Genomic DNA, 265,475 nt, shown 5'->3' with positions numbered 1-265,475 from the left:
ATTTCTGTAAGCTTTACATGACTCAATCAGTTTTAAGATTAGTAAAAATACAGCATATATAACCCATAATTATAGTGTTACCTCACCGATTGGCCGACTAAGAACATCTCCAAACCCTTACCCCTTCTTACTACCCAAAATGTTCCGCAATTTTTACCATTTAACCCTCTGCCATACCCTAACCAATTGTCCCTCGTTTTATTATTAAAAAAAGAAAACCTTTGACTTTGTACCAACAAAATTTGCTTTTAGTCCTCCATTTTTTTGCCTCCACGCCGCTGGCTATGCGAAAATAACGAGAGATGAGAGAGAGAGGGGGCGGAAAAAAGATGCGGACTCAGAAAAAGGAATGCAGCCAATAACTTGGCTCTTAATTTTTGCACAATTTTTGGCCGCCAAAGGCCAAATAAATAACTTGCTACAGCCAAAAACGCGGAGCAGAAGAATATTTTAGCTTTTTGCTTGCCCATTCCGTGGCGTAATTATGCGAAATGCGGACGCATTAAAAATTAATAACTAAACTGCCTTTGGCAGTATTTGCCATACGGACGCCCTCGCTTTCGCAGTTTTAGCCAAAAGTGGGCGTGGCTGTTGGGAAACTAAAAGCATATTTAATAAACTGCAGCAACAATGAGCGGCATTTGAAACAGAATGAAGCGAAGAAGAGAAAGCAATAGGGTTGTGAAGAAACTGGGGAGTAAGATGGCGATAGCAAGCTTATTAAGTATACGCCAAGCTGGCCAAATAATGCGAAAAAGAGCGCCGAGAATAATGAGAAATTAAAACGAAGATTATAAAAAAAGACAAAATAAATAAAATCAACAAAAATATGCGAAGAAAAATTAATGGAAAAAATTCTTTGACAAGAAATTAAATCATTTTTAAGAGGGAATAAACGAGTGCAATTTTGTGGATAACTCCAATGGGTTTTGAAATATAGCAAAAACTGAAATATAAGGCCAAGAACTTAGCTTAAAATATGCCATAAATATAGAGGATAGAATATGAATACCCCTTAATAGTCGTAGTAAAAAGAAAGAATGAGTTTTAACAATTTTATTGGCTTAAAATATTTGTCAGAGCTTTCTTTTGGCTTATCATTTAAAAGTATTAAAAATGCAATTTTTAAACTATTTTTTCTTAAATAAAATCTGCCTGTTAAGGCCTTCTTATTCCAGCATCAATAATTCGTAGCCAAATTAGAAATCAAATCATTTTCCTTTCATTTTCCACTGCCCTTTTGTGATTAATTTTTCTTATGATTTACAAAATATGATAATTTGCCTGTGCAGGAAATAGTTTTTTATTAGTATGATCCTTGAAGGCCATCCTGCAGGACTTAAGCAAGTATTGAATATTAAACTTTTAACTGATTGCATATCGAATGGTAGATTTATTATTCATAAGCTAGTTTCAAACTAAAGCACTTACCATAAATTTATAAGACATTTTAGCAAGGGTCCCCCTTTCTCTCTCTCTTGCTCTCTCTTCCTGTTCATTTTTCCTGGGAGGCTGGCTAAAAGTCAAAAAGCGTTATTAATAAATACAGAGAGAGAGAGAGAGAGAGCGAGAGAGATATAGAAAAGGAACTTTAAGGCAGCGGAAATGAGATAGATAGACCGGCAGCTGGTTTTCATTTAACTTTTTTAGCTACTTCACAGTCCCCCCTAGCGACTAACTAACGCCATTAGCTGGCCCATTGAGCGCTTTGTTGGCTTTCAATAAAAATTTCCATTAAATTGACCCCTGCCTCCCCACCCCCTTTCCCCTCTGTCCTTATTTTCCCCTAGTTTTCCTCCAATTTTCTCCCCCTCCCCAATCGCTCGCTTTACGTCATTTACTGCATCGCATAAAATGCGTTTGCATATTGCCGACTTGCAACTGCTACTGTTGCGTTTGGTAACTGGGCAGTAAATTTTAACTACTGCCAGTGCCGGGAATCCCCTTACAGACCCCTCATCTCTGCTCTCTCCTCTACTGTTAGACAGATAAATGGCGGCTAGTTTTGCGTTTGCATGGCTAATGGAAATTTGCATCCAGTTGGCGGCTTCCACAAAACTCGCTAAGCGTTTTTTTCCACAAACCAAACCACCCAAAAGTTCAACCCCATCTTCTAATGAAACTTTGGTGAAAGTTGCAGCGGCCAAGAAATGAGCTGCAACATTATCGATTGCTTGAAGGAAATGGTATACCTTCAGCTGCTCATTATAAATACTCCTGAGAAGATTTTGATGATTTACTTTTTTAATAAAGAATTTATGATTTTTAGCTCATTATAAAGATGGTTAGAAAAAGTGGGTTAAGTAGTTTCTATTACCATATTTTGATAAACATTCACCTTCTTTGGTAAAGCCTCATTAAGATGCATTAATGTAGCGTATTCCTAGAACTTAATAGCCAAACCTCCGCCAGCTTTCGAGTGCCTTGCTTTTGCCTTCTCTACCCACTGCAAAATCCATTCGATATTGACTGTTGTTCTGTGAGTGCTCGCCTCTTTCTCGGTGTGAGTGTATATAAATCTTAATTATGTACAATGCACATTTTCTAATTGACTGCACACACACACACACACACACACACACATAGGCATACTCGCCAGATAGAGGGCTATGCGCACTTTGCATGTGGCCATGGCTTTTACCTAGCCAGCTGCATATTACGTATACGTTATGTCAATTACGTAAGAAAAGTTGCCGCTTCGAGCGTTGCCGTGCACCAATTTTCTGCGCCAGCACAGAGAAGAAATTTATGTTTTAAATTTTAAATATATTTAAAATGTTTTTAAATATTTTTATATTAATAATTTAATGGGTAAATATTTAAATACAAATTTTTCGAGGATAATTTTCAGGATTTAGTTAACTTTTTTTTTTTAATAATAAATATTATTTAGAAATATATTATCCCTTTAAATATAAATATGTTAAAAATGTAAGTTTTTTACGCAAATATTTAAAAAAAAATTACATTTAATTTTAGCTTAATTACTTTGATTAATTAACATAATTAAAACAATTTTCTCTCAGTTTTTTTCTGTTCTGAGAGTGGGTCGCGTAATTTGTTTACCAGGCGACCACTATTGGAGCTCGACGCTTCGCAAAATGTCCAACCAACTGTTAAATTTACTATTATACGGGCTATTATCCTGGCCATGGCATTTACTCCTTTTGGATGCAACGGCAACGGCAACGGCGATGGCTTCTGTGGAGCAGCTTTTGCTTTTGCCTTTTGGCCCTGTCTGCTCCATTAATGGGCGTTTGGCCATAGGCAAATTTTTTGGCAGACAGCGAAGGCATGGTCGGGCGTAAAGTTTATGCGCACATATGAGCTTTTAATTGCAATTTAATGGCCGGTCATTTATTATCTAGCGGCGACGACAACAACAAATGGATAACAACGACAGCCAAACGGAAGGCAACATCTCATTGTCCATGGGCCTCGAAAAACTTTTAACTCTTACGCCTTATGTAAATTTAACATGTATTGTACTCATGCAGCTACCAGGGAAAAAACCTTTTTTTTTTGTTTAAACTTTTATTTTGACAACACTGCGTATGCGTTATGTGCTTTGACCTAACTGGAAAAGTTACTAATGGCCAGTGTTTCTGTTATTGTTTGCCATTTTCAACCAATTTCGAAATTTCTATACACTTTGTTAAACGAATGGAATTTGTTTGTTTGCCCTCAAAATGTGTGTATGTGTGTTTAAACATTTTTATTTATTTTTTTGTTAGCCAAGCAGTGGATGCAATTTGTTTTGGCTTTTTTCTTATTTTTTTCTATTTCATTTTGGCCTAAAGTAAATTCCAGTTTATGTTGCTCTTTGGTTAACTTTGATGGGGCATGAAAGGTACAAGTGTAGTTGTTAAATTAGTTAATAAAAATAGGGGATTTTGGATTATTATTAACATAATTTGTAAATGGATTGGAAAGTCAATGGATTTGAAATGATTTGACAGAAAAACGACATTGATTAATGTTTATTTTTATGATTAAAAAAAATTATTAAAAATTATTTAAAAAATTTAAAAGCTGAAAAATATTTTAAAATTATTATATATATTAATATATTTTATTATATATATTAATAATTATTAATAAAACATTAAATAAGACTTTTTAACTTATAACTATCGATTTTCGTTTTCTTTGTTTTTTTTTTGGTTTCTTTTCTTTTCTAATTTCTCTAAACTTAACAATTGTTTATACTTTTACTTAAAAATAATAAACAAAATATGAAAAAATATTTTCAAGCTTAATTTTCAACAATTTTCCCATAATTTCCATGCCCATTAAACTGCACTTCCCATTTAAATGCCAGACTTTGACACATTTCAGGCCAAAACTACATTGCAGACACACAGCTGCGGCCAAAAACAATTCCAAAAATTGATTTCAAATGCGTTAAATTTTTTGGTTATTGGATAGGCCTGGTAGACGGGGTAACGAGAGGCAGGGGATTTTGTACAATTTAAATTGGCAGAAACCATAACAATTGACAGTCACATGCCACATACAAGCCATAACACACTCGCAGGCGAACGCATTAGCCAAACTATTTCAGTGAGACAAACTTTGACTGACCACAGTGGAAAACCAAACAAAACCCACTCGGACAGCCATGGAACAATGTTTAAATATTGCATTTTCGCGTTTAGCAGACAGAAATGATTTATCTACCCATCTCGTTCTCTCTATCAATGACTCCATCGAGTTTCCCTACTACCCTACCATCCCATCCCCAAAAAAAAAAGGAGCCTAAAATGAACTTTGTCAATTAATTGCTCTGCAATTTTTCGAATGTCGAATGCAAAATGTTGCTTTACAAAATCCAGAACACAAATGGAGCACTGAGAGAAAAGGAATATTAGAAAATTTGAAAATAATTTTAAAATGTAAAATTAATTTTTAATTTACATTTAGTTTACATTTAATTTACAGTTTGTTACATTTTACATTATGCAATGTAAATTCGATGTAAATTATTTTAAAAATCTGAACTTTTAATCAGTTTGTTATCCTCGCTTTCAGTGCCTTTGCAAATTCTGTGTGTACAATTGCATTGTCTGCGGACTCGTGTGTGTAAATTAGCAATGTAAATATAGCAATTTAAAATGCCGTACAATAAATATGAATGCAAGAGCGGCGAACAAAAAACAAACGACGATATCAGCGGCAAATAATTGAATTTACCCACAGCAAGTTGGGAACCCAGGGATCTATAGGAGGTTTATGGTATTGGTAGGGTAATGGGTATATGGGTATGGGTATAGCCTTTGTTGGGCCAAGGTCTATAGTACAACCCGCATTCCACACTCATACACATATACACACACCGACACAGGACACAGACACATATTGTAAGCCTTTGTATGAATCTAATAAACCGAATCATGTATACATACATCTATGCAAAAATAACTTCAACTCGAGGTGTGTCTGTGTGCGTTTGCTGTTGCTTGTGTGGTTGGGTATTTGCATATACGTGTGTGTGTGTGTGTGTGTCTGGCTCATTGGGTACACTGAGCTGCAAAAGATTTATAAATTTTCTTCAAAAAAATACTAATTTCTAATTTGATGAGATTTTTGTTTTTATTTTCTTTGCTGAAATTACTTTTTATTTTGTAATTATTTAATATTTTGTTGCATAGTGTAAAAGGTTTATATAATTTACAAATTTATATTTTTTATTATTTATTAATATTTCTTATATATTTTCTTAACATTTTTTTTATATCTAATATTTTGTTGGCCAGTTTAAAATGCGAATGAAGCTGGTTTGGCTTGATTATGGCGGCCAATACTCATGAAATATTGAAAAGAGCCCGTCACAGAGACTTGGCTGATCTAGCAATGAGTGGCGTAGGGGTATGGTGAGGGGTAGACGACATTGTGTCACGCATATCCCACACCTGCCACCCACCACCACCCCTATTTGATGAAATATGCATGAAGTTGACTTTTGTACCAGGCCAAAATCACAGCAAAGTGGTTGGGCCTCCACATCCACCTTAACGAATCTGCATCCGCATCCACATCCGCATTCCAAAACCCCACAAAGGTTGCCATTGTTTGATGTTGGGGTTATGTAACTTTAATTGAAATGTAAACTGCAGACCGCACGCGGATCAAAGCGATGTAAAGCGATGTTTTAATGTGCCAAACAACGTGAGCAATTCCACCCAATGCCATATAATTACCCTGTTTCATCCATTTTAATTGCGCCAAAAAGTCAAAATCATTTCCCAAAGGTTGCTCATTTTTTTTTTCAGCTGTTTCCTGGTTTTTGCATTGTTTTGTTACGCATTTATTGTTGTATTTTTAGGGCAGTTGTGTGATGCATATCAAATAAGTTGTGGTGATAAGTTGTATGGCTATTGAAAATGTGTCCCAAAAACTTAATGATTGGATAAATGGCACGGAAAGGTATGCTAACATAGCTCATGTTTCATCCGATGTGTTAATATTTATCGCGATCTTCGATGTAAGTTTTTGTAAATAAAAAAATCAAGGATTTCAGCATAAGTATTTTCTTTCTTGACAAGGCTCACAGATTTTTTAGGGAATTTTTCTTGAATACTATCCCACTCCATAATATAAAGCAAAATTTAAAAAATACTGAAATATACCATAAACCTAATACCATATATACAATAATAATACAAAAAAAGGTGGCAACACCAGGACATTTCTAATACTGTAAATGCAGCTTAAAGTACAAGCAAGTTTTGTTTTATCATTCAAAAATCACCTTGTCATTCAAAGCGAACCAAATTTTCTTTTTGGAAAATTTATTTGTTACCAAGCATTTAACGTAATTATGGCAAATCTATACATCGAATTAAAAACCGAATGGAGCAAACATGCCCCAAATTTGGCTCATTGCTCCCAACTGCTGAATGGTTTCAAGCTGGAGCTAGTGAAGTCTAACTTTGGAACAATCGAAGTCTCATCGAGTTCCAAGCAGAAGGATGAGCTTATCAAGTCCCGGGAGATGTTGGAAATTGCCGTGGAGCACAGTATCACCATCAGGGACTATGCTGCCTTTGAGCGGTATATGGCTCAGTTAAATACTTACTACTATGACTACGATAAGTACCTGGAATCATCGAAGCACATGCACAAGTTCATGGGTCTGAATCTGCTCTATATGCTGGCCACCAATCGCATTGCTGATTTTCACATTGAACTAGAGCGTTTGCCGTCGGCCATTTTGCTCCATGATAACTATATCAAACCCGTTTTGGCCTTGGAAAACTACTATATGGAGGGAAGATATAACAAGATACTGCAAGCCAAGAAATCTATGCCCTCGGAGATCTATTCGAATTTTATGGACATGCTGGTTGACACTGCTCGTGAGGAGATTGCTTCCTGTATGGAAAAGTCCTACCTAAAGATGGCTCCTAAGCAGGCTGCTCAGCGTTTGGGACTGCGTGCTGGTTCCAAGGAGCTTTTGGATCTGGCCAACAGGCGTCAATGGTGTATGGATGAGGAGGGAAACTATGACTACACTGGGCTTCATAACAGACCATTGGAGAAGGTATCTGCCAAGGACATTGCCACCCATAATCTAACCTATGCCCAAGAGCTGGAGAAAATTGTTTAAAATTTTGTATTCGATTTTTGATCATATTCTTCTAAAGCAGAGAATAATGTCCAAAGATTTTTCATTCATCTATAAATCTGTAAATACCGGGCATTTCCTTTTTTATCATAAAATCTAAGACTTTTCTAGTCTTTTAAAATCATTATGGCATCTATATTTTTCAAATTTCAAAACTTGGTCCATCATTTTCTCTAAACCATTTGATTATCTTAAAATCTGTAAATGTAAACCTCTTAAGTAAAGCAATACCTTCCGATCGGTATATTACTCGTTATGACCGGACTATCATAGCATCGCAGAGTGCTTCGTCATTATGTGAATTACCGTCCACAGGGATAATCTTAAATCAAAAGCCCCATAAAGTATGCAACGTTTTTTGTGTCTCTATAGGAATTTATGGTTTTCCTACTGAGACTGCCACTTGCCATGCAAAGTTTCCATTTTCTTTATCTATAAATTATCCGGACATCTCATACCCCCTCTCCATTACCTATCGGTGCTTATCTTCCGCAACTTGAAAATATTTTTATAGTACAACGTCTGCTGCTCCCTCGTTGTTGCTGTTTTCTTTTTTTTTTGTCTGTGTCACGTTAATTACCCAATAATTTTGCACATGACGCGACTTTTTTACTGAGAAATTTTCATAATCATTTTTGTTTCTTCGTTTTTTATGTTACGGCAAACTCCCCAGACATTTTGGGCGCTCCCCGAGCGGAGGGCGTTTCCTTTCCAACTAATGACAGCTTTTGCCCCATGAAGTTGTTACTTTGTTTAATGTCTAAGGAATTCCTGGGTACTCACATGCAAAAAAGTCAAGTGGATGGCAAAAAAAAAAAAAAAAAAAAACGCTGATGGCGTTTTGTAGGAGGACAAAGGGACCTTGCTTTTGGCTTTCCATTTTTTGCCTCAATGAGCGGATCAATCAACGTGTCAAATCGTCTTGAAATGATGTGGATGCGCACGTGATATCCGTTGGAAAACCGATTTAACAAATTACCACAGCAGGCATTTTTGGTTAGTTAAATTTTTGGGTTTTCTTTGGAGGTTTTTTCTTTTCTTTTTTTCGAGAAGAAAATTGAAAAAGCCCGATATGTCAGAATTCTTTTGGGCAATCACGAACGACTTAAGCTTCATTGATTGACGTTTGATTGAGAATTACCTTAGCCATTGTGTCAATCAAGGTGTGTTATGGGAAATCGAATTTGTCTTTGGCACATATCAAAATATGCCTAAGACCAAGGAGAAAATTCAATTGAGGTGTCAGTTGGAAAATTTAATTTGCCTGTCGCCTCTCGTTTTTCGTTGAATTTTCATTCCCTTCTATCTTCTTGCCGTTTGGCAAATTTTAAAACGTTAATCGCTGAAGTTTTTTATGTATTTTTTTTTAATTTTTTTTTTACACTGTGTTTTCTTTTCGGGGACATTGATGAATGGGACATGGACAGTGGCTGATGATGATGGTAGAGCGGATAGAGGGGCGGAGAGGGAAGCTGGTTCAGATTGGAAAATAAATTGAAAAGTTGCTACGTTAACGTTATTTTGTACTATTTATATACACACCCGTATAAATAAAAGAGAAGATGGCGTCTGCCGAGTGTTTGCCAAAGCGTAATTGAACGGCTCTGAAAGTGAGTTTAGCTCTCGGGCTTACAGCTTTAATTGAAAGTCGGATCTAGATTCGTTGATATCGAATTGTAGGTAAATATATATATCGGGAAAAGGAAATGAGTAACTTTTTAAGCTTTAAAATTTGTCGTAAAACTTGAATTTTTTATATTTATTAAGCCAAGAAATGTAACTAATGTTATGACAAGTCTGATTACTTACTAAAATTTAGTTTTTATTATATAAAAGACCTCTTTTTAACATATTTTTAGTCGTTTTTCAGAGTTAAAGTTAACTTAAAATTATTAACAAATATTTCTTAACATTTTTATTTATTTCTTAACGTACTCTTCAATATTTCTCCTTTGAACTTGCCCCTCAAAACTTTTTGCCGTATTATTTCCCAACGCGCATTATGCGAAAAACAATGAAATTAACGAACCAAACACGAATGAGAAAATCGCGATGCGATGCGATGGGAAACTCTCTTCTGGCTGTGTCCCTAAAGAAATGCAAAGATATAGCCAGTTGAATAGGAGGATAAAGATTGCTAAAAGAGAGAGAGAGAGAGAGGAGAGAGGAGGAAGAGTGAAAAGCAGGCATCGCACAAAGCAAAAAAATGTTCAAAAAAGCGTAAAATCAAAGCGCTCTGCAAACGCGCACAGATGGTTCCATAATTAAATAAGCATCGACTGGCAGTGGCTTTAAGGGTGAGGGGGGATAGCTGCGGGGCTAGCTGAAATGGCGGCAATACCGACACCATTTTTGAAGTCATCCAGCTGCGGGTCTAAAGGCACTGCTACTATCTGGAAATACACTGAAAATAATATTTTTAAAATTATTTAAATATATTTTTTCATTTTAAGTTAAACAACTAATTAGCAAGTTTATAACAATTTTTAACAAATTAATTTAATATTTTTGATTTAATTTAGTATATATTTCTTTCAGTGCTTCTATCCTGACTGTTCCTGTTCCTTTTCCTCGAAGTTCTTTTACCGCTTCAGGGTTTTCCCTTCGACCTTCTGCTGGTCTCACATTTCCTTCCACTCCTTCCCTCCGTCGACACTCACTCATTTTGCCATTTTACCTAATTGGTAATTTTGACTCCACACCTCCCCTCCTTACAGGCACTCCGACGACAACCGCTCCACTTCTACACCCCATCCCTTAGATACTCAAATAATTCCCATCGTTCAGATATTCCGGCCATAGCTCCTTTAGCCCGCCCGTCCATCCACAATTGATTTCGGTTAGGTGTGCGAGTGGGCAAAGGCAAACGTAAAGGACGATTGACAAGTTGCCTGGAGGACACTTCAGCGCGACACTTCAGGTATGTCCTGGCTGCTTTTCACGTGCTCTTTAGCCTATTTCCCGTTTCCTGCACCGAACTGGTAACCAAATCTGAATCCCGAATCCGAATTCGAGTCCTTTCTGGCCACTGGCCTTGGTTATTGTTGTTGTCATTCGTTAGCGCTAGCGGTGGGAGGACCACCAAAAAGGACCCTTCTTTGGGGGAGGTGGGGGTGGTGCTGCGGCATGCGCATGCTAATAAGTAAATCCAGCGATCCAATCCAGAGAATAAATATTTGACAAACGTACGCAGGGCGGAAAACTTGGAATGTAAGTATAATAAATGCGATTTTGAATTTGAGTCCTGGCGTCCTCGTTGTTTTCGCGAGGGGTGGTGGATGGGATGGTGTTTTTTGGTCCTGAAAGCAGGACTCTACTGTGCTACGTGCCACTTGTTTTAAAATTCAGCGTCAAAATCGTTTTATTTGCCAATATTTCACTGTGCGCTCGAGTCCTTCGTCCTTAGTCCTTCGTCCTTTACACTCGTTCTCGTCCACCGCTGTATCCTGTCGCTCAGTTTATTAATGGTGTTGGTTTTCGGATTATTTAACGGTGTATTATTTTATTATTTATTTTTGCATTAATTTTTGATGTCCTCTCAGAATTACTTTCGGCCATCAGCATCATCATCATCATCGACGAAAACCCGCAAACCTCTCTAATGGGTTAAGCCTGGGCTTTTTTCGTCGTTGGCTATGTTAACCCTTCAATTATATACTTTATTGGTTGAAAGTTTTTGGCATCGATTTTCGGTTTGATTTCTTTTATTCGGCAGACAGCTGTCCGGTAATTATTTATGCATTTCGACAACGGAATGAGTTTGGGTTAGGCTGCTGGCTGCCTTTGTTTCCATTTTGGGAATTTCATGACAGCCTGCACGGCGCTTTTTTAATTTGTGTCTCTGCGTTGATGGGAAAAAATTTGACTTTATTAGCTATTCAGCTCAATTGATGAGTGGAAAAATTGGTCAGGTTTGGTCTACGCAAAAAAAAGGTGAATTATTGCACAAGTTCCTGAATTAGTAAACGGATTGATCATGCATTTTTGATAGGTATTAACTTAAACTCTTACATAGTTCTTGATTTTGTTACCTTGCCTTTGTACATCTCGTAAACCAACGAATTTTAAGGTATTTTTACCATTTACGCTAAACGCCATTGCTCTGACTGCTCATTTGTTTTTGTAAATGCCCGCTGCCTATGGACTTGTTCGCCCATAAGCTTTGAGTGCTTTGCGGCGCTATTCCACTTACAATTTTTCGTTTTCCTCTTTTCACCTCATTCCGTCGCCAACTGCAATACAATTTGTTATTGTTGCTTCCTCGATCATTCTCGAACTCCTTGCTATTCCATCAACATTTTTTCGTTTTTCTCTTTCTGCCTCATTTGGTCGCCAACTGCAATAAATTTTTTTCTTCCTTCTTCTTGTTCTTCGACTATCGCCGATCATTCTCGAACTCCTTGCTATTCCACTAAAAAAAATTTCGTTTTCCCCTTTCCGCCTGATTCCGTCGCTAACTGTTCTTTCTTCTTCGGTCATCCTCGAACACTCGCACTGGAATTCATTCCTTCTGTTTGCAATTTGCAGTTTATTTCGCAGTGGACCGTCGTCGTGAGTCTTGAAATGAGTGAAGAAGTGTTCTTATTTTTAACTGTAGTTTTCATATGTACATAAGTAAAAGAAATGGTTTTTGTTATGAAAGTTAAATAGTTTAAAGTGTTATTTTTGTGAAGTGATTATTAAGCAGGCTATAATTAAGATGTTTTGAAACGGAGAACATAAAGGCAAGTATGTACATACATTTTTAACTATGCTCTTCATAATTGCATTATTCTTCTGCAAGTAGCCTTGCCCCCTGCCTTTCCCTTCAATTGGCCCAAGTTCAGTGGCAAGTGCCAAAAGCCGGGTGGCAGTTTGTCAAAGTGCTGGCTCATTAGCGGGGCCAATGTCAAAGGCTACGTGTCGCAGACACACATATAATTCGCAGACCCAGAAGGAGACACTGCCCCTCAAATGCCGGCACGTCTAAATTTTTATTTAGTCCTCTTGGCTGGCAGCGCGAAAAAAACAAAAAGAAAAAAGTACAAAAATTTACAGGTGCCGTTCTCCAGCTCCCTATCTATTCAGCTTGTGTGTTTGCCAACTGTCTGTCCCAAAAAAGTAAACCAAAAAACAAAAAAACGGAACAGAAAAAATATTAAAAAATGAGCTGCCATATTTTTTTTACGTTTCGCACTTGCCTTCTTCATGGCGCTGTCATCTTATCATTTTTCTCGCAGACAGCACAAAATTTTCACCCCTCCCTCACTCTTTTTGCTCAGGAAGGGAAATCTTCACCCATGGAGGGGTTAAAAAAAAATTTTGGAACCAAGTTCAAAGGCAAACGCAAATTGGCTTGGTGCAAATTACGACATGTGAGAGCAGAAGAAGGAAAATATTGTATGAATATGAGATGGCGATGGTAAAAATTAGAGAAGGAGGCCTCGGGGACTCTATGTCTGTTCGCATATGTCTGCCAATTTAGAAACACTTTTTTGCCAAATTTGATTAAAATGTACGCCAGGTTTCTTGTTTTATTTAGCTGAAAAGAAAAAATTTTATTTCTAATTTCTGCAAAGTTTGGCAAAAGTTGGAATTGAATATGAAAAGGGTGTGAGGTTTAAGGAGTGATTTTTGGCAAGCAGTTTAAACGATCTTTTCTTTTAAATTAGTTTTTAAGACTTAAAGTAGTCAAAAGAGGTCTTTAACTTTAAAATAGTATAATAGTATAGTATTAACCCTCAAATTCCTTAAATTTAAACCATTTTTTTGTTAAACAATCATATTTTCTTTTTATATTTACACAACTCTTTAGAACAAACACTTTAAACTCACTTCTTAGCTTAACTCCTTATTATATTATTTACAAAAATACTATGCAAAAAGCCCTGAGAAGAAACTTGCTTCGTTACCAATTCGCTGGGAAAACTTTTATACCCCAAGCTTGGAAAAATATCCTGAAGCACCTATAAAAATATCTTATTTGCTGCCAACTTAATTTGTCACAAAACGCAGAAGTCATCGCCAGAGTTGGGAGTTGGAGTCCTGAGAGAAAGCCAAGCCGTGCAGGGAAAGAAAACAATTCATGCTAAATAAATTGCACAACGAAAAGCCAGCGAGCAATATAAAATGAAAATATTTCGCAACGCAAATACGTATGCAAAATATATAGCTTCTTCGGTTCTTGGCCGTAAGTTGGCTGGCTCAGTTTGCCACTTAAACTCCGCTGCACGACTTCTTTTTTTTTTTTTTTTTGTACTCTCTCTCTAGATTTTCCGCTGAGAAGGAGTCGAGGAAGTTGGCATTTTACTTTTCTACTTTGTGGCTTACTTTGCCTTTTAGCTTTTAGCCATTCGGTTGACTGTTTCTATTTTTTTCCCCCTTAGCCACGTTTTTAATAAAAATGTGTATACAAAAAATAAAAAAAAGGAAAATCGGAAAGAAAAGAAAAACGAGTCCAGGGGTATAGTTATAAATTTGTTGCAAGGGCGCAGCCAAAGCGCATTGTTCCTTGAATGAGATGGCAATTGGGAGTTGGGGGGGAAAGGGGCCTTATAGGGAGATATATAGAGAGGGCTATATAGTGGGCGGGATCTGCACGCAACTTAACCATAAACAAGTTGTCTAGACTGTGGGAATGTTGAATGCTCTTTCGCCACCTCTTCTTGCTTGTTTTCTTGGCGAAAAAAGGCAACTTTTTGAGGCAAACATAATAAACATTATTCAAAATTATGTCCAGGTGGTTGGGGTCGAAAAGGATCGCTTCTGGTTTTTGTTTTGCCAACTTCAGCTCAGCGTTGGCAACTTTTGTAATGCATCTTTGATTGAGATCTTGAGCTTGAGACTGCTAGGGGATGTCTAGGAATTTGTAATTGCTAAACAAATTATAAAGTAATTATTTATACAATTTGTTTTATTATTTGGGCTTATGAAATTATCTGATTTGATTTAAGACAATTTATTTTTATATTTTCTTAATAAGTTTGAATAATTTTGGGAATGACTGGGTCTGAAAAGCTTTTCTATTTTTAGGTAATATTTCTTTCTTGGTTAAATTATTTAACTTTTTGATTTCTTTCTAGATATTCCACATTTTCTTATATTCGTAAATCAGAAATTAAATTTAAAAAATTTAAATAAATAACAAATGCTAATATAAATGCAAAATTCAATATTAAATTTCCAAGGAAAACGAAAAAAATCAAAACCCACCACCCACAAAATCTTAATTCCAAACTTTTCTGCAAAGAAAACCAATTTGGAATATATTTTTTGGGGTTGAAAGAGTATGATAGAGAAATCTGATCCATAATTACGTATGTAATGCCAATCAAAAACCCAGCTAAAACGAAAAGAAAAACCATTCAATTTGTGCAAAATTTCCGGGGTAATGCAGAAAACCCAGGAAAAAAAATGTGGAAAACAAAAAAAAATTATTCAATTTGTAACTTTATTCCGTTGGAGCCTTGACAAGCCACAAAACAAAATGTGGGCCTTAAGAAAAGTAAAAAAACCAAATAAAAACACAGTCACACACACACACATACATATATGGGAGGAAACTTTAAATTAGCTGATTAACTAAGTAGTAAAACAAAACCATAAGCCAGAGGCACAGGGTCGGGAGCATCTGAGGCAAAAGATTGTCATGTCCAATGTCTACATAGGATTTGTGTCTGCCAGGATAAAATGGGGCGAAATGGAAGTAGCATGGCATGGCATGGGTGGGCAGCAGCAACAGGAACAACGACGGAGGCAATCACAAAATACCGAAAATAATATTTTTCTCTACTTTTGAATACTGGGTATGGGGGAGTCATTGACTATCTTCTGGCATTTGATGTAATAAATTCTTTATAAATCGCAAATATATATCTTAAAATATAGATTATAAAGCAAATTAAGCTTAGGAAACTTATATTATGTTGCCAAATATGAAACAATAATACAAATTTCATAATCATCATTTTAAAAATCAAAATTCCTTAAAATAGCCATCATCTTCATCCATAGATCATTAAATACCAGGTACTACTATAGGCGATACCTTTGATTATGATAGTCTATATCTTTCTGCTTTTGTTTTAGCTGCGCTTGGCTGCAGAAAATGAGAAAAAATCAGGCGAGTGAGCGAAATATACACACAGCCTGGCTAAAAAAAAATAAAAAATAAAAAAAAAATCAACACAACCCGGGCCAAAATCAAGCCAACGAAAAATTGGATAGAAGGGAAATTGTGGAGGGAAGTTAGGAACTGCAGCGAAATGAAAAACGTATTTTATCTTTCCACTGGCGAAGAGGCGAGCGCGAAAAGCGAACCAAAGCTCAGGAGCAACATGATAAAAGAGCACACCATTTATCAAAAAAGCAACAAAACCAACACAGACACACACACAAACACACACACACGTTTATAAACATTTATATATATATGGCCAAAAAATATAGCCAGCACCGACAAGACCGAAAAATATATGGCGCACAGTGGGCTAAGCGAAGGCTAAGAAATCATGCCCAACAAATGAGACTTTTAGGCCGGCAACTTATTCCGCAAAGTGCCGACTGAACCAGGTACAGTTATGGCTCTGTGGCTTATTTATTTTTTTTGGGTTGCAGCTCTGTGTGTGCTATAGGGTTGTCACGCTAATTGGCTGTAGTGTGTTTTTTTTTTTGGGTTGATTTCTGGACCGACCACTGTGGCAACTCTGGCAGAGCGGCTGTTGGCTGTTGTCGGCTGCCCTTTAGTTTTGACTTTTATGTTTTCTTCGCTTTCGCATATAAAAATGTACACAGTCACGCACACATAGATAAACACACACGCATACATCCGTATGTATGGGTGACGTTTTTGGGAAATACAGGGAATACCCTGTAGTTTTGTGTTAATTTCCTTAGGTTATAGGGTGTACCTTTTGAGATACTAAGATAAGAGAGAATAAGTTTAAAACTGTTTTAGGAATAAAACGATTTAAGTTAAGCCTCCAAAGAATATATATAAATCAAAATCCTTATCGTTTAAAACACTGATTAATGTATTACTTTTGTCTTTAATAAGTTAGTTTAAAATCCAATTAAAAGTTAAAAAAGTGTATATTAAACATCCTAACATTATTACAGGGTATATAAGACTTCAATTTTAATTTTCCTGTTACTCAACTCTTCCTTGCTAGTTACACGTATTTTTGTTTTTATTTGGCTTCCTGTCGAGCCAAAAATATTTTGTACGCTAACAAAAATAACAGTAAATGTGGCTTACTAACATTTTCAGCTCGGCAAAGAATAAGAACGCACCGTGAAGTTGGTAGATGGAGGCGAGGCGAAATGGCCAAAAACGGGATATGTTGTAAAATAAAGCCAAATATGAAATGAATGAATTTTTGTTACCCACTGACACGATTTATTTACGAGTGTCCCGTTGCCATTGTGTAAGTGTGTGTGTGTGTGACTCCACCATTCGCCTTTCTATTCCCTAACCCCCTGCCCCCACCCTCCTCCCACAACATACAAAAATAACAACAACAAAAAAAGCATCTGAAAAGAACAACAATTTTTATTATCGCATGCTGGATGGCCGTACTGTGTACATCATTATACAACAATTGAAATGTTATTTGGCGTCGCGTTGGCGGTAACGAACAGATGAGATGGGAGTTAACAGCTGGGGTCAGAAAAATAGATACGGCGGTTGAAGGTCTGCTTAAAATGTGATTTAGAAAGACTAATAAGGAATTGAAGTTAAAATCTGTTAGAAAAACATAAAAAATAGAACTAAATTAATTTAGAAAATTATTTTTGTTAAGGGAGAAATGTATCTTTCTTAAGGTAAACTATAAATTTGCAACTACTTGTAAGGATATTATAGTATTTTAGTATATTGTAGTATATTTTGTAGTTTTTACTCTAACAAAAAGTAGTATTTTTTACACTTATTTAGTTCTAAAAATAATTTTTCCATATATTTTCACTATTAACTTAATCCCCTCTGTAAAAGTGTGTACTTTAGATGGGTTGTGTTTTGGTTGGCCCCTCAGCCTTGCGACAGCCTCGGACTTTTGGCGACGAGAGGGCCAAAAAAAAGGGGGGGGTGGCTGGCCAGACTGGAAAATCACTGCCAACTTTTGGGCAATTGCTAAGACGAGTGGAGGGGACCTTGGCACCAAAACAAAATAAAACACAGGGCCGATTTTTTTCAATTACCAGACATAATATATGGGTCCTATATGCTGTCATGACCTTTGCACGAAATTAGATGGCTTTTCAGGGTTTTTTTTTTCTTTTCTTTTTGCTGTTCTTACCCGAAAGCCAGAAAGAGATGAAGTGCTATGGAGTAAGGTGATACATATCATGAAATTTATGTTGCCATGATTTCGCTCTAATATGATTTTGCGAATCTTTTTGTTAGCGAGCCAAGTTATCTCAACAAAATGTCATAAATTTGTTAACCCAAAAAAAAAATGGGGTCAAAATGGGGTATTTACATGCTGGGAATTAGAAGGAATTTGGTTGCTTGTTTGTATTATTATTTAAATTGATTTGCTAGGAGGAGTAAATTATGTATAAAATTAAAAGGAAATTATTATAAAAATGTTAGTTTTATATTCTAGAAGAAAAGAAGAGATTTTAAACAAAAAATTACCTTCTGTTACTTTTCAAAGCATATTCATAGATTTTTAAAAACCCTTTCCCCTTTGAACTTTAAACTTCTTTTTGGCCAGAATGATGTCTTACAGCAATGTGTCTAAGCTAATAAAATTTCAACCCCATCTCACACAGGCATCAGGATGCCGGAAAACTGGGAATCCTTTATGTTAGAAGGATGTACGCTGCTGTCTTTCATTTAAATTCATACAGAATGCGAAATATGAAAAGTTAATTTAAGTTTCACTTACAAATGGAAATGAAACAGAATGAAATGAAATCCATCTGTGCTCCCACGCTGCCATGCTGCCAATGTTGGCCGAAAAACAGCACAAAAAAAGGCCGGCAAAACATCATCCGCTGTCTGGGATGCCCGGACTTTTCACCCAGAGTCGTGGCCAAAATGCCGGATCCGTGGCTAACAGAGTGGGATAGAGTGAGCTTGAAAAGGGTTGCTCTTTGCTAATAGATTTCGCATAAATTTATGCGCCCCTTTTTCTGAAATATGAGCTCCACGACGACGACGACGACGACGAGTTCACGACATTTGTTTAGACAGCTGAATGGGTGGGAGGAGGAGTAGGTTGAGGCAGGAGGATATTCAAAATTAAAATAAGTGGGAGAGATGGGTGAATGTTTTTCTCTCTATTTGCACAAAATTAAACGCATTGCCAACTCTCTGCGAGCCAACAATTATCCCTTGTACAAATTCATTTGCCGCACTATTGTCCCCATGCAATTAACAACAACGAACGACGAACGGCGTAACGACGATTTTTGATAAATGCCCCCAGATAAGCAGTGAAAAGCTGGCTAAATGAGAGGGAACTCCCCCTTCCAACTTCAGCATCCATCTCATTTGAAGTCTGTCGTAACTTTTGGTAGCTGGTAGATACTTTGGTAGCCTTTACGGGTTTCTCGCATAATTGCTCTGTCATTGTCGAGTTGGTTCGAAGACGTTTCGTCTGGAAGCTCCAAGGATCGCAAGGATGATGCTAAAGCCGAAATGCGAATTTAGTTATAAAAAGCCAAATTGCGCTGGCAAATTAGTTGCCATTTAAGAAGGCATCGCATTGAGCCAACGTTGTCATGGCAGCAACCATAAACCGAAGGAGTAAAATAGGGGTAATCACATTTGATATAAGCTGACTTTTTTAATACCCTTCCTTTTGGTGATGTGTCAATATATAATTTAGGGGAAAAGCCACTACAAAGTTGAAAAAGAAGTTGCCTAAACTAGAAGTAAGGAAACAATAAATTAAAAATATTAAAAAATATATAAAAATGAAAAATTTGTCAAAGAAAGAAAACTTTAACCAAAGAAAACATTTCAGATAAAAATCCATTGATATTTTCCTTTAATAAACCCTTCTAATCTCTTCCATTGTTATACTTTAATCCTTTACTCTGATACCCTTCCCTGGCCATTCAGTTAATACCATAAAAACTGCACTCGAGACAGTCGGATTTCTTTCTTGGCCTTTTGCGTCCTTGGCAACATTGTGATAAAACCATAAAATTTTTGATTTGACAAAATGCATGTTTGAGAGAACGCGGAAATCTCAACGCAACTCATCTCTCCGAAGTGAGGATGGCAAGAGTGGGATCATGGATGGATGGAAAGCCCTACCTGAGTTCTCCGACTTTTTTTTTTCCAAGTTGTTAACAAAGTTTGTCGCTAACAGGGAAAATGAGAGAGAAAAAAGGGAAAGGGGTGGCGAGGGGGGAAACTGGAAAAACGGGAGAAAAAGTTAGCAGTTAATGCGACAAAAGGGATTTACGTAGACAAAGTTGGGCCGCATTGCAGTCATCGCTGGCTTCAGTCGGTCCTTGGGTATATTAGCTCACAGAAAAGTGCACATGATGAGTGGAAAACTCAGGGGGGGGTGGGGGAGAGGATGGAAAGAGGGCAAGGGAAAAGCTGACGGGGAAGCCCCTTGAAACATAATAAAGAGAGCGCACGCACATCACGCCGTCAGCATTGGCGCACTTCAAGGCCTCGAGGCTCCTCTTCGCTCTGCGATGAAAGAAAGAAGGATCCAGGATGAGCTCATAGGCTTGAAGTTGGAGATTATGCAGAGAGAGAAAATGGGGTTTAATATATTAAAGATTATTGTTTCGTCTATAAACCAAATGGAAAAGTGAAAAGTATATACAAAATCTAACTTTTTTATTAAGATTTAAAATGAAAAGATAATAGTTGGCAGGTGATTTATCAGCAACTGTTTCTTAGAAACAAAATTAGTAAAAAAGGTTAATCCATTAACTTTATCTCAGTGCATTTACCTCCTTTGCTGGCTTTGGGATTTACCCCCCTCTCATTTGCAGTTTGTGGTTTGCGGCAACATTTTACAAAAGGCGGCCATTGTGTTGCTTTAATGAAATGAATTGCTTTGGGGGCTGGGGCAAGGGGTTGCCCGAAGAGTTGCGAGTTGGTCTTCGTAACAGTAGTGTGACATGCAAAATTTAAAGCTTACTGAATGATGCAGTAAACCACGAAAAAGTCCTGGCCCACCACCATGCACACATGACCCACAATCAATCAATGGAGAAGAACGACAATGCCGACGAAGCCCATTGATGGCAAAAGATTTCCAAGGTTTCGGTAACAGTGAAGCTTCTGTTCAACTTTCTGTGGGTATTTACACAAGATTGTGTCCGAGATCAAGGAGCATTCAAGAAGCAAGTGCACTATAAATTTAAAGGCTATTTTAGTTAGTTAAGCTAAGAGTTAATGGAGATTAAATAATATACTTAAATGGCCTTGCTTAAGCTAGTTTAGGGCTTTGTTGGCTGATTTAAAAAACAGAAAGTTTCTTAATGATCTTAAGGAAAGGAAATATCAAAGTAAAACTTTATTTAATATATTGTTAATATGACTTATAGGCCTATAAAGATATGTTTTTTTAAACTCATAGTTAATATGTTTTAAGTGCATTTAGCCTCTAACTTAACTTAGCTATCTGAAGAACTACTCATATGCGTATTCGTTTCCGCTTTTGGCAACTTCTTCCATTCGAAGTCGAAACAAAAGCCACAAAATAATGTGCCATGAAATAGAAATTGTTTGCCTCCAAAAGCTGCAACTTGGGTTTCATGCCCCTTACTTCCCTCTACTTTCGTTCTATATATATATTTGCGAATTTTCTGCAGCGTAACTTTTGGAGATGGCTCCCCCCACCCATCCGCCTTCGGCCTGTCACTCTCACTTTGGACTTGACTTTGGTAGAATTTTTCAATTACACTACATTCGACTGTGCGGGCGCCGCTCTGGAGCGTGACTACAGAGAAAAAAAATAGGGGTTTGTGGTTAGGAAGCTATCAGAACTAAAACACCAAAAAATATACAAATTTGAACATTTTTATTAGGAGAAATGGCGCAGAAATGGGCTTGCAAAAGGGTAATGAAAAACCTGTGATTTATGTAAAGAAAGTCGAAAGGTTTTGTTTATGAAAATGATAATTTAGAAAGGTTTTTCTAGCACTAACTTCTTAAGAAAGAACCTTATTTTTCCTTGTGCAAAAGGGTTCCTAAAGAATGGAGTAAAAAAAAATCCGGACTGGTAAAGTAACACCAATGTGCCACAAAGTGGCCCTCCCCTTGGCGCGTTCTCTTTTAGTTCTCAATGTCTCTGCAAGCTGGGAGACATTTTTAAATCTTAAAAATACTTTCGATTGGTAAGAAGGGTAAAGGGAAAGGTAGTGGGTAGAAGGGAGTGGGGAACGTGTCAGGACGCGTTGCGTGTTTTTTGTGCCACGCCGCCTCGACTGGAATTTGGTTTCGCATTCGTTTGGAAAATGGCAAAAGGTGGCATCAGCTCAGACGGACTAGAACGTTAACCAGAAAACTTGAACCAGGGAGGCAAAAAAGGAAGCTAAAGAATGAGTTAATAAGTTAATAAAGTTCATATTTAAATATTTAAATTTAATCTTAAAAAGTGCTTAGTAAACATAAAGAATATCCGCTGAATTATGATCTTAGCCCTGATCAAGAGCCCTGAAAAACGGCCAACTTCAGCCCTGGTGAAAACTGCAAACTGCCAGTGAACCCGATTCCCAGACTCTTAGTCTGGAAATTTGTTGCGCAGGCTATAAAGTCAGTTAAGCCCGGGGCGACAGGTGCCCGGGGTACAGGTTGGCAGTGGAGTTCAGTTTCGGGTTTTTTTTGGGTGGCCATCTCCATCCTCCTACCAACGTTTTTCGGGGCACGTGATGTTGCGTTTGTCGCCGTTGCCGTGGCAATTTTCATGTTACAAAGTCGCCATCCTCATCGCTATCGCCATTCCCATTCTCAGTCCCAGTTCCAGCCAGACCCATTCTCAGTCCCACTTCCCACTTCCATGCTCATCGTCATCGTTGTCTGTCGCCTGTCGTCTGTTTTGTGTAAAGAGTTTTACTCTGCTGCTGGTGCACAAGGAAAAATAACAATTTTACAAATTGAAAATCTAAAATTAAGTTTTATAACTAGCCTACAAAATAATATTTACTGTTTAGCTGTATTAAATATCTTTTAAATCAAAACTAGAATAAGAAATACGAAAGTTTATTTTGATTTTACAGACTTAAAAGTAAAAACTCTATTTTAAATAAAATTTCCTTAAGTTACATTGCCTTAATCAATCAATAATTTTTCCCTCTGCAAAACTTCTTTTTTTCCAGGTTGGCAATTTTCAGTGCAGCCTTTTTGGGAGCTGGTTGCTGGGTGCTTTCGGTGGTCTGGATTTTCCTGCGGTGAGTCATGTGTCTGCCATCCATCTCTCTATCTCTTGGCCAGTATCTCCGTGTGCCGTGTTTAGAAATGGTTACAAAATGCGTAATTAGCGTTATGTCAGGGCATTTTCCTGTTTTCCTTTTTGGCCCACCCACAAATACGGGGGCGTGTCTAATGGGCGTTAGCAGAAAATGTGGTGTTGCTAAGCATGCGAACTATGGCGCATTAAGTTGGATTGAAGTTAAGGAAGGGGTTATGGTTAAGGTGAATGTTCTTTAAGTATTATTAGGTATGAATTAAGATTTAATTAAAGATGAGATTTAATTGTTTTTGTATGGTGTGTTAAAAGGGGGATAACAGTGTCTTAAAGTGATACTGTTTATAGTAAATTAAGCTTGAGAAAAAAGCTTAAAAGGATCAATAATATTTTATACATAAATATCTTCGTCTAAACCAGAGCTCCTCAATACCAATTTTGTTTTTGTAAATGCTGCGATATTCCACCAGCAATTTTTCGATTTTTTCTTTCCGCCTTATTCTGTCGCTAACTGTAATGCATTTTGTTCTTCTTTCTTCCTCGATCATCCTCGAACTCCCAATCCACTAACATTTTTTCGTTTTTCTCTCTCCGCCATATTCCATTGCTAACTGTAATTCATCTTCTTTCTTCCTCGATCATCCTCGAACACCTAATCCACTAACATTTTTTCGTTTTTCTCTCTCCGCCATATTCCGTCGCTAACTGTAATATATTTTGTTCTTGTTTCTTCCTCGATCATCTTCGAACACTTGCACTGGAATTTATTTCTTATGATTTCTCTTTTCCTCGCGCGATTTCTCTTTCCTTGACACGAGTGTTAAAATAAGTGATAAATTGGTTAGCAAGACAAAAGTGTTTTTTCTTTCTCTAAGTGCACAGCTGCAAACCAACACAAAAGTGTCACTAATTTGTGCACGCTTTTTTGTATTTGTGTTAGTAAATGCTCTGCCGTAAGAGGAATTTTAATCCCCCTGGACTAAATCTTTAACACCCTTCTTTTACATTTCAAGTAATGCTTTTTATTAGAATTTTTGTAAAAAAAAATGTTACCCGTAAACTTTCAACTGCCATATCTTTTTATAGCTTTAAGTTGGAAACAAAATTGTTTTTCTTGTCTTTTCGTTTTCAATCAAATGCTAAGCCCTTCCCATGCTGGCCCATAAAAAAATGTAATTCGATGTTTCTTCTTTCGCATTCAAATTAAAAATGACCAACACAAGCCGTAAACTATACCCCATGTGCAGATCTCTATGGCATCTACTATATACATATGTATGTATGTATGTATATATCTACATATGTATGTACATATGAATGTACATACACGACTACAAGCATTTCACGCATTTTGTTTGTCTCGATTTCCCTGTCCCCGGGTGTCTGTCTTTCGGTTTTTAATTCGTTTTTTGTTGCTCGCCCTTGGCAGGAAATACAATAGGAGAAAGACAAGTGGGGAAAGGTGGAGAAGCAGAAGAGTGGCCAAGGGTCTTGGCAATTTCCGTCTGCGTTATCGAAATCGTATAAACAATAATAAAAAAAAATCCTGGGAAAAAGAAGGAAACTATACACCAGACAGTCAGACGGACCAGCTACGAGTGTCAACCCTTCAAGGGGAGTCCTTAAGGATTTTCCAGCACACCCTGCTCAAGGAATCTAATACAAACCTAGTTGATGTCACGAAAAAATTGGCAAGGCCTTTAATTTCCAAACGTGTCTTAAAGTGATAAGTGGCGGAAAAGGGTTAAGTGATATGAAAGGTGTTAGAAAGATTAAAAGAAAAAGTTGAAGTTGAAGTTTTTAAGAAAAACTTTTAAGAAACTTTTACATTGGGAAAAAATGTATAAAAATCAAATTCAATTGCTTTAAATAAAATTCTAAGCAATTCAAAGAAAATATCCTAATATATAAAACCTAAATCTGAATCAAACTTTCTATAAATATTCTCTAAATAAAATCTTTAGTTACGGCTCATAAACCGCCGTTCGTGTCAAATATTCGATTCCATCATAATGATGAACCTTGATCCAAATGGGTTTTCAGGCTGTCATGGTAACAATCAATGCCCAAGTAAATGGTAAGATGTAGTTTCCTCTTACAGAGCATTTTTCCAACCTTGCGGAGAAAGAAAGGTTCTTTTTTGGCCCTTCAATTTCATCCTTTTTTGAGCTTTGCGTTTATGTGGAAACTGGCGCCGGATTTAGTAGCAATTTTGTCTGGCGAAACGGGCAATAAAATGTTGAGAAAAAAAAACTCAATGGCAGGCTATTTGTAAGGAATTGCAGAAGTTTTATGTCTCACCAGTCAACCCTGAACAACCTATGTTTCTTTTTTTAATATTAAATCTCTCCTTCTAATATTAAATATTATTCCTTTAACTACCTGAATGACTAACATTATCAGGTATTAAAGATTTTAATCAATTTACTGATTGATTTGCATAAATTTCCTGAAACTTGTCGTTCGCTGAACAATTTCGGCAGTGGAGTTTTAATCAGCGGACTTTCGATTTCAGATTGCGGTTAACTGCAATGGGCATGGGCCCAGCACACATTGCCCATATCCTCCAGAGTCCAAATACCTCTACCCTCTACTAACATCTCTTCCATCGAGCAATCGGCAACCCAACGGACATCCGCTTCGTTTGATTTCCGGCATGTGATTGAGTGCACAGCGATTGAGAGCGACGATGGATGGATGGATGCAATGACGTCGCATGATGACGTTAAAATTGTTTAGGCCAGTGATGGGAAGTTAGCTTTTAAAAGGCTAGCTTTGTGGGATTTCTTAGGATTGTTAGGAGGATGGTAGGGCTTCTAAATGGGACTTAAAGATGTTAAATTTACACATTTTTTATATATTTTTTTCAATTGATTAAATTTAAATTTCATAAATTAAACCTAAAAGTTATTTTTAACCTTTTTTTTACGTTCTTTTTAGTATTTTTACCTTTTTAATATACAAAATATTAAAGTTAAAGTTAAAGATTATTTTAAAATATATTCTTTTTTTTCTATTTTTTAACATGCTTCAAAAATATTTATAGTTTCAGGGACAAATTTCTATTTTACTAACTAAAATTTCTTATTTTTTTTTGCTTTTAATACAAGAATGACAACTCTAATTTGGAGGCTGTTAATTTTGAAGGGCTGTGTCGTTTTTTTGGCCCCTCATCAGTGGCATTCATAAAGCGATTAGTCTTCGAACGTGTGCCGATTAATTTGCTGCATGGTTTTAGATATGCCAGGCACTCACTTTCTGCGTCAGCAGAAAAAAAGTATCAAATTACATTTTTTTTTTGGGCGTGAATGGTTATTCAATGCTCATTCTAAGGGTGTGTTTGGTCAGTTTGGGAGGTGTTTCGGGGCGGGTAGTTCAAAGGAAACACATCAAACGGATGCAGTGCTAAGTAATAAAATGCGACAGGGGAGAGTTATTTATTCAAGTATGAATTTGGGGGGCAAAGATTGCACATTTTCCAGGGGGGTTACTTTGGTAAGAAGGGGGGAATATTGTGAGTTTACAAATTGGGTTCATGAATCTGAATTTTCTATATATTTCACAATTTAATGTTATGTTTTTGATAAAAAAAACTCTACTAATACCAAACGAAAACCCATTAAACTATTCTCCTTTAAATTTCTCTTAATTTTTGATTAATTTTCGCTTAATTTTTGTTTTACTAACTATTTCTTCTTTGTTAAACCTCTGACTATTTTGCACTTAGTTTCTCATTCTTATCTACATCCCTGTCTATGCTCATTTGCCATTCATTCTTGTATAAATATTCCGCAGTCCTTAGCAAAACGAATTTTTCTCGCTCGTTTTTCCACTTTTATGGGATTTCTTGCTATGGTTTTTAGCTTCCACCTCCACCTCCAAGACTCTGCGACAATCTCTAGTGTCTTAAGCGACTATCAACAGATTATGTGATAGTTAAAGCCCGCCATTTTTAATTGCCATGGCAATGACATCTCATGCCAATCTCTCGTTATCCTTTTTGCTCGTCCTGATGCGGCTGTTTCTTTCTTATTTTTGTGCCACCGTTACTGTCCTGCGTTCCCTTTTTGATCCAGGCTATCCGAAACTATCCTCGAAACTTAGCCACATCATAAAAAGTGCTGGCAGGCGCTGTCGTAGACAGGAGTTCCCATTATGATGCTTACACTGTAATAAAAAGTCTATAAAAAGGGGAAATACTAAGAGGAAAAGTCGAAGAAAAGTGACATTAAATTGTACGAAAATAAAGTGTAGTTTTCCTTGATTGGTTTAAAGATTTGTTCTTAATGGATTAAGGAAAATTAAAGTCTCTAAAATTATATTTAAAAATACGCAAAAATATCTTTTAGGAGTTCAACTTTATATCCTTTCAAATTTAGTCTCTCTGAAGCATCCGGAAATCACTTTTCCCACTGTATAGTTGGTAACCAAAAGCCATGTCCCAGCCAGCCCTTAACCTCCCAGACCCCTCGCTTTAACCCTCTAACCCCATTTGGACCCCAAACTTCCTCCCCTTGACTGTTCCGCCGCCTTTAACCCAACACTAACCCCAACCATACCCCATGTTTGATATCCTCGCACCGCACTTCATTTGAGACTTTGAACTGCAAATAGACAAACGTGTTTCATAGTAGATCCACCCAGAAAAGAAAGGGGGCATGGCTGTCCCATCTGCTTTTCACTTTTCCACATTTCCATCATCACAACCTTTTGCGCCGCCTTTGCTTTCGTTTTTTGCTGTATTTGCATATCAAATTAAAAGCGCCCGAGTAATTTTAGCGCTTTCTATCCAGACTCCCTCTACTCTCTTCCTCTTAGATGATGGGAATGATGGTTGGTAGATCTCCTAGAGAAATGTTGGTAGGGGGTGGGTGGTAAAACGGAAGTTTGCCAGGGAGGGGACTTGCCATCTATTTCATACACCACAACATGCCGCGTTTTTCCGGCACATTGTCTGATTGTCTGATGAGGGCACAGCCCGTAGCTGTGAAATAAATAAAATACACGTTAGATGGTTCGGCATTTAAAGGCTATAATTAAAAAGCAACCAAAAACACGTATAGAAATCGGATAAGAGAAAGGTGCAGGGGCAGGTGGAGCATATATAGAGGTAGCATACAAAGCTAGACAAGCCGGGGATTTGATTTACTCCTGGTCTGAACGGGAATCCCCCGGACTTTGCTTTGTGAAATATTCAAATGGCACTGGCGATGCGTCGACACACAAAATGGCATTACAATCGTGTAAAAACGACACAGCTCATTGATGCAGAGAGAAAAAATATGTTTTTTATTTGATTAAATTTAAGTAAAAACAATGCACAAAATAAGAAAGTTGTGTAATTTTGGTAAATTTTTTGAGTATTGAAATTACCAAAGAAAATATGACCAAAGAGGAAGCTCAACTCGAAATAATATCAAATTTCGTTTTAAATAAGAAATAAACCAAAAATGTTAGCAATTATTTCTTAAAAAATGAAAACTATGTGTTCTTAATATAAAAATATATTTAATAAATTTCTTAAAATTTAATTTAAATTTCCTAAAGATTTTTAGAGCTTTTTTTGTAAAGGAAAATACATTTTTCTGGGAATTTTCTTTAAAAAAATAACAAAATAGTTTCCTGTGTGCTTTTTGAGTGCCTGTCATTTCCCTTTTTTATGCCCGTTTGTGTGTTTGTTAGCCATCTCTTTTAGTATCTGTGCATTTTAAAGCAACTTGTTTGGGCCTGAAAAGCATGAAAGCGCACAAATTGTTGCAATTTGTTTATCAGCGAAACTACAAGTGGAATACTGTAAGAGAAAGATTGCTAATTCAATTATTTACATTTTCTACATGATAAGTTCCCTTAAGCTAGTCACTAATTTGTATTACCTAAGCCAAGATTTTTTTTATTCATCTATTAAAAATCTTAAAACAAAAAATATTTCAAATTTTATAACCATTATAAAAATTTCTCTCAACTAATTTCTTTTTATATTTTCCACCAATTTATTTCCCCCCAAGTGAGTGTGACTGCTTTTAGAAGTTCTTTGCTATATGAACTGCTTAGGTGTGTGGGTGATTTTGTGGGTGGTCCTTTATTATTCAAGATTATCCTGCGGGTATTGAAGTGCCGTGCGTTGTGCTCTTCTGTTGCTCGCCGCTGTCACGAAATACGCGAAAAGCTCCCCCGACATTCCACATCGATGACATGTTTGCGTCGCCAGCATGTCTGAGATTGGTCCGCCATCTCCCCGCCTATATTTAATCCCACTTTCCTCATAGAGATTGTCATTCACATCTACAGCCACCGGAGGAAAATCAAAAGCAACTATAATGGTTAAGCTCTTTCATCTACACAACGCTTAGCTACTCCACGCAGCCACTTGGCAGAGGTTTTACTAAGTTTCACGGTGACAAAAATTGTTAAATTTGAAAAATATGAAGATATTTTCCCAGAATTTTATCTTAACTATTTCGATTCAGTAATCTTAAATAAAAGATTTTTAATATTACATAAATTAACTTCAAAAATACATGTTAGGCAAGGCATTTTAAGATATTATATTAAACTATCTTTAACTACCAGTGCATAATTCCCTTTAGGCGTTGGGTTTAACTTATATAATTTGATTAGTCGCAGCCAAATTTTCGAGACATCATCATAAATATTTGAAGCGACAGCAGAAAAAAAGATTTATTTACTGATTATAGACACATGATTTATGATTGTTGCCTTTGTTACGGCGACTTGTCAGTCAGTCAGCCAGCCAGCCGACTAGCTAGTCAGTCATTCAATCAGTGGGCCGTGTGATTAGCCCTGACATGGTATGTCAATTTTCCAAATCATTTTCTCCAGCTAGCCAGAAATCAAACAAAGGAATCGAGGGAGCACGGAAGCCAGAACGAAGCAAATAAAAAAAAAAAAAAAAAATATATCCTTTAAAAACTTGCCCAAACAGCGTTCTTTCATTAGGCAAACAAAAGCAGGACGCGCGCGACGCTTGATGGAATTAGTTTTATTTTTTTCTTCTTTATTTTGGAGCTGTGTGTGTTTTGCTGCTCTGCTCTCGGAGGGGTTTTCCCCCGCTTTTCCGGGGGACTCGTGCAAACCATTTAAAACGCAGATTGTCATCCATTAAGAGATTAGAAATTTTCAAGGGTGTTTTTTCTACCCAACGGTGTGTGTGTGTGTGTGTGGGTGTTTGGGTGTCCTTTGTCTCACTGGCCAAAATGGCATGAGTTTCGCAAACAGGATATAGACAGGACATTCGAAGCGGTCGTAAAAAATTTCGACGCCGGATTTCAGGAAGCATCAGCAACTTTCCCATAAAAATCACTTCAAATGTCATATTAGGCTGGCCTGGTCTGGGATGGTTTACGGATTTCGGGCCAATCCCCTTAGCCAAAAAGGACAATTGGCAAAAAGAGATGGGAGAAAGGAAGAAAGAAAGCATCAGCTAGCATCATACAAGCGAATTGGTATCGGCAAATTGAAATCTCTGCAACCGAGTCAAACGCATAAGTTTGGCCGGAGACGAAAAAGACGAGATGAAGTTCACTCAGCCATAGAATACATATGCTCGACGTAATCCTTTTTGCCCGGCAATGTCCTAGCACTTTGTCCTTTCGCTTGTTCACAGGATTTTCGACAAATTTCGTCTGTTTTGACTCTGGCAACTACTTTCTGCTGCTGCTGCTGCTACTGCTGCTACTGCTGCCGTTGTCACTCGAAAATCATTTTCAATTGCTTGACCAAAGGAAATGGGTGCTCATATTTTAAGTAGTGGCTGGCTGTGGGGAAACTTGCTTACTGTTACGCTTCAACAAAGATCTTTTAACGGCAGAAAGGAGTTAACTCTTGGAAAGGGGCGACAAACATACAGAAATAGATATGCGAGCTACAGTTGCGGTTAAAATAATAGGTAACATCTAAATATGACTTGAAAAAAAAATTTTTTTTTTTAAAACAGATATATTTTTATTTTTAACCTATTTAAAATATATATCATATTTAACATTATGTAATATTTAATTATTAATTTGAAAAATGAACATAAGAGCTTTAAAAAATTAAAGAAAACTTTAAGATTATTTTTAAGTTCTAAGTTTCAATATAAATTATTTTAAAACTTTTCAATCTGCTTATAATCAGAAACCTTAAAGTCCTATTTGGATAACCACAACTGTATTTTGAACAACAAAGAGCTGTGCGTGCGATTGTGTGTGTGAGTGAGAATGGAATGCTGCTCTCAAGTTAAAGTGTAATTGCATTAGCAAAGTGGCTGCAAAATTTAAATTACTCCATATTGTTCCGGCTCGCTTTAATGCACATTTCAATTTAAATTTAAATTTCGATTGCATTTCGATTGTCAAGCTGAGCCAAATAAACGACGATAACAGCTGAAATCGATCTTCTGTTAATCTAATTGGTTTTTCTATATTTTTTTTATAACAAAAAAACTAATTTATTGCCATAATTAGGTAAAAAAAAGTTAAGTCCTATTAATATTGGCATAATGCGGACATTTCGGTTAACAAAGAGGCCCAATTAGCGTGTTTTTAATGGTCACTTGTGAAAATTTAGCCCTTCTGGCAACGTAAAGCAATTTTAACAATTTTTCAACAAAAATTTGCAACGTTAAAACACAAAGCCAAATCCGCGGGCTTGAAGGTTTTTAGTTATTGTTTAAAAACTTTTATTTCACTGCAAGCTCTTTTTTTTGTTGTAGTTTTTTTTTTAAACTATGAAAGTTTCCAACTAACGGGACATTTTTGGCGACTCTGCGACAGTTTCACAATGTGTTTGCTGTTGTTTACAGTTGGAATGGTGACGTTTTGCTTTGTTGTTTTTGCCTTTGAAAGAAAGAGAGAAGATATGCGGCAGAAATTCTTATTCGAAGTAAATCCAATTAGAAAGCGTAGAGTGCGTGTAAGTTTACGCTCTGTTTGGAATGGTTACATACCATGTAGATAGGGGAAGAGGTTTATGTAAAATTTGGTATGATCTTTATTTTCATGTATTTTCTGTAAATTTTCCAAAAGTTATTATTTTGCCTTTGTAGCCCCAAAGAGTACTAACTAAAAACTTCTCCGGGTAAATGAACCCTTCTTCTCGTAAAGTCAAAACTTTGGTATTTATGAATATTTACTTGGCTTTTAGTTTTTCTTACCTGAAAATTCAGATTTATCCGCTTTTTGGCGAGATTTGTTTATTACAGTTGCTTGGTTTGCTGTGATTTAATGGCTGCGGTAGCTTGAAGCTGCTCAGTTATCACTTTAATAACTTGTCAATATACATAAAATGTTGGTCGCCGAGGGGTTGCCGACTCTAAATGCCGGCAAACTTTCTGCCCTCCCCTCCTAGTTTCTATGACTTAACCCATGGCTGCCTGGGACGTTGTCGTCTTGCGTCTGCTTTTAGTTTTCATCATGAATTCTCAAAAACTTCACTCGCTAAAATTGCAGCCACGTTGGTAACGGGAAAGTTGTTATCGCTGTCGACGTCGCCGTTGCCGTTGCCGTTGCCGTTGCCGTTGCCGTCCCATTCGCCGTCTCACTTATCTTGGCATAAAATTTGTTTCCACAACGAGGAGTTAAAGGAAGAGACACGTGGCAAGGCGGTGGAGTTGTACAGTGAAACCTAAGGAAACTTTACTTATTTAGGCATTTCTTCTTACCTACCAAATTTCATATTAATAGGGTCAAAAATTGGATTTTAGATGTCTTCTTAGTTTTTCGCTAAAAAGTAGGCAATGCATTTTGAATAAAAAAATATCTTTTAGTAATATTAAAAAATATATATTTTTTTTGTAAAACTTAAACACTAAAAATTCTTAAAAATTCCCTAAAAATACCCGAAAAATATAAAATTTAAAAAAATATTCCTAACTTCCTAGTACTTACTGTACCCTATTTTTTGTTGGTTCTCCCCTCGCCATTTCACTAGCCATTTTCTTCCCAACTTATTCTTGTTAACGGCTCTTTGCTGCTACCGCCACTTTTAGCCTCTTCGGCTGTTGTTTTTGTTTTCTGGTTTGTTGTTTTAGGTGGCGCAAGAATTTTGTGGTAAGCAAGCGAGATAGGTGGGAGGGAGGGGTAGGAGTGTGGCCATGCCCGTTTTTTCCGGGACCGCCTCTCATTTTAATATGTCCCTAGTCGCGCGAAATTGCTCAAGACATGTTTGTTTTTAAACAGATTACATTATTTTATGAACGCATTTCGGCTGCCGCTGCTGCCGTTGATAATATGCAAAAACTTGGCAAACAATAACACAGAACGCAACCCAGAAAATCGTCAAATTCCAGTGAAAAGTTACCCACATACACAGTTCGCCCAATTTTGACGCCCACTTTTCCGCTTTTCAGCTACCAACACACACACACACACACACTCTCAATGGTAATGCTTGTGCAAACATTTCCTGGGAATATTGCCATAAGTTTCATCGACAAATTAATGATGAAAAACCATAAACATGCATTACATAACAAAACAAAAGCTTTTGGGTTGGAGGGGGAGAGGGAAAATTGGCACAAGACTTAGACGAGTTTTTAGAGAGGTTTTCCCCCACGAAATGCGGAGGCGTGGCAGGCAGGGCTTTGCTTTTCTCTTTTGTTATGCTAAATGAAAAGTTCATTTCGCAATAGCACAATTTTCTGAAGGATTGTGAATGGCTGCAAGGGGTTTGGGGAAATTGCATTCGTGGAAAGAGCAATTTCAAAGGCAGCGTGTTGGGGTGTGATATAATTATATAGGAGTATAGCTTTTACAGGGAAAGGGAGGATTTTATTTAAGGAATGTTTAAGAACTAATATGTTATTAATATGTTTATTAACTTTCTTATGAATATTTTATAATATTAACACATTTTTTTAGGACTTAAAAAGTTGGTAGTCTTTTATACCTTCGCTTTTGAAGTTTTTCTTCAATTTATTTAACCAAAACTTCCCTTTTATATCAAATAAAATCAATTATTTTCTAACTTTTCATTCCTAATCCAAAGACAAAACACTTTTTTTCTTGTCAATTTTCAAATTTCGTACTTATCTTTCTTCTCTAATTCCTTTTGCCAACTAAAGTTTACCTTTAGACATTTGAAAAATGTTTACTTTTTACACTTTTCACTTAGCTTTGTGTCGCCTGACTATCGTACATACACTTTCCATGGAAGAAAAGCCTCATTCCCCTTGATTCTCAATCCCATGCCGACACACTTCAGACGCTTTACACGTGCTCCATGCCATTCAAGTGCCGGCAACGGTAAAGGTATATAGGTATAGGTATAGGTATAGGTATAGGTACAAGGAGAGCAAGAGCTAAAGGTAAGAAACGGCAAGGTAAAACGGTAAAGGTAACGCCACCGACATCGTTCGCCGGGCTCCTTGGCATAATCGCTCAACAGCTACAGCCACAACAACAATTGTAACAACAACAGCCGGAAGCTGCACAACGAAAAACTGAAAATCATTTTTAAAGCACTTTTAAAAAATTTGATTTTTTTATTAACATTTTTTTTTTTTAAATAATAAATAACTAGTTAGGCTTTTAGTAAGATTTTTAAAGGATTTTTTAAACTGATAATTAAGATAAAGATTACTTTTTTCTTATTAAAAATGAAGTTAGAAAAGTTAAAACCATAATGAAGGAGAGTTTATTTTAAAGTTTATATCAAAATATTTACAAAAATTTTAAGGACTTATTTTTAAAGTCTTAAAAATTATTATTTCCAAAGATAAACTTCTTAGTTGACCATTTTTCTTAGTGCACAAACTGGTAGCTGGCAAAAGCGTCAAGAGCTAAGACATTTTATCTACCTTCGCCGACGCTTGGCATCTCGCATCCTCGCAACCTCGCATCTCGGGGTTCTCGACATCGCGTTCCGTTGCGGATGCGGATGCGGAAAATGCGGAAGCTTGTTGATGCTTTTACCATTTGTTAAGTGCTGCTTGTTGCTCCAGCTGTCGATGCTGAGGTCAACTGAATGCTCCAGGTGATGGAGCAGTGAGCCAGTGAGCTAGCGAACCAGGTGAACAGGTGGAAATGCCAACCAGCAAGTTGTTGCTTTTGCAATTGGTTTAGTACTTAGACATGCAGGGGTAGCACACATACATCAGCCTGGATTTAGCCCCCCTCCCTCCCTCTTCTCTTTTAGCCATGGAATTTCGCCAGTGCCTTTGGGATTTTCCACCTTTACTACGTGCCCTGGCTTTTGCTTTTAGTTGCGCTACACGCTAATGCTAAGTAACTGTTGTTTATAGAGAAGCACAACGTTGAGCAGGCAAACTAAAAAAAAAGAAGAAAAAGCTAAAAAAAGAAAGTAAGTCAAACACACACAAAGATCTCCCCTCTGCTGTATGCAATTCAGCCAAAAGTTGCCAACTTTCTTGCATAAAAACAAGGAATGTTGCATGCCACGAGGGGCCCGCCTTGGGGTTGCGTTTAATGCCCTGATATAAGGCCAAAGTACCTTAACTTTACGGATTGTTTGACAAGCCACATATGCTAATCGGGGGACATTGTATTCTATAAGATATAGATTCTATAAATCGATAAATATGTTCTTAAATAAAACTAAAATTTACCACAACATAACTTCTGTATATATTTTATAAAAAGGTCAAAATTAAAACCTATTTGGATTGACTTTTTAAACTCTTTAAAAAGCAATTTCATTAGTTTTTCATTTACAAACTTTTGCAATTTAAAATCTGTTAATCAGGTACCTTATTAACTTATCAAAAAAAGTGTATTTCGCCAGCCACAACCTGTTTTAATCCGCAGGACCTTACCAATCGCTCTGAGCACACTCAAAATATCCTGACAGATTGCATTCAAGGACTGCAAGCTCAATTCGATGTCAAGGGATTGCCAAGGGGTGTAAAGGGGGGTTTAAGGCGGGTTAAGGCGGGAACTGCGATAGCTTAAAAGTGCATTTCTCAGTTAACGCCAAATGGCAATTTGTGTACATTCGCTTTGCTGCGTCTCGCTCTGTTGCTACTATTGCCATCTCTCTCAAATTACGGTCTTATGGGTAGTATCTATATCTCAATTCGCCAATATTAATGCCAGTAGCTTGTGACTGTTTGAAAAATGTGCATTGCATGTCAGCGATTTACCTTTTACACTTGCTGATCTTTCTCTCTCTCTGCCGCCGTTGTTTACAACTTCAGTTTCAGTTTCAGCTTTTTCCTAGGGGTTTTCCTTTTCCCAGCTATGTTTCTTTCGGTTTTGCCATACAAATTGTCAAGGTGGCAAAGCGTCAAATGTTGTTCGATTTCTAGATACACTCTTCTTCTTCTTCTTTTTTTTTGGCGAGGGCGTGGCATCCATATCAATATCCATTTACATGAGTGCAGTTCGAGGATAAAAATGCGAGGCGACTTTTTGCGGTTAAGCTGAGTGCGTTTCGAGTAGCTAAATAAATCGCTAGATCCGACCGGAGGTCTTTGTTTCGTACTTACAGGTTGATGGGGAGACTGATGGATGGCTTTTAAAATGGTTGTCTGGGGATGGAAATGACTGTAAAAGTGGTTAGGAGGTAGAGCTTCGCGTGAATAGTGATTTTGATTTAAAGTTAAGGTGTACGAAAAATATCTTTTGATTATAGTCTGGGGAGTTTTAACTTGCAGTACTCTACGAAGGCTAAGGATTGAGTTTAAAGAAGTTGTCAAGGGAAGAGAAGTTTTAAGGAGTTTCTTACTGCTGTTCAAGTTTAATATTTAAGGTTTCGTCATAACGGGGGTTTCTTTTATTACATTGACGTTTTATATTTAACAATATTTAGTTTTTATTTCCATTAAAATTTATTTTATATTATTTAATACAATGCCAAACTGAATTTTATCCGATCATCGTCACGTCATTTTTGCTCTGCAAGAGCTCGGGTTCACTTCGTTAGATCTTTTCGAATACTCATCCCTCGTTCATTGTGTTCCCGTTGCTTCTTTCTTCGTTTCCTAGTTCTTTCGCTGAACCTCTCGTTTTCGTAACAATCTTTACTGTGGTTTACATTTCTTTCGCATTTTCATTCGCGACGTTTTTGCTCGGCTTGAGCACGACTTCTCTTCGTTAGATCTTCACGAATACTCTTCTTGGTTCCTCGTGTCTTCATTGTTTCTCTTTTAGTTTTCTACTTCTTTCGCTGAACTTCTCGCCTTCGGCTTAGTGTTTTCCGTGATTTCTACTTCTTCCGCTAGATGGTAGCTCGTCGATAGCTCTTACTGATATCCCTTCTCTCTTTGTTTTTTGTTGTCTAGGGCAGGGAGAGCATTTACTAACATGAACTGAAAGAAAGAAGAAGTTGACGACGGGATGAGGCGGAAAAAGGAAAACGAAAAATTTGTATCGGGTTAGGAGTTCGAGGATGATCGAGGAAGAAAGAAGAACTAATTATGTTGCTTTTGGCGACGGAATGAAGCGGAAAGAAGAAAACAAAAAATTGTTAGTGGATTAGCTCCGCGAGCGCTCAAAGCTTATGGGAGAGCAAAGCAATATGGAAGAAGGATTCACAAAACAACAGCACTCAAACTCTGGGACTGAGAGCATAGCCGTTGAGCCCCCCCCCTGTATTAACCCCTATAAGGCTTCTAAACTAAGATAACCTTTGAAATATTCTTAGCATTTCCCACATTAACCCTTTGGCAAACTTTATAATACAAAACCTCCGTAAAATAAACTTCTTTCAATTAGTTTCGGCACATTCTAACCCACAGGACAGCCCACTCAATCTTCCTTCTTAATATCCCCTGAGCTTCGGTTATTTATAAATATCAATTAATGGAGAACCTCTTTTTAGCTCTCCGGCTATTTAATCGCCATTTGTTTTGTTTACATAACGCGGGGATTAGGTTTCCTTGGAAAATCCTTTTACAATGCATTTACGTTCCTCCTCAACCCTTGAGCCAATTAAGTTTTTCACTTTGTGTGCGTTGTTTACCCGTTTCACTCGCAGTTAAATCGTAGTGTTTATGTGCATTCCTGCCGCAGACTTTCAATTAATTTCTATTTGCTTTAATTGAGTTTTCTTTGGCTGGGCGCTAAGCGAAGCTTTTGATTGATGCAATCGTTGGGTGGTAAAGGGGGGGTGGTGGTGTGTGTTAAAGGGAAAAAACTTTCGCCTCGCAAAAAACACATGTTCTTTGCCTTTGCAAACAAGCCGGCAAGGTCACGGTATGGGCGAGAAGGTCAGTGGGCGGCTGCGAATGCAGTAATATTGAGATTTTGGTCTGCTGCCAGTTTTTGGTACACTTTTAAAGTAAGTTTAAAAGAAAATCATTTTCTATAGGGTAATTCCTTAACAAAATGTAATTTTAAATATTTTTAAAATGTGGATAAAAATATGAAATAAACATTTTTGAAGAGTTTTTTTTAATAGAACAGCTTAAAATTCTGTTTTTTAAAACAAAATACACTCGCAAAATCAAATTTTAAAATATTTATAATATTAAATAATGCGATATCAACCTTGTTACTAACTCAATTTTCCAAATAAAAGGCAAAGATTTATTTTAAGTGCCGGCTTAATTAATTTTCCTTGCAACTTGTTTGAAAAATCGACTCTCTTAGAGAAAAGAAAAAAAATAAACGAAAATGCTGCCGAAAATGTGAAAGGAAACAGACTGAAGAGGATAAAAAGTGCCCGACAACCTTTAAGGGGGCGTGTCTGGTCTCGCACTCTTCTGCTCTATCTTCATCACTAATAAATTACAAACAAAAGTCAATAAAATCATTGAATTCATTACTCTTCAGGAGCGAATCGGAGTGAGCGGGGGCTGTGTGTGTGCGGTTTTGGTAATTTAAGACTCTGCTCCAGTTTCCTTTTTCCGTGGACACGCCCTTGGAGTTGCCTCCCATCAAGGACAAGATTGTGTGCAGTGAGAAAAAAGCAAGTTTACTTTGGTAAGCTTGCAATTTTCTTAAGTTCAGGTGAATATTTTATAGGCCTATCAGTTCAAGGGTTAGTTGGGATTTATGAACATATTTTCTGAACAATATAAAATCAATATATACTCTTCTTTAACTAAATATTAACTTAAATATATCTCTAGCGTAGCTATAGAAGTTTAAAATACCCAGAAAAACCTTTTTCCTGAGTGCTTTTCTTCCACTAAATAAATTAAATGACTTTGCGAAGAGAAATTTACTTAATTTTCTTGCTCAGCATCGAGGCCATTTCCCAAACCGTATTTTCCGAATGTCCATTCATTTGCATTGGCCACATGCCTTGCCTTGCCACGCCCCCTTTTCAGTAAAGGCCTTCAACAAACCGCCCATCTTTGACACTGTTTTGTCTCCTCTCTCTCTCTCTCTCTCTCTCTCTGTCCAGTGCAAATCGTCAACTAACGATGCGCGTAATTTTATGGCAAGGATACAGGAATCCTGGACTTTGTATATGTAGAGGTGTGTAGAGTGTGACAGGGGAAGGATATACTGAAAATTTCTACTTCATTTAAAGTCGAACAGCTAGATGCTGAGACACTGAATGCCTTTCGGCTTTTAGATAAAGCTTAAACCCAAAATCCCGATAGGTTCTCGCCTGTTCACACACTTTGCCTCGGTTAGATAATAACTTGTCCGGCTATTTTCTAATAAATTAACTTTGAATGAAAAATAAATCAGTAAGCGGCTTTTGGGAGACATGCAAACAACGAAGCTATTGAGTAGGAGGAGGGAGGGTGGTTCTTAAAAGTTCGGCCAGTGCGACTTTGGCAATGAGCTATGAAGAAATGGAAAAGCAAAATTTTGAGAATTTTGATAGATTTTTAAGCTGTTGGCTAAGGTGAAAAATTCTAATAAAATCCTATTTAAATATTACATAAAATAAGATTAACATTTCAGCCAAACTATTAACAAAAAAAACCAAAATCTTAATGAAACTTTCCTTGTAGTTTCATTTCTTAATTTAAAAAAAAACCCCAAACCAATATTCGCATTTGAAACCAATTAAGTCATCTTAGAACTTTCTCTTGTGCCAGCCTTTGGCATTCTTGTAATATTGAACTTTTGTGAATTTTGTGCTTCTGGGAAACAATGCAGAAAACTGCTCATACAATGCCTTGAAGGGCTGTTCGACTTCCGTTTGGTCTCGTCTTTTTTGGCAGGCCAAAGAGCTCTCTCTGTGTGTGTGTGTGTGTGTGTTTGTGTGTGTCTTTCTAACTGTCTTTCTGGCTATCCCTCACTCAATCCTTCACTTCATATTGCAACTTTCTTTTCTGACGACACCAACTTCCGTTCCATGTCATATACCTGCAGGGGATTGCAGAAAGACCAAAGTTTCATCCGCTCATTCTACACTCGAAATTAAGTCGCTTTTATCCTCTATTTAACTAGAGTGAGCCTTGGAAACCCAAACGGAAAGTTTTTTGGGAAAATTTTTCAAGCTTCTCGTACCGGAAATTGCTGGGGATTGTTCTTAATTTCCCAGACAACAGACAACTCGGCTTTGTTGTTTGTGCTTGATGATGACCACATGCTTGAGATGGCATCCACTTCCATAGCCACATCCATTTTCCATTTCCCTTGAAAGTAGCGACACATTTTGAGTGATGCACACGCACAGTTCTCACACTTGGCTGGTGGATAATTTGTTAGTTGCAGCCCCGAAGGCCTGCCTCATCTCCTACAGAGTTTGTCCTTTTGGTTCTGCCAATGTGCGTGTCCTGTCGCCCCCCCCCGACATTATTTCCCTCTGTCTTGTTCAGACGAAGCTAGGATATAGGCACTAGTTAGAGGGTTTTTGATGGGTTTTGATTATGAATTTTGATTTATAAATGTTAAATATCTGATTTTATTTTTAGCATAATATTATTTTAAACTTAAATATAAAACTTCGAAATAAAAATCAACATATTTTATGTTTTTTGAAGAAACTTTCTCTTTGATAAGTCTAACATACATCATTATATCAATCAAACCCTAATTTTGTAGTCTAGTGTAACTGACATAAGGCGAATCCCTTTTGGATGTCCTTTCCTGGTTTAGCAGCCAGCGGCTGCTCTGTCCAAACGTTTCCAGCTTGATGAGCTAAAAAAGTTACACAGCATTTGGCTTTGCCAGCTTGGAATATTGTTGAGCGATTTCAGGCAATTTGTGCATAGAAATTGAATGAATGGTTAACAATGGGTTAACGAAGTTGCAACTCTCTTGAAGATGAATTAAATTAGACAATAAAAATAAGAAAAGAATTCCCAAAAAATGAAATAAAATTGAATAAAATTTTTAATAAATGTTTAGGCCTTAAAATTCTTAAGTTTGTTAAAGAATTTAAAATGTTTTTCCTGTTTAAAAACAGAAGAAGTTAAGAACGAAGAAAGACTATTAATATTAGTCTTCTAGCCTTGACAATTCCCACCTCCTTGATTTAACCGATAATACCCAAAAGGCTTTTGTGGGCTCTAATGTGGCTCCATAGTTTTGTCAACGACTGTCAATGCTCATTAAGTTGCCTGCCTGAGCACCTCGGCAAACACTTTTGGCACATTTACACCTACTGGTCTGGCTCAGCAGGCTCCTTCTCTGGCATATCCTTTGGCAAATCCCGCTTTGATCCCTTTGTTCATTTTCGGTATTTAGAGTCTGGGGAATTTGTCGTCAATGTTGCGTTACATTTAACGCCCTCTCTCTACTCCTCCTGTTTATTGATGTTCTAATTCGCACTTAATCCAATCTAAGATTCGAATGAGCAATTTCAAATTATGATTATACCTTCGTTAGGTGGGAAAACTTCTCCAGAGAGACCAGTCAGCCGCAACGATTGGTAAGGGAAGGGGACTCATTCTCTAGGACCCCTAGGACCTATGAAAAAGAAGAAAAGCAACAGCATAGGAAGAAAAAAAAAAAAGGAAAGCAGGGAGCAGAAAAAATAAAACGAAGAAGAAAATTATTTGAAAATATGACGCTAATGAAATTTTATGGGCCATGCGAAGGTTTATTTTTATTTTGTTTTCATCTTTTTGCACCCCCCCCGTCTCGCTCTTCTTTTGCATTGTTGCAAAGCTGATGCCCAAATAACGGTAAATTAAGCGAGATAAATCTGTGGGGGTACCTCCCAGCCACCCACAAAAAGTGTAGGAAAAATCCAAGGAAAGGGGGGAGGGGAATTACCGGAGGGGCGCAACAGAGTGGAATATTACAGAGTCAAGTGTTTGGCTGGGATTAAAATTTGTTTTTGTTTTTAGCCCAGTTTTTTTTTTTTTGTTCTCATTCCTTTGGCTAACATCGCTGGGCTATTATTTTTGTAAACAAGTTGGGAATTTTAAAAAATTTACATCATTTTTTATGCGCAATGGTTGGCTCTGACCCCTCTGAAACCCTCCACCACCCACCCATAAAAATTGGTTATAAAAATTGTTTTTAACCGTAAATGAAGTTTGGCCCCCAACCATACGATATCTTTTGATGAATCTCTCACGCTGGTTTTTTCCAGCAGCTGGGCAGGGTTTTTGTTTTTTTATGGATTGGTCCATAACTGTCTTATCTAAAAGAGGCATGGAATTTTGTTTATAATTTCATTTGAAAGTTTTTCCACGCTGATTCATCAATGTCAATTTATTTTTGGGTCATTTGATTGGAAGTTTAAAGTGCTTGTTGGTTGGTAAACTTGTCACTTGACGACTGACTTAATGGCTCTATAAAAGGGTTAAAAATATTCTTTTTAATGATTTACTAACATTGAGTTTAAGAAATGTACACTTAAAGTATTGTCTTAGTCCTTTTTTTTAACTTTTTCATAACTTAAAGTCAAGAATTATATAAAATCTTCTCTTACAAAGATAAAACGTAAATATTAGGTTGTCAAAAAAAGTCTTGCGGTATAAAATTGGTTTAAATAATGCGATTCAAGTCAAATATGCGCCGTTTTGTTCGATGACGCGTTCCCAACGAGATGCCAACTTCATAATGTCCCTCTCATAGAAGCTCGCTTCCCTTTTGGCAAAAAACTGGGAGCCTGGCGCATCCTCGACCACCTCTACACCAGAACGAAAACGTTGATACCATCGTTGGGCGGGGCAAATGGAAACTGTATTGGATCCATAGACTGCACCAATTCTATTGGCGCTTTGAGATGCATTTTTGCCTTTATCGTAGTAGTACTGTAAAATATGCCGTATTTGTTCCTTATTTTGCTCCATGATTGCGACGCTATAACTCACGAACGACTTAAAAGAAAAGACAATTAATCAAATACGTGTTAGCCCGTGAAATGAGCTTTCCAAAAAGGTACAGTATGACCTGATGCGACGAATAAAACAAGAACTACGCGCTTTCAGCGCCAACTAGCGAAAATACCGCAAGACTTTTTTGACAAATATAAAATCTTCTCTCACAAAGATAGAACGTAAATATTTCCCTATAAAAGCTAAATACTTTTCATAAATTTGTTAATGTAAATGGAAATAAATCCCCCCCCTTCTATCTTTAATTACAGTCAGCAACGCCATAAGCTAGCAGTGGCCTTCCATATTTGTGGGTTATCAAAATGCAATTTATTCTCCCATAATCTCCATTCATTAGCGGCCTTCGGCTTGCATTTCCTCTGCTTCTACCCCGATTTAAGCTTCCCATTAACCTAATTGATAGTTCTCTATTGATTGCTATAAAAAAATATTTAAAAAAAAAACTAAAAAGAGAGAGAGAATTATTTTCTAGTCATGATTGATTTACAAATGGAAGAGATTTATCCCGCTATTAAAATTTCTATCGCTGAATATAATTAATCTAAATGTTAAATCGAATTACACTGAGCTTCTGTCTGGGCTTTTAACCCCTTTCCCCTCACTCGTTCTCTCGCTCTCCCTCTCTTTCGTTGCTCTTTACTTTACCCCTTTTATCCTGTTTTTGTTATTTTAAATTAAAATGTAATAGAAAATTCATTGGGTTCACATTAAAAATGCACTTATCGGCTTAACGCCGGCAAATTGCATAGCGCCCGTCAAAGCGACACCCTGTTTGTGCCATTTTCCCACCTATAGGAATCCGCCCACCTTTTTCTACTCCTCTTTTACCCCTTTTTACACACCTGTTTTTTGCCGCCTGCTGTTCTTGTTGTTGTTGTTGCTGGTTGAACAAATTGCATGAAATTAATTAAAAATGCAAGTGTGTATGTGTGTGTGTGTGTAAGAGGGGTGGGGGAGGGGTGTGTGTGGTGCTTTTGTCAAATGGGCGGCCTAAAGTGCCCCACAGGCTGTTGCAAAAAGCAAAAAGGGTAGCAGATTTCTGCTGCAGGGAATGAGATACAGCTGTTGGCAAAATAATAGTGGTTAATAGTAGTTAATGGAAAAAAGTAGTGAAATTTTAAAGTTTTTTAGAGTGATTAGGGAATGGGAACTGCAAAAGAAGGATAGGAAAGTAAAAATTTGATTTTTCTATTGCAGTTTTAATTTTTTTTTTAATTTTAATAGTAATCTTTTGATCCAAGATAAATAATTTAAATTTCTATTTCTTAAGTTATGTTTAAGGGTTAATTAAAGTCTAAGCATTATAATTTGCTGCTGGAATGTTATTTTACTTCTGTCAATAAAAAATCTCTAAATTTGTTGGTCTTTAGCCTTAAATTTGATTTCCAAGAAGTTTTGTTTCATTTTTTTAATATTTTTATATTTTTTCTATTGCAAAAATATTTTTTAGAATATTTTCAAATCAAGAGATTTCTCAGATACATCATCAATAAAGTTTTCAAAACTGGATTTCCCTTTCTTACATTTTCTATAAAAAAAATTCCCTAAAATATCCCAAAAGATCTATAAATTTCCCTCCACTCAACAAAGAGACTTAAATTTTGTCCCTTACTGTATTTTATACATTTAAGTAAATTTTTTTTATTCATCGATTTATTAATGCCAGAGGAATGTACAAACATACATCTTGCCACGCCTATATAATATATATATATATTTATATTTTCGTACGCCTCTTTGGCAATGTCGCCGCGTAAAGTGGGCGTAAAAAGTTGGATGTGCTTCGTGTAGAGATGGAAGTCAGCGGTTGTGGCAGCAGCCTTTTTTGACGGCATCCATCAGTTATTTCCAATTTTGCATGTGCAATATTTATGCATGCAACATGGGAAGCGAAACAGAGAGAGAGAGAGAGAGGGAGAGATGGCATGAGGCAGTTGCATGTTGCTGCTGATAAAAATGCAACGAAGCTGCAGCAACACATCTTTGTTTTTTTCCCCCTCTCAGTTTTTTAGTTGGAAAGAGGGGCAGCAAAAGATAATGGGAGGGGGGTGGCTAGTGGATAGAAGTGAGATGGGAAACTCTCGGGGGCGGGAAAATAAGGCGGATAAGCCAACGGGAGGCGTAGGAGTGAGTGATAGGACGGCTGAAACTATGGCAGCTTATGCCACAAAAGGCGAGGGTAGGCACGTGGGTAGGGGATTTACATAGATGGAAATTATATTTGAAAAATTTTTGATAATTATAGTAAGTAGTAGAAATAGTAGTAGTATATAGTAGTAGAAATAGTAGTGGAAATAGTAGTGGAAATAGTAGTGGAATTAGTATATATTAGTAGAAATATTAGTAGTATATAGTACTAGAAATAGTAGTGGTATATAGTACTAGAAATAGTAGTGGTATATAGTAATAGAAATAGTAGTGGTATATAGTCGTAGAAATAGTAGTGGAAATAGTAGTGGTATATTTTAGTTGTATATAGTAGTAGAATTAGTAGTAGTATATATTAGTAAAAATAGTAGTATTTTATAGTAGTAGAAATACAAAATAGTACACACCTTATTACCTTATTTATTAAATTTTTTTTTTCTCCCACAACTCCTTAAGCAACCCTCCTTGTTTCCTGTACTGTGTCACACGCCGCTTTCCCTGGAATCGCACGTCAGAGCTTACTTTCTTATTTTGTTTTTTTTGTTTTTTTTTTCGCCGCTCCAGTATTACACTGAACTGCTGTTATTTTAAACGTATTGCTGCCGTTGCTGCTTCTATGGCCAAACTTACCCTTACCCAGGCACCTTTCTCCATGTCCCTTTCTCCTTTCACCTCGCTCTTTCACTATCTTTTTTGCAGCAACAACAGGACGCAATTTTTGCATAACGCATTAAATATTCCAGTTTTGTTTTCCTTTTTTTTTCATTTTGCTACTGCATTCCGAGTTTCAATTTAAACGGCAAGCGAGAGCTGCCTTCCAATCTCCCGACTTCTGGAAAAACTTCAATTCCATGGGGAAACTTCATAGGGGGTGTGGTATTCCTCATTTTCTGTCTCTCCTTTTTTTTTCTCTCTTTCTATTTCTCCTTTTTAGTTTGGGGGCAATGCAATTTTTATGCAGCTTTTACTTTCAGCTAGGGAGGGTTGGGGGTTTCTGCGGTAGAGCGACGAACTGCTCCACTTTTCAGCAATTGTATGTTTGCTAGCCTCAGGACAAATCGTCCTCTGTCTCGTTTATTCCGGAAATAACCACACGGGAAAAATATATTATGCTGCTAAATAATATTATTCATATTCTATGGTTAATAAAAAGGGAACTTATAGCTTAAGGGTGGAGATAATATCTTAAAAGTCTGTGAAAATAGTTTGGTTTTAAGTTGAAAGTTAACATTAGCTTGGGAAATGTGATTATTTTCTTATAAAAACTCAATTTTGTAAGAAGTTTTTATCATTTTATATATATTTTGGTAACATTTTTAGGATTTAGAGAGCATGTTCAGATTGGAAAATATTTTTTAGTAAAATTTTTAAGTTCTAGAAAGCAAGTTAAGATTGGGAAATATTTTTAAGTCCTCTAAAAGGAACTTATCTAAGTTAATTTAAAGAAATATTCAGCATTTTATGAGTAATATTTTGTAAAGAAAATAAATAAAAATCTTTAAAAATACAAATTAAGTTACTAATTCTAAAATTTTCCTCCTGTGCACACCTTCCCTTTGCTGCCAGCTTCAAAAGTTAACAACCGAAATATTTTCATATACCGCCAAGCGATTTCAATCACTGACTGACTGTCAGATTGTCTGTCACCCGAAGAGCAGCCCTTCCCGGCTCACTCCTGCATTATTTGCATGATAAATAAATTTGTTTTTTTACTGCGAAGTAGAGTTGTTGTTTTTTTTTTCTATTTTTGGTTCACACTCATTGTTTTGCTGAACTGACTCAGGGTTTTGCTTTGTTTCTTAACCGTCTTTCTGCTGACCAGCAATTGGAAGTTGAATGCTTTCAACGGCGACATTTAGATGTTAACGCTAATAGCCGAGGACGACAGCGGAGACGCAATTTATGAAAATTACTGCCCAACAATAATGCTTTTTTGGGGGTGAAAAGGGAAGGATAACGTTAGCCATGGAACAAGGACACTTAAAAAATACAAAGAGAAGACCAAAGACGGTTTTTATTTTTGTGGTCTAGAGTGTTGTTGTTGTCCTGCCTGCCAGTTTGTTGGTCATGTGTTGGCGTTGTTTTTTAGCCACCAATGTTGTGACACCATGTGCGGCAAGTGCTGAAATTTTTATTTTTAACGCACAAAACTTTACAAACTTTGCGTTTTAAATGGAAGATACTCTATGAAGATGAAAGAATATTAAAGAATTTTTAAGAATTAGCTATAAGAATATTTTTGAAATGTGTTTTAAAGGCATGGCATAAATTGGATTTTATATTTGGAAAGTTCTTATTTAATATTTAAGAGTCATTTTATGTGTTTAATCATTAAGAATTACCTTAATATTCCTATTTTAAAAGTTAATTATCATTTCAATGTCTTTAGCCTTAAAATAACAGCTTAATCTCTTAAAAATCTTATTTGAGTTTAGTTTTTTGATATTTCTATATTATTCCCAAGAAAAACTGAACCTTATAGGTATACTTACTTTCCCAATTATACATAAATTTCATCACCAAAAAAAAACATGATCTATGAAATGCCATTTCCCTCTCCAAAATATTTAATAAAAATTTATTTACACTGTCAAAAATCTAGAGTACTTACCCAGTTCGGCGTGTCTGGTTCTACTTTCCCTTTTTGTATATTTTCTTACTCTCTTTGTTTTTTTTTTGGATAATTTCTTTTTGTTGCTCTCTTCGGTTCATTTAGCAAACGCCGTCGCCATGCAAAATGTCCAAAACGAACTTAAAAAAAAATCGTCTGCCAAAGAGCAGCATCAAAAAATATTACAAAAAAAATACAAGAACAAGGGGTATGGAAAACTTTTTGTATATGTATGTGTATATCTTTTTTTTTTGCTATAACATTGCGTGGCAATTTTCGTTGGTCGTCGGGGGGGTCTCCATTTCCCAGGGATTCTCCTCACGCGGGTTGATAATAATTTTATGCTTACCCAACGAACGTTTTTTGCCGCTCTCTCTCTGCTGCAGCAAAGTTTTGCTTAAACGGTCATAACAGTAAAAAAAAAACATTTTGCACTTAAAAAATATAGTAAAAAAAAAAAAATAAGTACGCTGCACAAATATTTATGCATAAAAAATCATGGGGTGGCAGCAGAAGCAGCAACAGCAGAAGCAGCAGCAACGACAGCAGCCGGATAGTATGCTATGAAAATTGCATTGTACATAGTTTTCTTTTTTTTATATTTTAATGGCCGTCGCTGAGTTGCGTAAGTGAAAACTTGCCACACATTCACAGATCGCATGCAAAGCAGGGTCATAAGTATATGTGCCAGCTTTGTAACTAAGTCGAGATTTTCCATTGGGTTTTCATGCAAAGAATTTTCTTTCAAGGAAAAGTTTAGGTCTCAAGCCAAGACACTCCAGAGTTTAAGTTAGTTGAGGAAAGTTAAGGGTTAACAGAAGCTCAATGAAATTGGATTATAATAATCCTTTGAGTTAAACTTAAAAATATATATATATATTGATAAAGTTAAATATTTTATTTTATTTATTTTTTGTTTTTACATAAAAAGTTAACATAAAATATTTTTAATAAATCCCTGCCATATGTCGGCATCAACTTTACTGCCATAACATAAACTTCTTCTGGAAACCAATTAAACTTAAGTACAAGTGTAAAAGCAAATCAACATTTCCTTTTCCTGCATCAAGCCAGCTCTAACCCATTTTTTCCAAAATATTCTTTTTCATATATATAATAAAAAATTGCGTATACGCCACCGTGTGCTTGGCCACTCAAGTTAATGCCACTTCTGTGAAAAGTTTTACTGTTACGCCATGGATTCCAAACCCATATATATATATATATATATAGATGTATGATTCCAGAGGGAAAAGGGTTTGCGCTTTTTGAAGTTTTAGCTGCGTGCATTTCGCGTTCATTGCAGCCAACAAAAGCCCCAAAAGACCCCCCTCCATCGACCCTCTCTAAACTCTAAAACTCTAAAAACCCAGACCAAAGCAAAGCCCAAGTTATGCCTGGAAGAGCCGCATTGTACAAATGGGTTTTAATAAATTTAACTTTCTTTTTTGCTCTCTTTGCATTTTTACACAACCCACACACACACTTCTCTCTGTTCGTTTGTCGAACAACAAAAGGGGCAGCCTGCATTTGCATATGGTTGCTGGGGCTGGTTCTGTTAGGGGGTTATGGGATTTGTTAGCAGTCTAATTAAACCTTAATGCAATGCAATTCGATTTGGTAAATTAACGCAGCATCGACGGCAAGCGGGGGCGGCGGCTGCCTTTCTAATTTGCATACATTTTCGCCCGCCCGCCATTCAGCAATTGAAATTAAAACTAAACTAATTCAAAGGAGAACCATCCGGGGGGGTTTCTTTTCACTCTCTTACTCTTCTACCATTTCGAATTGATCATTAGCAAGGGGGAGCGTTTCCCTTTTTCGTAGTGCCCCTTTTTTTTCCGGAGAACTGCATCTGCTACAAATGTATTGGCAATGTGTTGCCAATGTCAAACTAATGGTTTGCCCCACCCAACGCCTACATTGTTTGGCAAACGAAAAACTTTTTTTGCGATGGATGAGAGAGAGGCAGGAGATACAGTGATAGAAAAGAAGGGGTGTTTTCTATAAATCTTTGATCTTAGATTATGTTATAAGAAGAAGGCGAATCTATAATAAACTTAGGCTTATCTACCCGTAGCTTAGATGCCTCCTTATCTTCTGTTTTCAACTCAAGAAAACTTAGATAAATATCAAAAGAAAACCTTAAAAACTAAGCAACTCATCTTTGTTCTTGAAATCTTCAAGAAATCTCAAGAATCTCACAATTAAAATCATTAACTTTACCCAACACCATATTATAGCCTTGTCCCACAGTGCATAGTAAGAGATGGGATGGCGAAAACTGTGCCAAACACGGCATAAAATGACAGGCAAATGTCTTTTAAATGACGCGAGTGAGACACAAAAGGGAACGCCCCGCGGGATTTGCCAAGTTGCAAGGGGGATAAGAGGGGGCGATACGGATGCTCTGGTGGCCATAGGATGCCATGAAGAATATGCTGCTGGTGTTCCTATATATATAGATGCCATAGATCCCATAGTAGCTGTTGTTGTTTTTCTTGTTTCTACTTTTTTGTAGTCAACGTGGCTGACGATGCGCAACTAAGCCCGTAAAAATCTATTTTTCAAACCAGTTGACAAGGCACGGCATCACATCGAGCTGATTTCCAGCCATTTGGGAGTAGTTTCGGAAGCGTGTGAGAATATTTTATGGCAGGCGGCTAAACTGAAAATAAGCAGAAAGAGGCATAAAGATGAAAAATGATTTTGCGTTGATAATTTTCTGATGGCAAGGGGATAAAAATGTTAATATGCCCAAAAGTATTATAAATATAAGATAAGAGAGAGTCAGCTTTTAAGGGAAAATTTATAGGAATTTTGTAAGCAACAACTTAAGAGATTTATTAAAATTATGATTATGAAAGTTTAGAGATATGTTTTATATCTTATCTAGAAATTTCAAGACAGCAACTCATTTTCCCCAAGAGAATCTTTTCACAAATTTATATGATTTTTTCACTCTTGTTCAAAACTTCTCTGTAATTGTGCATTAGAAAATATTTAAAATAAAAACTCGTAAGCCATATTTCTTGTTTTGTTTTTTCCTTTTCAATCTTGCCCGCGGGGAGACATTTCAATTATCAGGCCGGCGACCTACCGAAAAGCAAAACCCAAGACAAAAACACACAAAACAGCTCCGCCATGCAGGCCAAACATATGCTCAAATATGGAGCACTGTTTGTCCTTTTATTTTTCGACATACACACACATACGCCCTGTCTAACCTAAACAAATGAAATAAACGACGTCCAGACATCTGCAGGCGGCATGAAAAAAATAAAAAACAAGAAGTAGAAAAGGGTCCATGTCCAGGTCCAGGTCCAGGTCCTGCTTAAGGACGAAGGCCTCGCCCAGACAAACAAACACGGCAATCATGACACTTTTTATGCATTTGCATATAAAAAAAAAACAAAATGCGCAGCCCAAAAAAACGAAGGGTGGTGGGCAACCTTTGCAATCACCTCCCACAACGAAAGTTTTTTATTCGGTTTTTTTTTTTTTTCGTACGACGCTGGAATTTATGTGCCAAACGCAAAATCAATAAACTGATGAACCGCTTACCGGGTTTAAAAGGTTCTCCTTTTGCTGGAAATTGTGTTTTAAGTTTAAGCTTGGTGAACTGTAAGGTAAAATAGTTTTTAGATAAGGAGTTAAAGGTTAACATTTTTGTGGGAAAAGTAAGCCACATAAGCTGTTTCAAAATATTTGCCATTAAAACTGTCTGAAAATTAAATAAAATTTATCAGAAAGAAACTTTAAAACTTTCAAGTTTAGGTTTTTAAATCCTGAAATGGCAATTTTATTAAATAAAATATTTAAAAATATATTTTATTATAAACATTACAGTATTTTACCTTAATAACACTCACTAAAAGACATTACTACACTCAGTTCTTTATAATCATAAACCGTAAACCGCTTTTGCCTGCCAAATCCTTGCATCTGAACAATCACTGATTGATGACCCGCCCATAATCTTAGCCGTGACCAATCAGCTGCCAAAAATCTTTGAAAGGGTATCGTTACTTGCCCCTCGTTGGAGCATTCAAAGGACCTTTTCACTTGCCCTTCTGCCACACACCCCTTCTCAAGTATTTTCAAGTGTTTTTCGCCTTTGGGCTATACTTTGCTTTGCCCTGCCTGCTGCTTATCAGTTGACAATAAATTTTTGTTGCCTACGGCACATAAATTGAGGGCACGGCCTTTTGTGTGATGTATTCCGCCAGTAATAAATGGTACGGACGAATCATTGGGCAGCCAGGAGATGGCGAAAATCTCTGAAAGAAGAAGAAGGACGAGATGAGGTTCTAGGGCCTATAAAAACTGCTGCATACTTTGCGGCATTAAACGTGAATTTTATGCACAGAAATTTATGGTGATGCAGTTAAAGCAGGCAAAGCTAAGTAAACCAGATGTCCCGAAATCGGAAACTTCGGGTGTTTTTCACGATTTTTAAGTTTAATTAAGCTGAAAATATATATATATTTGTTGCTTTAAATAATAACAGCAAATGCGGAAGAGCGCAAGAGGAGTGCCATAAAATCTATAACAATAAACCGAACCAAAAAAAAATAAAAACAAGCAAACGGCGAAAGCAATGTCCAAATGCAAATCCAAAGCAAAAATGGGCCGCCCGGCTGCCGGAAATAAAATGTTCAGTATAACTGTAAATACAGCGCTGCGTATGCGTAATGTGAGAATTTTATGCAAAAGAGCTTTTCGCTAAGACGAGAGTTTTTGGGGCCCCTAAAAATGAGAAGGAGAAGTTTTTTGTACAGAAAAAAAAAAATAGATTACAGTTAGTTAGTCACCTAAGAGTTAGTTACTATATCAATAAGTATTACTGTAATTTAGAAATATTTATTTTAAATCTTAAATTAGATTATTTTTAAGATATTTTTCTAATTTCTAATTTCCCAAAAAATATTTTTTCCAAGTGTTTCCAACTCAACGGCGACGCTTGGGTGCCTTAGCCGGACTATAAAACGGCGCCCAGCGATTCGGTTAGGATCCTGAGCCACCATTTCAGAACATGGTCCTTGTTTGCCTCTTACTGTTACTATTACTGTTACTGCCTTGTTTTTGCTTGGCCCCCCAAACTCTACTTTTTCCTCCTCCTCCTCCTGCCCTCGTTGGCATTAAAATTTGAAGCACCAAATTAACTGCTGCAGCTTTTGCAACAAACAGAAAGCGCGAGAGGCTTTATAAATACTCTAATAACCATGCGGAAGAGGTTTTCTTTCTAGGTATTTTTTGGCCCCTGGTATGGAAAAAAGGTCCCGGAATGGGGTTTTCTACTTTTCATTACTTGTGAATAAGTTTTTTTGTGATTTAAGCAAGGAAAATAAAGAAGGAAATACAATGGTTACTAGAATACTTTTTAACTTTAATGTTTAAGTTAGCCCTTTTTTTTAGGATTTTTTAAAAATTTGCACATTGGAGTTTAGTATCAATATTTGTTTTATTAGTAAAAAGCCTTCTAGTTTTTTTCAGGATATTTATATTTGATAAACATAAAAGTAGGTCAAGCTGTATATATAAAAAAGAAGTTTATTTTAAAGGTTTTTTTTGTATAATTTTACAATAATTTGTGTTATTTTACAAGGATTTTTTATTAGGCGTTTTTCTAAGAAATGTTTTTAATGTTTTTTCTTATCAATTTCCAATGGATTTAATGATTATTTTTTATTTAAAAATATATTAGTAGTGCCCAGAATTTGATTATTTTTAATATAAATTTGTACTTCTTTTTTCTTGATTTTCATTCCTCATAGAGTAAACCCCATTCGCTCTAACTCCCCTTACTAAAACCCTCTGTTATTTTTATCGTTTTGTATTTTTGAATGTGAGACATTCACCATGGCTATATTGTTGTTGCCTTTAGCCACTGTGCTAGTTTTGGGGCAATGATGATGAAAATTAAAGTAAAATGAAATACACAGCAGCCAGTAGAAGGAGGAGGATAGCGAAATGCCAAGGCCCGACCGACCAAGCTGGAGACACAGTTTTGTGCCATTTCCTGTTCTGTTGCGGAGGACTCGCTGTACACCAGCTGCTCTATGCTAATCGGAAACGGAAATGGCGCATATTAATACGCAAGCTGCTATGCGCGGCAGAGGAAATCGCCAGCGTTTCCATTTTGGGTAGTGCAACAACAACAACAACAACAACATTTGCCATGGCCGTCGAAAAATAAGGCAGCACATGAAAATTTTAAAACCTAATTAAAATGTTGAAATGGAATTTGTTAATTTAAAATTGGGCAATTTGTGCTAAGCGAACTAGAAGATGACTGGAAGAAGGTCGAGCCCAGGAGAGCAGCGTAGCACACCACCAGCTGGGCCAACGACAGTTAACAACTTTGTTTGGAAATTAACTACTCATAATGCCCCCGAAAAGTAACGAAGGAGTACTGAGAGCTGCTCCTAGCCTGCTTCCTGCCTGGGCTCCTTGCTTCGTGGAGGAGGCACTTCAGTAGCAGCTACCAAATTGGCATTCTCCTGCAATTAAACGTTATTTATAACCTTTTAGGAGACTTTCTTCTTGCTATTTGCTATTCCTGCTTAAGGGAAAATTGATGAAAAATAAGGATTTTCCATGGAAAACAAGTCTTACCAAGAGAGTTTGTTTTTTTTTTAGGATTTATACGGCACAAAAATATAAAAATTTATTTCTTTTTCTTAAATTTGGTGATTTTTTTTAAACCTTAAGTTTAATTTTAAAACAAAAAATTATTATTCCACATTCTGAGTAACCTACTATTAACCAAGCTCGGTTAAATGCTAAAATTTTCCAGGATTTTTACTGCTTTTGCCAGGACAATGACTTAACTGCTATTGCATTTTTCACCTTCTTTGTTTTGCTTCCGCTTTTCCTCACATTTTCCAGCCATCTCTTTCCACATTTTTCACGTTTCGGTATTGCACAGTTTGTCGGCGACGCTTTTGGCATCAACTTTTGGCGTCAATTGACAACTTTTGTTGTCTAACCACCCCCCTCCCGCCCCCACTCCGCGTTCTCTCACTCTATTTTTTCCGAAACCATCCTTTTTGGTATCTGATTGAGACACCAAAAGTGGGAAAACAGAATGAAAAAATAAAAACCAAAAAAATGAAAATCGGGGTCCTGGCCAGGGATAACTTTCGTGGCGGTTTGAACTAACCGATATCCTGTGGGTTAACTTCTAACCAAAAACTCCCTTAGTTTTCCCTTCTTTTGAGTTAACCCATTATGCCCTGGAACTAGCTATTGAAGAGGTAATCCAGAGGCATAAAGCCCATTAGCAGCCAGCAAGAAATTGAGATTGTCTAGCGTAGAGATATAAAGTCAGCGGCTATCTATGGTTTTCTTACTTTTCTGCGGGACAAAGAAAACGACTAAATTTGTCTCTCTTTGGTTTTGTGGTTAGAAGTGTAAGTTTTATTAGAAAATTTAAAGATGTACTTGAGCTTGAGAAGATGCTTTAAAGAGGCTTACCCAAAAAGAAAGTGCTTACTATAAGAATTTTTAAACTTATTAAAGACTAAAAGATGGCATTTATTTAAGCTCTTAAAGTCATTACAAATTTTTAATAAAAAATACTCTTAAAAAGCGGAAAACGTTGCATTTATAGTTACAATTTTCCTTAGATTTCTTTTTTACATTTTGATTTTCTTAAAAATCACAGTAATTCCAAGTTAAAATTCTTAGTAGCAGCACTTTAAAATAATCACTTCCCCTCCCATTCCGCTAGTACTCACTTAATTAGCCAAGTAGCCGTAAAAAATGTTTAAACAGAAAGCTTCTTACCTTCAATTTCATTCCATCTTCGGCTAATCTGCCCTCTTCTTATCGTCTGCACCTTTTCCATCTCCACCGTGCGATTTTTGCTTGACTTCACATAATTATTTGCCAACTGGCTGGCAGAACTCTCTCCTACAATGAGTTTTACACAGAGAAAAAATAGTATTAAAATACATTAATGTTTGGGCTTGGATTTAATTACACAAATGTTTATTTTTTATATTATTTAAGGAAAATTTGGGTATTTATTTACATTTAAGTTTATTTTATATTATTTAACAGACTGTTTAAATTAGATTTTATCCGATCTTCGTTGCGACGTTTTTGCATGGCTTGAGCACGACTACTATTCGGCAGATCTTCACGAATACTCTTCTTCGTTCCTCGGGTCCTCGTTGCTTCTCTCTTCGTTTTCAACTTCTTTCGTTGAACGTCTTCGTCGTGACGTTTTTGCACGGCTTGAGCACGACTTCTCTTCGTCAGATCTTCACGAATACTCTTATTCGTTTTTCGGGTCCTTTGTTGTTTCTCTCTTTGTTTTCTACTTCTTTCGTTGAATCTCTTCGACGCGACGTTTTTGCACCGCTTGAGCACGACTTCTCTTCGTCAGATCTTTACGAATACTCTTCTTCGTTCCTCGTGTCCTCGTTGCTTCTCTCTTCGTTTTCTACTTCTTTCGCTGAACCTCTCGTTTCCGGTACAATCTTCACCGTGGTTTATATGTACTTCTCTCGCTTTTTCATTCTTTCGTCTTCATCTTAATCTTCTCCGTTGCTTTCTTACTTCTTTCACCAGATGGTCACTCGTCGTCGCTTTAATCTTATCCTTTTTACTTCTTCCTTCAGATGGTTACTCACTCGTAGTTCGCTTTGGTAGACATCTCTTCGTTCTTTGGTTTTCGTTGTCTTGGGATTTTGTTTGTTTTTGGAAGTGAAATTATAATGACACACACTTCCTCTCTTATTATATAAAAAGTTTTAGAAATTTGTACTTGTGAATCTTGTTTATAAGTCAAGTTAAGGAAACTCAATAGTAAGTCAAATTTTAAGCTTTCCCTTAAAAAAATTTTCCATTACCATTTTCCTAAACAATTATAAAGGTTTTCTATTAAAAATGCATTAATTAAAAAAGCAATTAAAGAACACTTTTATAGGGCATAATGTTTTATAACGTGTTTACTGTTTTCACTGTGCATGTAGGTCCTTTTCTCTGGCTTCGTGTCCTGGCTCCCAATCCCGGACTCTCCACTCGGAAAACTCCAACTCCGAATGGAGCCGCTTTTGTTTTGTTTTTACTTTTCCTTCTGCATTTTTCTCTGCCATTGTGTTAAAACGGAGCTTTCTGGCTTGGCTTCTGCTTATACTCTTTGATTTTGTTTCTCCCCAGTTTTTCGCCATTTCTCCAGTTCGTCCCTATCCAGATGTATTTAGTTTATCGTTCATATTTTTCCTTTCCAGCGAAACCGGAACTCATTAAAATAATTCACATGCAAGCATATTTTATCGATCGCCGTTTGACGTTGACGAACGTCGTCTGGAAATACATTTTACACTTAACTTAACTCCGCTTGCCATGCATTTTGTATTATTATTATTTTTTTGTTCTTCTTTTTATTTCTGTTGTTGTTTTGTTAGCGCAGCGTGAGGCAAATTTTCCGTTTTCCGCTGCCGCTTTTCTTTCACGTGACGTCGTCGTCCAAGCGTCTGAACAGGAAATTCATTCGGCCCCCACCATAAATTGCTCAATGCTGCACGAGGCACACTCTCACATGCGGAGGCCATTAAGTATTAATAATATTTTAAAATGATGGCGCTAATGATGCGATGAGGCAGGAACGCCCGAGGTAACCGATGATGCTGCGATGATGTGGGGGGTGTAGCAGTGGCATGGCAACGAAGGTGGTGCCGCTGGTGCATCGGCACTTTTGCGAAAAAATCAGCAAACGGCAATTAAACGGCAGACAATGAACGAAAAAGTCGAACGACGGCTTTCACTTTGATATAATAATTGAAAATAATGGCAAGAAATCGGGCGAAATATATGGCATTTATTGAGATGGCCGAAGGGATACTCTGAAAATATTGCGTTGAAAATTATTCAATTATTAAATGATAATCGTTGTCTTAAGTAATATGATTTTCTTCATTAAACTTAATGAAGCAAAATTTTAAAATATTTATAAATATTTAGCTTCATTTATTTATTAAAGGATGAATTCAGTTTTCATCGAAAAAGTGTTTTAAAATAATAAAAAGATTGAACTTTTTAAAAGGAAAGAAACTCAAGTCTTTCTACGGCATACTGTGTAAAATATTACATATTTGTAGTAAAATTTAATACAAATTTAAATTTATATTATGTTTAAAGGTTTAATCCAAAAAAAAAATAACCAAAAATCATACCAATATCCCTTCTTTCCAAACCGAACATTCCCCATCCTACAAAAACCTAGTCATATGCCCTGCCCAAAATAACCAAAGCCAAACCAGTCGTTATTGTAAAAAGTTATAACTTTTGTTTGATTCCTCCTGACCAGGAAAGAAACGAGATGGGACATACAGGAGTGAAAGAGAGATAGAGAGGTAGAAGGCAGCTGGAGAAAGCTTTTCCCTGCTGCATACTGATGAAGGTGCGTGTGCATGTGTGTGGTTGTGAATTGGATAGATTGGCTGTCTCGTATGCCTGAATGGAATTGCATTATCGAACGTCGAGCCCATGGGATTGAAAGTGCTGCAGAGAGATAAAATATCAGTCGATTAAATTTGCAAATAAAAATATACCCAAAAAAACTGTGTGATAATGAGAAAAATTTGTAAGTAAGACAGAGGAAAAGCCATTAAACGTTGAAACTTTTAGATTTAAATTCCTAACTTACGATTTCCGAAAATGTTATTTAAACCTGTATAAACTGCCTGATTTTTCTCAGTGCATATATTTTAAAAGGTGTGAATGAGACAGCAACGCAATGTGAAAAAGTGAGAGCAAGAGAAATTCGCACATTTCATAGCGAAACGCTTCAAACCAAAAGAAGCCATCTTATTTGTTCATCATCAATTATTGGCGTGCATCAGCAGCATCAGCATCAGCGTTGATGGAAACAATGGAAACGTCGTGTATCGCATTCGAAATATATCGATGCACACAGTCCGGGTGTACTTTCCTCTATCTATATATATATCTATATACATACATATATATATATATCTGTATGTTTATACAGAAAAACCTTTTTGCAAGGGGGCCGGAACATGTACATGTATAAAGGGCATGGGTTAAGATGGGAGGGAAAAATAAGTGCCTACAGAAATGCAATTTGAACTGGTCTGTATGGGGCATAATGCTTAAGGAGATTAAAAACGGTATATACTTCTCTATTTGTAATTCTTAAAAAAAGTTGAATAATTAATAATTTCGACTTCTTTTACTTCTTATGGCTGGACATTCTCAAAGGACTCCCGATACACGACTTTATTCAATATCAGTAGGGCTACCAACTAATTTGCATAGCGCCACCTTACATATGCATCAGTCATGCCTAAAATGAAACCTAGAAACACTCTTCTCTTCCATATTAGTAGGGCTGCCAACTGATTTGCTTAATGTCACCTCACTTAGACTTCAGTCATGCCTAAAATGAAACCTAGAAACACTCTTCTCTTCGATATTAGTAGGGCTGCTAACTGATCTGCATAGCGCCACCTCACATATACATCAGTCATGCTTAAAATGAAAACTAGAAACACTATTCTCTTCGATATTAGTAGGACTGCCAACTGATTTGCCTAGCGCCACCTTACATATACTTCAGTCATGCCTAAAATGAAACCTAGAAACACTATTCTCTTCGATATTAGTAGGACTGCTAACTGATTTGTATAACGCCACCACCTCACATATGCATCAGTAATGCCTAAAATGAAACCTAGATCTTCGATTCTTCGTCTCCAAAAAATATCCCAAAATATTTCCAGACGTTACCAGATTGAACCCCCGCTCCCTAATCTCTTTTGATTTACTGTTTCTCTATATTTATTACAAGGACGATTTTATTTTACGCACAATTGGTTAATATATTACTTGGAACTGCCTTACTTTTTCAGTAAAAAAAACTTCCCCTCTATGAACTAAAATCGGGCTATGATTGCAAAGTTTTACTTCTGTTGCTGACGCTTTCGATTTATGTTGAAAAATGCAACATGGCATAAAGTTTTTTTGTTGAGGGGTTTTTGCACCCTCGGAACACCCCCCACCCTATATAAAGCAATCAGCCCCTGTAACATTTGATGTGGCTTTAATTTGATCCCCCAAATTGGTTTGACTAGCTTGCTGATGGACCCCAGTGAACTTTGAGGACCCCGCCATCCCCCAAAGAGCAACAGCCTTAATGGAGTGTACTTGGTACCCGGGCTATCTGAACTGGACCATCTTATAACCATTGTCCGGCATCAGCAGCCACCACTCTCCCTACCCCTAGCTGGCTACTACACCTTCAATCTTTTGGCCTCTGTTCTGATTTCCAATCTCGTTAAGCTGATTTCATAACAGGGTAGAGTAATACCCTGGATGGTGGGCAAGGGATGTACGGACTGGTGTTTTTCTTTTCTCCCCCACTCATGAAGACCATGTCCAGTGTGGCTGATGCTTTAAATCAAACGATGCCGCCCACCACCACCAACGCCGCCGCCGCTTTCGTCGCTTTCACACTTGAGATTCAAGTTTACACAGGGAGAAAATCTTTGGCTTAGCTAAGAGTGGGATATGACAGATATAGAAAGTGATAGGAATAAAGTTACTATAGAGGAAATAAAGATAATATCCCTTGTATCATAGCTTTCCTTGGTAAATTCTTTTATTGTTTTAAGTTTTAAGGATTCTATTTTATGTTAATTCTTAAACAATATATACCAAAAACATGTTATTGTAATGTTAATGTAATACTTAAAATTGAATAGTTAAAATTCTTTATCAATCTGAGAAATATTTCTCTCAGTGCTTAACATTTCCTCTCCTCGAAACCGTAGCGATCCGAATGTCCCCAAGAGTCTGGCGGCGCTGTCTGGTCAGTTTTCCTGGCATTGGCGCGATATGATTGCCAACCGGAAAATGTCAAGGAAAATTACATTTCCACGCTGTTTGTCAGTGGAAAGGGGCAAAGGGAATCACCGCAACGTTGAGGGTGAAGAACTTCGAAAAAAAAAAATAAAAAGAGAAGAGAAAATTATGTACTACCCCAAGATGCTGACTTCATTTATTTATTTTCCTTGGCCCTTATCATCTGGGAGTTGTTATTTATAGGTTATACTTCAATGTTGCTCTCATAGTTGGCTGTGTTGTTAACAATTTGTTTGTTGTTGTTGTTTATCAGCAAAGTGCAGCGGCAAACAGCAGGAGCGGTAATGGTTGTATCTTTAAGTTGAAGAGCGAACCAATCTGAAAGCCCCCAATAAAATGGGCAGGAAATTGATACAAGTTTTTATGGTTAGTCAATTTCTATTTAATTGGCAACATTTCGAATTTAATGGAAGTGATATAAAAGGCTATGAAAATAAGATTTAAGTGGCAGTAATTAAAGAGGATGTGCTAGATGGTTTGAGTCTTGGCTTAAAATTCGCTAAAAATTATTTTAAAGGAAATATTAGGTTGTCAAAAAGGTCTTTCGGCATTTTCGCTAGTTGGTGCTGAAAGAGCGTAGTTCTTGTTTTATTCGTCGCATCAGGTCAAACTATACCTTTTTGGAAAGCTCATTTCACGCGCTAACACTTGTTTGATTGATTGTCTTTTCTTTTAAGTCGTTCGTGAGTTATAGCGTCGCAATCATGGAGCAAAATAAAGAGAAAATACGGCATATTTTACAGTACTGCTACGATAAAGGCAAAAATGCATCTCAAGCAGCCAGTGAAATTTGTGCAGTTTATGGACCCGATACAGTTTCCATTTGCCCCGCACAACGATGGTATCAACGTTTTCGTTCTGGTGTAGAGGTGGTCGAAGATGCGCCACGCTCCGAGTTTTTTGCCAATAGGGAAGCGAGCTTCTATGAGAGGGGCATTATGAAGTTGGCATCTCGTTGGGAACGCATCATGGAACAAAACGGCTTAAATTTTATACCGCAAGACTTTTTTGACAACCTAATACTATATGGGAAAACCAAGTTTTTCCTTCACTTTTCTAAATGTTTTTCTCCAATCGAAGGTATTAAAATAAACTCCCTAACCCTTCCAATCTGCTAGTTGATTAATATCCAATCAGAGAAAGTGTTATATTAGACGCAGACACATTTCCATTTTAATAATTTACTCAGCTCAGGCCAAGCGTAGCCAATAATTAACCCATTGCTGACCCTTAACAGTTTTTGTGCCCGCTTTTAATATGCACTTTGTGGCCTACAAATAAATATAAATATCGGTATATATTCGGATGTATATATATGTATAAAACGAAAGCAGAAAACCCACAACTAGCTGAAAAAAAAGCATAAATAAAACTACGCGAGGCAATCAATGTGAGTGCAAAATCGTTTACCACCCGCGGGGTGTGTCCACTGCTGTTGCCCCCCCCCAACCCGATATGGTTGTTGTTCGAGCTCAATAAAATGCTATAGAAGCTATATAGAGAAGTTTTGGGGCATGGACTCTTGGGGCGGGGGGCGGTGGCAGGACTAACGGACGTTCAGCTGTCCTGAGTTGCATGCAAAATTAGCTTAGGCGCGTGTGCGGCGTGAAAATTTTTTGGTCGACCTCGAACAGTGTCGAATAACATAAGAGGAGATGGAGAGTGGGTGGTGGGTGGAAAATATAAGAGAGGGAGATGGTGGGTTTCCTGGAAAAACGGCTTAGAGATGGACAAAGATTGGTCAGAGAAATTCTGTGAAAAAGCTTCTAGGTTTGGGCTTAACTTTTTTTTATCAAGAAATATGTTTTTCTAGAAAGGCTTTTGAAGGTTTTGGAAAATTCTTAAATTTCTTACTTTTCTTTCAATTTAATTTCAATTTTCGGTATCGGTTGTTAGTTATCAAAATCAGCAATTCACCACAAGGTTTAGATTCCTTAATCTGTTAAACTTTTCCACTTTCCAATGATCTTTGTTTATTTTCTCTACTTTCCCTTAGTTGGCTCCCATCTCTAGCTGATAGAAGGCCTTTCGAATGGGCGTCAATACAATTTAAGGCCATTAATACCAAAGGCGAAATTGCAAACAGTGTAAACGGAAACGGAAGCAAAACTCGCATACATGACGATGACTGAAAAGAGAGACGGGGGGTAATTGTAGGTAGGCGAAACGCCTCCGATGACTACTTATACAAACCGAAAACTGCACTGGGGACCAGGAAAAGAGGTGGCCTAGAAGAGCGGCGGAAGGGAAGTTGTCTGGTTGGTCTGGCACGTGGTTTGGTTAGAATTTTGCCTTAACACACACCCCCAAACCCCCACCCCACACGCTGGAAACCCCCGTTTTCTAATGTGCTTGTGCAGCGTATATTAAAAAGGGAAATGAAATGATTGCGATTGCCATTGCCACTGCGGATGGTTGAGGGCTGGGTGGGCATCGATACGAGTATAAGTGTACACCAACGATTTTCCTGTTGGTCAGTGTTGTCAGTTCTTTAGGCTTGAAAGCTGTTGAATTAAGAAGAAATAATGTAAGTTTTGAATTTAAAAAAATATATAAAAATTGTTTGCTTTTTAGGAATAATGAAATAGAAAGAAGAATTATCTTAAGAAATGGATTTTAAGGAAGATTTTGGGATCAAAGGTAAAGGTTTTTCTTACTGAGAAAATAAGACAGTTTGGTATTTATAAGGAAGTATTTTTTATTATAAATAGAACAGAATTTAAATATATTTTTATTTGCAATATTATTGTTAGTCTTATAGGTTCTCCCAGCTTAAGTTTAAGTTTTTCTAAGGACTTTCTAAGATCCCTTCCCTAGGCCTAAAAATGCCAAATCAGCATCACTTGATCCGCTCTTTCCACAAAACTAGATGATGACTCCAGACTCTGGCTCCATCTCCATCTCCATCTCCACCTCCAAACACCACCTCCAACTGCGATTTCCAGAACAGAACTCGACCAACAGCAATTGGCACAATGGCCGCAGAAGCATCAGCAGCAGCCACCGAAGGAGCATTCAGCTCGAATCGTATCGAATCGAATCGAATCGAGTTGAGGAGCGCCAGTTGGGCAAACATTGAGAGGCTATCGATGGATGCTATTGCTATTTGAGAAACCGAGAGCAAACAGGAATCCGATATAAAAGTAATTGCAGCCTACAAGCCGCCAAATGATGGGGCGGGGAGGTAAAAAAAAGTTTCGTAAAACGACAGCCCAGATGCGCGATATGAATGTGTTTTGAAGGGATTTCAGGCTGGAAAGGAAGAAACAGATTAAATGAGGTCTATGAAAAGCATTTTCTAAAACAGCCAAATGGATGAGGTGGAAAATGGCAAGTGTTAGGGATTTAAATTTTCAATTTAACTTAAGTTTATTCCTTAAAATTGATATTTTTTGTAAGGTTTTTAGTCAAAGGTCTTATTTTATTGACTTTATGACCAGGTTAATATGCCAAACAAGCCATACTTTCTCCACATTTTCATTTTTCCACTAAGTACTTTATAAGTTTATAAGTTTAAGTTTAACTTATAGCACTTCGTGACCAAGACATCTCCCAAATTAAAACTTCTTCGCCATTTGAAATTCATGACTCAGACGTGTCTTGAAGGAAAATTCATATTTCACTTCCTCGCCCTCTTTTTCTCTCTAGTTTTTGCAATTATTTTTCCTGCCTATCAGTCTTTTGGGGACATACATTCGTTTTTCACAAACCCATAACCATAATCAAACTGCCACTTTTCTCTCATACGGCCATGTGAGTTTTCCTTTGACTTATTGAGTTACATGTAACTGGTTGGCATGTCATAAGGACGTCTTCCTAGTTAACTTTCTTTCTACTCGATAAAAAATAGTTTGCCAGGGAGTTTTTAAGTTGAGCTTTGGGGTCTAACAACTTCATACTTCATATATCCGTTGCATGCATGCAACCGATTTTTCCTGCACCGAAAAGAACGCAAATTGGCAATTCGACTTTCCTGCCACTTTTGATGCTTTTTTGATGAGTACACAGAGAGGAAGCTTTGGTGGGGTTTTAGATTTGAGAAGATTTTTATACCCGTTATTCGTAGAGAAAAAGGGTATACTAGATTCGTTGAAAAGTATGTAACAGATATAGAGTACATATATTCTTGATCAGGATGAATAGCGAAGACGAATGAGTCATGTCCGTCTGTCCGTCCGTCTGTCCGTCTGTCCGTATGAATGCTGAGATCTCAGGAACTATAAGAGATACAAAATTGAGATTAACCATGAAGATTCTTGAGGTCCCTACGCAGCGCAAGTTTATCCTGCATCCTGCCACGCCCACTCTAACGCCCACAAATCGCCAAAATCTCAGGAACTTTTATAGCTAGAAAGTTGAAATTCAGTATGTATAAACTTTGGATGCCAGCGCATCTTTTAGTGGTATTGGCCACACCCACCCATACGCCCACCAAGCTCAAAAGACGGTTTTCGCATTTTCAAGAAAACCTGATATCTCGGTAACTATAAGATATAGAAAGTTCGGATTAAGCATGTAGGTTTTTATGATGCTCCCAATGCGAATTGTTTTTATCATTATAAGCTTAAGTTAAGATCTTTGATATAAAATGGTATCCCTGAAGCATATTAAGTTATGTCTCCTTTCTTGGCGCCCAATTGGTATTTTTTTCATAATTTTTAAAGGATTTTCTCTACTAATAAGAAGTAAATTTAAAAAACTAATCACTCTTAGTTTCAAATTGAATTTCTCCTTGTGCACGTGAGCACCTAAACCACTACGTATGCATAAAGAAAGTCAAATTCCTTTGAACTTGGCAAATTTTTGTCGCTTTACCTTCTTTCTTTTTTTCACTTCGGATTAGATGACTCCTTGTGACGAGGGGCAGCACTTAAAGTTCCCACACGTTTGTGTGGGTATTAAATCTGTTCAAATAACCGCACACACTTTCAGGTAGAGGGGCATACCTCTATATATATATATATATAGACTAACCGAATCCGACGACAGCGCCTTGTCGAATTCTCGATGCTGATAAATCTTTGAACTCAGCCGCAAACACGTAGAAGCATTCGGTGGTTACGGCAACAATTTTTCCCCACTTTCTCGTTGTCATAAAATGAAAATGTCCTCCACGTCGTCACATTTCTTTTTTTTTTTTCGTATGGGGTGGGGTTAAGAAAAGAGGGTGTGATTCCGGGTGGGTGTGGCTTTTGGGCTATGTGCGTGTTGCCGATAACACTTAAAGCGCACTGCAGATTTCTTCATACTTATAACGAGGTGAAATGTCTCTCGCCCTAAGCTTTCCCCATGTTGTTCTTTTAATGTGGCTCTGGTTTGGTGTGGAAGGGGGAGTGGGGGAGGGGATTTCCCCCCTTGGTTAAGGGCTCCCAGACTCCCAACATCTCCATCTCGGGGTCCTTGCCATGTGCAGCATTTATGAGTAATGAACTTCGCGCTGGAAAATGCCAGACCACAAGGCAAGGTGAGCGGTGCCTCAGTGCCTCCGTTGCCTCAGTTTTTGCCCCTGGAAAGGTGAAGGAAAAGCCCTTCGAGGGGGGTGAATTGCGGAATTTCCTGTGGCAACCTTTTTGGGTGTCGACTGCAGGCGACATCGCTCTTCCGTTAATGCACTGAGAGAAAACTTTGAGCTGGAGGAAGAATCATTAAAAGAGATTTTTGATATCTTAAAAATCATTCCCTGCTTTAAGCCGTTCTCTGTTAACTTCAATCCCTAATTTTTTAGTTTCTTAAAGAATTTTTTGATAATTAATTGGTTTTATAGAGTTTTTTCTCTCAGTGTACAGTCTGCAGGTGCGGGAGGCAACGCTCCTGTTGAAAAGTAACAAACTGTGTCAGCTCGACTGGCATTCACAAGACGTGACTATATGACCTCCTCCGACCTACGAACCCCGCTCCACCTTACTTACGCTCCCTCTTTTTTTTCATAGCATCATGTGTGTGTGTGTGTTGTGTGTGTGACATCAAAACGACAATCGCGTGTGAAGCCAAAAAAAATTTAATTTATATTTTGACATAAAAATTATAGCAATAAGCGTAGCAGCAGCCCAGCACTGCGAGAGGAGCTGTAAAAGATTTTGGCTGTAAAGATAAGAAATTTGTACGCCAGTAAACGAGTTTGTTCGGCGAACGTTTTGTTTGCCTTACACAGGATGCCACTGGCGACATTCGTCTGATTAACGCGAAATTGATTAAGTGACATGGCCAAAACGATGGCCCAAAACGGAGGGGGGGGTCTTCCATCACCAAGGGACTTCGACTTGGCACTGGGATTGGGTCGTAAAAGCGCAGACCAAGGAGTTTTTGCCAGCAAATGATGGATCTGTTTTTGACTCGCAAAGTAAAACGTAATTTAAGCTGATGAGGAGCCAAAGATTAGGGCTTACGGAGAAAGATTAAGAAGTGGTTAGTTTAAATTGAAAATGTAAGCATTTTAATGATAATTTATAAGTATTAAATTGTGAACTTTTCAGAGTTTGATAACCCAATTTCTATCTTTAAAACTCCAAAACTTGAATCTTGCTGGAACTTCTCTGTATAAAACTTATCCATAATCCCTACTTCTTAGTTTCATAACTAATTTCCTTCTTATCACTTTCATTCCTTTAATCTTCTATATTTTCCAGTTCTTAATATCACTTTATCGAAGCATTTCCTTTCTCTCTTTCCTTATAGTTTCCGTTCAGCGGTGTAGAAGAAAAAGTCTTAATAAAGTATTTAACATTTGACACTTGTCATGGCAACTTCCGCTGTCTAGCCCGCAGCGTTTTTTCCTCTTTTGTTATTTGCCGACTATTGAGACCAGCAATTGTTGTTGTTGTTGCTGTTGTTGTTGTCGTTCATATTGCGCATTTTTCCATTGCCTTTTTTTGCGTCTTGGCACTAAATACGCTCGGGAAATTATACAATACATTCTCAATCAAACGCTAGCTCAATGCTGCGAAAATACTTCTAAGTATCCTCTAACCATCGAAAAAAGGAACTAGTACACAGAGAGAAATAAGTATTTGACTCTTTTTAAGTTTTAAGAGTTTGTTTTTTTGATAAGTTAAATCAATTTGTTGGCCTTTGGTTAGCCTTTAAATGGAAAACTAAAACAACTTTAATAATCAGAAAAAAAAGTTAAGTTAATAATCTTAGATTTACCTTAAATCTTAAGGATTCTTGTTCTTTCAGTGCACCTGCTGCAGTGCAGTAAGCCATCATCTACCACCCCCAGACCTCTGCTGACTGGCTGCTTTGGCTGGTTTTGGCCGTCTGGGGAAATTTGCCATTTTCTGCACAATAAGATTTACTTGTCTAGCTCGTGCTCTTGGCTGCTTTTGTGGCTGCTGCTGCTGTTGCTGATGTTGCTGCCGTTGCTGTTGCTGTTGCGGCTGCTGCATTAAAAACTTTGACAGCTCATTTACTCGTTGTTCGAACTTGAATCTGCCACGTTTTTCCCTTTCTATCATGTTCGTTTACTCTCCCTCTCCCTCGCCCTCTCCCACTAGCTTTTAGCCAGCAGTTATGTTCAGGTTTAAACTCTATAACTGTCCTTAGTTTGTTTTTCCATTCCAGGCAGCAGCTACTTTTTCTCATGGTCGTTGATATTGCTTAGTGGTTATTCGTTCGTAAGTGCCGAAATAATGAAATCCGTTGTATTATCCGCAACATAAGTCGCTGCTATCGTTCGTGCTGGCTGGTTGGACTCTCTTTGGAAATCTATTTTTGCTGAACATTTCTTTGGGCGATAAGTCGCAGACGTGGCAAATGACGCTCTATCCCTGGATAACCGCCCATACAAAAGCCAGGCAACACACTCTGCACACTGCACAAATTGCTATGCTCCATTCGAGAACGACAACAAGGTACCATTGCTTTCTAGTTGAAATCTTGCCCAGGGGTTGGGGATTAGCTGGTTTTGGTTTTGGATAGAGCAAACTGCAAGCTCAAGCCTCTGGGTCTCTGGTGATTAGCTCTGATCATGACTATTGCCAGGCCAGCTTAGTATGACTATGACTAGAATGTGTATTAGTTGAGTGATAACTTTTGAATTTGATTGGTCTAAGCATTGGCTTAACTTTGAGTTTGGGATTCTAGTTTAAAGTTTATTTTTCTAAGTTCTTTTTTTTAGAAATTTTCTTTAATATATCCTCTGACTCTCTGATCAAACTCAATTTGCCATTGTCGCGCTTGCTGTAATATTGAAAAATTACCATTGCCGCCTTCTTGGTTTCGTTTTAACTGCAAATACATACAAAATAGATATATTACGCATACGCAGTGTGGCTTTAGCACATCCATCACCATTAGCGCATACAAAGTTCGCCACTAGCGGCGATGTCTCGCCACTTTCTTTCTTCATTTGCCATTTATCACTTAGAAAAATGAGTATAAATAATTTTTTATATTTTTTAAAAATTAATTTATGACTTTTTTGAGAACTTTTCTTAAATTTAATTCTTAAATTTCCATTAATTTCTTAATTTTCCATTATTAAACGAATCCTAACTTATCAACATATTAATTTCTATCAACTTTTCCTTAGCTTATCATATTTTTGCATTATTTTTCCCAGTGCATTTGTAGCTACCGCTTCGCCTCTTAAAACTGTTTGCTGTTAAATTCAATTTCAATGCTCGTTTGTTTCCATGCGTTGCCCTGCAAGGGCTTCTTCAGCTGCTTCTTTACTTTATTCCTTGCGGTGGTGCAAAGTTTTGTATAAGTGGCCAGCAACCCACCCAGCCAAGCCACCCACAAATTGTTACTGGCTTTCTTGGCTCACTGTCTGGTCGTGCATGAGAATGCAGCAAACGGCTTTTTTATTGTTGGCCATTTTGGCCATAGCAAACGCCAATTTTGAAAGAGCCCAAATGACCGAAAAGGCGGCAGCAACTGTTGCGGTTTTCGTTTTCATATATGAGAGTTCGGTTTTTAGTGCGCCCTCTTCAAATTGCCCGCTTAAATGTGGGCGGCGGTGGCGACGGCGACGGCGACGGCGATTACCAGCAGCCGAAGCCAGGGCATCCAGAAATTGCAAAAAAAAAAAAAGGCAAAGCTAATTCTATTTTGCGGCTGCATTAACGTTGAAAATGTTCGCTTATTTTTTTTTTTTTTTTTTTTTTTTGTAAATTTATACGGGCATTATACGATCTGCACTCGTTGTGTGCGAAACCCTCCACCCCCCCTCTCAGCTTTGTGGCTGTCACATTTGGCAATTTCCATTATTTTATGTCCTCCTCATCTCCTTTTCTTTATAGCTTATCCTTGAAGCCAAAGTAAATTTTATACGCCACTTTTCGCGGCTAAACAAAAATTAAATAAAATTTAGCGGTCTTCTTTGGGCAAGACCCCCCAAACCCCCCAAATCTTGGTCCATCTAACCAGCCGGAAAGACCCCACCCCTGAAAACTCCACCAGAAAATCGCTGGCCCTCTGTTTATGGTCTGTCTAACGATTCCCCTCCAACTTGGCTGACGTTGATTAGCCTCTGCGCTGAAGCCTGAATTAGGGCCAAAGACAAAAACGTGCCCCCCAAAAGCGAAACTCAAAGCCAAAGGCGCAGCCAGAACAGTGGAGAAATTAAACGAGAATTTGAGTTTAAATAAGCAAAAGAAAAAATCCGAAAGATGGTTGATTTATTTTTAGTTAAGAAATGGCTTAAAGTAATCAAAAAATATTGGCTAAAAATGTTAAAAAAAAGAAATTCATAATTTAAGGAAGATATAAAGTTAAAAATTTTTAACTAACCTATTCGGTTATATATAATAGCATATATTATCTATATCAGATAAAGATATATCAAAGATAAAGCAGAAACGAGAAAAGGAACTCAAGTCAATAGACAATCTATAGCCCAGCTTTTCCCAACTTCAGGCATCAAACTCTTTCTAAAAGAACCTTGAATTTTCCACATTAAATTTCCCCCAAAGAAATTTTCATGAAAATTGGCCATACCTTAGGGATTTGTTTTCCCATTTTAACCAACAACCACTGTTGCGCCATTCGGTGGAATTATTTCCACTGTCACAGACGCAACCACATGGTGACGACTGTGACGTCCTGACGCACCGACACTGACGGCTGGTCTCATCAGGATAGAAACAGAGGGAAAGAGAGAGAGAGAGAGAGAGAGTGGGCAGGACGAGGGGGTAGTACTGAGCAACATGCAAATGAGGCTGTCCCGTAGTTGGTTTTCCGCCTGGACGCTTCGCTGGCTTCTCTGGCTTCGCTGCTTAGCCATTTTCCCTCGGAAAATGTTCTGGCCTTCGGAATATAGCCAACAACAGCCTTCATTCCTGTCATTGTCGTTTTTATGGACGCAGTTGTTAATAGAAAATGAGCTACACTGGCCATGCCATCTTGGCCAAATAATAAAGGCCTGGCCAGCTATAGGGATAGGAAGGAAGGAAGGAGGAGAGAGGAGGAGAGAGAGGGAGTGTACGAAAGAAGGCCGCAAAAAACCGAAATGTTTTTATTGATGTAATTTGCATAAATTTACACTTGCCTCGCAATCTGTCAAAATATTTCACTGCTACCCGACCTCCCCCACCACCCCCCACACTCCCACCACCCTCTTTGCAAATCACCTTGGAATTTTAGACCACTTCGGGCGATGATGGCCCGCCTTTTTAATCGCCGCTTGAAAAGCTTTTGTGGCCATGGCCATCATTAAAATGGACTTAATTAAAAGCACAATGCAGCTGGCAAGTGGAGCACGTTGCGTATACGCAACGTTTGCCAAATGCGCTTAATTACGTCATTAGCAAAGTCAATAGAATTAGTTCCGTTTGCCATTGTTGCAGCACGACACACGCACACACACACATTCCATGAGCAGCAGCAGCAGCAGAGGGGAAAAAATGTCAGAATTGCCTGACATTTAATTTCGCACTTAAATCAAAATTAAATTGTTTAAGCACCGCTGCAGCAGCTGTAACAAAGCCAACAAAAATGCACGGATGTAAAGTCGTTGCCATCAAAATGCTGCAGCTGCAACCGCTGCTGCATGTCTGCCCCTCTGCACCAGGATTGCCCCCTGGATGTTACCCATATTTTCGCTCCCCCCCCAACTGACAATAACAATAGAAACTGAAGTGGCAAAACAATAACTGGCGCGTCGCTTCGGGATTTTCCGGGCATCAACGAGACCGCACACACACACACACACAAATGCCCACAAACACACACACAAAATATGATGCCAACTTATGGAAAATTCTGTGCAAGAACGAAGGTTGGATTGTTAGTTTGGTTTAGCTAATTTAAGTTCTAAGTTTTACTTTGATGTTAATTAAGAAATTAAGAAGTTTTTAAGTGTTAGAAAAACATATTATTTAAGCTTAAGAATATAGTAAAAATATGTTTTCTTCTAGAGAAGAAAGTTACTTTCAAAGGTACAAAAAAGTCTTCTTTTGGGTATCAAAATAGGTCTTAGTTCCCCTTTTTTGTTGCTGAAAAACTCAAACTTAACTCTTAAATTTCTTGCAGTTTCATTTAATTTCTTCTAACTTATTAATATTACCTTACATTTACTCAAATCTAAAGCTTATAAGTACATATTTTACATAACCTTTTCTCTCTTTAATAACCTATGAAACTAACCTCTCTGCTTCGCTGGCCTTTTGTCTATAGGCGCACCATTACCATTTCCATTTTGCAGTCCCGTTCCATTTTGTGGATTTTTCTTTTTCATTTTGCATTTTCATTTTCATCTTCTTTTGGGCTTTGTTTTTCTTTTTGTTTTTTTTTTTTTTTTTTTTGGGGTTTTTCCTGCAGACCTCTTGACAAACTGCAGACATGGCCAATGTGCAATTCGCATCCGCACCGTGGAATCCCCGTACAGTGGAAATTCCAGTAAAGTAATTTTAAATGCCTGGGACACCTTGCTGCACCATTTTCACGTCGCAGTGTTGCGAAAAGCCAATTGCATTTAAATTGCTCGCTAATCAAAGCCTTGCCAAGTCATTTGCATTTTTCGGCCCACCGTACTGGCGCTGGCAATGATGAGGATGATAATGGCGTCCAGCGATTCCATTTCGCTTCATGCCATTGTCCCTGGCAGCTAGCATTGTCCGCTTCTGGTCCCTGGTTTTGGTCCCAGTCCAAGGACCTTCCTCGGCACAGGAGTCTGGAACTCAGAAGCCTCGTCGTCGTCGACAACGTCTGGCCGCAAATCGATGCGCAAATTTTTACAACGCGTTGCGGTTAGCATTCGCTACCTCGGTTTGTCAACTGGAATTGTATTTTTCACTAATAGGGTATGTTAGCTAGGGCATAAGGTTGAATTACTAAGTGATAACTACTAAGTTTTATACTTTAAAAAATATTTAAAAAAATATTTAAACTAATTTCGAAGTTTCCTGAAACTGAAATGGAGTTTTAAGGCAGGTTTATAGGGATTATAGATATAGATACAGATTTTTGTAGGCTTTAGGTTTACATTTTCCAAGTCTACAGAAAAATACTTGACAAAAGCTCTTGCCTGGATTATGTTTTTAATTTATTTTAAAATTTTTTAGGATTTTTAATATAAAGAAAACTAATTTAAATTTGTTTTATTTTTTCCCTTTGAATGTTCCATAAAAGGCATTCCCTTTTTGATGGCTTTATAAACATCCTGAAAAAACATCGCACTAAATATTTTCATTTTTTTAAATGATAAAAACAAGAACAGAATTCGTATTTGTACATATTTTATAGTGCTTTTTGTGAATTGGCCTTTTTGAGGGTGTCAAAGTTTTCGTTTTTGTAAAGCATTTCCACAATATTTCCTTTCCTTTTTTTTATTTTTATTATTTTTTTATTAAAAAATGTTTCTCTTGGTTGCTTTTCGTCTGGGATTCGAGGGTTTTCGACACCGCTACTGCCGCCGTTTGCCGCTGCTTGGGCCATTCATTTTTAATTTTTATTAAAATATTTATGCAAATATTGAACATATGCCTGCCTGCCTGCCTGCCTGCTGTGCCCGAGAGAGACCCCAGCCAGCGGCTTTAATATTGAAATTTCATCTGGTGTGCAAAAATCAAAAGCTATTTAATTAGTTGAAAGTGTGATACTCCCCATCTCCAATCCTCCTTCTGATGGAATGATTTCGGGGTGGTGGCAGCAGTCTCCATCGACACTTGACTGTTAATTAATGCATGAGCTTCGCTCCACGATGCCAGACGACAGTCGATCCCAGTTGCCCAGCTGCCTGTCCGTCAGTTTATAACTAGGGATGTATATTGGAGAATATATTTTGATTAATATATATCGAAATAATTAATTCAAATAATATTTAAACTATGAAGAAAACTGTTTAGCTATGTCGGAAGTAATTCCTTAAAGAGAAAACTTAATTAAAATATTAAAAGAAATCTTTTTTAATTTCACTTTTTAACCAAGAAAGAATCCAATCGAAAAATGCGAAAACGATCAAGGATCTTGTCTTAGCTTAACCTCAGTTCATAGGCTATCGTGATGATATCGATATTTAAGGTGACCATGTAGTCAGCCTACACTCCTATGAAAATGCCTAACGATCAACGATCTTGTCCTAGCTTAAGCTCAGTTCATAGGCTATCGGAAAGATTCCGATAATTAAGGTGACCATGTAGTCAGCCTACACTCCTATGAAAAATTAAATACTTTTCTGTAAATACTACACTAAATACTATACTTTACTCTTATAAAAAATACTTAATCGATATAAATATCGAGTCATAATGTCATCGCTACTTCCTACTGTCCCTGCTGCATGCGCAATTAATTTCATATAAGTTTATTGTCGCCTCTCGACTGCCCCAACCAACCGCCAGCCCCAAACCCCTTAACCCTTACATATTCCTCCCCCCCTCCCCCTACCGACAAATGCAATTGCGGGCAGCACAGGAAGATTTAATGGGACAGAGAGAGAGAGAGAGGGGTGTTGAACTGGAAAGCTGGGTGGGGTGGTAACAAATGGACTTAATTACGTGCGCGGAAATCAAGCATTTTCTACAAATTTACGCTCTGCCACGCCCATGACCGGTTGTGCAATCCACCTCTGTACGCCCCCCCACGAATGCGGTTTACAATTCTCTTTTCTCGCCATTTCGGTTTGTTTGTTTTTCAAATTAATCATACGCCCTGGTCCACGCAGCTGGACGAGCAACGAACCAAACGCGTTAAATGTTGGAAAAATAAATCCGATCGGTTCCGAAATTGATATTCGTGATTGGTGGATTGCGAAGGGAATGACTAAAAGGTAACTTTATTCAAATATATTTTTTTAGAATTTTCCCTTAAAAATATCTTTGCTTAATTCTATGTTTTTCCTTACTAAATTAAGTTAAATTTTAAATATTTCCCACCTTCAGAGTGCTTTTATTTGTATTATTTAAACCTTAAAAATTAATAAAAATAGTTTACTCTTTTGATTACTAATTACTTAGTTTCATACCTTTGGGAATATAAATTTGTGGAACGCAATTCCCTGGCCACTCTCTCTCTCTCCCTCCCACTTGACCCCTGATGTAGGCCTCTGACAGCCACCATCCCACATCCCTTAACATGTATGTGTAGAGTTGTAAATGATCCAGACAACTGCCAATTTGCGCATCAATTGTTGAATAAAACATGATAATCATAATAAACCAGAACGGAATGGGGTGGCCCCCCACAGCATATATATAAAAAACAGGCGTATATATAAAAAAATAAATAAATTGCGAGAAAAATAAAATAGTAGACGTTGGCCAGTGGTCTGGCTCTGAGTTCAGTCGTCATGCATAAATGAAATGCGAATCAAAGCGATACCCAATGACCAAAACCAATCTAGGATGAGGTGCTGTCGGTTTGGTCTGTTACACAAAATCAAGGATCGGTCGTTGGTAGGTGGTGTGTCCTCTGTTAGGTCTCTCTGAACTGCGCAAATAAATAAATGTAATTGAAGGCAATTATTGGCGTTCAATACGAATTAAAGTTGGTCCAAGAGGGCAATGGGGAAGGTGAATACCAAAGTGCTAAAGTATAAATTGGGATTTTCCATGAATTTTGGTTTTTAGCAAATTTCGCAGTTTTTCTTTTTTTTGTTACTGGATATAGAAACTAAATTTAATAATAATATTTAAAATACATAAACTAATGTTAAAAGCATAATTTAAGTTAGGCAAAAACTTTAAAATTAAAAATTCAAATATCCTCTTACTTAATACTGCCAATTTCCAACTTTAAAACAACTTTTTTTGGAACTCACAATCTCTTAGCAAAGTAAATCTTTTAATATTAGCTTGTCAAAAAAGTCTTGCGGTATAAAATTGGTTACAATAATGCGATTCGATGACGCGTTCCCAACGAGATGCCAACTTCATAATGCCCCTCTCATAGAAGCTCGCTTCCCTATTGGCAAAAACCTCGGAGCGTGGCGCATCTTCGACCACCTCTACACCAGAACGAAAACGTTGATACCATCGTTGTGCGGTGGAAATGGAAACTGTATCGGGTCCATAAACTGCACAAATTTTATACGCGGCTTGAGATGCATTTTTGCCTTTATCGTAGTAGTACTGTAAAATATGCCGTATTTTCTCTTTATTTTGCTCCATGATTGCGAAGCTTTAACTCACGAAAGACTTTATGGAAAAGACAGAATCAATCAAACACGTGTTAGCACGTGAAATGATCTTTCCAAAAAGGTATAGTATGACCTGATCCTACGAATAAAACAAGAACTACGCGCTTTCAGCGCCAACTAGCGAAATTGCCGCAAGACTTCTTTGACACCCCAATAATAAGTTAAGAAAGAATTATAGTTCGACTACAGGCTTTTCAAATCGATAAACACTTTCCTTTATTGGCTTTTCCTGCTTAAATTTCAATAAAAACCGGAAATAAAATACACGCGAAACTCATTTTGATAAATAGCTGGGAAAAGTGATATTCCCCTGAAGCACACACACACCCTTTTTCACCAATACACAGACACTAACTCACACACACCCACCTACACTTACTTTTACACAAGGCAAATGGCCATATCTCTTACTATTAAACCTCTCACCTACCAACTTTCACCCGGTCTGCATCTATAATTTGAAAAGCAAACTCATAAATATTCAAAAAAGAAAAAGGCGGCAACGTCCATTCTCGCATTATTGTTGTTTGCTATGTATGTGTGTGTGGGTGTGTGTGTGTGTTTTATATGATTCGCCCACTACAAGCACGGACATTGGAGGCGGAGAGAGCAGCCACGCCCATCCAAAAATGCGATTTTCTTTTTAATATAACCAAAGATGCTGAAAAGAAGGGAATGGAAAATTTGTGGATTTACACGGGAATTTATTTTTGGTACCCGGAAAAGGAAATAACTTTGGGTTAATGCAAATTTCAGGTTGAAAATTTCTTAAAAAATAGTAATAAATGCTTAAATATTATTGTTTTTAAAGATTTTAATCTTTTTGAATAAAAATTTACTTTTTATTTCACTTTAAATTCAAAATAATTTTTAATTAATGCCAATATTAATCTTAATAAATCTTTATTATATTCAAAATTATATATTAAATTTCTCTCAGTGCCCAAAAGATGACGAGAGTCATTGTCTGTGAGTGTGTGTGTGTGTTCGGGTGAGTGAGTGTTTATGTGTGTGCTTGGCTTTTTGAAAAGTCCGAACCATAAAATTGAATAAACCGCATTGAAGGACATTATTTTTTATTAACTGCAGGATAACCCTCTGAGCGTGGAGGGTCCTGCGGAGTGCTAAACCAAAAATCCCGAGCAGGTTGTCCTTACGGTCATCCGCCTTTGATCCCCTGGCCCCAAATGTCCTGGCCCCCTCTGTCATGTCCTGTGCTTTTGACCGACGTTTGTCAAATAGTCTTTTGCAATTTACACACTCAAAAACTTTTCGTGCCACAGTGGCGGGGGCAAGGGGTTATGTTGCGCTGCAAGATTCCCAATTGGGGGGGGGTTACCATTGGAGATGGCAGGGGCAAGGTGGTATTGGGGATAAAGCTAAAGATATTTTAATATTAAGTCACTAAAAGTCACTAAAAGGAACAAGAAAATAGTTAAAATTCCTTCTAAGTTAATAAATTGGAAGTAAATTTAAACCAATTTTTACTGAGGATATAAATTGTATTTTAAGTAATTAAAATAATATATTTAACTCAATTTCTTTGCTTTATTATTTAAACTAAATGACTCCACCAATCGCGTTCTGAATGTCCCCTGAAAATCAGTCACGCTGTCATCTCCCATTTTTTGCTGCCCACTTTTGGGGATATATCAGAATTGGGTGCAGCGTTTGTTGGTTATGGGACCCCCAGACCTATGTCCTTTGTGAGTGTCCCTCTTGGCGAAGTGTGTTTGTGTGTGTGTGTGTGTGTATGCACTTGCCTTTCAAGCACCTTATTTATAAGCACTTTTAATGGAGTTGGCTTACGGAATACGTACGAGAGTATGAGTATGCGAAGCCTGGCAGCATATTTCTTGTCTGTGTTCATCCTTCTCTGTCTCTCTGTGTGTTTGTGTGTGTGCTTCAAAATCTGATTACGATTTTTATATGACACTTTGATATGATTTATTTGGTCATTCAGCTTTTCAAAGGCAGGCCTCCAAGCCGAGGCATTGCCTTTAACCCCACAATGGCCACGCCTCGCCGAAAGGGTGTCAATGGCTTTTGAAATATCTGCAGAGGATTTCATTTTTGTTTTTCCCCCACGAAGAGCCAAAAAAAAAAAAAAGAGAATTTTGAGGAGGAAAAATAGCCTTTGGATAGGCGAAAACTATTTACTCTTTTGGGTCTTACAAAAATGTTTTAATATAAAATTTTTCATTAAATTTAAACAGATTTTTCTTTGATCAAAAAGTAGAAAAAAACTTTCTTAAGAAATTTTTACCAGCTCTATAGATTTCTTAACATTTTTGAGCCTAGTAAAAGTGTTAAAAAGTTATTGAAATTCGTAGGCTAAATAAATATTTTTATCTTTCTCCCAATTAATAGCTAATCATGCCCCTTGAAAGGGTATAAAAAGAAATAATAAAAGGGATCCAGACTGAAGGACCAGCTTCCTACTTGTGCTTATGGCCGGATAATGTGAGGCTTCAGCCAAGTTATTTGCAAGTGCCCATTGCTGTTGTTGTTGTTGTTGTTGACCCAGGGGTGGGGGTGTTAACGGGGAACAGGGGCTAAGAAGCAGGAGGCTGAGCAGGACCTCCTGTAATTGATGACCTTCGCGATACGTTGTCGTCATCCGTAGATCCTTTTTTTTGGCTCTTGCCTGGGGCTCCTTTTCGTTTGTTGGTTGTTATTTTTATGGCAGGGCACTAAAAATTTTCTTTTTTAAATTGAATTTAATGAAAGGCGTGAGCAAAGAGTAGGAAAAAGAGTAGGTTGGAAAAGCCCACGGGTGCAGCATATTCAAATGGCATTTTCAAATAAATACGGTCGCGCCGGCCAAAGGGATTCCCTTAATCGTTTGCCATAAAAAATAATACCCAACTAAATTTACTTTTACGATTTTTTGTATTAATGAATTATTGATATAAACTTCTAATAAAACGATTTAAAAAATATGCTAGATCGAAGGGAGAGAAGATTTATAACTTACAATAACTTTTAGGCCATAAAGTTGTAAGGAGAAATTATTTAAATAATTTTTTTTTCCATTTATATATACTTTTTAAGAATAATATTAATATATAAGATTTTCTGAGATTTTAATTTCTCCTCTAAAATTTTCCCTAAAGAAAGAAATTTCAAAGAAATTGCAAATGGGAAAGTCTTCGAAAAACCTCTCACGACCTTTTCCGCAATAAATTCTATTGTATAAGAGAGCAACGGAAAAAAAGCAAATGAATAAAAATAAATAAAAAATAAATCGCTCGATGCAAAGTCCAAGTGCTTATCCTGGCCGTTTTTATGGGCTCGTTCCAAACTTTGTTTGCCGTTTGCTATATATATTTTTATGGCATAAAAAGATTTGCCACCCCACCTCTCTGTCCACTGTTCCCTGCATCGTTATAATAATTATTGCAGGTATTAAGTCAAGTAGCCGCAAAGTGCCCACAGTAACCCCTGGCTAACCCAATCCGCCCTTTCAAACGAGGCCCCTGTCCATGGCTCCCTTTTTTTTTTTGGTTTGTGGTCACTTTTTCATTGCTCTCTTTTTTCCAGGGCTTTGCATAACAATAATTTCTCTTTCCCATGGCGATACAGTAAAGCTTTCTAAGGTGGAACTAGCATTTACAGAATAAAATTTGATTTAGATCTTTAAAGAAGGAAAACTCTTTTGAGAGGTAACAAAAAACTTTGGAAAATGTTTATTTTTTATTTTATATTAAATTTTAAGTACTTTTTTTAAAAATATAAAATTAAAAATTCAACATTCTTTTAATTTTTTTGCTTTTCAATGTTTTTTTCCTTTAAAATGCTGGAAAATAAATATAAAATCGAAATAAAAACCAATCTTAATTTCACTAAAAACCAAAAATATTCCACAAAAATATACCAAAAAAATACAAAAAACTTCTACACTTTGATATATAAAGTTTATTTATAGAAGCTTCACTGTTCTTGTTCGAATATATACTATATATATATGTGGCTAGAAACCGCAGCGATTTTCGCGCAACGCGGTTTTTTCCGGCTCACGTTCATCACCAGGGGACAAAACTAAATTGTGTTTAATTAATTTTTTGTTGCATAATTTCGGGGATTTTAGTTTTACGCCGCTGCAAAATGGCAAAAATACCAAACGCTTTGTGGTCGTCGCTGCTCTGCATCAGTGGAAGCAACAACTGCACCGCACACGTGAACCATTAACAGTTGGCTTACAGAGGGCCGTTATTAAACTTCTGTGTCATAATATTTGTTATATTCTATACTCTTTAAGCCACCCTCGTTATATATTTTTTTTAATTCAATGCCTACCACCGAATGCGACACATTTTTCTTGTGGAAAACTTTACCTCATAGGTGGCGTTGTTGTGTAAGTTTTCTTTAATAAAATTTTAGTCACTCTTCTTGACTCTGCACTCGTTTTGTGGCCATGTGACACGCACACGAACACACACACCGATGCAGAAACCAACACACATAGGCAGGCACACACTCATACACCCATACAAATGCAGACAAATATCTTGCAATGTTGGCGGCGGCTGCAGACTGTCATTTGTTTTGCTTGTGTAAACTTTAATTAAATTCCAAAAAGACGACGACAGCCGCAGATGGTGCAGGAGTTTCCTTTCCCTTACCCTTTCCCTTCCCCTTCTCTTGTTTCTCCTTTCCCTTCTCCTGTTTCCCCTTCCCCTTCCCCTTCCATTCTATCCCACTAGGCCCACATTGCATTGCAATTCAGACTGCCGATTGCCATAATTATGGGAACTGAAGTGACCAGCTTCGACTTTGTATTGGCACGCAAATTTCATCATAAAAGGTTTTGCTTAAATAAGAACTTTAAAAACCTAAAAACTATTCCCAAAAAATCCATGGGTGTGGAATTTTTATTCTGCATATTTCTTGGTAACATTTCCTTTTTAAAATGTTTAAAAGAAAATGCAAAACTTCCATTAAATTAGGGGCATATAAGCAGTATAAAATATAGTTTTTCTCAGTGCAAAGTCTCACATTGAAAATGAAACCCTATTAGGAACCCTACCATATAGCCACCATCTGCCACTCCTGTCAAGCCGAGTTAACAGTATTACAGCCATGGTCGATGGCAATGCCCGTAAAGTTCTTAAGATTTTGTGATAATAAAAAGTGATTTACTTCAACGGAATAAAAATATATGAAACCAATATTTTAAACTAACAACATTAGAAAGAAAGGTTTTGAAAATAAGCTTAATATTAGTTTGTCAAAAAAGTCTTGCGGTATTTTCGCTAGTTGGCGCTGAAAGCGCATAGTTCTTGTTTTATTCGTCGCATCAGGTCATACTCTACCTTTTTGGAAAGCTCATTTCACGCGCTAACACGTGTTTGATTGATTGTCTTTTCTTTTAAGTCGTTCGTGAGTTACAGCGTCGCAACCATGGAGCAAAATAAAGAGAAAATGCGGCATATTTTACAGTACAACTACGATAAAGGCAAAAATGCATCTCAAGCCGCCAATAAAGTTTGTGCAGTTTATGGACCCCATACAGTTTCCATTTCCCCCGCACAACGATGGTATCAACGTTTTCGTTCTGGTGTAGAGGTGGTCGAAGATGCGCCACGCTCCGAGTTTTTGCCGAAAGGGGAAACGAGCTTCTATGAGAGGGGCATTATGAAGTTGGCATCTCGTGGGGAACGCGTCAACGAACAAAACGGCGCATATTTGACTTGAATCGCATTATTGTAACCAATTTTATACCGCTAGACTTTTTTGACAAACTAATATGTTAAATAAATAATCTTATGAGCTAAGCTAATAAATTTCCAAATAAAATTTAAACAAATTTGAACTCTTTTTTAATGAATTGAACCGTTCAGTCCATAAAATTGACTCAATTTTCCCTATAACTTTCAATCTGTGCGCTCTTTTAACTCTTCTAAAAAGTGTCCTCCTCTAAAAGAGTCCTCCGAATTGCAGCATAAACTGACCTGCAATTGTCAGTCTGAGAAGTGTGACACTCACTTAGTCCAGTTTTGGAATTCCCGTTTTAAAAGTTAATTTTTAACTTATTTTATGCCAAAAGTATGCTACGTATTTGGAGCAAAGCCAGTTACTCTATATATTAAAATATTTATAAACTCTGTCTAGAAAATGCAGCTTCATGAAATCCCAAACTAATTACTGCCCTTAAAAATCTCAGCTGAAAACCCTATTCAGAAATCCTTTTAAATACACTTTTTTTTTTTGCCTTTACTGTTGCGTTAATAAAGTGTTGGACAAAGGACAAAAAGTTTGCTTCCTGGCTAGACATAATTTTAGGGGCCCTTTGTGTGTGTGTGTGTGTGTGTGTTGGATGCCAACCCACACCTATATTGCCAAAGAGAGAGCGGAAGAAAGACCACTGGCAGCTGGTGGCAACCCTGGAAAACATTGTCCAGCACACAACCCAAATGTAATTTGTCCAGAAAGAAACGGAAAATGCGACAAAAGGGCGAAAACTTGTTGGTCTGTGTTGTCCAGCAACAACAACAACCACAACAACAAGAGAAATTCTGTGACTGGAGGTCATTTCTGTGCATAGTTCATTACGATTGAACTACCACAAAGGTGGGGTGCCTTGTTCCCCAGAAAACATGTGAGAGGAGGGAAAAGGTAGCTCTAGCAGATGGGGGAACGAGACGGAGGCTGACAATGCGACTGGGCAAGGCAAAAACTTTCCATTTTAGCTTTATTTTTTATTTGAATCTTCCAGAAAGATATTTTCTATCTAATGCTCTGCCGCCACTCTTTGGCTAGAAAATAAAATTTAATTTATTTTAATTTAGTTATTAATTTACAGAAATCTTTGCTTTTTTTTTAATAAATTTATTTAAAAATGCTTAAAGATTTCTTTAACATTAAACCAAAAAACAAAATGATTACAAATTTATCTTATCTTAATACTTACTTTATACTCTTTTTCCTAGCCATCTCGTTTCACCTTCTCCTTGTTGCCTGCTCCTTGTTGGCCAAATGTCATAAAGTTGCTACTTCAAACAGTCACGCCCACTATTTCCCCCACACCCCTCCTCCCTTGCTTTACCAAACCCCAAATCCAATGACCAGTATTCTCTGTCAACCTGATTAGTTTGCCTGCCAAATAAGGTGAGGGTAAGGGTGGGTGGCTACAGCTTCTGATGCTTCTGATGCTCCTGTTGCTTCTGCGTTGCCCATTGTCCTCGGCGACTTTTCTTTTGGGCCATAAACTTTAAACTTGGTAATGCTGGCTAAGGTCGACTGTGGTGATTCCACTTCCTGGCAGCCACACAATGCCCAGACTATGCCCATTACCCTCCCTTTAAGTTGAGAGGGGGCTTTCCCTTGGCTGTCGGTGCGACCATTTTGACCGTTAAATGTTGACATTTGTGCATTTCATTGTGTATGACCTCTTGGTGTGCACAACAGCTGCGGAAATGGTACACAAGGAGAAGGAAGTCTATAATATATATATCTTAAATCTGTGATCATAAACTAAATATAGATAATTAGTATAAGAAAAACTATTTAATAAACTCTTAAACTATCTTAAAGTACGAAAAAACAGCTCAAATCTTTGTTCTTAAACCGATAACCAACTTAAAGACGTTAACTTACCTAATTTTTCTCAGTGTTCCGGACTGTATCTTAGCTGGAACAGCTAAGGAAGATGCAGAAGGAGCAGAAGTCTGAATGCGGGATGCTTCTTGCCCACTATTGTCGTCGCTTGTCTACTCATAAACTAAATGTAAATTCCACCCCTCGGCGCCAACGTGCCACCACTTTTATTGCAGTGTTTCGCTGTCACAGCGAAGAAGATATGTTGCCCCTTTAACCCACCGTTGCCCCCCAGATCTAGAACCTTGACTCTATGTGTGTGTGTGTCTGGCTGTTAGCATTGTTCTCGTTGTTGTTTTTGTTGTTGCTGTTTCTGCCAACAGGCTGCAGTGCAGCAGTGAACAGCAGCACGACTCCTCTAACTTCATTGTCCCTCTGTCTCGTATGTCCAACTAACCCCTACTGTCTGATTGTCTGGTTCGGATGCAGTGGCCATGATATTTGAATTTATAAATCTATAAAACTCCAGAGAAAGAGAGGGGGCGGGGGGAAGGATGTGCCAGGATGTGTGTGCATGGTGCTGAATTAGAAGGAAATGAGAATACGTTTTGTTCAAATGGAACTGGTTCAAAGCGAGGACACCCCAGGGAACTGTTAAACACTTAAAGCCGAACAAAGAGATTCAATAAGCCAGTCAGCCAGTTTAGAAGCGGAAAAAACCCCGAGATGGGTGTGAAAAACTGGTAAAGGGGAAATTATATACAAATATCTAATTAAGTTGGTTGTGGAAAATGAAAGTTAATAAAGGAAATAGTGATTGGTTTTGGTTGCGAAAATGAATAGAAATTGGGTTTAATTTAAGTTAATATTCCTGTTTTTGCAAGTTTAGTAAGTTTAGTGAGGACTTTTCAGTCAGAACTGCTATCATAGCCACTAATTAACCATTTAAGACTTAACTTAACTTAACTTTCTCATTTCAATCATTTTTATTAATAATTCTTACTTCCAATATCTACCAATATCTCCCTCCATTTCATCACTTTATTTTCAGTTTCAAAATCTAAAAACTAACAGAAATCCAGCTGGCTAACAAAGTTCTTGTCAAAGCTTGCCATAAATCTAAATTATTCTTGATATCATTGACTACTTCACTGTATCAATAAATCCATAAGACATGGAATAAACATATTCCATTCACTTGCATCATGTCATTATGTCGCATTACCATATATCTATATAATATTTATCTATATCATTCCCAGGGATTTTCCCGCTGCAGTCATTGTCTGTCCACCAACTACTTTACAGCTGTCAGATTACGAGGGGCGGGGTTTTTGGGGTTAGAAGGACTTTACACCCCTTGAAGTCCCTTTGGCCGCAACCCTTGAACCTTGTCTATTCACTTTCTAATGGGCCACGTTGACGTTTTTAGACTGCCACAATATATATATATATTATATGTTTGTTTGAGGGTTTTGTATGGTGCATATGTCTAAGCTCTAAGCTGATGGTCTGGTCTCTCCTTAGCCCCCTTCTTGGTCGTCGCCCCTTTCGCAATTGTCATCATGCAATTGTGGAAGTGCAGAAGTGAAGTCCCCATTCAGCCCCTCCTTCCGTTGTGTGCATAAAAATCTGCAACTTGTTACATATTTCTTACTGTTGTAGATATTCTCGACTAGCTGTTGTGGAGTTACAAAAATATTAGGCAAAAATTTAAAGGAAAAATAAGCTTCTGTTTTCTACAAAGATTTCTTAACTTAAATAAGAACTTTTAGGACTGAATTTTAGATGGTTTTAGGCTTAGCATTCAAGGCTTCTTAACTCTTTGAAGTCTTAAAAATAGTTTTAAATATTTTTCAACCTAAATTTATCGTCAAATTATTGAATATGAAAATGGAAACACAATTTCTATTTAGACTTTTCTAATACCTTGCATTTTTCCAGTGTTAGAACAACTCTGCCATCTCCCCTCTGCCTTTGCCATATAATTTGCATTGTCGTGTCCATTTTGAGGCTTAGCATACGTCGCGTATAAATTGCATAATTTATGTGAATTATGCCGCATAACCTCGTTGGTCCCCCGCCCTCTTTAACCCCATAGATCCCATCAATTGCACTGTTGTTTAGCCTTTGGGGGTGCAATGAACTTGCAAAGTGGCCTTGTCCAGGACATTGGCATGTCCTTCAATCCCTGTCTCTCTCTCTGTATCCCACTCTCTGGAACTTAATTGTGACAATTGTCAAAACACTTCCTGGTTCGTCCTTCTGCTGTGGCACAAATCCAATTAGTTGGCTTAGTCCGTGACACAATCACTCACTCGCTCCACTCACTCAATAATTTAGCAAGGACTTGGTAAAGGCAAGGACGTAAGGTGGCTGCCAGCTTGCTTCCACCTTTTTTGCGAGTCATTTGGCGAGCAAAACGATTCGTGTTGTTTCAATCAATGATGCCAATCAAAATGAGACCGATTTTTATGCCACAGAGTTTGAACTCTTCTAACTGCTGAAAAAGGTAGAAAAAAAAGAAGGGGGGAAAAGGCAAGCTGGAAAATGGCAAACTGTATATGTAAATATATTTATTATTCGATTGTGATTCAGAATGTGTTTGGTGCCTTAGGCATATGGGAAATATATCAAAAAATGTTAGTACTAAGTACTATATATTCCTTAGATATTTTGGGTTGGTTTAAATCTAAATATTTGGCTAACTTTCCCGCCTCTCTTAACATTATTTTGATAATTATTCTCCCCATCCAATACAAAAACCAAAAACCTTAAATTCAAATACAAATCAAATTAAAAACTTTAAAAACCCATTGTCTTATTCATAAAATGCCTGCCCAGAGCCACAACAACAAAGCTCAATTACTCGTCTAACTAACTCCTAATCCTTGGACTTCTTAATGTTACCACTCTGCAGGCCCTTAGAAGATCAAGCTCTATGATTTATATGCAATTTTGTGGCAAATGTTTGGTGTATCCCTGGTCTAGGGCTAAATCACATTTGCTTGGTCTGGTTTGGCCTGGAGTTTTTGGGTTTCTTGCAGCAGTAGCTAGTCATTAAGCTAACAACGCTGCGTATGCGTAATAAATAATTGAAATTTCCGCCCAGAGGCAAAGGTTAACCGGTGTGGGAAAGGGATGAGGGACAGCTAGTGGGTCGAGGGGGGAGAGAAGAGAAAACGACTAAGACATTGAGAAAGAGAGTTGTGTGTGTTTTTAGCTTTTGGGCAAAGTGAGCGCACCAAAGCGAAAATGAAAATAATTTTCATTGCGACTTGCGACAGGGAAAGAGAGAGAGAGAGGGCAAAGCTGGGTGTAATGAACACACTTTTCGCATTTAAGCTGGCTGCAGTAGAACGCTAATGGGACAACAACAACAACAAAAACAACAACAACTACAAGACAGCAACTGTTGCTACTGCGCTATCCTCACATTTTTAATTCCTTGGCACATTTGTGTAACGTGACATGAAATCCATTTGATGTCGCCGTCATCTTTCTTCCCAGCTAGCTCTGCCTCTACCGCTGCTCTCTCTCTGTCTCTCTCTATCTATCTCTTTCCTTTCGGCAATTGCCATCTCTTTCGTTTTGGTCCTGCACTTGTTAACAAACAAACACGCTTTTCTACTTTTTATTGCTAATTTTTATTTTATTTCCTTTTTTTTTTGTATCTCTGCAGTGTAAAATGGCAGGAGGGGTGGTGAATACACAGAAAAAAATTAAAATTATATTATAAAATAATTAAAAAGTACTTTCTTCTATTAAATTTTTAAATTTTACTTTAATTTTCAGATTTTATAATACTTAATTTACCTCATTAAGTGATGTTTCTTCAAGATTCCGCCATCAAGGTAAGTGCCTTGCCTTTCAACATCTACAACGTTATTTCTCTCACTGTAGCAGTGGAAAATTACAGCGCGGGAAAGGCGGGGAAATATATACGTTGGTAACAGCGGAGCATTTTAACGCGATAACTCCCCTGGCAGTTGAGCTCATAAATTTATAAATGAGCCAGCGACTGTAAAATGCGAAACGAGCCGCGACGACACTGAAACTCGGTTGGAAAAACCAGTGGAAAATAGGGAAAGGTCCGGGGGGAGATTTCCTTGAAAAGCACTCATCATTTCGTTGTTTTTTTTCATTTATTTTGACAGAAATTTGAGATGAGTGAAGGGTATCAAGGCGGTGTCCTGCTGTTTGTTTAGGACGAATATTGACAAATTTTTGGGAAAAACTTTAAGGATTTTTATTGCTTAATAATATTAAGGGATGTATGTAAGAAGGGTTAAAAAAGGATTGAAAACCTCTTTGAGGAAATAATTTAATAATAATTTTACAGTAAGAATATCTTTTATATTTTAAAAAGTTAAAGGAAAAAGCTAGAAGATCTCTAATTTAGGAAAATTTTTTTGGTTTAACTTTTAAAATGATTTTTCTGATTATTCTTTAGTGATAAACTTTAAGTATTATTTTCTTTTTTTCTCTACAAAAATCATAGAGTTTATAATAGCAGAAACTATTAATTTATACACCCACTTTTTGGTTTCTTATTAATACCAAATATCTTAAAGCTTTTTGATTTACTTAAAAGCCAACAAAATCCATTAAAAACGACATCTTTAAGGAACTATCTTCAAGAGTATTTCCCTGTTTGCTTGTGTTAATTTGCAATCATTTCCCTTGTTGCTTTTGCTTTTATTTATTTGTATAACTTTTGTCATTCATAATTATTTGGGCTGTTTGTTTGTTTGACTTGATGTTGGTCCCTGACATCGAAACATCGGAAACGGAAACAAATGAAGTATCAGACGGGGAAATGTGTTTGCTTTACGAAAATTGACTGACTGAGTGCTAAAAAGCATTCGTAGCTACTTTTAATATTTCATTCGAAGCTCATGAATTTGTATTTTGTATTTCAAAGAGGGGCCCAGAAAATATGCATTTACGCTTTTATGAGCCTTCAAGGAGAAGGCTGATGAGTAGGGGGCATGGCATGCCCCCCAATTATTGTCCATTTGGGCATGCTACCATTTGTTTATGATTTTCTATGCCATGATTAAATTAAAATTTCTTTATTGGCCACCCCCTAACCTGCTATCCTGCTGCGCTTGGCTGGGTTTTCTTTGTACATTTCTGGTTTTGCTGGCTATTTTTCGGGGGGCGGAGTTGGCCCAGCCCGAATGCAATTAGCAAAGTTTAATGTGGAAATATTGCCATGAAGCCAATAAAATTGAGAGTGCGGTCAAGCGGCATGATTGGATTTCCACGAGTTTAGCTAGCAATAGTAGTTAACGTTTTTCCAGCCTTGTAAACTTTCATGCGGTTTTTCATCATAATTTCAATAGCCATCCGGCAATGAATTTTGTTTATCAATTTTATTAAAGAGTTTTAAGTCAATGCACAAATATTATATAATCTAAAATTTTTGGTTTGGAATTTTAGGAAAATGTTTAGAAAATTAGAAATATTTTCTCATATTCTTTTTGGTATTTTTAAACACATTTTAGCCTTTTTAGATTACAAATTTATAAATCTTTAAGGCAAAAACAGAATAAAAGATTGTTTAAAAAAAAACAAACAAAATTTAAAGTCAAAACTTGACGTTTGACTTTTCACAATTTCCTTAAACCACAAGTGAATATTTCCTAGCAATTTGTTAAATATTTCCAAGATTAGTTTGTGGTTTTAGCTGTTACAAAAACCGCAAGATGACTGTTATTTAACAATTTTCTAAGGATTTTTTTTATTCTTTGTTTAACTTTAAGCTAATCGACTGTATGTGTATACAATCAGGTTAAGTGATTAATTTATAAATATTAAATTAATAAAGGCAAGAGGAGAAGGTATAGTTTGCAGCATAAACCAAATTTGGTCAAATGACTAAAACTTTAGGCCAAGAGCAAAAAAATGCACCATAAAAAGACCCAAAAAAAAGACCCGTCTAGACAAATTTAACTTAATAGTAGAGCACTTAACCCCAGCTAACCCCTAAAATACAATTTTGCATATGTGTGCTTTGTGCGATTTGACCCCGAATGTTGGCTGAATAATTGACATTTTGACATTTATAAACATATTTTAAATAAACTTCAATCAATGTTCTCAGACATGGCCAACCAAATTGGCCCAAAGCAATGCAAATGATAGACTCGCCGAAAAAGCTGGGGCAAAATAAAACAAAGCCAAGGCAAAGCAGGCCAAAATGGAAAAACAAAAGGAGGGAAAATCACAGAGAGAAAAAATAAAAGTGTTCGGAAGGGGGGTGGGGGGTGAGCTGGGGGTAAGCCTTAAAAGTCAATTTGCCGCAGGCATTGCTAACAAAACATGAAGCGCGACGGCCAACACAGCAGACAATGCATATAAAAAAGGTGCCGAAATTTCCACAAACACACGGGCATCATCGAATTTCCATATCCAAAAAAAAAAAACAAAACAAAAATGAATGGTGGAGTCGAAAAATTTCACGCAGCTTAAAAACCGCACTCACGCACAAAATATTTTTATTTACCTTTCTCGTTTTTGGGGGCGGGAGGCAGGCTGTTTGGTTGGGCAAACAATAAACCACCCGATTCTCCAGTTACGGCTAAAAAGTATCTCCGACGATCCCTTGGCAAGAAATCGGGCACTAAAAGCGCCTTATTTACGACGTTTACATGCAATATTTACACGAAATCTCTTACAATAACAGTTATGCCTGGCAATGAGCACCTTCACTCCTTCGTCTTTATCCTGGAGAAGCAACTCCAACCCTGGACCCTCACAAAAAAGGCATCCACTCAATTGTTATTACTGCGATTGGTTTACTTTGCATTCCCCACACCCGCTTTTAATTTTATTAATTTGTCAAATAAAATAATGTGAATCGAATAGCCAGGTTTGCGAAATTGCGAAATTGATCACTTCAGGCGGCTTAATAATCTAATTCGATTTGAGTGGAAGTTAAATATTGCCTAAAGAAGTGTCAGAAAACATGAAGTTGTTGGATTTGATTTATTTAGGCAGAATTAGTTACTTTAAATATTTAAAAGTAAGTCTTGAAGATAATTAAAAACAAACTTAAAAGCCAAAACAATTTTGAATAATCAAAATTAAACAAGATTTTGCAATATTGATTTTTACACATTATAATTTTTATACTAATAACACATTTTCACATATGTAAATAAATATACTACTTAAGCTCACGTTTATATTATATTATTTATACATTTTTATTTACTTTTTAATTTATTTTAAATTATTTAATAAACTGTTCAAATTGAATTCATCCGATCTTCGTCACGTCGTTTTTGCTTCGCTTGAGCACGACTTCTCTTCGTCAGATCTTCACGAATGCTCCCCTTCGTTCCTCGTGTTCTCGTGTCATCGTTGCTGCTCTCTTCGTTCCCTTCGTTTTTTTTTTCGTAACAATCGTCACTGTGGTTTACACTTCTTTCGCTTTTTCATTCGCGACGTTTTTGCTCGGCTTGATCTTCACGAATGCTCCCCTTCGATCCTCGTGTCACCGTTGCTTCTCTCGTCGTTTTCTACTTCTTTCGCTGAACCTCTCATTTTCGTTTTCATCTTCTCCTTCAAATTCTTACTTCTATCGCGAGTTGTTCACTCGTAGATGCTCAAACTTTTCGCTGTCTTTTTACTTTTTTCGCCTGCTGATTACTCGTCGTCGCTTTGATCTCCTCCTTCGTCTTTTTCTTCGTTCGCAAGATGGGTCAGTCGTGCTTAGCTTTTATTGACATCTCTTCGTTCTGTGTTTTTCGTTGGCTAGGGATTTTGTATGTTTTTCGAAGTGGAATGTGGTATTTAAGCACAACAATTTGTGTGTTAAAAAACTATAGCAATTATGAATTAACTCAATAATGTAAATATTTTGTTATTCACACACCATTACTATTTAAAACAATTGTTCCGAATCTTTTTGCTAAAACTTTCCCACAGTCTACCATAAGAACTCCGAAAAAGGTCCCTCTTCTGATTTAGAGACACTCAAAATCAATCTGTCGTCATCCCTGGAAAAATGTGAGGGGTCTTTGCCAAAAAGCTTTGGTTCCGGCGAGTCCACGTATAATATTTTAGCATTACAACTGATTTTTCAACACGTAGCCGCATACTAGGCAACTTCCCATTCAAACCAAAAAAAAAAAAAAAAAAAAAATTGCCATCGTCGTCGAGCCGCATTCATATGCAAATACATAAAAGGAGCCGGCTGGATGGGAAAAATAAGTAAGAGCAGAAAAAAAAAGTGAAAAAAAAGAAATGAAAAAGAATAAAGCGTATCCGCAAAAAGCGCGTTGCGCAAATAGCGAGCTTCCTGAAATAATAATTCAAATACTGTGATAAAAATCGACTATAAACTCACATGCTGTGCAGGAAAAATCCCCACCCAACTCCATATACATATGCAGTCCTACTACCCGATTTTTCCTCCCCACCATTCCGCTTTTCCAGACTCTGTTCGGTGCGTACGTGCGCATATTTCATTCCCTAACGACCCCTTTTAACTGAGAAAATGTGTTTTCGTTACTTTTAGCATCTTTATCAAATAATAATATTACGCCGCACGAACCCAAACGTCGTCGAGGAGACCGCCGCGCCGGTTTCCCCACTTTTCCCCAAAACTTTTCCACCTATATAGCCCAGCCAGCTCACCCTCTCCATTTTCCCTCTCGATACCGCCGAAAAAAAGAATATAATTTTTTTTTTGTTTTTATTCCTTTGCATTCTTTGCCATTTTGCACTCGTCGGTGGTGCTGGCGGGGGGTGTGGGGTATGTAAAAAAGTATTATTGAAGAAATTGAAGCGGATGTGCGAAATTGGGATAGAAGCTGGAATACCCTGAGGATTATTTTCAAGATTTTCTTTATGCCATTTGGATTGGGAATTAATAAATGAAAACGTAAGGTAAGTGATGCCTTTTAAGGTTCATTTTCAATGTGTTTTATAAATGAATGAGTAGCTTTAATTTGGCAGCAATTTATGGTTTAAAAATAAAAGAAAATATGTAGAAAAATCTTTGTAAACTAAACAATAGCTGGGAAAACCAGAGGGTTTACTTATATTTATGTAAATAAATACTTACTTTATATAGCTATTAAAAGTCCATAAATTGACCTTTAATATCTCCCCAAATATCCTATAAAAATCCCTAAAATTATATACGAGGTGTGTTCAAAAAGTAAGGTGACTCTTCAAATTTCGCGAATTTCAAATTTTTCGATTATCGAAACCTTTTAGAAGTTATACGAGGTGTGTTCAAAAAGTAAGGTGACTTTTCAAATTTCAAATTTTTCAAATTTTTCGATTATCTTCAGTTTTGGGAACAAGAAAAAGTCACATGGGGCCAAATCCGGTGAATATGGTGGCTGAGGCATTATTGTGGTGTTGTTTTTGGCCAAAAAATCCAAATCCTTTGATCCATATTTTTCGATAGCAAAAAATCGCCGAGCTCGCAAAACAACTTGTAACTTTACGCCTCTCACAACCAAACAAAAGAGGATGTTCCATTGAAACTTGGTACAGATGTTAGGGAAGAGTGTACCAATATAACAAAACAAAAAAATCGATAATCGAAAAATTTGAAATTCGCGAAATTTGAAGAGTCACCTTACTTTTTGAACACACCTCGTAGTTGATATATTCAACATTAAATATTTCAAAATAAATTCTTAAATTTTTTAAACAAAATGCTTGACAACCATCTCTCAATCATATCCAATTACCCCATTTAATTATCATTACAAACCTTAAACAAATATTTGTAAAACCTCTTTTACCCGAAAGAGTATCAAATAACAAGTGAAATTCCAACAGCCGGACAGTAAAGACTTGCTAAAATATATTGAACGAAAGTTTACAATGCGACTGCGAATGGATAGTGCTGAGTCGAGGCCATGGCAACAGCTTCGACACTTTTTCAACGATTTCCTGGCCATCGCGGGCACTCTCTCTCCGACTCTCTTTTTATTTCCCTTTTTTTGGACATTTTTGTTTTTGCTTGATTTCTTTTCAGGGAGGGGGAGCTCAATTGAAAAATTTGCATGCCCAGAATTATGTAAAGCATTGGGGGGAAAAATCGGCGGCAAAGGTCAGCCAAAAAAGGTTTGCTCTTTTCTTTACCTTAAATACAAAAATAGTCACCCTTCCCTTGGCCCTTTTCTTTGGTTTTTGTTTCGAGCCAAACAAGCGGCAATTGAAGATCATTTCATTTGTCTCATTCTCTTGGCCTTCGCATTGGTTTTGCCTTCGATTGGGTTTGTTTTTCCTCCATCGACTCGACTGCAACCATTATTCTTGGCGGTAATTGAACAACGTGGCGCAATGTTCGGGGGCGTAAATAAATGTTGCAAAAAAGAAAGAATATACAACGAATGAAAATTGCTTAGAACAAATGTCCCTTTTTTTCCAGCCGACACTCCTTTGCCACACGAACGCCCACCAATTGTGGCACGATACAGCTTCATTTTCATTGATGATATGACCTGTTTGCAGAGGAAAAATGTGAGAAAAATGTAAGAAGAAAATATTGCATAAATTTAATGATTAATTTAAAATGGAAAAACTATAATTTTGTTATAAAAACTATATAAAAAATGCTTAACTAAGTCTTAGAAGTAAAGACTTGAAAATTGCCAAAATCGACTTTCCTTATTTCAATATTTTTTCTCCGTGCATTTATCACTTTATCATTGTGTCCCCTACCCTTTGATTTGCAAATTTTGAATATGATTATTTGTGGACATCATTTTCCTTCCAGCATTTTATAGTGGTTGCTGATTGAAGGCTTAGGCCAACATTTTTTTCCCCGCGTTGACCCTAAAACCTTAAAACATTTTAACTAAAAAATTCACTTAAAATGTGAGCTCCCATAGGGGCTAAACCTCCGAATTATAGCACACGTTTCCATGCATAATTAAAGTGTGTGCATGACCCAAAAAGCTGGCAACGCAAAAATTCCATTTAATAAATTTGAACTAAAGGTCAATGTGCCTTTTGAGCCAAAAGGCTGGCTCGCTCTGGGCCAAACATAAAAAAAAAGAGAACTTTTTATATTGCAGCAAAATTTATGAGTATTTCAATCTCTCTGGGGTTCTCCACTTGCCAAATAATTAGTATCATTTCGATTTTGCTGAGCACTTCAAAGTTCAAGAAGTTCAATTTCAATCCCGGCGGCCCGTCGCATACATATTGATTTCGTTTTCCAGTCAACGATTTTCAACGGAAAACCCAACATCTCCTTCTGCTCATTTCTTGTTTTTGTTGGGCATTTTGGGCTCGCGGCTGTGTTCGACACGTGTTTAGCAGACACTTTTCTCTGCCTTTTCCCCAATGGCTCGCCTTGACTGCTGTCTTATATATACATATATATAAAACACGTACTTGCAACATTTATATTGACAATGAAAAGACGAAAAGGTGGGGGTGGATTCCAAGGGACACCAATGGCAACCCACGCAAATTTGCCATAGATTTTTTTTGATGTGGTTAATTAGACTTGGAGAACAACAAAGTGAAAGCACAACCCATGGAGATGAGGAAACAAATTCTACAATTGCTGTCTGAGCAGGGGCAGAATGGCAATGGCGATGGCGATGTAACTGAATATTTTATGCTTGAGGGAGATTTGACAATGGGGCCGAAGGAGGTCATTGAATTGATGTAGTCGAATGGTGAATGCCTTCCAAATTGGATTTTATTTTAAGAGGAGAAAATTCTTAGAATATTGGTATTATGTGTGCTTAAAAGGAATTACAGAATTTCTGAGAATTTTAAGCAAAGTATTAGAAGATAATGTTAGAAAATGTTATGCAAAAATTGAAAGTTTTTTGAGCTTGAAAATCATCTACAAAACAAAAACTGCCCTATTCTTAAGACCCAACCCTATAGACCAACATGCTAGTTGACAAATAAAACTTTTCATTGTTTTTTTCCCTCATTGAGAGTCTCCGATCTGCCACGCCCCCTAGAGCCACTCTTTTGGCTATCATCCCCTTCTGGTTGCGCACCATTTAGCAAAGTGAGTCACGTTCAAGACTGCAAATCGTCGTTGGCCCTAAAGGCATCCAAAAAAAAAGCTAACACCTACACTAACCATCTCACTACTTTGACTGGGACACTCGGCTACATGGTTTTTGGTTATTGCACGGCGTTGTAATTTTTACAGCTTGTCACTTGTTGTTGACTTCTGGGCTACTGCCGGTTGTATTTTCCTATCCGCCAAACCCTCCGCTCACCGCTTTACCCGCCCAAACCCTAGGAAAAGCCGCTGTCATTGCCATTCAGTCAATTTTTGGTTACTAGGCCCCCGAGACGTCTTTAATTGAGACCGGTTGCTGTTGCTATTGTTGGGTTTATGGCCACCACCCCCTGCCCCACTTTGCTGAACAATAAAACTGAAGAGCAGAAACCTTTGACGTCAATAAAAAATACAGAACATTAAAACCGGATGGTGGATGGAGGTGGCGACGGGAGCTCCATTTTCCGAGGGACTTTTTAAAGTCATTGCAGTCACGCATTTTAAATAGATTTTCTTTTTGCAAAAAAAAAAAAGGAAACCTCTAGCGAAAAACGGAACCCAAACTGAGCGAATCAATTTGTAATAGTTGGCATATCTCCAAACCGCATTGCCCGGAGCCACAGGATCTTAAGGCCGTACCCTTGTCATTTCGTTTTTCATTTTTATGTCATATTATAGATTTTTGCCAGCATCCCATCCAGCATCTGCCCACCTCCATGTACATCCACATGCTCATCGTACGAGTTCATTTTTCATTCTTAGCATGGCTTCGTTGCCGGAAATGTTGTCGAAATGAGCTGATTTACCCCCGGTACACATATCACATATAAACTTGTGCTAGTTTGCGCTCATTTGGGCTTTGATTAAATGTTATTGATAGCCAAATACACTACAAAAGTTTAAATTACATTGAATAGGACACAAGATATATATTATATTGAAAACTAAACAACCTAAAATACCTTTAACTAAGAAAATCAGAACATCTCTTTCAATACTAATTTCCATTGTCCAAATGTTTTTGTTAATATCAATAGTTGTCATTTTAGCCAAATTGTATACAAATTTGTATCTTGTTTCTCTGTCAATTGATTTTGCTTACTATTAATCAGGCTTTTACCTAACTGCCCCCTTTGCGATGGCCCAATAAACTTTACCAGCCTGTGGGGTCTCTCTCATAGGATACGGCCGTATCTCTCTGCTGGCAAATAAATACAATTATACATTTAATGAGGATGAAAGTTTTGGGTTACGTAATCCAATATGTATGGGCAGGTAAAGTGCACACTGATGAGTTACACTCAACTGTAACGATAAACATATTTAATTGTTCAATTAGTTCGACTGCAATACTATAATGAGATTACCATTCATCTGCTGTGGGAGTTGCAGTTGGTGAACGCAATCAGCATAGGATATATCGGATATGGACGGGAATATATATATGGAGATGGGCCTTCCTGTTGGTCTCCTATATAAATTTGAAATGAGAAGATATTGGAATAATTTTGTATAAGGAAATTATGATTTTATGTAATGTTTGGTTCTTAATTAAGTTAATAAGATTATTTAAGTGGGTATATTGAAAGAAAATAAGTTAACAACTTAACATAAATAAGGTTGTAAAAATATTATAAAAATTCTTAAGAAAATAATAGAAACAAAAAGCAATAAAAATTGATTCTGAAAATCTGTTCAATTCTCTTTTATTACTCAGAGAAGATAAATTCAGAATTTCTTCATTGAATATTCGATCCCCAGCGAGCGACTGAAGCCAATACAAGTTGAATGCTCTTCCGATGTGGCTGGTGCACCCCTTTTTGAACCCCCTCTTAATGTCAGCCACTGCACAGTGGTTTTAGATCTAACTACTGAAAATGAACAATTAATATTACCTAAAGTTTTGGAATTTCTTTTTAAGGATCAGCCTAGAAATACAGCAAGTAAATTTGTTGCATAAAATTTATCAGTAAAAATCTTAAAAATTTTTTAAAAAAATATTTAAAATATTTTTGCCTATTATAAATTATTTATCTTACTAACTATATCCAAATACATTATATATATATTTTGATCTTTAAATCTATAGTTTCTTCCCCAATAAAAAAAACAGTTCTTAGACCTCTGTGCGGTAAAAGCACAGCTTGTACCTCTAACATAGCCTCATGTTTGGATGCCGCGTCTAGTTTTTGTGTGTGGCCCCCAAAAGGAAACTAAATTCGTGGATTGTTGCTCTCTCTCTGGCGTTTTGTCCGGGGTTAGCCTTCTACTGACATCCTCGGTTTCAGAGGTTTTTTCCGCGCGGGGAGTCTCCCTTTGCCGCCCCACCTTGAACAAAAAAAAAACCGTAAAGCGGATGGCATGAATGAGAATTGTCGTCCCAGTCTACCCGACATTTCTGTCTCTTTCTATGCCTTAGCATTGGTCTCTTTTTGTCTCGCCTGTCTGCTAGTTTTGCTGTCTCGTTCGGTGTCGCAGTGCTGCCATTACTTAAACAGTGCGCTGAAAAATCAAAGCAGCAAAATATCAATATTTTATGATCTACGCTTCCTGTTGCTAGACGACAAGGATTTCCCAGTCATGCGGTGGCCCCAAAATACCCTGGAAATGGATTAAGATCAGGGGTATGATGGAGGAAGGGTTTTTAGGTTATTAAAGGTTTATATTTTATATAGTAAGGAATGTTTTTTGTCAACTTTTCATAAGAAATGAATCAATATTTTATGTATTTTCATGTAATGTAGCTTAAAAGATTGTTTAATGATGATTCTGTGTAGCTTTGACGCCATCTGAGGTATCTTATTATAATCCAGGATATCAACTACCTCTCCACTTTCCCAACCAACTTAACCTTTTTATTCTGCTCAACATGCACTTGTAGCAATAGTTTTCCCCTGCACGATATATTCTTTGGCTGGGCTCGGTGCTTGCCCCCCTCGACCTCTTGAGGTTTTAGTTCAGTGATTTTAGGCAGCGACTTCCTTGGTCCTCCTTCGATCCTTTTCCTGCGAGAGAGTTAGAGAGAGAGAGAGCGAGGAGAAAGGGATGCCAAGGGGAGCTGCAAAAAATTACATTTCCTTCAACTCGAAAAGTTTTTCGGCTCAAGAGTAACGGCAACAGCCAGCCAACAAGGACAAAACAGGAAGAGGATGTGTTCGGTTCTGCGTTGTGGTTATGTTGCTGGTGGTCTGTTCGGCTGCCTGCTTGTGCGCATTTCCAAATCATTTATCATAATTTTGTGGCATAGAGTGTGGCCCGAAGCCCCGGGACTCAGGACCCAACATCCATGAGCCCTTCTTCCCCTTTCTTCCTTTCCCACAATGATTTTTGGGTATCGGGCATCTAAATCGTTGATAAAAACGTTGAACCGGGCCTAATTTATGTGTATATTGGCATTAGTTGGGTGTGTTTCTATGTGTAGGTGGGTAAGTGTGTGTGCGAGTGTCAGGCGTATTATTAATTTCTTATTTGCATAACCTACAAAAGCTTTGAACTTTAAACTCTCCCATTCCTGGGCTATCCGCATCTGTAAGCCGGCCGAGAGTGAGATCGTGTCTATTATGCAAAAGTTTTCCCCCAACAAAAGTTCCCTTTTATAATTTTCTCCTTTCTCGGTTTATTTTTTTTGTTTTTTTCTTGTTTTTTTTTTGTATTTTTTACTTTTTGAAGCTGTCAGAGCAATAAATCGACTGGAATGAGAAAGTCGGGGCGAGATGCTGGGAATGGGCACGATGATGGGTTAGCTGCCCATAAAGGGAAGCCAAAGTTTCGAGCAAAAGTGCGTGAGAGCTTTTTAATGGTTGCACTGGATCAATTTTAATTATATTTCTGTGCTCTGTGCTCTGTGCTATGTGCTAGGTGCTGTGTGCTATGTGCTATGTGCCTGGGTATTCAAAAAGGCGAAACTTTGGTTACGGGTGCTCTGGGAAGTTTAACTTTGCCCGTATAACAATAAAACTGAAGGTGAAAATTAGAGTTGGGAAGCTAGAAAAGATTTTTAGTATCCAAGCAATTGAATAAAATGCAATAAACCAAGTTTAGAAACTAAAAATGACCCAGCCAAGATATTATAAAGAACGTAAATATAAAAATTAAGGTTTAAGGTTTTTTAATGATATATACATATGTATGTAAATAAAACAAATCCGCTATATAAAAATAACTGTAAAAATAACTGCAAACTTCAGGGGTGCTCAAATTCGTCTTACGGCTGAGTATTTACTAACACAAATACAAGAAAACGTGCACATATTAGGTGACGATTTTGTGTTGGTTTGCTGCTGTGCACTGAGAGAAAGAAGAACATGTTAGCTTTGCTAACCAATTTATCACTTATTTCAACACTCACATCGATGGTACAACTCTAAAGAGCAAGCAAAAGTTATAAAGAAAAAATTTCAGTGCAAGTGTCCGAGGAGGATCGTGAAAGAGAAGGACAAAATGTATTGCAGTTGGCGTAGGAATGAGCAGGAAAGAGGAAATCGAAAATTTTTAAGTGGAATAGCAAGGAGTTTGAGGATGGTGACGGATGAGGCGGAAAGAAGAAAGCAAAAAATGGTTAGTGGCATAGCAAGGAGTTCGAGGATGATCGGGGAAGAAAAAAAAGGAATATGTTTTGAAGTTGGTGACGGAATGAGGCGGAAAGAAGAAAGCAAAAAATTGTTAGTGCAAAAGCAAGGAGTTCCATAATGATCGGGGAAGAAAAGTAAGAATATGTTTTGCAGTGGTTAACGGAATGAAGGGAAAAGAAAAAAACGAAAAATTGTTAGTGGAATAGCAATGAGTTCGAGAGTGATCGGGGAAGGAAGAAGAAGAATATGTTGGGAAAGGAAAAAACGAAAAATTGTTAGTGTAAGCTTATGGACAAACAAGCTCAAGTTAAGCACCCCTAAGTCTACTTTTTACTTATTGTTTCATACTTTTTTATCCTTTAAAAACTAAACCATCAAGCAAAATAGTTTTCTACTAAAACGACGTTTTCCCCATTGAATAAGTTGCTATTTTTATTTGCATAAAAAAATACAAATTAATTCTTTAAAACTTTCTGCCACTTTCATGACCTGAAAACTACTTTTGCCAACAAAGATTTAAAATAAATTCTCTCCTTCGCCTGGACATTGTTCTAAGAAAAATCTTCGAAAGTGCCAGACAAGTTCTTTATCCTCTTAATCGCATCCACACATTTACCATTAGAATATGCTTCATTTGATCAAATGCAGCTAACGAAAATCAATTGTTGGATATCTTTTGTGTGTTTTTCCAAACTCAATCGACTAAAATCACAATGGCCATAAAAACCAACTCCGGATTAAATTTGGCGCAGCCAAAATACCAAAAAATAAACATGGGTATATATATGTATATATCTGGATTGATAAATATAAGTATATTGTCGTTTCATATGACTATTTCCAAACTTTTTGTCCGCATTGAAGTTTAGCTTGGCTGCTCCTGCTGCTGCTGCTGCTGTTGCTGCTGCTGCTGCTGCTGCCAATTTGGCCCAATCGATTTTGTGACTAATTCAGAACATTTTAATTGCGCATGCATTGGCCATGAATAAATAATATGCACACATACAGTGAGAGAGAGAGAGAGCTCCATTCTGCCGCAGTTATTATTATTTTGCAGTGCTGATGTAGTTTATTTCACCAAAAGCATAAACTATCAACTTTTATTATATGTATGTACATGGAAATGTTTGAAAATACAACACACACACACACACTCTGGCTCCGAAATATGCAAGGAAGTTGCTCTTAATTCCAGTAAATAGTTTACCAAGGATCCGAGCCCAGACAGCCCAAGTAGACGTGGCCAAAAGTTTACGGCAAAGAGCATAAATTTCTACGCTTGGACAACACGCAATGAATCGCTCCTGAAATACACTTTTTGCCCCCTCCGCCCACAACAACCAAAAAAGAAGTGGAAATGGGGATTTCTACTACCCTTGTTGAACTTTTTTCTGCCTTTCTGCACATAATCAAGTTTCAATTTCCAGTTGTTGCTTGGAAATTTTTTTTACAGAAACTATGCAAAAGTCTCAGAAAAAGGGTTGGGCTTGTGGGCTGAAGACTGACCAACAGTTGTCAACGTTGGCGGCTGGTTGGTCTTTCTTCTGGGCCAGCTAAAAGGCTGAGGAGTAATTACACTAGGCAACAAAGTTTAGCACTGAATGAAAACAAGCTGAATTTGTTTAATTAAGGACTAAAACTAATTCTTGGCCATAAAAATAGATATTTTATAATGTAATATTTTCTGATTTAAGTTTTTAAAGTTGTCAAAATTAATGTAAAACATAAAAGCTTGTAGATTAGTGTTATTCCTTTAAGATGCATCACTTTTCCCTTCCTCTCTGCTTCTCCACTTCCCTCCCCTTCTCTATCTCCTCTAACAAAACCCATTCCAAGTTTTGCTCACATTTTTACCAGCAATTTAGCAAACGTCTTTTGGATTAAATTAAAAAATATAAAAGAGAAATCATAAGGAGAAAAACTGTACAAATCAGTGGCACTGGCAAAAAGACGAAAAACTTTCAGCCACGTCTTGGATTTTTGGTATCTTTTTCCTCTTCTGAGTGAACCATTTAGGACCTTTTCCTACTTTTCTGCACTGATATTTTTTAATGTTTCCTCTTTTTTTTTTTTTGCATTGCTCGTTTTCTGTTTTTGGCCACCAAAAGACGTTGCTTCTACAAGGATTTCATTTAATTTGCTGTCCCCCAACCGCTGCCACGCCCCCACTTGCCTAAGACTTCCGCCCAGTTTTTGGGGCCACAGACCCGGACTCTAAAGTTCATTTCTACGCTCATTACACTTTTGCTTACGAAAATTGTTTTTCAAGCCGCACCACGAAAAGATAGAGAAAGATAAAAAGGATGGTAGGGGGAGGGTGTGGGGTGAGGAGGTGGTATGGCAGGGGCAGGAAAAGATGAAGGAAACTGAGGGAGCGGGTTAAGCGACTTTTCCTTTTCGGGCTCCCAGCTTAGCTATATGGTTGACTAATTCATTTAATTCAAGAGTTTTAATAAAGTTTGTGCTCGAGCACATTTCCCTGACCCTCGTTTTGCTCTCCTCGAACTTCCTTCCCGCCGCAGGACCTCCAAAAAATCCGAAATACAAAATCCAAGACCCAAGCACTTCCCCTGACCCTTGACCGACACCCACTTGGTCACTTTATTAAGCGCATAGCTTGAAATTTTTGCGCTCTTTTTGGGGGTCCTCCGCTGTTTCCCATTTTTAGATATGACTTGAAATCCTTTTTGATATAATCAAAAGTGTTGCGGCCTCTAAGGGCACTTGGAGAAAATATTTAATACTGTGAAAACCTTAAAAACAATAATAATAATTTTGTATAAATATTTTATTTAATTTAGATTAAGTTTTTTGAAACTAAAAAGAGTAAAACAGCCCCCAAACCTTAAAGTCCCAACTTTAGCACTTTTTTTTTAGGAATTTCTGTATAAATAGAGAAGTTTTTTTTCCAGTATAGACTTCAACTTCATCGTCTTTCCCAAGCCCCTCCAACATGTGCAATAACTCATTTCTGTGTGCCACAGTTTTGGGGGAGCCTTTCAAAAATGCCTTGATTTGCTTTGTGGCGTGAAAACCTTTTTTTCGCCTTCTTTCTTTCGGCCTTTGCCCCTCCCCTCTCGCTTGTATATGCAAATTTGTTTGCTCTACTCTGTAATTTATTTTAAAAAATTTGTTAGGCTTATCTGGTTTTGGTTCTGAACCCCCTCGTCCCCTCAACCAGCAACTTTGCTCTTGAAAGTTTCGCATTCGCTTTTCCTTTTTTTTTTTTTGTCTGGCGGTCATGAAAATTTGCTTGAGTTGCTTGAAATTTGCATTTTTATTGTAGTTTTCATAATTGGCAAAAGTTCTTTTTTTCCGTTCTTGGTTTGCTTTTTTGTAAATTATATGAAAACTAATAAGTGATGAGGATTCGTTTTTTGGCATTTTCCCATTCACAAAAGTTTTGGGAAATTCAATAAATGGCGAGCGAGTTGCCAAAGGCTGGGATGATGCTCTAATGAGAAGGCAGTTGGCTAAGATAAGAAGAAAGAAAGTTCAACTAGAAATAAGTTGGTAGAAACTACTGAAAATTGGGTAACGCTGGAAACTAGTTTTGGGCCAAAACTTTAAGCAAAGGAAAATTTTTTTTGAAAAATATCTTTCTCTTTCCTATTGCTTTAAGTTTAGAGTTGGCGCATTAGAGAGAAGAGTGAAAGTAATCCCATTTGAAAGCCATCTATCATAGTGAAGCTCTCGAAGAAAGTGAAGAAAAGTTTCGCTTAAATTGAAATAATCAATCAAAGTTCCATGTTGTTCTGTACTTTAAACATCAACCAACCAACCAACCAGTTTCTTAAAGTAAAAGTTGTAAATTCAAAAGTATGGAAAAACCAGTAGTGGCCACTGGGAGTCCATCAAAGGCGACCATTGACTGCGAACTAAGAATCTTGAACTTATGTAACCGCATCCTGTATAAAGAACTTTTCCCATCTAATCGCATCTACCACGATTTGCAGAGAGTAGTAAAGTGCAACCGCAACGCCATGAAGGACTTGGTATTTGCGACTTTGGGGAAAAGGTTGAGCTGGCACAAAATGAATGAATCTTTAATAGGGTCCAAAGACCGAACGTCGTCGCGCCACAAATCTCTTTCGTATATAAACTGAACGAAAAGGGGAGCAAGCATTATGCATTCTTTGCTGCAAAAACCACATAAATCTGCCACGAACAACCCCTAGAAATTTGCGGAATATATATATATAGGGGAGAGGGGGGGGAGTTAGCTTTCCAACATTTGTGGCATTTTCAATATGCGTTACACGTACGCATTAATAACTAATATATGCATATACAGTAACAGTAACTTGCAGAAAACCATGCCCAACTTTTCCACATCTCATTGTTTGCGCTCTCACATATATATATATTTTTTATATGTCTTTTATATACAACGTGTAAATCTAAAAATTGCTCATATCCTAGCTGGCATATATCCTTACCAGCACAAAAATATCATTACCAATGCTTTCATATCACTCGCTTAGCTGACAGATATTCTGAACAAGGCAAAGATTACCCAAGCAGAGCTGCGAATAGCTCTTTGTTTCCATTTATATTAACTATTTTTTGTGCTTTTATTTGACCTTATTGTCATCGCCCCCAAGGCTTATAAGTAATATTGAAGAGCAGTCACTGTTTTGCCCAAGGCCAAATGATGACTTAATAAAACGGAAAAGTCAAGAAACCACCTTATAAATATTAAATAAAAAGCCAGAAGGAAAGCAAACAAACCTTAAAGTGAATGAGTGCTGGCTATCAATTGGTTGCTTGAATAAAACATATAAAAACTATCAAATAAAGTTTACTAATATTTGACATTACATAATTGAGACTTAATTAATTGCATTTCAGGCATTTCAGTTTTATGCACTTAATTATTGCCTAGCTAAAATTTCATTTTGCAATTCATTTCAGGAAAATATGTCATTAGAAATATTTTCACAGCCGAATTCCTGTTTTTAATAGATTTTCATTTGAAATTTCTAAAAATGTTTATAAGAAAAAATATGAAAAATCATAAAATATTTCAATTTATTTTAAAGTCAAGAAAGTTTATAAAATGTAATCAATTTCTTTCTTAGCTAAGAAAACATTAAGAATTCCCCGTTGAAGTGGCAACAAAATTTGTTGGCAGGCATCAGCGCGGCTTGTATTTGGAATCTGCCACTCTTTATGCTGCCACTGAACTCAGCCTCAGCTTGTAACCCCAGCCTTTCCTATTGTTCCCCTTTTGCCCCTTCTATATCTCACTATATACCAAATCCCCACCCATCATCAGTGGATGCCAGTTTTCCAAGTGCCAAGTTTAATCTGTTACAGTTTCCTTTTGCTGGTTTGTGCCTCGTCCTGTTGCCCCCTCAAACCCCCCTCCAAAACACCAAAACCCCCCTTCATTTTCCCCTTCCAGCTGCTCCAACGCATTTCCATGTCCGTTCTAACCGAAGTTCCGTTTGACGCCCCGCAGGCCGCACTGTAGGCCTGTTCAAGGTAGGAAGGCTATCTTAGATACTCTCAAACGTAGATAAACTAAGAGATTACTAAAAAATAAATCAAGTTTTTATATATTTAGTTTGGATATCAACTTAAGATCATATTTTAACTCTTAATATAGTTAATCCTATGAAACTCATTTTCATATTTCATATTTTTATCTTTAAAAATGAAAACCAAACTATATAAATTTGATTTTATTTTTGGAACTTTTTATTTACAATACAGTCAGTATTAGTAAAATGTAATTTTATATATTTTATATATTAAGATTATATATTAAAATTATTTAGGTTAAACTCATTTATTTTAGAAACATTTTACAGATCTAATAGCTAGATTTCCTGAGAAATGAATTTCCATTTTTTCCTAGAATAATCTGAAATTTATGTTGGATCACCCACTGTTAACCGCTTACTATCTAACAACAGAAAGGCTGACTGGGTCAATAGAGCGAGACGATGGTTGGGAGAAAGAGACGGTAGGTTGGACGATGGAGGCAGCTGCCATTGTTTGGCTGTTGCTATTTAAAGCGCATTTGCTGTTAATTTTGCCAGGCCGTTTGCGTTCGCAAAGCTTTCGACGCGCACATGCCCGGATATCCGGTTTCCCACGCATGTGGGCACTGAAAAAAAAGCAACTACAGATTGGTGAAAGAAACACTTTAAAAAAGTTTCTATCTACAGATTTGTTTAGATAATAATTTGAATTTTTAATAGCATATTTAAGCTCTATTAATCTAGAATAAGTTAATCTATTAATTAGTTTTCTTAACTTTTTTTCTCTCTGTGTAATATCTACATGTGTGTATGACATCCGTGTATATTAATGTATGTGTTCGCTAACCGCCTGACTGCTCATTATGTATTTGTCTGTCTGTCTGTGTTTAACTTGCCGAGTCTGTGTTGGCCAGAACTTTAATTGAATAATTTTCAGCCATGAATATTTCTAATGGCCAAACAACATTATTTTAAGCAAGCACTTGAAAAACTGCAAAACTGCTAACTGCAAACCCGTCTGCATTTGCTGCTAGCCTTTGTCTGTTTGTACAACCGTCTCTCTATGCTCTTACTCTATATCTAACCATCTCTTTCCCCTGATGCTGTCTCTATCTTTTGCCATCTCTCTCTCTCTCTCTCTCTCTCTCTCATTTTGTTTACCTTTCGAGGTAGTTTTTGCAGCATTTTTAATTATATGCACACAAAAGGCCGCCACAAAAGCAATTCGCCACCTTTATTGATGGTTGGTTGTTGATTTTCTGGGCCCACCCAGGATCTGAACCAGATCCAGACGAGCCATAGTTTTTCTAGCTGTGTGTGTTTGGTAAAAGAAGAAGAGGGAGATGGAGGGAATTTGGGGAATTTCATCAACTTGTTCAAAAATTCAAATGTAAATAAATCTAGACGGACAGTGGACTTTCCGGGCGTAGAGGAGGAATGAGTCTGGCCTAGGCTAGCGAGCAGGTGGTGTTGGTAAAATGCTAGCCAAAGCTGGCCAAAACAGGCGGCAGGCGGCCGGCTGGCCAAGTGTTTTGTTAGCATGCCACAGCAATTTTCAATCGCCTGGACAAAAGTTTGTTTGTTTGTTTGTTTGCTGGTTGCTGGTCGGGTTGGTCGAGCCGGTCCGATGATGCAGCTTTCTGCTCTTGGCATATTCGCTGCACTCAGCACAATTCAGCAACGAAACCTGTAGGTATATACGAGTCATACTCATGCCCACCACCACCACCAATCCTTTCGAGCCTCAGTGAGCCCAACAAATTGGTACATTGTTGTCTCCCGAGGCTATGGAACAGTGGAATAGTCCTGCTAAGGATTAGTTCAATGGTTAGTTTTTAGAGCTTTACATGAAAGGTTATTTCTGTAATATTAACATTTTTTAAGTTCTAAAAACATCCTAAAAATGTAATTTTTTTATATAGAAATTGATAGTTTTGTAGTGCAGTTTTAAGTTAAAATCAAAATGTAAAACCTTCCCAAAACATACCCAAATGCCATGCAATCCTTTGTTCCCTCCCATTGTCCAGGTGAATCGCCTGACCATCTTTGGAAGACTTCCAAGCAGACAACAATTGCAACCTTGACTGCCAGTTCAGGGAAGGATAATGGATGATGGATGCCGAAGGTGGGGGGGAAGTGGGGTGGTGATGAATCGGGGGACTATTACTAACTCCTATTCCTCTATTGGTCAAGCCAAGTGGCTTTTGAGTGCTATGCCTGCTGGTCTGGCCATGTTGTTGTTATTATTGCCAAGGGAGATAAGTGCCCGATAGGGCATGGACCACCTCACCTGTCCATTTCGAGTACCTGTATAAGGGTGCACTGTTAGAAATAACAACAAATATTATTCATAGTAAATTCTACTTTTGCTATTTGTTAGTAATTTAAAAATCAAACTAGAGAAATCAAAGGAATATTTCTGAATAAATGTTTTATAAACTGTCTGTCATTAGGAAATCTTTGTAATTTTTAAACATTAAAACTTATTTGGTATTATTAAAGTTAAAAATTGGTGTTTACTCTTAAGATCTTAAGTAACTTTAAGCTTTTATAGATCATATATTACATCAAAAATCATAGAAATTCTAACCGTGTAACCGTGTCTATAATTATTTGCTATAATCTAAAATTAAATGGGATTTGACAGTTGATGAATTGCAGAGGAGTTCGATTGGAAATGCACAGAGAACCGAAGTGCCGTCTGATTGTGTGGGTGGTAGTGGGTTGTTGTTTGCTAGGTGGTTTTGGCCAAGCCAAGTGACCCCGATTCCGACCTATGTATGTATGTATGTACCAACCCATCCCCCTCCCAAAAGCCAGCTTAGTTATGCATAGTTTGACAGTCAAAGAGTTTAAGCTGCTGAGCTTCTACATTCTATATGCCTCTGTGGCTCCAGGTACACTAATAATATCTTATCCAGTAAGTGGTCTTGCCTAAATGCAATTGTGTTCGGGGACAAGGACTTGGACCGCCGACGATGTTGATTAATTTCGATGATGGGGCTGAGCTCTAAGCTTTTTCATACGAGGATCTCCTGAACGGGTTATGCATTATAAAGTGTATTATAATGGAGTGCAAAGTGGAATGGAGGAGTAATCAATTGGGTGGGATGTGGGATGGATTAATCATAGTGGCAGTTGCAGGATTAGACTAGATAGATCTTGTACTTTGTATTATAGTTAAAGATTAATCTACTAGGGCTTTCCTTCTTACTTACTTACCTATTTATGTGAGAGTGTTTTTTATATAATATCACTTCCAAAAACATACAAAATCCCTAGTCAACGAAAAACAAATAACAAAGAGAAATCAATGAAAGCTAACTACGAGAGACCATTTGCCGGAAGAAGAAAAAGACGAAGGAGAAGATTACAGCAACGACGAGTGACCATCTGGTGAAAGAAGTAAGAACGAGACGGAGTATATTAACACAAAAACGAGAAAAGAAAAAACGAAAATAAACCACGGAGAAGTCTAAGACGAAGGCGAGTGACGTTCAGCGAAAGAAGAAGAAACCAAGAAAAAGATAACAGTGAATACGAGAACTTCAGCGGAAGAAGAGGAAGATAACGAAGAGGATTATCCGAGAAGATCTAACGAAGTGAAAAAGAGCTCAAGCAGAGCAAAAACGACGTGACGAAGATCAAATGAATGCAATTTAAACAGTGTGTTAAATAATATAATATAAATTTAAACCTAAATAAAATCCTTAACTATGGTTAATTAATTAATGAAAACCCACATTTATCCTACCTTTAAGTTTTCAGAATTTACACTAAAAACCAAAAATGTAAATATAATATTTTCCTTTAAAAGCATCAATATTTTCCCAGCATAATTGAAAATGGATTTCTCTTGTCCCCTTTCAAAACCATCCAATGCTTTTTTAATATTTTGCCATTCCATAACAAAAGCAGCGATTCCTTGTATTGGCCCTTTTGAAGTGCCTGCGCTCCGTCGGCTGTGATCTTTTGTAATTGAAACAACAATCATGAGATTTTTGCATTTTTAATAAGCGAATTCCCCATGCCAATAGTCTACACATTATTTGCACAATAATTCGCATTTGCTGCATTCAAAAGTAAACAAATTTTTGTGCTCTTATTGTTCCAGGCGTACTGCTAGGGCCCACGTAATTAAACTTTGTTGTTGCTTCAAAGTCTGGACTCTGGTCGCTCAATTTGCGGCCAACAAAGGCGCAGTTCAAACATTTTTTTTTTTCAGCAATTGAAATGTGCTACGCATTGTATTGTCCTGGCCATGGCCATTTTCTGGCCGTTTCCACTGCCCAGACTACACAGACTGGATGGCACACAACAGGACACGGAGTTGGTGGCACTCTTCTATCCGGCGTGTCCTGCTGTAAACTGTTGTTATTTTAACGCAATTTTCAAGTGGAATGCAAATTGTTTAATGATTTCAATTGGAAAATTGCTGGAATACTTGACGAGCGGAACGAGTCCGGTACCAAGAAAGGTTAATCCTTTGTGAGTCACGATTAAATATCTGCCCTAGGACTTTGGTTATGTTAAATAATATTAGATTGTGTTATTAGGGATATAATTAGCTAGGATCTTTAAAGAACGCTTAAGTTATCGATTCAAGTAAAAGAAATAGTTCTAATATTGAAATTTTAAATAACTTTTACCTTCTTCTATGAGTTTGATAATAACTTATTAGAAATTTTTCAGTCCTTTCTTAAATAATATAATGTTGTTAATTTTGTATTTTAATTTTTTTTGTCAGTGCCCAATATACCCTGCACTCTGGGGTATCAAAAGGGAAATAGCGAAGGAGACAAGAATGGTCCAGCTTTACTGGCATCAGTTACCCCTATATCATCCATTCTCTTCAACACTGAAAAAAACAATTTAAAACAAAATAATTTTATTAAAACATTAAATTATTAAATATTAATAATATTGAATGTTAATATAATTTATCTTGGAAATTATAAAATCTTTTAATAGTCAAAAAAAAAAATGCAACGTTTTTTATGTTTCCTAAGCTAACATTTACCAAAATTCGAAAAATATATAAAATTTGAATTTTTTAAATAAACTTTACATTTTCACTCCATAGTTTCTTTCTGTGCATCCTTCAGCCCCTTCGCTTCAGTCTGCTGAGCTTTGTGGATCCATGCGTAGGCATATAGGAAAGCTGGAAGAGTGGCTTTTTGGAGATGGGAGATGCCCCCTTGGTGGAAGGAGTAGTTGAGGGTGGTGCTCCTCTTTGCTGCATTTTTCGTATACCGAGTGTCTGATTAAATTAAGTTGATGAGACGGACTCCAGCCAGGGCCCAAGCAATCTGTTTGAAGGACTTTTGTGTTATATTGATGCATTGTGTTCACCTCCCCCTCACCACCCCCTCAGCAGCAGTTACTCAAACACTCGACTACTTCACTCGATTCGTTCATTTAGTCCGTTTGCATTTCGGCTGCTTTGCACAGAAAGAAAATCTATATTGAATGATTTTGAGTTAAAAACTAATAGATAAATAGTAAATTAAATATATCTTATTTTTGTTTATAACAAACAAATCTTAACTCTGTTTGAAAAAGATAAAAAAGATAGGATCTTAAAATATTTGATTGCTCAAAAACTAACCTGCATTATTCCTTGATTCTTAGCAAAGGCATGCTGGCTTATATTTTATCTCAACTTTAGTTAGCATATAACTCAAAACTATCTTAAACTGTAATAGTTTCATATTTAATCACTTTTTTCCCTCTGTGTAATTTTGCGTCTGAATCAGCTTCTGTTTTTGTTTGCCTTTCACGTCGAAGGAACGAAAAAGCGATTCCACTTCAGCTTCTGCTGAATTTGTTTATCATTATTGGCATTAAAAGGATTCGAAATTGTTTATTGTCTAGCCAGGAGGAGTCGACGACAGGCTCTCTTCGTTACCTTCCCCTTCGGCCAGTTTGACTTTGTCCTGTCTGCCAGTCATTTCAGTCACTTAGTCAGTCAACCCATCGAAGGCTTACTGTTCTGTCCTACGTGCCTCCGAGTGCAGTATTGTTTAGACTTTTGTTTCAACTGCCTGCGACATTGTCGCCCGTTTCAGAAACAATCTTTTGTTACCTTCCCAACGGACAGTGGCCCAAAGGTCAGGGATAATGTGTCGTCCGATTAATTGATCGATGTGGGACGTGAAATGAATGAACTTTTGGGGCGAAGAGCGGGCTGGTTGACTTTCTTTACTGGAGAAGAAAGAGATTTTTCACATGTGTGTTAAGAATATCTTAAGGATGACAAAAAGAAGGTTGAAATATTTGAATGAAAATGTATTGTTAACTAAAACAGAAACTTAAATCCCACATCTGTTAATATATTAACTTTATTTTACCTTTCTCGCTTTGTCCCACTGTTGTCCCTGCATCAGATATTACCCACTCTTGTCCCCATTTCCGTTCGCTGGCAAATAATCTACTCCTTTTTTGTTTGCGAGTCAACATGCTATTTGTAATTAATTGTTTTTGCTTGATGAAGCTTCCCACCAACCCAAAGCCGCCTCCACTCACTGGCAATCGCCCTCTCAATCAATCGAGCCCTTACTTACGGTCTACTTCTCGCAGGAGACTGCAGTGCAATGCACGATTTATTGAGAAATCAATTGTTTAACAACAGGCAATGGAAACCACAAGAGTTCTTTGCAAACAAACTTCTCGCCTCGAGCCGTCGCACATCCACTTCCCATTCGCTTGCTTCCTCTTCTTTTCGACTTCCGTTTGTTGATGCTTCCGGTGTGGTTGGGCGGTTGGGTGGTTGGGTTGGTCTTCAATGGACATTGGATCATTGTACGGGCATTTAATTAAATCGATGACAAAATTACGCCAATTAAAGGCGTCGTGTCCGAAATTGGTCTAGCCGGTGTGCATAGCGTATACGCAGCGTTGTGTCTGCCTCGTCTGTCGTTTCAAATTGTAGGTAAAAGTTATCAAAAAAAAAAGTTTGCTCGCCCTGCTGTTCTGGACTTTCTGACATTGAAACCCATCAATTCGTGTCAATTAATTTGCCTGAGACGACATGGCCACGCCCAGTCTCTGCAGGTGCTTTTTTCGGGGAGATGAACTTACATCGAAAAAAAAAATATTATAAATTAATGTTTATGTTAATATTGAATGAAATATGGAAAAGATTAACATTTAATGATGAAAATGATTATTAAAATCTAAAATATAAATCTATATAATATTACCAGAATTAGCATAGTTTTTCTCTCTGTATAAGCCGACAGCTGTGATGCCAAAAATGTCCCTTCCTATGTATAGTTTGTACCGTAATATAATTAAAAACTTTTGCCAGGTGTTGCAAATTTCTCAACTGCTCTTCGGCCGAGAGTTTCGTCCTGACTTCCGGAGAAATGAAGAAAAAGACAAGATCTCCTGGGGGGCTATGGTCTGTTTTCTGTTCGCTGTTTTGCTTGTTACCTTTTTTTAGGACTCTCTCTCTCTATCTTTGCAGCCCACTGGCAAAAGTTCGTAAAGTTTTGCGATGAAGGACTTTAAAATTTTCGTGATGGTGGGTGGAAAGGGGTCTGTTGGTCTGTTGAGAGATTGGACGCTAATGCCTTGGCTTTCTGCTTTGGAGAGTTGTGTCTCTAAAACAAATTTTCTGTGTACCTTGTATGCCAGCATGTGTGCCTATCAGTGCCAGCAGCTCAGCTTCTGTTTACCCGCCTGCCTGGCCTGCCTGCCGGAGAATTTCCAGAGACTCACAGATTCTGGGAATAATCAGAATGATGACGGCGATGAGGATGATGATGAGTAGGTGGAGTGTCCTTCCTTCTATCGGTGGAACAATGAGAGACTCGCCGCTCCACGCATTATGTTAGTTTGATATGTGTCTTTCGATTGTTTGCCTTGAACTCGACGATTGAAGTTTGCCATCCATCCACACACACACACACACACACACCACACACATCTCGATATTGTCCATCGAGTTTGTTGACCATACAAGCGGCTAGCCAACCGATTGTTCGGTGCCTCCTAGTCTATATATATTAAATATTTAACCTTGTAAAGTAAATTTAGATGCCATGGAGCTATTGTTTGGTCGGGATTTTTGTTCAATTTTATAAGCCTTTGATGAGTGCAAAGTTTTGGTATAAGCAAAATGTGGATCACTGATAGATTATTATGTGGAATGAGATTTAGTTAGCTTTGGGTTTTAATTTTAATTTTTCTCAGTTTGAAGTTGATTTTTTAAGTAAGTAACTTAACCTCGAAAGTTTAAGGACTCAAACTGCCTTTGTAAAAAGTGTAAACTTATACGGAAAAGGTATCGTTCTGGATGGAATAATGATTACTTTTCCATAAATATATTTAAATATTCTAAACTAGCATTATAAAACCTTAGTTATGTAAGCTTAGCTCGTTTTCAATGCATCTTATTAAAAAACCTCTTTTTTATTTTTATCTTTTTATAGCCTCCCAGAAAATTGAGCCAAAACTTTATGGCTCTTTTTTTGTAAAAAATAAAAAGCATCCTTTGCGCTTTTACTTGACACAATTTTGGCTTTTGTGGCCCCTGAAACATATTTGCTCTGCCTGTTTTCGGTTGGCCTTAAAACTCATTTTGCAATTTAGGCTCTGAAACTGCTGCATTTTGGCTGGTGCTGTGTGCTTTGTGCTTAGCCATGTGGCCAGTAAATTCATAAACTGTGATTCCTCCGACAGTTGCGAGTTTGCCGGCACGAAAATCTTTTGCCACAAAAGCCCCCGAGTGTGTCAGCTGGAAAGCAAGCGAAGAAAGTTGAGAGCGGGAAAAGGGGGTCGAATGGTGGTAAAATGGGGAGGGGATGGAAAATTTGAATTGACCGCCTTGTTGTTGTTACTTATCCTTAGCCGCTGCTGCAACCAATTTCCCGGCCTCACCCGTTCGTTTCTTTCATCATTTTGGGGTCTTTCGGGTTAGTTCAGAAAGTGCAGTAAAAACTTGCGGTGGCATAAAGACCTGAGACCTCCACCTAGCACATACTACCCGTACTCTGGTGGGACCATATGACACTCAAAGAAATCAGAGGGTATGTTTTGTAAGATGTTATGAGACAAAAGTGAAATATCTTTGGATTTTAAGGATCTTTATGATAGATATTGTTTTAGTGTTTGTTTTTAGGCTCTTAAAACCAAATTTTTTACAAATTGAACAATTTTAGATGGATTTGAACTTTGTAGTACCTATTTTCTCTAAGTGTTGCCCATCATCCCTGGCACAAAAGACAAACTTTTGCGTGCTGCAATGGTAAAGTTGCCATCCAAGATGCAGAGCTTGGGGAACGCATGTGCAGCCTGTTTTCTGCGGCTGCGGCTTGAATTTGAAATTTTCCAGTTTGTTTTTTGGCTCCCTGTCCTTGGGAGAAATGTTGTTGAAGGTAGGAGGTGGTGGGGGAGGGAAAAGTGCGGGCATAGATCACATTCGCTGCTTCCTTGTACGGGTCGCGATTCTCTGGAAAGATGTAAACTTTTTTGTCAATGCGGTTCGCAAGCAATGTGGCACTAAAAGTGCCGTCCAAGGATAGCAACAACAACAAGGAAAAAGAAAAAAAAAGAACACAAAAACCATCATAAAATGTGTTGCAAGCTGAAACAATTGCGCTGGTTGTTGGTGTTGCTGCTGCTTTGCCAACATGTTGAGCCTAAATCGTTAAAGTTTTTCACAAATGCACTTGCGGCAGATCTGCGCCCAAATCCCACCAGCCCAACCACATTTTGTCAGGCACTTAGGGAAAATATTTCAGATTTTTAATTTGAAAATCTTTATTTATGTGAATGAAAGGGAATTTCTGAAATAAGAAGAAGATTTGTTCGATGCAAGGCCATGGGTTACCATCATTACCTCATAAATATCAACAATTTTTCATGGAGTTTTTCCGCTAAGTGCACTTTCCAACGCGAAATTACACGAAAGTTTTGCCTTGTATCCAAAAAAGCCGCTACCGAAGCCTTGTTGTTTCTGCTGTGATGTGTTGCTGTTGCCGTTGTGATGTTGCTGTTGTGCTGTTGCTGTTGCTGCTGCTGTTGCTGCTGCTGCCACTTGGTTGCTGCTGGGTGTCGGCGATGTGTACTTCAAAAAATTTTAATTTAAACTTGTGCCATTTTGAAGGCTTTAAGTGGTTGCCAGCTCGTTGACAGTTGCTCCTGACAGAGCGGACAGACGGCAAAGGCTGTCAGTCCTGCGAGTCCTGTCTGTCTTTCTGTCCCCGCTGTCGTTTGTCGTTTGTCCTTTACCGCCACAGCCCTGTTATTAGTGCTCTCTCTTTCTGTTGGCCAACGTTGTTGCACTTTCAGTACAGTAGTTGTAGTTGTAGTTGTAGTTTGTGGATGCTGCCGCTGTTGCTGCTGCGTTTTTATATTGCTAGAACGCGTACACAGGAACACAATTTTACGCCAGGGCTTTGCGAGGGTGGAATGAGAAGAATATAGTGACTTAAGGTTATATTACTTCAGTCTAAACTAAAACTAAACTAATTCGTTTGACTAGAAGAGAGGATTTGCATTGTTTGTTGGTTATTTAATGGCATTCTCCTATGTCGTGAAAATCATATTAAAAGGTTTAACCTTTTCTTCTTACAAAGTTCTTTCCACTCAAAACACTTTCCACTTATTTGAATATGCATATCATTGACCTCGTTTTTTTCATATTATTTTTGCCATTTTTTTCCTTATTAATTCCAATTAAATGAAAAACTATATTTTCAAAGCAACCCACTCAACAAGTAGCCTTTTTGCGGGGCCAGAGTTGGCTATGCAGTCATCATCGTCATCATCATCCAACCTCGCCACTAAACCCACTCATCACCGCCGACCTCCAAGCTCAGGCCGCCTCTCAACCTCCGAACCTCTGAAAAGCCTCCCAGCCACCCACTCGTTTTTCGCTGTTGCACATTTTTAGCCAGCCTGCAGTCATGTAAAAGCTTTGAATATTTATGCAACAGCAGCAACCAGACGAATGGTCCCACCCACTAGATCCGCCATTTCCCTTTCCATAAAACCCTCTCCAACCCCTCAGCAGGGGGGGGAGGGTGGCCTTTTGCAACAGTTGCTCTTCACTTGTAGCTCTGACACATTTTCAAAAAAGTAGGGTCATCATCGGGCTGGCTGACATTTGCTTAAAACTTGCCATGTTCAAGAGCCGAAAGTGGTGGGTGGGACTAGAATAAGAGGGTGAGAGTTCGGGATCCAGGATTCAGGATTCGAGGAAAGTTTGCTGCTTTTTTACGCCAACACGCGTAAGTGCCCTAATTTTTTTTTTATGTTGCTGCTGGCAGAGTGTCCTGTTTTTGCAGTTGCCACCCTTCTGGCTTGTGGTCCCATATTTGCGACTTTGTGCCAGCTTTCAATACCCTAGGTATTAGAGAGGGAAGATTGGTGGTCTAGAAAGAAAGTTTACTTAATATATAGTTATTAACTAGAATTCAAATATAATATATCATTAAATTCAAGTTAAATTATACTAAAGAACTGCCCTTAAGTTGTGATCGATCCCCTCAAAAAGTTCCTTTAAGAAAGAACTGAAAACGTTATCTAAAAACTGCATTCCTTTATATCCTCTCCTAAACTGAGAGCATTTGAGTTTTCCCAAGAGCCATTTGTTATTCTCTGTGTTTTCCAGCTAAGAATTGCAATGGGTTTGGGGGGGCGTTGATATTGTTCGATTGTTCAGAGGCGGCGTCATCGTCCTTTCTGTGCAGGTCCTTTGCCGTTTCCGTCGGTTGCGTTGGTTGCCCGCCCGGTGCGGTGATCTTTTTAATGAGTTGCGTTTTGTGGCATGGCGAAAGTTCTTCTTGACGCCTTTTGCCGTGAAATGAGGTCGCAAAAATGAATAAAAAAAAAAAAATGAAAATGAGAAAAAAAGTGGGAGAAAAGCTTTTGTGTTCCCTCAGAGTTTTCCATTGCCACTTTTTTTTTTCGCTTCTTCAACGTACTGTTGTGCTGTGGAAAATGAGAGAGTGAGCGCTCATCGCGAATTCGAATTCTGGGGGATTGGCCTTGGTAACTTAAGTGGATTCGCTTGTTAGGCGCTTGCCGGCTTGTTGGATTTTTTTGGTGAAGTGCCAGTAACCAACTGGGTTGGTTAAGGCTTTACTAGATGGCCGAGTATAATGGACTAAATTGGCATAAAATCCGCCAGCGCCAGATATTTACTAAATGCAAAGTTAAGATGATGGAAATTGGCATAGAAGAGGAATCTACGAAAATAATAGGATTAGGAACTTTTAGATTTAAAAGAACTTAGTTTAAGGTTTTGAAAAATGAAAAATTTTAAAATAAAACCACAAAGATTGCATGTAGCCACTGCTAAAATTAAGTCTTTATGACCCACAATTAGTTGCAGCTCTCTGGGCCATCATTTTAGATACTCTCCAAGCCCAAAAAGCATATTGCTTCGGGGAATGAGTTCCAGTCAATCTTCTCTGTGGTTGTATAAACCAAATACATCTTTGCCATTTTCCCTAGTTTGGTCGTATCTCTAGTATTTACGAGACTTTTTGGTTGCAATCCAACTGGACGAAAGCAAGAAAAATGCTTTCTCGCCATGACCCATGACCCCAAGCATCGACCGCTGGACCATGTCACATAACTCCCCGTTTAATTATGAGTTGGTTGTTGAGTTCATTATGAAGCTGCAGCAGCAGTAGCAGTAGCAGTAGCAGCGGCAGCTAAAATCCAGCAGCAACGCATTTAACCCCCTGGTTGTCATCTTCTGTCGGGGGTTTATTCGAGCTCATGAACATTTTTGCACGTGAATGCAACAAGAACGAATAAAGTGCACGCCAAAAGCTGCACAATTTACATTTCTTACATTTGCAGTTGGTGCTGCACTCAGCCCCTGTCTGAATTTTCCAAGCACAACGGTATACACCACTTCTTTCCCCTTAGATTTTTCCCCATGCCCAATTCCCATTTCCCCTGCCGGGCTGTCAACGCGGTTTTTACGCTGCTGTCACAATACACACACAAAAAGACAAACAGCGAGGGAACAAGAAGCCGGGAATAAAGTCCGATAACGAAGTATGTCATACATTATAAAAAAAAAAATAAAAAAAACAACTTTTGCCATTTTCATATGAGTGATTTCAGTGATCAGTTTTATAGCACTTTTAGGCCTATTTTTAAAAATAAAAAACCCAAACTACTTGAAAAAATCATAACTCCCTAAACAAGGGTACAAAAACAGGCACACTGACTAAGAGCAAGGGAGACAGAATGAAAAGTTACTCGACGATGTGACGTGACGTCAGAGGTGGAATGACGTACACTTGAGGGATTTGTGCGAAACAATGTTTTTAAACCAAATTAAAATACGCAACGAGCACTTTACCCGTCATTGCTTGCATTTGTTTGCCGTCTTCAGCTGTCCTCTCTGCCTGAGATTCCTTCACTTCACCCCAACAGGCCTTCCTTCTGTACCTTTCCCCTTCAACAAGCCAAAGTCAACTTTTATGCGAGTGTCCTGCGCGACTTTTGAAGGACTCGCCTTATCCACGCCCTGCCGACTTTAGCCTGTCAGAGGTTTGCCAGCACAGCGCTTTGCCCTCCACTCACCGAGCTTTAAGTTTTATTAATTTAATTAAACTACTTACAAAGTTGTATCCCCAGCCATCCACGGCTGTCCAGCGTTTGTTCCTCTCCTGACAAGCGAACAAAAACGTGGAGATGTTCATGCAAATATACATGCAGTTGGTAGAACAGTTACCAGCACGGAGAGAAAAACTTGTACGGAAATGTCTATATTGGAAAGTACTATCCATTTCGCTGGACTTCGAATATATATATGTATGAAAATAGTTGTGAAAATGTAAAGATATCTGATATATGGTGTAAATTAACCATAGATCCTTGTCATTATTAAGCTAAATCCATTTTTCTCGGTGTACTAGTTAGCATGCTGTGGCAGTATCTTCTAAGCCACGAAGAAGCTGAGCTGAACTGTTCTCAACTGAGCCTCGCCATGCCCTGTTTAGCACCTAACTCTCCTTGGCCGGCGAGCAACAACACTTTGTTGTGGTTGCCTTTTGCCGGTAAGAGGGTTAATTAAGGAGTTTGAAGAAAATGTGGTTATCATAAAAGTATTTAATATAAGATCACTTTTAAAAACCAACGAAAGCGCTAGGCACGGAAAACAAAGAACGACGAGATGTCAATAAAAGCTAACTTACGAATGACCATCGGGTGAAAAAAGTAAAAAGAGAAGGAGAACATAAAGACGAAGGCGAGAGGTTCAGCGAAAGAAGAAGAAACCAAGGAAAATATAACGGCGAAGACGACAGTTTCAGCGGCAGAAGCAGAAAACGACGAGATAAGCAACGAGGACACGAGGAACGAAGAGGAGTATTCGTGAAGCTATGACGAAGTGAAGAGCAAAGCGAAGAAAAAACGAGATGGCGTCGATCGGATGGGGTTTTAGTTTGAACAGTTTGATAAAAAATATAAAATAAATTAAAAAAATATGTAAATAAAAAAACTAAACAATCATAATAAGCTTTATTTTCATTTAATCCTTAAGCATAAAATAAAGTTAATTAATACGTCTCACAATGCTAACTTTTCAATCTACCCCCGCTCTTTGGCATTCATATTCCTTTAGCCTGCTGTCGACCTTCTTTTACTGCGTATACCTTACCTGCGTACATTTGATTATTTAGCATTTAGTTGATTCCCCAACCCCCGTCTCTCACCTCTTTTCCACCTGTTTTTGCATATATTTTCCATTTCTATGAGAGTGAGCTAAACATGATTTCAGCTTTCAGTTCTCGCTTGCCAGTACTTACGCTCGAATAAATTTTAATAGACATTCGGAGTCATAGTTGGGCGGCTCCTTCTTCTTCCTCAACTCCTTTCAATAGCTTTTTTATATCCTGTAAATGAAGGCTTTGAGGGGTATTTTTCATGAATTACATTTATTAAGGTGTTTAATTTAATTAAGACTGTAATTCTTTCAAAAGAAAATGGATGAAATGGAAGAAAACATACATATGTAAGAAGCTCTAAAAAAACATCCATCGATATTTCCAGGATATCCCTCATTCGAAACACATATGACTCCATCTACTTCTTCCTTGTTTTGTTTATGTGTGTGTGTGTGTGTGTATCCTATTCTGGCTTGTGTGTTCGGACTTGGACCGTGTGTATTTGCATATAAATTATACGTAGCCGTTGACTTTGTGGCCTCCGCCGGAATGCCTCAAGCAGCTGGCTGTAGAACCGGAGGACCACAGCGTCTGTCTGGCATTTCTGGCCTCCCCTTTGGGACGTCTGGTTCTGGGCCGTCCGTCTGCCAGCATATGCTGTTTGTCCATTCCATAGCCTTTGGCCATGTTATGCAAATTATTTCAATAGGCCATAATATGTGCCGAAAAATTATTTAGCCCAACTCAAGCGAATGTACAGAAAGAACAACACGAATTAATTATTTAGCAAACATATAGAGCGGGCCAAAAAGGAAATTATAATAAATCTGAAAGTAGGAGTCATCGATGCCATGACCAGACTGTCCAAGGCAAAGGGCACAAAACCCATTGGGCTGGGAAAATGGCCAAACAGAAATCACAGACGACCAGCCACGGGCGGTCTGAGTCGGGCATTTTAATGATACAAGTTGGAAAAATATTATTTTTCAGTTGATTTCTGGAGGAGAAGATTAAACACTCTCTAGAAAGTGTGAATAAAAATAATAACAAAAACAAAGCCTTAAAAACAACTCTCTTAATATTTAATTTGTTAACATTTTGTATAATTTTTGAGATTTCTTAAAGCGAGGCAAACTACTCAATTATTAGCATAAAACCATTAGTGGACATGTTATTCCAATTAAGTAAATCGATGTCTAGAATATGGCTTAGGGATTTGTTTGTTAATTAACCAATTTGAGAGCAAGCAACCTTTCCACTCAATAGTAGAGATTGCCGGAAGGATTTCTTTGGTGTTTCCAGGTTTGACAAGATTTTCCTGAATTTCATTTCCATTCAAGATTCTGCCCACAAATCCTTTTCCTGCCACGGCAAGAGCATCGGCAAGTGGACACTTCCGTTGACATTGAATTAAGAGGATTGAGAGGCGGTCTGGCTGGACAGCAAAAACAGGGGGGGGGTTTTACACTAATAAACTAGCAGGAAAACATGCTTAAAGTGTTTTATGATTGCCCACCCATGCGAGAGGTCGGAGATGCCGCGCGTTGGCATTTTTAGACCTCTTGTTCGCCGCCTATCCCCTTTTCCCCCTTTTTTCGGTCACTCCCCTCTTTTGGACGAGAATGTCCTGCTGCTAACCGCAAAAAGCAATCTACACGTGTTTTCAAAATTAATTGTTATGATGGCTTTTGTTGACGCCGTTTTTTTACCCGCCCATTCATTCGTTGTGTGTGTGTATTACACTGAGAAAAATAGTTATAAGAATGAAGTTTTCTAAGACAAGTTCTAAAAATGCAAAACGAAGTATTTATAGAGAGTTATTTATCAGTAAAAGTAGTAAAATTTAAGAACTTTTAGAAATGTAAGAACTTAAACAAGGATATGCTGATTTCTTTCAGTGTACTGGGCATTGGTGTGTGCGTGTTTGTAAGGGACAACCCGGCTACCGTTTGAATATTTGATGAGGGCGTTACGAAAGCACAAACACCGGCAATTTTATTTCGTTGTTGTTGCTGCCGCTTCTGCTGTTGCTTTTGCAGCTGTTTTTTTAACGCCTAAAATTATGCAGCATTAAACAAAAACCCCCACGAAAGATGGCGAGCGCTGGCGAGAGCGCCATAACAGTGAGGGCTGGGCTATGAACCCCGACGACATTTGTGCTTGCCATTTTTCACCTTATTAAAAGCTGCGCTGACCGCAAAAACCGTGGCCAGGCTGTTTGACAATTGTAAACAATTTGCTGAATAGGGAACCGCGAACCAAGGCGGGGTGTCAATGGGGGACATGGCACATGCACATTTTCAGCCAGCAAAAGAAGTCGTTCTCCCCAAAAGCCGCAAGAGGGGTTTAGGAAAATATAAATTTTCAGTAATTAAGTTTTGGTTCGTTTCGAACGAGGTTCGGTTACGGAAATTGCGGAAATTGACCAAGGATCAAGGGAAAAATGTATTTTCGAAGCTTTAGGCAAGGGAAACCGATAGGGTATCGAAATCTATCAAACAGAAAAACCTAAAAATACTCTTATTTAGTTCAATTTAAGACCAATTAGTCGCAGTAAAAGTTACCAAAAACAGTTTAATTTAAAATCCTTTTGACTTAAAGTAAAAACCATCTGAAACTCTCAAGTTTCCTGGTAATCCAATCCAAGCCAACAGTTTCTAAAAACCGATTTGTTAACCCCTCTTTCAAGTGGAGTTTTCAACAATGTCCCGCCTATAGTGTTAAACTACGGTTGGAAACCTCGTTTTAATTTCAAATGGTGGTTCGGTTTTGTAAACCACATTTCATGGCCAGTGAGAAAGGGCCTGTTTGGATGTTGATTTTAGCCAAAGCCTCAAAAAAAACGACAAGCCCCGCCCATCGGTTGACCGCCTACGGAACGCCATCCAAACGCTTGGTTGCTTCTCAACTTTGATTTTTTGGCGGCTGTGGAAATTTTTAAATTGTTAACCCCTTCCAGCCTCCATAGTATTCCTCCTAACTCTTAACTCTTATGCGGTCAATGCCGTTTAGACGTTTGGTCAGCCAACTGAGTTAGAAATCCCATAGAGGGGGGGAGGGAGGTATCGCTTGGATTTTCCAAACTGGGCGGTGGGCCATGGACATGCGGTTTGTTTGGTTTCTGTGGGATGGCAGCTGTTGATTTTTCGGGCCCAATGCGTTATAATTTTCTACAGTATATTTTTGTTGTGCCTCTGTATGGTTGGTCTGGCTTAAATTTAAAATGTGTCTACACACATTTCGAAAACGAAAAACGAAAAACGAAAACGAAAAAAACCAAAACCAGGACCTGCAAAACTGGCCAGCAATCAGAGGGGGGAAATACCAATAAATTAACAAATAGCCCCGCAGATCACCGACCCCGCAGCAACGTTGAGCTCCCTGCAACGGCTGCATTTATTGGCTCGTAAATTAGCATGCAAGTCAAATAAATTAATTCTTTTTTGCAATATTTGCATAAACAATTTTGCATAATATGCGCAATAGTCGGCAGCAGGAACAAAATAGGCAAAATGCACATGCAAAATAAGCGAGGGACATTTCAATAGTTAAATATGATTTGGAAAATACATTTTAAAATATTTAAAAAGAAAATAATTGGAAATAAGGTATCAACATTTGGGCTTAAATTTTATAAAAATATATTGACAATAATTTTTGGATATCAATTAAAAGATATTCAACCATCTTTTTGACTTAAAACTTTCTTAAAGTTAAGTTATATTTTAATAATAATCAGTACCAGCTATCAATATCTTATCCAAGTATGTTTACTATAACCATACTCCCTTCCTTAGCTTCCTTGAATTTTAATTAATATTTTTTTCCTTATTCCTTTCTTGTTAACTTTCCTAACCCACCCCTTAGCTAACTGCACTGGCAACTGCCTGTCTGTTTACCTTTCCTTTTGCCCCTCCCCCCATGCCTGACTAGACATTTTGCCGGCGCCTCGTAAAGGACGATCGGTTCATATATAGAGGGGCCAGATAGTGGCATATATAGCCTATGCATAAACAACAGCAAATGCAACAACAGCAGCAAGGCGCCACCACATCATGGCTGGGCAATTGACCAAGGGCTATCTGAAGTCCCTGTGTTCCCAGTGATTCTCCCTAAGCTCCCCCACCAACGAAGGTCGTGTCTGGCTTTTGCATTTGGCATATTTTAATATGTAAATGTAATTTCTCCAATGAGCTGACTTCATGTCAAGAGGAGCCTACCTCCCTCTCTGCCCAGCCAATGTCTGCGGCTAATCAAAGACAAAAAGACGCAACACAGATGCGAACGGGGAAAGATGATGCTGTTGCTGATGCTGATGCTGTTGCTGATGCTGATGCTGAGGCAGATGCTGTTGCTGATGCTGATGCTGATGCTGATGACACAGTGGTCTGTCACACAGAGACTGCAGTTTCCACATACAGTAATTAATCAGTAATTTTAATTTAAAACCAGCTGAGCGTAGAGTAGTAAAGGCAATGGGTGATTAAACACCAAAAAGGGAATCAAAGGGAATCTAAAATAATTGCTAAGGTTTGGTAAATAAATCGATTTCTTATTTGTATATCATTAAGTTATTTTAATTTAAATGAGGTTTCTAAGTAGGTAGTTTACCTTCTAGATTACCTCTATACTTATGTTGACCATCTAGTGAGTGCAAGTTAACTAAGTTGGCCCAAAAAATCACCACTGTAATCTACCATATAAAGTTCATATACATACATATATACCCAACGTAAGTCTAAAGAGCTTTGTGTAGAATGAGAGGCATGTGCGACAATTAATATTGCGAACCTTTTTGCCCTCCCCGTCATCGGGATCATCAGAATCATCAGTAGCGTCAACACGATGCGAGTAACCGCATTACGCATTCGCCGGGTATGTCGGGGCGGTGTCGTTTAATAAAAAATGCAAAGGCTAATGTCTGCACCGCAAATTGATGTGAGCCAAATGTGCGCATAAACGACGCTAGATGGCGCACTTTACGCGTGCAAATTGACGGTTGCCGCTGTCAAAGAGTGAAAGGGATGGGGAATGTAGAAGATAGAAAGAGAAGGAGCCATCAAAAGCGAGACGGCCCACACAAATACAAACAAAAACAAATACACACACACACAGAAGCGGATTAAATTTACAGCAATTTCAGTTCTGTGTTTTGTTAACGGAAATAGAGGCCTTGTTTTTCCAGCCACCAGCAGATACACTTTTAGTCTTAAACTTATTTTTGGTAATTAAAATTTTATTAAAACAACAACAAGACAAACTTTGAAAGAGAAGATAATGATATATACAAAAAATATATCTTTTTTAATATATCTTTTTCCTTTACTTTCATTCTTTTTCCTTACTTCAGATTCCTAATCTTAAATTTATATTCCTTTGGAATTTTAATAATAATTTTCAATATATTTAAGCTGCTGTTTGAAACCTTTTACCAGGCACAATTTCCCCCCTTTAGTTTCCACCAAAATCACCTTTCCCTCTCCCAGCCCAACCTGAAATAAAGCCCTTAAAGTCTTATTTCGTTATAAACATTTTCGATAGCAACATTTCGCTGTTGATTTTTCGCACTTTCTTTATCTCCAGCATTGCCTTTAACTGCATTGTGAGCTTTTTTGTTTAGTGATTTGTTTAACCCAACCAGAACAGTGGGGAAGGGGAGAAAAAAAACCAAAAAAAATTGAAACCGAAATACGATGCCAAAGGCTGCGACCCTCCTCCTACTCCCCACATCAAAGCGGAATCTCTGGAAGGCTTTATATAAAAGCTGTGCGGCAGACAGGCCATCAATACAAAATGGCATAGAGTTGAGTGGGCGTTAACAATATGCCACACCCCCCTTGGATACCTCTAACGCCGCCCCGTGGCGTGGGGCATTCATTGTTGGCTGCCTTATAAATGCTGCGTATGTTTTGGTTTTTTGGCTCAACGACTCAACTCGTTTGCAATTTCTCTGCTGTCGCTCTATCAGCCGGCGAGCCTTCAGTGAGGTCACTTGAAAAAAATAAGGTTTTATTACTATATATTTTATAACTATTTACAGAAAAAAAAGTTAAAAACCTAAGCCTTCACTTTTCTAAATACTTTTTGAATAAGTTTCTTTTCATATTTTTGGTTTTAAAGCAAAAATCAAAAATGTAGTTTAAAACGAAAGATAAAAATGTTAAATTTGATTCAGTCATATATAAAATTAAATGAAAATAAAATTATTAAATAATATTATAAAGTATTTTTCGCAGTGCCCTTTTGGTTTTCTCCTCCTGATCCTGGGTTCCTGCTAAAGTGTCTGCGAATATGACGCGTCACTCTGGGATCACACCAATTTGTTAAAAAACAGGACAGCCCGGGGTAAAGGTGGGGTATTTTTGTGCAGGGGCGGCGGTGATAGGGGAAGATGGCTTGATGAAAGGGTGCGGGCGGGGAGAAGTAGGCTCGTTCGTTGGTTCATTCACTCAAAATGTCATCAACGTTGAGACGACAGATTGCAGTCATTTTGCTAGCATTTTTTTTTTTTTTTTGGTCTTGCCTTCGTTTTTGTTATCATCTGGGTTTGGTTTGTTTGTATATTGAGTGTGTGTGTGAGTGTGAGTGTGTGTGAAATGGGTTGAATGGAGAGGGGCGATTGAAGTGTTTAGGGAAGGGTATAGGTTTAGGGGTGAGGCATTGAGTTTGTTTAAAAGTTCTTCGTTTTTTTGGAGTTTTTAAAACACAAAGAAAGTAATCTTTGTTTTGGGTTATTTTTAAATCTATAAACTATCAACTTAATATTTCTTAACTATTTTTTATTTATAAACTTAAACTTCAAACCCACTTTAAACTATTTAATTTACCAAACTGCTAGAAAAAACCTTTAATCCCATTTGGAAATCTCTTTTCGGACAAGTAGCTCATCTGGACTTCCGCCTAACCGAATCAATTATCCGCATTCTCCTCTGTTCCCAATCCCGATGGCCATGCCGTTGACATTATAGCAGCAGCAGCAGCAGCAGCAACAGCATCTCCATCAGAGCCACTCACTCCATACTTTATTGCTTACCACTATGATGGCCGCCCCCATCATTTTTTGTCCCCCCTTCCCTATACTTTGGTGTCCTGATGTGGAGCCTGTCAGTCAGTAAGGATGCGTCACTCATGCCAGATGACAGTGTCGAGAGTGGAGAATTAGATTTAAATTCGAAATCTGCTTAAAGGCACAAACAACCAACGAACTGAAGCCGTCCTAGCGACTTTATAAATTCCTTTTTATCCCCACTCACTCTGTCTCGCAATATATGGGAACATCAAAACATCGTTATCATCATCGGTACCAGGGCAGAGTAGAGCAGGAAAAAAAAAGGAGAATCTAAAACCCAACCGTAGGAAGCCAAACCGAACCGAACTCTACTAAGCTGAGCTGTGGAAATGCAATTCATTTTTCGCGCCATACCTGCACATAAACCATTCATATTCATAAAATTGCATAATCTCGAAGAGTCATAATAATCAAAAACATATTTGCGGCATGCAGCCCCATAGTCTACTCCTACCTTTCAGCCATAAAACTTCAACTTTGGCTTGGCTTCGAAAGGGTGCACTTAGAAAGAAAAAGTCTTGATCTCAAGTTGACTTAAAAAGTATTTACAAAAGTTAAAATATAATGGTTAATTATGACTAAAATTTAATTGTTTTAAAAAGTTTGTTAATTTTTATTTTAAGTTTAATTCAATTTTTCAAAGTGCTTTGAGAAAGAAAAGAAGGCAAGGGCTGTTGATGCAGTGGAACGACAGGAAAGGAGGTTTATTTTTTGATACAGGGGCGTGTTAAGGGGGAGATGCTGCAACAGCAATCGGCAACGGCAACGGCAACGGCAATGGCAATGGCGCCCAAGTAGGCGGAAATAAACGTGGAGGCGAGCGAAAGAACCAAGTTGTATGATTTTATTTATGCCACTAGGTGGCGGGGGTGGTAAAAAAAGAGTAGGTAATGGGAAAAACTGAGGGCAGATTCTTCTCCTAGTTCGCTTTCTCAGCTAGCTGGCTGGCTCTGGCTGACTGTGCTGGCTCGTAAAGTTTAGTTGAACCCAGAAGCCGTAAAAGGCGTTGGCAGTGGCACACTCAGCAGTCATCATAAAACTATAAATTTCATATTTGCCACACACACACACACATATATAGCCCAGAAGGATGGTGGGGGGGCGGGGAAATCAGGGAGGAACGGCATGTTATCATTAATGGTCGGTAGAACTATGATGATCATGATGATGATGGTGCTGATGACGTTGGCTTTGGTAATGTTTATGGTGACGCCTGGGAGTTTTTGGGCAAGGCCTGAAACAGCTTTAGTTTAGGCACTGAGAGAAAATGTTAAGGAAATGGAAATTGGGGTTGGGATTTAATGTTTATATATCTTTTTTTAGGGAATTGCTATATATTTTGTTTGTAATTTGTAAAAATATTGGAAATAAATTCATGACTCCGAAAAAGGTTGCGGACATGGCTAAAATGTTCTAATAGGAACTCTGATTGAAATGAAACATACAAGTTAGTGCATACTTTTAGGCTGCCTTAGGTACTTAAGGGCATCCTTTTTGATTTGTATGAAATAAATTATAATCGAAGTAATTTTATAAGTTAAAATATTATTAACATTAAAAAAATAATATATTTAACTAAAAATAAGTATGAAAATCTTCATATTTCAATAAAAGTAATATAAAAACCCAATAAATCACAAAAAAAGTTACCAACTTTCCGACAGTGCATGGCCTCTTTAGCTCTACCTGCCACTAAGTGTTTTGCAAGTATATATATTATATATACGTTTATTCCGGCGTGGGCCTGTGTGTGCTTTGTTATGTAGAGCATGCAATCATTTTATGACTCTGAGCTGAGCCGCAGAAATGTCAGGGGCAGTCCGCTAACCATCCAAAGTGTTCCCAACCTCCTCTTCCGGGCTCATCCTTCTTGCCGCTAGAATCACACCCCCCTGAACCCCGATCATCAAGCCACGAACCCTGTGACCTCCCACCCCCCTTTTTGCTGGTGCCAAGTGTTGCCGCAAATTTAATAAACTAGAGACGTGCGTTTGAGCTTTGGTTTTCATTCTGCTCTCTCTCTCTCGGTCAGAGGTTGAGAGCTGCCTTTACTTAAATAGTTTACCCAACTAGATCAAAGTTTTGTTTTCGGCTTTTTACTGTTTCGGTTTCTGCTTTTGTATTTTCGTTTAATTTTTGATTTGGTCTTGTGGGTCACAGGGGAAAGTTTTAACTTGGTTTGCAGCGGCGAGCATGTAATTTATTTAAACATGTTTCGGCATAAAGAGAATGGAAAATGTTGTAGAAAATGTTACTGCGGGAGGTAAATGTAATGAAAACTTTACTTTGGCTTAGAAAGGGACCAATAAAACTTGAAAAAGGCCTTTCGGTTTTAGTTTTAACTTAACATTAATGGAAAAATGTAATATTTTTGGTGGTTTAATATCAGCAACGTTTCATATTATTTATTGTTAATAAAAATATAACAAGAATTTTGTATTAAACCCCCAAACTATATTCACTGAAATGCAAACATCGAATATGTCATTTTATCAACTTCTTTTTTTCACCCATTTGGAAACCTCATTACCAATTCAAAAAGCAATACTCCCATTGACAAACATTCGATGACTTCGTTTTACCAATTAGATGTCATGGCTGTAAAAGTTAACAGTGCGAGTTATGGCCAAAATTCGAACCATGTCATTTTGTGCAGCATTGCATTAGTTAAGGTCCTTTCCATATAGCAACAATCAGCAGCAGAAAGAGATGGTTGCAAGTGTAGATGAAAGAGAAAGAGAGACGGCACCATTGCGGTTATTGCTGCACGAAAATTTGTAAACGAAACGGAAACAGCTCGTAACGATTTCAATGGAGAGATGACATGGGTATGTCGACCAACTAGGGCCATCGTCGATGGCGATGTGATGGTGCTGAGATGCCGATGATGTCCTTGGAGATGGAGGCGGGTGTGGTAAAATGGCAAATGGTGGGAAAATGGACATCAATTTTTAGAGATTTTTTCTTTGAAAAAAATGAAATAAAATCAAAGGAGTTTTTTTTATCAATGAAATTCTTTTTGAAAAACCCTTTCTCTGACCCTCAAAACATTTTCAATATTAACATTTACTTTTTACTGTCAACTTTTTTAGCACCTCACAGGTTTTAATCTCTTTCCTTTACCATAGTTTTGATCGATTTATCCGTTTTTGTCTCTGACATTCTGACATCACTGATGGGCAGTGGACTCTGATGGGAGTGTTCTGGTCCTGATGATGACTGCCAAATCAGACAAATGTACGCAAAAACCGCACCGAAAACTTTTCGCCAATGCACAAGTGATGGGACCAAAAGGCAAAAGAGATGGATAGTAAGGGAGAGAGAGAGGGAGAGAGAGAGAGAGGGTAGTAGGGAATCACCTCAGGGCATTTGCTCTGCTGCTGCATTGCAACTCAACTCAACGGAAGGCAAAACTTGAAAGTGCTGCCCCTGACCCAAGCATCCTTTACCATCATTTGATAGCCTGCTTGTTATGTTCCAGCCGGAACTTCGAAGAGTACACTTGGAAAATAAGAATCTTTTAGAAAATATTGAAAAGAAAATTAGATTCTTAGCTCAAAAAGGGGTTTGAAAATAATTTTATAAGCTTTCTCCATTTTCATAAATTTTCTTATTCCTGAAAAAGGTTTTTTTGTTTTTTTTTCTGCAGTGCAGAAAGTTTTGGGGCAACGATTGATGTGCAATAATTATCCAAAGTTGATTTGTTTGTTTGCACCAGGCCAACAAAGCGTAAAAGCCAAGCATACCAATCGAAGAGTCAGCCCTAAACGTAGGTCCTGCGTTTCGTTTTTCGGTTTTGGTCCTTCAAAATGCGGTAATGCTGTAAATGAGTATTATTATGGCCCGACCTCTACTCCTTTCTTCCATTTGAAACTTGCTTTTCGATCTACTTGGGAGGGGGGTGGCGGATCAAGTTTTTGGCGAGTTTTCTTCAATGTTGTTGCTCCTTTCCTTATATCCTTATATTATAGTTTTTGGCGTAGTTTTCGATGTGGCTCTGGATGACGATGAGGATAATGATGATGGCTATGGCTATGAGGATGCTGCTGCTGCTGCTCAATAAGATAAGTGCGCTGTTTAGTTTTAAAGCCACAAGCAGAAAACTTTTACCAATGCACAGAACTTTCACCAAGGGGTGGTAAGAGGGGGGTTTAGCAAGATAGGGTAAGGGTATTTATGGGTATTTAGGATTTGCTGAAATATAAAAAGAGTTCAATTGGCTAGCAAAGTTTCGTCGATGGCTTAATTGAATGGTTATTAAACGGAATTTGATTGATCAGCAAAGTTGAAGTGAATAAACTTTTAATTGTGTTGGAATTTTAATAATAATAATAAAGTTTGGTTATAAGCTGAAAGTAATTTGTTAAATTGGCAAAACAGAGATTGCTTGGTAAGTTATTTTTTAACTTCTTAGCTCATTCTCTACATTCTCCCTCATTTACCTTGATAAAAGTGTAAACCATCTTCGTTTCTACTAATTTCTTTATTGCTTCTTTCCCTTTTAGCTTTACTAGCTCGTTTTTGGACTATTTTTGCTTTACGGAATTGAGAAATTAGTACATTAACTTTTCCTTTGACGCCCCCAACAAATAAATGGTGGCATTTATTTGAATTGCTCAAACGAGTTTTACTCTCCTCCATATCCCTGCCACTAATAAAACGAATGAAAGAGCCAAAAAAAAAAACAGAAACAACTTTTAGTTAAACTTGCTAACCTCATAGATGAGCCTCCCTACCTGCCTCCCTCCCATTGACTCCCTTTACTTGCTTGGCTGCTTTTACTGTTGATTTACTTTAGCCTATTGCTTTGGCATTTAGGTTTTTAGTTCTTCTTGTTGTTCCATTTTTGTGAACCGGAAATACACACAGGAACAGGTCTCCAGGTCTCCTTCGGTTGGGGAGTTTAGAAGGTTGGTTTAGGGGGATAACCCCACTCGAACGCAATCAAAATACTTTGGCTATACAATTTATTGGCGCAAAAACAAGTTCAATTTCAAATGAAATTCGCTTTTCGGTAAAAGGGAGTCAGGGATACTCCAACACACATGAAGACAAGAGAAACACTCAGGAAAAAGGAAAAGCAACTCATAGAAAACAAATATCAGTTTTGTGTATCAAATCTTAGGATATAACTCAGAATTATAGATCTCTTTCAGCCTTATTTCCATTAATTAAAGTTCTTAACACAATTTTATCAAAAATTTGAAGTAACCAACTTTTCTTACCCTGCATTTTTGTGTTTGAGCTTCCCATACGGATTGTAGGAGACAGTCAAGATTCAAATAAATATCAACAAGAAGCACTGAGACTCCATACATAGTTGCACCTTTGTGTATGCCCAGTTTGGATTGTGTGTTTTCTAATATAGAAAATAGTTGGGAAATATTTTGCCAAAAGTAGCCAAAAGAGAAAGATATAGAGAAAGCGGAGTAAGAGAGAGAGGCATTTGGCAAGACAAACAATCAGTTAAGAGCTTTGCGAAAGACGATACATTGCAGCACAGATAGAAGAAGGGGGGTGGGAAAACAGAGACAGATATAGATAGTCTGGACTGTTTTTATTGAACTTACATAACATTTTTTGGGCCATATATGAGTGTAGGAAAGGAAAGGGAGTAAGGAAATTGCGGGGGGTTTGGCCGGAAGTGCTACTGTGTACTGTGATTTCCGTGTGCAGCTTCCTTGCCTAGTCTGTGTAATAAATATACACAAGAGTGCTTAAGATCAAATCAATTGATAAAGAGCGTAATAAACTTGTATCCAAAACTATTTACATAAAATTTCTCTCTCTCTCTCTCTGTCTCTCTCTCTCTCTAATAATATTATGGCCAGAAAACCTGAAGGAGGATGCTGGTTGAGTAGGAAAAATCGAGGATGCACAAGCACTCGAAGCTCTTAGCTTTGCTTTTCATGTCTCGCATATTTGGGTTAAAATGTATTAGTTTTTCTAGCCTTTATCCTCGTACTCCCCTTTGCCTTCCATCACATATTTTCTTATCAGAAAATGCTATTTATTTTCATCCTTTTTGATGTTGTAAAATATTGAAGACTTTTCCCGAGACAATGTCGATCTAAAGAGCAGCTATAAATTGTGAGTTGTCTTCTGCCAGCTTGTCCTTCGAGGTAATTTCTATTTTAAACCTCAAAACTGGCCAACATTTAACTTAAGTCCACAAATCAATTTAAATTTATGTTCGTCCTTAATGCCAAATAAAGTTATTTTTGGCCATTTGAGTTCTAATTAAAAGCGAGAGGTGAAGGCGAAACAGGTTTCTGTTCGGAAATCGAAGAGGCCATAAATTCGTTTAATTTTACAGCAAAGGAAGTTAAGAGCATTTGCACTTTGGATGTAGTAATAGTCATTCAAAGTTAATCTTACTCTTTGCCAGAAATGATAGAAAACCGAACTTTAAGTTTAATAAACAACCAATGGAAGTCTTTTTTTTCTCGAATCCTTTAGGACTTCTGGTATTTCCCAACATTTCCTACCGGCTAGACATTCGACTTTTCGATATTTTGCATATCGTGTCGCTGCAATCTCGGCATAAACAACTCCACCAACTAGATGTACACTCTATAACTCATGCTGATAGTTATTCTAAGCAATATCTCATGTACATTTGCACGATGTCAACTGTTAAATTTATGCACATGTATGTATATGGGACTCGGGCTGGGTATCCTTTGGGTATCCTTTTTTTTTACAAAGCTTGTTTTTTGCTGTCGTTTTATCAAGGCAGCGGCGCTAAAGTCGCTAAACTTTCCAGGACAACGCTAGGGCGAAGGGGAAATTTTATTGGATTTCGCGTGTCGCATCGGCCACGTTTTGCAGTTAGTTTTTGGTTTGTTTGTTGTTGTTGTTGTTGTTGCCTTTGGTTTGGTTTTTAGCCTTTATTTTTCTGAGGTTGGTTGGCCTTCTGCCAATGACTTTTTCAATTATACTAATGACATTCAAAAAGAATTTGTAGAAATGCCAGAATCTAGACGAAAAAAACAAAAACCATGGCTGCCATTTTGTTGCTTCACACATGCATGTGGCAACCCTAGCTTCGGTATCTCTCTATCTCTGTTCCCTGCGCTCTCCCCCTCTCTCTCTCTCTCTCTCTCTCTCTTCTTTCTGGCTAAATGTTTTTGTTGTCGTTTTTGTTGCTGTTTGGCTTTGGCGACTGGGCAAATAAAAACAATTTGCGCCAAATTAAACTTATGAGGCATAAAGATATTTTTGGCTGCTCCCTGTTAATGCCACAAACACAAACACAGCCAACACACACACACACACAAACAAATTCTTGACAATGCGAGATGAAGATGAGAATCAGAGCATACCAAGCCATGTGGCCATGAAGTGAAGGCAGAAAAAAAAGGACAACACTCCCATTGTATAATATAACTCTGGCAAGTGATAAATCTAGGCAGGACTTTCTTGAAGCCCACCCAGAGCAGAGCTGATTTCTCAAGTACAGTTTTGATCAAGTTAATAGGGGAAATACAATTTTTAATTAAAAAAAAGATGAATTTATGTTGTAGACAAGATAAAGTGAAGGTTAGAAAAGGAATCTTAAAGGAAGTTCTGCTAATTAGAGTTACTTTCTGCTTAATATTTTCTCAGATTTTAGTTTAGTAAGAAGGATATGATTAATATAATATATATACAACATATTCTTATATACCAAATTCTTATTTAACAAAGAACTTCTAGTATTTGCACCCCCGCTGTATGTACATATGCGTAAGACAAGACGTCACATAGGCAGCCACAAAAACATCGGCGAACGCCAAAAGACCAAAGTCGACGCTAAGAAAGGATATTAAAGATTAAATGATATAAGCGGCAAGTTGACGTTGAAACAACTTGAGGGCGGGGGAGAAATAAGCAAAGTCCTCTCCACCACCACCCCTCCTCCCCAAAACCAAACCAGGCAGGAAACTTAACCAAGCCAAAAACTCCCCCTCAACCAGAGTGAAATCTGAGCGCCATAGATAAAACACATGATGCGTTATATATATATATGTATATGTATATGTGGAAAGGCTGTGTGGGTGACATTGAAAAGGATAACAACCCCCTCCATCAGATTCTGCCCCATCTCAGCTGTGGCCTCAATTCTGTTTTTGTTTTTGGCTTTCGTTTTTTTTTCGTTTTTTTTGTGCCGTTGCTGTGTCTAATTAACCGCGTGCGTGGCGCATCATAAATCGTTTCAACCATGCACAAGGCCATTAAAATTCATATCAAACCAGATACCCAAAGAGGGGCATGTTCTTGTATTCGGCAGGCAAAACAAACGCAAATTTCCCAGTGGCATAGAATTCGAGGAGAGGAGGCACAATTGGCAAAGGAAGTTGGAGAGGAGTATTTTTAGAATTTTTCATGAGACAACCGGTGCATGTAATTAGGTTTCATTATTAATTTAAACAAATGAGAAATGCAGATTTTTGAGGATTTTTAAAGATTTTTAAGGATTTTTTATAAAAAGGTGTAGCATACTTTTAAGCGAAAGTTGAAAGTCCTCTGAGTTAAATGTTTTTAAACTATTTTTTAAGTTATAATAAAAATCTTTTAAAAATATAAATATGTCTAAGTAGATTTTTTTTTAATCAAAAAAAGAGGATTTTTATTAAAAGAATAGCATACTTTTGAGCGAAAGTTGAAAGTTCTCTGAGTTAAAAGTTTTCAACTATTTTTAGCTCTTTCAAGATTATAATAAAACTCTTTTAAAAATGCAAATATTTCTTAAGTAGATGTCAAAATATTTTTTTTAATAAAAAAAGTGGAATTTTAAGGATTTTAATCACAAGAATAGCATACTTTTGTGCTAACGTTGAAAGTCCTCTGAGTTAAAAGTTTTAAAACTATTTTTTAGGTCTTTTAATGTTATGATAAAACTCTTTTAAGTAGATTTAAAAATATTTATTTCATTCCTTTAGCGAATCAGTTTACCAGAACACCTTTGTTCCACAAAGTCATCTACATTTTATGGCAATATTTAAATATCATATAACCGACACTTGGCCATAAACAACCTTGGACGCATATTAATAATTCAAGTCAACTTGAAATTATTCAACCCATTCCATATTTTTCGAAGTATGTGTGTGTCTGGGTGTGTGTGTGTAGAAATGGCTTTCAAACTTTAATCATTTTATAGTCCAGAAACTGAATTACAAAACTCAAATCCAACTCGACTTGATTTTTTGGGGCTTTACCACATGCTGGCACTTGTAATTATAATTTCCACTTATTATTTCTCATTCCGGTTTATATTATTTTTTCGTTTTGTTTTTGGTTGATGTTAATGCAAAGCACTAAAGCTGTTTTCGACATTTTTGCGACAATTAAATTACTTTTCTCGGCCAGACATTCGCTGTGGGTGCTTTTGGGTGTTGTCGTTGTCGTTGCCGCCGCTCGCATTCATCGCATATAGTTGGATATGCTGGGCATGTTTATAATTTCATAATTTACCAGAAGTTTTGGTACGACGCCACACATGTCCTGCTGGGCTGCGTGTGTGTGGGTTCAACTGGCGCAGGCACTGTGGGGTTAAGGTGGTTCGGTTCTTGGCTTGAACTGGTCGGGCTTATGCACTACAAATTATTTGTGCGCGGCTTAGGGATAGTTTTTTTTTCCTGGCAAAAGTTGGACCACACGAAAGATCGGAAATAATTTATGAGGCTGAATTAAAGACTGTGAATGCCCAACAAAAAGAGAATTTGATTAATTGGTATTAAGAAAACAAAAATCTTTTAATTTAAAACACTTACTGCTGATAAAATTAAGATTTATAATACCAACCCTTTGATTGAACACCAAAACCAATGGAAATATATTTTTTGCAAATAATTTTCAGCTTTGCCATTGATATATCGTGTTACAATGGCAATGCCCTCTGGTAGGGCTTACCTCTCTTAATAATCCCCTCGGCTTAGCTCGTTAATCAGCTCTGCCATTTTTTAAGGGCATCGCGGAGTTCGGAATACCCTTCCACGCCACAACCATCGTTCATCAACATAATTAGAAGCTGTCGCTTGTAGTTGAAAGTAATTTTGCAACTGTTGTTTGCCACTGCCGGCACCCTTGTTCTGATGATGATGATTTTACCTACAACAACAGCCTACCAACATTTTTGGACCGCCCAGGAGTGGAGTGGATCGCCCGCTGAGCGGCAAGGAAACTTCGTATCTGGCAATATGTTGATCGTAACAACCACCCTTGGACAAATTTTAGGGGAGTGTGTAGAGTGTGTAGAGTGTGTGGAAAACCAAAAGTGTTTATACATGATTTTTCGGCAAAGAGACGGCCACCCCATTGATGATATTCCATTAGGGAGGCTTCAACCGTATGGCCACGCCCCAATCTTCCTTTTGGTGAAAACTAAATTGCAGACTGTCAATTACAGTTGCCGCCTTTCGAAATGGCTAAGAACTTAATTGCCGAGCAAATAACGCCGTTTGCAGAGAAAGCAAACGTGAAATTCTGTTTGGGAAAAAAAGAAAATTAATAATCAAAGGGGGGAGATGGCTGGGAGTTGGCTAGGGATTGCAGGCAAAATGTTCTTGGTAGGTATAAGTATTTGAAAATACTTTTGAAGCTGCTAACTTCTGTAAAATTATTTCCTATATTTTAATAATTTTCAATAATTTTTTCAATTTGTTCTACCTTTTCTTGACCTTGAACTAATCCTTGCTGAAATCCTAATCCAGAAATCCCTTTAATTTGACGGAAGCTATGACAAGTCAAGTCATTATCATCCCGCCTGCTTCTCTCTAGATTAGTGGGTGGGATGGATGTTCTAGGTTTAGGACCTTACCGCCTTCATTCCATTTGTCTGTGTCTGTGTCTTTGCAGTTGTATGGGTGTATCTATGGTTGTGCTTAGATGTGTGCGTGGCGTGTTGACGCAGTAATTACCAGATGATGGATTGTTGCGTTGCGTTTAAATTTAATTTCTCTGACATTTGGCGCCTTGGCACTCGCTTCACCAGCCCAAAATGGATGCGAGAAGTGCGTGTTCTACGGCCCTGGCCAAAGAACTGTGAAATTATCTACATATAGTGTAAACAATAGGGGGTAAAAGAATAGAACTTAGGAGATTTTATGAAAAAAGTTTTATATTTTATTTTATAATTTTGTGGGCTAAAAGGTATAGTAATATAATGATTTTTAAGACATTTTATACTTTAAAAAAAATAAAATATATTTATATATTTCCTACAAAGTGTTAGTATGGTAAAAGTTTAAAATGTTTTTAATTTTTAAATATTTTTTAAATTTTTGATTATTTTTTCAGTTTTTTCCTAAGCATTATTTGCATTCCTTGGAATGTCTCATTAATGCTATTATTATGACCGCTATGGTGTATTGTATTTGAACAGTACGAGTAGGAGTATGAGTGTGTGTGTGTGTGTGGGTATGCCAGGAAGCGGAAGTTAAGTAATGTGTCAGTCAAGTCAGCCAGTTGGCATTGATGCAATGGGCGTGGAGAATTTATATGGTGACTGACATTGGTGGCAGATAATTTGGGTTACATTCTATTCTATGCTATGCTCTATTCTAATGCCGCCTCGTCTAGTTAATGATAATGTGCTTGAGTAGGAGAGGAGGGCGGAGGTGACGGAGGTGTAGGTAATTCCTAGCTAAGATAATGATAACGTTGAGCGCGTTACTCTTATTACCTTTTATGATTATACACATACAGGCAGCGGAGGCACGCACATACACCCATAATAACACATCATTTTCAATCGTTAAAAAATGTTCTAAGGGAAAGTTTAAGGTTCATAGGGGGGAGGGGAGGGGAGTCTTCTTAATTAGCTTTCTTGGATGGGGCTGAAATTTGAGTGTGATAAAGTTTTATTAGGTTTTCATGATGATGAGTTTGGGGGGTTTTAAAGGAACTAATTAATGCGCATTTTTAAGCTTGCTAAGTCTTTGTTTTTATTAAATTTTATTTATTTTTAAACATAGCTCAGTAATTGCCTACTAAACTGAACAAGAACACCCTTCTTACCCAGCTAATTTATTCACCTTTCCAACACTTTCCCATCGCTTAAACTTAAAAATATTTCCTTACCAAAATCGCCCATTGCCTTTCTTCCCTATAATCTGATGGAACTTTCCTTAAACTTAAAATCAAAATCCTTAAACTTAAATTAGTTCCCGAGATTTCAGCGATTTTAGGTTTTTTGCGATTTGTAGGCGTTAAAGTGGGCGTGACAGGATGCTGAAATAAACTGGAGCGGGACCTCAAGAATCTTCATGGTTAATTTCAACTTAGTATCTGTTATAGTTCCTGAGATCTCAGCGTTCATACGGACGAACGGACTGACGGACGGACAGATGGACATGGCCTCAAGAATCTTCATGCTTAGTCTCAACTTTGTATCTGCTATAGTTCCTGAGATCTCAGCGTTCATACGGACGGACGGACGGACAGACGGACATGGCTCTAACGACTTCGCTATTGATCCTGATGAAGAATATATATACTTTATAGAGTCGGAAACGTTTCCTTCTATCTGTTACATACTTTTCAACGAATCTAGTAAACCCTTTTACTCTACGATTAACGGGTATAAAAAAAAGTACAAAATGAAAAAAGAAAATTTCCATAAACCCAACGTCATAATTACAATGACTTCTTTTTTTTTCCTATAATGACTTTTTCCTTGGAACAAAACTGATAAGGCTGGGCTAGGTGAGGGGGCAAAAGGGGGGGCGGGGGGCTGGCCAATTGAGGTGGAGTGCTTGGGGACTCAGATATGCGTGTTTCAACTTCATAGGCGCCTTATTACACACTTTAATTTAATAAAAAGCTTGTAAATGCTCGCACACATGCTCTGAGCTCAGAAAACCGAAAACGCTACGCTACGCCTTTTTATTACATAATGAGAACGAGTCTTGGCCACACTTGCCGCCCCTTTTGGAAAGCTGCTCATTTGATATTCAACTAACGCTGCCCGGCTTCCTGTCTCGAATGCGTGGAAAGTGCGTGAGTTAAAGTTTGAATCTTGCACTGAAAAATATTCTTAATATCTTAAGCTCTTAAATCTTAATTTTTTAAGTTTTTATTTATTATTTTCATTTTTTTTTATTTTATATAGATTTCTGATAGTCAAATATTTATATTTAAAAATATTTCCAATATTTTATCTAACAAAATCAACCAACTTGCAGTGTGGTTTTGGTTTTTAGTTTACGTTTGAGCCCAGTTTTGAGTTCAGGCTTAGTTGGGTGCACCTGCAGGCCAACAACGTCATAACTGCCCAACTTCCTCCCACCCCCTTGGTTTAGATGGCCCTGACGTGTCGGACATTACAAATTATGCCCGGCAGCCCCTTCGGCGGCACAGTGTGCTGTGGATTTTGGACCACCATCAATGTCCAGACAATGACGAGCGCCGACGTTCCTGACATTTTGAGGAGGGTTCTCTACTGCTAAAGCAGCAGGTACAAAATGAAAATGAAAATGAAATCGAAAATGAAAATGGAAAGGAAAAGGAAAACGAAACCGCAACATCGTTGATATCTCCAAGGAATATCTATCTAAGGATGTTATTTAATTTGTTCCGCTTTACAACTTTCTGAGCCGCTCGCTGAAAGATCCTTGCGTGCATAATTTATGGTCAGTTTCCCCTCTTGTGGCTTGTAGATTGTTCGGGCAAAGAAAGGTGTTATAAAAACTATTCGTTCGTTGTGTGAAATCTTAAATTGCAGTTTTGTTTAATTGAATTCTTTGTTTGCGTGAGCTACTTCTTAAACTCATTCTCCCAGGCTCTTTTGTTTGTTAACTGAATTTATAGAGCAATGCGGGCGGTCGCTGCTATTAAAGAAAAAAATAAAGAGAATAAAAAGTGCGTGCAGGGCATTTAGAGAGGGGAATGAACGAGTATTTAGTTATGCACAGCTGGTAGAGGATCGAAAAAATATATGGCACAAAATGATCGTTAATTTGTAGTAACTAAAACAGTCAACTGGGTGGTCGCATACAAGAAAGGAAGTGGTTTTGTAGAACCACAAAAAAGGTACCGGAAGTAATGTTTTACCAATGATCAGAGATATCTGATAAGCAGGTGTGAAAAATTACATTTCTCTAAACTGAAGTTGGTGCTTAAACATGGCTAATATTCATAATATTTGTCGGGACTTGTGAGGATAAAGCCTTACTTAAGCCTTAACTTAAACTTCATAAACCTTTAAGGAAAACCTTAATACCAGATTTCCCTACTCCTCAAATTCTGTCATCCTAACTGGGCTTAGTTCGTATTGTTAACTTTTGCTCCCATATTTAGTCCGCTTATCGTGAAAATTTTCTTTAAGCTTTTCCGCCAGATTGAGTTCTGAGTTGAGTGTCAGGAAAGCGAAAGCAAAAGTTGACAAAAATTAGAAGAAAATCTTTTATGATCTCCCCGCAAAAAATGTTATTGTTAACAGCTTAATGGAGCATTCCTTCATCAGAGGGGCGTGGATGGGAGTTGGTTGTTGGACGGTGGGTTTTAGGAGGGGTAACACAACAAGAAACAGCAATAATAAAGATTATACACGGGCAATAATTACTAGAAAATTGTTGTACAGAAAATCTCTGACATAACAGATGTCTCTTGTTCTGTGTTGTTAAGACATTGGTGTAGTCCAGAAGGGGTGATTAAGTTAATCCAATAAGATTTGGAAAAAAAAGTACGATTAAGTTAAAAAGATTCCAAACTAAATGTCCTTCCAGACTCATTCCTAAAGTTGCCTTCTGAGAGACCCCTTTTGAACGGAGCCACTGATAGAACTTCCTCGAATGGCCTTCTTGCCTTCTTACATCCATCCCAAAATCCCCCACCCACTTACCGCCCATTCCACCACCCAACTCTGTCTCGAGGTTTCGCGGTTCGTTTCCCACCAAGCTACTCCACCGTAATATGCACCTAATCCTTTCTACAAAATCATAATCGCATAGTACGTAATCAGAGCGATGCCAGCAGTGAGTTCTCTCGGCAAGGACACTGTTGTTAGCCATGGAGGGTCTCGAGTCCTGCATCCTGCCAACAGCTAGCTAACTGGCAACATTCATTCAGTTTTAATGCCAGTTTCATAACTCGTGCGCTCACTGAGCCATAAGCAGAAGAGTAGAGCCCGGCAATTAACGCGAGTCCTTCGACTTGCTGCCACAATATCCCAGCATCATTATCCTTTTGGCCTCTCACAGCCAGCCCAGTGGGTTAAGGGTACACACACTACACACATACGCCAATTTATGGGAGACCCAAAGCGTTGTAAACCCAAGACAACAATTAATCAAGAACTCAAATTTCAACTCTTTTTCCAAAAGAAAGGGGGAAATTCAAAACCAGAAAGGCGAATGGTCCCTTACCTAATCAAGCCTACAATAGGGAGGAAAATTTAATAAATTGATATAAATTTTTAAAAAATGAATTGCCTCTCAACCCCCTTATGAACTCTATGCTATGTTTGTGACATTTGACAATAAATATATATAAATTTTTTAAAACCGCGCCTTATTTAAAATAACAGCAGACAGCAAAGGGGGGGTTTGGCTGTTGGCAATGATGATGGATGATCCAGAGTTTGGTTTTTCATTTCGGAAAATCTCCGGGTTGAAAAACGCTTTGATTTTGATGGGTTCCGGAGCTCGGCGGCTCTCTTTTTTGTTCGCCCCTTGCTGCGGTTGCTTTTGCATACAAGCTGGAAAAAGCAGAAATTTTAAAAGAAGAAAAAAAATTGGAAAATTAAATAAAAATGAATTAAAAATTAATTAAATCAAATTGCTGTGGCGGCTTCTGCTTTGCTTGGGCATGGGGGCTAAATGAATCATAAAATATATGACAGCCGCTGGATTATTTTCCCTTTATTTTCTTTTTTCTCCCAGCCCATATTTATGAGGGTGATGGCTTGGATTGCTAATGACTTAAGTATTTGGGTGTCTGAGGCGGGGACTTTGGCAGATTTGGGTTGAGAAGAGTTTGTCTTAAATGATTTGGAAGTAATTGGTTGACATCAGCGGTGATTGATCTTCGGATGATATATCGAAAGTCTATGAAGGGTTTTTATGAGGGAAAAGGCATGAAAAGAGGGTTTTAGAGGGCGGTTTATGATGGTGATGGTCATTTTAAAGTAAGAAAAGAAATATTAGTTGCAATATTTAATAATATTTTATTAATATTTTTAAGCTATAAAAAGTGTCATTGGCATATCTCCCTTCAGACATAAGCAGCTTACGCATGTGCGGCTTTTTTATTTGAGATGCTTTCTATTCTCGTCATCATTTCGCATCTAATAATAGTTTTCACCTTCAGATGAGGCTGATAAGCCCGTCATGACAAATTTCGCCCTTTTTAACATCTCCACAGCTGACATATTCTTATGCCAATGCCAATAGAGAGAGAGAGTGAAAGAAAGAAAAGCTTCTGAAATGCGTCAAATGCCCCGTTCGTTGTTCAATCCTAATCAGATTAGTTTCTTTGACCTACCCTAATCAAATTTCATGCAAATAACCTTTTCTAATCTATTTGTTAACCGACACAGACGCACACTCGCCGCCAGAAAGAAGCTTAGTCCATGGCAGTCCTTCAATCAATCAGAATCCCTGTATAGAGTTCCTCAGCTGTCACACATTTCCATCTTCATCTACACTGCCATACCCTGGGTTTTTTTTTCTTTCTTTCCCGTTGGTGTAAATCCAAGTCAATCCGTTGGATATAGTATGGCATAGAAAACTACCCTTGAAGACTTAAAATTCCACCCCGTTCTTGGGTAGTCTTTGTGGAAATTAGACAAAAACTGCAAAAGATGCTGCGAATTTGTAATCCTTGAGGAATTTTTCACTTATCCCCCAGGGGGACAAGTCGAAGTCCTTCAACTGTCAGAGCTAGCAATATTCGTAGAAAGAGAGAGAGAGAGTGAGAGAGAGATGGCAAGACTGAGAGAAACTCGTAGCTAAGTTACATATTTAAGTTTTACTTTCCTTTACTTTGTTTGTTGTGTTTTATGATTATTATTTTTTACGCATTTTCCTAACTTCAGTTTTCATTTATGCAACTATGCCTGCGACAGATAAGTTATTTGAGTTCTACCATCCACTAGGATTCGGGCGAAAAGGGACGAGCCAAGGATGGCAGGACGAACGAATTTGTAAAATTCCAATTAAGAATCTTTGGTTTACTTTGTAAGTTGACTCTCAACTTATTTAGACACTACACAACGACACACGAAACACACTCGCACACATGTAAAGTAATACCCAAAGAGCAAGAGCGGCGGAGAGAGAGAGGGATCCAAAGAGAGGGACAGGGCAAGTAAGTGGAGCTGGGAAATCCTAACACACACTTAAGCGAAACAAAGAGGACACAAGACAACGGGACAAGCAACAACAGAGAATAAATAAAAGCAAAACAAACTCGCTGGCTCACACAGCCAAACAGTCGGGGTCATCAAAATAGGTGCTTTTAAAAAAAATATTTTAGATTTAATTTTTTAAAAACTTTATAAATTCAAAAACAACATTTTAAAAGATATAAAAAACTTTAGAAATATTTTAAAATATTAAAATTAATATTTATTTTGTTAACTTATATAATATTATATTTTGTAGATTTTTCTTGTGTTTTTAAGCAATTATCGTTTTTTTAAATTTTTTTAATTAAATAATTTCACTTATTTTTTATTAAATATTTTATTATTATAAGTTTTTCTTTAAAATTGCTTAATAATTATAAATTAGGAAATACAAATTTATATTTATTTTCCAAAATTACTTATAACTCCTATCTTGTTGACCGCTATTGTCCACACACATCTTGCTGACACACACACATACACACACGCCAAGTGAAATCTGAGAAGGGCGAGCAGCGGACGGCTCTCATGTCCTGCTCCACTCGTCCTTGCTCTAATGGACGAATAAATTGCTCGTGAATGAAATGAGAGTACGCTGGCCGCTCTGCTTCTTCCTTCCTCCTGCCTTCTGTCTTCTTCCGCCCATACCCGCGCCCTCTTTGCGTGTGGGCGTGGCCGGAGACGACAACGCACTCATACGCAAAGCAAAGTAAACAGACAAACAACAAACTGGCAAACAGACTGACAAACAAACAAACAAACAAACGGCGAAACGGATGCCCGAGACACAAAAACTAAAAACTAAAAGCGACATCCAAAAAGTAGGGAAAGAAATTGCTCTCGAAAATCGGTTTTTTTTTTTTTCGAACTGGAATGGGGGCAATATTGGTGATAAAATAAAATACGAGACGCGGGCCAAGACGATGACAGCATTGAGACAAGGATACGGATAAGGATACGGATGCAGATAGTGCGAGGGCGAGTCCTAACTGCCCCTCGATCCCTGGCCACAAAAATTTATGTTTTAGTTAATACACCCTGAGACCCAAAAGGGTTCTAATCGCTTGTAAATGGTATATGGAAAAGGTTCTTTTTTTGGGGGGGTATAAGAGAAGGTATTAATGCATATGGTAGTGGTTAATTTAGTGGAATGTGGTGACTAAGAAAATATGTACTGGATTAGTAAAGAAACTTAAGAAGGGGTTTTTCTTTTCTACATAAATTTCTCTACATTCTAACTACATTGCCTTAAAAGTAAATCTTTCTCTTTTTACTAAGAAAGTGGTAAGAGTTTTCTAGTAATTTCCAAATATAAAACCAATCTTTCTAGTAAATTGTTATGTTAAAACAATAAATTAGCTATCAAATCATGTAGATCCAAATTGAAAATGTCCCCAAGTCAAGATTAAATCCCTGTCATGTTCTAATCTTAGCCAGAATATTTAAATTCCCTAATATCCCCCTCACTTCGATTTGAGATTCCATGTTTTTCCTCGAATCATTTTTAAAGAGCAAAGGCAAAGGGTTTGGCTTGCCATTTTTCTTTCCATCAGAAGATCGGAGGAAGTGGAAGGCCCCCCTCAAATCGCATTGTCCCTACTGACACAGCCAGACTGTGAGTCCAACGCTCTTAACTCGCAACTGCCGGCACCCTTAACCCCACATTGCCCCCGTTTTCAGGCAGCAGCAGCAGCAGCAGCAGCAACAACCGATAGCAGCCGGAGACAGACACATGGCCAACGGAGTATGTAGGTCAGGCGAGTGTTCGGGGCTTTTATGAATTGCCAGCAGCTGACTTGACTTGATGGCAGCAGATTTTGTTTTTCATTTTGCAGCCAAAAAGCCAAAGCCAAGACGACTAAAAATCAATAAATGTCCGCAAGGACACCAAACTGGTTGGCCCAAAGTTCGTTCGTTCGTTGGCTTGGATTGTTCGCTGATAAAACTGCGACAAAAAGATTTCAAATTAAGCGACAGAATGCGAAGGAAAACAAAAACAAAAAACTGATATCGAAAAGCGAAGGACTGAAATTCGAAGGAAGCAAGTAGACGACGAGTCAAGCAATAAAGCAATTAGCAACCGACAAGGGAGATAATACAACTAATTAAAAGTAAAAGTTATGCGTCAGCGAATGAGATTTTTATTGAGAACACAAAAGGACCTTGTGCTAAAATGGGGTGTGACAGTGGGCCAGCTGATATAATATATAGCCCAAACCCGGGTGGGAGTATTAAAATGCTGTTAACCCAAAACAACAACCATACCCCACCTTTATCTCGGCCTAAATTATGAGGTTATAATTCACAATTAAGCAAACGCAAGCATAAAACATAAGCACATGACATAATTATGCTCAGCTCTTTCGGATTTATATACGTAGTGCGGTGAAACTAAGACGAAAATTGTGTAGAATAGCACAAGGATCTTGGGAAATATAGACGACACTGGCAACGTACTTCTGCTTTTGCCCCCCCATTATGACCTCATCAGATTGCCAGCGAGCTTGGTAGGAGATTCAAATCAAATTAATGAATGACTTTTGCACCTTCGAGTGGTGGCGGAGACAAGGAGTGGACAAGGCTATTTGAGTGGTATTTTGAGGTAAACCAAAATAATTAAGTGACACAGGTTTTGGGTTTTGTGTTTTCTAAGGTTTTTAGAGGCAATCTTTAAGTTAATTTTGTTTAAAAGAAGTGATTGGGAAAGTCTTATAGTTTGTAGTTAAGTTTTTCTTATATGAAAAATAAACATAATATATTTCCTAAATATTTATTTGATTTACATTAAGTTATTAACACTTCCGAAAGCTAATAACACTAATAAACTCATATTCCTCATAACAGCCTGCCACATTTCTTGGTTGTTCTTAACTAAACTGTTGTTTAGCACTTGCCACAAAATGCTGCCAGTTAATTGTGTAATTGCGAAACTTGGCTGAAGAGATTGTTGAACCGTAATTGTAATTATTCAACTATAGCCATCCACCACCACCACCACCACCCATATCAGCCCCCAACAATTGTTCTGTTTATTTGCCTAAAGAGACCCACTTTTGTTTGACTTAATTTGTGTCAACCAAATATTTTGCTTAATTTAGTATTTCTATGTTGATCAAAATAAAAACCTTTTAATTTTTTGGCAATTTATTAATGAGCTTTTGCCATAGGAATTGCATTAATTTATTCGCTATCTATTATTCGTGTCTGTGCTGGTCCCATTGCGGGTGTGTCTGTGTTTGTTATTATTTATTGCTAAAATCCATTAAAATTGGGACACTCAACGGGTGGAGATTTTATTTATTTGGTTGCCTGTTCGCTGTTCGCTGCCATTAACTGACAAATTTTTCACTAATTGCATTGCATTAATAAACTGAAGTAACGCCAACACAAACACAGACAAACTGGGAAAAAAAACTGACTGTAAATTATTACCGATGATGGAAAATTCTGTCTAATTGCAACTGCAAATGCCAAAAGCGAATGCATTGGAGGAATGCAGGAACAACAAATCAAAGGAATACCAATTCATCGACAACTGTCTGCGTATGCCATAAATATGCATCAATGCTGCTGCTGTGCCACACCCACTTTTATAGCATCTCATACGCCGCCTCTTTGCAGGCATTATAATTTAAATGGACTTTGGAAAAAGCAATTATATGAAATTAAATTTTGTGTATGAGTGTGTGTGTCTCTTAATCCTGCACTGAGCTGCATGCATAGTTCATGTTATCCTGTTGCGAGAAGTGCGGCCAAAATGGGTGTGGTCAGGTGGCCCACTCTTATCCGGTCTCCCTTTTCCACAGCCCCAGCCACTTCTACATTCACTTTTCCACATCCACTCTTCCACTTCCACTTCCACATCCACTCAATGGAAAAGTGCGTGCCAACACCTCGACAGGAGGACAGGAAGGATAAACAGGAACAGGGAGCCGAGTGCTTGCTGGGGAAGAGGAAATGGGAATAACATTGCGTAATGCGTGTAGGTGGTACACGGGCCAAAATGTCAACGAAAATGTTTTTTGGTTTCCTAAAAGATAAAAGTCTTAAAGAATATACCTTATTCTGCCTAAAATCATGAACTTAAGTAAACTTTTTGATTAAAAATAAAATATAAAGTTACAAAAACCAAATAGTTTTCAAAATCCGAATTAAAATCATTCAAATTTTCTTTCAGTTTTTGTGTGCGTTTGCTGAGCACTTTTCATATGAATATGAATTGCTTGCGGTTGCATCAAGTGGCACGCGAAATGCACTCAAAGTGCATTCAAACGCACTCGCCACACACGCACAGACACAAAGCGACTCGCAGACAGATAGCAGACTTCATTTGTATACGGATTCAGTCGGGGCTTATTATTATTATTATACCAATGATGACCATCTCATCTATATCTCCTCTATATATATAGATGCCTGATCAATAATGGGAATTAACGCAAACAAAAGATTTGATTTCATTTCATTTAATGGTTGGCAAATCAAAAACAGAGACTCTTTAGTGTTAGTTGGTTTAACTTTTTAAAGTTTATGATTTTGTCTTTTCCTTTACCATATTCCTGCAATAAATCCATATAACCACCCACCTTTCCACCTTGCCAAGTAAAAAGCCTTTTGAGGTTTTCAATTTTTGAAATAAATTTGTTTATTATTGTTGCTTGACTTCCATATTGTTTTGTTTCTTTTTTTCGACTTCATTAAGTCTATTTCTCGTCTCTCGTTCGTTCGCTTCTTCAGTTAGTTTTGCGATTATTTAAAATAAATTTCCACTTACATACTAAATAATGGGCCATGTTCGTTTCAAACAAAAAATTTCTCAAAAACAGAAATACATTTTCGTTTAGTTTTTCCGCCTTGATTTAATATTTCGTATTTATATAATATATATAATATTAATGTATACATAGAAATCGACATTAATTTGCATAAGTGTGGCATTTAGGAACACAAAAATCTTATAAAGTATTTTATTCATATTTATGCTGTATGCTGTCACTTTCTCTGCTGGTCTAACATCGTTGTTTGCTTGGCTTTTTTGTGAGTGAGTGATTGATTTTGGGAATGAAATGTGTTAAAAAATTAGAGTAAATGTGAATGTTCAAAACTTTAAAATGTAATATTTGTGAATTCTATAAAGTGGAGTTTTAAAATTGGGCTTAATTGGTTTTAAGTGAAATTTTATTTTAAATGGCAATTTATTACCATGTTGGTTGTTCTTGCTTATTAAATTTTAGCTAAAACTTTTGCGAGTAACTTTTTCATTTTTTTGCTTTTTTGGGACTCTTTCGATGGTTTCTGTACAAAACTTAAACTTAACGAAAACTTTTTGGTTTGTTTAGTTTTTTGTTTTTTCAGTTAATATTTAACCTGCTTAGTGGTTATTTATTAGTAGTTTCTCAATTGTTGTAGGCCATTTGCTTTGCTGTTTGCTGATTTTTATAGTTAATGTTTTTTTTTTTAATAAATTCATCTGGGATCAATTTTGGTTTTTTTCTTTCTCTTATTTAGTTCATGAAACTTCTGTTTTTTTGTATAAATTTTTTTTTTTAAATATTTATATATGTACATTTCGCAGGCAGACATGCGAAAATATTATTTATTCATGTAGGTATTATTTGTTGTTGTTTTTTTTGCTGTTTTAAAAAAAAAAAATCTATATTAAATGTAAAATAATAATCGGTCTGCCTGTTCAGTCAATACGCTGCTGTTCGGCTTATTTGCTCTTTTGTTATTTTAATGGCATGCCATTAAATAATTTCATTAAATGCTTTGTATGAGCAGCGAACAACATGTTGGGGAGTCAGCCTGAAAGTATGCTCCATTGATTGTTTGCTTTGTTTTATTCCCCATTTTCTGTGCAGTTTCCTTAACCAATTGGTTGAAGGGGGGGACGTCGCGGAAAATAATCAAATGAAAAATTTAAAATGCATAAATGGTAAATATACTTAGGGAATTACCATTGAGTGGTTATCGAGGAAGGAAACAAGGAGTGCTGGTAAGTCTAAAAAAAAGTTTATGAAAATATCAAAAAGAAACTGTTTTTTGACTAAAAGCCAAGAGGAATGCATATTAATTTATTAAGAACATGATGAACATGACTTTTTTGTAAGGCCATAAGTTAAAAACAAATATTTACATTTAGTAAAAAATGTGAAAATTTCATTATTAATCAAAGGGAGAAAAGTGAAAAAATGTTTAATTCAAAAAGGAAATAATGTAAAAGTCGGTTGGGCATTATAATTGCTTTACAGACAGAGTCCTATAAATCGCCTAGCCAGGCCGACTTTTTATGCCGAATGTTACTGCTGTTATTTAAATGAAAATAAAAATGAAAAATAAAAATAAAGAATGAAAATGAAACAAGAGGAAACGCTATAGTCGAGTGCCGCGACTATAAGATACCCGTTACTGTTTTACACAATTTTAAAATATTAATTTTGCTAGTGGAAATTCACAAGGCGCCACCTATTGTCAGAGAAAGTATGTTGAGTATGCTTATAGTGACGTCACTGCCCATGTGAGGCCTTATAACTTAATTTCTTTATAAATAGCGAAATAATGTTCCGATTTGAAAAATCTTTTGTAAATCGATAGATATTAACAGAAATAAGTTACACAAGGTCAAACGAAGGCATTCATAATAATATTATAGACTCCACAGTTTTCCGCGGTTTGTGGGCGTTAGAGTGGGCGTGGCCAGATGCAACTTCGTGGCAAGTTCCAGAGGCATCTCCTAAATACGTGTTCCTAAGCAAAATTGTGTAGCTTTTATAGTTTTCGAGATATTTGCATTTTTGGTTTTTCGGGTTTTGTGGGCGTTAGAGTGGGCGTGGCGTGATCGGAAAAAAACAATTCCCATTGGGAGCATCATAGAAACCTACATGCTGGATCCGAACTTTCTATCTCTTATAGTTACCGAGATATCAGCTTTTCTAGAAAATCCGAAAACCGTCTTTTGAGCCTTGTGGGCGTATGGGTGGGTGTGGCCGGATAGTAGCAGCACTATAAGATGCGCTGTCATCTAAAGATTATACTCTCTGAATTTCAATTTTCTATCTGCAATAGTTCCTGAGATTTCAGCAATTTTAGTTTTTTGCGATTTGTGGGCGTTAGAGTGGGCGTGGCAGGATGCTGTAATAAACTTGCGCTGTCCCGGGACCTCAAGAATCTTCATGCTTAATCTCAGCTTTGTATCTGCTATAGTTCCTGAGATCTCAGCGTTCATACGGACGGACGGACGGACGGACGGACGGACGGACGGACGGACGGACGGACGGACAGACGGACATGGCTCAATCGACTTCGCTATTGATCCTGATCAAGAATATATATACTTTATAGGGTCGCAAAAGCTTCCTTCTATCTGTTACATACTTTTCAACGAATCTAGTATACCCTTTTACTCTACGAGTAACGGGTATAAAAATGTGAGACCATTAAGCCCGAAACTGCAATGCGTTTTTATTCATATTTTCCGATCGGTTTTCGTTTGGGAGCTTAATTGTTATCAACGGCAGCTCATCATTATCGCATTTCCAGGGCTGAATATATATATATATATATATTTGTATAATTGCAAAAGTGTGGGGGTGTGTGTGACAGAGAGAGAGGGAGTGAGAGAGGGGGGGTTATGATTTACTATAATTTTATTTTCAATTCGTTGAGTGTCAGCTATTAATATTATTATTACGCGTATATATTTTCTCTGTGTGTGTGTGTGTGTTTGTGTGAGTTTTCATCGCTGTTATTATTACGACTTTTTATTGTTTGCTGCATTTTTCACGCTTTCTGTGAGTGCGAATTTCTGCTCTGTATCCTTGCTAGCCTTTTGCATATTTACCAATGGCATTGTTTGATGTTTATCGTACAATTTCCTTACATGCTAATTAATTTTCCTGGCTATCTGATGATGATGATGATGATGTTGGTGTTGGTGTGGGGACAGTCTAGGGGAAAGTGGAAAATGATTGGAATTCTTTTCATAGTTTTCTTTTTTGTTTCTCATAAGTTTATTTTTATTCAACATTGTTTTTTTTCTTATATTCTTGTTAGCTATGTAATATTAAATAAATTAAATATTTTTATTATATTTATAATTATGTACAGGCCCTTAGATAAAAACCGTTTTTTGTGTGTCATTTTTTTTACAATGGTTGTTAAATTATTGAAATCTCATTTTAATTCCTGGCTCTATTTACAGGGTATTATAAGTTTTAATTTATTTAAAGAACTAAAAGTATCAGTCTGTTTGAACCATCCCAAAAAGTATGCTAACTGTCTGCCACTTTTCTTATATTTTTCTTTCCTTTTTAAATTTATAGTTTAAGTTTAAGTTTTAGTTTTAGAGTTTTCTTTAAGTTTTTATAAATTCACTGGTTACGCAGTTTGTCTCCTGCTGTTGTTGTTGTTTTTTGCTTCCCCCCCCCAAAAAACTTAACCCCGTTACGCCCACAAGTTCTTCTGCTGATCCTGATCCTCATCCTCATCGTCATCATTCAGGCTCAAATTTGACTCATAATGGGTGAGTTCTGGCTGGCGGCTATTATTGCTGCTGCTGCTCATGGTAACACTGCTCTGGGTGCCACTTTCCAGTAGATTGACACCACCGCCTCCACCGCAGCTGCATAGCAAATCCTCATCGCCAATGCAATTGCAAGACTTTTTGCAATTATACGAGGCACCTCCGGGTGGCGGCACAAAGTTCGAACTGAAGCTAGAGGGCAAACCCGAGACGGGATTCTTAACTTGAGTCCTCTTACCAGTGCCCAGATTAACGCACTCGCAGTTGGCATTATTCCGAATTTGCTGCTTGGCATAATCCACACTGTCGTAGGCCGGAGCACTTGCCAAATAAGTGGGGACAGCGTACTCATGTTGACTCCTACGATTGGCCTGATGGTTATGATGATGATGCTGGTGCTCCAAAGTCTTGGCCATTCCAATGCCACTGAGATCACGTTGCTGTTTCTTGGACAACTGATTCATGGTGTTGAATTTACAAGCTGCAGCTGCCGCTGATGCTGAAGTCGGTATGGGTTTATATCCTCGCCCACCACCGCCAGTGGCACCACATTCGTTGATTGTGGCATAATTGTTGCTGCCACAGTCGGCATAATGGGCACTGGGTGGCGGTATAACCCCACCATTCCCAGCCTGATACTCATGACTCGTGGCGTACATATTCACCGATGGTGTACGGGCCGATAGACAACCGGATACCACACGCTTATTGTTATTACCCCGACCATTTGGCAGGGGCAATGCCAGTCGCAGCTTTTGCCAGAACTTCTTGTCATCCCATTCGATGCAGGTGCTCGTCCTCAGATAATGCCGCATATCCATGTCGATATCACGTTGAGGCAGATCTCCATACAGGATGAACACCACCCGTTTCCTACGCTTCACCAGCTCGTGCAGGGCACTCTTGTACTCGAAGCGACTCCATTCGTTGTACAGGAAATTCTTGGACAGCACCAACACAAACTGTTTGGCACTTTCGGCGGCCTCTATCAGGGCATCTGTGATATAGGCATTGATGTTCACATCCCTATAGTGCAGGCACAGTCTATAGCCAATGTCATTCTCTAGAGTTTGGGCCAGAATTTGGTTGACAAAGTGCTCATCTTGCAGGCTATAAGCGAAATAGGCATCGTTGGGTCGCTCCTTGTCCAGTTGGTCCACAAAACGCGGTGACTTGTAGCAGAAGTTCATCAGGCAATTGGTGGAATGAGCCCACATTTTCAGCTCATGACGATAGCAGAAGAGACCGAAAATCAGGCCAAAGAAGGCGATAAAGGCACAGGTGGCAACCAGGAGCAAAGGAAGCAGTCCCTCGATCTCATTGGTGTGCATATAGTGGGCCACGCCATCACGTAAAGTACATTTAGTACCATTTTTCTCTCTCAAAACACTAGTGGCATTATTGTAGATACAGCTAACACGTGATGCATCGATAATCTTCTCTGAACTTTGACCCAGGTAGTTCCTGAACCTTGCCAAGTAACCACACTCACAGCTCCATTGGTTGTCAGCCAAACTGATTTCCACCAGATAGGGATTAGCACTCAGCTGCCATACCTCAAAGTGCATCAAACGATTGCCATCCAGTCGCAGGACTTCCAACTTTCTCAGCATTTGAAAACTTCCATTGGCTATGCTGGCTATCCTATTGGATTGCAGATAGAGCTCTCGTAGATTCTCTAGGTTATGGAATTCGTTGCCCTCCAAACTGATTATATGATTATCCTCCAGGTGCAGTATCAACAGGCGTTTCAGGCCACTAAACGTGGTATTATATATATGGGCCACATTCGAGTTGTTGGCATACAAAACAGCCAGATTCTTGCGACCCAAGAACGAATGTCCTGCCAGCTCTACAAAGTTATTCCCATCGATATACAACTCAGTGGTGTCCATGGGTACACGTCGCGGCATCTCCGAATAAGCAGCTCCCGAGCACTCGACAATATTGGTGGACCAGGTTTGGTCATGGAAACAGGTGCAGTTCGTGGGGCAGGTCATCTCACAGTCACAGGCATCGAACTCACAGCAATGACAAACGGCAAAACAATGGGTTTTATAGGTGCACAGAAAGTGCTTGGGCTCAGCTTCGATCAAAGGAATGTAGGCCCTCTCCCTGTTGTTCAGCAACTTGCAGTATATGGTCTCCAGATCCATAATCCTGGGATATTGCCTAGATGTTATGTGGTTAATCTTTTGCAGCCAATCGATGTTGCAGTCGCAGGTAAAGGGATTTCCACCGATATAAAACTCTGGCAATGCCCGATGTTCCCAAACAGGCAGAATCCTCAAGGACTTGATATCCAGTGTAGTTATTTGATTGGCATAGAGATCCACTCTCGTCAAATTGGTTTTATGCATAAAAGTATCTGGATCCACGGTGGTTATCAGGTTATCATTCAGGAACAACAGCTCTATGGAGTTTGGTATGGAATTTGGTCCAATGCGCTGAAGTTGGTTGAAGCTCACATCCAGAGTTTGCAGTCTCAGCTCAGCATCCAAGCCAAATCTATTCGACAAAGAACCCAAACGATTCTTGTGCAGATCCAGCCATTGCAGAGTAGATGGAACATGACCATAATCAAAGGATTCCAGACGATTATCGGAGATATTCAGCCATAGAAGTGAGGGCATATTGCTAAAAAGTCCATTGATGTCACTCAACTCATTGCCATCCAAACGAACAGCTTGGATGCTAGAGGTCATCTCGAAGGCTCCTGGTTCTACAACTGCAATGCGATTTCTGGCCAAATTCAGAATTTGCAAACTAGGCAGATCCCTAAAAGTATGCATCGTAATATTCTCCAGATAGTTGCCAATCAAACGAAGACCATAAAGATTTCCCAGACCCTTGAATGCACTATCCTCCATCATGGTAATCATATTCTCGCCCAAATCCACCGTCCTCAGATGACGCATATTCCTCAGGGCCAACGGAATCGTCTTCAACTGATTACCATTCAAATTAAGGTCATGCAGGGCACTGCAGTTACGGAAGGCATCCGGATGTACGCCAATCAAGGCATTATTGTCCAGCGAAAGTAGCGACAGGACATACAATCCATTCAGAGCATATGCATCCAGATACTTCAGTTTGTTGTGGGACAGCAGCAACGTATGAAGATTATTCATTGGCGCAAAAGTATCGGCTGCTATATTCTCCAGCTGATTATGACGCAGATTCAGAATCTGCAGGGTATACAAATCGCTGAAGATTTCTGGTTCCAATTTGGTCAACTTGTTGTGTGACAAATTTAGGAGGACCAAACGAATCAGACCCACAAAGGTGTTCTTATCGATCCAGGTGGAGGTTATTTGGTTCATGGACAGATCCAGAGCCTGTAGCTGATCCAGATTCGAAAAGAGTTGAGGATTCAGGACACTTATGGAGTTATTTTGCAGATAAACCTCTTGGATAACCTTGGCTTGCTCGGCAAACAGCTCTGTGGGCAGGGCAACAATTTTATTGGAACTCAGATTGAGAACCTGCAGGTTCTTTAGACCACTGAGAGCCTTGTCAGCAATCATGGAGATGCCATTGTTGTTCACCGACAGGACTCGCAGCCTCCTTAGAGTGCCAAAACCATTGGCTGGCAGGACCACAAAATCATTGTGGCTCACATCCAGATATTCCAAATCCAGGGAACAGCTGCTAGTGCTGCTGGAACTGCTGGTTTTCTTGGCCGTTTCGGTTGTGGAAGTAGATTCGGTAGAACCACTGACTCCTGGCTCCTTGCTTCGATCCCGGAAGCCCAGCTCGTTGACATCCTGCAGGCGATTCTCACTCATATTCAGGGCAGACAGCTCTGACAGAGTGCAGAATATATTATCGGGCAGAGACCAGATGTTATTCGAACTCAAGTCCAGTCGCTCCAGTCTGCGGGTAACCGAGAAGGCATCTGCTTCTATTTCAAAATTCAAGGCAGGCCACAGGATGTTGTGGGTCCTCAAAGTCAGATTCCTCAGCTGCTCCAGACCATCCAAAACCTGACGACCCAATCGTCCCAGTTTGCAATATTGTATGGACAGTTGCTGGAGCCTGGCCAAATGGGCAAAGGATTGAGCCTCCAAGCGACTTTTGGCCATGATTTCATCATTGCACAAAATGTGCAGGGCGACCGTGTGCTCGGCAGGAATAACACTAAAGTTCGTAGTGTCGAATTCACTGTTCACGGTTCTCAGGTTGCAGGTTAAGGCAATCTCTGGCTGATCCAGGCCAGCGGCTGGCATAAAATGGCAATCATCGGGTGCATCGTACAGCGATGGGTCACCATCACCGCCTGCGGTCAAAGGACGCAGAGTTCTCGCCGGACTCGAGGGCTGCATCAGCTGTGAGTTGGAGACACCGGCCTCACCCATTATCGCATTCGAATGGGATAGCTGCTGTTTCTGGTGCTTTGTCGACAGGGATTCTGTGGTATGTTGTTGCTGATCCTGGGCCAGGACAACGGGCAGCAGAAGTACAAGCATATAGTAGTAGATCATTTTGGCGTTTTATTTTTGTTCTCGTGGAGGCACCAGAAAAAGATTGAGGGGTGGAGGAGGAGGTGGAGGGATAGTTATCACACCGGGGGTTTATTTTTTTTTTTTTTGTTTTGGGGAAAGAAACGAAAAAGAAAATCAATTCCAATGGCTGGCCAAAGGAAAGTCTGCGCACATATTTTCGGCTTTTGTGCTCCCTCTACTTCAAGCCAGATTTTCTTTTCTTTTTTTTTTATATATATCCCCCCCGATTCTTCAGTTAATTATGCTCTTCGTGTTTTCTTTCGAAACTCTCTTACACCCGGCACATTTTCTAGCACTTTGCGGTGTTTTTTTCCTTGGGTTTTTCTCTCTATATATTTTTTTTTTATATATATTTTTCCAATTTTCAAATATTTTAGCTTTCCGAAGGTTTTACTTTTTATTACACGTCGCGTCTTGTAGGAACCTTTGATTAATTTCAATTTAGCTGCGGGCGCGAATTCTATTATCACTTCTTCTTTTCTTGTTGTTTTATTTTCGATTGAACCCACTTTTCCATGGGCCAGTGTGTGTGTGTGTACGAGTGTGTCTGCGTCTGTGTGTTTGTGGCAAACTCGAGTATGGTGCAGCGTCGTTATTTTCCGTTTCGTAATGTAACGCGCACGTTGGCTGATTTTCGACTGACTGCCGCAACGTGCGCAACTTCTCTTTTAAATAGAGAGTCGTACACGAGCTCGAAATCCCGAAAAACCAAAAAGCCGAAGTCTAGCCGAGCTGAGCTGTGAAAACGAACGAAGAGGAGAGATGGCAAATGCCGAAAGGCTCTGCAAAGGCGGGAAGTTCTCAGAGAGACAGAGAGCATGACTTTTAGCATGACTAAAGGGAAATTCGCTCTGCCCTGTAAACGGATGCTGGAAAATGTTGTTTTTCATTCTCTCCATTCTAATCGCATCAAACAGCTGGCGTTCGTTCGTATTTTTCTTTAGGTTTTTTTTTCTATTTTTTCGTATATCCTTTATTTTTTTTTGCCGCCGCCGATTCGGAGATATATCCCCTTACCCCCTGCTGCCAACCGGCGACTTCGGCTCTGTCTCTGTTTTGATAATGAAAATATATGATGTGCATGGGCCAGCGCCAATCTTCATACAAACGTAATTTATTTTTATATGCCATGTGCATGTGTGTGTGTGAAGGTCCTTTGGCTTGTTTTTGCTCCTGGTTTGTGTTCGTTCTCTGGGACCATATAAAAATAATAATTCCTCACATTCCATTAAATTACAATAATAATTTTAATTAAACTGTTTTGTTTGCGCCTCATGTAGCAATTCCTGTGGTTTCATGACTTCTTTTTCCGCCGAGGAAAACAGCACAAAAAACTGTCTTCCCCATCAGGTTAATGATAATGATTATGGGGCTTGGTTGGGCGCTATTTTTGTGGGGATTTGTGGGGGATTCTTTGGTTTGAAATTCAAAAAGTTGCCAAAGGTTAGGGTTGGACTTCAGCAGGATGGCTAGTGCAGGTTTTTAGTATAGATTATGTATCAAAATATCAAAAAATAATGAAATCTTTAGCTTTTTAAGAAATCTTTAAGAACTTACTATCTTTGTTTTTACTACTATTTGTTACTTTAAAGTTTACTTAACAACTTAAGCTATCTTTTTGATCAATTTTTGGTAATAAAAATCTTAACTGATCTCCCATTAAGCATCAAGAAATAATTCCCAAAAGTAAATCAAAACATCAATCACAACTTTCAAGGGTTATTTAAAAGATATAACCCTTATTGTTCCACATTTTCTTAACCTCTATCCTTGCCCTATTTTGATGGTTTAATTTTGTTTTTTTGTTAAGAGAAAAATATTGATGGATCACTGGCAAGAAATTCAAAAGCGTTTACACACCGCCTGATAACCTTGATAAACTCAACGTCTTTCATGACTAATTTCCAAGAAAAAAGCAGCTGCCCAGGACACTTTATCGGGGGGGATAATTTTCCTTAGTTGTGTTGGCTTTGAAAGTTTTCCCATATCCCTGGGTATATGATGTGGGTAAAGATATTTTTGTCGCCACTAAAAGCAAACACACAAAAACATTTCAGCCAAATTGCGTCAGCTAACAGAACGCCCCTCCGCCAGCGCCCACTTTTCGTGTTGGGCTAATGATTTGCCTAATGTTTCTAACAATTATGTGGCTTGGCCACACAAAAGAATATATTATGTAAGTTATTAAAATTATATCACCAGCAGCAGAGGCAGCAGCCAAGAACAGCAGCCAAGTCTAATAAGCCTCCTGCACGGAGAGAAAGTTTCTAGTTTTAGGATTAACTTTTTGCACTTTTTGAAAGCTAAAAAAAATTCTAAAAAAATATAGAATATATTCTTTTTTCTATGGCAAGTTTCTTTGCTCTTTTCAAAGCTTTCTTCTTTTTTTTAGGGAATTTTCCTTTCAGTGTACCCTTTATTTTCCTCACCTTCAGGCCTTCGCAGGCTCTTTCAAATGTAAATGGCGGCAAGGACGAGGTTTTTGTGGCCCGCTTTCCTTTGTATGGTGGCACATGCAACCAAGGAGGAATATTTCTTCTACGGTCTCTTATTCTTTTTTTCGGTGGTTATCAATTTGGTGAACGCTTCTGGCTTTTGTCCGTGGTCCTCCTGGTCGCAGCTCCTTTATTTATGTGCCCCATAACGAAGGTCTCTTTTCGCTTTCTTTTTTTTTGGTAACACGAATGACAAGATTTTCATCAACGTCATTAATATTAACTTTTGCAATAATTCTCGAGCTGTGGAAAATTATGAGAAATGACCCACGAGATAAAACCAGCGGCTGGGAGGGGAGGGACAAGCTCAGAGAGCGCTGAATCGGAGTCCACTTTTCGACAAAGCCATAACTCTCGGAGTGAAGATTGGATTGGTTTGCTGGTTATAGTAGTGAATGTGTCCTTGCCATGGTATTAGCCTGACGTCTGGACGGCTTCCAAGTCAATCTTAATTGTGGCTCTGTGCTGGGGACTCGGCCTAATGACAGCATTTCGGATTACTTTCACTCAGAGAGAGGCAGGATGGATAGAGCTAGTAAGAAAGGTTGCATATTTTATGGCACCCAAGCAGCTTTACGGGTGCACTGAAAGAAAGTTTTAATTCTTTTCTATGAAGTTTATAAGGCATGTCTGCATGCTTCCCATGCTTCCCGGAAAAAATGCCTTAAAAACTGAGAAATTTTGAGTCATAAAAAGGGAAAACGTAGAATCAGCATATGAAAATGATTTATTTTCACTGTATCCCCATGAGAGTGGGAGTGGGTGGGAGGGGTGTTGTACCCCCCACAAAAATCACAATTAAATGTAACAATTGCGTCTCTTGGGGCCACAGGACTCGGTAACAAGAGCATCTCGCACTCGGCTCGCTACTGTCAGTTGCTTGTCCAATGCCAGCTTAAATTGCCCATACACGTCACAGGCAAACAGCCAACCACCCACTGTCTGTGCTATCCTACTGATACCTACCCACACCCGCCACACCAAACATTGGAATCACCGATTCCACCATCCTTTCCCAGCCAGCTTTTGGCTCGTCCTCGTTTGTCGTTTCTCTTTCACTCTGTTTGCGTTTATTAATTGTTGCCTTTATTTTGGCCTCATTTTATTTGATTTGGTTTTTCCTTCGACTTGGGCCGGCCTTCGCCTGCCATTTTCTGCTCCTTTTGTTTTCACTAGCAGCAGCTATAAAGCCAAACCTAATTGACTTATCTTGCCATGGGTTTGCTAATTTCTTGGCCATTGTGTCTCGAAGCTTCTTTGGGCCATAAAAATGGCCGCACAGCTCAGATAGCTGAGATAGCCTGAGATAGCCTTAGAGCTGGATAAGTCAGTCAGTGAGGCAGCTCAGACAGGCGGATAGAAATCTTCAGCGCACTAATTAGCAATTGACATGAATTGCTCATTAGCAGCAAACTAAAGCTAAAAATTTTCCTAGGCTATCTGTCCAACTAGTAGTCCGGGTATCCGTAACCGACAGCATAAAAAGTGTCTGTCATTTGGGGGGGGCGTAAGTGGGTGGAGTAAATGGGGGGGTGTAGGATACTCTAATCTCTAAATACACTTCTAAAAAAAATGTATCTAATGGAATATATAAAGACATTGAGCTGACACAAATCAAGTTGTAGCTGTCAAGGTTTTTTCGTTTTTTTCTTTTCAGTAAAAAGATTTCAGGCAAAGCGATTTGATTGTCATCTCGGAATCAGTAAGAAAACAGCTTAAGTTCTTTATTAAATTATTTTTATTTTGTTATATAAAGAAGAACATTCCGATAAGGATTTTGAGTAAAAGAAAGCTTAAGTTAATTTAGATTGAAATATTAAACTGAAAGACAATAATCTGAAGCTGTAAATTGCCAAACTAAGAAGTGGCCAAGCTATCTTAAACCACACACAGCCAAACCCCAACTAATTCAATTTAACCTACTAACTCTCTTTTTTAAACTAATCAAATTTAAACCTTTTAATCAAAAAGAAACTCCATCGAAAAGCTTCTCAGAACTCAGTAAAAACAACAAAACTGAGATAAATAATATTTAATATACAAAAATTCCTCAAGAAACCGAATTTTTATCTTTCCACATGCCGAGAGCCCAGAAGGAGGCTGCGGTTTCATCTCCCCAGGCACCTTGGCAAATAAATTGCAACAAATCTTGTATGTAGCCGCCCTGACCAAAGTCCATAATGACAGTTGTGACCAAAAGAAAATTGCACAAGCCAAGGACGAATCAAAATTGTAGGAAAAGCGTGAAGGAAATGCGATGCTGGTTGCTGGTTGCTAGAATTGCAGCAGTTTGGGTCTCAGAGCATTTTAGCCAAGTAATTGCCCGGTCGACCTTCGAGACGGTCCACATCCAGTGCGCCTCAGTTCGCCTCAAACTCAAGTCGGTCGGTTCGGTTCACATAAAAGTAGTCTCCTGGCCACAGTTCTGTGGGTTATGAAAAGGTGGCAGCCGGAAATCGAACATGTGACCAAAATCGGAAAATCGGAAAAGCGGGTGGCGGTTGACATTTAATTTATAGGAAGCAAAGAGAACGAACGAGAGGCTGGGTGGCTCTACTTGGGTGGGGAAAATAAGATGAAGTCCTTTGGCCACCAATTTAGTTGTCAAAATACGCCAAAATGTAAACAATCAAAGAAAGAGAAAAATGCAGCCAGAAACTGGGCTGACTTGACATTTACCTATATGTTAGTACTTCCTGCTTCCGCTCCAATGGGAAAAATAAAAGAAAAGTAAAAGGAAAAAAGGACAATGCACAAGGCTCATAAAGACATTTGGGAATCAGCGCTATGGCAAGCTGACAAACAAATTTTTTATTTCCTTTCTTGAGGACAAGAAAGGACAAGATGAATTGCCAATGGCTGTAAAATGTCCCTTTTAAAGCAAATACCGAAGGACACTGGCGAAGTGAGGACCACCATTCGAGCACCACAACTAATCCCGAGCATCCGCAAGTGTTTACCTTGGAGTCTCCATTCTCCTTTCTCCTTTCAATTCCTCAATCTGCTCAATCTTCTTCAATTGCGGATTGTATGTGTGCATGACTATTGGATTTTGCATTGAGTTCTAGCTTACTTCGTGGGCGGTGTAGGCGGGGTGGGAATATGGAATTTGATAATATCTCCATCGAGATGACGGCGATTCCAAGAGATACGTACGTGAATGGGCCAGCTTCTCAAAAGGATGTTTATGTCCCCTTCAATCTCAGATAAAAGTGTTGAGAATTTGCCTCTGTTTACCCAACAAAGTGGCTTGTGGATTTGCAGGGACAAAAAGAAATGGCAAGCTAAGCTGATGAAGATGAGATGGTTAACTCTCGAGATGCAGTCGAGAACTTTAGGATTAGCAATGTTTCGTTTTTGCATTCCAAAACGGAAGTTGGATTAACCCATATCTTAGATTAATGGTGGGAAAACAACTTCAGCGATCGGTGGGGATAAAAAAGATGTTCTAGGCCTGGGAGAAAAGTGCAATGGTTTGGCTGGAAGGTCAAGATAAATGGGCGGGATAAGGTTTAAAGTAAGGTAAAGGTTTAAGTAAAGTTCATGTTAAAGTTAAAGGACACATACATGATAGTTAAGCTGCTAGTTTAGGAATAATAATATTAAGAAACTTATCAACTTCTTTAATCTTCCTTTAAATCTTAACTTAACCATCAAAGCAAAGTCTCTCATAGATAATACCTTAAGACCTCGTCTGAAATCTTCCCAAAAACCTATAAATCCAGATCCAATGACAAATTCCATACTGTTAGATTTCTAATATCCTTAAAGACTCCCTTGGATCGCTTTTTTAAACAATTGAAAGTGAAATTCAACAACCTCTGCAGACCTCTATAATCTTCTCATTTCCGCTTCGCGTTCCCTGGAGTTTTTCTTTTTTAAGTCTGACTTTTGGTCTGTGCCCGCTGTCAAAGCATTCCCCTCCCTAATTTCAATTTTACATTTCCCCGCTGAAACCCTCGTTATCCTGCTCCACAAATCAAGCAGCAATTTTCGTTGTCGAAGGGAACACTTCTCGGGTGGCGTTTTCTTCATAAGAGTGAGAGGAGGCTTCTCAAATTTCATAAATTTCCAGAACTTGCACCCCTCGATTGGTACGAAGTGAAAGTGTCAATTTCCTAACGATTCAATCTAACTTTGCTTGTTGGCCAGTTGGTTTCTTTTTTATGGCAGGGCTATATGGTTATATAGTATAGGCAACTGCACCTTTTTGGTTGATTTCTTTTTTCCAGCTTCGTTGGTGAAAATTGCGATCGAAACAAAAGGCTATGAGCTAGTGGGTAGGGGTAGGGGGGGAGGGTGGTGTGGGAAAACAATACGAAGGCATTTGGCAATGCGCCTAGCAATCAGTGCTGCCTTTGTCCTCAATCCTAGAGATTTCACACTGTTTAGCTTGACATTTAACTGTCAATCAAGACGGCACTCTGGCATTGTTGGACTCCTTGCTGTCCTCTGTGTGAGTCCTTCGGTCGTGCACAGAGAGAAAAGACTAGGAACTACAGATTTAGATTTAGAAACTAATAAATCCCTGCTTCCTTTTCATTAAACAAACTCAAAGTTAATAACCTAACCTTGTTTCTTCCAGTGCATGTCCTGTCCAGCAGCCGTGAAGTGTGACTCGAATCGAGGCGATTTCAGTTCGGTTTGGCTGGAGTTTGAAATGAAAGGTGCGAGTATGACAGCTACCATAATGCCATTAGGCGCAGCAGGAATTTGACTGGAGGAGCGCCGCAGGACTTCACACCGAAAGAAGGAAAACTCATTAAATTGGAACTAAGACAAAGGGGGAAGACTGTTGGATATATTGGAAATACGAAAACCGTTTTCAGGCATCGAAGGAAACCCTCAAAAGTGAAGTCAGTCGAGACAATGCAATGCACTGCATGATATGTTGCAAGGAGAGCGAGCAAAACTGTGGCAGTCCTTTCAATGTTTTTCCTTATTTTTCCAAAGCATCTGTGTGTGTGTGTGTGTTTGTGTGTGGCTGTGTGTTTGTGTGTGGCTGTGTGTTTCTGTTTTCGAGAGAACAACGACAGCTGTTACTTGTGGTGAATTTTCTTGGCCACTTTGCAGACTTCAAAACTCACCACTTTCTCTCTCAGCTCTTTGGGGTTTTCGCTCTCATTTTCCTCACTGGGTCATTCGGGGGAAATTTTCTCGCACTCTCTCTCTCTATCTCTGTCCCTAACTTTCTTCCTCTCCCATTTCTCTTGGTGCGTGGGTGACACATTTTTTGGAACTCCAATTTGTGTGCCTTTTTTTTTGTTTTGTTTTTTGATGGCTTAAACTAAAATAAATTTTAATTAATTGATGGCTAATCATTAGCGGACTTCGTTTTGTTATATTTTTAGAAGCTTTTTAGGTAAATAAAAATAAAATTAAAGCCGACGCTTCTTCTCCATGTTTTTTCGCAGTTTTCCTTTGCCATTCTTCGGTGTTTTTTTCCTATATTCCTTGGTTTTTGGGGGCTTTTCCCTGTGACTTACTTTCCGCTAAACAATTTTTCGGTGTCAATGTCGGCATTTTTGTTGTTTTTCCTCTGGCATTTTCTTCCCCCCTTCAGATTGCGCACATGTTTTCGAAATTCTTTCATATTTATTGGCAATTTCATCTGTTGCAAGTTTTTGTTTTCATATCGTTCTCTTTTATGTGGGAGCTATCTTAACGTCCAGGTCATTAAGGCCTTGTTTGGGTTCGGGTTTGTTTTTATTGGTGAAAACACTTTATATGGCTTGGATGTTAAAGGTAACGCAGTTTCGTTGCTGATGACCAAAGATATGGCTGTTAGCTTTATGGGTGACATGATGATGTTGAGGTAGGCAAGATGAGATTGGTTTGGTGAAAAAAAAATGCAACTGATAATAAGAAAACTAAAGTTTTGATTTAAAGGCATATTTTTATGTAATATTAGGTTGTCAAAAAAAGTCTTGCGGTATAAAATTGGTTACAATAATGCGATTCAATTCAAATATGCGCCGTTTGGTTCGATGACGCGTTCCCAACGAGTTGCCAACTTCATAATGCCCCTCTCATAGAAGCTCGCTTCCTTATTGGCAAAAAACTCGGAGCGTGGCGAATCTTCGACCACCTTTACTCCAGAACGAAAACGTTGATACCATCGTTGTGCGGTGGAAATGGAAACTGTATCGGGTCCATAAACTCCACAAATTTTATTGGCGGCTTGAGATGCATTTTTGCCTTTATCGTTGTAGTACTGTAAAATATGCCGTATTTTCTCTTTATTTTGCTCCATGATAGCGGCGCTTTAACTCAGGAACGACTTAAAAGAAAAGACAGAAAAGACAATCAAGCACCTGTTAGCGCGTGAAATAAGCTTTCCAAAAAGGTACAGTATGACCTGATGCGACGAATAGAACAAGAACTACGCGCTTTCAACGCCAACTAGCAAAAATACCGCAAGACTTTTTTGACAACCTAATATTATGCAGGGTGGCCCATGTAAGGTTTGCCTTTTGAACTATCCATAATTTTGACTTTGACATTACGAATGGCATTGGCAATGTGTTAGATATTAAGTAGAAGGTTTGCGGCTTATAAAATGGTTAAGTTTAAGCTTGAAGGAAATTGGGAAATATTGATATTTTGGTACTGCAAATCTTCCTTTTATATTTAAGAAGAAACTTTCTACTTAAAGTCTCTTCCTAAGTTTTAAGGCCATCCCTTTAAAACCTCACAAAACTGTTAACCAAAAGAAGATCACAGTTGTTGGCTATAAACCGCTGAGTCATCGCTTTGAGTTTTATTTTCACTTGCCATTTTATATTTCCATCTGAGTACATCGTCCGCAAGAAAAGTATCTTAAGATTTCATGTTCTTTCGTCAAGTGTTTGGGTTTTTTTTTTACTTTTGCTTCTTCAATTTTTGACACACTTTCCGGGCGAGTTTCAGTTTTATGCTCGTTTGAGCTGAAATAGTTTACCCAGACCCAGTTTGAAAGCAAGGCAGCCGTTTTGCAACCACAAATATGCAGCAAGGATGGATGTTGCTGGGGTGGCAGTGGGTGGAGTATTGGTTGGTAAAAACGAGCGGGGAAAGTGGAGATTGACTTAACCTGAGCATTAAAGGTGCCTTCCGGGCTGTAGCAACTGACTTTGATTTCTGCCCCTCGAGGTGCGTGTGTCCCAATAATTTTCCCTTTCTGCTTTATTTCAGCTCAACTTATTGTCAGAAAAGTACACTGAAAGAAATAGTTTTAGAAAAGGGGAAACTTCCCGATTTTACATATTTTTTTGAAAAATAAGTTAGTTTTACATTTTATAAAGCTAATAAATAGAAATTTAACTTTAATTTTGTATATTTAATCAATAATTTTGTGTTGTGACTTTGGGTACAGGGTTGGCAGGCGAAAGGGTTGCCTCTCTCGGCATCTGCCATGGAAACAATTGAAATGGCAACCCAGCCATGGCATGCCGTCAACATTTTTCTGCCATAATCAAAGTGAATAAATAACATGAAAGAACTTTTTTTTTCTTTTGCCCCTTCCTGCTGGGGTTTTTGCCTTCTTGACTGGAACACACACACAGGCGACAGAGCAATTAGAAATCAAATTTTCCTCTGCCCTGGGAAGCTGGCGAAAAACAAATGGTTGGGATGGTGGTGGTGGGGGACTCTAAGGGAAATTAATTAAAATATTCCGGAAAAAGGCAGGAAAAAAAGAAAAACTGGTTGGGGGCCTAGGACAGGGCAATTAGATTTCATTTATTTCTTTCTACTTTTTTTTTATTGTTGCTCTACCGACCACAACAAATGATGGCCTGGTCTAGGTTAAGTTGGGTGTACGGAAAGGAGGGAGAAATAAAGGGGGAGGGGGGGGAGAAATTGAGGGAGAAAAAATGAAATTAAAAATCCTGCAGCTAGCTGGCCCTTAATTACGTGCAATCTTGTAATATTAATCCCTTATTATGAAGAAGATTTTAATGTTTAAATTATTAATATTTATGCTTAAGGTTTGGTGGGTTTTTTCTGGAAGATGAAGAAGTTTTTTATCTTAAATAAGTTTGTTATCTCTCCTTTAAAATCTCATTTAAAAACTCTAAAAACTGCCTAAAAACCACTTTTATTTCAATTTTTATTATTTAACTTTCCTTTGGTGAGGATGGGACCCCCCACATATCGTAAAATACGCAATTTTTTACCCCAAAATAAATATGTGCACAGCTTTAAATCCATTAAGTCCGCTCTCCAATTTGAACAATTCAATGCGAAATGCCATTAAAATCATGTCAATTGTAATTCGAGAGTAAAGCTTCCCTGTGACCGTAGTTAAGCCTGTCTCTTTTTCCATTTTTCCCTCTCGCAGCTCACCTTTTTCCCCCTCCCCCCTTAGTAACAGTCAATTTTTTTGTTAGCCAGCTTTTAGTTTTGATGTGCAGGGCGTTAAATTTGTCACACTTTTCTCGCTTGCTCTTTTGGTATGCCTATCTAGGCATCCTTCTCTCTCATACCCCCCCTTCTGGCATATAGAAAATGTCATACAAATAAATTTTAATACCAAACACACACACACACACACGTGCGCACTAGCACTGTTGAAAAAAATGTTCTGGAAAAGTTTCAAGTGCAGTGCAAAGCGCAACTCACACACCTCAATTTTCAACCAAAACCCGCCACGCCCACGGCCAGGCTGTGCAAAAATGCCATAAATTAAATTTTATAAAAAAAACAATTACAGAGGAGCACAGAGAGCGCCCAGTTTTCCACAGGAAAACCTTGACAGGTCTACATGTGCCCAGGCTGTGGTTTACACTTGTAAGCATTTTCTGGCCGAGCATATTTCATGCAGAAGAAGGGAAATCCTGGGGACTAGCAACCAGCATTTGCAAGTGTGTAAATTTTATTATTTTTGCAGGGGTAAAGGGAAAGGGAAAGGCAAGGTAAGGAGGTGACTTTACCTGCATTGCTTAAATTAGCACTGCCAAAAATATGTGGGGCAACAGGTCGGTTGCGGATCTTTTTTTTGGTTACAAATTCCACTTTCATTTTCGCTAAATTGGCCCAAAGAAAAGGGGAGCCACCTCCTTTTACCATACATCATTTCCGCTTTTATGCTTTTTTATGTCCTTTTAATAGATGTCTCTGCATTGGAAGCAATTTATATTCCAAGGAATCTGCAAAGGAGCTGCGGTGAATGAGTGGGAAGGTAGACCAGAACTCCTTGCCTGGGTCCTGTCGGTGTCGTTATTTGCATTTTATGTATTCAAATTGTGACATTTACACACATGCAATGGCACATACTCGCACTCCTGTAGGTTTTCGCATACACTCTCAGGTGAGTTACTAAGAGATGTAATTTAGAAAGTATCTAAATATGATCTAAGCTTAAGTTAAGTTTTAAAGCATTTCTGAGATACAATTTATTGCCTTTAAGTAGATATTTCCCATTTTTAAACCTTTTTATATAGTTGCCCTACTTTCTTGCCCTCTGCTGTAACACACATATCCCGAGCCACACTCATAGATATTCATTTGTATGTCAGTCGACTCCTTCTCGTTTCCCAGGACCCTTTCTCCACCGCCTCACCACTCATCCTGCACGAATGAATCTAATTGCGCAAATGTGTGTTAAATTATATTTTTGCATACGCAGACAATCCAAGGGGAAAGGGCCAGAAGGGGTTAAAGGGGGAGTGGCGTTATTCCACCAGAGGCTAAGGCTTAGTGGGGGGGGGGCTATATATATGCCAGCTGTGGCTCCACATCCTTCCCTGTCTCTGGTCTTACCATCTAAATCTAACAGCCAGGTGTGTGTGCTTGCATATGGCACCCTCTCTCTCTTTCTCACACCAACTGCCCCTCTCTCCCTCTCTCTCTTTCTCTTACTGCGAGGGTTGTTCAAGTAGTTTTGATCTTTGGGCTACCAGCATTTTGGAAGTTTGGAAAATATGTTACACTTAATTATCGAATGAAATATCTTAGGAGAGAGCCCGCATGGTGAGGGCATGATTTTGTCCACTGATCAAGAACTAATGAAGGCTGAGAAATCCTCTGAAAAAAGGCAGCTGATAAAATGCCATTGAAGAGAGCAACTTATCTTAAATGATTGTGGGATATTTTGTAGATTTTAAGAAACTGAAAAGTTAGTGCTTAGTTAATGAAAAGGTTATGAAAAAAGTTCCTTTTAAACCTTTTTTTAGAGGGACTTTCCATTGGTCCAATTTGAAAATTCATTCATTACCATTTCAAGGAGTCTTTAACTTTCTACAATCTAGAAACCCTTTCAAATTTCTCTTCAAAATACTTTCCTCTTCTAACCTAAAAACTAAATCTGCGAAAACCACTGACTTTACAAGGTATAATAACCCCTCAACATATCCCCTCGACCAAGGTCGCATTCCTTAACGCTCGGCAACCTTCATAAACTTACAACTTTTGAAATCCACCCGGCACTAGGGGGGTGGGGTGGTTGAATAACGGCGGAAGGATATGGCATTCTTTGGTGGTATGTATGGCTGGTGTGCCATAATTGTCAGTAGCTTTTGTTGAATAATTGCTGCCATGCCAGATGCCAAAGCATCAGAGAGAAGCAGCAGCAGGACGTACCTATATATGTGGCACATTTATGGCAATGCCAATGGCACTTTACCTGTACCACCAACATCATTACTATTGCCATCATCATCGTCAACGCTCTTGCCACGGAAGCCAACAATGTAAAGAGCCATGGCCATGACTCTTCTTTTCAGTTTCGGGGGCGAAATTTAATACATTTGGATTTAAAAGTCAAGACATGCGGCGTTGCCAGGGATTGTCCTTAAAAAAACAGGAATGAGTTGGGGTATTTGAGAGACTGAGAGGTGGGGAAGTGTGACCCAGGCACACAACAAATTGCGACCTACACGTTGTTTTCTACTTTACATAAATTACAAAAGCACAACCCAATGGAAAACCAACTCCCAACGCAAAACTCCGCCCCGACAACGTGCAACATTTTTATCAATTAGTTTAATCTTCTGTTCCAAGGGAAGAAAATTCAGTTCCCCTTACAATTTTCCACTCTTATCAGGCCAACAAACAGTTGACAGAAGTTTTCTTTCGCTGTGTATGTGTTTTCCGTTTTTCTTTTTTAGGGGGGGAGCAGGAAAGCTGCCACCAGAAATCGTTAAAATTGATTTTGATTTCGCAGAAGAGAGCATTTCCAATCTTGCGGCAGACACTGAAAACTTCAGACAGTGGCAAATCAGGCAAATTATATTAATTTCCCACATTGTCAGCTCCCATTCGAATGACACGAAAAATCTTCGATTGAATTGGTCCCCAACTGGGAGGCACACACAAAGAATTACGCAGAAAATCGATTATTTTAAAGCAGAGCAGAGGGAAAATTGGGAAACCTTTGGGTTCTCTAGTTATGTTTTTTGGGCAGAACTTTTGCCAAACTCCAGAGACAACTGGCCAAACAAATGTTCGGGAAAAAAGATTACTTGAGTGCGGACAAATGCACAAACTCAAATTATAGGGCAGGCACCAAATGTAGAAAGAAAGTTTGCCAATTTGATTATGGGAAATTTCAATGCTCTACAAAAATCAAGATAGTTGGAATAGTTTGTTGGGAACTTTAAGAAATATGATACTAAGACGTGTTCTAAGTTTTGGTATTGGTAAGATTTAATATCACTACAAAGTGTTTAATGGTTATTTATAAAGTTCTATAGCTTACTTACTATGATCTTAAATAATATCTTATTTTAAGAACAAAAGGGCTTGGTGGCCCAGGTAGCGTTTGCTTTTTAAACCATCGATAATTTTGACTTTGACATTTCGAATATCATTGTCCATGGGTCAGATATTAAGTAGAAGGTTCGCCGTTTACGAAATAGTTAACTTTCCGCTTGAATTGGGAAATATTGATATTTTTTTTAGCGATTTTAAAACGCAAATCTTGCAAGGGCAACCATATAAACACTTTGAAGTGTTAAAAAAAAAGCCTAAAAAAGCTAGTACTTATGCTAACCTAAAACTAAGTTTTAAACTACAAAAAAACACAAAGTTTTCCCTCTACTTATTAAGCTCTCCCTTGGCAGAGTATCCTGCAGAAGACAGAAAAAAAAAAAGGAAAACAGCAAAAAGGCTGATGGCCTGCCAGCACATGGGTGTGTCACACAGACAGAGGCTAACGCACACAGGCAGAGAGAAACTGAGTGGGGGACATATATAGTTGAAAAAACACTAAAATGCTCTTATTCAAATGCAGATTATCCCACACACACGCACACACACACACAGCCACAGTTGGCCGGGCTTAGGCCAAGGATTTACTTTCATTTGGGCAAGGAGTGCGTGCCTGTCGCCTACTTTGCAAAACCTCCAGAATTAGACAAATGAAGTAGATCCTCGAGTGTGGAGACAAAATTTAAAGTGCACACACACACACACATATACGAACTTAAACATGAACTAGAAAGGACACTTAAGTACCACCTCACATAACTCGATTTGGAGTCCTTCAACCTAACCGAAAGCCTTAGATTCTGGTCTATCCAAAAATGACCAGTGAGTGCTGTCAACTGTTGCCTACGATTTGGAATCCCTAAGTGTTCTGTGATTTTCAGAACTTTCCCCACTTCTACCCCCCCGCTTCCAATATAGACCAAAGATGATAGTGAGGTTTTTGGCAATTATCGATTTGACACATTTCTGAGTTGTCGGTTCCCCCAACATTTTGACACACGCATCTCGGTTATTGTATTTTGGCAGTGGGATTTCTATCCAAATGGTCAATGCCGAAACAATAGCCAAATTGAATTGGTTTTTGGATTATCAAATTTTGTTGTTGGCCACAAAACGCAGATGAAACGAAATGAAACCAAAAACCAAAACGAAAATTTTGTTCAGAGTTGCCAATTTTGGCATTGACAAATGGGAAATGAAAAGCTTGGAAATGTTTGACAAGTGCCAAACCGATGTTTAACTAATGAGTTGGACGTGATTGAATCAGTTTAAAGTGGCTTGTAGTGATGACATTTATGTATGGAATTAGTTTAGTTTAGTTTAGTTTTCTAAGGAATTAATAAGGTGACAAGTAAGGTTTAACAACCAATTGAATTCTCATTTAACTTTTGTTATTAGAAATCTCAGAGAACTTCAAGTACTTTGAAATTAGAGACAGTCAAGAGGATATCGTTTTGGTTTAACGAAAACCAGAAGCCATCCTGAAGATTTTATAAGGAACTACTTATTTGTATAGCATCAATTTTTTTCCATCTAACTGAATGTACTCTCTCGCTGTCTCTCTCTTTGTTCTACTTAAGCCAATAGGTAATGCTATTCAACTTTTTTGGGTCTCGAATTTCTTGTTGTGTCAACAACAGTTGGCCTGAATGAGGAGTAGAGGAGCTCTTCAAGTGCCCGCCCTTCTGCGAATAGGTCGTAAATCCTATTAGATCCTCGGCAACATGTGGGACGACCTTCAAAGAGGCTGAAGGGAGAGGCTGAAACGTAGCTGCAACATAATCGGCTTAGGATCGTTTGCTAACAATTGATGCTGTCAACGAGTCGTCTGAATCGGGGTAAGTATCTTGACAAAGATAAAGCAAAGCATTTTTGATCACTTTGATCGATCAGCTATCATATAAATTAGAACAATTTTTGAATAAATATTTCTTACTATTAAATATCAGAGTCTTAAAAACATATATAAATATTTGAGCTGCCCAACTCTCATTCCTAGATAGACTTCTCCAAAAAACCACGTTCTGAACATTAAGTCTTAAAACTCCATTAAGAGTCATATAAAAAAGTCATAAAGCTAAAACCAAAAAACACAAGAAAGTCACTTCAAAATAACCGACAACTCTTGCCCTTAAAATATTTAAGGCATAAAGATACCTATCGTAGAATATTAAATCCCTTCAGAGATGATCTTCACACCTTCAGAGAACCATCTGGTAGCCTATCTTGAAGATTCACAAACAACAAAACCCAAACAAAATCTTCTAACTAGATAGCCGGGTCAAGATCTGATCTCGTTTATCGGAAATGACTAAACACTTTTTCTGGTATCGATCTAACAAGTTCTTGGTCCATAATTTGATGCCTCACCGAAGACCAAACCCATAAAAAATCAAAGAAAACAAAAAAAAAAACAGAACACGATACCAAACGAAACTATTTATCAATCTGCATTTAGGGTTGGGCTCAGATCAAACGAGATCATGAAAGATCCAAGGAGTCAGCTGACTGACTGACGACTCCCAGGAGATGACTCTGAAGAAACCAAAGCGAAGCGAATAGGAAAACTCTTTGCCGGCTGTCGGGATCGAATCCGGGTATAGATCGTTAGGGAAAAGCAGGGAGGCCGGCACAGGGCCATATGTTAACCCCTGTCTGGTTTTAGGGCCCGCCTCTGACTTCGGGCTATGCAGCCATATGCTGCACTCTTTTGTCGGTAATTATCCTTTAGTCGCCCTCTCGCTTTTCTCTGTACACTTCGGGAAAAACTTGTTCATGATAAGTTTAAATGTGGCAAAAATTATTTTGAGCTAGAAAAATCAAAATGTGACTCAGGTAAGATAGTAAAAAAGGTTAAAAAATAAACAACATGATATCAAATTAAAAGAAAAATAGACAATGAAAATGAAATAAATAAACAATAATTTCCTAAATTATAAAGATTAACGCTTCTCAACGCTCAGTGTATTCCCTTTTCTGTCCCAAAATTAGTCTCAGTTTTTTCAATTTTCGGGTCTTGTTGCACAGACCAAAGCGGCTGCCGCAAAACTGCACAGCGTTAGTACGAGTTCGGGTATCTCTCTCATGGATGCAAGCGCGGCTAATGCGCTTATGTACGCTCAATAAGACGTTGACAGCCGTGGGGCTGTAGTTCAAGGTGAAGGGCGTGCCCGAGACCTCAGAGTTCTGACTGTCTGGCCAAAAGGTTTTCCTTGTACAAAGACTCATAAAACTTGCACCGGCTTGCCATTGGCCATTTTCCCCCTGCCCCATTCGGCTGGTGTCTGGTTGAGAGGTCCTTAGCATAATCTGCATATGTCTCCCAGTGCAGGCACTAAATCTAACGCCCTCGAACCTAGAGCACTTAGCGCCAGCTGCCTCAAGCATCGAGTGTTCCAAGGATCTTCTTTTTTTTTTGGTGCAGCTTGGTTTTTAGTTTTTGGGTTAACTAAGTACACTGAAAGAAAATTTGGATTGTTACTTTGGCATAATGAAATGAAGTTACTGAAGTTACTATCAGAACTATCATGACTCTAAGGAGAGATATATTTTCCCTTCAAACCTATCAGATCTTTATGTTATCTTATTTCTCTTTGTGTAATCCCTTTTCCTTGTATTTTGATACTTTTGGTGTCATTTATCATGACCTTCAGCTGCACTAAAAATAGTTCTAGTTGGGCATAATGAAGAGCATCGCATCGGTTGATCTTGGAAATGAGAGTGAGTAAATAAGGGCTATGGAGATAATGCGATCGGTGACGATGTACATGAAGTACTTATGGCTGTGTCAAAGTAATCAGCTAGCTGAAAGAGTCTGATGATCTTTAGGGAGGTCAGCAAGGGCTGTCTCTATGCTATAAAAACGCAGAAGAAATATTTATTTTTTTTATGGAAGAAAATTAAACGCTTTTGACAGTGTGAAATATGAGATTATACATTCTGAACTTTGTTAAGCCAAAGAAGGGAAATCGTATTTAGAATCAGAAAGATACTTTTTATAAATGTTAGAAAAAGTTTAAAGAATTTTCAGATATATAAAGATAAACAAATTAATTTCTTAGAAGTAATAAATGCCAGCCTAATGCCCCAATAATAATAATTATAATTCACAAATTGTTTTGCTAAAATTTCACAGTTTTTTCCTTTCTTATTTTCTCGTCACTTTCCCTTCGAGCACTACCCTGCCTTCAAGGAAGCTTGCTAAATTTAATTATTTTATTGAAATTTCAATTTTCGTATATCATTAGCATAGTTTTCCTCTTCAGCTTGCGTCTCCCTTGAATTCCTCGCCTTTTTTTTATTTAAAATTCAACGAATTAATTTTGTTGTTTTCTTCAGTCCCGAAAAAACGAGAAGCGGAAAAACGAAAAATCTGCGCAGTTTTCCAATCGCCCGCTGACTTACTAACTTAACCAACAAGCCAGGCTGCTGCTTCCCTTTCCTCCTCGAATCTCCTGCAATATCCTTTACCAATTTGACCCCCTTCAACGCCCCTGTTTCACCTCTTTGCCCTGCCCCGCCCTACCACTTGGCCCTGACTTTTTGCGTACAAGTGAATTTTAATTTAATTTCCCTACAACTAGACGTTGAGCTAGACGTGAGCTGAGCGAACAAGCACTCCCCACCAATCCCCTGTTACAGGCCCCCTCCTTTGCTGCCGCTTCTCTGCCCATGGAAAACATACAGCAGCGGTCAGAAAATTAGTTCCAGGGAAAAAATTACATTTTCGAATCGAAACTTATATTTGAAGTGCTAAAAAGTGTTAGGTAAATATTTAGGACTTAAATTTGATTTTACCTTTTTTATATATATAATATATTATTTATAATATATATCCAAAATCCCTTTCTACTTTACTTTACTTCCCAAAAAATTTAAAAAAAAATTTTTAATATTTTAAAAACCTTCCAATAGCTATTCATTTGCCCACCACTGTACAGAGGATAGACATAGCTCTGTTCTCCAGATCCTGGCGCTTTAATTGTGTATGGCATGACAGCGCACAAAATGGCGTCGAGAGTTGCACGTCATCAGGCAGCAGTGCCACTCCCCCCCCCCTCCCCCACAGCATCCCCTTTTCTAGAGCATACACCCCCCCCCGCCCCTGTGCCAACACCCCAACTCTCCCTATTCTGTGTGCGATTTTCGTATTTAGTTAAACAAAATTAAAACGTGATTTGTTTTCTTGTTTTCGCCTAGCACTTGCTCCCTCCATTTTCCGGACTTTCCCAATGCCACCTCCTTGGATGTTTGCACATTTTTGGCATTCCTCGAGTGAACTGCGACGAATGTTTTCCAAGGGGAGGCCTTCTTCTTCATTAGGTTGCAGCATTTGGAGACGTCTTAAAGCGTTTTTAAATTCAATACTCGCCATAGCCTCCTGTCCCGTCAATAGAGAATTTATTGCATTTACAAGTCGATTTATTATGCAGCCAACTCGTGATGGGGCAGAATACACAGGGCGGTGTATCAGATTAGTTTTTCAGATCGAAATTCCAGCAGCTGTGTGATATATCAACAAGGGATTTGTTAACTTAAAAATATTTAACATGGGATTTTAAATACTTAACTATCCTTTTTCTAAAAACTTTATTAATGTCCCCCTTCAGAGCCATTTCTAAATCATAAAACATTATCTAAATTTTTTGTGTTCTCTGTAGGGGGGCGGGGGAGCTGTAACCCATCAAAACTGTCTTCGGTTTCTGGTTTTATTTTTAGTTTTTGTACTACTGCTGGTGCTGCCATTTTCCAATCTGCACTTTCATTTGAAACGCTGCTGACAATTTCCATTTGCCGACTACCGCCAGCTGTCTTCCTGCAACTCGCTTTTCCTCGCTGTGCCGAGCTTCGAACCAAACCGCAGCTGGTAACCAACTGACGTTTAGATTTGATTTGAAATGTTCAAATTACCAACATTATAAAAGATGAACAGCTCCGGGACAGTCAACTATCTAGACCAGCACCCAACTCGCGCCCTCTGTGGCATCAGCACTCCCTAACACCATTCAATTACCACCCACTCTCAACCAGAGTTTCAATTTATTGGGTGGGTAAACTGAAAAGTTATGAAAGTTAGTGTTAAATTAAGTAAAATATTTAAATATTTTTTAGTGATATTAAAAATTCTTGCTAGCTTTTCATCACTGAAATAACTTTCTTTTTGAGTTTTTATTTTTATGTTTTTAATTTTGCTTTCTGTAACTTTAGAGTCTCCTTCCTCATCGCACTTATCAAACGCTTCCCTTCTGTATTTATCCAACCGTTGTATGTAGATATATACTATATATATATATATACCCAGATGTGGGTGTGTGTTTTAAACGCATCAAATGCTTGCGTGTGATTAGTTTGCATACAACTTGACACAGACAGAGACAGAGAGACGAGTGGAAAGAAGACAAGAAAGCTCCACTGATGACTATGATGATGGTGGCAGTTCAGATGGTGGCTCATTTGATGATGACGATGATGGGCGATGGTGGGGTGGTGGTGATTCTGCTGAGATTCGGTTTTGGTTCGGGTTGCCAAGGATGAAGAATCTCTTTGTTGACAAGTGCTGCATGGCATCATTCATTCCTGTCCTGTCATTTGGCGTTGCTTAATTTCGTGGTTTTCACGCGCTTTCAATTCTCATCCACTAGCTACCGGAAACGGAAACTCCTTTGGTTAGGATTCACTCCTCGTTTTGACGACCACAACAAAATGAACATTATTTGGGGGGGGTGGTGTTGGGGGTACTAAAAAGGAATTGATAATGAGTCTGTGAACCTGATTCTGATTAGCATTGTGATGGGCGTCGGCTATCTAGTTAGTTAGTTAGTTAGTTAGTTAGCATGGAAAAATGAGCGAAAATTGCCTGTAATTTTGAAAGGGGGGCCTAAAGGGGGGCTAACTAACCGTGGGGTCCAGAACGATTGCCAATGGCAAACAGCAGCACCTAACATGAGTGTCTAGTGTCGAAAAATTGGGTCTAATGAGCATTTGAAATACGCACAATTGTGACTATAACACGGGAATTGGAGGCTCATAGTTCCTCTGAATGACCTTTGCACTTCAAAAATCAAATCTTCCAATCTTAATTTTCATTTTTCAAAAGTGTGAAATCTTCTTAAAAGCTTACTATCTTAGAAATGGCTGTAAGAATAGCCAAACAGGACAAGAGAAATTCTTTCAGCAAAGTAAAAGCCTAAAAATCATTTCCTTTCAATTATTTTTCCTGTGTATTTCCCTTTACAACTACTGGCAACCGTTAACAGCTCCTGGCAACTTGTTAACAAGCTGGCACCCGCAACAATCTCTCGGCCCAAAAGGGGGTGGGTCGGAGAAGAGGTCGTAGGGAAATTGGTAGGAAAAGCGGGAGGAAAGCAGGGAGGCAGTGCTGCTGGCTGTGTGTTGACAATTAAGCCGGTTAATATGATTGCCACTTGATGTGCTGATGCTGAATGTTCGCTGCTGGCTGCCGACTGATGATGGCTCCTGATGATGAGGACGACGAGGATGCTGATGGTGGGCTGTGGCCTAAGGGGATATAGGATGAGAGATGAGGGTTGAGGGTTGAGGGCTAAAGGATATAGTAGATGCCTCCCGTTTTGGCCAACAAAATGAGCGAACGCAGTGCGGCCCTAAAAATTAAACCCAAAAACTATACCCTAAGTGTACTATGGAGAAGGGTGATTATTTTTCCATAATTACAGATCAAAATGGAATCAAAAGGGTCACAAATTATGAAAGAAAACTTCCAAAGTTTGGTAGATAACTTTTGAGAATATGTTTTTGGTTAAAATACAAGTTTTAGTTTATCAAAATATAAACATAAAATCGAGAAAATTCAGTTTAATGGCTTACCAGTCAAAGAGTGCATTCAACTTTCGTATTTTTAGCCAGGTTTGATTTTCTCTCATAGATTTTCTAGCCCTTTCACCACCATTTTCCGCCCACATTTTCTAATGCGAACTTTTGCGCGCAAATTTGTTGCCACTGACAGCTGTGAGAAAAGGGAGAAAGAGAGATTTAGTTCCTGTTTCTCGAGTCTCGGTACCCCATTCTCGCTTCTCGCTATCTCTGCCTGTTGTTGTTGTTGTTGCTGGGCCGTCTCTGTTGCCGCATTCAGGCCAGGATGTCAGCGGCAAATGCAACTGCAACTGCTGACATTCCCATTGTCCTCGAGAACTGAAAAGATATAGTCAGAGAATGAGAAAGAGAGAAGGGGCTAGGGGGCAGCGAGCGAAAGAGAGGGCAATAGGGAGAGTGAGTGTGTCAGAAAATGCTAACGACATTTTGTTATTTACTTATTGCATTCATTTAGCTTGAAGATGCCCTCCCCACTCTTTCACTCAATGTCTCCTTCTATGTACAGAGAGAGAAAAATATATATTTTTTGAAATTTTTTAGATTTTAATTTTGAAATTTTAAGATTTTTACTCAAATTTCCTTGAAATTTTTGTTAATTTTGGTTTAAAAAAATTCTAAAAATATTCAAAATATTTAAAAATCTTTTTTTTTCAGTGTATTTAATAGCAAGGAACTTCTTTAGCCTTAACGCTCTGAAAACAAGAAAAGTAAAATAAAATATTATTACTATTTTCTCCCAGTGTATGCGTCTTTTGCACATTTTTAATCTGCCTGCCTTTTGTATTGCACTTAACTTGGCTTGCAGTCTTGGCCCGTTGCACTCTGCAATGCACCCCCGCCCTCCCTCTCTTTGGAGAAATGCCTCACAGCCCCTTAGAATTTAGCCAGGAACAATGGGCCTCGCATAATGGGGCAAATTGAATTTGAATTGCTTGGTTGGTTTGGCTTGGTTAACATTCTAAGCGCACTCACACACTTAGAAAGGGATGGAACGAGGCCAAGAGACAGAGACAGGGCGAACGTGTGCAGGCTGCTGGCCGGCCACATTTCAGTTTCTCAATAATGCTTATTGTCAGGGAATTGAATGCGAAAACAATGCCAATGTCCCAGAGACCTCTTCTCTTAGTGTCCTGCCATTGTGCGTGGCTCGGTAAATATTATTCTTCTTTAAAAAATTGTCGAATGCCCGAGGTGGTTACAAGGCAGCCGGGAAAAGGGAGAGTTTTTTTTTTTTCTAAAAACAGAAAAGGAAAATCAAAGAAGTAGGAAAGGTTATGACAAGCACAAACCATTTGTCCCAAACAAGATAAATGAGAAAAAATTAGAGGCACACAGGATAGCTCATAGAAATCAATTGAAGTCGAGAGTAGAAAATCAACAGCGTATTATTTTCCCTCAAACATTTTCTTCGATCCTTTGTGCGTCGTTGTGGCAAATGACAAAGGAGCAATTATGAGGAGCGCACCCAAGAATGGTTGAGTAGGAGCCACAGGACTATAGTTAAGATTCGGATTTTTAATAGACAGTCAAAGGTCTCAAAAGAAGTGCTGAAAAATCAAGCGAAGTCTAATGGAATTCAAACAAAGTCCTGATTACAAATTGGCAAGGTGTCTTCGGAATAGAGAGATCTCTTCTTATTTGAAGGCATTTCTCAGGTAAGTATCAGAGGTCATAACTTTTTCTTAGAGATTTTTGCCACACAATATGTTCAATTGGCATTGGGTTGTGGTAAATGAGTCAAGGGTTTGAGAAAAATATTGGAAAGTTAAGTAGAGATAGGCGTGAAATGAGAGAAAGCAGGGTTGAAGGTTCGTTTTTTGTATAGGAACTGCTTTTTGTTGGTTAAAAATTCAATTTAATCAACATGTTTTTTTTGAAAATGAAAAACCAATTAAGTTTAAACAGCCTTTGGCAATGCGATGTACTTTTACTATTATAAAATCTCCCTCAGGGTAAAAGGTTTCATATTGATTTCATGAACAGACATGGTTTAACAGAAAATATTCCTTGCAATTATTATTTTCAAAACCGGAAGAGTTCTACCTCATTAATAACCCTAAGTTAACTTCTCAAGAAAACCCATATATCTCCTTAAAAAAAAATCCTTTTCCGAATGAACAACCGGAAACAAAAGTAGTTTCCCATTATTAATCTCCCTCAACTTGACCTCAGGACCACAGCCACAGGATACCTTTTCAATCCCATTAAAGAGTAATTCATTTAGCCAGGTCGAACCTCCTCCCTGAATGGGTTAATCTCATCCGAATGCAATCCCCTGCTTAACATATGTACAGGCACAAACCGCAGACCCAAAATCCAGCATCCAGAGAGAAGTTCCAAAAAACCTGAAAACATGCACCATATCCGCCGTTGGCTGGCTGTCATGGCCGATTGAGCTAACAGCTAAACCAAAATGCTAATCCTTTTTTCCATTTTTTCATGGTTTCGTTGGATTGAAGTTTGAAGTCCTGCATTTGTGCAGCTGTTGCTGCTACGAAAATGAGTTCTTTTTTGTTTTTGTTGTATTTCGGAAGGGACAAATCCACTGATCCACTTTGCGTACAGTAGCAGCCGCCTTCGTTGTTTTGACAAAATGTTTTTGTCGAGTGCCATTGACTTTGGTAGCAGTCGGTAGTCCGGCAGTAGGTAGTAGGTAGGTAGGTTTGTTGTAACTGCAACTGCAACTGCTGCCCGCATTTACCTGACAAATGATGATGACAACTTCCGCTTCTGGCTAAAACCCTCAACCCACACACCCAGCGGACATATTTTAATTTTCCGAAACAATCCAGAAAAACAAAATACGAGAAAATCAGGTAGGAGAGGGGGGTGAGTGACATACCAAAGTCGAACTGGAATACGGCGAGAGTTTTCCTGTACCGGCCACGTTAAGAGGATTATGTCCAGTCGAAATGCGAGTGTATGGAGTAAAACTCGCAATTTTTATGAATATGGAAAAGCCGCTTTAGACGGCAGTGGGAATAATAACAAACTAACGAAACTTCAAACAAAAACATGGCAACGAAGGAGTTAGGATGGCTGAAAATGTTATTAGAGCTGAGCAACGATTACATAACCGAAAACCAATTTGAAAAGAAATTGTTTTGGAACAAAAAAATGAGGGAGTTAAAGCTTAACTCATTTGGAGTTGGGAAAATCAAAGGAAGTTGGAACAGAAAGGTAGAAAAAAATGTAAATAGAGTGAAAAAGAGTAAATTATTCAAGGAAGAATTCTCTTTTTACATTATTTTTTGGCGGCTTTTATTATGAATAATGGATTTACTTTTACTAGTTGATTTAATCTGTGATTAAAAAAGGAACAGTTCAAAGTCCATTTTCTATATCTTTGAACCTACTTGTGACTCTAACTAACTGAGATTTATAAGGCCCAAACTTCTACCATATCTGATCTCATAACCTTCTCTCTTATTCATGGAATCTTCTTTACCCATATGAATATTTACCCAACCCATCATCCGCCTCCACCAGCTCTCACCCCCAACCCCAATGGAATGCAATATCCAAAAGTTGTCGCACTCCCCCTGCATTAATTAGTTTCGCTCTTTGCCAATTTGTCACAGAAACCAATGTCAATGCTCTGGCAATAAGAGTGAGGGCGAGATCTTAACCTCCCCCTTAAGAAAAAGTCGCCCCCTTTTTTTTTTGGAAGTCTTAAAGTCTTAGCCAGAGGGACTTTAAGTTTTGGCGCCCATAAATATGCCATAAAACTATTTGAACGGTCGACTAGATAAAGGGGGCGGACAGTCTGTGAGCAAGTGTAGCAAAGAACCAAAACAACCACCAGACGACTTCTGGGACTACCAACTAGATAGATACCGCCTCCTCTCTCTCTTCTGGCCCATAACAAAGTTAATAATAATAAAGCCGGGGAGAGGCGGAGAAGTCAGGGGCACGCCCCAGACAAAGTCCCCGCCAAATACGATTACAATTTGTTACACTTACGCAGCACAAAAGTCGTCAGCCACCATCCCCGCATCATTCCATTTCCATTTCCATTCCCTTACCCATTTCCATTGCCCAACATGAACTAGTCCATCTTTTCCGTGGAGTTGGGACGCCAAACAGTCGCCAGTTGTTTCGCCTTTCGTCTTGTGGTTATACAAATCTCTAGACTGGCATCAAAAGCAGCACCCAGTAGCAGAAGAACCAGAAGCATCAGCAACCTGACCAAAGAAATGCCCAAACGAATGTCCGCATAAATCAGAGCATAGTTTGGTTCTGAGATGAAAAGGGGGAAGCTGCCGCAACGGCAGCCCAAGGGGATGTTTCCGTCTAATCAAAATCAAAGCAAAGGGGAATGTTACACTGAACAAAAAGCATTATAAGTTTCAGTTTATGAAACTATTTGATTCCAAAAATAAGATTAACATCACTAATGCAGCCCTCCACTGCCCTTTTACTTTTCTTTTTCTGTGTAAAATAATTCTTCAACCCACTAAGGAAAACTCGAAAAAGGGCAAAGGGGAAAAACACTCCCCGAGACGAGTGCACACACTCTGGCTCACCGATCAGCCGATGCCAATTAATTTATCAAAGTCAGTGCAGCAGCCGAGGAAGAGGCAGCCTCAAGACAAGGCCACTGGGAATTAAACGACAATGAACGATCCCCATTCATTGGGTTATTAATACCAATGCCAAGCACACTCTATGGAAGATCATCGGGGAATCGTTTCCGGAAGCGTCTGCAGTTGCCATCAACATTTCTTGCCTTTCTCCTTCTCGTCGGGTAGCCACTCAGGTAAACTCATTTGACTTTTATTAATTACAACTACAATTTTTATTTATAACCAACAAATTGTTCACAATTTATCAAATTGGCTTAGTGACGTATTCGTTTATGTGCAACTATATAGTTAGATAGATATATATACCATAATTATCAACATTTTCCCCGTTTAGAGTCGATCGCTATATTTGAGCTTCTGCCAGCCAGCCCTTTGTCGTTTCATTTCCCGGTAGCTGTTGGGCAGTCCATAGAAAAAGTATATGGATAGTCCTATACGATTAAAGAACCGATTAGTTTACGTAGCTTAGAAATATCTTAGGCATGCACTTAGTTTTGACATTTATAATACCTTTTTTATTTAATACTTTAAAGACTAGTCTGGAGTTAGCTTGGCATGCATGTTAATTTATGGGGTAATTGTGAGGGATTGAGACTGTGATTAGTTTAATCTATATGAATATTGTCTTTATTTGCAGCACTTTTGTGCAACTTAACAGCTTAGTTCACTTGCTAAGAACTCTTAAGATTTAATTAACAGGGAATCTCTATGGTCCCTCACAATCCACCTGGTACTTATCAGCTAGGATTGCTTGAATTCCGTACTAACTAGTAACTACTAGTAACTACAGCTATGCTAGATATGTACAACACAACCCACATTTGCATTCCTATTCAAATGCAGGATTTAACTACTTTTAACTGGGGGGAAAATGGCACCCTCTTTGGTTTCACCAGGGGTGGGGGTTGGGTTTTGGGGCTTTGGTATTCCATAATGTACAGAAAAGAGGGTATGGTATGGATGTGTAGAGTCACCCCTCAGCTTTCCACCTCTTCCACTTCTATGTAGGTGGACTGCGGACGTTGGCGACGCACCAATTCCGGATGTTGTTGGGTACGGTGCGAGGGACCCCGCTGCAATATGGCCTCCAATTTGGCTTTGAATGGCAACGGCTCCGACTCCGGTTGCTCACCAGGATCCGGATGCGTCTCCGGCTGCGATTCCGGTGGCAAAAACGACGGGTTCTTGGCATCCACGATATGCTGTCGACTCAAACTGGGTCGCTCTTTGCGCAAACTAATGCTGTTGATGGTCTTGTACAGAACCGGATCGAATTTCGGTGGACGCGGTATGTTGTTGCCACCTGCATCCACTGCATTAGAAATGGTAACAGAAACTGGAACTCGTGATGTTGAGGAGCTTCCGGGGGTGGTGGGCACTTCTGTGAGGACCTCATCAGCATTACCAGTCTCATTATGGTCGATTTTCAGCTCACTGATGGCCTTGAGCATTAAGCGACGAACATCGGTTTCACTTTTCGATTGCTTTAGCAACGGCCTTGCTTTGGGCTCCTCAACCTGTGCCTGCTTCACCTGCTCCTCTGCCTCGACTTCCTCTTCGGACCTCTTTGCCACTCCTCTAACCTGCTGGGCATTGGCATTCATAATGAGGTGGCTTAAACGGTCTTTAAACTTGGCCGAATGCAAAGGATCCTCAATGGCGGATGCCTGGGATTGCAGGGAGGCCTGCGATGGTAAACGTTGTCGCATAAAAACAGGCTTTTGGTCTTCGAAGTCTTTCACAGATTCACCGTCGTTCGCCTCTTTCACCAGGACAACCTTTTTGGCCTTAACCATCACCAACTGTTCGTAGAAAGCCTCGCTATTGAATAGCTCCTCCAGCATTTGATGGGCCACTAATTTGCATTCCTCATATTTACTCAACTTCAGGGGATTACCATTTTGGACTTCATCATCATCGCTGCTGCTATGAACGGTGGCCACGATGACCGTTTCTATGACACTGGGATACATCTCAGAATCCATGCTGAAATGCCTCTCGAAAATCATCTGCTGTTGCAGATCCAACTCCTGTTGACTTTGTTGTATATCCTCCGCTTCCAGGACATAATCCAACATGGCTATCACAGACTGTTCATCCTCTCGCGTTGGCGATTCAGTTTCGCAAACCAAAGTTTCCGTGGAATTTTCACTCTTAGTATCTTCCACATATAAAATCTTTCCATTGGCATTTTTAACTTCTATCAAATCTTCGCTAACATCACTTAGATTCTGGATTTGATCCAAACTACTGCTGGGACTCTTCTTCAGCTGCGTTTCTAAAGTCAAGACACTCTCCTTGGATATGCAATGATACTCCTGCTCTCGACTTTCCTGCAATCCTTTCAGTGCCTTATAGAAGGCCCACCTTTCGGGATTTCTCTTCTGCGGATTCTTGCAATCGTATAGATACCAGCATGCAAGGAATACGGGTATACCTAAGACATTTAAGTTAAGTACATAAAGTGCCACATGCATTACATTCTACCACATGCAAAATCAGTTAAGTGTAGAATCCGACTTACCCACAATCATCCAGACCCCGAAACGTATCCATGTCCAACTATCCAACTGGAGCATTAGATATATATTGATGAAGATACTGATGGCAGGAACAATCGGTACAAAAGGCACTCGGAAGAGTCGGCGACGAGCTTCTCTGGGTTGGAGGCAAATCAAGAGGATATCCAGGAACATTAACACGACTAAGATGGCTAGAAGAGTCAAGGCCCAGACTTCTTTCGAGGCAATCAAATGATGAGCCTGCATTATCAGCACTCCTATTCCCAAGGAAATCAGACCTGAAGTACGCAAAACAATATTATTAAAATCAAATTTTATATTTTATATACTCACAAAACAATGTAGCCAACACTCCTACAATCCGGGAGGAAATCGCATTTGGCTCTCTTAAACGATGAACATTAAAAAGTTGCGTACAAACGGAACCCCAAGTGAAGCGCTCAGAGCTCGAGGTCAAAGAGGTGGTCTCCGAGGCTCTGACTTCCCTTTGTCCTGGATTCTCCTCCACCTCGCAATAGTCCATATATCGCAGTAGCATTATCGATATGGCCACCACACTATAGGCCAGCAAAGTGCCAATGGATAGCAGACTGACCAATTGGGCCAAATCGAAGAGACCAGCAATTGCGGCCGTGAAAAGAGCCGATACGATGGAGCCAGTGACTGGTACTCGGAATCTCGGACTCACTTTCCCCAGAAATTTAAACAAAAGACCATCCTGGGCCATTGAGTACATCACTCTGGGCAATGGGAATAGCGCTCCAAAAAGACTCGCCATTAGACCAACTAAACCACCAATAGTCACTATCCACATGGCCACGGGCCAACCCACATATTCGAAGGCATATGGCAGTGGGGCATTGGCATCTTGAAGGTAGTACGGCAGCATCAGTGTTAGTACAGTGGACACTCCGAAATAGCACAGGAAGATTATCAACAGGGATAGCAGTATGGATTTTGGAATATTTTTACGAGGATTTCGAACCTCCTCTCCTGTTGTGGCAATGCAATCGAAGCCCACGAAGCCAAAGAAGCAGGTGGCAGCTCCACGGAGTGTGCCCTCAAAACCAAAGGGGAAGAAGCCACCCGAACCGATGGTGGCATTCGCACTAATAGTACTGGGATCCACCGTCCAGTTGGAGAAGTCAGCTGTCGAGAAAAACAATAATCAATTAATTAAAAGAACATAATCGGAGATCAGTGGTAAGTATCTATAATCCAGATTGCTTTACTAGGTTGTTAAAACATTCTTGAAATGCTTGAAATACTTTTTCTTGACCTAAATTAAAGATAAAGTTTGTTTAGATATCGGTATAGGAACGAAGACTTAGAAACAAGACTAAATCTTTTACAGATTTTCGATCATTTTCAAGTACAACTTGCCGTTTTAGGTGCTATTAGCTTAAACAATATTTACCTTTTATTGCGCCAGCAATTATGACGAATCCCAGAATAAATATATTCAGACAGGTCACAAAATTGTTTGCCATTGTCGATGTCTCCACACCAAAGGCAAGTGCAACTGCAAAATTACAGGATTTTAATTAATAAAAACTAAATAATTCTTAAGAATAATATTTTCACTCTTACCTCCAAAAACCACAACTAAGCCAAAGGCCAAAAAGTCAAAGTAACTACCCAGAAAACTAACATTCATGGGAGCCACTTCGGCAAAAGTGTTCTTCAAGGTGTCATTTAGCAAGGAGTCCAGGTACAGGCTAATACCCCTACAAACACTCGCTGTGCCAATGACATATTCCAAAATCAGATTCCAGCCAATGACAAAAGCCACAAATTCCCCAATACAGACATAACTATAGACATAGGCCGATCCTGCCTTTGGAACTCTGGCGCCAAATTCCGCATAGCAAACTCCTAAAAGGAAAATGAAAAAAGGTTATAAGAAAATAATAATAATTATATTTAATATTAATTAACACTTAAAATTCGTTACATTTAGCCTGCACTGTAGCTGCTATCAAACTCACCAGCCAGCAGAGAAGCCAATGCTGCGATGGCAAACGATATCATCACCGAGGGACCCGCCTGATCCTTGGCTATCTGTCCGGCCAGCACATAGACCCCTGCTCCCAAGGTCGATCCAACGCCCAGGGCCGTTAGATCCCATAGTCCCAAGACGCGATTTAGTTTCGTTTCTCCTTCACTGCCATCGGCTTGAAGGTTTTTGCGGCGGGTAAGAACCTTCCAGGGCGAGAATTGTTGAACCATTTCTCTCGTCAATCTCTCACTCACTCTCTCGCTCTTGATTCGTTAGGGAAGGTTCAGTAAACCCTGAAATTCTGGAAAGGAAAAATTGCTGGTTTCAGAGGTTTAGCCAAGATCATGATGCACTTCGATCTACGTATTGTCTTATCTTGTGACGCCGTCCGATTGTATAATGCAAATAATTGAGCTCAAATTGTAATCGTTAATGGCGAGGCTATTGTCGGCTGCTAGTCTGAACTCAATTGTTCCACTTAGAATTGGGTATATATAGGTAATCTATATGTGGGGAGTGCTATATATGGGAAAGTTTCGGGAACGGAGAAGTTCTAGTGGAAAAGTTTTCAGAAGCACCTTTCTAGCGAAGGTTGAAAAACAAGGAGTTACCTATATATATGTTGAAAATTTAATAAGAAAGATATTCATATAGCAAGTACTATTATTCGTTGGTAGAAAAATCTTTAGAAATTACTTTCCCAAACTTTTCTACCTTTAACTGCTGATGATTCAATAAAATACAGCTTTAGATTACGTTTCTGTCATTACCCAAACAAACCTTACACCTTCCTATATGTTAACCTTGTAAATCCTCACTGCATCTGCCATAAATCATTAATTTTTTATGAATTATTATATATTTTCCCAACAGGTGACTAAGCAAAGCACCCACACCTTTTCCTTATGAAAAATACACCACACTTTGATAAGAATCAGATGCTTGAGTTTTTTTACCTTTAATATCTTTTGCAACTTTGCTTGCCTTTCTATTATTAACTTTATAATTCGTTTGCTCTCCGCCCAACGAAGATAATTAAGTGGGTCTAGGTGAGTGTTGTCGAATGGAAACTTATGTTGCTGCGTTTATATAATTATAATAAACTTGATGATGCCTTACTCACCGACTTTGAAACACTTTTTTTCCGAGCTTCTGTTTGAGTTTAAATGCAGTTGTTGGTCCACTGCACTCTGGGCAAATATTGTCGGCGCCCCGCCTTTGTCTGTTTGTTATTAATGAATTGAATGTCTATTATTAATTTCCGCTCACACAAGACAATACAAAACGGACAACAAAAGTGTGACTGACATACTTGGCGATCTAAGAGGGTCTGCAGGCTTGTTGGTGTCGTATTACAGACGCGAATTCTTCGCGTACTCCTCCTAAGATAAGACCACCAGGCCAGCAGGCCGAACACGAAGCTCCTCCGCAGCCCGACGAAAGTGATTGCTAGCCATGGACGAAGAGAGCCGGGTACACTGCGATTTAAATCTACCTAAAACTTGAAGAGTAAATATGGGTTTTTTAGGGATAAGAGAAAATATCATATTAAAATTAGGAACAAAATACCAATCTTAGAATGAAATATTCAAAATATTTCCTAAGTTTTTAAAAACCAATTTAAAACTAACATCCTTGATTCTTTCTTTCAGTGCACACCCGAAGCGAAACTGATAAGAGCCGAAGAACGAGACGAGAAGAGACGAAAAGTCATCTGGATTTAGGATAGATAAGGAGAGCGGCGGGCGATCGGAGGGCTGCTGAGATGATCTGGGTTGTAATTAGAGCGAATACGAAATAAAAAATTAGCAGGTGTGCGAGTGGGAGGGGGCAAACAAGAGTAACGGAGAGGGCCTGATTCACACTGTGTGACGTCGTCGCATATTGCTGCTATGTTTTTTCGATGTTGCTTCTGCGATATTCCGGCTGCTGCTTTTTGATTTTGTTTTGTTTTTTTTCCCGACTTTCGGTTTTATGATCTTTGCGATAGCAAAATAACAGTTTGTTTTGTTGTTGTTTTTTCCGCCACTACAAGGCAATTCCTGTATTTTGTTATTTATGTTGTTTTCAGATAACACTGTTTGTATTCACATTCATTCTGGTTCATTTCCGATCTACCGTTTCATTTTTATTTTTTTTTATTGTTTTTTGGCTTTAGATTTGAACATTCATACTTTTCTCCCGCTCGTGTATTGCTATCTCTCTTAAGCACTGTATCACTCTCTCTCTTTCACAGTGTCACAAAGCGTCGGCTGTTGACGGTTTCGGTGTATAACGTTAACTGAAAGTGTAAGATAATATTCTAGCCCCTATATATAGAGAGAGAGAGAGCACTACGACGGTGCACTATGTGAAATTTGACCCGTTTTTGTGGCCAAAATTAATATTTTTAAAATTAACAAGATTTTCCACTACAGGTTTCTTGTATAATGATGGTTATGACTAAAGGAAGATATTTTTGAAAAGTGGGCGTGGCAACGCCCCCCCCTCCGCCCACAAAAGTTTAATATTTAGCGCAATTTTCATGTTAGAGACCCCAATTTTGGAACACAGGATGAATGTCCGATTTCAATTGTGTCCTGCAAATTTGGTCCAGATCGGATAATAAATTTAGAAGTTATTAAAAAAGAAATTTTTTTGGTAGTATTATTCTAGGTATTCATTTTCAACTGCATCATTTTCATCAATTTCATTATTATTATATAAAAAAAGTATGTATTTTTGTTCTTTCCTTGCGTCGATACCATTTGAAAACTAAATTTCACCAGCCAACAGTTGGATGACTTCTACTTCTACACCCTTGCTTACGCCAAACTTGTGCATTGCTGAACAAGAGGTTGCTTCCTAAAAATTCAAATTACGCAAAGATTCGCAAATAAACGCAAATGAGCTTATATATTCTGAATTCAGAATTGACAAATCTACAACATGGTTATGGACACTCACTGATACTCTTTGAAACTTTTTTTAAAACCCTTTGCAAAGTTCAACTTTCTTTCTAAAAGTGACAAAGGGACACCACTTGCTAAACATACAAATTGTTAAAAAATACGAACGAAACACACAACGTATTAGTATAAAAAAATAGTATTAACCTTAAGAATCAATATTCAATTTGAATTAGATTTTTTAACGATTTTTTCTAAGAGATATGCAAATTTGAAGTTGCACCACAAAATTAACATTTTTAACAGCACGTGGTTTTCGCTTGCAACAGCTGACTTTAACAGCTTGTATTTTAACAGTAAGCTGTTAAATTAACATTTTAGGTATGTAACACAGCATTTTGATCATTTCTTAACTTGGTAAAATTGAAAAAACGTAAATTTGTATATTTTCAAAAAATGAGTTTTGGCCACAAAAACGGGTCAAATTCCACATAGTGCGGTGGAATGCAATAATAATATCGCTAAAACGAACACAATTATAAATGCTTTCTGTTCTTCTTCCCATTGTTATTGTTTTTGGTCTAGATGTTGCTGCTTTTGTTGTACTTAGCTGCCGAGTGTCAATTTGTAGATTTTATTAGCTGGTCGAGTCGGTTGATAAGCTCCGATGCGCTTTATATTATGACTTTGTTTGGAGTTTTAAACTTGTATTTTAAATTAAGATATTTATTTAAAATTTAATTTCATTTAAACTGCACTAAAAAGTATCAATAGAACCCACCTTATAAGCCTTATCTCTCTCTGTGCAATCTACAATTACGTAAATCTCTAGCCATATAAGAAGGTGAATGAATGGCTGGCTTGATTTCATAATTTCAGATATGATTCGCTGATACGAGATAAGCCGATTAAATAAATCTGATTTGATTGTACTGCTCAGGTGTAAGTATTATCTTTATGGAGTGTTCTGTTTAGATGATTATTCAAAGTATTTCAGCGATTTCCATTTGCAAATTCCACATTTCCATCGTTACATTCTTGGCACCATATTAAGTTCGTTTGTAAACGAATACAAGCATTAGCAGTTGTTTAATTATCTATAAACTGATTAGAAATATGAAAATTGTTAAGCCAAACCCAATTTTTTATTGAGTTTATCAGGTGTGTATTACTCATTTTCTATGTTTTTATATCAGGTACTTTAAAGTTTAAGTTGAAAACTTAAAAGTTGATAAATGATTTTTAATGGAAAACCTTTTTTAATTGCAAGAAAATTGTGCATTACCTTTGTAGGTATGATTAACTGTTTTAAATCCTTTAAATCCTTTATTATATATCAATCAAAAAACTGAAGAGATAGAGATGGGATAGCAATGCTAAAAACGTTCTCGACATCCTTCCTCCTGGCTTAAACTTTCCTTGATCCAATATTCTCTACCATTAGCACTAAGCTACCAACCATATTCAACTTTTGATAACTGATTTAATTTAATATAATTTAAGTCAATAGCTTTAATTTTTTGCAATTACTGGCTATATGATATCAAGCGACTCAGCAAATAAATGCTGATAAGATACTCGAAATGCTCTTCACACTTTCACCGTTGGAAGGGGTAAAAATCACGGTATGGCCACAGAGAATGTTTGCTGGGGTATTAAAATTTTACTGCACCTTCTTAATGCCGCCAGACAGGCATATATCCGCATATATATGTATATATCTACTCTTATTGTATACATATATGGGAAGGAGCTGGAGGAGAAGACAGGAGCAGACTTCATCACATGTGCGGGCAGCAGCAGCAGCAGGAAGAGCGTGTGGCAAATTGGCCTTTGTGGGTTTGTTGTCTGTTGGCCTGGCGGCAAATATAAATGATCTAATTTAAATAATTACGCCCACAAAATGTGACGCGCCTACCAAATTGCCTTCGTTTAATGCTTGAGTGGGAAAATTACCCCCAAGCAAAACCGAAGACTAGAACTAATTTCAAAGTTGGCTTTGCTTATGGCCTCACGAAAGTGTTTTCCCCATTCCAATTCTCATTGCCATTGCCAAGTCGATTTCCCAGCCGTTCGGTATTATTAAAGTTTTCCAATTGACAATTTTCGGGTATGACTGTCTCGTACACCGCTGAGGTGGCAACATGCAGCCATTTCGGTTGTTTCTGGAAGCTTTTGATGAGGTGAGACGTTGCTTTGTTTGGCCTTAATGCTAGTAGTAACTGTGATATCTGAACTATCGGCAGATGGCGGGCGAGCATCTATAAGATTATATGGGTTGATCTTCTGGCATTTCTGGGCTGTTACTATTTGATGGCTATGGTGTACCGTTTTGCTCTTAGGGATATCGATAAACCGTAAGTAATTCTATGACTTTTTACCTTATTATATCTAATCTTACATACCTTTCATTAGCATTTTCGAGGACATTGTGATATACTGTCATAGCTATAGCAATCTGATTCCACTATCCTTCGTGCTGGGTTTCTATGTGGGCATTATTATAGAACGCTGGTGGAGTCAATACATCACGGTTCCCTGGCCAGATCCTTTGGCTGTCTATGTTAGTGCCTTAGTTCGTGGACAAGATGAACATGGTCGCCTAATGAGGCGCACTATCATGAGATATGTCTGCTTGGCCTTAACCATGGTGCTGTCGATGATATCCCCAGTGATAAAGCGTCGTTTTCCCACTTATGATCAGTTAATTGAAGTGGGTCTGCTGAATGCCAACGAAGCGAATATTATAAAGGCCATGGATGCTAAGTTTCCGAAGCACCCCAAGTACTGGATGCCCATTGTCTGGGCCACGAGTATAGTGACAAGAGCACGAAAGGAAGGACGCATCTGGGATGACTTCTCTTTAAAGTCCATGATTGATGAACTTAACAAATTCCGAGCTGGATGCAATATGCTCATCCACTATGATACGATCTCTGTTCCATTGGTTTACACACAGGTAAGTCTAGTAGTATGTGGTTAAGATATATCTTTTCTGATCCTTATATAGGTCGTAACCCTGGCCGTCTACTCGTATTTCGTGGCCTCTATTTTTGGCCATCAGTGGATCGATCGGGATACAGCTAATAATAATGTCGTTAGTTACTACTTCCCCTTGTTCAGCACCCTAGAGTTTTTCTTTTTTATGGGTTGGCTTAAAGTGGCCGAAACCCTTATTTGTCCCTTTGGCGATGATGACGATGATTTTGAACTTAACTGGCTGATCGATCGTAATCTGCAAGTTAGTTACCTGATCGTTGACGAAATGCACAACGATCATCCGCAGTTGGTGAGGGATCAGTATTGGGATGAGGTCTTCCCCAACGAACTGCCCTATTTGGTTGAATCTGAAAGGGCCGAACATCCAGAAGCATCTACCGCTCGCTTAGGCATCCCAAAAGTCCATCCCATTCCATCCGTTAAAAGCGAAGCTAGCCTTGAAAATGACTATATAGAGTTCGAAGATGAAGATGAAACCAATCCTGAGATTACCATTCGATTTGCCCGTCGAGAGTTTAGAGTAAGCAAGAGTTCCGTTTCGGTATCGTTTTCCTCGGATAGTCTGAGTCGGGATACCATCGATTTTGATGAAAAAGTTGAAGACGAAATGGAAGGCGACGGCGGTTCAATGACACTGGATTACGGCAGCAAGGACGACTTTGATCGACTAAGGGAGAAGCGGGAGAGGGAGCGTGTGAACCGGCAGATCCAGAATGCTGCCCTGGCCATGGAGTTGCTCAAAGGAGAACTGGGATCAGAAGCAGGTGACAGTCGCACTAAGGTCCTAAAGAGTGAGTCCGAGATTCAGACCGACAAGAGCTTCCTAAGTCAGAGAAAGAAGGACAAGGATAAGGATAAGGATAAGGATAAGGACAAGGAAGATGAGAAGTGAGGAGTTACACATTTGATATTACTTAAGATAACAAAACTTTGAGAGGAATCTTTATTTCACTTTGGTAAAAATTGATCATTAAACTTAATCATTTAACATCAGTTTGTTGTTTTTATTGTTTATAAAAGTGAAAAATTTGAAAATAGTTTTATTTTGGTAACTCATCAAAAGTCGAATTGTTTCTGTCAGACTTGCTGGTAGACATTGATGGTTCGATGATCTCCGACGAAGCCCTATATGATGGAGAAGGGATAAGGGTAGTAGAGTAGGAAGTACCGGATGGATATTGCCGAAGATGGTTATTTCGCATGTCCATAATTCGGTGACGATTGCGTTCTCTGCGTTCCCGACGACGTTGCTCCTTCAGCTCATTGAAATCAACTGCGAAATAAAAGTTTTTAAATAAAATACAAAATTAGAAATCATTTTTGTTACTTGTGGATTGAGAAGGTTTGCTGGTACTATACAGCTGTGACTTAACCAGGTTCTCCCTGAATGTCTCACGTGATGGCCCGTCTTCCATTTGAAAGTTTAAGAAACTGCCACTACGCGATGGTCTGGGCAGGTTGTTTTGGTAGTAGCTTACACGGGTGGGGAAAACAGAAGTTTGCGGCGACTTTGGTTTTTGGGACTTAAACCAAATATTAGTTAAAAAATTAAATAGAAATAATAAGATTACTCCAAAATCTATGCAAAACATTAAAACGAATTCCAGGAGTATATAATAAATACCTTTTGCGGGGTTTTCATATTTGCAGTCGAAGCTGAAGGTGGATTTTGACGCATCTTTGGCACAGCGTAGGGCATTTCATTAGGGAAGACCTCGTCCCAGTACTGATCCTTAACCAGTTCCGGATGCTCCTGGTGCATCTCGTCCACAATGCAGTAGGCAACGGTAATGTTTCGATCAATAATCCAATTTAGCTAAAGCAACAAGTTCCCGGTTAAATTCAAAGAAATTTGTCCCTAATTTATTTAAGATATAATCTCACCTCAAAATCATCGTCATCCTCTCCAAAGGGGTTGATCAAGGATTCGGCAACCTTAAGCCAACCCATGTAAAAGAAAAACTGAAGTAAGGTCAGAATGGGGAACCATTTCATGACACTTTGCCCCGGCTGGTCACTACTTTCCGTCCATTGCTGTCCAAGGGCACTAAACAGGAAAAACGAATATGTAGCCAGGGTAACCACTTGGGTGTAGACCAATGGAATGCTAATCAATTTATAAAAGAGCAAAAAACTGCAACGTCCTCGGAACACGATCAACTCATCAATGATCGTCTTAACGGCGTAATCATCTCGGATTTTATGCTCCCTCCGAGCTCTCATCACAACGCTAGCTGCCCAAACAATGGGCATCCAATGCTTTGGATAACTTGGAAAGGCTTGATCCAAGGCCTCCATGATCTTCTTTTCATTTTCCACCATAAAACCAGCTTCAATGATTTGATTATAAGTGGGGAAACGACGCTTAACGCGAGGCGAGATCATGGTGAAAACTATAACCTGACACAGGCAGACATATCTCAGGATGGTCCGCCTCATGACCCTGGCTCTGTCATCGCTGCCGTGGATACTGGTGCTGACCAAAATGGCAATTCCGTCTGGCCAAGGTATGGTGGTGTATTGATCCCACCAGCGCTTCATCACAATCGTTACGTAAAACCCCAACACGAAAGACAGGGGAATGAGAGAACCCTTGTCTAAACAATGAGAAGCAAGATTCTCAAAAAGCCTAAAATATCATATGAATTTATTTGCCGATTGAATTCAATGAATTAAAACTCACCTTTTGGCCTCTTCGTTCATCAACCAACGGTATGTTATCGCTAGCAAGAAGTACAGCCCAAAAAAGATAATAAGATCCACCCAGATCAACTTGTAAATGCTACCACGCCATCTGCGAAATATAATAATATTACAGTATTTTTTTCCTCACTTCCTTAGGAGGACTTGCCTGACCAACAATCCGAGAAAATTGTTCACTACACTTGAGGTACTTACGCTGGAGGTGTAAGTCACAGTCATGTTTGAAAACTAAGAATTATATATTATAAAGTTCCAATTTCTAAATTGTTAAAGAATTGACAGCAAAACTCACAGATTCCTATAGATTCCTAAGCCACAAAAATATTATTTGTATGGCTCTTCTCATCATAGGTGTTGGATCCCTCGTTTCAAGTTCGTTCATAATTCGGTACTTTCTCATGTTATACTAGTACGAACAGATAGTTAACCAAATGTAAAGAGTAGGTGAGACAAAACTATGTACTGCTGAATGTCAGGGCTGTTTGTTTTTGTAAATGCTCACTGCCTTCGTTTTCCTCTTTCCGTCTCATTCCGTCACCAACCCAAGACATAACAATTCGATCTTCTTTCTTCCTTGATCCTTCGTTCATCTTCGTACATATGTACTGGAAATCATTCCTTATAACTTCTGTTTGCGCTTTGGAGTTTATTTCGCAATGGACTATTTGGCGAGTCAGTAAAATGAGGTATGAATTGCTTAGCAAATATGTTTTTCTTTCTCTCAGTGTACAGCTGTGTACGCTCTCTTGTATTTGGTTTGGTAAATGTGAGTTGAGTAAACGCGAATTTGAGTACCCCTAATTTGTAATATTGAAATTTTAATTTTTATGATTTTTTGAAATATTTGTAAATATAAAGAACCCTTGCGTTTGCTGTCAATTCATTAAATAACTAGAAATTGTAACTTAATAATTCTTAGTGCTTAAACATGACTGTGACTTACACCTCCAGCGTAAGTACCTCAAGTGTAGTGAACAATTTTCTCGGATTGTTGGTCAGGCAAGTCCTCCTAAGGAAGCAAGGATAAATACCCCAATATAACTATATTTTGCAGATGGCGTGGGAGCATTTACAAGTTGATCTGGGTGGATCTTATTATCTTTTTTGGGCTGTACTTCTTGCTAGCGATAACATACCGTTGGTTGATGAACGAAGAGGCCAAAAGGTGAGTTTGAATTCATTGAGTTCAATCGGCAAATAAATTCATATAATATTTTAGGCTTTTTGAGAATCTTGCTTCTCATTGTTTAGACAAGGGTTCTCTCATTCCCCTGTCTTTCGTGTTGGGGTTTTACGTAACGATTGTGATGAGGCGCTGGTGGGATCAATACACTACCATTCCTTGGCCAGATGGGATTGCCATTTTGGTAAGCACCAGTATCCATGGCTCTGATGATAGAGCCAGGGTCATGAGGCGCACAATCTTGCGATATGTTTGCCTGTGTCAGGTGATAGCTTTCACCTTGATCTCGCCTCGCGTTAAGCGTCGATTTCCCACTTATAATGAAATCATTGATGCTGGATTTATGGTGGAAAATGAGAAGAAGATCATAGAGGCTATCGAGCAAGCCTTTCCAACTTATCCAAAGCACTGGATGCCCATTGTTTGGGCAGCCAGCATTGTGATGAGAGCTCGGAGCGAGAATAAGATCCGGGATGATTACGCTGTAAAGACGATCATGGATGAGTTGAACGTGTTCCGTGGACGTTGTAGTTTTTTGCTCTACTACGATTGGATTAGCATTCCATTGGTCTACACCCAAGTGGTAACCCTGGCCACATATTCGTTTTTCCTGTTTAGTGCCCTTGGACAGCAATGGACGGAAAGTAGTGACCAGCAGGGGTTAAGTGTTATGAAATGGTTCCCTATCCTGACCTTACTTCAGTTTTTCTTTTACATGGGTTGGCTTAAGGTTGCCGAATCCTTGATCAACCCCTTTGGAGAGGATGACGATGATTTTGAGGTGAGATTATATCTTAAATAAATTAGGGACAAATTTCTTTGAATTTAACCGGGAACTTATTGCTTTAGCTAAATTGGATTATTGATCGAAACATTACCGTTGCCTACTGCATTGTGGACGAGATGCACCAGGAGCATCCGGAACTGGTTAAGGATCAGTACTGGGACGAGGTCTTCCCTAATGAAATGCCCTACGCTGTGCCAAAGATGCGTCAAAATCCACCTCCATTGTCGACTGCATACATGAAAACCCCGCAAAAGGTATCTATTATATACTCCTGTAACTCGTTTTAATGTTCTTCTTGGATTTTGGAGTAATCTTATTATTTCTATTTAATTTTTAAATTGATATTTTGTTTTAGTCCCAAAAGCCAGAGTCGCCGCATAGTTCTTTCTTCGCCAGCCATGTAAGCTACTACCAAAACAACCTGCCCAGACCATCGCGTAGTGGCAGTTTCTTAAACTTTCAAATGGAAGACGGGCCATCACGTGAGACATTCAGGGAGAACCTGGTTAAGTCACAGCTGTATAGTACCAGCAAACCTTCTCAATCCACAAGTAACAAAAATGATTTCTAATTTTGTATTTTATTTAAAAACTTTTATTTCGCAGTTGATTTCAATGAGCTGAAGGAGCAGCGTCGTCGGGAACGCAGAGAACGCAATCGTCACCGAATTATGGACATGCGAAATAACCATCTTCGGCAATATCCATCCGGTACTTCCTACTCTGCTACCCTTATCCCTTCGCCATCATATAGGTCTTCGTCGGAGATCATCGAACCATCAAGCTCTACCAGCAAGTCTGACAGAAACAATTAGACTTTTGATGAATTACCAAAATAAAACTATTTTACAATATTTCACTAAGGAGTCTGAGCCAAAAGCATCTGATATGACTTCTCCTTAAAGCCTGTAAAAATGAAAGTTGATCTAGTTGATCTAGCTTAGTGATCGTTTTCTGCAGGTTAGTTATCTTATCTATTGTTGACGAGATGCTGATGACGTACAATTCAGGATTCAGACCGATAAGAACTACACCATTTATCATATATTTAAGATCCTTTTTACGAATTCATCATAAAACGGGGTCATTTGATTACAGTGTGAATAAATTTGTTTATTACAAAAGTTTTTTTTCACAAAAGGAAAATGAATTAAAATAGTTTTGTTTTAGTGACTAATCACCAGTCTAATCTTGTTTTTCAGATTTGCTTGAGGAATTTGATTTTTCCCAGTTTTTCAACGTAGCTTCAACTGATGTAGAAGGAGCAAGGGTAGCGGAGTAGGAAGTACCGGATGGATATTGCAGAAGATGGTTATTTCGCATGTCCATAATTCGGTGACGATTGCGTTCTCTGCGTTCCCGACGACGCTGCTCCTTCAGCTCATTAAAATCAACTGTGAAAAAAGAGTTTTTAAATAAAATACAACAAAATTATAAATCATTTTTGTTACTTGTGGATTGAGACGGTTTGCTTGTACTATACAGCTGTGACTGAACCAGGTTCTCCCTGAATGTCTCACGTGATGGCCCGTCTTCCATTTGAAAGTTTAAGAAACTGCCTCTACGTGATGGTCTAGGCAGGAAGGCTTCATAGTAGGCATATGCATGGGTGGCAGATGCAGAAGAATGCGGCGAGTCCGATTTTGAGGACTTAAAAATGAAAAAAAAAAATATATTATTCTAACGTCATATATCATAGCTACCTTTTGCGTGTTTTTCATATATGCAGTCGAAGCTGAAGGTGGATTTTGACGCATCTTTGGCACAGCGTAGGGCATTTCATTAGGGAAGACCTCGTCCCAGTACTGATCTTTAACCAGAGTCGGATGCTCCTGGTGCATCTCGTCCACAATGCAGTAGGCAACGGTTATGTTTCGATCAATAATCCAATTAAGCTAATGAGAGAAGTGACCAAAGTTACATATAAAAATCAATAAATGTGGAAATATTATCTCACCTCAAAATCATCGTCATCCTCTCCAAAGGGGTTGATCAAGGATTCGGCAACCTTAAGCCAACCCATGTAAAAGAAAAACTGAAGTAAGGTCAGGATAGGGAACCATTTCATAACACTTAGCCCCTGCTGGTCCCTACTTTCAGTCCATTGCTGCCCAAGGGCACTAAAAAGGAAAAAGGAATAGGTGGCCAATGTGACCACTTGCGTGTAGACCAATGGAACAGAAACCCAATCGTAGTAGAGCAAAAAACCACAATATCCGCGAAATTTGTTCAGGTCATCAATGATCGTCTTAACGGCGTAATCATCCCGGATCTTATTCTCCCTCCGAGCTCTCATCACAATGCTGGCTGCCCAAACAATGGGCATCCAGTGCTTTGGATAACTTGGAAAGGCTTGATCCAAGGCCTCCATGATCTTCTTTTCATTTTCCACCATAAAACCAGCTTCAATGATTTGATTATAAGTGGGGAAACGACGCTTAACGCGAGGCGAGATCATGGTGAAAACTATAACCTGACACAGGCAGACATATCTCAGGATAGTGCGCCTCATGACCCTGGCTCTGTCATCGCTGCCGTGGATACTGGTGCTGACCAAAATGGCAATTCCGTCTGGCCAAGGTATGGTGGTGTATTGATCCCACCAGCGCCTCATCACTATTGTTATGTAAAACCCCATCACGAAAGACAGGGGAATAAGGGAACCCTTGTCCAAACAATATGAGGAAACGGTCTCAAAAAGTCTAAAATAGCATAGAAACTGATTTGGCTAAAGAAATTAACTTAAACTTACCTTTTGGCCTCTTCGTTCATCAACCAACGGTATGTTATCGCTAGCAAGAAGTACAGCCCAAAAAAGATAATAAGATCCACCCAGATCAACTTGTAAATACTACCACGCCATCTGTGAAATATATTAATATCAAGCTATTTTTTTCATTACTTCCTTAGGAGGACTTGCCTGACCAACAATCCGAGAAAATTGTTCACTACACTTGAGGTACTTACGCTGGAGGTGTAAGTCACAGTCATGTTTGAAAACTAAGAATTATAAAGTTCCAATTTCTAAACTGTTAAAGAATTGACAGCAAAACTCAAAGATTCCTATAGATTCCTAACCCACAAAAATATTATTTGTATGGCTCTTCTCATCATAGGTGTTGGATCCCTCGTTTCTAGTTCGTTCATAATTCGGTCCTTTCTCATGTTATACGAGTACGAACAGATAGTTAACCAAATGTAAAGAGTAGGTGAGACAAAACTATGTACTGCTGAATGTCAGGGCTGTTTGTTTTTGTAAATGCTCACTGCCTTCGTTTTCCTCTTTCCGTCTCATTCCGTCACCAACCCAAGACATAACAATTCGATCTTCTTTCTTCCTTGATCCTTCGTTCATCTTCGTACATATGTACTGGAAATCATTCCTTATAACTTCTGTTTGCGCTTTGGAGTTTATTTCGCAATGGACTATTTGGCGAGTCAGTAAAAGAGTGATTAATCGGTTAGCAAAAAAGAGATTTTTTTCCCTCAGTGCATGCGATGATGATAGTGACTCTGAATTACTCGTCAGATCGTCGTTTTATTCCTTTAAAGCACTGCTTTAAGCTTATTCTTGAAAAAGACGCAGAACATCAACACCGACGAAATAAACGAGGGTGTAAGCCTCGACCTGACACAAATATTAGGGTGAATTATTCTGAATTAAACAATTTTTATTTATTATATATATAATAATAATAACAATATATATATTATAACTCTAATCCTCCTTTTCTGATTTATTTGATGGATTTCCATTGCCCGAAGGTTCCTGCTGCTTTTCTTCCACTGTTTCTTGGCCTTCAGATATAGTTTCATCGGACGGTGGACGCAGAACAGTGACACTGTAGGGGGCACCGGAGGTATCGTGGCGGATCTGGGTCATGTCCAAGATGCGATGGCGCAAGCGTTCCCTGCGTTCACGACGACGCTGCTCGATTAACTCATCGAAATTAACTGTGGAATATAGCGTTTATATAATTTAAGATTACAAATTAAAACTCTACTTACTTGTCAACAGCGACGACTTATTAGAGCCTTGCGGGTTATCCTGTCCCAAAACTAACTTATTTTCACTGAAAGTCCGTCGGGAAGGTCCATCTTCCACAACGAAAGAGTCTGAGTAGCTGCCAGTGGCAGATGGTCTTCCCAAAAAGTTCGGTCCCGTGCGGAAGCTGCTAATCGACATTTCCGAATCCAAACGTTTCTGAATTAAAGAAAGAAAAATGGTAAGAAAATAATTATTCAAATCATTTCCATAAATGTAATAATATTATATTATTATACCTTAGGTGCGGATTGGGGCTGCGTTTCCATATAGGCAGTAGAAGCTGCCGGTGGATTTTGTCGCATTTTTGAGACAGTGTAATGAATTTCACTCGGGAAGACCTCATCCCAGTACTGATCCCTAACAAGTTCCGGGTGCTCCTGATGCATTTCGTCTACAATGCAATAGGCCACAGTGATGTTGCGATCGATAATCCAGTTAAGCTGTAGATAAACGATCGTTACATTTTTGCTTGATTATAAAGAAATACCCATCAATGTATATAAGAGTATCTCACCTCAAAGTCGTCATCATCCTCTCCGAAAGGATTGATCAAGGTCTCGGCTACTTTTAGCCAACCCATGTAAAAGAAAAACTGAAGTAAGGTCAGAATGGGGAACCATCTCTTTATACTGTATCCATCCGGATCAATTTGTGTTTCCTTCCACTGTTGTCCAAGCATGCTGAACAAAAAGAAGGTATAGGTGGCCACAGTGACCACTTGGGTGTAGACCAATGGAACAGAAACCCAATCGTAGTAGAGCAAAACTTGACAGTTACCGCGAAAATCGTTCAACTCATCAATGATCGTCTTTACGGCATAATCATCTCGGATTTTATTCTCCCTCCGAGCTCTCATCACAATGCTGGCTGCCCAAACGATGGGCATCCAGTGCTTTGGATAACTCGGAAAGGCTTGATCCAAGGCCTCAATGATCTTCTTTTCATTTTCCAGCAAAAAACCAGCTTCAATTAATTGATTATACGTAGGAAAACGACGCTTAACGCGAGGCGAAATCATGGTGAAAACTATAACCTGACACAGGCAGACATATCGCAGGATAGTGCGCCTCATGACCCTGGCTCTGTCATCGCTGCCGTGGATACTGGCACTGATTAAAATGGCAATCGCATCTGGCCAGGGAATGGTGGTGTATTGCTCCCACCATCGCTTCATCACGATTCTCACAAAGAAGCCCAGGACAAAGGATAATGGAATGAGGGAACCATTCACCTCACAATACTGCATGATGGCCTCAAAAAATCTGAAGCATATATATTTTTAAGCTAGTGAATGAAATAAATGAAAACTTACCTTTTCCCCTCTTCGTTGATCAACAAGCGATATATAATAGCCAGTAAGACGTACAATCCAAAGAACGCAATAAGGTCTAACCATAGTAATTTGTAAACACTGCCGCGCCATCTTTACGATAATATTTTAAGTTTTAATATTTTAAAATCTTAAATTAAGATGAATATAAACCTGAGTATACCAACCTGACCAGCAGACCCAAAAAGTTACTAACCACACTCGATGTGTTCACACGAGAGGTATAGGTCACAGTCATGATTAGGCAAACTTATTGAATGAATTTAAACAGCGCTAACATATGACAGGCTTAGCAAAGTAAAAGGAATTTCCTTTTATTATTTTTACTTTAAAAGGTTTTTTGTTCCTTTAACATTGGTAAAAAAAACGATTCAAATACAAATACCAAATTCAATGTTTTTATTAGCTGATGTAAAATATAATAAAAACAAAGAACCTTGTAACCTGTCAAAATGAAATCAAAAGACTTGATTAAAAAGGTGATGGCAAAACATCAATGATACGTATTTGTATTCCCCTTACCGGAAAATGTCCTCCGCCATTAAAGTAATCGATGGATAATTTTATTTATGCTGAAAACCATTTACATTTTGTTTTCTTTTTATACCCTGTATGTGTTAAAATAAAAGGTATATCGAAGGTAGGTGTAACTGGAAAAATAAAATAAATAAAACCTTATACAAAAATAACAAGAGAGTATCATAAAGTTGAAACTCTACCATAAAGCATTACCAACTTGTTTTTATTTACCCTTTCCGAGAACTCCCGCTGAAACTTGGAATCGAATTCATTGCTTCCTGTGACAAACATTGCCTTTGATGCGTTAAGACAATACGTACAGTTTTGTGAATCATTTATAAACCACAATGCCCATGTGCTTATGTCATGTGCCAGAAAAGTCCTTCCTGACAGCGGCAAAACCACATGGCAGAAAAAAAAAGGATATCCAACGGGCTCTCATTGTGCCTTCCATTATCATAACCAAACATGGAAAATCTGACGCGATGCGTGTTATTATTTTTTACACTTGACAGCATTTTCCGCGCTGCAAAAATCGCGACAAAAACGAAAACGAAATTACATTGGCAGGCCCAGCGCGCAGCGAAAGGAAAACTATGGCAACTTTTTATTATATAACATATTTAATGCTCAGATTGAGGGCGACTGAAGGGTAAAATAATTCCGATTCTGCTCGCCACTTAACTCATTTGGGGCATTATTGGGGCTTGCTTTTTTACCCACCAGCTCCCTTTGTGCTTTACAATTTATAATTGCCGAATCGATATGTTGCCATTAACAGTGATTACTCTTTTTATTGTCGTAATTGAGTTAAAAAATAAGCAAGTAATGGGAAAAGGATAATAAGTGATGAAAAGATCACTTTCCTAATCTTTGGAATCTTTTGATTATTACCTTACTTACCTCTCAGTTAAACCATTTAAAGTCATCAACTGGACAGGACTAATTGGCCTTGCCGTCATCAAGTTGTTTGAGCGACCAAAGGCCGTAACCAATTCGCGTATGCCCCGATGTCCTCGGCAACAATTCAGGCAGATATGTGGCCATAAATATTTCATATTTGCACATCGCGTAGTTTGTGTTTTGTCGCCTGCTGCTTCTGATTGATGACGCGGTTGAGGATTGCAGATGCGGATTTTCATCCTACGTTATTGTTGTTGTTGTTGTTGTTGGTGGGGGAGGAGGGGGACTGTTTGTGGGGTGGCACAAAAAAGGGGTTAATTTAATTTCGCGCTCGGACGAATTTGTCCATAATTGGCAATTAGCATTGACCATTGCCATATACATATTCGCTTGGCGAAACGCCATGGCAATCATTGCCGGTTCTGGCCATCATCTCACATGGTCAACTTACAGCATGGCCAGCAGAAGTCCGTTTGCATTTCTGCATTTGCCCATTGGCAACCAATATTTGCCTGACGGTTGGCACCCTCTGATGTTGTTTTTTGTGACCATTTTTCAAAAAAAATGCAAACAAAATAACTGCCAGAATTATTGAGGCGTTGCAACAATAATCATCGATTCGATCTTCCTGTCAATAAATTTACAGTGATGGTGAAAATAGTACAAACTTTATTTCATATTTAAACATTTTTCACAATGGTTATTGATATTTGCTTAGCTTGCAATAAGAGAAATAAGTATGACGAATGGAAATTATTATTATTTTCTCTTGTTATCAGTTTTTAAAAATTATTTTGAAAATGTTTTAGGTCTTGCAATCAGTTGAGAGTTTCTCACTTTAGCAGTGTAAAATCACTGAAAAATTGCTTATACTTTTCTACCTTTCACTGTAAATTGTTTCACTACCTGATTGCAGCTGCTCTGCATCGTTAATTGCAACACATTCATGCAAAATTCGTTTAATGCGAACATTTCTTCTATCGTAGGGTTTCCCCTGTGTTTTTCACACCATTTTTCAAAGTACATTTCGGTTGAGTTTTAATGCGACCTTTGGGAAGGCGCATTAGGTATTTTTATTTCGATGCCGTTTCTCTTTCTACGATTTGATTAGGAATGATGAGGGTTGGTAGGGAGGCTAAAAAAGGAGGCTGAAAAAGGAGGTTCAACATTCAACAAGCTGAAATTGATGAGATTGACCCTCAGGTAGGTTTGGGTTGGAAATTGTATAACCCCAGGGAGAAATCTAGTAATTTTTCCATATATAAAAATCTATTTTTTGTAGAGTTAGCTGTGATTTTTTTTTTTGCTAGAGTTTCCGAGGTGATTTGCATTTCGGTGATAAAAATCCATTTTAATAAAAAACAGAAAAAGGGCTTTGAATTTTATGCCTAGAATGTGAGCCATAAAACTTTTAGATGTTATGCAAATTTAAAAAACTTTAAATTCCAAGCCATTAAATGTAATTATTAAGTTTTTTATGCCTACTAGATATATATATTTTTATAAATATTTCTAAATTGTTATCTAAAATCGAACATTTTTTGTAAAAAGTCAGTAAGAGCACAAAAAATCAGTTTTTTGGTCATAGCACAGCCAAAAATGAGGAATGTAATACCTTGTAGTGCTCATAATTTGATTGGTATGATTCCCAATTGATTTGCATTCAAATCTGGAAAACTTCATTTTTGGCCGATTTTTGACAGATTTGACGATGGTACCCCTTATCAAAAATGCGAAATTTGGGCCAAATTTGATTTTCCCAAAATCGAAAAACGAATGATAGGGGTGGTTAGTGTTGGTCGTTAGCAGCACAAAACAGTCGTTCTTTTGACTGTGAGTCTTGTTTTGACCAAGATAGAGCTAGAAAGCCACAAGTAATATTGCAAATTTCTGTTAAAAATAGGTTTTTTGACTTTTTAGTCATTAAATCAGCTTTCGCAGCAAAAACTCAAAATAATCCTGGTAAAAGTAAGTAAAGGGGTCTTAAGTCTCGGTGGTCATCTACAAAAAACAGTCATTGGTTAAGCCGTCCCGCTTGTTTTGACAAAGTTGCAGCTAAAAAGCGGCAAAAACTCGTGTATTTCTGCTGTCAAAGGACGTATACTTGATTTACGTCCAAAATATAAGTATTTTCTTCATAACACAGCCAAAAATGGTCCAAATATGGAATCTCATATCTCGTAGGGCTCGCAATAGGATTGCTGTGATTCCCAATCGAATTGCATTCAAATCTGAGACACTTCAATTTTTCCCATTTTTCGCAAATTTTGATGATGGTACCCCTTATCAAAAATGCGAAATTTGGGCCTAAATTGATTTTCCCAAAATCGAAAAACGAATGATAGGGGTGGTTAGTGTTGGTCGTTAGCAGCACAAAACAGTCGTTCTTTTGACTGTGAGTCTTGTTTTGACCAAGATAGAGCTAGAAAGCCACAAGTAATATTGCAAATTTCTGTTAAAAATAGGTTTTTTGACTTTTTAGTCATTAAATCAGCTTTCGCAGCAAAAACTCAAAATAATCCTGGTAAAAGTAAGTAAAGGGGTGTTAAGTCTCGGTAGTCATCTACAAAAAACAGTCATTGGTTGAGCCGTCCCGCTTGTTTTGACAAAGTTACAGCTAAAAAGCGGCAAAAAATAGTGTATTTCTGCTGTCAAAGGACGTATACTTGATTTACGTCCAAAATATCAGTATTTTCTTCATAACACAGCCAAAAATGGTCCAAATATGGAATCTCATATCTCGTAGGGCTCGCAATAGGATTGCTGTGATTCCCAATCGAATTGCATTCAAATCTGAGACACTTCAATTTTTCCCATTTTTCGCAAATTTTGATGATGGTACCCCTTATCAAAAATGCGAAATTTGGGCCAAAATTGATTTTCCCAAAATCGAAAAACGAATGATAGGGGTGGTTAGTGTTGGTCGTTAGCAGCACAAAACAGTCGTTCTTTTGACTGTGAGTCTTGTTTTGACCAAAATAGAGCTAGAAAGCCACAAGTAATATTGCAAATTTCTGTTAAAAATAGGTTTTTTGACTTTTTAGTCATTAAATCATCTTTCGCAGCAAAAACTCAAAATAATCATGGTAAAAGTAAGTAAAGGGGTCTCAAGTCTCGGTAGTCATCTACAAAAAACAGTCATTGGTTGAGCTGTCCCGCTTGTTTTGACAAAGTTACAGCTAAAAAGCGGCAAAAAATCGTGTCTCTCTTCTGTCAAAGGACGTATACTTGATTTACGTCCAAAATATCAGTATTTTCTTCATAACACAGCCAAAAATGGTCCAAATATGGAATCTCATATCTCGTAGGGCTCGCAATAGGATTGCTGTGATTCCCAATCGAATTGCATTCAAATCTGAGACACTTCAATTTTTCCCATTTTTTGCAAATTTTGATGATGGTACCCCTTATCAAAAATGCGAAATTTGGGCCAAAATTGATTTTCCCAAAATCGAAAAACGAATGATAGGGGTGGTTAGTGTTGGTCGTTAGCAGCACAAAACAGTCGTTCTTTTGACTGTGAGTCTTGTTTTGACCAAGATAGAGCTAGAAAGCCACAAGTAATATTGCAAATTTCTGTTAAAAATAAGTTTTTTGACTTCTTAGTCATTAAATCATCTTTCGCAGCAAAAACTCAAAATAATCATGGTAAAAGTAAGTAAAGGGGTCTCAAGTCTCGGTAGTCATCTACAAAAAACAGTCATTGGTTGAGCTGTCCCGCTTGTTTTGACAAAGTTACAGCTAAAAAGCGGCAAAAAATCGTGTCTCTCTTCTGTCAAAGGACGTATACTTGATTTACGTCCAAAATATCAGTATTTTCTTCATAACACAGCCAAAAATGGTCCAAATATGGAATCTCATATCTCGTAGGGCTCGCAATAGGATTGCTGTGATTCCCAATCGAATTGCATTCAAATCTGAGACACTTCAATTTTTCCCATTTTTCGCAAATTTTGATGATGATTTTCCCAAAATCGAAAAACGAATGATAGGGGTGGTTAGTGTTGGTCGTTAGCAGCACAAAACAGTCGTTCTTTTGACTGTGAGTCTTGTTTTGACCAAAATAGAGCTAGAAAGCCACAAGTAATATTGCAAATTTCTGTTAAAAATAGGTTTTTTGACTTTTTAGTCATTAAATCAGCTTTCGCAGCAAAAACTCAAAATAATCCTGGTAAAAGTAAGTAAAGGGGTCTTAAGTCTCGGTAGTCATCTACAAAAAACAGTCATTGGTTGAGCTGTCCCGCTTGTTTTGACAAAGTTACAGCTAAAAAGCGGCAAAAAATCGTGTCTCTCTTCTGTCAAAGGACGTATACTTGATTTACGTCCAAAATATCAGTATTTTCTTCATAACACAGCCAAAAATGGTCCAAATATGGAATCTCATATCTCGTAGGGCTCGCAATAGGATTGCTGTGATTCCCAATCGAATTGCATTCAAATCTGAGACACTTCAATTTTTCCCATTTTTCGCAAATTTTGATGATGGTACCCCTTATCAAAAATGCGAAATTTGGGCCAAAATTGATTTTCCCAAAATCGAAAAACGAATGATAGGGGTGGTTAGTGTTGGTCGTTAGCAGCACAAAACAGTCGTTCTTTTGACTGTGAGTCTTGTTTTGACCAAAATAGAGCTAGAAAGCCACAAGTAATATTGCAAATTTCTGTTAAAAATAGGTTTTTTGACTTTTTAGTCATTAAATCAGCTTTCGCAGCAAAAACTCAAAATAATCCTGGTAAAAGTAAGTAAAGGGGTCTTAAGTCTCGGTAGTCATCTACAAAAAACAGTCATTGGTTGAGCCGTCCCGCTTGTTTTGACAAAGTTACAGCTAAAAAACGGCAAAAAATCGTGTCTCTCTTCTGTCAAAGGACGTATACTTGATTTACGTCCAAAATATCAGTATTTTCTTCATAACACAGCCAAAAATGGTCCAAATATGGAATCTCATATCTCGTAGGGCTCGCAATAGGATTGCTGTGATTCCCAATCGAATTGCATTCAAATCTGAGACACTTCAATTTTTCCCATTTTTCGCAAATTTTGATGATGGTACCCCTTATCAAAAATGCGAAATTTGGGCCAAAAATTGATTTTCCCAAAATCGAAAAACGAATGATAGGGGTGGTTAGTGTTGGTCGTTAGCAGCACAAAACAGTCGTTCTTTTGACTGTGAGTCTTGTTTTGACCAAGATAGAGCTAGAAAGCCACAAGTAATATTGCAAATTTCTGTTAAAAATAGGTTTTTTGACTTTTTAGTCATTAAATCAGCTTTCGCAGCAAAAACTCAAAATAATCCTGGTAAAAGTAAGTAAAGGGGTCTTAAGTCTCGGTAGTCATCTACAAAAAACAGTCATTGGTTGAGCCGTCCCGCTTGTTTTGACAAAGTTACAGCTAAAAAGCGGCAAAAAATCGTGTCTCTCTTCTGTCAAAGGACGTATACTTGATTTACGTCCAAAATATCAGTATTTTCTTCATAACACAGCCAAAAATGGTCCAAATATGGAATCTCATATCTCGTAGGGCTCGCAATAGGATTGCTGTGATTCCCAATCGAATTGCATTCAAATCTGAGACACTTCAATTTTTCCCATTTTTCGCAAATTTTGATGATGGTACCCCTTATCAAAAATGCGAAATTTGGGCCAAAATTGATTTTCCCAAAATCGAAAAACGAATGATAGGGGTGGTTAGTGTTGGTCGTTAGCAGCACAAAACAGTCGTTCTTTTGACTGTGAGTCTTGTTTTGACCAAAATAGAGCTAGAAAGCCACAAGTAATATTGCAAATTTCTGTTAAAAATAGGTTTTTTGACTTTTTAGTCATTAAATCAGCTTTCGCAGCAAAAACTCAAAATAATCCTGGTAAAAGTAAGTAAAGGGGTCTTAAGTCTCGGTAGTCATCTACAAAAAACAGTCATTGGTTGAGCCGTCCCGCTTGTTTTGACAAAGTTACAGCTAAAAAGCGGCAAAAAATAGTGTATTTCTGCTGTCAAAGGACGTATACTTGATTTACGTCCAAAATATCAGTATTTTCTTCATAACACAGCCAAAAATGGTCCAAATATGGAATCTCATATCTCGTAGGGCTCGCAATAGGATTGCTGTGATTCCCAATCGAATTGCATTCAAATCTGAGACACTTCAATTTTTCCCATTTTTCGCAAATTTTGATGATGGTACCCCTTATCAAAAATGCGAAATTTGGGCCAAAATTGATTTTCCCAAAATCGAAAAACGAATGATAGGGGTGGTTAGTGTTGGTCGTTAGCAGCACAAAACAGTCGTTCTTTTGACTGTGAGTCTTGTTTTGACCAAGATAGAGCTAGAAAGCCACAAGTAATATTGCAAATTTCTGTTAAAAATAGGTTTTTTGACTTTTTAGTCATTAAATCAGCTTTCGCAGCAAAAACTCAAAATAATCCTGGTAAAAGTAAGTAAAGGGGTCTCAAGTCTCGGTAGTCATCTACAAAAAACAGTCATTGGTTGAGCCGTCCCGCTTGTTTTGACAAAGTTACAGCTAAAAAGCGGCAAAAAATAGTGTATTTCTGGTGTCAAAGGACGTATACTTGATTTACGTCCAAAATATCAGTATTTTCTTCATAACACAGCCAAAAATGGTCCAAATATGGAATCTCATATCTCGTAGGGCTCGCAATAGGATTGCTGTGATTCCCAATCGAATTGCATTCAAATCTGAGACACTTCAATTTTTCCCATTTTTCGCAAATTTTGATGATGGTACCCCTTATCAAAAATGCGAAATTTGGGCCAAAATTGATTTTCCCAAAATCGAAAAACGAATGATAGGGGTGGTTAGTGTTGGTCGTTAGCAGCACAAAACAGTCGTTCTTTTGACTGTGAGTCTTGTTTTGACCAAGATAGAGCTAGAAAGCCACAAGTAATATTGCAAATTTCTGTTAAAAATAGGTTTTTTGACTTTTTAGTCATTAAATCAGCTTTCGCAGCAAAAACTCAAAATAATCCTGGTAAAAGTAAGTAAAGGGGTCTTAAGTCTCGGTAGTCATCTACAAAAAACAGTCATTGGTTGAGCTGTCCCGCTTGTTTTGACAAAGTTACAGCTAAAAAGCGGCAAAAAATCGTGTCTCTCTTCTGTCAAAGGACGTATACTTGATTTACGTCCAAAATATCAGTATTTTCTTCATAACACAGCCAAAAATGGTCCAAATATGGAATCTCATATCTCGTAGGGCTCGCAATAGGATTGCTGTGATTCCCAATCGAATTGCATTCAAATCTGAGACACTTCAATTTTTCCCATTTTTCGCAAATTTTGATGATGGTACCCCTTATCAAAAATGCGAAATTTGGGCCAAAATTGATTTTCCCAAAATCGAAAAACGAATGATAGGGGTGGTTAGTGTTGGTCGTTAGCAGCACAAAACAGTCGTTCTTTTGACTGTGAGTCTTGTTTTGACCAAGATAGAGCTAGAAAGCCACAAGTAATATTGCAAATTTCTGTTAAAAATAGGTTTTTTGACTTTTTAGTCATTAAATCAGCTTTCGCAGCAAAAACTCAAAATAATCCTGGTAAAAGTAAGTAAAGGGGTCTTAAGTCTCGGTAGTCATCTACAAAAAACAGTCATTGGTTGAGCTGTCCCGCTTGTTTTGACAAAGTTACAGCTAAAAAGCGGCAAAAAATCGTGTATTTCTGCTGTCAAAGGACGTATACTTGATTTACGTCCAAAATATCAGTATTTTCTTCATAACACAGCCAAAAATGGTCCAAATATGGAATCTCATATCTCGTAGGGCTCGCAATAGGATTGCTGTGATTCCCAATCGAATTGCATTCAAATCTGAGACACTTCAATTTTTCCCATTTTTCGCAAATTTTGATGATGGTACCCCTTATCAAAAATGCGAAATTTGGGCCAAAATTGATTTTCCCAAAATCGAAAAACGAATGATAGGGGTGGTTAGTGTTGGTCGTTAGCAGCACAAAACAGTCGTTCTTTTGACTGTGAGTCTTGTTTTGACCAAGATAGAGCTAGAAAGCCACAAGTAATATTGCAAATTTCTGTTAAAAATAGGTTTTTTGACTTTTTAGTCATTAAATCAGCTTTCGCAGCAAAAACTCAAAATAATCCTGGTAAAAGTAAGTAAAGGGGTCTTAAGTCTCGGTAGTCATCTACAAAAAACAGTCATTGGTTGAGCCGTCCCGCTTGTTTTGACAAAGTTACAGCTAAAAAGCGGCAAAAAATCGTGTATTTCTGCTGTCAAAGGACGTATACTTGATTTACGTCCAAAATATCAGTATTTTCTTCATAACACAGCCAAAAATGGTCCAAATATGGAATCTCATATCTCGTAGGGCTCGCAATAGGATTGCTGTGATTCCCAATCGAATTGCATTCAAATCTGAGACACTTCAATTTTTCCCATTTTTCGCAAATTTTGATGATGGTACCCCTTATCAAAAATGCGAAATTTGGGCCAAAATTGATTTTCCCAAAATCGAAAAACGAATGATAGGGGTGGTTAGTGTTGGTCGTTAGCAGCACAAAACAGTCGTTCTTTTGACTGTGAGTCTTGTTTTGACCAAGATAGAGCTAGAAAGCCACAAGTAATATTGCAAATTTCTGTTAAAAATAAGTTTTTTGACTTTTTAGTCATTAAATCATCTTTCGCAGCAAAAACTCAAAATAATCATGGTAAAAGTAAGTAAAGGGGTCTCAAGTCTCGGTAGTCATCTACAAAAAACAGTCATTGGTTGAGCTGTCCCGCTTGTTTTGACAAAGTTACAGCTAAAAAGCGGCAAAAAATCGTGTCTCTCTTCTGTCAAAGGACGTATACTTGATTTACGTCCAAAATATCAGTATTTTCTTCATAACACAGCCAAAAATGGTCCAAATATGGAATCTCATATCTCGTAGGGCTCGCAATAGGATTGCTGTGATTCCCAATCGAATTGCATTCAAATCTGAGACACTTCAATTTTTCCCATTTTTCGCAAATTTTGATGATGGTACCCCTTATCAAAAATGCGAAATTTGGGCCAAAATTGATTTTCCCAAAATCGAAAAACGAATGATAGGGGTGGTTAGTGTTGGTCGTTAGCAGCACAAAACAGTCGTTCTTTTGACTGTGAGTCTTGTTTTGACCAAGATAGAGCTAGAAAGCCACAAGTAATATTGCAAATTTCTGTTAAAAATAGGTTTTTTGACTTTTTAGTCATTAAATCAGCTTTCGCAGCAAAAACTCAAAATAATCCTGGTAAAAGTAAGTAAAGGGGTCTTAAGTCTCGGTAGTCATCTACAAAAAACAGTCATTGGTTAAGCCGTCCCGCTTGTTTTGACAAAGTTGCAGCTAAAAAGCGGCAAAAAATCGTGTATTTCTGCTGTCAAAGGACGTATACTTGATTTACGTCCAAAATATCAGTATTTTCTTCATAACACAGCCAAAAATGGTCCAAATATGGAATCTCATATCTCGTAGGGCTCGCAATAGGATTGCTGTGATTCCCAATCGAATTGCATTCAAATCTGAGACACTTCAATTTTTCCCATTTTTCGCAAATTTTGATGATGGTACCCCTTATCAAAAATGCGAAATTTGGGCCAAAATTGATTTTCCCAAAATCGAAAAACGAATGATAGGGGTGGTTAGTGTTGGTCGTTAGCAGCACAAAACAGTCGTTCTTTTGACTGTGAGTCTTGTTTTGACCAAGATAGAGCTAGAAAGCCACAAGTAATATTGCAAATTTCTGTTAAAAATAGGTTTTTTGACTTTTTAGTCATTAAATCAGCTTTCGCAGCAAAAACTCAAAATAATCCTGGTAAAAGTAAGTAAAGGGGTCTTAAGTCTCGGTAGTCATCTACAAAAAACAGTCATTGGTTAAGCCGTCCCGCTTGTTTTGACAAAGTTGCAGCTAAAAAGCGGCAAAAAATCGTGTATTTCTGCTGTCAAAGGACGTATACTTGATTTACGTCCAAAATATCAGTATTTTCTTCATAACACAGCCAAAAATGGTCCAAATATGGAATCTCATATCTCGTAGGGCTCGCAATAGGATTGCTGTGATTCCCAATCGAATTGCATTCAAATCTGAGACACTTCAATTTTTCCCATTTTTCGCAAATTTTGATGATGGTACCCCTTATCAAAAATGCGAAATTTGGGCCAAAATTGATTTTCCCAAAATCGAAAAACGAATGATAGGGGTGGTTAGTGTTGGTCGTTAGCAGCACAAAACAGTCGTTCTTTTGACTGTGAGTCTTGTTTTGACCAAGATAGAGCTAGAAAGCCACAAGTAATATTGCAAATTTCTGTTAAAAATAAGTTTTTTGACTTCTTAGTCATTAAATCATCTTTCGCAGCAAAAACTCAAAATAATCATGGTAAAAGTAAGTAAAGGGGTCTCAAGTCTCGGTAGTCATCTACAAAAAACAGTCATTGGTTGAGCTGTCCCGCTTGTTTTGACAAAGTTACAGCTAAAAAGCGGCAAAAAATCGTGTCTCTCTTCTGTCAAAGGACGTATACTTGATTTACGTCCAAAATATCAGTATTTTCTTCATAACACAGCCAAAAATGGTCCAAATATGGAATCTCATATCTCGTAGGGCTCGCAATAGGATTGCTGTGATTCCCAATCGAATTGCATTCAAATCTGAGACACTTCAATTTTTCCCATTTTTCGCAAATTTTGATGATGGTACCCCTTATCAAAAATGCGAAATTTGGGCCAAAATTGATTTTCCCAAAATCGAAAAACGAATGATAGGGGTGGTTAGTGTTGGTCGTTAGCAGCACAAAACAGTCGTTCTTTTGACTGTGAGTCTTGTTTTGACCAAGATAGAGCTAGAAAGCCACAAGTAATATTGCAAATTTCTGTTAAAAATAAGTTTTTTGACTTCTTAGTCATTAAATCATCTTTCGCAGCAAAAACTCAAAATAATCCTGGTAAAAGTAAGTAAAGGGGTCTTAAGTCTCGGTAGTCATCTACAAAAAACAGTCATTGGTTAAGCCGTCCCGCTTGTTTTGACAAAGTTGCAGCTAAAAAGCGGCAAAAAATCGTGTATTTCTGCTGTCAAAGGACGTATACTTGATTTACGTCCAAAATATCAGTATTTTCTTCATAACACAGCCAAAAATGGTCCAAATATGGAATCTCATATCTCGTAGGGCTCGCAATAGGATTGCTGTGATTCCCAATCGAATTGCATTCAAATCTGAGACACTTCAATTTTTCCCATTTTTCGCAAATTTTGATGATGGTACCCCTTATCAAAAATGCGAAATTTGGGCCAAAATTGATTTTCCCAAAATCGAAAAACGAATGATAGGGGTGGTTAGTGTTGGTCGTTAGCAGCACAAAACAGTCGTTCTTTTGACTGTGAGTCTTGTTTTGACCAAGATAGAGCTAGAAAGCCACAAGTAATATTGCAAATTTCTGTTAAAAATAGGTTTTTTGACTTTTTAGTCATTAAATCAGCTTTCGCAGCAAAAACTCAAAATAATCCTGGTAAAAGTAAGTAAAGGGGTCTTAAGTCTCGGTAGTCATCTACAAAAAACAGTCATTGGTTGAGCCGTCCCGCTTGTTTTGACAAAGTTACAGCTAAAAAACGGCAAAAAATCGTGTCTCTCTGCTGTCAAAGGACGTATACTTGATTTACGTCCAAAATATCAGTATTTTCTTCATAACACAGCCAAAAATGGTCCAAATATGGAAATCTCATATCTCGTATTGATGGGCTCTAAATGATTTCCCAAAATCGAAAAACGAATGATAGGGGTGGTTAGTGTGATTCCCAATCGAATTGCATTCAAATCAAAATTGAGACACTTCAATTTTTCCCATTTTTCGCAAATTTTGATGATGGTACCCCTTATCAAAAATGCGAAATTTGGGCCAAAATTGATTTTCCCAAAATCGAAAAACGAATGATAGGGGTGGTTAGTGTTGGTCGTTAGCAGCACAAAACAGTCGTTCTTTTGACTGTGAGTCTTGTTTTGACCAAGATAGAGCTAGAAAGCCACAAGTAATATTGCAAATTTCTGTTAAAAATAGGTTTTTTGACTTTTTAGTCATTAAATCAGCTTTCGCAGCAAAAACTCAAAATAATCCTGGTAAAAGTAAGTAAAGGGGTCTTAAGTCTCGGTGGTCATCTACAAAAAACAGTCATTGGTTAAGCCGTCCCGCTTGTTTTGACAAAGTTGCAGCTAAAAAGCGGCAAAAACTCGTGTATTTCTGCTGTCAAAGGACGTATACTTGATTTACGTCCAAAATATCAGTATTTTCTTTATAACACAGCCAAAAATGGTCCAAATATGGAATCTCATATCTCGTAGGGCTCGCAATAGGATTGCTGTGATTCCCAATCGAATTGCATTCAAATCTGAGACACTTCAATTTTTCCCATTTTTCGCAAATTTTGATGATGGTACCCCTTATCAAAAATGCGAAATTTGGGCCAAAATTGATTTTCCCAAAATCGAAAAACGAATGATAGGGGTGGTTAGTGTTGGTCGTTAGCAGCACAAAACAGTCGTTCTTTTGGCTGTGCGTCTTGTTTTGACCGAGCTAGAGCTAAAAAGCCGAATATAGTATTGCAAATTTCTGTTACCATAAAAATGGGTTTCCTGCTTTTTTAACAACAAATCTGAACAATAACGCAACAAGCAAGTATAGGGGTTTTAAGTTTTGGTTGTTAGCTGCATAAAGCAGTCATTGTTGTAGCCGTGCGTCTTGTTTTGACAAAGTTAAAGCTAAGAAACGGCAACAAACCCGTGCTCTCTGCTGTCAAGAGACGTATACTTGATTTTGGGCACAAAAAATCATTTTTTTAGCCTCAGCACAGCCAAAAATGAGGAATGTAATACCTCGTAGGGCTCGTAATTTGATTTCTATGATTCCCATTTGATTTGTATTCAAATCTGGAAAACTTCATTTTTGAACCAATTCCTAACAAAATTAAGATCTTATCGCTGACACTTCTGCCGTGTAAACCCTTTCCTGTTCCAAATCCTTTCACTCCATCTTCCCCTCAATCTCATTCGACACACAAAATCTTGATTTGTAATAAATAAACCCAACAGCTTTATAGATTACACTTTTGCCAAAGAACAAAAAAAAAAACACGGACAATCTTTAACCCAATCGGAACAAGGCCATAATACCCGGACAAACCCAAGATGCATTAGGACATCTTTGGACATTATCGTGCCTGGCCATCTTTGACTTTCATCTAAGCCAAGGCTAATGTCAGTCATTCAGCCTGTGCAACCTTTTTTTTTTGCTTTGTTTTGTGGAAGGGATAGTCCGATTTTGGTTGTTAGAGAGCTAATTATGTGACAGCCTATTAGCAACTCGATAAATATGTGCCCAGCGGAGGACGGGCCAAACCCGTGAGCCCCAAATCCAGCCCAACCATTCGGGAAAAGTTTACTTTGTGGGGACAGCTCCTCTCCGGCATTCTTCTTGCCCATTCATTAGATATGCGAACCTTGCTCCCGGGCTGATTATGACAAAGCACTTTTGCCCAATTGGGTAAATTAGGTGGAAACTGAAAACTAAATGAAACGGAACTCGGCACACGCCCACTTTTTTTTTTGCACCGACCTCGCTCTAATTTTTAACCCACCAAAGCCGGAAGAGGGCAGAAGGCAGGGAATAAAATACCGTTTTGACGTTTTACTTTTATTTTCAATTTTTTTTCTCCTTTTGGTAGAGTTTTTTTTACTGCGGAACTTGGAAAACTCGGACCACGAACCGTAGCAATTATTTTGCATTAACGAAAGGGTTTAACATTTGCGTTTTAGCCGACGTTTAACAACAACAAGCCGCACATTACGACAGGGCTTTTGGACTTGTAAGGGGCGGGGCGTGGGGGCGTGTCCAAGTTGGACAGTTGTCCTGAGGGTTGTACGCCTTGTAATTCGTTTCGTTAAATACCCTGTAAAATGGTTACACAAATCCAATAGGGTATATTAGTTTAAAATGTTGAATGTGCATTTTTGATTTTATATTTAAGAAGTCTTTTAAAAACTAATATTAAATCTAACATAAAACAAAAACTTTAACTTTATTTAAACAAGAATTTAAGATTTCTTAAGACTGTTTAGTCTTTAATATAAATTTAATTATAAAAATAAAAAACATTCAATGCTAATTAATAACTTTAAAAACTACAGGATATCCCACACTTCGAATACGTAATCCCAACCCCTTTCAAACATTTTTTGTGGCTGCTGCGACGACGACGATAAATTGTTGTAATTAATTTTTATTTAACTGTGAAAATGGAAATGCTCTCTTTTTTTTCGGCCATTTTCAAATTGGCTTAAAATGTAAATTATTATTGTGGCCAGGATCGTGCTACATCATGCCAAAAGGAGCTGGGGGATTGAGGTATTTCCCCAGCACTTTGCGATGTCTATTAATTAAGCTACATGTGTGTGTGGGCGGAACAACCTCCTCCTTCTCCCGCCGTACCCCCGCAGTTTTGCCTTTGTGGTTGGCAGTTTTGTTAAACCTGGAAAATGGAGAAAATGGGCAAGTGGGCGGAGCTGGTAGCTTCATGTTGTAAGTGATAATTACAAGTTGGCAAAACTTTTCACACACACACACACACACACAGAGCGAGCGAGCGACGAAGTCTGAAGGAGACAGACAGCTCCGGCTTTTGCCAAAAAGTAATTACAATTAAGCCGACGAGCATTTGGAAACTCATTTTATTAGTTTATCCATCTCCACTCCATCTACTACTCAGAAAGTTGTAAGTATTTTTCCAGAATTTATTAAAAAGACAAGCAAAGACAAAAAAATTGATGTACAAAACGCTTCTCTAATTTCCCAAAAAACACAAAAAAAGAACGTACATAGTTATAGAAAAGAAATCAAAAGGAAACTCACCAAACAAACTTTTACGCTTTGAATCCTTTCACTTAAAGCCCTGGCTGTTCGTCCCCTCCGAAGAAAGTTTTGTCTAAGTATTACCAATAAAATTGATGGAGAAATAGTCCAGAACTATTTGGCTGTAGATAAAAACTTTTTCCCCCCCCCCCACACACACACACAGAGAGATATTAGAAGGAGGTGGAGGAGAAGGTTTCTTGGGTGCGGGGGGTAAACCCAAAATGCAGCAGAAGGATAGGAACAAGCTTAGCTTAATATTAAAATTGTCCACCCTCCTTTGGACTTTTACCCCTGGCCAAGTGAACTGAGAACAATTTGGGTGCCAGCTAGCTAAAAAGTACTGAAATTGGGGGAAATCCCATTGTTATGAAACAGGGGCGACTGCAACGGTGGAATACTTTTGTAAGTAAGTGTTGGGGTTAGTTATTCAAGACAGCCTCCCCCCCGCCCTGCATTTCCCCTTTTATTTTCATGGGATCAAAACTCTTTGGCATTCAAGTCCTCAAGTAAAGACTTTGGCAGTTTTGGACTCTAAGGAAACTATAAATGGAATGTTTGGCAAAGCTTCAAATGAATAAATGAATAAGCCCGATTCATTGAATGAATCGGAAAGTGCAGTAAGAACAGAATTTTAATTTAGGAAATTTATGAAACTAAGTTGGCAAAAGGTATGTATATAAACATTTCATGAAGTATTGGTTTCTTGGGAGCTAAAATTACTTTTATTTTGTGGTCTCTATTAAGTTATTTACTTGAATATCCAGCATATGATTAGCTCTTATTTAAGCTCTTATTCATATGGTTATTGCAGTATCATTTCATCCTACGGCAGAGCTTTACAAATACAAGAAACCTTGCACATATTTAGTGACGCTTTTGTGTTGTTTTGCAGCTCTGCACTGAGAGAAAGAAAAACACTTTTGCTAACCAATTCATCTCTTATTTTTCTGACTCGCCACTGCGAAATAAGCTCCAAAGTGCACACAGAAGTTATAAGGACGAAATTCCAGTGTGTAAGTGTTCGAGGATGATCGAGAGGAAGAAACAAGAACAAATTGTATTGAAGTTGGCGACGGAATGAGGTGGACACAGGAAAACGAAAAAATACCGTTTACAAAAACAAATGAGCACTCAGAGCATACGCTTTAAGCATTCCTAGACTGAAATCTCTAGAAGATAAAGACGAAGACGAGAAGTACAAAGGAAAGAAATAAACAATGACGAAGGAGGAAGAGTATTCGGCAAGACAAGACGAAGGAGGAAGAGTATTCGACAAGATCTAGACGAGGAAAGACTCGCTTAAAGTAAAGAAAAAACGACGCGACGACGATTAAATCAAATTAAATTATTGATTTTGTTAAATAATATACTGAAACGCAAAAAATCCTTATATGAATATTAAATTTATGAAGAAGAAAGATTGCAATTAAAAGCCTTTTTTCTGAAAACGTTGAACTTAACTTCATTCTTAAAATCTTTGATAATTTGTTTTCAGCTCTCCAGCCTAACTTCAAAGCCTTCGCTTTGCCCAACTTTTTAGCTTCATTAAAGTCTAATCCAATTATATTTCAATATCCCTTCCCCTTTCTAACATAACTTCCATTTCTAAGCTCCTACGCCCATAAAAAAGATAACAAAATTATAAAACTCTCCCACCAGAAGATACAAATTTTGTAGGCCAATCATTGACACATTTAACCGAAAAGACGTCTTAACGCCTGGCCAAAATCATATAAAAACCAATCAAAGTTTTTCCTCGAATAGGTGTCCGGACTTCAGTTTTCTCCTATTTTGGCCCTTCTTTTTGTGGGCCCATTGATGCCGAAACACGCACAAGTTTCAGCTACTTGTAATTAGCTTTTCTTGTTCGATTCGTTTGGTAGCAGCAGCCAAAAAACGCTTGTCCCACCCAAAAATTTCCTTTCCGCCTTCCCCACATTTTCCCCAGCGCTAGAAAACTTTGCGTGCAAAAATTCCGCTTCTAACGCTGCCAAAGATTTAACTTTTTGATTGAGAAAACATCATTAACGCACGTAAAAGGTGAACTAACTATTTACGGGACTCGGCTCTATTTGTGTGCGCCTGGTTGTGTGTGTGTGTCTGTGTGTGTGCGTGGGCATGGGTATCTGTGTAGGTTAAAAGTTTTTGCTTTTCCGATGCTAAAAATCAAATAGGGGAAAACAGCGAGAAATGCGGTAAGTGAGGGCAAGCCAAGATGCGGGATGAGCCAGCAAAGTTTCTAATCACATTTACCGCAATTACTAACAAGGTTTTTTGTTAACTTGGCTTAAATGAGAAGTGGAAAGGGCCAGCCACTCTCTCCCCCAGCCATTGGCAATGCCTCAAATATGTGTCTGTATTATGTACTACAAAGTAAATGAAATAATTTAATTAATTATGAAATTTGGGTTAACAGAATGGAGCTGATGAAGCAGGGCCAATCAAGATGGCATTAAAAGTAATCTGATTTGGTTAACAACGCACCAGAGAGGGGAATTTTGCTGGAAAATTGTTAAGCGAAAGATGAAAGAAGCGTTAATAAATTAACTGGGAATTTCCGGTGTGAGGGGGCTCAGCCAGCTCTTAGGAAAGGATCCCCGAAATAGATAAGCAAAAATGCATTCAATTTAAACACCACAAAAAATTTAAAAAAAAAACTAAACAAATCAAAACAATGTTTAAGTTTAGGGTGGCTACCCAATAGAATAAATTAAAAACAGGAACCCATTTACTTCTGCCACTTAAACAGTAAAAAACTTCTATACAAAAACCAGTTTTTTAGGCAGCACCTCATCTGTTAGATAAACGAAAACCACTACCCTATCAAAATAATGAAAAATTTCTGCATAATCAATTTGAACCTATCGCCAGGGCTGTGGCCAGGGCAACCCCTAAAAATTAAAAACCAACCGAAAACATTTAAATCGAACTAATTCAACCCTAACGAATTGATAATGCATTATCTCGGGAACCGAACTATCCCTATATTCCACCAACCCCTTTTCCCAGATGCTCCATCAAAGTCAGCGACAATTCTACCTGGTAACTGCCAAATTATTTATATCGCACTTAAATTGGCAATGAATAGAAAATTAGGGTTTCCCTGCTCAAAGGGGTGAGCATATAATGTCCTCGGCGACAGCTGCTCTCATCGCTCTAAATAATTCTCCTTAGACTTGCAGTCAGGCGTTAAGCCATTGATCGAGGAAGCCATAGCGAGGGTTCTCCTACAGATCCTAAGTAAATAACAATAAAGTCGCCAAACAGCAAAAGGAAACGATCTTAATCTTGGGACAATTAACATTAGACTTTAATGTTAGGGGCGCGACAACGGGCAAAGAGCCCGAAATGTAATAAAGAATAACAAGGATAATCCAGTAAAAGTATTTCGGAGGCGGGAAAAGTACTCGATACTTGTTGGGTCTTCAAGTGCTCAGGACAGGGATAAAACTTGAACATTTATTCTTCTTTTTATTTCCCGACCAGATGTGCTTTATTCTTGGTCCTCGTTTTCCCTCTAGTATCAGTTCATTTGCTCTTGATTTTCGGGCCACGCTTAACAATATTTCTAACTGCAAACTTTTCTGGTGCTCGTGCCTGTGCCTGTGCTTTTCTTACGCCCACACAATGAGCCCACAAAATGTGGGCAAAAGAAATAAAAGAGTGCAAAAATGAAAAGCAAACTGAGATGTGAATGGGAAAACACAGTTAGGAAAAGAGTCCAGTCCAAGAGCTGGTGGCCACAACAAAAGCTTGGAAAAACTAGAGCCTCACAACAGCAGGAGGTGCTCACAGGTAAAGTGTGTTTGAAGTTCTCGAAATTGGAATGAAACTTTGATCGGGTATGATTTTGAAAACTGCATTGGCATTCACAATTAATGCGAGTGTGCTTACCAGGCTTATCAAATATTTGGTTTTCGATTTAGTTAAGCTGAAACTTTTGATAGTATTTAATGCCCTTGGAGAATTTATGGAGATCAGTTTAAGGTTGAAAGTAATACAATAATTATAAGTAAGAGATGGCACAGAAATTTCTAGACTTTAGGAATCTCCTATTACAAAAACCTTTATTAGTATATCGAAAACCCAAGTCATTTTTATAAATTATATTAATTTTCTTATATATACCAGAACCATGTCACCCAATCTGCTGACCGATTGATACTAAAAACCGCTTTGACCCTTAGATCGCAAAATGATCTTCCGCTTGCTACTTGACCACCCCCTTGACTTCATTTTCACAATTTTCGTTTAGTAAATTTCAACTTCGTTATGTCGTCATTTGTCCGGAGTCACCGACAAACCTGGAAATAAACTTCCCCCACACGAGTTTTCCACAACCAAAACTCACACACATTCGAACAGCTTTTCATTCACACACACACACACACACACTTTGGAAAAAACCCCTGACGGAAAAGCAAAAGAAAGGCGAAGAAAGGAGCCAGAAAAAAATTTGCTCGCTTCGTTTTCTGCTTGAATTACAAATTGCAACATCAAAAGTTTGACGTTCTTCGTTCGCTTTTGCCACCCACTTAGGGCACACCACCTCTACCCCAGCCCAGCTCAGGCCCCCCTTTGTGTTGTTGTTATTGTTGGTTAACAATACTTTCGGGTTCGGCTGCTGCTCCTTGGCTGCTTTCTACTGCTGCTTTTCCTGCTTTTCCTGAATGCCGAAAGGAAAGCAATTTTCCAGCAATATGTTGAACGTATTAGAATTTTGTTTACACTCGAAATGGAAAACATGTTGTGCGATGCAACGTCGCACACACACACCGCATGAAAGTGGGTGAAAATCAGTGGGGACGGCGTTGGGTGTTCCTAAAGGCCAACGGCGCGCGATAGAGACAGGAAGCTTTTCACATATCTGTCGCTCATTTGTTTGCATTGATATCCAGTTGTCAGACTTTCAGTGTGTGTCTGTGTATCTTGGTGTGTGGAAATGGATTTTGATTTTTGGCATAAGATGCCCTTAAAACATTTCGGCCAACTTGGGCGGAGCAACGCCTCCTCTAGCAGATTGTATGCTAATTACTTTCAAGCAGCAGGAGCAAAAGCAGCAGCTGTTGTAATAACTCAGCCATAAACTGCCCAATGTATACACTAAAAATTATGCATAATTATTTCAAAGCGTTTTCATTAATTAGCTTCCTGTGGAGCAGCAAGTTTTCGCCACGAAGGAATCGCATTCTGGGATACAAAATCTTACATAGATTTGTGGTCAAGAAAAGGCAGAAAGGAGAGAGCTAAAAAAAGAGTTTGTAAAAAATATTAGATTAAGATTATTATTATTCCAACTTTCATTTCTTATAATATTCAAAATGTTTTCATTTTCACTTTTATTAAATATTTAACTTCAATTCCTTTAAAAAAAACAAAAACCGGAACACCCATTTCTCACTCTCCCTCGCGCTTTCTAGGTCGCTAGGTGGCGCCAGCCGCACATTGCAGCGCAGATTTCGACAATTTAACACCTTCATTATTAATTGAAGATAGACCAACTAGGTGGAGTTGTGTGGGAGGGGGAAGAGAAGAGAGAGGGGGACTTGAACTCGAAACTGGGTAAATTTTTATGGTTCTGGTGAAAAAGTTTTTTGTTTTCTTTTGCTGGTTTTTTGCGTGTGTTTTGCTGAAAGCTTCGCCCACAACTTTTGGAATATTAATGATGAGAGCAGCTTGACTTCTGCTTTAGCTTTCCCTGCTGCGGCTCCTTCTACCAACTTTCATTATTATAGTATGCATTGTTCGAAGAAGAGAGGGAGTGGGGTTTGGTGGAGGGGAAGCAGCTAAATTGTTGAAACGTTTTTACCCGTGGCTTATTAAGCTGCCATGCTCGGAATCTAATACACAGCAGGAAAAAGGGTATAGGAATTTTTACAACTACTGTACATATTAGAAGGTTATCAGTTTTTTTGTAATGACAGTAAAAGGGTATTATGTTCTGTAAGGTATCTGTAAGGATAACCATAGTATGATACCATTTTTAGCATAAAAGAACTTGACTTACTTCTCATTGATTTTCTCCCAGTGCTTATTTGCAATGCTCGACAAAGCATAAGATTTCCTACAGATTTCAGTTATGGCAAATATGAATTTTGGCTGGGGAGTGGGATTAGAATGGGTAATGCTCCTTAATTGCCGTTGAAAAGGTCAGCGGGAAGCTTTTACCATTGCAAAGGTCATTCAGAGGAGTAGGAGCAGTGAAAGGATTTCGAGCTCTCTTTCGGTATAATTGATTGAGTTACGATGATGCTGGATGCTTCATTTGCTGCTCAGTTGTTCGTGTTGCTAAGTAGAGTATTTTTTGAAGGTATTTCTTATATTCCTGAATCAGAGAGTTCATTGAATTGATGAGTGCAATTCGATTATTACACCGATTGTTTTCGGAAAGTGGAGAGTCTGAAGTGGTTGTGGATGAAATAAACATTTAAAGGTTTCAGAAATAGAAGAATTTTCTTACATATTGGTAAGCTATAAAATATTAAGCTCAGAAAATGTGACAAAATCTTGAGCCAGCAATCAATAGCAAAAATCCCACAGTAAGAAAGAGTCAATATGACGTGATCCAAGGCGTAATACCCTTCATTAAACCTTTTGGTCCCACACATCTGCTCCAAATATCTTATTGTTGGTGAACTACTTTGGTTAAGCCTATGTTTTGGGTATTATATAGCTATAATCCGGAAAGGACTTTCACCGCCACTCCCCCTCATGACTTTGCTCATTAGCGTTTCATAAATTTGATTAAGACAATCCCAAGGGGAATCCAATGTTGCTATTTGCTTATTTGTTTGTCTGCCAGGGGGAGGGATTTTCACTTCCCCCCTATTTGGCAAATTAGCCGGCATATAGCCACCACCAAAATAATGCACATACTGCATCATATACTCGTACTTCGGGGGTTGATTTATATTCATTTATATGCAGATATATCATGAAAGTCTTTTACAATTTCGACGCCGCCTTTAATTGGATTAATTTGCATTAATATTTATTAGAAGCAAATGCAGACGGCGCTCAAAGTGGAGAGCCCGCCGGCTATTTAAGCAACAGAATCTGAATCTGAATACGAAAACGAATCCAAAGGACGATGGCGAAACCATTTTCATATCGACTGGGTAGGGGGGCTGGGTGTTATTCTCCTTTTCCTGCGCAAAGCACAAAACATGGCCAAGAGCGGAACGTGGCTAAAATGTGCACTTGGAACTTGGAACTTGGAACTGTCAAAGCAAATATGTCAAACATGGCAGCGTTTGTCCTTGGCTGCTGCACCATTTTTTCCTTAGCATTTTGCCCTTCTATTTGCTCAGCTCTCGAGCGATGTTTGCCCTCATATATGTATGAATGTCCTGGCTCCTTTTCCATTCCTTGTCCCTGGTTTCGACTCCTCCTTTCTTTCGATCCCTCTTCGCTCCTGGCTACTGCTCCTGCTCTCCAGCTCCGCTGCTCCAGCATTTGTTTGTTAGCAAACATGTAAGTTGCCTTTGGCCAGCGCCGCAGGAGGTGGGAATGGAATGGTGGCAAAAGGGTGTGCACATGGAGAAAAACTATGATCTGAGGGATTTGTAAAGGGAATTCTAATCTTAATAATAATGGTAAGAAATATTCTTGTTAAGCCTATACATCAGCCATCATTACATATATAACTCAAAATTTCAATTTATTTAGCCACTTAATGGTTTATGGCCAAGTATTTTTTTCTAAGTTCACCGGGAAACTATGGATATTTGGAGGAGGAGATGGTGATAGAGAAGAAACGACAGGCGAGACACATCGCTTACTTCAATCATCTGGCACTTGGCTCTTCTTCCCCCTCCTCTCCGCCCTCTTTTCATTCCATTTCCTTTATGTCTGACTATGGTCTTTCGATTCCATGAACCCCCCCGCTGATATATCAACCCCCCAAGCCCCCCTCCGGCAGCATCATACATCGAAAATCTATTTTACAATGCAAGAAAAAGTCCTTTTGCCTTGGTGAATCTTCTACTTCAGCTTCGATGTCTCTGCTCCCAGGGAGCTTTGTGCCCATTTTATATTTTTTTGGCAAACACTTCATACTTTTTGGCAGATTCTACCCCTCGCATGTCACGCCCTCCTTTTTCTGTGCCGCCCCCTCGCTGATGTATTTGATTTCGCAAAGTGCGCGCTGGAAATTTGATTTCGACTGCAGCAGCGGCAGCAGCAGCAGGACGGAGGATGTACGTCTGCCATGTGCCATTCAGTTTGCACACATCCAGCATATAGAGCCATATATATACGAGGTGTGTTCAAAAAGTAAGGTGACTCTTCAAATTTCGCGAATTTCAAATTTTTCGATTATCGAAACCTTTTAGAAGTTATACGAGGTGTGTTCAAAAAGTAAGGTGACTTTTCAAATTTCAAATTTTTCAAATTTTTCGATTATCTTCAGTTTTGGGAACAAGAAAAAGTCACATGGGGCCAAATCCGGTGAATATGGAGGCTGAGGCATTATTGTGGTGTTGTTTTTGGCCAAAAAATCCAAATCCTTTGATCCATATTTTTCGATAGCAAAAAATCGCCGAGCTCGCAAAACAACTTGTAACTTTACGCCTCTCACAACCAAACAAAAGAGGATGTTCCATTGAAACTTGGTACAGATGTTAGGGAAGAGTGTACCAATATAACAAAACAAAAAAATCGATAATCGAAAAATTTGAAATTCGCGAAATTTGAAGTCACCTTACTTTTTGAACACACCTCGTATATATGTATATATCAACATCCGACGTCACAGACACGCCCACTAACCGACCCCTTTTCTTGGCCTTTGTCCTGCCGTTGCTGCACATTGTCATATGTGCAACGTCTGGCGGCAAATAGCTTTGACTCTGATTTTGAGTCTGATTCGAAATCGGATTCGGATTGAGTTTTGGGTGCAACACATCTTAAGCTTCAATTATCAGGGCTGTCCTTATGCATTTTCCTTTTTATTTCTCAAAAGTCTATAGTACGAAAATATGACTCTTCCTCCCACAACGACTATCCTAGTCAAAGTCTTAGTTTTCCACTTGAGAACTTGATTTTCCGACTCAATTCCAACACTTTCAGCTAATTCCCCAAACCGCAAGCCGATTTCTCAGTTAGATTGCCACCCCTTAACCCAATTCACCCCCGACCACCTTTGTCATGACACCTTGCCATGGAAAACAAAAGCCAAAATCCATTAACGTTTTGACGCCTGCTCAGCCCGGTTCCATAGTTTTCCTCCACCTTCTTTGGATTTCCGCACGCATCGCATTCACTGGCATCATAACTATAACTATAATGCTTATCACGCTCTACACTCCAGCACGCTTAGGACTTTCTTTCGTGCTTTCCCCGCCGCCACTATACGCCATTTTCCATTTCCACGATCCAACCAATGGGGCGAAAACAAATGACAAACTTTTCAGCGCTCTGGATTCGAATTTAACTCGTTAACAAACCATAAAGTGAAATTTATGTTAGCTACGTGTGTGGGCCAGGGAAATTCGGTGCTTCTTCTTTTCTCTTTTCTTTTTTCTCTTTCCAGAAAAAGGATTTCCCCAGGTTGGCTACTTTTTGAGCCAGTCATCCATCTAACTATCTGTATCTCAAGGTGTATCTTGATATCTACAGTATGAGGGCTTTAAGAGGGCTTAAAACTGAGATAATTTTAAGCTGGATTTGAAGTTTAGATAAGTTTTACCTTTGAAAAATAGTTTATAGATTTACCTTAAAGAATATCTACTGTACCTGTATGCATCTTTATTCTGTTATATCTTTGCTCTCAGTTGTCATTAAACTTGCCTGCTGAATTTTCACTTTGAAGTTGTTTAGCGGGAGGTTGGAGCAGCAGGGGGTTTTAAAGGGGTTAAATGGCGATCCAATGGAAAACGAAAGGATAAATCCCAGACAGGAAGAGGGAAAGGATAACGAGTGAGCAGAGGTGGCCGAAGCTCAGAACAGAACCCATCTCTCTTTCTTAGTCATTGTTCAAGTTGCATTTTGATGCTTTCACTGCGTCACTGCACGTTCTTTGCAAATATATATATATATTTAGATATATGCTGTATATAGTCTGTGTATAACTGATATTTTACGTGCCACACACGCATTTCCCCCCACGTGTGTGTGTGTGTAATGATTCGTTGTATGTTTTATGTCCTTGGGTAACATAAATTGAATTTCACAAAATTGTTCAAGCATAAAACCTGCTCCAAGTGAAATTTTAGCGTGTTCATTCTCGTATAAAATAATGTTTTTTTCTGTCTGTCATTCCAATCAACAAGAAGAAAGCTAGACAAAGCTAGAGTTGGATGGGTGGAAAAGTCGAAAGGAAAACCCCTTTCCAGGTTCTACAAAAAAAAAAGAAAGAAAACTGCCGCGTCACAAAGCTTAGAAGCAGAACAACAACAACAAAGAGCCCAGCAAGATGAAGCTAATTTACAAGGCGTCCCATGGACAACATTTAAGTCATGTCAAACGAAATCCAGGATATGGGTGGTGGTGGGGGGCGGGAAATGCAGGAACAGAGATCGGTGGGCCAATGCCAAACTTTAGGCCTTCTGTTGTGTCGGGCAGACATCCTGCACTTGAAATAAATTAGAAATCTTTAGGTATTGAAGAATTCTATTCTATGAAAAATTTTATTTCATATACAGGGTGGCCCATGTAGTGTTTGCTTTTTGAACTATCGATAATTTTGACTTTGACGTTTTGAATGTTATTGTCAAATATTTAGTAGAAGGTTTGCGCTTTACGAAATGGTTAAGTTTACGCTCAAAAGAAAATTGGGAAATATTGATATTTTTTAGCGATTTTAAAAAACGCAAATTTTTCGTGGGCCACTAAGAACACTTTTGCTGCAGTAACACCCTAAGGACCAAAAGACATTCACTTTATTAAACATTATATTATTTTTTTTTATTTTACTTAATATCTTCCTAATAAACGGTAAAACATTTTTCTCTCTGTACATATCCATCCGTCACTTCCACACGCATCCTGTCCGCCAAGCCTCGAGCGGCAATCGCCGCTTCCGCATCAATGCTTCAGTTTGATGCACAGAGAAGAATCAAGCTGAAAAGAGAAAGTTGTAGAAGCAAGAAACGAAAAAGGGAAGAAGGAAGTTTTGAGATTTCATAAACAAATCACTACCCTTTAAAACAATAATTTATAAATATATTTAGAGAAAATAAACTCAAAAGAAACTTCAAACTTTAAAGTTTAAACTTTCAATCTACAAGGTAGATTCTAAATTTTGTCTTTACTAAGAATTTTTTAAGACTCTATAACATTCAAAGATTAAACTTAATGAAGGTTACATTAGCAAAATGTACTTAGGAAAGGGTATTAAATATTTTTCTTCTTTAAACTTAACCTTCGTTCGCTTCCTTTCTGTATGTTATTGAATTTTTTGTCAAATCATTTTGTAAATGTTGTGCTTTTTTTTTTTGGCAATTAACCAAGAAATCCGAGGAATGGGAGAAGCCAACGGAAGCGAAGGACACGTAATGAAGAGATTTATCATTTCATTGACTGCTGGTGACTCGAAGCTTTCGCAATTTAGCCTTCCTCTGCCGTTTTGGCCTTATGTTACATATAGATTGCTCATTAGGAGCGTAACTCTATCCTCAGGATAAAAAAGGGGGAAAATGATTTGGTAGCTTGATTTAATTTGTGCTTCGCTAAGCTTCGCACTTAAATTGCTAACCCCCTTTTGTTAGCCCACTCACTCACTCACTACATATGTAAACTGCCACGCCTGCCTCCCCTCCACCTGGCCTTGGCAAACCGAGGGGAGTTAACTTCAACCGATGACGTCAGCTATAAGGGCTCTCAAGGATTACAGCAAATGGAATATCTTGGGGTAGGTAAGCGAGTCGAGAGGGTTGAAGGAGTCTCAAGGAACTTCCCTTAAGGAACTCCGTCACTTTCCCCCCCACTTTGCCAGCCATAAGAAGTGCATCTAATTGACACTCGAGTGCTGTTGCCTGACAAGTGGTTAACTGGGAAAGAAAGGTTCCTTTATTTCCGCTCCTCATTTGGGGGAAACCCTTTTGTGTTTAAGCCGCCCTCTCATATTGTAATTGCCATTTTGGGCGGCATTAAACGTTTGCCACACTCAAAACTCCGGCTGTTTATGGCAAACAATTTTCCAAAAACCAAATGAGCGTAAAACAGCTGCCAAGATGACCCCAAAAAACATGAATGGCAGTGATCCTTGGACATGGGACATAACTCATAAAGTGACCAAGGAGAGAGGGTTAAGAAACAGAGATGCCAAGATGAGAACTTAGAAAAGGTTATAAAATATCCAAAATATGTTTGAAAATAAATAAGAACTGCAAGTTTGCTTAATGAGAATTAATTCTTAAACAAGAAATTAATTTATTAACCAAAAATTATAAAATTCTTCCTCATTTTCTGCCTTGAAAGGCAAATCAACTCAAAAGCAAACATCCAGAAAAGTACAAATTGCCAGCCCTGCCAAGAAAAACAGGAAGTTGGTCAGGAGAAAAGCGTTTTGGGCAGCTTCAAGGAAGCAGAAAAAGGGGCAACAAATGAGGTGGATAATTTCATAAGCAAATGAGCAGATTACAGACCAACAAAATGGCATATTCCCTGGACCAAAGAACCCATCACTTTGGACCAACCTCTCCTTAAGCCAAACCCCTCTTAAATATTCTCCCTGTTGGGTGAACCCCAAAAAACAAGGTCGTCCTTCGTCGGGCATTTTGTTGTCAAACCAATAAATGTAAAATTTCCTTTAAGTACATATCAAAAAGGATCATAAAATAAACCAATAAATATTGTAGTAGAGCTTCCCACCCTGGCAGCTTGCCTCTTTAAACGCATTTCGGTTGGCATTTTATTGTGCAGTTTTTGCTCCTTGAGGCTTCATCTTAGGCTTTGTTGTTGTTCTTGTTGTTGTTATTATTGTTTGGCCGCCATAAACTGAAGGCAAACATCGTCATTCCTACATATGGACAAACATATAATAGAGGAGACATAAAATAAATAAATTCATGCAAATGTGAGTCTGGTAGCGGAGGGTGAGATATGAGCATTGTTTGCCCAAGAAGTGTGTTTACCTTTCTGCTGATGGGTCTTCGGCTTCAATTGAGTTCAAGAATGGCAATGGCAATGGCATATTAAACAGGTCCTGAACTCCGAACCTTAATCAATAAACGATGAATGCACAGGATGAGTTTAAGACTTCGTTACCCTTGAATAGGTTCATTGACAAATCTATTGATTTCCCAGGCATTTGTGGTTTTTATATGGGCCATTATTATGATTGACTCATAATGATCAGTACTCAAATTTGGCTTTTCAATTAAAGTCACATTTTAATGGAGAATTAAACAAAAGAAGTATTAATGAAAAGGTCATAAATTGTAGTTAACATTAAGGGGGAAATCATAATGAAAATGTTTCTTGACTTTCTCCGAGTGTAGAGATTCGCATTTAAAGCTGTTCATCAAAGGAGTGAGTGTTAATGATATGTTAAGCAGCTTTGCACGCATCTGGGAGCCTTTATCCTTAACGGCGGAAAAGGATTCAGTTACTTTATATCGCCTTCGTCTCCTCTCCTTCGCTTGCATTAAATTTCAATTTCATTTTATATGCAATTGCTTACCCATTTTAATGACTGCCAAATTGTTTTCCACTTGTGCTGTTACTGCTGCTACTTTTAAATTTAACATGTCCTGTTTCGTGGCTTTCGGTTGCGTGGGTGTGTCGTGTATTGTCCTTTGCCTGTCAAATGGCAGTTTAACAGCTTTAACTGCCTCTTTTGGCTTCTCGGCATGCACGTGCCCCGTTTGTTGTCTTTGTTCCGGGTCTTTGCCTTATCCCCGTTGGATAATATAACCAGTCTAAATGAGAAAAACATTCGATGCCATATATGTGGTGTGTATGTGTGTGTGTGTGTGTGTAGGCCCGAAGCTGCTTAACATTCATTTGGTCAACTGCCCAGCCCTTGCTAACACCCCTCTTTCCCTATTTTCCCTTTTTTTTCGGGCCAGCTTTCTTATCGCTTGGCCATGCGACGCGTTTTAAGTAGCCGCCAATGCGTTAAATTGTGTTTTGTTATTATCAGAGACTTTGTGGCTCTCCCTGCCTCCCCTTCTTCTACCTCCATATGACGCTTTCTTCGGGAAAGGGCAGGAAAGGGAGTGGAGTTTGGCGGGGCACTGGAAGAAAGTGGGATGATTGAGTTGCTTAACTAAGAAAGATCACTTAGGCTTCTAAAATATAAAATAAAAACCAAAAATTCTTAAAAATAAATTAAATATTAAAATATTTTCAAAATAAGCTTTTTGGAACCTAAAAAATATTAAAAACTTTTGTTTCAGTGCTTCGATTGCCCGTAAAAGGCGTTGAAAGCATTTACACCTGCGCTTGCCGGGGGAGGTGACCTACTCCGACCTCCTCGTTACCACCCATCACCCAACCTCATCCCTCACTTTCGAATGTGTGTGTGCAAGTGTGCGTGTGTATTGTGCAATTTATTTTAACGGCTCACGCTTTTGGACCCTGAAAACCGCTTTTAATGCCCCAAACGCGTTGAGCTAATTTTGTGGCATTTTTATGCCACCCCCCAGGAATCGGGGCCCCCTCCCTCAAACCCATATATCCTTATGACAAGGTCCCAGCTGTGCGATCGCTTCTCATTTGTATAGAACATACGTGTGGGTGTTTCATTTTCATCTTTTTGTTTTTTTGAACGATATTAGGCGGTAATTAGATTATAAAATATCCCATAAAATATGCATGTGTCATGCATTGTGTCTTTTTATGGCACTAAAACACATGTAACCGCATAAATTTTGCACTTGCCACAAAAAACAGCAGCAGACCCTAAGTGCGATTCCTTTTTATTTGCCTCAATTTTTTTTGTTTTGTTTTTCGCTTTGGTCAATTTGATGGCAGCGAAAGCGTTTAAAAGCCATGAAAGGCATCTAAAATGGCAACTGTGGAAGGGGGTAGTCACCCAACAAATTTACAAATTAAGCAAATCAAAGGCGGCCAAAAAAAGGATGGAGGAAGGGAAGGGAAGGGCAACGGAGCAGGTGGCTGGGTCAGGGGGGATCAAAACATAACGGAGTCAGCGCTAAAAGCGTGGCAAATGAATAAGTAATCAGGAAGCAGCGAGTCACTTTTTTGGGACCGTATAACAGGGTATCCTTTAGAGGAGAACTGCAAGGCATAAAGGCGATTAATTTTCATTTTACTACAAAATAAAGTTTAGCTTTACAAAGGAAGTAAAAAAACATATGATTAGGAGGCCTTCTTCTTATCAGAATAGGGATAAAAAAAAGTATAAAAGTATTTCGTTAGTTTTTTTGCTTCACAGCGAAGTTCCAAATTAGTCACAAGTTTTCCTGAAATAAATTTTTCTAACCAATACAGGATATCATAGAGTTCTCTAGATCTCTGATTTCCCTTTATTTGGAATTCCTTTATGACCGAAAAAAAACAACCTTTGATGTATTTGTGTGTCTGGCTGGTAGGTCCATCTGGTGCCCGTTTTGGTCTTTCGTCTGGGTTGTGTCTCCATTTTCCAAAGAGCCGAAATGGCGGCGGGAGCATTAGGACTGATATAATATGGTTATATTCATAAAATATGAACTCACTGCTTGACTTCGGGTGACAACTACCGAGCTCTCAGCTGTCTGCTAACTAGCTTTGTATTTCAGTGGCGTTTTTGAAAGCGTCTTGCGGGCCAACAAAAATGCTGGTCGGTGGGGTTTTCAGTGGTATGATGAGTTCTCCGACTCTGGTCCGAGGGTTTGCCAGCCACATAAGTGTTTGTGTGTGTGTGTGTGTGTGCGGCAAATTATATTTGTACATTAAGTTTTCCCATCCGCGGCAGTTGACTTTGTTCGGCATCCTTGTGGCTGCTTTCTGCCACTCCTCCGTTGTCCTTGTTTGCCACAAAAATTCCTAAGAGCTCATTAATTATTGAGATACTATAAACAAGCTGGAGCCCCTTCTCTTGGTGCTCTGGAAACGAAGTCAAGCTCGTTTGCGGCTGCCTACAGCCCAGACATATTTGCAACGTGCCCCACTGCCACTCTGCCACCCACTTCATCGGCAGCAGCAGCACCATCCTCACGAAAAGGAACCCCCTATGGGCACCACCCATGCGATCTTCTCACTCCTCTGTCAGAGTCCAAATGAAAGTGGACAGCTTTCCTTTCGAATGCCCTTTCTCAGAAAGCAGAGAGTTGGTAATTTGAAATTAGGAAGATTTCTTTGTAAATGCAAGTCAAATTCATGATAATAAAAAGGCCATAGGCCGAGACATAATGATTTTAGAAATCTTATTTAAGTCCAATTGGAGCACACCAAATTCATAGCATACTTTTCAGCTCATACAATTTTGCCAAAGTCAAATTGTTCCTTTTTAATATCGAAGTAAGCTTTGAGCAACAAAAAAAACTCTGTATTAAAGAGTAATTAGTTTAAAAATATTAAACATTTTTTAAAAATAAATCAAAGAGTTTGAGAAGTAATCAGATTAGAGGAAGATCAGTACAAGGTAGAAAAAGAATTCTTTTAGTATAAAAATTGTTAAGGTTTTTAAAATATTGGGAAAATATTATCAACATTTTCTAGCCTGAAGGAAATACTTAAAATTTTTGTTAGAGAATTTCCTACTTCGCATTTCCTTTGATAGTTTTTCAAAGCCTCCTTAAGGCACTTGCTTTCATTTCATTCCCGTCGCCGCTTTTACTTCATTTTACTCACCACAAACTCACTCGCCCGCCCCCACACACACACACACACATATTCGCAGGCATACAAAACATTCTTCCACACACGCACACTCACACACTCACACACACGTGTCCCACTCGCTTTATTCATAATTTATGCCAAAAGCACATTGGGCTTCACTCTCTTCTTCCCAAGCGTTTCCCTTTCCTCTAACGAACACCGGAAATGCCACCACACACATGGGTATGAGTATGTTTGCGTGTGTGTGTGAGTGTTGGGGATTCCTTGGGGCATCCATTGTGGAAGGGGCGTGGCAGGAAGGAGCTGGGGTACTGGGTAGACGACAATGCGTGACAATAAGAGGCCACGGCTGACACTTGAACTGCGCTCTTATTGTCATTTATTGTTGTTGTTTATGCACTGAGAGAAAAATGTCATTAAATTAAATCAAAATCAACTTAAACATTAGTTAATCGATACTATTTTTAGATAATTTCATAATATAATAAACAATTTGATTAATCTTTTTAGAATTTAGAAAGAAGTTAGAGATGGTAAGGCAAAAATATATTCTAGAAATTCAAAATTAAAGTCTTTAATATTTAATGATATAAATTCAGACTGTTAAGATTTTATATTATTATTAATCGTTATACTTTTTACTTTTCCAGTGTGACCACGCAACCCCAATTTGCACGCTCTTTTCCATAACGGCGAATGCAGTTAGCCACCCCACCGACCAACTCCTGCCCCCCTGCTGTTTTTTTTGTACTTTTGGGAGTGCTGGGTGGCACATAATTTTTTTCATCTTCCCTTTTCTTGAATGCCGCAGAGTGCTAAATTGCACACACACACACACACAGACACCCAACCCCCAAACACATATGTTGCCCCCTGGGAGGTCGGTAGAGGGTGGGGCTTCTGGGGCGGAGAGTTGTGTAGCATTAGTAATAATATTTGACCCATGCACTGCAATTAACGTCGCACACAAAATAGACAACAAACTAAATTGGGACACACACCCGTACACCCCTTAAGACCCGAGGCTACCAACTGTATAATTGTTATTATATGGGGTGGGAGAGGAGCTAAGTTGGGGGGGAGAGAGCGGAGAGAGAATGGGCACATAACTTACACGAAATGTTCCTTAAACTATTTGATAACATTTTATTCCTGCATATATGGATGATAGGGCCAGCATTTGGCATAACAAAACTTTTAGTGTTTATGCATGCCAAGCAATTCCAAAACACAAAAGTTTATCTTACAGGAGGAATTTTGACAGAAATTTCGGATATGGTATTGCAAATAAAGCAACTTTGAGGGAGAAATTGCGATTGCGAATTAGAAACACATTTGAGAAATTAATACCATAAACAAGTAAGCTTAAGTATCAGATGTATCATTTGGAATAGATAGTTTGAATGTGAAAATAGAAAATAGAAGAGAATTTTGATTTATTTTGGACATTTCTATATCTACTAAATCAGAAAAACTTGAACTTAAAAAAGAAAGATTTTTGTTTTCCAGTGGCATAGCATTAGGTAATGATAGTAACTACTTTCTGATTTGTAATTCTAATCGATAATTTCGTAATTTATACTATAGATTCTGATTTTCTATCTCAATTAGAAGTTTTTATAACTTCTTTTCATTAATAAAGTTAAGCAATTTAAGAGGTGGAAATCTTTGGTCTTGGTTGGCGTATTGACTAATATTACAAAACTTGAACATATTTAAACTAAAAAGTCTTTTAATATATCATAATTAATTACTTTACAAAAAACTATCATATCACATATACTTCCTATGCACGCCACCTGCAATTCGCTGTAATTTGTTTTCTCTTTCCTCAGTTTTCCCAGTTTTTCCCAAAGTAATCAGTTTGGTGGATCTTTAACAGCATTTCTTGCATTTCCCAAGCAATTCCCAAAAAGGAAATCTTAGAATCACATAGTGTTGTTTTTTTTCTTATACTTTCCCTTTTGGTTTCCCTTACTGAGCTGGACAAATTTTCCATCTGCCGCTTGTTGTTGTTGTTGTTGTTGTTGTTTTGGCAAGTATTTTTCCCCAGACTCCATTTGCCTGGGTGCCATTCAAATCGCCAATCGATTTCGTTTGCTTTTGTGCGCCTGCATTTTGCCGACCTCAGTTTCCGATTCCGCACTAATTCCGATCCTAACTCTCCTTGGCCATCTCTTTCGGCCACTCGAAGGCCATCTCTTTCGCCCATTAGGCTGCCTGTGTAATTTGAGTGCAAACACTTTTTTCGTACTGAGGGAAATGTATGTGATTTGCTCTGTGCCGAAACTCACTCGCAAAAATTTTCTTTTGATTTGTATGCCTGCATGAACATCCCACTTACTCTGCCCTTTGTACACAGGGAAAAACTTTGCGAGATGTATTTTTATATTTATGGAAATCAAACTCAAAGTTAGTACTTTTATTTATCACTTTAAACTAACAATGGTAATGGTAATCCAAGAGTTTTCTATAAAATGATGATCAGAAATGATGATCTATAGCAAAAACATAGATGAAATTGTTACAAAAAGTAACCAAAGGAAATGGATAACCCATATGATAATTTTTAATCCCTGTGTAAAGGCTCTTCCCCCCACTATCTCTCCTTTCTCCCTGCAGTTTTGTAGGTCAATCGTGCCGGTTCTTTTCCCATTTTTTGCGTATGTGCGTTCCTCGCACACACGTCACTACAATTGGGTTGATGGAGAATCGAGGGGATGGTGCTGGGGAAAAAGGGGGGCGGTGGAAATGTGATTGTGACAGTGGGCGTGCCAGTCAGCCACGCCTTCCCACAGTTGTCATGCCAAATGCAGTGCAATCTCCTCTATGGCCCGTTCACCATTTGCCTTTACAGTGGTCACTTGATGATAAAGAACTTAAAACAATCTATTAAAATATCAGAAATATTTGTGGTTTCTCATCATATACCTTAAGTCTGTTCAACATAGTTCATCTAAACATCTAAAAGGAGAAAATTCCTTATCTCGACATCTCACTGTACTCCATCCTAGTAGCCTCTTTTAGTTTGTTTTTGCATGGAAACGTCTCAAACGATAAATTCGCTTGCATTTTTCGATCTAAAAATTTGTGGCTGGTCACCCTGGGTGTTTTCCCGCTCCCCTTCCGTCATCCCTCTCAGCCTCCAAAACCATACCACCCCGCCCACTTTGAAACCCCCTCAAAAAACGCGCCTGTCGCCTGCTGCCACCGCAGGACATAGTGCATATTTGATTTTATCTGTTAACTCTTTTAGCCACAAATCTACACAACTGCCCCAATGCAGCCAGAAATGCGTTCTGTTGGTTTTGGTTTTGGGCTTAACCCACTGCAGCCCCCATGCGTCCACCCCCCTCCCCCTCTTCTTGGGTCCAAGGACTGTCAGATCCAGTAGGCCTGGTCTCTGGGTTCCGTTCCTGTTTTCTCATCCGATGATGCCAATGTCCAGCGAACGCTTTTGGCATAAATGCATGCATCCCAGACCCCTCCCCTCCTTACCATATCTCTCCATATAGATATATATATAGATATATATATATAGATGTGGTGCATATACCACAGAAGCATCCAGGCCGATCTCCCCGGTGGTTGGAAATGGCAGTTGCGGCCACCCAATTTGTTTTATGACACACCGAATGCAGCCTCTCATTGTTATACCCCAGAGAAGTGCCGGAGAACGATATGGGATATGGGGGGCCACTCTTCGGGGGAGTATAATGGGTACGTGATGGGGTTTGCCAGCATTCCTTGCAAGGGGTTAGTTCCATGATAAGAACTTAATGGTTCGGCATAGGTGGAATATTCGTATGTCTGTCTGTGGGTGTAGAAATGGAAATGGGGATGCTCATGAATGGTTTCGCCGTAAAAGATTAATCAAGAAGTATTTCGGGGATGTTGGCACAAATCGCTAGGGATTTAGAAACAATCGTAAGGGTTTTCCAAAGGTGTAAAATGAATTTATAGGGGGAAAAGTATTGATAAAGTTAAGAAATGTTTATTCCAATATTAAATTGTTCTAAAGTCTCCAAGGAATGAAATAAAAGGTTTATGGGTTTTCCTAATGAAATGTTGATAAAAAGATGGAGATAGATTTATGGAGATTTTTGTAGAATCACTTTTAGTTTTTAAACTAATCTAAGGAACCACCAAACAGCTTAACGAATGACTTAATAACATTCAATAATCTCAACCTTTGCACTATCAACATTTCCTTATCACCATTAAAACTTTTCTTATCTCTTCTTTTTCTATTTCTAGAATTTATTTCCTCAGAGCTTGTCTATTTATAGAGCATTTGATAGTCGTTCCACCAACAACACTTCCCTTTCAATGTTGTTTCTGCAATGGATTTTTGCGTGTGCGGGTCACTCGGAAATTTATTGTTTATTGTGCAATGTGCAATTCATATTTTGTCATATTTTGCGGCCCAGCGTCGGCGGGCTCTGAGTTTGATTTTGATTTGTTGTTCGTTCTGGGCTTGGGCTGTGCTGTTCTGCTTGATTCATCCCGCATAAAATGTAGTTCGTGTTCATCAGCATTTGAGCGGACTCAAATATGGCAGCGATTGTTTTTCGGAATTTTCAATTTGCATGGCATGATTTGGCTAGGCAAAAGGATATTAGAAATTTCCGCTTTGTCAAAATGCAATATTGAAATGTTTCAAACAGGATTGTATGTCTCGAAATTGGGTCAACGTTGTCAAAGAAAACATGAAATCATAATAGAAATTGAAAATGTGGTTATCACTATCATAAAGAGGTAAAGTTTTTAGATCAAAGTTTGGTTAGAAAGGCTCTGAAATTTGGTTTTTCCTTTCTAATTACTAACATGATATACCATGACTACTATATATGAGTAATAAAATATATTTTTAATATTAAAATAATAGATTTCGTTGTATTTTCAATTCCCTGTTATTCCATTTCGCATATCCCGCTTAGAATCAATTTATTTTGCATACGCATTTTTAACGATTTCGTTGGTAAACTCGTTGGGAATGCAATAAACCTTAACGCTGCGAACCGAATTTATTTAAAATACTCTTTGCTTTGCTTTTTCTATGTATTTGTATTGTTTTATGTTTTGTGTATATATTTATTCGCTTTCTCTTTTGAGTGCCCCATAAAATATAGTTCAACTGCATCAACTTTCAGTGGCCGGTCATTGTTTGATTTTCAATATGAACGCTTAAAACAAAGACCAACTACAAAAAAAAAACAAAAAAAATGGAACAAAATAGTGAAATTGTTTTCTCTCCACAAAATGCCACGCCCATAATTTCAGCCTGCTCCTCCACCCAGTCTATACTGGACGGTGTCCTTTGTTTGCAATTTTCTTGCAAATATTTTAGACAAACAGCCGGAGAATGTTTTTTGCTCGAAAACCCTAGAAATAAAGTCAATGCAAAGCAAAGAAAAATATAAACAAAACTGACATCCCACACTGGCACTCTCCTCCACCCCCTCCCCCTGCCAATGATTTGTTTGCCTTTTCTTCCAGTCTATCATGTTACAAATTGTTCAAGTGCGCCAGATATTGGCAAAACAGCCGAAAGGAGGGGCCGAACGTGGTGGGACTTTGACTTGGCCACGCTTGTTCCACTCGCCTTTGTCCACATGCCACACCCACAGTTGTGATCGTATTGTTAGTTTCAAATACCGTTCTTAAAATGTTTATTTTTTTAAACATCACTTAAATTTGAACTCAAATAATAATAGCAATTAGATGACTTTGTGAATATTTTGATTAACCAGATAGTTCCACATATCACTTTCCAAGAACCCACAACTATTATTTCGCCCACAACTGTTGGAAGTACCACCACCCCACCTCTTACACACACATCCTTTCCTTTGAAATCATTCGAGTATGTGTAAGTGTAGAGCTTGAGTTGGTTGGAAGAGGAAAGGATAGAAGGGAACAAAAGTTTTCCAAAGACAAATAAAACTGTTAAGTGAACTCTTGAATATTTGTTGCTGGCATCGTCAAACGAAGAACCTTGCTTAGAAGACAGTGACGGGTTAAGAGAGGGCTAGAAGGGTTAAGGGGGCGTAGTGGAAAGTGAGGGGGTAGTTGCTGCTGTCGAAGGGCTTGTAAATATCAAATTTGTAAATACATATACAAAATACGGGCATGTTTAGCATTTGCAAACATTTGTGCGCTTCAATCGGCTGACCTCCCACCATTCGCACGTTTTTCCGCCCTTTTCCCATGTCATGTCATCTCATCGGAAAATGCCGGTAGTTACGTTCAATTGAAGACTCTTTATGTCTCAGCCAAGGGGATAAGCGCTTAACAGGTGGAGTTTGTCGAGAAGGTGGGTTGAATTGGGTGTCTCTTATAAAAAAAAAGGTAAACAATAATAATATTAAGAAGTTGTTCTATCTAATAAAATACTTTCTCTTTAAAGAACTTACACTTATTCAAGACGATCTGGGCTAAAACCAAAATGAATTTACATATGCTTCTAGTTTGCAGCTTTCCGGGATTAATTCGATTATTTATATGGGCAAAAGGCCCCACTCGAACCGTTGATACTCGGAACATTTCCGCAGCAGTCTATAAATCCCCAGTTCCCTACCGTTAGCTTCCTTGCTGAACCCTCCTACCTGTAGACTTTAGACTGTATCCTTAGACCACCTTCTACCCCCGACATCTTTCCTTTTTGGCTCACTTCGGTTGCGGAAATAAACTCTCCCTTGACCCGACTTCTTCCGCCTTGGGGTCCTTTGTCCTTGTGACTCGCCATCCTCCCGGTTGCTTATTCTCCTACCTCTTCCGGTTGCTATGACAATGTCCGTATTTTCCGTTGAGTCAATATATTATACATTGTCGTCTCTGTTTCTTGCCGGAATTGCGAGGGGTTGGGTGGGTGAAGGGTGGAAAGGGGCAAAGGAGGCTAGGGTCCGGAGGAAAGTGGACCGCTTAGAGCTTTGTTAGCAGTTTTTCAAGTGAACAATTTGGTAGTAAGCGGGTTGTGGGGGGGGCGAAAGTGCACAAGTAGCACAAAATGTCAATGTAAATAAATAAATTTTGAAATGTATATCTCTGGGTCTCCCTGCTGCACGGAAAGAAATCTTAAGAGTAGTAAAGAAAGTAATAGTAACCGAGATGAATTAAGCAAAAGAAAGTGAAAACTAATACTTTATTTTATAACTATCATATAATTATGCTTTGTATTAACTACTTTGAATATAAAACTCAACCGCTTAAAACCTTTAGTAATATTTTCTCTCTGTAACCTCCGACTGCCCTGTATCTTTTTCGATATCTCTGACATCAACTACATGCGTTTGTCATTGTTGTTGTTGTTCTTTCTATTGCTGTGTTTTGCATGTGTTGCCCCTACCCCGCCCCCCAAACCAACACCGCCTTCCCCTCCCTTCACCATCATTCAGTTACAGATAGCTACACATGTTCAGGTTGGCAAACAAACAGGAGCACACACACACACACATTGCGCATACGTACCGTTGGACTGTGGGGAAATTGCTGCTGTTATTGTTGCGGGTGGGTTTTTATATGTTATAGCTTGGGCTATTGGGAAAAGTCGTACATTTCGTCCGCGTCTGTTATTGTGTGTGTGTGTGTGTGTGTGTTCTTGTATGGCAGCTTTGTGATATCATTTGCCGTTCCTTTTTTTCCTCCTTTGTTTTATTGGTTAATTTTTGGTCATGAAATATGGAGCAATTGAGGGCCTGACTGTTCTGCGAAAAGGAAGTCAATTAGACTGATGGCCACGTGAGACTCTGGCCAGTGGAATATGTGCTTTAAAATATTCATATTTAATTGTCGGGGCTTTGTTGCTGAATTTATTGGATATTTAAACGGAATTTATGAATTCCGATAAGAGAAACGATCAAAAAAAAATATGGAATTGGTTCCGATCCTTGGTAAATATTTAAATATCCCAACAAAAGTTTGAGAGCCATAGATTCTTCCAAAACCCCTTAAATGCAGTATAGTTTGAGAAGTATTATTCATGTGGTTAAGGATCTTGCCTTTAATATTCTTCAATGATTTTGTACCTTAGACTTAGTGTGGACAAGATCCAGTAGAATGGTACAATGTTTTTGATCCACTTCTTCTCTTTCGTTAAATACAGTTTTTAGCCTTCAACTGGTTTTTGTAGATACAGCACCACCTATTGCTTTGTATGCATTACTAAATGTGCCACAAACAACTTAAAGTATGCAACGAAGAAATGTTGTCTTTCACAGGAAAATAAATTGGGCATAATGAAATACACTTTGAAAATTAAAAAAACTTCATATTCTTAAAGAGAAGAATTAATTAAAAAGATTTTTTCAAAATATTTATTCCATATTTAGTTCATATTGTTAGTAGTACTAACTTAGTACCTTCTATTGGCATAATAGACGCAGCGCCCCTGTTATTCGGTAGCAGAACCACAATTAGCATTTCTGAGCTGCAAGTAACTAAAAGTATGCAATACTGTTAAAGATATTTTTCATTTCATGGAAATTTAAGGGAGATTAATTTAAGAAAATGGTCTTAGATTTTAGAAACAGCTGTCTTAAAATTAGTTTTACTTCTTCTAAAGGTCTCCAGAAAAGGAATATTATATGAATATTTACTAAATAATTATTAAGCTTAACATTGTTGATTTCTGAATCCAAGGCATCGCACAAAATCCCTAAAAAACTGAACGAAAATGAAATTTACAAGTGTTTGCTCTTAAAATTGTCTAACATATTCAGGGTTCTTAAATAATACAGAATAAATAGGTGGAAAATGATCCATTCTAATATTGAAATATGATCCGTTTCCTCCGCCAAGAAGCTTCCTTAATTTATCATTTACTTACCATTTAATTCGAAATTGCTGTCTGCATCGATTAGCATCAGCCACAGGCCTACTGAAAAATCGAAAAAAATCCCCCGCATGGCTGGCCAAGCTATCTGCAATCGATGATGATCGGGCATATTTTTCCATCTTGTGGAACTCTGGACTGGTACTCTCTCTCTCTTCTACGGCCTTGTCGGCAAACCACTTGTTATGGCTACCGTTTTGCTGGCAAGTATTTACTTATCAGCATTGCAGCTGCCCCGGAGTCGAGGCGATCTTTGGGCCTCGTTAACGACCGACACACGCAGCAGAAATCATCAAATGTTTTCCTCAAAATTGATGCTATCATAGTGAAATGATAATTATCAAAAGACAAATGGTTCGCCGTTTGCCGCTCGTTCTCCTTTCTATCTCAGCGGTAGTCCCAAGACAGGATGGATGCTAAAAAACTGCAGCCAACTACAGGGCTAACACTGAGGGAAAACCTTTTTAAATATTTGAAACAAAAATATATCTCTCTTTTTTTAAGTTCTCAACTTAATAATTTGATATTTTAATCTTAAAAACTATTTAAGGATAACTACGTTTGGAATAGTTTTGACCAACTTAAATATAAAATTCAGTTTTTTATTACATTTTTCTTATTGAAAGTAATTTAGCCCCAAAAAAGGTGCCTTGACCATAGGCAATTTCCTAGATTTATAATCTTTTCTCTCAGTGCAGAATCGCGTCAGGTACCCACAGCACGGGCTCGCTGGAGAGGAATCCATCAACATGTGTACATATTTCAAATCCAATTTATGTACTTGCATAGCCGAAACGCAATTACTTCGCAGTTAACGCCCAGTCTCGGTACCAGTCTTCAGTGCAGCCCGTCCTTAGTTCGTTGCGTTGAAAATCCTCACTCGCCGCAAGTCAGAGCATAAAAATCAGCGCCCATGCAACAGGCAACAACAACAACCAGCAACAAACCCAGGCTAACAACAACAACAACAACAACAACAACAATAGCAGCAACTATAACTGGCCAAGAGTGCCGCCGGTTTGTGTTACCAACTCGTTGGCTTGTAAGCGATCCTGCGCCTATAAATTGCAACCAATACAGCAGAAGCCGCAGCGACAGACCCGCGGCTGCTTGTTATACACCTGATATGTTGATGGGTATATTGATTATACCAGAACAGTTGATCGTAAAGTTCAGCCATCTCGCTGGGATAATGCATATCGTAAGGGGGGGATCGGTTGGGGTATACGAGTATGAAAGGCATTTTGAGGGATTCTGCACTGGGCGGTGTAAATTAAAGTGAAAGAGAACAGATGCTGGTGGCACTGGCACTGGCACTGGCACTGGCTAACTCTGGTTAACTCGATAATTGGCTGGCCCCGCATTTGATGGTTCATTTCAGGGTTTGGGATCCCTTCTCAGGTGTGCCTTCAATGGGAACTCATTCCGGTGGGATAAGCTTAGAACCATAAATTAGATAGGAAACTCTAAAGTTTTAACATTTTGAAAATAAAAGCAAAAGTACGGAATATCGAGATAGAAAATAGGTAATTAAACTTCCTTCTTAGCTCTTTTGTGGAAAACGATTTTTAGGGGATTTAGAGGTGTCATTGCAAGTTTCGGAAATTTTATTAAATCTTAGTTTCTTATAAAATAGATCTAATGGAATAATGAAACTGCTGAGCTGCTTTGAAAGCCATAAATCGTATCCTTTATTTTCCATCAAATAGCAATCACTTGCCTTTCCAAGGGCATTTCCAATTCGCCAACTTGCAACAATTTTTTTGCCTGCGTTGCATGCATATGTTGTGCGCACACACACTCTTTTCACTCCATCTCTTTCCACCACTGTCGCCCCGTCTCTTTCTGCGACTCCTGCTTGCATGATGACCATCCATGCCAAGAAGTTAACAAGTTTGCGCCAAATGGGAGAAAGGCAAGCGATGAATACCGACAACGATGATGACGATGACGACGACGGCTAAGACGAAGGTAAAAATGCTGCAGTTGCTGATGTTGCTGTTGCTGCTGCGTTGCCTGTGTAAATTTTAATGGCTATGGCAGTTGCTGCATCCGCGCTGCGCTTTCCCACTCCTCGAAACCCCCTTGCCCATCATCCAAACTAATTTTCTAGCCAAGATCGTTGCGTAGGGCTCTTTCACACAGAGAGAAAAATAAATCTATGAATTGGATTATTTTGACAGCAGATAACATTTTTCTGAAATATTATAAAAATATTCTTAAATGACAAAACACCTTCTTTGCAATTTATAAGCCTATGTCAAGCCTTTTGAAATATAAAGTTGGTTTGTTTTCTTCTCAGTGTACATCTCTGCTACTTCTTTGGCCGCCTCAGCTGGCGTCGCTGCGTAATTGTAGGCCGCTGTTTTAGCTTGTTGTCGATAATTAGCGCTTGTTACCGCTGCCGCGCCCCCCGATCCTCTTCACCCGATGGAATCCCGCAACTAACGCAGCTGAGCTCAGCCTGGTTATTATTTATTATGATCTTGTTGTTTTTCATCCTAGCTCATTGGCCATGACCATGCCCATGCCCATGCGCATGCGCATGCGCGTAGGTAAAAAGGAAGCAGCTCCCCCGATCACTCACTCACTCACTAGCTCCCCCTCCCTCAGTTTTCCTCATTTAGCTTGGCATTTTCCATAATTATTTTAAGTAAAACGATGCACTTTAGCCAAGACATACACCCCACTGGACACTTCAGAAAAAAGGAAAGGATTTTTGGGAATTTTTCGGGGAACTTTTTGTCAAGGAAAGTTAAAAAAGAAATTGTATTTAGTTTAAATCTTACGAAATGTTTTAATAAAATTTAAATATATTTCTGGAAAGTAAATGAATATATATGATGATATATATATATCTATATATATATATGATATATTTTAATTTTAATATTAAATTTTAAATTAAAAGAAACTGAAAGGGGGGTCCCTTATGATATTTTTAGAATATTAATATCCCATACTAGAAAAACATTATTTATTCCAGTGCAGAACCCTGATGATCACCGAGAAATGTAATATTATAAGCGAACAGCAGCAGTTAGTTTTCAATCATGTCCTCTCTTTCTCCTTTCCAGTCCCAACCCCTTCCTTTTGGATTTTTTCCCCATGCGAAAGGCTTCTTTGGAGAGTTTAGTGCTTCGCTTATTTTTTGCACTTTTCGCTTTATGCCCCGCAGTTGTTTGAGCATTGAAAGCCGTTAAGGATGCCAGTCGTTTACACCCAGCTATGACTGCAAATCGAAAGGAGCCCCCTTCCCCTAACGAAAAACCTCGTGGGGTTGTGTATTATAGTAATTACAAAATTAAAGCCGCCGAGCAGAGAGGATCCATAAAATCTTGCCAACACGATCTGTTTCACTATGTGGCGCAATATCTTATCGGAATCGGATCAGATCAGATGAGATTCACATCACTTTTGGCCAGCATGGGTAGAGAGGATGGCGAAAATGTGCAAAAGATTGGAAAATTCTAGACAAGGTGCTAGTTAGAGCTTATAAAATGCGTACTCTCGAGATTGTAAAAATTTATTAATAAATAAAAAAGAGTTTTATATGAAAACTGAAGACTTTTGGTTAGCTTGATGTGTGATGTTGGCTTTGGTAAGTATAGATAAAGCATTTCAATTAGAAAAGTAGTTGGATTATAATTGACCAATGGTAAAAAAGATATAAATTTTGATACGCCAATAGTCCTTATATTCCCAATACTTTTCCAGCATAAATCCCAATAAAATTCCCACAAACATCTTTAAAAATATTCAGATTACTTCACATACTCGTAAGATTTATAATCCATTTTGATAGGTGTAGGTCATAGGCCGTTTGTAACCTCATTCCCACATGTTGTTTACCATTATCCAAAAAGAAAATTCTAATTAATTTCCCGACCTATGATGGGAACATACATTTCCTGCACTCATGTGGGTGTTCTACTTGGACCTTTCCTCTCCATTCCTTGCCTGAATTGCGTGTCAGGGAACAATCAAAACAGACGCAGGCCACATCCTTCCACTTTACTGAATTCAGTTCTGGCCAAGTGGGCCAGGCCACAGTAGTTGAGCATTTAGCATGTCAGCAGTAGCTCAGTAGCCCACCTGGATGGTCATGAGAACTCCAAAGTACAGAATAATATTCAAAAGGCGTCCTTAGGCCATATTCTTGATGTTTCCATGTATCCCTGTGTGGACATGTGCAATTTTGTGGAACTATTTGTGAGGTATTTATCCCCTTAGAAAGTAAACGACCAATATTAAGACTGTCTCCGGATAAACAAGAGAAAGGTACAATAAAGAGTTCTTAAGCCGTAGCAACGATCGATCAAAATAAATCTTAAATGCGTACAAAACACAAACACACACAGCCAGCTAGCTAGGGAAATGAAAGACGAAAGCCTTACAATTGCACAGACAATTTTCCAATTTTCCACACACTTTGTGTGTGTTTTGGGTAAACAAACGTTTCTCTTCTGCTATTTTCTTTTTCTTTTTTTTTTTTTGCGTAACAAAAGAGGGAAATGCAGGCCAAGAAAATTGCCTCCGCTCAAAGGTTTTTGTACCTTTTTTTTTTTTGAGGCAGCTGTCAAGGCGAGAAGGTCACGTTAACCCAGTCCAGTAGAGTAACTGAAAAAAAAAGGACAACATCTGCCGCCGTGCTGTGACTTTGACTATAGCGCATATCTGGGACCCATTTCGAAATGCCTGGCAGGATTCCTGCAATAGTCTTTAATTTTTTCTCCGTTCCTTAGGGCGAGAGACCCCATGGGACGAGTTGGCCATTGGGCCATTGTTAGGCACGGCCAATTGCCTGGAAATTTGTGGTGTCCTTTAGGGCCAGGTAAAAAGGACTTGCGGCCAAGATCGATGGCGGAACAAAAAAAATTATAAACATCGGGGATAAACACGAAATTGTGCGGTCGCCGTCTTGGCCATATATCAATGGCCAGAACCTGCGGTTGACCCAGCCCGAAACACGGCTTGACACTAATCATAGATCAGGCGTAAAGGCGTTGATTTGTTGCCTTCAGGTAACTTTTCAACTTTTCAACTTAACTCATTAGAGCCAACCGAAGAACTCAGCGCTTTTCTTTTGGCCACGTAAGAAAATCTTAATAAATTCATCAAAAATCAGCGACCAGCATCTCACGATCCACTGGAACGAAGGGGCCCGCAAAAAGCTGCAAGAATCAATGCCAGTTGATCGTCAAACAGAGAACTTACAAATATATTTAGCATTTTGTCGCTGCAGCTGGACACGTTTCTGTTTTTGTCTTTTTTTGCTTTTTTTCGGTTCTGACTCTCCGATTTGAAAAGTCCGTCTGAAAGCGCGGGCCAAGTTGAAGTTAGCCGGTTTCTTCCTCTGGTTTTTGGTGGCGGAGGCGTCTTTACACATTTGCATGCTCAAACAGCAATCGATCACAACAGCAACAGCACCGAGGAGCACACACTGGCAGAGGGAAAAAGAACGCCAGCAGTTGGGCAGCAAACGCGATCAACCGTTCACCAAGTTGGCCACAGTAGAGTGTGCTTAAAGGGGCTTGTTTCGAAGTAAAATAAAGGAAGCTTGCCTATAAATCACAATTTTCACAATCACCCTAAAATATCTAGAATTTTGTAACATAAAAGCTTAAATACAAATTTTAAATTAATAAATTTGTTAATAACAAATATCCACTGTACCCGGTGAATGAGGAGCTGGTTAGCTGCAAACTGGTTTACTCTGCGTACACATGCAATGGATGATGGTGGCGACCCAGGCTGAGATTTTGTTTTGTTTTTTTTTCTTTTAGTTTTTTTTTGTTGAGCTTCTCTTTTGCAGCGATCGTTGTACGTACGTTTTTGGTAGTGTTGCATGCCACAATACCCTCCCGCAACACCGCACCCTCCCCCGCAGGAGCTGGCCAAGTGGAGGTTACAAAAATTTGCAAAAATATTAACGAAACGTAGGCAGAGAGCCAACGGCGGCTGCTGTTCCTGTTGTTACTTTACACAGGAAAAAAATCTTAAAAAAGAAAATGATTTTAAGAGGAAGTTAAAGAGTGAATTTCTTTAAAACAAACTTAAAAATAAAATGTTTCCCACAGTGCAGCTCCTGCTGCAGATCTCCAGTTGAGGCTGAATCTGAATCTTGGCCCGATCCACGGGCTGCTGCTCGCCTTTTTCCACTCGCACACATGCAGGCTGCAATTATAGTGAGTTGGGTTTTAGCTTTTTTGTTGTTGTTGTTGTTGTTTGTCGGTTTGCCGGGGCGGTTTGTTGAACTTTGACAGGAAGTCGAGAGGCCCAGAGAGACAGGCGCAACTCAAGTTGAGGAGATGGTTTTTGGGATGCGATGGGATGGTATGGATCGGATTGGGATTGGAATTGGAATTGAAATTGGGATGCCTTTGTGAGCGAGCCGGGCGAAGGTTGTGAGACATGCAGAGTGGCCAGAAGACAATTGACAATGTGAAAACGATGTCGATTAAGTTGCTGCCGTTGCTGCCAGTCGAAATCAGCAAACCAACGACCGAAAGCCGAAAGGTAAGTAAGATCCAGCCAAAAAGGGACGATGATCGTTAAGCGGATCGAAGAGTTATGCGAAAATCCCGGGGAGGGTTCGGCGGAGGGAGGTGTAAATTGTTTTAACAGCCTTGAAGGACGAGCAGACGGTAGTTGTCGGTCTCTGGGTTCCTCTTTTTCCTGTCGGCTAAGTGTGAACAATGCCAGCGGAGGTCACCGAAAGTTGATTGAGGAAATACCTCAAATTAGCAGGGGGTCGAGGGTATCAAGCTGAATTAAATTAAATTATGTGTGGTTGGGAAATGCCTTCGTGGGTTGTAATGAAATTAAATCATACAAAGTTAAGATTGAGTGTTTAAAAATGTTGAGATTGAGATAAAAAGGGGAGAATTTCTATGATAATTATTTTAGTTTTTAAGTAAAAGTTAAGTTTATTTTGCTTAACTTAAGTTGGAGTATAATAACTCTACACATCAACTTAATCGTTTTAACTAAATTTGGCATTTAAATGATTAAGCTGACTAAGCAATGTTGGCATGCAATCATTTTTGGGACAAAGTTATTATCAAAAGATTGAGAACCAGCCCTAAAATTCATCAAAGGTGATTGGTTTAACCTTGGAATGTATGATTATATTATAATATGTAAATCCTTTCATATTGAATGATCTTTTAAAGTCAATTTTTAACCACTTCTTGTATGATTACTTGACCAAAAACTCTGAAGTTTCTCAACAAATTAAATAAAAATAAACTTCAAAAATTCCTAGCAACCTATCCAGACTCCCCCACATTATCCACTCAACTTGCAGACCAAACCAATCAATACGAATGCTTAAACGACTCTTAATGATCCCATCCTTTGCCACCTTCAACTTAATCCTTTGCTCACTTCTCACAACCATATCGATCCTTACTCCAAATCAATATCGGATTCCTCATCTTCCTGGCCATTATCCACTCGAAGTCAAAATCGCAAACAAATAAAATTTTTTTAGCTAAACACTTGAAAGCACTCGAAGTTAAGGACTTTGTCTCATCAACTCCACTTATATCCAACGACTAGAGTTCTTTTCCACATCATTTCTATAAACCCCGTCTCATTCCCTCAATCACTCAATCAATCAGCAGCTGGCTAAACCAATTGTAATCAGCCAAAAGGAAACTTAAATCCAACTTATTGAACGGCACAAAATGCATTAGGCGGATACCTGTTGACCGTCCCCTCTCCCTCTTCATGGCTGACAAATCATTTTCCCAGCATTCTCCTCAGTTAGTTAAATAGCTCTCTGGAATCGGAATCCAATAAAGCTGTCACATGTGACCAACTCCAAAGAGGCGAAACGTTGAACGAACGAGTAAGAAGAAAAAAGGCAGCCCAGCTTTATGTTGTTTTGGTGTGAAAATCGAAAAGAAACTTCACATGTACACGCTGGTTATGTCCGCCCATCCCTTGCCCCTATATATATAACACCCCCTCCCTAACGCCAGCATTCCCCAAAAAGTTTCGTGCAAATCTTGTTTGTCTGTATGCAGAACTTAACAAATTTCCATAACATTCACACCACACAATGAAAACCGACGGGCAGAAAGAAATCCCCAGCTTGGGTGCGGATCTCAATGTCCAGTTTGGCTTTTACACTGATAGAAATTTTTTTATTTCATTTGTTACTGTAGGTTAGATATAGTATAGGTAGATATAGTATTATAGTAACTCAGAATATATTTTTGAATTTTATAGGAATTTTATTTTGAATTTCTAGAAAGCTTCTAGAAGGCCTTTTTCCTTGTTCTTTAAGTTTTTCTTAGTTTTGTAATTAACTTAACTTTGTAATCAGAATTTCGTTTATATTACTTTTAAAGGATTGTTGATCTTAAAGATTTATGAAACTTACTAACTTATAAATACAAATAATATATGGCACTTAAGTTTAAATGCATTTTCTTTAGTTCTAAGAAAGAAACTCCTCAGTTGATCGAAAATTTACAGAAACTACTAAGAATGTAAGGGTTTTGGTTTTACAATCAGTTTGCTCAAAGCTAACTAACATAAGTTCTTGAAACTATATAGTTTTTGTTTCCAGTATATCCCTTCCCTTACCTTACCCCCCTTCTTTTCAGGCATCGCTCTGTTTTATTTGCCACGTCATTTTTTTCGGTTAACTTGCGGTTTATAGTCAGATGCCAGTATGCCACAGCCAGCCAGTCTTGAAGTTGTATAACTTTTTGATGATTTTTTCCAGGCATTTTTATAGTTGTTGTTATTGTTCGTGTTGTATTTTACCATATTTGTTGTTGTTGTTCCGTTGATTTCTTGCTTAAGTAGACACCTAAATGTGAATAGCGCAGCGAATCGTAGCAAGTATGCGCATCGCATCTGTCAGATATATATTTTTCTGCCTGCTTAGCGGTCCGAGTGTGTAGTTAGGATCGATGGACGGCTTGGGATCGTGAATATTAAGAGGGGTTGAGTGAGGTGAGGAGGCAAGGAGAAGCGGTGCCAAGACGGGTCTGCCTTGTTTTCACCTTAACCTAGCAACGGATCATAAAAAGAGGGTGGCTGGGTTGGGAGGGACGCGGGGAGACAGACTGCCAATAATGCAATGGAGAGGCGTGATAATGCAGTTTAGTCACTGCTGCTGCTATCGGAGAAAAGGCGGGGGCCTTGAGTTGGGGGTGCTGGATGCAGAGTGAGGCGCTCTTCGACTGTCGTTAGTCAGCGCAGCAGAGGTAACAAAAAAAATTTACAAAAAAATGAACGTTAGGCGGGCAGAGTAGATGCACTTAGGAATAAGCTATAGCAAGAATTGGTATATAATACAATTTTCTTAACAGAAACCTAAATCTGGACTTTACTAATTACCCAAAAATTATTTCTTATTTGCAAACCAAAAACTCAAAGAATATTTTTCCTATATAGATCCACAAATTGCTTCTCTATTATATAACCAAAAGTTATTAATTAAATGAAATTGCTACCCGTGGCGTTTTCAATGGCCATTGTCAACTTTTCAGCCAACTATCCACTTTTGTCAATGACAGATCGCAGCGGTGCCTCAAATCAATCAAAATCAATCGAGCCTGCGCCGAGTTATGGCAATGGAGAGTAACTAAATAGGGTTCTGCTAGCCATTTCTGGTTAATGGGTTGCCAGCAGCAGCTGCCAGTCTTTTGGCTGGCTTCTATTTCTATTTCTTTACCTTGTTTTTCTTCCGGTGCAATCGATAGTCGGCAATCAGCGCAGTCACAGCTACGTGGCCTCCGCCGTCTAACGGATTGAGTGACTGACTGCCGCCGCCTCAGCTGCAGATTTCAAAAGGGGTCGGAAAAGGTGGTAAAAAGGGGGAAGAAAGGCTTAGATCTACGTGCAATATGCAGCACTTGGCACGATATTTTTCGCTGTTGGTTTTAAATCATTTAACTTGCCTAGGAGACGACGAAGACGACGACGACGATGATGATGACGAGACTGCAAACTGCAAACTCCCAACTCCAAACTACGACTCCGAGGAAGGCGCAAGACACTTAAAACGTGATCGAAAAATGATGTTGCCCCTAACCGCAATCCAGCTCCCCAAACACCCCAGCATCCCATCCACATGCAGAGAGAGAAAAGTAGAGGGAAGTCTGCTAGATATCTAGCTAGGCATTGGATTTACTTACTACAAAAATCTCTGTTAGATGAGAAACATTTTGGATATAAATGTTAAATAATTTTAGATTGGAAAGTAAAGCTTAAGTAGGCTTAGTTTCCTTAACAATCTTCTTATAACATTCTTCTCAGTGTAGAATCCAAACTCCCGAAGCTTTTCTAACTTTCAGCCAGAGTCTAGCGTCTTGAGTTTTAAGTCCTGAGTCCGCATCTGCATCTGAGCAATTCTGACAGTGCGGGGGAAATAAGGTCACGTGCAAAATATGTTCCTGGTGGTTTCGGTTTGCTTCTCTTCTTCTTCATCTTCTTCTTCTTCTTCTTCTTCACAACAACTCCCCAGAGATGTTAATGATTTGCAGCTCTCTCGTCTGCAGACGCTGGACTGGGGACGACGGTCAGCAATTTTGCATATTTCTACCGCTCGGCGAGATAGTAGGTAATATGCTCGTTAATGTGCCCAGTGCTCCCTCGACCGACCGGGTTCAAAAACCAGGAAGTGACTCAACAACAGAAACGGCCACAACAGTGGAGGTGAAAAATATGACTTGGTTATTTATTGTTGAAGTGTTGCAGTGCAAAAAAACCAGCAACAACAACAACAACAACAAACACGAGCGGAAAGGGGCCTAAACTTCAGCTTTTGGGTATTTAGACTGTGATTTATTTTGCCCGACGCGGCGGGCGGTGCGAACAAATCCAACAACACCACCGCCGCCAAATTGTATTGGAGTGCAGGGGAAAATGGGAAAACCACATACCGCATGCATTGCCTGTTACCAATCGAAAAATAAAACTCTACATCCATCCATTCTGGCGACTACAATAAGCCATAATTATCAAATGCCAAAAACTGATCAGATTCGGTTTGGTTCTCTTCTGGGAACTTCAATTTCGTTGAGAGCCAATTGCCAATGTCAGAGGGATCATAACTTATTAAGTTTTAGAGAAGATTTTGGGTACGGAATATTAATTGGGGTATTCGAGAAAAGGTAGCTCAATGCTTATGGCCAACTGGAGAGCTTTGAGAGGGTAGAGCGGATTAAGATAAGTTCCCCAATCAGCAGAAGAACGATAATTAAGTGAAGATTACCTAAGCTGGTCGTAATTTATGTGATAACTAATTGCCAAGAATGAGGTAGTTAAAAGCAAATTTGCTTTGCTTTAATAAAGAACATAATATTAGGTTGTCAAAGAAGTTTTGCGGTATAAAATTGGTTACAATAATGCGATTAAAGTCAAATATGCGCGCCGTTTTGTTCGTTGACGCGTTCCCAACGAGATGCCAACTTCATAATGCCCCTCTCATAGAAGCTCGCTTCCCTATTGGAAGCAAAAAACTCGGAGCGTGGCGCATCTTCGACCACCTCTACACCAGAACGAAAACGTTGTGCGATGGAAATGGAAACTGTATCAGGTCCATAAACTGCACAAATTTTATTGGCAGCTTGTGATGCATTTTTGCCCTTATCGTAGTAGTACTGTAAAATATGCCGTATTTTCTCTTTATTTTGCTCCATGATTGCGACGCTATAACTCACGAAAGACTTAAAGGAAAGAGAATCAATCAAACACGTGTTAGGGCGTGAAATGAGCTTTCCAAAAAGGTATAGTATGACCTGATACGACGAATAAAACAAGAACTACGCGCTTTCAGCGCCAACTACCGAAAATACCGCAAGACTTTTTTGACAACCTAATAGTCAAGGAAAATGTTAATGTTTTTTATTAAAATTAAGATAAGTAATTTGAACAATAAAAAAGTCTTAAAATTTAAAGATTTTTATGAATGAAAATGAGTTAGTTAAGTAGCAAAAATGAAAGTAATTATGAATAATTTAAAAGAAAGAAAGTTTTCTTTTTCGGCGGCGCTTTTCTTATAATATCTGTCCAAGCGGATATAGCAATCGCGGTGGTCTCTATGCGATTTGAATAGGCAATTAAGGCTGTTCCCAATTTTAATCACATTTCGTGATGAATATTTTGTTTACTAAGTAACCAAACTGAAATCGTTATTCCGCTTTTATTGAAAAAACATTACGAAAAATGTTGCCCAACAATTAGACGAGTTCTCTTTGTAATAAAAAAGCCATAAAGCTCAATAAAAATTTCCATAATTGGGAAATCAATGAAGAAAAGTTTATTTATGATAATAATTTCTATGATAATTTGAAAGTTTTTCAGTTTTTTTGAGGGAAAATGTTCAGGAAATCAAAGAGTTTATCAACTCCTTCATTAGCCCATCTCCTGAGACGGATATCCCGATTACAGAGTTCGTAACTAATAAGATTAGAAAGGAATCGAAACCCAATCAAATCTGACCTCAAATCGCATTAAATATTTGAATAAATGTCCCGTTTTTTTGAGAGTCGTCGTGTAATGTGGAAGTCCTAAGCAGCCAGAAATCGGATCTCAATAGATAATCTTTCATGCTAATGCCTTCTCACGCCTCCCGTCTTTCCTCTTCCCCTTTTTCCGTACAATCTGTTGAGATCCTCGAATATATATTCACTGTCACATACAGCATAGACCCTTCTCAATCAAATTCGATTGGTAACATAACTGCAGGCAAACACAAATCGAATGAGCGAACAAACATCTAAGGTGCTCCAGAGCACCGACATCGGACCAGTTCCTGCTCCAAATGCTGATCGCTGTCCGAATCGATAAAATGCACCGCGATCCGTGCGGCACACATCAAATTAGTTATTAATTGAAGTGGAAAGTTCTCAGAATGTGTACGCTCAGCGGGCGGTCAACGCGCATGCGTCTCTTGCTCTTGGACTTGGACGTGGTCGGGGTACTGGGACTGGGACTGAGACGGGGTACTGGGACTGGGACTGGGACTTGTAGCCAGATTCTCAGGGGCGGAGGAGGATGACCAACTACCAGGCTAACTCTCCACTATACCTGCCTGTTAACCGGGGTCTTCGGTCTCGTTTGTTCGCTGCCTTGTTAACCATTTAACCTGTTTTACCCCTACACTTAGATAAATTAGGGATTCCGTTTGAAGGGAATGACAGGATCAATATGCTGGTGGTTTTGAAAGGATGATTTATTGTTTATTTTTAGAGTTGTGTAGTTAATTATAACCATTTTAGTCTTGTTATACCACCGATTTAGAAGGATATTTATGGGATTAATCACAAGCAAAATTGTGAAAATGATTTTATGGTAGCGAACTCATGATTTAGAACCATGTAGAAGCATAAATATTTGGAAAATTAACACTATAAAACATAATTTTAAGGCATTCATAAGTATAAGTCTTAATTCCTTCTACCAAAACTCAACTACAAACCGAAATGCCCATCACGGCTGCACCTGCAACTTCTACCATAAAAACTAGGACATTGCCACACATTTTCTTCAAGTGCCTTCATCCTCCTTCACTCTCTCTTTCTCTCTCTCTAGATTGCTAACCATTTCTCTGGCTGTGTGCGCGCATTTAAATTTTCATTTATTATGGAAAATGCCAGGCGCATTTCTAATTTAAGTCATGTGACCAAAAACAGTTTTGTCCTAGTTGTCGCCCGTGTGCCAATAGCTCCTGCCTGCAACCACAAAACGTTTTTGAACAATTGGTGAATGGCTGGCCATAAATCTTTTATTTCTTTTGGGGAGACCCCCTCTCTCTCTCTTTCTCCACTAACAACAACCAAATCCATGAGAAAGTATGTGGGGAGCAGCCAAGCAGTAGCCGCTGTCTGCAGATCTGCAGGTCTGTTTGTTTGCCTGTCATTAGAAAGAGCCGAGTCGCGTTGAGAGAAAAGAAAAGATCCCAATCCGTGGTATTGGGTAGATGGGGAGACACTAGACCGAAAGTCTACGCTCACTTGTGCTTCTTTAGATTGGACTCGAAACTCGGCTCAAGTGCACTTGTATGCCAAAACAAGCCACGTCACTTTGGCCACTTCACTGCTCCATTGCTACACCACCTTACCATTACTCCTCCAGCAGTGGCGCAGCAGTGGCGCAGCACCACCGCACCACTCCAAGCCACTTCATGCAACTCACATGCGGCGTCATCATCGGCGAATGGCCATCACATCAAATCGCAGGAGATACCCAAATCACACGGAGAAAAACTGGATTTTAAGTTAAAAGGTTTAAGATTTAAGATTTACTCCTACTACTGACTATCTGCGTAATCCAAAATACTACAAACTAGATCTAACTTCCAGTCTAAAAAACGTTAAATTGCATTTCTTATTAAAATCATTTTATGAGTGTTGACAGTTCCCATAAACCCAAATCTAACTCCATTGATAACCCCCATTGTTAACATATTTTCTCAGTGCAGCTTCCATCTCTTCTTGCCAGCTGAAAACAGTAACAACGAACGGACAGCTTTTGGCTTTCACTCGACATCTCGTTAAGTGTCTTGTAAATGGCATTGTTTTCGTTTTTCATTCAAAAATGTGTGTGCGTCTGCCAAGTCGGACAATGGCAATGTTTTTCAGTTTCGAAGACGTTTAACAAATTGCTGGCCAGCATTGCCCTAGACCGTCATCATATTTGTCATAAACTTCATAAATTTTCCCTCTCCCTTAGTGGATCAGAAGAAAAAGAGAGCAGCCCAAGAAAGCCATGGAACCATGGTATCAGGTGTTCCATCTGCTGCAACGCATCATCATCATCATCATCATCGGCGTGTGGGGATGCGCCATTGCATTAGCATTTGGATTTACATAATTATGTTTATCTATATATATGGTCGGCCTACATATATCAGCAAGCGGTTTGCCCAATAGTTCATATCAAAATTTTATGCTAAATTATCATAAAACGGCTGTATTAAGATACCATGGCGTAGATCCATTGACCATTATCATATAAATGGTGCACAATATTGATCAGCCCAGAGGGATTTCACCAGAAATATGTAATGGCCGAAATCTTATCTCTGATTACGTTGATCTTTCGGGCTAGAAAAGCGTAGCGTGAAATCAAATGCAAAGGGTTATTTAAGAAATTGGTATTATAATATAAAGAAACTCGATACTCTTGCTTGAAGAGTGATAGAATATGTTACTAATATTAAATATTTTTACAATTTATACCTAGTCCTGAAGAGGGATTTCTATAGGTTGGCCCACGGAAGATTTGCCTTTTAAAATCGCTAAAAAATATTTCCCATTTTTCTTTAAGCTTAAACTTAACCATTTCGTAAACCGCAAACCTTCTACTAAATATCTGACACATTGACAATGACATTCGAAATGTCAAAGTCAAACTCATTGATAGTTCAAAAAGCAAACGCTACATGGGCCACCCTATATCAGAACTCACAGCCAGTAATTTATCTTCCCTAAAAGTATGAAAATTGTTGGTTACTTTATAAACAAGCTGTTCCAATTATATGGCCAATATATTTCCCAATTTTTGATTAATAGATTTTTGTACCTTCATTACGATCGTGAATCTAAATCGTTTAGGAAAACAACTGCACCTTATCTCAGATCGATGAAGGCAGCCAGCCAGCTAACCGATGGGAAAGGAAACTGTGAAATCAAGTGCAAAACCTTCGACTGATTGTGATTGATCTTGATTGATCGATCGCCTAGGCCAAGATCATATATATTCCGACTGTGTCAGCTCCTGAAAGTTCATGACTCAAGGATCATCTATAATTTGCTTTCTAAAATGATTCTCAAACTCAACTTCGAAAATTTTCCCTCCTGTGTGATCGATGACAAGGAGTGGATCGTCGTGTGTTGCTGTTTCGCTGTTGCTGTGCCATTCATTGAGGCATTTAATTGTCATGCGACAAAATGCAAAAATCTTACAAGTAACTGCAGCCGGTGATCTGCGGTTCAAAAGACCACGGACATGACTCCCCGCTCCTCTGATCTTGAACATGACCGTGATCGAGGATCGGCATTAGGCATCGGCATCGGCATCGGCATCGACATCGCGATTTTGGTGATCGGTGATCGGTGCCTTGGCCTCCTTCATGACTTCCACTTTAAATGAGCTCGCATGTTGCTGCAGTTCCCCCTTTTTAAAATACCCTAGCGAGGGGATTACTAAAAATTTAGATCAGGAACTTGTAACATAAAGACTCTTAGGGGGTATTTGTTAGCTATATATTATATATATTTAAAGCTTTAAACCAAACTTGTTAAAGGTAAAGATGTCTTATTAATATGCCAGCCTAAAGTCTTGCTAAAGAAGAAAACAAGATCATAGATCGATCAACAAGCATTAACTGTCTCAGCAATAACATTAACATAAAGTGTTCTTTATCGGATTTACAAACCATATTATTCATCATCATCATTATTTCCTTAAATCACCCACAGAAAGTGTAATCCCATCGTCGACCTTCCAAAAACTTTAGCCTTTCTTTCGTGTCTTATTTTTTTTATAGTTTACTTTAACCCAGACTCTAATTCGAATTGGCGAACTGCATTGACTTGTCCGCTGACTTTTCATACATTCAATTCAATTAAACAAATTTCTGGTCGGTGGCCCGCTCTCTCGCGCGCTCCAAACTTTTCTATTTTAGCCCCAAAACAAAATAAAAAACAAAAAAAAAAGCAAACAAAAACAAACAAGAGACCCAGGCAACAAAGTGTTAAGACAAACGTGCAACGGTTTGGGGTCAGTACCATTCACTTTTGGCTCGTTTTAAACTGGAGTTAAGTGCTATTTGAGGTAAGAATTTCATTACGTACTCGGTACGTGTGCGCTTTGCGCTTTGGATTTTTGTGACTGTGTTTTCCGCTGCATCCCCACTATTCGGGGGGCGGGGCCGTGACTTTCGGGGACTTCCCATAAGTAACCCAAACTGAGCAATGCATACACTGTGGGAAAATAAGGGGAGTTATTGTAGGAAAGAAATTGATATCAGGAAGAAGTCCATACTAGGGGTGTAATGACAAGCCATTAAGCTCCATTCTGAGCTAGCTCAGTTTCAAGAAAACATAATTCTACGATTAATTATTGGTTAACTGAACATAAAATTGGATCACTATAAGTTTACAATCTATACCCCCCAACATAGTATAGTATCAAAGATTATCTTTCTGATTTTCCAGAACAAAAAATTCGTATTGAGTAAACATTTCCCCCAGTGCCCGATGGCAGAGATGCAACTTGGACTGCGACTGCGACTTCGACGACGACACGTTTGCATTTTGAAAAGTCACGACCCACTTAGCCAGCCATGAGTAACGTAACGGACGGAAAATGGCCAGCGTCTAGTACTTGGCCAAGTGTTTGTTTTTCTATAAACAAATCGAACCGAACCGAATCGGATCGAATGGACTGGAATCGGAACGCAACGATCTGCTAACGAACCAACGCACCACCATTCCATACCAAAGGGGGGGGGAAGTATCAATCTCAAAGACAATCCAATCCAAGCCAAACCAAAGCGATCTCTGTGTGTGAGTCACCTGGCGAAGATGCGTTGTTGATTAATTGCCCGGCTGACATCACTCTGGAACCGCAAAAAGCTCTAAAAGCACGGAGAAGAGTCTCCCAGGGAACGGGCTAAAGTGAAATCTCATATGCTTTATGTTTGTTCGTTTTCAACAAACATTTTTCTTCTTCAGCATTTCGGGGAGCGTGTGAAGAAGAAAGTGAAGTTCACAAGCATCGACACAAAAACCAAAAAAAGACCAAAAGAAATAAACCTTTTGGTAACAACAATAGCTGATAAAACAAATACATTTGTCGCCTCGTCTTCGCGGAGAAATGTTAAGATGGTTATTCAAAACCGAAAACCGAAAACTGAAAACCGAAAAAGCCCCACAGTCTGTGATTTATTTGCTTGTCCCTAGAAAACATTGGCTGGGTTTAAACGATGCGGGAAATTCTAACAACAAAGCACAGCAATTTGACGTTTAACCACAGACAAAGCCAAGAGTTAAAGTTAAAGCCAAAGCCAAAGCCAAAGCCATAGCCATAGCCAAATGCTCGTGACCGTTAGACAAATAATATTAAAAATCAGCCACGATGGCGGGGTTAAAAATTAGAGAAATAGAGACATTGTCGCCGCGGCACAACATCATCAACAGCTATTGAAAGACCCCGAAAGCGAGTTCATTTACATAAACCCCCGGCCAAAAGACGACGACGATGATGATGGCCAAAAAGAAACCCATCAGCAAAAGCTGACTGGGAAGAGTCGTCGTCGTCGTCGTCGTCGGTTCCTAAAACGCATTTTTTCTCTGTCGCTGCTGCACGCACGCGCTCATAAATCAAAAGCCAACTTGTTTATAACTGAAAGCGATCAATTAAAACGTTAACGCAAAAAAAAAACCTCAGCCAGCCAGCCACAGAATCTCTTCGGCGGGGCAGGAAAAAAACACACAGAAAACCC

General features: G+C 38.4%; 8 protein-coding genes and 1 long non-coding RNA gene across 10 annotated transcripts; 4 read left to right on the top strand and 5 right to left on the bottom strand.

Moving 5' to 3' along the window:
* The first annotated feature begins 6,693 nt into the window (after nt 1–6,693).
* LOC108118191 (26S proteasome non-ATPase regulatory subunit 8) lies at nt 6,694–7,900 on the top strand. Its single transcript, XM_041818207.1, has one exon. It carries the CDS (start codon nt 6,704–6,706, stop codon nt 7,607–7,609), a length of 906 nt encoding a protein of 301 aa, XP_041674141.1. The 5' UTR covers nt 6,694–6,703; the 3' UTR covers nt 7,610–7,900.
* Nucleotides 7,901–22,446: 14,546 nt separating this feature from the next.
* LOC108118202 lies at nt 22,447–166,414 on the top strand. The gene is made up of 3 exons (XR_001772920.2): nt 22,447–22,975; nt 87,718–87,776; nt 165,142–166,414. It is a non-coding gene; the product is annotated as an uncharacterized LOC108118202 (long non-coding RNA).
* Nucleotides 153,053–159,184, bottom strand: LOC108118201 (toll-like receptor 6). Its single transcript, XM_017230762.2, has one exon. It carries the CDS (start codon nt 158,038–158,040, stop codon nt 153,478–153,480), a length of 4,563 nt encoding a protein of 1,520 aa, XP_017086251.1. The 5' UTR covers nt 158,041–159,184; the 3' UTR covers nt 153,053–153,477.
* An 18,455-nt stretch (nt 166,415–184,869) lies between the features above and the next one.
* On the bottom strand, nt 184,870–190,615 carry LOC108118237 (cationic amino acid transporter 2). 2 transcript variants are annotated; one of them, XM_017230821.1, is made up of 8 exons: nt 190,515–190,615; nt 190,326–190,424; nt 189,192–189,503; nt 188,794–189,078; nt 188,621–188,725; nt 187,537–188,352; nt 187,206–187,481; nt 185,012–187,118 (listed from the first exon to the last, which is right to left on the bottom strand). In XM_017230821.1, the coding sequence occupies exons 3-8, from the start codon at nt 189,430–189,432 to the stop codon at nt 185,659–185,661; spliced, it is 3,183 nt and encodes a 1,060-aa protein (XP_017086310.1). In that variant the 5' UTR covers nt 189,433–189,503; nt 190,326–190,424; nt 190,515–190,615; the 3' UTR covers nt 185,012–185,658. The 2 variants fall into 2 exon arrangements, with proteins under 2 accessions (XP_017086311.1, XP_017086310.1); XM_017230822.2 differs by having other exon boundaries at nt 184,870–185,112; nt 190,326–190,578.
* A 3,549-nt stretch (nt 190,616–194,164) lies between these two features.
* LOC108118186 (bestrophin-4) lies at nt 194,165–196,083 on the top strand. The gene is made up of 4 exons (XM_017230745.1): nt 194,165–194,273; nt 194,337–194,447; nt 194,506–195,049; nt 195,101–196,083. Exons 1-4 carry the CDS (start codon nt 194,203–194,205, stop codon nt 195,980–195,982), a joined length of 1,608 nt encoding a protein of 535 aa, XP_017086234.1. The 5' UTR covers nt 194,165–194,202; the 3' UTR covers nt 195,983–196,083.
* Nucleotides 196,074–198,703, bottom strand: LOC108118187 (bestrophin-4-like). The gene is made up of 7 exons (XM_041818311.1): nt 198,683–198,703; nt 197,942–198,012; nt 197,774–197,884; nt 196,975–197,719; nt 196,715–196,906; nt 196,418–196,613; nt 196,074–196,363 (listed from the first exon to the last, which is right to left on the bottom strand). The coding sequence occupies exons 2-7, from the start codon at nt 198,010–198,012 to the stop codon at nt 196,131–196,133; spliced, it is 1,548 nt and encodes a 515-aa protein (XP_041674245.1). The 5' UTR covers nt 198,683–198,703; the 3' UTR covers nt 196,074–196,130.
* An 18-nt stretch (nt 198,704–198,721) lies between these two features.
* On the top strand, nt 198,722–200,784 carry LOC108118271 (bestrophin-4-like). Its single transcript, XM_017230868.1, has 6 exons — nt 198,722–198,792; nt 198,848–198,958; nt 199,013–199,757; nt 199,826–200,017; nt 200,119–200,314; nt 200,369–200,784. Exons 1-6 carry the CDS (start codon nt 198,722–198,724, stop codon nt 200,575–200,577), a joined length of 1,524 nt encoding a protein of 507 aa, XP_017086357.1. The 3' UTR covers nt 200,578–200,784.
* Nucleotides 200,785–200,886: 102 nt separating this feature from the next.
* Nucleotides 200,887–202,753, bottom strand: LOC108118272 (bestrophin-4-like). Its single transcript, XM_017230869.1, has 6 exons — nt 202,683–202,753; nt 202,515–202,625; nt 201,720–202,464; nt 201,463–201,657; nt 201,214–201,412; nt 200,887–201,156 (listed from the first exon to the last, which is right to left on the bottom strand). Exons 1-6 carry the CDS (start codon nt 202,751–202,753, stop codon nt 200,948–200,950), a joined length of 1,530 nt encoding a protein of 509 aa, XP_017086358.1. The 3' UTR covers nt 200,887–200,947.
* A 724-nt stretch (nt 202,754–203,477) lies between these two features.
* Nucleotides 203,478–205,378, bottom strand: LOC108118273 (bestrophin-4-like). The gene is made up of 6 exons (XM_017230870.1): nt 205,308–205,378; nt 205,123–205,233; nt 204,325–205,072; nt 204,065–204,250; nt 203,771–203,978; nt 203,478–203,716 (listed from the first exon to the last, which is right to left on the bottom strand). The coding sequence occupies exons 1-6, from the start codon at nt 205,376–205,378 to the stop codon at nt 203,481–203,483; spliced, it is 1,560 nt and encodes a 519-aa protein (XP_017086359.1). The 3' UTR covers nt 203,478–203,480.
* Nucleotides 205,379–265,475: the final 60,097 nt, after the last annotated feature.

This window comes from Drosophila eugracilis, unplaced genomic scaffold (assembly GCF_018153835.1).
Source record: "Drosophila eugracilis isolate 14026-0451.02 unplaced genomic scaffold, ASM1815383v1 contig_2154, whole genome shotgun sequence".
Classification (NCBI taxonomy): Eukaryota; Metazoa; Arthropoda; class Insecta; order Diptera; family Drosophilidae; genus Drosophila; species Drosophila eugracilis.
Note: the sequence above shows the minus strand (reverse complement) of the source record. Positions and strands in the feature narration are given on the sequence as shown.

Coding starts and splice junctions, on each gene's coding strand:
- LOC108118191 (XM_041818207.1), top strand. CDS start 6,704: ATGCAGCTTAAAGTACAAGCAAGTTTTGTTTTATCATTCAAAAATCAC.
- LOC108118201 (XM_017230762.2), bottom strand. CDS start 158,040: ATGATCTACTACTATATGCTTGTACTTCTGCTGCCCGTTGTCCTGGCC.
- LOC108118237 (XM_017230821.1), bottom strand. CDS start 189,432: ATGGTTCAACAATTCTCGCCCTGGAAGGTTCTTACCCGCCGCAAAAAC. Junction 189,079..189,191: donor ATTGGCTTCTCTGCTGGCTG/GTGAGTTTGATA, acceptor TTTTCCTTTTAG/GAGTTTGCTATGCGGAATTT. Junction 188,726..188,793: donor CTTAGTTGTGGTTTTTGGAG/GTAAGAGTGAAA, acceptor GTAATTTTGCAG/TTGCACTTGCCTTTGGTGTG.
- LOC108118186 (XM_017230745.1), top strand. CDS start 194,203: ATGACTGTCTCGTACACCGCTGAGGTGGCAACATGCAGCCATTTCGGT. Junction 194,448..194,505: donor CTTAGGGATATCGATAAACC/GTAAGTAATTCT, acceptor ACCTTTCATTAG/CATTTTCGAGGACATTGTGA. Junction 195,050..195,100: donor TTCCATTGGTTTACACACAG/GTAAGTCTAGTA, acceptor ATCCTTATATAG/GTCGTAACCCTGGCCGTCTA.
- LOC108118187 (XM_041818311.1), bottom strand. CDS start 198,012: ATGACTGTGACTTACACCTCCAGCGTAAGTACCTCAAGTGTAGTGAAC. Junction 196,907..196,974: donor AGGATGACGATGATTTTGAG/GTGAGATTATAT, acceptor TTGTTGCTTTAG/CTAAATTGGATTATTGATCG. Junction 196,364..196,417: donor CAAACCTTCTCAATCCACAA/GTAACAAAAATG, acceptor TTTATTTCGCAG/TTGATTTCAATGAGCTGAAG.
- LOC108118271 (XM_017230868.1), top strand. CDS start 198,722: ATGACTGTGACTTACACCTCCAGCGTAAGTACCTCAAGTGTAGTGAAC. Junction 198,959..199,012: donor ATGAACGAAGAGGCCAAAAG/GTGAGTTTGAAT, acceptor ATAATATTTTAG/GCTTTTTGAGAATCTTGCTT. Junction 199,758..199,825: donor AGGATGACGATGATTTTGAG/GTGAGATTATAT, acceptor TTATTGCTTTAG/CTAAATTGGATTATTGATCG.
- LOC108118272 (XM_017230869.1), bottom strand. CDS start 202,753: ATGACTGTGACTTACACCTCCAGCGTAAGTACCTCAAGTGTAGTGAAC. Junction 202,626..202,682: donor TTTCTCGGATTGTTGGTCAG/GCAAGTCCTCCT, acceptor TATATTTCACAG/ATGGCGTGGTAGTATTTACA. Junction 202,465..202,514: donor ATGAACGAAGAGGCCAAAAG/GTAAGTTTAAGT, acceptor ATGCTATTTTAG/ACTTTTTGAGACCGTTTCCT.
- LOC108118273 (XM_017230870.1), bottom strand. CDS start 205,378: ATGACTGTGACCTATACCTCTCGTGTGAACACATCGAGTGTGGTTAGT. Junction 204,251..204,324: donor AGGATGATGACGACTTTGAG/GTGAGATACTCT, acceptor GTTTATCTACAG/CTTAACTGGATTATCGATCG. Junction 203,717..203,770: donor TAAGTCGTCGCTGTTGACAA/GTAAGTAGAGTT, acceptor TATATTCCACAG/TTAATTTCGATGAGTTAATC.